The sequence below is a fragment of the Xiphophorus hellerii genome, chromosome 2 (assembly GCF_003331165.1).
Source record: "Xiphophorus hellerii strain 12219 chromosome 2, Xiphophorus_hellerii-4.1, whole genome shotgun sequence".
Classification (NCBI taxonomy): domain Eukaryota; kingdom Metazoa; phylum Chordata; class Actinopteri; order Cyprinodontiformes; family Poeciliidae; genus Xiphophorus; species Xiphophorus hellerii.
Window position 1 is genome coordinate 11,642,700 of NC_045673.1, and position 280,221 is coordinate 11,922,920.

General features: G+C 38.3%; 18 protein-coding genes and 1 long non-coding RNA gene across 50 annotated transcripts; 8 read left to right on the top strand and 11 right to left on the bottom strand.

The window, feature by feature from the left end:
- The first annotated feature begins 605 nt into the window (after positions 1 to 605).
- On the top strand, positions 606 to 28,115 carry b4galnt3b (beta-1,4-N-acetyl-galactosaminyl transferase 3b). Its single transcript, XM_032587884.1, has 20 exons — positions 606 to 1,132; positions 7,973 to 8,022; positions 8,151 to 8,234; positions 10,966 to 11,061; positions 11,781 to 11,871; positions 11,962 to 12,062; positions 12,152 to 12,219; positions 16,280 to 16,358; positions 16,479 to 16,545; positions 16,710 to 16,847; positions 16,968 to 17,077; positions 18,783 to 18,883; positions 19,745 to 19,812; positions 19,902 to 21,111; positions 21,803 to 22,062; positions 23,057 to 23,210; positions 23,308 to 23,380; positions 23,473 to 23,626; positions 25,488 to 25,614; positions 26,159 to 28,115. Exons 1-20 carry the CDS (start codon positions 997 to 999, stop codon positions 26,199 to 26,201), a joined length of 3,210 nt encoding a protein of 1,069 aa, XP_032443775.1. The 5' UTR covers positions 606 to 996; the 3' UTR covers positions 26,202 to 28,115.
- A 2,425-nt stretch (positions 28,116 to 30,540) lies between these two features.
- On the top strand, positions 30,541 to 62,277 carry c2cd5 (C2 calcium dependent domain containing 5). 18 transcript variants are annotated; one of them, XM_032583620.1, is made up of 31 exons: positions 30,541 to 30,847; positions 31,299 to 31,401; positions 32,963 to 33,049; positions 33,181 to 33,352; positions 33,439 to 33,534; positions 33,709 to 33,864; positions 33,954 to 34,185; positions 37,244 to 37,404; positions 40,757 to 40,981; positions 41,243 to 41,331; positions 41,637 to 41,672; positions 43,893 to 44,001; positions 46,899 to 46,994; positions 51,062 to 51,176; positions 51,269 to 51,367; positions 51,456 to 51,567; positions 51,671 to 51,750; positions 53,042 to 53,228; positions 53,317 to 53,481; positions 54,272 to 54,412; positions 54,494 to 54,557; positions 54,645 to 54,706; positions 54,802 to 54,900; positions 55,029 to 55,118; positions 55,219 to 55,285; positions 55,504 to 55,596; positions 56,048 to 56,080; positions 56,366 to 56,497; positions 59,111 to 59,304; positions 59,384 to 59,530; positions 60,578 to 62,277. In XM_032583620.1, exons 2-31 carry the CDS (start codon positions 31,312 to 31,314, stop codon positions 60,695 to 60,697), a joined length of 3,549 nt encoding a protein of 1,182 aa, XP_032439511.1. In that variant the 5' UTR covers positions 30,541 to 30,847; positions 31,299 to 31,311; the 3' UTR covers positions 60,698 to 62,277. The 18 variants fall into 18 exon arrangements, with proteins under 18 accessions (XP_032439511.1, XP_032439520.1, XP_032439528.1 ...); XM_032583629.1 differs by having other exon boundaries at positions 56,366 to 56,467; XM_032583637.1 differs by having other exon boundaries at positions 56,396 to 56,497.
- A 915-nt stretch (positions 62,278 to 63,192) lies between these two features.
- On the top strand, positions 63,193 to 70,205 carry lmf2a (lipase maturation factor 2a). Of its 2 annotated transcripts, XM_032545188.1 has the most exons (14): positions 63,193 to 63,402; positions 63,888 to 64,141; positions 64,229 to 64,257; positions 65,039 to 65,232; positions 65,329 to 65,507; positions 65,784 to 65,928; positions 67,223 to 67,351; positions 67,435 to 67,540; positions 67,619 to 67,715; positions 67,805 to 67,987; positions 68,061 to 68,229; positions 68,557 to 68,668; positions 69,476 to 69,584; positions 69,726 to 70,205. In XM_032545188.1, exons 1-14 carry the CDS (start codon positions 63,309 to 63,311, stop codon positions 70,119 to 70,121), a joined length of 2,196 nt encoding a protein of 731 aa, XP_032401079.1. In that variant the 5' UTR covers positions 63,193 to 63,308; the 3' UTR covers positions 70,122 to 70,205. The 2 variants fall into 2 exon arrangements, with proteins under 2 accessions (XP_032401079.1, XP_032401071.1); XM_032545180.1 differs by having other exon boundaries at positions 67,435 to 67,715.
- Positions 70,206 to 70,671: 466 nt separating this feature from the next.
- On the bottom strand, positions 70,672 to 75,082 carry miox (myo-inositol oxygenase). The gene is made up of 10 exons (XM_032545201.1): positions 74,931 to 75,082; positions 74,773 to 74,847; positions 73,547 to 73,627; positions 73,229 to 73,391; positions 73,073 to 73,140; positions 72,075 to 72,184; positions 71,566 to 71,633; positions 71,116 to 71,165; positions 70,921 to 71,033; positions 70,672 to 70,827 (listed from the first exon to the last, which is right to left on the bottom strand). Exons 1-10 carry the CDS (start codon positions 74,946 to 74,948, stop codon positions 70,719 to 70,721), a joined length of 855 nt encoding a protein of 284 aa, XP_032401092.1. The 5' UTR covers positions 74,949 to 75,082; the 3' UTR covers positions 70,672 to 70,718.
- Positions 75,083 to 76,676: 1,594 nt separating this feature from the next.
- adm2b (adrenomedullin 2b) lies at positions 76,677 to 84,620 on the bottom strand. 2 transcript variants are annotated; one of them, XM_032578253.1, is made up of 3 exons: positions 84,453 to 84,620; positions 84,130 to 84,245; positions 76,677 to 79,020 (listed from the first exon to the last, which is right to left on the bottom strand). In XM_032578253.1, exons 2-3 carry the CDS (start codon positions 84,219 to 84,221, stop codon positions 78,621 to 78,623), a joined length of 492 nt encoding a protein of 163 aa, XP_032434144.1. In that variant the 5' UTR covers positions 84,222 to 84,245; positions 84,453 to 84,620; the 3' UTR covers positions 76,677 to 78,620. The 2 variants fall into 2 exon arrangements, with proteins under 2 accessions (XP_032434144.1, XP_032434135.1); XM_032578244.1 differs by having other exon boundaries at positions 84,130 to 84,619.
- A 4,622-nt stretch (positions 84,621 to 89,242) lies between these two features.
- LOC116733106 (MOB kinase activator 2) lies at positions 89,243 to 94,639 on the bottom strand. Its single transcript, XM_032583831.1, has 5 exons — positions 94,192 to 94,639; positions 91,426 to 91,565; positions 91,247 to 91,343; positions 90,302 to 90,426; positions 89,243 to 90,213 (listed from the first exon to the last, which is right to left on the bottom strand). The coding sequence occupies exons 1-5, from the start codon at positions 94,272 to 94,274 to the stop codon at positions 89,975 to 89,977; spliced, it is 684 nt and encodes a 227-aa protein (XP_032439722.1). The 5' UTR covers positions 94,275 to 94,639; the 3' UTR covers positions 89,243 to 89,974.
- Positions 94,640 to 95,215: 576 nt separating this feature from the next.
- On the bottom strand, positions 95,216 to 115,904 carry ppp6r2b (protein phosphatase 6, regulatory subunit 2b). Of its 7 annotated transcripts, none has more exons than XM_032583817.1 (26): positions 115,587 to 115,904; positions 112,972 to 113,109; positions 112,702 to 112,857; positions 112,497 to 112,595; positions 112,046 to 112,232; positions 108,012 to 108,149; positions 107,860 to 107,925; positions 107,604 to 107,716; positions 107,419 to 107,532; positions 107,142 to 107,262; positions 106,877 to 107,038; positions 105,528 to 105,761; positions 105,370 to 105,434; positions 105,174 to 105,289; positions 105,012 to 105,097; positions 104,860 to 104,937; positions 104,680 to 104,777; positions 104,541 to 104,598; positions 104,289 to 104,425; positions 103,600 to 103,745; positions 103,351 to 103,507; positions 102,870 to 102,952; positions 102,389 to 102,599; positions 102,168 to 102,191; positions 100,853 to 100,988; positions 95,216 to 99,387 (listed from the first exon to the last, which is right to left on the bottom strand). In XM_032583817.1, exons 3-25 carry the CDS (start codon positions 112,827 to 112,829, stop codon positions 100,898 to 100,900), a joined length of 2,712 nt encoding a protein of 903 aa, XP_032439708.1. In that variant the 5' UTR covers positions 112,830 to 112,857; positions 112,972 to 113,109; positions 115,587 to 115,904; the 3' UTR covers positions 95,216 to 99,387; positions 100,853 to 100,897. The 7 variants fall into 7 exon arrangements, with proteins under 7 accessions (XP_032439708.1, XP_032439674.1, XP_032439657.1 ...); XM_032583783.1 differs by having other exon boundaries at positions 103,600 to 103,772; positions 112,972 to 113,042; positions 115,587 to 115,900; XM_032583766.1 differs by having other exon boundaries at positions 103,600 to 103,772; positions 115,587 to 115,900.
- Positions 115,905 to 118,195: 2,291 nt separating this feature from the next.
- On the top strand, positions 118,196 to 124,558 carry dnaja2b (DnaJ heat shock protein family (Hsp40) member A2b). The gene is made up of 9 exons (XM_032583867.1): positions 118,196 to 118,273; positions 119,946 to 120,005; positions 120,316 to 120,542; positions 120,633 to 120,713; positions 121,337 to 121,470; positions 121,581 to 121,777; positions 121,907 to 122,051; positions 122,790 to 122,917; positions 123,013 to 124,558. The coding sequence occupies exons 1-9, from the start codon at positions 118,196 to 118,198 to the stop codon at positions 123,199 to 123,201; spliced, it is 1,239 nt and encodes a 412-aa protein (XP_032439758.1). The 3' UTR covers positions 123,202 to 124,558.
- Positions 124,559 to 125,528: 970 nt separating this feature from the next.
- LOC116733120 (uncharacterized) lies at positions 125,529 to 129,628 on the bottom strand. The gene is made up of 11 exons (XM_032583855.1): positions 129,506 to 129,628; positions 129,331 to 129,430; positions 128,936 to 129,059; positions 128,029 to 128,276; positions 127,654 to 127,948; positions 127,204 to 127,574; positions 126,871 to 127,113; positions 126,090 to 126,272; positions 125,914 to 126,018; positions 125,746 to 125,837; positions 125,529 to 125,672 (listed from the first exon to the last, which is right to left on the bottom strand). The coding sequence occupies exons 4-11, from the start codon at positions 128,149 to 128,151 to the stop codon at positions 125,597 to 125,599; spliced, it is 1,488 nt and encodes a 495-aa protein (XP_032439746.1). The 5' UTR covers positions 128,152 to 128,276; positions 128,936 to 129,059; positions 129,331 to 129,430; positions 129,506 to 129,628; the 3' UTR covers positions 125,529 to 125,596.
- A 4,619-nt stretch (positions 129,629 to 134,247) lies between these two features.
- Positions 134,248 to 155,556, bottom strand: kcp (kielin cysteine rich BMP regulator). The gene is made up of 46 exons (XM_032583843.1): positions 155,055 to 155,556; positions 153,589 to 154,115; positions 153,046 to 153,118; positions 152,401 to 152,705; positions 152,147 to 152,321; positions 150,104 to 150,177; positions 149,865 to 149,958; positions 149,154 to 149,236; positions 148,976 to 149,069; positions 148,820 to 148,899; positions 148,620 to 148,705; positions 148,375 to 148,465; positions 147,748 to 147,847; positions 147,547 to 147,632; positions 146,996 to 147,089; positions 146,756 to 146,905; positions 146,558 to 146,664; positions 146,392 to 146,485; positions 146,126 to 146,299; positions 145,950 to 146,032; positions 145,784 to 145,877; positions 145,184 to 145,366; positions 144,924 to 145,094; positions 144,667 to 144,840; positions 144,491 to 144,573; positions 144,321 to 144,411; positions 144,155 to 144,237; positions 143,906 to 144,079; positions 143,191 to 143,370; positions 142,826 to 143,090; positions 141,540 to 141,622; positions 141,356 to 141,449; positions 140,569 to 140,742; positions 140,406 to 140,488; positions 140,202 to 140,322; positions 140,039 to 140,121; positions 138,019 to 138,118; positions 137,808 to 137,896; positions 137,329 to 137,431; positions 137,071 to 137,213; positions 136,194 to 136,366; positions 135,860 to 135,971; positions 135,683 to 135,784; positions 135,445 to 135,609; positions 135,049 to 135,349; positions 134,248 to 134,844 (listed from the first exon to the last, which is right to left on the bottom strand). The coding sequence occupies exons 1-46, from the start codon at positions 155,200 to 155,202 to the stop codon at positions 134,624 to 134,626; spliced, it is 6,363 nt and encodes a 2,120-aa protein (XP_032439734.1). The 5' UTR covers positions 155,203 to 155,556; the 3' UTR covers positions 134,248 to 134,623.
- Positions 155,557 to 157,780: 2,224 nt separating this feature from the next.
- Positions 157,781 to 167,712, top strand: LOC116710594 (uncharacterized). Its single transcript, XM_032549736.1, is given in 19 exon segments — positions 157,781 to 157,798; positions 158,408 to 158,513; positions 158,600 to 158,706; positions 158,708 to 158,815; positions 160,187 to 160,243; positions 160,335 to 160,427; positions 160,513 to 160,599; positions 160,684 to 160,794; positions 162,329 to 162,499; positions 162,633 to 162,723; positions 162,798 to 162,904; positions 162,995 to 163,195; positions 164,310 to 164,441; positions 164,619 to 164,697; positions 164,780 to 164,970; positions 165,564 to 165,584; positions 166,167 to 166,970; positions 166,972 to 167,068; positions 167,149 to 167,712. Coding segments are annotated over 19 exon segments (2,625 nt in total). The 3' UTR covers positions 167,193 to 167,712.
- Positions 167,713 to 168,520: 808 nt separating this feature from the next.
- Positions 168,521 to 173,740, bottom strand: calub (calumenin b). Its single transcript, XM_032583899.1, has 7 exons — positions 173,631 to 173,740; positions 171,367 to 171,609; positions 171,040 to 171,233; positions 170,773 to 170,939; positions 170,628 to 170,688; positions 170,024 to 170,223; positions 168,521 to 169,829 (listed from the first exon to the last, which is right to left on the bottom strand). The coding sequence occupies exons 2-7, from the start codon at positions 171,585 to 171,587 to the stop codon at positions 169,725 to 169,727; spliced, it is 948 nt and encodes a 315-aa protein (XP_032439790.1). The 5' UTR covers positions 171,588 to 171,609; positions 173,631 to 173,740; the 3' UTR covers positions 168,521 to 169,724.
- A 181-nt stretch (positions 173,741 to 173,921) lies between these two features.
- On the bottom strand, positions 173,922 to 184,962 carry gtf3c6 (general transcription factor IIIC, polypeptide 6, alpha). Of its 6 annotated transcripts, none has more exons than XM_032583927.1 (10): positions 184,809 to 184,957; positions 180,268 to 180,324; positions 178,548 to 179,301; positions 177,768 to 177,801; positions 176,964 to 177,044; positions 176,778 to 176,841; positions 175,234 to 175,278; positions 175,031 to 175,138; positions 174,689 to 174,854; positions 173,922 to 173,978 (listed from the first exon to the last, which is right to left on the bottom strand). In XM_032583927.1, the coding sequence occupies exons 3-9, from the start codon at positions 178,574 to 178,576 to the stop codon at positions 174,712 to 174,714; spliced, it is 504 nt and encodes a 167-aa protein (XP_032439818.1). In that variant the 5' UTR covers positions 178,577 to 179,301; positions 180,268 to 180,324; positions 184,809 to 184,957; the 3' UTR covers positions 173,922 to 173,978; positions 174,689 to 174,711. The 6 variants fall into 6 exon arrangements, with proteins under 6 accessions (XP_032439818.1, XP_032439829.1, XP_032439844.1 ...); XM_032583938.1 differs by lacking the exon at positions 173,922 to 173,978 and having other exon boundaries at positions 174,175 to 174,854; positions 178,548 to 178,592; positions 179,175 to 179,301; positions 184,809 to 184,956; XM_032583953.1 differs by lacking the exon at positions 173,922 to 173,978 and having other exon boundaries at positions 174,175 to 174,851; positions 184,809 to 184,962.
- On the top strand, positions 184,054 to 194,830 carry LOC116733132 (zinc finger homeobox protein 3-like). Its single transcript, XM_032583883.1, has 9 exons — positions 184,054 to 184,434; positions 186,718 to 188,413; positions 188,504 to 189,042; positions 189,194 to 189,407; positions 191,666 to 191,770; positions 191,886 to 192,019; positions 192,216 to 192,326; positions 193,788 to 193,941; positions 194,064 to 194,830. Exons 2-9 carry the CDS (start codon positions 186,754 to 186,756, stop codon positions 194,720 to 194,722), a joined length of 3,576 nt encoding a protein of 1,191 aa, XP_032439774.1. The 5' UTR covers positions 184,054 to 184,434; positions 186,718 to 186,753; the 3' UTR covers positions 194,723 to 194,830.
- Positions 194,831 to 206,492: 11,662 nt separating this feature from the next.
- Positions 206,493 to 212,163, bottom strand: LOC116733181 (uncharacterized). The gene is made up of 2 exons (XR_004341975.1): positions 209,087 to 212,163; positions 206,493 to 208,910 (listed from the first exon to the last, which is right to left on the bottom strand). It is a non-coding gene; the product is annotated as an uncharacterized LOC116733181 (long non-coding RNA).
- Positions 212,164 to 212,550: 387 nt separating this feature from the next.
- Positions 212,551 to 220,073, top strand: LOC116733167 (deoxyribodipyrimidine photo-lyase). Its single transcript, XM_032583961.1, is given in 11 exon segments — positions 212,551 to 213,149; positions 214,552 to 215,203; positions 215,359 to 215,670; positions 215,760 to 215,932; positions 216,505 to 216,589; positions 216,686 to 216,816; positions 216,818 to 216,913; positions 217,011 to 217,205; positions 218,374 to 218,599; positions 218,687 to 218,811; positions 218,813 to 220,073. Coding segments are annotated over 11 exon segments (2,637 nt in total). The 5' UTR covers positions 212,551 to 212,927; the 3' UTR covers positions 219,233 to 220,073.
- An 845-nt stretch (positions 220,074 to 220,918) lies between these two features.
- LOC116733136 (glycine cleavage system H protein, mitochondrial-like) lies at positions 220,919 to 223,942 on the bottom strand. The gene is given in 6 exon segments (XM_032583913.1): positions 220,919 to 221,460; positions 222,607 to 222,738; positions 223,374 to 223,437; positions 223,516 to 223,598; positions 223,757 to 223,772; positions 223,774 to 223,942. Coding segments are annotated over 6 exon segments (528 nt in total). The 5' UTR covers positions 223,909 to 223,942; the 3' UTR covers positions 220,919 to 221,362.
- A 1,289-nt stretch (positions 223,943 to 225,231) lies between these two features.
- fam107b (family with sequence similarity 107 member B) lies at positions 225,232 to 245,550 on the bottom strand. 2 transcript variants are annotated; one of them, XM_032585044.1, is made up of 4 exons: positions 245,369 to 245,550; positions 229,032 to 229,185; positions 226,238 to 226,394; positions 225,232 to 226,142 (listed from the first exon to the last, which is right to left on the bottom strand). In XM_032585044.1, the coding sequence occupies exons 2-4, from the start codon at positions 229,157 to 229,159 to the stop codon at positions 226,023 to 226,025; spliced, it is 405 nt and encodes a 134-aa protein (XP_032440935.1). In that variant the 5' UTR covers positions 229,160 to 229,185; positions 245,369 to 245,550; the 3' UTR covers positions 225,232 to 226,022. The 2 variants fall into 2 exon arrangements, with proteins under 2 accessions (XP_032440935.1, XP_032440926.1); XM_032585035.1 differs by lacking the exon at positions 245,369 to 245,550 and adding an exon at positions 230,380 to 230,561.
- A 14,981-nt stretch (positions 245,551 to 260,531) lies between these two features.
- elapor2a (endosome-lysosome associated apoptosis and autophagy regulator family member 2a) lies at positions 260,532 to 274,862 on the top strand. Its single transcript, XM_032550681.1, is given in 25 exon segments — positions 260,532 to 260,847; positions 262,784 to 262,846; positions 262,848 to 262,905; positions 264,562 to 264,751; positions 264,827 to 264,974; positions 265,093 to 265,182; positions 265,705 to 265,810; positions 265,942 to 266,094; positions 267,277 to 267,365; positions 267,457 to 267,637; positions 267,722 to 267,850; positions 269,096 to 269,186; positions 269,277 to 269,379; positions 269,467 to 269,559; positions 269,561 to 269,605; positions 269,898 to 270,161; positions 270,259 to 270,432; positions 270,532 to 270,718; positions 271,212 to 271,308; positions 271,418 to 271,466; positions 271,468 to 271,520; positions 271,650 to 271,776; positions 272,782 to 272,960; positions 273,546 to 273,714; positions 273,809 to 274,862. Coding segments are annotated over 25 exon segments (3,003 nt in total). The 5' UTR covers positions 260,532 to 260,751; the 3' UTR covers positions 273,878 to 274,862.
- The last annotated feature ends 5,359 nt before the right edge of the window (positions 274,863 to 280,221 follow it).

Here is a 280,221-nt window from a genome sequence, read left to right on the forward strand (position 1 = left end):
ATGACTGCCTATCTGATTGTGCTTAATCTCACTTTGCACAGATTTAAAGTTCCCTTCAGTGAATAAACAGAGCAGTTAATTAAATAAATAAATAAATAAATAAATAAGGAAATCAATATGAGGCAGAAGAATGGGCTTGAAGGGTTGGATTCTGACGGGAAAACACACAGCATTAAGGAAATACGTGTGGCTTTACCTGTAACAGGTAGATTTCTTGGTAAATGGTGGGGGTTTTCTACCTGGTTGGCTTCTACTCATGTTTACTCCTCCCTTAGGCACTCAAATCAAGCTAACGCTAAACAAGAATGTAACACTTCCGATGTGGCCTTTAAAAATAATAAAACGTTAAATACATGTGTAAAAAATAAAGAAAATGATCATTGAAATGTATTCATTTTGTTAATGAACTGGTTAATAAAGAGTTTTTATCCCAGCTCTAGCAGAATAAAGCGCGCAAGAACCTATATTATTTTTTATTTTATTGGTATTGTCACACGTTATGCTTTATGTAGAAGGAGCACCGGCCCAGCTTCCTGTCACGTTGTGTCTGACTTGATTAAATTGAGACGTGGATGAAGCTGGTGTGAGATTTCACTCCTCGTTTGTTTCATTGTGCGCTTCAATGCGTGGAGGGAGCAGAGGTCAGCGCGCCAGAGGGACGCCCTCCCCTGATTAAGACTTACAGGAAACCCTTTGAAATATTTAGATGATTAGGAGAGATCAGTCCAGATCACCGGGTGACACAGGTCAGGATGGGTTTTTTTCTTGGATGAGAGTCGCCAGTGGACTCTCGCACCGGGATCGCTCGGGCTTTCAGGAGCACTGAAGTCGCAGCGCTCCTCCCGGGAGCAGCTGCGGGCGGCTGGCCGGCCGTCTGGTTCGCTCTCAGGAGGGAGGGCTCGCGTTGAGTCCTGGGGTCTCCCCCTGATAACACAGCGGGGGGCGGGGGGTCCGACGGATGACCTGTTCGGGAGCTAATTTCGTCCCTCAGTCAACATGATCACGGAGTTTTTCCCCCTGAAGAAGCTGCGGCGGAATGGCAAATATTTTCTGTTTGCGGCGATTCTCCTGGTTGGACTTTTGGCAGTTTACCACGAGATGGTTGCTGCAAGAGCTTGGAGCAGTGATGTCGGTAAGTTGGGACTCAACAAGTATATGTATCTTCAACTCTTTTTTTCTCCACTTTGCTGCAAACTAAAAGTAACCTGCATGAATGTGCAGTAAGTATAAAATGTTAAGGAGTGCAAGAGAAAAATAACAATGTGCAGAAATCTCTTAAATTAGATTTGTGCATTTTTACTCATTGCCACTGCGCATCTCTGGACTTTGTAATGAGTTCTTCTTGAGTCATATTATTTCTGAAGGAGCTTAAATGATTGCAGAATACAATTGGAAGATTTACTGATTGCAAGAAGCTAAGTTATTTTGCCTTGGAAAATTACTCATTGAAAATTCTAACTTTTAACATGTCACGACCACAATCTTTTATAGATAGACCACCACAAAGTAGTGTACAGTTGTGAAATGGAAAAAAGAGAAAGAAAGATGTGTGTATGTGTAGGTGTGTATGTGTACATATATATATATATATATATATATACTGTATATATAGCTGATAAAGTACTTAAGGTTGGATTGGAGATGCACCTTCCAGTACAACGTCTCTAAACATAGAGCCATCCTACCAAAGCTAGTAGAGATGCACCCCACAATACTTACAGTTGAAATATACTTCTTCTATTGACTGAGAGGGGCTGAGTACAAATGTAAGCCACTCTTTTCAGATTTTCATTTGTAAAAAAATAGTGTTTAAAACCACATATCGTTTTCTTTACACTTTACTACTTGGCAGTAATTTGTGTTGGTCTTTTATGTAAAATATGTGGAAAATCTCAAATGGTTCAGATATTTCTCGGTACACAATGAATGACAGGATTGATTAAAAAAATAAAGTAAAAATAACAAAGCAAATGTTCACAGTTAAAGAAATCTTGAAGGGTTTTATTAAGATTAAAGTTTATAGATTTTGAGTTTGATGATCAATGTCAAAATCTGTTTCCACATAACATCAAATGCAGTAAGTTTCCTTTACCCAAATAGTGCCTGCAGCAACTCAAACCTGTCATTATGTTCATCAGAAACCAGAGCCTAAGGCAGATGAAACATCGGTATTGCAAAGATGTGTGTATTTTGATTCTTTTATAGACAGTAAGGAGGGGTTAGGCAAACGGTGGGGTCAGAAGGTCAGTCAAAGCTCAGAATGCCTCTCTCAAACCACACATCCTGTGCTCTCTGCTTTATTTTCACCTCATGTCAAAATGTTCTGTCTCGCTGTCGCACTCAGCAAACTAACTCGAGGATGTGGCTGTGGCTGCCGACTGGATGGAGATGAAATCAGCCAGAGTTTTCAATCTGACGTCTCCCCACAATAAAAGAAACAGAAACGCATGATGCTCATGCTTTCAACAATGCGTTTGAAATGGGGTTTGTCGGGCTGCACGTACATTATGCTCCTCAACAGAAACATAATTCTCTGATGGGGAAATGTGATGGAAATTCTTGTGATTTGGCTCGAGCTGAATCATCTGTTATGCTGACTGTGTTAGTGCTTATCTTTAATGCTTCAAAATGAAGGCCAGGCAGCTATCAGTTAAATTATCAAAATTAGACAAAACCTCTTTATAGTTTGAGGTCTGATTCATTTGGAATTTAACAATTTGATAGCAGTTTATACTCATTCATTTATCTACCCATCCATCTTCAAAACCATCTGATCGTTTGTTCCTTGAAGTGACATTTCTAATTACAAACTTTGCTTCTCTCTTATTGGGCAGTTAGAATGCAAACTCATATTTTGGTTAAGATTGGCCTTACGATGAAACAGAGCAGACACTTCATTGTTTCTAAAATACACAGTGAATAAATTATATGTCAAGTCGATTTCATAGGTATTTTTTTAATGGCATTAAAATAACAGCAACTAGTTTGGGATTGACAACGTCAACTAAGTGTCTGAGGTACTGATTAAATTCCTTTAGTTCTGACTATTATCTTTGGCCATGAGATATATACTGACTGTGACCTTCTTAATTAAGTCAAAGTGTTCCATTGTTGTTGGACAGTTGTTCTTAAGAATATGTGGTTTTAAACACTTTTTTACAAGCAAAAATCTGAAAAGTGTGGCGTGCATTTGTACTAAGCCCCTCCCAGTCAATATTAGAAACAATAGTAAAAGCTAATGGGATCATGTATGAAAGCATGGGTAAAGAGCTTCTTCCCACAGGGAGCTGGACCCAGACATGGGATAAGGGTGTATTCCACTGGAAGGAGAACTCAGGATGGACCTTGACCTCACTGGAGGAACCCTAACTGCCTTCTTGGCTGAGATTCAGGCCAAAAGGGTTATGTAGTATTAATAAGTCTATTGTTATTAGGGCACCCTGACACCTTGGAAGGAATATAAATAATTTTCAAGAAACTATGTTGCTTGAAATGGAGCATATTGTCTGTGGAGACGGACTTGGTTTTACTTATTCATTAAGTCATAGGATTTCCTTGTTGTTAGACAGTCTTTTGTTCTTAGGATAAAACTAAAATTAATGTCTGCTTTTAATTGTAAATTGATGCTGGTCCTAATGTTTACAGAAAGTTTATTTTTTTTCTAATGTTGAAGTAAATCAGATTAACAGTTGTTAGCTCTGTCGGTACATTTGGCTGCTGATAATCCATTCTCTTGGAATTAGAATGATTGAGATGGTAACATTAAATAGTGCCAATCAAATGATGACAAATGGTGCGCATTGTAATATGTAATAGTTCTTTTCTCTACAAATGTTTTATAGTCAGGATAAACTTCTTTCCAATGTCCCTGGGTTTTCAGTACTAATGATATTACTTCAGCTTGACTTTTGATAACAGGTTTCTTCATTCCAGGAACCCCAACATGACCTTCAAAATCAAATTAAGCATCAATCCTAATTTTTAAAGTCAAATTATCACTTAATTTACAGCCATTTCTTTAAAAAATCCAAAGGAACTTCTTCCAAGCTGAAAAATGACCTTGGAATGTAAACTTCTAATAGTGCTGGGAAATAAATCAATATATATCGTGATAGGCGCGTGATCAATATCGATAGAAAATGTGTCCAATAAATGTTCAATAATTTTACTGAACTCCGCTACAGAACCTTATAGCATAAGGCATATAGGCAGAAAAAAGCTGCAGAGCTTCTCATGGCTACCTAAGCAAGGTTGGTGTTATCAACTAGCTATGCGGTAGGTTAGCAATAACCTGCTGAGTAACTTGTGCAGTAACAGTTTCAGGTTTCACTTGAAAATAAACAACCTGGAGTGAAACGAGAAAAAGAGTACAACAGCTTGAGAGGAAATTGAGTATAAAACAGAAAAGGTCACATCACCATTTTTGTATTATTTCAGCTATTTAAAACAAAAAACTAATCAATAATTGTCAATATTGGCTGATATAAAAACACTTATATGTTTTTCAGCCATAGCTTCTGACTGACAGTCACTTACATACCATGCATACTATGCAAAAGAGTCTCTTCACTGCATGACAAAAGATAAAAGACTAAGCTTATTTTATTACAGAACTTGTTTGGAAACTAAATTAAGCAACATTCCAAACAGCTTTCAGTCCTGCTTTTTCAGAAGTAAAATGCTCGAGTGAACCTAAGGGCAATTACTTTACATAAATCTGTCATAAAATTCAAATAAAAGTGTCTTTAAAGCTCTCCTATTAGAAAATAGAGGCTGCATTGCTGTTTTTGTTTTCCCTGTGCAGCAGGGCAATCACATGTTCATCACCTCTACCCCAGAGAACAAACCAATGCAGATTCCCAGCGCAGGTTGCTACGGGATCGCACACATGCTCAGGGTTTAAGATATGACTCTTAAAGGAATAGTTTATTTTTCCCTCATGTGGGTCACACAGGCTCTTGTTACAGATAAGTTAATAGTGCTGAAGTTCAATAAAGTCCTGATAAGGAAACTAGTTGGAAGATTTCTGTGTGGTAAGCATTCCAGTTTATATTTTTTCATTTATGTTTTAATAAACTGGGAAGGTCATTGTGAAGGTTATGTAAAAAAAAAAAAACATTGCACCAGCCTGTCTCCTGTGTCATCTATCATTTTGGTATTTGCAGTTTCCTTGGAGAATATTTTGACATTGAGTGTCTGTATTTTGTAATATTCTGCAGGCTGAAGGAAAAGTGTAAACTGCATAGCTTACAGTTTAAGACTAAAAGCAGCATCTCTGGGGAAAAAATATAAATTGATGATGCAGATTTAGAGGTTTTAGTAAAGGTCAGTGGAAACTTTAGGGTTCAAAAGTAAATGAACAGGTGGCAATGAAATAAAAATTCAAAAATAGTTGAATATCAGTTGCGGTCATACTCTGTCATCTCATCTTCAAGTTATTCTTCAGTATCTTCTCACTTCTAACCTTTAGTGAATTGACTATATTTGGCTGCAGATTACATATTTTTTTTCTGATATGTGGTTATTTTTAAAGCCACTTTGTTTGTGCATGATGTTTTGATTGATGTCGCTTTTCTGCCTTAAAGGTATTCTGAAATACCAGTAAGCTAATTTCACTGGCAGTTAGTCAAACCTTTGAACAAGATTTAACATGTATGACAGAAAACTTGAAATTCTTTGAGGGATTTGTCTCTTAGTTATCTTAAACTTCCTTTAATTAACTGCTCTGTTTTACATATGCACTAATTTAGTCAAGTGGCTACTTTTACTTAGTAATTTCTTTACTTATGAAGCACAACACACATCTCTATATGAATGCCATGTTCTCTCATCTTTCTCATTTTGAAGAGTGGAATTTAGTAAGGATCTCTGTGTTGCATCATATTTATACCCCCAGGAAACAGGCATTTATGTAAAACCAGTGGCACATGTTAATGCTCCACTCTGTAGATTAAAAGAGGAGCAGATACAGGTTTGTTGAATTGCATTTGCTCTGAAATAGTTAATCAGCTCAATTATAAACCTAAACAAATAAAAATGTATTTAAAAAGCCTCCATTACATTGATTATATAGAAATTTGATGTACTGCTAATTGTGTCAGGCAGTTTCCAAAAGCAGTAATTTCTGTCTCACTGTAATTAAATGTTCTTATAGTTTTTTTTGTTGTTTTTTTTTCAAAAGTTTTGTGAGTTGAGATGATACTACCATCATTACAGTATAATAATAATAATAATAATAATAATGAATAAATTTATTTTAAGGCTTTTCATGCATCTTTACTGTGTGTTTCTGTAACCAGTTTGTTTTGTTCTGTTCTTGAGGCTTAGTGGGGATTTGCCTCTTCTGGTTAATTCTTTGAGGCTGTGGGTATGATCATTAACCAGCAAATGTGCACACCTTCATCACAGCTCACTAGACTCTAGTTTTTTTGGGAGTTTTTTGTTGTTGATTTTTTTTTTTTTTTTTACCTTGCAGAGAATTTTCTACTAGGCTTGTGGCTATACCTTAAACAAAGGTATAGTCTATTTCCCCTCAAAAATATTAGATTAAATAAACCTTCCCATAAATATTGCTTAGCCAGCAGCAGCTCAATTATCTGGCTTATGCACATAATCTTATTTTGGTTATGAATAATGTACAGCACCCACCTCATTTGTTGGCTTCCCCTGATAAAGGATGGAGGAAAAATAGAAAAACAGAAATCCCTCTCAATATGCAATTACTATGACTTATGCTATTTATATTTATAGGGTTAGTAATAACTTTGTTTCCCATTGAAACAAAATTCAATGGGAATTGAATTCCTATTGAATTCAATTGGGGACAGCTTTAAATTTATTCATACATGTAATCCTAATTACTAAGGATGTTACCCCTGAATTTGGACACAAGGTTAGCTCACTGGCTAAAGCTAGCATAATGAATAATGTCAACTTTTCATTATTACACAAATACATTAAACCTTGAGATCTTCCAGTTTTGTATAATACATCAGCTTTTGCTATCTGGCTATTGAAACAGACTTCTTAAAAATATTTTAATATTTCACCTAATTTGTAAACTTTTGTTGGATCCATTAATTGGTGACAAATGACTCATTGTTTAATAAATATGTATAGTGTAAATTTGATGTGACTCTGAACCACCCTTCACAATGAGAAAGAGAAGAGAAAATGGTATTTATTAAGGCAGAAATTACAACATGAAGACAGCCACTTGACTAAACCAACCAACATTATGTGTATCCAGCATAAATCTAAATCTAAAACCTTTCACAGAGATAAATACAACACTGCATCTCAAAAGCCTTTTGACTTTGACTAAATAGTTTAACAGGAACTTACAGTACATTTTACTATAACTATAAAAGTCATTATGGAAAAAACATCACCATATGTCTGATTTAGGTCAGACATATACTGTCCTACATCAGATTTAGGTCAGTATATGTCTACATGAAAATACTTCTCTTTTTCTTAACCAACACTCCAGGGTTATTCGTGATGTCATAATTGGCCTCCACATTTCAAGAACTTGGAGAGCTCCACCCTAGTGGTAATGACAGACCTTCATGGGGACTTCAATCTCAGCTCACTCTCTGTTACCACAGTCATATAAATCCACACAGTGAGGGCCTATTTTGAAAGACACTATAATTTCAGAAAACATGGAGGAGGTCAGTGGGGATAACTCTTTGCATCGAACTTGCCAAAAGCACCACATACGTTTGCTAAGTTTAGGAATGAAATGATTGACATGGAAATGTCCTCAGCTGTAAATATGAACACGGGGAGACTCGCTTAAGACTCCATTGTAGACTTAATACAAAAAAAGTGAATGTAAAAAGTGTAAAACAGACTGCAAATCAACAGCTATTTTAAGCATTAAGCTTGCTGTTTGTGATTGTCCCAGTGTTTTTTGTCTTTCTGAACATGCATTTCCTGATAATCAAGTTTTCCTACTTTTCTTCAGGTGTTGATCCCGACAGCAGCAACTGGAGGAGAGCCATGCTAAATCAAAAGGTAACTCGAGTGAATAGAAAAAAAGAAGAACTCGCATAAATAAAGGTGATGCAAGACTGTGTGTTTGTGCAAAGAGGGGAATGGGAGAAAGCAAACTAAAGCTAAATATGGCTCATTGTGTTTTCTAGGGGAGAGAAGATGGTCGACCAGACTGGGTGGAGGATCCAGACTCTTGGAGGTCCAGCTTCACTCCACAAGCATGGAAACCAGAGGTGTGTGTGGGCGTGTGTGGGTGTGTGTGTGTGTGTGTGAACGTCTGGGGGCTCCTTGCATGCTTCAAAGTTCCAGCTCACCTCTTTTGAACTCTAAATCACCTGCCTGGACTTGCCCACTTTGCTCCCAGCTCGGTGCATTTCCATGTTTACAGGGTCGTTCCTGCAACAGTCTGCAGGAGCTTCTACTGCTTTGTATTATCATGCTTATCAGATTTCCCCTATTTTAAGCAGGACGGAGCTTCAGCCAGCTGCTTCACGTCATGTTTCATGTCAGAAGAGAGTCTTCTGGCCTGACTTGCCAACATAACCACGGTTTATAGTAATAGTTCCTGTTTGCTATGTTTTTGCATGTGGTTGGTTGTCCTTTTATAACCTTCTTGTATTCTACTAATTTCTGTTATTCTCTGCAACCCATTTTCTTTCATTTTGATACACAAACTAAAAGGCCACTTTTAGCAAAAAGCCAGATTTGAAAGTTTGACTCAGTGATAATGAAAATGTCTTCATTTGCAAAAAAGTAAGAAAATGTTGTTTTTAAATTTATATGTGTTACAAGTTTTAAACATCAGTGAAGAATTTGGGATGGGTTTGTCCCTCACAAAAGAACTTTTGGCTTTAAAAATGCGTGAAAGTTAAAAAATGAAAATATATCCATCCAGCTGAGAATATCTTGTGTTCATACAATTAGGTATGAAAAGTCAGCAAAATATATTTTTTTTATCTGAATTTGAGCATCATTCCAATTTTAAGGCTTTAACTTCTATAAATATGGTGTTGAAAGGCAAAGTATATATAAATATATTAGACATTGTCAGATTTATATGGAAAGGTTTTTTTTTTTTTGCATTCAGTTGTATTTCCACTTTGGTGCCGTTTGTTCTGTTGATATCCTGACATCAAGTGATTAATCTAGAAGTGATGAAGTGACAAGTACTGTACGAGTCTGAAGTATTCACTGTTTCCAGTTCCTTTGGTGCTTAAATGCAATGACAACAAAGGAACCTTTCCCTAGGTTGGAAATCACTGGTGCTATAAAATGTATCAACAGGAGAACCTTTGTTTGTGCTTTAATAGGTCCTTAAGCAGGATATTTATTTAGAAAGATCAACAGTGTGAATGTATTCACACTAAATATGGACTTAAAGGGATGATAAGTTATGGATTAAAGCTGCTTGAATTAATGTTTTAGCAGAGGAAAACCCTCTTCAATAACATTGTATTTGTAATTGTTGTGGGTAAACTATTTAAATAGACTTCAGAACATTTGATAATTTCCTTTTCGGATCTGAGTTTTCAACAACATTTTGATTATTTCTGCTTCTTTTCTTAAAGTCATTTGTATTTCTGTAAATTAAAATATGTTATAATTAGAGCTACACAATGCACAAAATAATGATCATATCAATGTTTTCAATAAAACAATTCTATAGGACTTAAATATAGAGTTTTAACATATGTATGACCTGGGCTGTACCAGGTTCTAAACTGATTGCCGTTTAATTCAAGCTTGAACTCACACAGCACAGATTCAACCATTTTTGTTTTTATTAAAAAAAGATGAATATTAATTAAAAATAGGAATGTTTGTGGAAAATTAAATACACCCCAAAACTAATGCAGTATGCATTTTACAAGCTTTATCTTAATGAAGCTCACAGTGGAGCCTAACCCTGGACAAATCTCCACTTCACCACAGCTGTCTCAACAATAGTGCACATATTACCCAATATATACATTATCTGATTTTTGTCTGTATTTTACATAATCTCTAAACATGCCTTTCAATGAATCAGAGCAAATTAGTCTGTTTACGGTAGGCCATTATTGCAAACTCTGCATGTTAAAAAGTTCGATAAAACAGGAAGTTTGATAGCAGTCAATGTAGCAGAGCCTGTTGTGAGACCAGAACAGTAGAGTTTACAGGTTACTGATTAAAAGTATGGCTTTAACAGAGTTATAGCTGGCAAACTTTAATGCTGAACATCTGTCAATGAATAAACTCCTTAGACACTGAGTGAATAGTTCCTTTGACACTTAAAATATGTAACCAAAAACAATCTGCATCAATAATATTGCTGAGTTTGAATCCTGAACCTCATGCCAACCTTTATCTGAATGTAGTGGAGGCAGCAAACCGCTCATCTTGACCACTAATGAAACCGGATAAACCACACACTCTGATTTGGCCCTCAGTCCTGGTGTCCTGTTCCTGTTCTGTGATCGGCACGCACACAGATCAGATAACACGGACCCTTCGGCAGATGTCACAGAGGTGTATGCTTACAGGACATCTGGGCCTTGACTGGCAACCAGCAGCTCCATTGTGGGCATATAGTATTTTACTTTGTACTCACTTTGAATTAAAATTTTGAAAATAATTTTTCTAAATGCTTCCTTTTGCTTTCTATTATATTACCCGACTTTGCAAGACGAAGTCTTGTTCAATGTAATATTTATTTACTGACATAGATTTCCCACATATAATAATAGATTACTCACATCTTGTTACTAATAATTTGGTTTGGCTTACCCATTGAATAACACATGTTTATATACAGAAAAGGGTGTGTTGAGATCCACTGCCATTGTGCTGTCGAGCCCCATCTGAGGAAGTGCGTACTTGTTGGTTTTAGTTTAAACGCTGCGGCCAGATGGTGGTCTGTCCGGCTCCTGCAAACACAATGCTCTGTTTATATCACTGCCCCCGCTCTCTCCTTTCGCCCTGCAGTTTAAGGGACAGGCCAATCTGCATGTGTTTGAGGATTGGTGCGGCACCTCTACCGCAGACCTGCGCAAGAACCTGCACTACCCACTGTATCCACATGTGAGTCGAGCTGTTATCGCTTAATCTCAATCAGTAATTTGACACTTGACAATACCAGTAAAACTTCCCAAACATGTTTCTCCTTTTAGACGTGAATATGTGTTTCCAATAAACACATGAGCAACATTTCCTGTTACCTTTCTCTCTGTCCTCAAACATGCACAGCACTAAACAAAAATTCAGTTACTGCTCAGGTGCCTTCTAAAACTATTAATACCTCAGACAGTACTTTAAACAGTGTTTTTCCTTTTTTCAGACCAGAGTTAAACTACAGAACTTTTTTTTTGTTCCCTTATATTTTATTATGTAACTCATTGGGCTTTTTTAGCTTTATGTCCCATAAACATACAGCTAGATAAAATGTCTTTATTTTCTTCTTTTCTTTTAAAGTTATATGTATAAATGTATTTCTATACTCTAAAATTTGGAAGTACAAATAAAATCTTTTCTTTTTTTTTTTAACTATAGAGCAAATATTTTTTTCTGGATCATTTTAAAAGATGCCAAGACTTTTCTATGCACTTTTTCAGTAAGTTCTACAATTCCTTGATATTTATGTGGGACAGAGGAGAGTCCTGAGCAGAGCAAACATACTCATGTTTTCCATCAGGGGCGCATTCTACACCTACATGCAAAGTCCTCCTGATCCTGGTCTTCTCTTCCTACTTTGAGTCAACAACTAGTCTGATTTACTGTTCTCTTATCATTCCTTTTATTAGTCCAGGACCAGAGTCAAGAAACTTGCTGTTTCTCCTCAGTGGACCAACTATGGACTCAGGATATTTGGATATTTACATCCATATACAGATGGTACAGCCTTTACTTTAACATTTTGCTCGTTCCTTTTACAACCCATGCAGGCATACTAACAATGCCCTTCATTTTTTCTTCCTCTGTCAGGAGACTTTGTGTTTGCAGTGAGCTCTGATGACAACTCTGAGCTTTGGCTCAGTACAGATCAATCCCCGCTTAATGTCCAGTTGCTGGCTTGGGTCGGAAAGGTATGGATGTTTGAGGCCTCCTAGTTTTTAAATTTCTTTTCGTCACAGCAATCCCAGTCACATCTGTTTGCACACATCTTTTTATCCAGACCGGTACGGAATGGACGGCCCCGGGGGAGTTTGAGAAATATGCCAGTCAGACCTCCAGACCAGTTAGGTGCGTCAAAAATACAGTGCGTCTGTTTATGCTCTGAACGATGACTCATCCCAAAAAAAAAAAGACTTAATTTCTTTCACTTGCGTTTCAGACTCATTGGTTCCACTGATTTTATTTCCACACCTGACATAGCTCCATCCCATAAGTTTCTTTTGCAGCACTGTGATTTTATTTTTATTTTGCTTGTCTATTTGTTTTCTCATTTTCAAACAATTTACTCTATGAAATAATTTTGATACAATGTAAAGCTCTCCGCAAAGTTCATCATTCACACTCTTTGTATTGGTATAATTACTTAATAGGTTTTATCAAATTTATGTTTTTTGCAGTATTTCAGCTAGTAAACAGATGTCCGTCAGCACAACACTCAGTAATTGACTCTAATGTATCAGTAAGAAAAGAAATTAATCAATAGTTTATCAGATTAAACCAATATGATTGATCGAATACCTAACACTTCAAGCAAAATAAGAATAAGCATCTGATCCCTACTGATCAGTAAACTCAAATCAATAACACATAAACTCTTATTGTACGTTATGAAAAATATAAATACAAACAATTATTACATTTATTCCTAGCAATTTTTAGCGAATGTCATCACTGGGCACTTTGACATTATTCCAATTAAGATTCAAATATTTATATATTCTAATTAATTGAAAGGAATTACTGCCAGACACTCTCCAATTCAAGCAAAAGATTAAAAGCTCTCTGTTCTGGACAGTTGAATTGAGAATATTGCGAAATATTAAATGCTTTTTGTCGAAAGGTGTGCGACTATGGTGACCTTTGGCCTGGAGTTTATAAGCTCATGTCAAAATGACCTATTAGATCGACTTCAACACAAGGCAGAGTAATCCCTTTTAAAAGTTTTTCTCCTTTTGGACAAGCAATTCAGTTCGTTTTATTTGCTGTTATTGAGCCATTACAATGATTTTAAGACCTGGTAATATTAAAAGAGGAAGAACTGACCTGAAAAAGTCTCCACTCTTCCTGCACCCTTGAGTTTTATCTGATATGAGCTTGTCTGTGCAGGAAATGCACAATCTAAACCAGTTTGGTGAGTTGTCACAAAAACTTTGAGAACCTAAGTCACCAATAACCGCACAATCATGCACACTCACCAACCGACCAACCGACCAAACTCAAAATGAGTGGTGGTGCTCCAAACCTGTGGTAAACAAAACCTTTTTAGTTACACTAATAATATTATTTTCTTTTTGGAGCGAAAGTAGTAGTAGTAGTAATGTATGTTATTTGTAATGCACCATAAATTTTTACTAAGTGCATTTTCTCAAAGTGCTAAGTGCACAAAACTGTTAGACAGGAAGTATTTTTTATGTTGTTGTAGAACAATTTAGAACAACAAAAAATAAAGTCAGCTGTGTCGAGAATATTCCTACCAGGAATGTAATGGCTTCAGGTGGCTTTGAGAATAAGTTTAAGATTTTGTGGATTGCTTTTCAAGAAATGTACGGTTTGTCTCTCTTCTCAGTTACAGAGATATGATTCATATCCACTATTGTTCCCATAGAACAACTTAAATAGAATAATTATGATGATGTCATGATGTGAGCAGAGCCTTATTTTTTTAATCTGCAGCATTTTTCATTGTAACCATGTTTTATGTTTAAATATAATTAGACCTGAACTGCACAAAAAACTTGCAGTTGAGTCAGGTGCTGTTTTAAGCTTTAAGCAGTCCATCCATATTGTAGCTACTGTGTGTGTCTGACAGAAGGCATATAATTGACTTCCACAGTAAAGTTAGCAGACAGTGTTATCTTGAAAATGGCCACCCTCTTCTAAAGAAAGATCCAAGTATGTAATGGTCTCAAACTAGCAGTCAGAAAGAGATGAATAGATGTCAAAATAAAGACAAATAATACTCTTCAAATTAAAAGCCCTTGCAAATGTGGTTTTTACATGACCAGTGGATTTAATGCTGGTATTTAAAAAGTAATAATGTTGGCTTTCAAAATAAAACTTAAAGGAAGCTCTTCAGAAATCTCAGTAGTTCAACTGTGAAGATATTGCAAGGTTCCACTTTGCTACTTGAATTGTCAGACCTGAAAAAGAATATTATCTTAGGCATTCAAAACATACACCTACATATACTTTTCAAAATATAAGCCCCAGTACTTGATTGAGCAGATTGCCTCAAAAGCAGTTTCCACGCGACTAAAGCAACTAAACCTGAACTGAACAAGGGATTGTGTTGGCCTGTTCAAAGACAACTCATATATACTTTTCAAAAGCAAAGCCTCAATATTTCTTCATATTGCAAACATGAGTTCCACATTATTAGAGAAACTAAGGCCATCTTGAAAGGGTGAACTTTCAAAGTGAAACTTACGCACTTCATAGTTTAGGTTATTGTAAATTACTGTTCTTCAGTAATGAATGAACTAAACCAGTGAGGAAAAGGGGATTATTTGCCTTTTGAATGAAATTAATGTAATTTTCTTCAAAATAATCTACAGCTCAAATTTAATTTGATAGATTCCTGGAAATATATCCTAAATTAAAATGTTGCTAAGCTGGAAGCAGCACTTTTTGGCATTTCAAAATAAGAGTGATTGAAACTTTTAAATATTCCTTGGTTTTCTGAGGTGCATTTGCTAACGTACAGGTTTAAAGTCAAATTTGTATCAACCCATAAACCTTTTTATATTGATGCACTGGGCAGTATTACAAACAAAGTTGCAAACAGTCATGGGGATGGGAGTAAAATAAGCATACTTGATATGGCTAAGTATTGTCATACTACTGGAATAAGCTTCCTGCTCATTGTAAGACTGCCCCTACCTTGAGTTTATTTAAAACAAGGTTAAAAACCTTCTTATTTGACGTTGCCTATTCTTAAATTTTTTGGAATTCCACTCATTCACTATATTCAAAATTTTAATGTTTATTTTGTCTATTTTTTTATCGCTTTGATTTTTTTTAAATGTTGTTTTTAATTTTCTTGTACAAGCACTTTGAATTGTCTTTGGCTGAAAGGTGCTATATAAATAAAGTTGCCTTGCCTTGCCTTGCCTACTGCCATAGAACTTAAGAGAAACACATAAGGCTGCAATTCAGGTCCTACATGTTTTACTTTGCATGTTAAAATGAAGAATCAGTTAGAAACAGACTGAGCAGATGTGGCTTGTTGAGTAGGGTTGACAAGCCAGAGCTTTTCCATACTTCAGAAAAGTGTGGGCTCGTGACTTAAGGTTTGCAAAATCTGGAGACGTTTGGCAATAATGCAGTCTATTTGACAAAATGATACTGAACCTATTTGTACACCTTATAACAACTGTCAAGCATGGTAGAAGAGGGATAAGGATTCAGATTTCTTTCTCAAACCGCAGAACCTACACTGTTTGCAGTCAGACCTCTGAATGCCAAAGTATTAGTCAAGTGTGAGGCTTTCTGTTCGACAACTGAACTTTGGCCAAAGTGGGTCATGCAGCAGCACAATGATCCCAAAATAGGATGGCAAAAATAATCAAGTGGATACAGTGGCCCAGTCAAAGTCAAGACCTCAGCATGATTAAAAAACTGTGATGCCACATGAAGAGAACTGAGCAAGAAACAAAAGAACTGAAGCAGTGTGAGCCAGAACTTCTCTACAATAATGAGAGAGACTCATAGTCATACAGAAACTACTTCAAGCTAATTCTGCTAAAGATGGTTCTACGAGCTAATGAGTCATGAGGTACTTATCTTTCCTTGTGATTGTAAAATATGATGTACGCATGTTGCAGTTAGCTTCAAGAATAAAAAAAGCTTAAAATAAAAAAATATATATGGTGAATAAACTGGTCTTAAATTATCACTTTAGATGAGTCGTTTGATTCATGCAGAAAAAATGACACCTGTTAAGTCAGCTCCAAGAAGTCATCACAGAAATGGAGCGATAGATTTTAATCTGACCGTAAAACTGCGGTCGCATTTTAGTAGAAAATGGATCTTGCAGTACAGGTGTTAAGATAGATTATCTCTCCAGACAGTTTATGCTTTTATGATTTTTAATGCAAAAATCCAAAGAGGAATCCTGACTGTCTTACAGGCTTTCAGCTCAAAAGAGATACTTTTTTGAAGTTATTCACAAGCAAAATGACAGAGGGACTGACCATGTGGAGGTGGCTGTAAGTGTACCACACTCAGATCAAGTGATTCTGTATTTTCCAAGAATCAACAGCCTTTTTTACGTTTGTATCAAAGTAGAAAGTAATGGTTTTTTTGTTTTGTTTTTTGTTGTCTTTAAGTGGCAGCTATTGGACCACAACTTCAGATTTACGGTTATTGAGTCGAAACACATCTCCCTTTATGTTGGTGAGTGCCTCAAGATGGTAGATGCATGAAAAGTCCATTCTATGTGTGCATCATGAGCGTGGTTGAAAGATGACACCATATACTTCAGCTTTGCATAGTGGCTGAAAACTGCAAGTCATAGGAAATGTGACCCACTTCTCTCATTCGAACTTTTTGTCCTGCAGATGAGTCTGACTTGAGGATGAACTATGTCACCCACATACCACAGACAGTTGCGAGTCATGAGCACACCTCCTCAAAGCAGCGCAGTAGTGCTGCAGTAGACATGCTGAGGGAAGACCCGAGAGACACACTCTACCAAGGTGAGAGACATCTCTAAATGGCTCAGTTTCCTGTCAACCCCGGATGCAAGTGTTGAGCAAGTTATTCTCATACCATCAAAGATAATCCTGATTCAAATCTGCATGTTGTTTGTTTTGCAGTCCATCTGATAAACAGCAAGTATCTACAAGGCATTCTTCCTGACTGCACATATAACCCCACCTACACGATCAAAGACTTCCCTCTGCTTCGTTACCAAGGACTGCAGTTTGTATGTTTTCATGAAGTTTGTAGAAGTTGTGTTTACCTTACACTGCCTGTAGTACATTCCCAACGTATTGGTGCCCTTTAAATATGTTTGCTTTTTTTATGTTACAAGTACAAGTTTAATTTATTTTATTGGGCTTTTATGTGATTGAGTTGTGAAGCAGAAGGAAAGATATGCCTACTTTTATCTCTAAAGAGAATGTAATTTAATCTTGGTATAGATTCACTGCTCAAGACACTAACTGAAAAGGGAGATAATGGCACAAGTGCTGGCTTAACAGGACACTGGCCATCTACCCTGAACTGACAGGCTGAGAAAGAAATAGTTAGAGAAGTAGCCAAAGGACACACAGGAGCTCTAGATTGAGAACAACTAGACTGTTGAAATAAAGACCTGAGAAATCCAATTTGAAGTTTGCCACAAAGTCCTGCAGGAGACACCACATACATGAGCGGAAGAAAACACGCCATGGTCAGATGCCGTGTGTATGGGTGGGGGAAACTAACACTACACATCAACCTTATCACACAATCTGTGTGAAAAATGGAGGTGGTAGCATCATGCTGTAGGAAAGCGTTTCCTCAACATTGACAGAGTGGCTGGTCAGAGCTAAGAGGATAATAGGGTCAGGAAAATACAGCTTTTGAAGAAAATAATGAAGCAATGCACACAGAGTACAGTTAAAAAAAGGACTTGAACATGTCACACCTCTTGAGCTGGATCTGTCAGTAACTCCTGCCACACATGCACTACGGGAAGATGACTGACTGGTCAAATTGTTATTGCAGTAGAATTGCCACAACCGACAAGCAACTCAGTCCAATAATAAGTGGGCCGCAGGTAATGGACGTTGATGTACTTTTTAGTAGTCAGAGGCTGACAAAAGAAAGCAGAAAAGCAAAAGAAATCATAATGCTGAGGCAAAATAGTACAACCATCTGGTATCTGTTGAAGCAACAATCACCCACAAAACCTTCTGACACTGCATGATGTTTGTAGGTCACCACAGATTGAACTGGGGATTTTTTTTTCTTTCGCTGCAAAGTATTTTATTTAAACAGCCAATAATTGCAGCTGAATCCCACTGAGAAAAACTTGAAAGTTGCATGTTGGATCGTCACCTTTTAGCAGGCTTACTTTGCTGACACCCTGTGTTGGTCTTTCACATAAAATCTCAACACAATACATTAGAATTTGTGTATGGACATTGAAAAATTGTGAAAGGGTCCAAAGGGTATTAATAATTTCTCAAAAAAATTTAATAGTTAATATTTACATATTAAAATGAAGAATACAGAATAAAAATGTTGCATTTTGTGTGTAAAATTGGAATAATGTTTTTTCACCCTCCACACTGGTTCAAGTAAATGTTTTCTCCCATAGGTTTCAACAACTCGTTTGAAGTTAAGATCAGACTGGTTCAGCATTAAAAACGGTTAATTTGATGTTTGGTTCCACTCTATACTTTAAAATAGCCCAACATATCTGCCTCAGTTTGACTATATTTTGGGGGTTTTACTTTCTAATCTTAATCCAAGACTAGTTCACATTCCTTCTGAAGTCTAATTGGCATCTAAAAATCCACAGTTTTTCCTTCATGTTCTATCTTGGCTATCTAGCTGTGTTAGAACTCCATCGTTCCTGTCTTTGTGATTGTAAACGTGATATGCTTCAAGGGTTCATGCAGTAATTGTTTTTTATTCCATAGGTTCAGATGTCCTACATCTACCCGAACGACTACACCCGGCTCACACACATGGAGAGAGAAAACACCTGCTTCTACCCAGAGAGCTCTTATTACAAGAAGATGTGAGACCCTTGTATAAAAATATCATGGGACAGGTGCATCAGTTAATCAGAATCTCAGCAATTATCTTATTTATTTCAATAAGTGAATTCAAAAAGGTAAACTTATAAAGATTCATTATCTTCAGAGTTTTATATGTCGAATTTATTTTGATGATTGTGGTGTAGCTCAAATAAAAACCCAAAATTAATTGTATTACACAGTATGTGCTCTCAATACTGATTAGTTGTGTTGATGGCAGTACTGCATTGCATGGAGGTGATCAGTTTGTAATTGCAAAGTCCAGGTTGATTTTATAACAAGCTTCAGTTTACCTCCATTGTTAAGTATGTTGTCTCTTATCTTCCTCTTGACAATAATTCATAGACTCTTTTGTAAGTCAAAGTGACACCTTAGTCATTAAACCAGGTGTTACTACTTTTGACAGTGTGGATAGGTTCAGGACTAACTAAACACGAGGATTATAACAGTGGCTAACCTGTGTCCTCAGTATGTCCCTTTACTAGTTCATGATCCTGTCAACCCTGTAATTATCCTTGCCACTTATGCACCATTGTCTACTAAACTTTCCAATAATATTCCTGAGAAACTTTAGTTGGCTTCTCATCAGCTGTAATCAGCATTTACAGAAATAATCTCGAAATGTAGCACTTTGTGTGTGATGAATCTACATTTAATAATTTTCTGATGTATTGAGACACACCTGCTGCTGTGGATGTGCATGTTTCTACAGCTAAATTCTGTGGTTACAAAAAAAATTTTAAACTGAGGATTCAGTCTATCTATAGTGTATCATGATATGACATTCAGTCAACTCCAAAAGCAACCAATTCCTGTTTAGATGATTGCTTTGTTTCCACCAGGTATGGTTTCTCTAGGTACATGAGATTTGACCGCCCAGATACTCACAAAAAAGGAAACAGAGACAGAGGTATTTTTTTTAATTTTTTTATTTCAACTTGTTTGCATAATCAGACAATGTTATTATCAACTTCTGATCTTGCTTTTGGTGAATGCCAGATTTTGGTTTGCAGAGTATAAAGTCGGTCCATGAGCAGGAGAAGGACATCTTTGGCTACAACGCCAAACACAGAGAGAAGGAAACAAAAGCAGACCAGATGAAGAACAATGTCTACCCAGACTACGGAGATGATTATGACGATTATGTGCAGAACCGCCGGCGCAAACTTTTCTCCTTTGCCACAAGAGGCATTGATGATACACTGGACAAATCTCCTGATGAAAGAGAACGCATAAAACACTTTCAGAATAGAAAAGAAAAGGGTGCTGTTCCACAACCTCAAAAGGAGGCAGGCAAAACACCTAAAAAGGTATTCAAACAAGATCCGCATCAAAACAGGACGGAGTTTAAACATGAAGGCTCAATTAAAAAAGTAGAACCGAAAATGAAAACAAAGGTTAGATCAGCAAAGATACAGAAAGTCAAAGCCACCGTAAAACCAAAACAAACTAATTCTTCAGCCCTTATTGGTAACGGAGAAATTAAAGCAAAGCAACAACTAGCCATTCTGCAGAATCGAAACCCGAGATATTCAAAAACAAACCATACTCAAATCCAGAAACTCAAAAAGTCTCCAATTGAAAGAGAGGACAGGCCTGGAGCTATGCCTCAAAAACCCACTGCGGTCAACAGGCAGAAGCTTCCAGAGACAGAAAAGGTTCTCCATCCAGATATCAACAGTCATTTCACTACTACAAACAGAAATGGCAACCAGTTTATCGGAAAATCAAATGAAGCGGAAACTGATCCCAAAAAAGCTCTCCGGGAAAAGGAGATAGAGCTGAATAAGCCTTTACAACAAGACCTGGATAATCACAACAATAGCGATAAAATGAGTACTCGAGGAAAAACATTTAAAAAGAAATCTTACTTGAGGGGAGAGTGGGATCATGCAGGGGAAGAAGATGGTGATCACAACAGAACTGAGATCAGAAGAAATGCAACCCATAGAGATTCAGATTCCATGTGGGAGCAACAAGGAGACATGGCTATAGATCCTGATGAAGAGGACCTCACTCCAGCGCCAGTTTTCGATACTCAGGTCAACTGGAACCAGACCTTCCAGGTTAACCACCTGGACCTGCAGTCGCAGCGTTCCGACTGGATTGACCTTTCCTGCAACGTCTCCGGAAACCTGCTGCTGAACCCCAGCGATGCTCTGGCTGTTGTTTATGCCTTTATGGATCGTCTTAATGAAAAGCACAAGGGGTGAGCATTGGTTTGACTTTTTGTATGTATAATTCATACTTGCCAGCACTTCAAACAAAAAACTAAAGACTTTTTGTAGCCCAACTTCAATTGAGATGTATATTTAACTCCTAAATTGTGAAGATTTATTACCCACTAAGTGATGTACTGTATGTCAGTATTTCTTTCGACTATTTTGTTGATTATGGCTCACAGCTAATGAATGGCCCTAGTTACAATAACTAGGCCATAATTATTTATGGCCCTGACGGTAATTCAGTACAACTCCTGACTTACTGAAACACTCCACAAAAAGACTACACCATGAAAGGTTAGTGCTAGAGAAGTGTTTTGTCAGAGTGTTTTGTCTTTACACATTAGTGGAAAATTGAGTGGACATTAAAAAACGTTGGATTACAACAATGTACAAGCAAAAAACAAGTTTGACTTTTCCATAGTCAGTTAGGTGTACATGTTTGTAAGAGTTTCATTATATTTTTTTGGCATAATTCTTCAAGTAAGACATGTCATATATTGTTCATTGGAATATCCAAATATATATATTTATTTTTAAAAAGAGAAATTATCATTTAGCCTGCAATTGTCTTATATTTTCCTGCATTATTTAAGATTTTTACTTTGAATTATTCAAAGTTTATTTAATCTACATATTGTCATTGACATATTTATCACTTTTGACTGTGCACTGCAGGCGATTCACATTGGTTCGCGTGCTTAATGTTGTTAAGCGTGTGGACGGATACAGGGGCAGCCGCTACCTCCTGGAGTTGGAGCTGAAGGACGCCAATGGCCAGCTGCTGCGTCTGACGCACTACATCTACACTCTGATTCGCCACAACCCGCAGCGCAGCCAGGACTTTATCTTCCAGCGCTCGCAACCTCAGCTGGTTTTGTGCAACCCGGTGGGGTTCCGCTGGAATCCCGATGCCACTGTTCATTTCATAGTGCCTGGTAAGCACATCTTCCTCTTATTCCAAGACTAATAGTGAGCTGCTTTTTAGTGATGTGAGCTCATTTTGTGTTTACTTGTAAAAAAACACAATATTTTGGGATATTAATTGCCAATTGTAACACTTAGGCGAAGAACATCTTGTGAAGGAAAAATTTAGTAACACTGTTTATTCTCTCCTAAAACTGAAGTTTGGTCTCGAATTTTGTGCAACTTAACAATCTTTTATTAAAGGCCACATATAAATTTTATAGCCTAGCTTTATATGGTTGGCATTGGGGTTGTAGCTCATTGTAGCTATTTACTTCCGTGTCCAAATTTGACAAATATCCTTAAAAAAAGAACATTTAGTACAAGTTAGCTGAAAACATAAAAATAGATGAAAGTGACAACCTGGTAGCAATCAGGTTGACCATTTCTATGCCAGTGTGGACCAGTGTTATTCTAAAATAACATCTCATTGGTATCCTCATAGGTAAGTCAGGATTTAGCACTGGTAATAGTGTCAGCGTTGTTTCTCTCAACAACTGTCACAAAGACAGATTTTTTGGTATTAAAAAGATATTTAGAAAGAGTTAAAAAGATTAACGCATACATTAATTTTGTTTGTTTAAGTTACTTAGCTTTTCAAAGAGATCAAAATACATAGAACTTCTAAGGTACAATCAAATAGCACCTGCAGTCAAATACTCTCTTTTTCACCTCAAAATACAAATAAATATAATTCTGATTTATTGTGGATTACAGAGCCCGTTGTTTTTGTTGCCACCTATTGTCAGTGATTATATGAGCAGGGCATGCATTTTATTGTCAAGAATTTCCTTTTAACATACCTGAAGAAGTCTAAGTTGATTGATGCATTCAGAGTTTGAGTTCTTTTCCTTTTTAGTTTACCGAAATATTGTTATGTGAGGATAATTTTGTTTGGTTTTCGTGCACATGCTGTATTTTCTTTCTTGAGACAATCATATCATTTTTGTGAATGTGATTTTCCAGTAAAAAACCAAGCCCGGTGGGTGCAACAGCTGATTACAGATATGGAGGAAGTGTTCAGAAAAACCGGAGATTCAAATTTTAACCTGATCATCACTGACTACAGCAGCACAGACATGGACGTGGAACAGATTCTGCAGAAATCCTCACTCCCCAGGTTTGTGCTTGTCTGTGTTTTTTAGTTTTTCTTTCTCTCTTTCTTTGTGTGAAACCTGTTTTGTAACATGTGTACTATGTCATTACTGGTTTAACAGGTACCAGTATATGAAGCTGAGTGGGAACTTTGAGCGCTCGGCTGGTCTGCAAGCAGGAATTGATTTAATAGACGTGAGAACTGCAACAACACAGTAAATGAAGCACAACGTGAAATGTCTTTATAGAATTATGATTGTAAGTTTCCTCTCATATGTCTTTCTCAGGATGACCACAGCATCGTGTTTCTTTGTGATCTTCACATCCATTTCCCTTCTTCAATTGTTGACACAATCAGGAAGCATTGCGTGGAGGGACACATGGCTTTTGCTCCCATAGTCCTCAGACTGAACTGTGGCAGTACACCATCAGACGCCAGAGGTGAACACGCATACGTTAATTTTGTTTTTCAATGACTGTTTACCTGCTCCTGTAGCTTTGGTGCAGTGAGTTGGTTTACAGCTGTTTGAATGCTACATTGCTACAGATTGTAAGCCTAGTACTAAAATTAACCCTAAATAAAAAGCTGCATTTTCACACAACTGTCAAAGTGCAGTTGTGTCTTGGCTCTGTAATCCATCAAATATAAATATAAATCTCTGAGCAGCTGTTCAAGATCTCAGTCACCGGCTGTCTCGTTTCGTCTTTTCATTTTCACAAAATAATACTTGGTATACATCCATCCATCCATCCATCCATCCATCCATTTTCTGTTCACCCTTTGTCCCTAATGGGGTCGGGAGGGTTGCCAGTGCCTATCTCCAGCTACGTTCCGGGCGAGAGGCGGAGTTCACCCTAGACAGGTCGCCAGTCTGTCGCAGGGCAACACAGAGACATACAGGACAAACAACCATGCACACACACACCTAGGGAGAATTTAGAGAGACCAATTAACCTGACAGTTATGTTTTTGGACTGTGGGAGGAAGCCGGAGTACCCGGAGAGAACCCATGCATGCACAGGGAGAACATGCAAACTCCATGCAGAAAGACCCCGGCTGGGAATCGAACCCAGGACCTTCTTGCTGCAAGGCAACAGTGCCACTGTGCAGCCCCGCACTTGGTATACATCTGGAGTAAACACAAACAGTCAACATTCTGCAAATTCTGACATCCAGCAAAGAATCCGCTAACAGAAGAAAGAATCTTCAGCTCGCTTATTGTCATCTAACATTTCAATGTAATCAGGACTTAGTATTTGTTCATGAATTAAAATAGTCATAATCTGTAACTATAGTGAATGTTTATCCCTTCTGTGTAAAGTTTGAAAATAACTATTATCCTTAATGGATTGATGAAAAGAATAAGTTGCGTCACAAAGATCATTGAATCCGTTTTGAAACACGTGAACATGTCAGAAAGGCGAACTGCTGAAACTTCTGCTTGAGTGGAAACATTTAAAATATGATGAGAAGATTATTAATTCATGATCAATCACAACTAATCCTGTCAATTACATTTGAACCAATATAAATGGACTTTGGGGGTTTTTTCTACGCACATTTTATATTTTGCCATATATTGAGCTATATTTAAACAGTGTGACACTTTGTTTCTCTTCTGAACACAGATTTGATCTAACTAGAAGAACTAATAAGGAACAACAGCTATGTTTTAGGACCTAATACTAGCAACCTAAATTTTAAACAGAATGTACTTTTATGTGTTTCATATAACTATATGGCTTAATATAATGTTCATTGTATCCTGGTTAGTCCATTAAAACAAGACATGTTAATGTTTTTGATGAACAGAAACCAAACCTCTTTAGAGATGCTGCGGTTTTGGAGTTGGTTAGGTTAGAACTTCCACTTCTCTTTGACTCAAATAGTTTGAGTGGTATAAAATTACATCTATCAATGCAGCGCTTTTAGTTAAAGGATAAATCATTAGACAGTAGAAGTCAGAATTTATATCTTTACATATTGTCAGAGTAAATTAAAGGACTGATTTAGATTTTCAGCAAAGAAATGTGCACTTCAGAGATCAGCTACTTTTCAAAATCCTTTAGGTTTTTTGTTTTTGTTTTGCAATGGGCCACATGAATTACCTCTTTTCATTAAATCCTTAAGAAACTTTCTGTGTTTTCTTTCTTGTAAGACCCGCATGAAATGCATAGAGCATAAATAAACATAGAGTAAAATTATTAAATGAGCCATTGTAGATAATGATATAGGATACATAATGGTCTTCTGGAAAACCGACAACCTATCCACTAATGAATGTAATTTTTGTTCATGCAGGTTACTGGGAAGTGAATGGTTTTGGTTTACTGGGGATCTATAAATCTGACCTGGATGCCATTGGAGGAATGAACACTAGGGAGTTCAGAGAGCGATGGGGAGGAGAAGACTGGGAGCTCCTCGACAGGTCTGTTTGTTATTCTCTGAGGATTCCATTTAGCTGGAATTTATTACATTTTAAATACAGCATCAAGTATGCTTTGGTATGTTGTTTTATTCATTGTCCTTGCTTTTTTATTTCTTGTCTAGATAGTGTTTTTGCTGTCTGAACTAAGCAAAGAATGGTAAAATTTAATGGGAAGATAGATGAAGTTTTCTAGAATCAAAATCATCTGTACTGGCTAAGTTTGTGTTAGCCACAAACAAAGAACATGGCTTACATTATCACAGATGCCATGTAAATATATTATCTTTAGAGGAGATAAATTGAAGATAAAAAGGAATAATATTTACACATTATGTGTATGCACTTCTTTCTTTTGGTATATGACATAAAGTTCAGATAAAATACCTAGAAACTGTGGTTGTAACCTCTGAAAATGACCAAAGCTTTACGTATGAGTTCTTTTAAAAGGTGCTGTGTGTAATAAACAAAAATATTTATCTCGGTTTGTAATATTTCTATTTACATAATAATGTAAAACTTTCCACAATGCTGCTCTCTGGTTTAGGATCCTCCAAGGTGGGCTTGGAAGTGGAGAGGATCTACTTTGAGGAACTTTTTCCACCGCTATCACTCTAAACGAGGCATGTGGAACCGGAAGATATCAGCGAGCCAAACGTGACCCCACCTCAACATCGCCATTTGCACAACTGTGGCAACCGAAGCACTTTAAGGCTGAACCGCGCCTCCTGCCCCCAACTGTGTTAAACCTGCTGACTGTCAAAGAAAGGGACATTAGATCGGTTCCTGAATTCGTTCACTCAGGCTGTATGACGAATGTGGTGACAATGGAGCTTATTGTTACCCAGATGCTGCTGCTCAGAGTTTATTCACTGGATTTGCTCTTGACTACTACTACTGCTGTAGCAAATGATGAATGGTACCGACTACAAGTCCTCGCTGTTCACCGTGCTGCCTGCTGAAGTGCCGATCTGCATCACAGGCTGCAAGAAAATAAATCGTTCCAAAGATGAAACTGAACTTAAATAAATACACTCCAAGAATGTATGCAAGAACACACAAGTGTCCTTATTTTCAACCTTGCACGTAAGTGAACTGGTAAAAAGGACGGAAAGAAAATCATGTTTGGTTTGCGTATATCTTAAATACAACTGTTCTTTATTTTTATAAATGACAGATGTAATATTTATAAAATCAGTTTCTGGTTTAATTTTTGTTAAACATTTAGCTTTATTTTCAGCCTCGGTCATATACCTCAGTTTGCTTATCAAGTGCCCTATTTTTTGGTGTCTTCTTATTGTGTAGATTTCAATCACTGATAGATGTTTGCATAGACAAGTTCTTTATGCATTTAATTTCAGGATTATTTTTATTTCATTCCTTGAAATGTGGAAGTTTTGTTTTATGCAGTGCAGAAATAACTTGTATATAAATCACAGCCTATTGATCTGATCCTTGGTTGTAAAAGGATTTCTGATTACTATGTGGACATTGTTCAGATAACATCTGAGAGATTACATAGTTGAAGGACCAATGTGTTTTTCTGAGCCTTAATTGATGCTTATTAAGTATGGCTATGTTTAGCATGTGTGGACAGTCTCTTGAAAAACATGAAAAAAACCTGCAGAATTAAGGTTATTTATATTCTTGGTGATAGTTGATGTTCTTTTTATTAATTGTTCTGTTGTGTAATTCTTTCTTTTCTCTCTTTTTTTGCAAACACAGATGGTACTAGGGCAGAAAAAAATATCTATTATAATACAGGGTTTCTATTCAATCTGTAAAAGTTTGGAATTTGAGTATTTTCAAGATTGAGTATGAAAAACTTGCAAAATCTTTGTATTGTCCAGTGTTTTCTCCTACCAACTTCAATTGTCAGTCAATTCATCTATTCATTCATCCATAAGGTTCCACATTTAAAGTTTGATGAGTGCAGAAAAAGAAAAAAGATTTTTCATAAACTTTTGTATTTATTCAAAGAGAGAACTCCCCAATTTGTTTCAGAATATATATATTGGATTTTGGCACAGGGAAATAAATGGGAGCCCTGTATAATGTGTAAAATCAAGTTTACAACTACATTTTCATTTTTGGTAGACATTCCAGTTTAACTAGAGCTTTGTGCCACTCCGATCAGTGCCTTGAATCTGATGGACATCAGACTGTTAAACTTGTCATTTAGGCCAGTAAAGATGACTTTTCTAGGCTGATGCCAGAAATTGTCTGGTTTACTTTATTTATAACACTGAAGATACTGTCATCTTTTGTTTTTAATGTTATCTTAGCCTCAAAGGTGGATCTTTTCCTTTTTGTTGCTGCTCATGCCTAACTGTTGTAAAAATTCTAAGTTTAGATGAAGTTATTTTTGCTCTATGCCGGAAAGACGTCTTTGTTGTAATTTTGTTTTTCTTCTATTGTCTCTTCTCAGGGATGTGTTACACTGCCTTGACAAATCCCAGGGGAAAACTTTTAAAAAAATAAATAAAGAATAAAATTTCAGTTTCCTCAGTGTCATTGTCATAAACTTTGTAAAACTAAGGTAAACTTTGAACTTGAAAAAGAAGATACAGTATTGTGGCTGAGTAATATTACCGTGCACTTTCGTACAGGATTTAGAAGTTTGTATTGGGGCATGCACTCCATTTCCAAGTTTAACACAGTCACTTGTCTCCCATGGTTTGTACTTGATTTGGTATGCCATGTTTCAACACAGTAAAAAGCACAGGAAACATCCTTGATGGACCCCTGTGATCAAACTGATGGAGTGTGTAAAGTTGTCCTGCCAACATATACTGTGGCAGGAAATCTAAAATCCTGTTTCCGAACAGGATTTTCAGTTAGAATTGATGGAGCTTACCTACTAAAAGTTAGTGTGGCATGATTGTTGGCAAGACATTAAGCGAAAAGATGAAAAGATTTCAAAGACCTCAAGATTAGCTGTTACTTTTTCAAATTGGAGTAAAGTGGAATCTACGGTATTAAAGTAAACATTATGCAGTGACATTCTGTCATCTTTCCCTGAAATCAAGAAAAGTTTTTATTTTGTATCTCACTTTAAGTGAGAAATGTTTTATCCAGTTTCTAATCAGGGTTTCTTTCCTAAATAGGAATTTATTTATGGTTATGCCTAGTTTGTTAAAAAAAAAAAGAAGCCCCAAACCTACATGTATTCCACCATAAAATAGTTTTTTACATTATATATGTCTGAAACAGCAAACATGGCTGCTCTTCCTTCTTGTAGTGCTCAACTTCAAATGTGACATGCACTCATGTACTTAATGCTTTTTAGAACAATGCCAGCCTTTTATGCAGCATGCCACACCCTCTGAATAAATAACTGGGTAAACCTGCTGGAGCTGCAAGAAACAGAAGAGAGGACATGTCAGTATGAGTTAAAAACTACAGTATTTTAGAAGTAGGACTTACAAGTACATCTTAGTAAATTAAAATATTTGTCAGATTAAAAGTACCTTTTAAATATTAAAAACCTCTAAGTCAGTATAAAACTTTTTAAATCAAGCCCTGATGTAATATTCTAATCTTCTAAACATGCATGTTTGAGCTAGTTTCAACTCTAGCATGCTTTATTTGAATTAACAAGTCTTTGCAATGCCTCTGCTGAACTTGACAAGTTGTTGAGGTAATTCTTTCCTTTGAAAGAAGTGTGTTGGAGCAGGAACACAAAATATGCAAGGGAACATGTCCCCAGGGCTGAAACAGGAAACTATCAATACTGCAGCAACAGTGCTAATGAGCTAAGGGCCGTTTTTCCTTCATTTAAAATAATTCTAATTTCTAAAATGTGATTTTAAAACTTAAATTGACCCAAAATCTCTTCTGTCTTTTGTTCATTTTTCACTTTTTTTGTTACACCACTTGCTGAGCCTTTGAACCACCTCAGACATGATTTATTTTTGTGAGCTCTTTGGCAGATTTTGCAGGATTCTTATGACCTAGCTACATAGGGTATACAAGAAACTAAAAGTAAATTTGCAACAATTTCTTTCAAGAGAATTTGAATGAGTCATATTATTTTGATTTCCCAAATTCTTAAAAGCTTGTAATTTTATAGAGGCATAGATTATTAATCATGTGACATCTATTTTACCATACAGCTTTTTGGTACAATGTTCATTTTTATTTCTTTATTTAAAATAATAAAAAGAGACATGTATTAAGCATGTATTTATAACATAGTAGTGCTCTCTAGTGATATTTCCTGTCATGTACAACCACAGTCCTCACAGCATTCATCACAAAATAATATGGAAGATGGATTACAGATTTCCTCAGTTTTTGCTTTTACCTCACACATAAGTGTTTCAGATCAAACATGCTTATTAACTTGAGCAAATACAATAAGCAGTTTTAAATTGATTTCATTCATTAATAGAAAAAGCCATCAAAACCAAACTTGCCCTTTGTGTAAAAAACATTTGATTGGTTTTATTTATTGGTATTTGAGTAAAGTGTATAATGCGCTGACTTCTATTTAATATTACTTTTATTTGTCATTTTTACTACAACAGTGCAATAAACAACATAATGTAGTTTTTTATGATATGGAACAGGTATTGTCGACAACACATTAATCAACGAAAAACAAACCACACATTTTTAAGCTAAATAAAGACTATAGACGTCTTTCACGATTATTATACTAAAACGTTTTGCCTTGTCTGCTGATTGTTGCGCATGTCCTCTGCGAACGTTTACGCTGCATTTCATGGACACAGTTTTTAAAAAACTTTTTAACGATAAGAAAGATGTATGAGGATAAAAACATAACTCAGAACACCGGCTGTTAAGAAAGACTTCCGATCGAACATTTTCAGTATAATTAAAATAACTGCATGGTCATATTGTAATAATTCTCTGTTTGTACCATTGTGACATTTGTAAGAACGATTTTATTGGGGCGTACGTGAAAGCAGCACACGGTACCCTTTGAAAACTCATTCATCACGATAGCTGTCATGCTAGCCGTTGTCATCGCAACCTGAAGTAAAATCGTTACCGCTACTGAAATGTAACGTAATTCACACACCCATGTGAATGATTATATATGCTAGTGGATATCGCCAACACTTGCCTGCGTGGGGGACTGGGAACTAACGTGTCGTGTTATGGGAGAAACACGGAGGTCAGGCGAACGGTGGACTGTCAACAACAATAATGTCCGTGTGAAACGACTCTGCTACCGCTGTAATTGTTCTTTCTCTATATTATAGCACCGGTAAGGATATTATTGTTCGCAGTGGGAGTGTGAAGGGTGTTTTGTTAAATATGTTGTTGTTCTGCAGGGGATGGTCGTGAAAACATGGCCGATCAGGTAACCAGAGCTAACGAGATTTTGACTGCCATGAAGTTAACCTAAGTGGCTTTCAGGCTAGCCGTTTTTGCTAACATAATCTAGCTAAGTTGTTGGCGCTGTCATGATTATATAGGGACATTTGGTATTTACGTTCCGATTGTGTGTCATACTACATTCTTGGAATTGCTGAGAAAAGTAAGCTTATTTACTTATGAGGCTGTAAATTGAAAACACGTTTCTATGTACTACAGATGTTTTGTAATGACTAATCTTCAGTGTTACCGCCGTTAATTTGATGACAGCAGCCTTGGTTAATTCCCTTGTCAGTTGTAGGTTTATGCTTGCATTTATTGTTATTTACATACCTTTACAGATCAAATTAAACCATGCCTGGGAAACTAAAGGCCAAAATCGTGGCAGGGCGCCACTTGCCTGTAATGGACAGAGCAAGTGATCTAACGGATGCTTTTGTTGAGGTGAGAGATGATGCCTTCACTACAACAATGTTATGTTTTTCCATTCGAAAAAACACAATAATAATGTATGTGGAAACATATATGAGCATTAGAAAATATATACTAGTTTGATTCTGGGAAATCTAATCAGAAAAAGTACATTCACCCCTGCTTACCCTGGGGTAAAAAGCATAATCTGGAAAGCTGTAGGTAAATTACATACAGTACAGACCAAAAGTTTGGACACACCTTTTAATCCAATGAGTTTCCTTTATTTTCATGACTATTGACATTGTAGATTCACACTGAAGGCATCAAAACTATGAAGAACACATGTGGAAATATGCACTAAACAAAAAAGTGTAAAACAACTGAAAATAACCTTATATTCTAGTTTCTTCAAAGTAGCAACCTTTTGCTGTGATTACTACTTTGCACACACTCTGCATTTTCTTGATGAGCTTCAAGAGGTAGTCACCTGAAATGGTTTTCACTTCATAGGTGTGCCCTGTCAGGTTAATAGGTGGGATTTCTTGCCTTATAAATAGTCATGAAAATAAAGAAAACCCATTGAATTAGAAGGTGTGTCCAAACTTTTGGTCTGCACTGTATATAATTCTGAAAACATATTATCTTGAAAGGTAGTGACACATCACATACACTTTGACTTTTTAGGTATGCTTTTCTAAAGACGTGTGATTCAATACCAAACAGCAGCACTTTACAAAATGTTTGCTCAGTTTTGGATTTCCTGGACATCAATGATGGTTAAGATATAACATGTCAATGCTTTAAGATTAAGATGATTTGTTCATATGTTTTATGGATGTTGCGTGTTTTGTATGATGTGTTTTTCTAAATATTAAGTCATTTCTTTTGTCTTGTCTGTTGCATATGTACAATATGTTGCAGATCATGCATCTTGTTTTCCTAATCACTTTATTGCGTCATTTCCCATAGATGATGAAATTAAGTTTTGCCCCTAAATTTTTATAATCCCCGTTTCAAATATACAACTTTATTGGCATTCAAGCATGCTTGTAATAATTAATAACTTAATTAACTTCCTGGTTAGTTGTTACTAAGCTGTGTTTTGATTAATTACCATCAGGATAACTGCATACAACTTTATCATTGATGTCTGTTTCTATTAGGTAGCAAAGTAGCTGTAAGCAAATTAGCATTTGGGCCATTAACATATCAATGGAGCAATATAACAACTGTTCCCAAAATAGTTTGCTGGTGCTATTTATGCACTGTTTTTTTCCTCACATGAATAAAACCCCAGGGATTTATATATTTGTTTCTTTCTGTAACAGTAAGTCTAAAAATAATAGCTGCAGCAGTTATATTGTATGTAATGCTTTTTAGGTAAAATATTTAAAATAATATTTGGTTTTATTATATCCTTCTTATTTTAAATGAAAGAGAATTAGAATATTATAGCAAAACATATTGGGAATTATTTTAAATAATATGCAAGTTTTATTTTAATTTAAGCAAAACTTATTTTCTTTAATGTGTTGCAGAGAGTTACTTAACTGGACTTTTAAAAGATATCTTTCCCTTTTAATTTTTACAGGTCAAGTTTGGAAATACAACCTTCAAAACGGATGTTTTTCCCAAGTCCCTTAATCCACAGTGGAACTCTGAATGGTTCAAGTTTGAGGTAAAATAGATTTAAAATTAAAGCGGACTAAATGTATCACATCCTCGACACAACTTCTATAAATCTGAATTGTTTGTATTCATCTTGACCTTTGTTTCCTTCCTTCTCCTTTTCCTTCTGTCACTGTTCAGGTTGATGATGAGGACTTGCAGGATGAACCATTGCAGATCACAGTGTTGGACCATGATACATACAGCGCTAACGATGCCATAGGGAAAGTTTACATTGACATTGATCCTTTGCTATGTACTGAGGCTGCCTCTATCATCTCTGGCTGGTTCCCCATCTACGACACCATACATGGTATAACACTAAACTTGTGTGAGAAACTTATAAATCCAGAGCCTGAACTACTTCTTTGTTACAATGTTTGTGTTATTTTCCATTAGGAATCAGAGGAGAAATCAATGTCCTTGTAAAAGTGGAGCTTTTCAACGACTTGAATCGTTTCAGGCAGTCGTCTTGTGGGGTCAAGTTTTTCTGCAGTATGTTTTTTACTTCACAAGACATCTAAAGATGTAATTTATTTACGCAGTGAGACTGCGAGGTTTAAGCACTGTCAGTCTTAGAAATCTGCTAAAACTTGAATTGCAGCTGAAGAAAAGCTTTGAATTGAAACATATTTTCTCTCATTCTTTTTGTCCAAATTCCACCTCCAGCCACATCTATTCCACGGGGCTACCGAGCAGCCATGGTACACGGGTTTGTAGAAGAACTGGTGGTGAATGAGGACCCAGAGTACCAGTGGATAGACCGCATTAGAACCCCTCGGGCTTCAAATGAAGCGCGTCAGAGACTCATCTCTCTCATGTCTGGTATGAAAGCCTGAAACTAATCCTCTTTGATTGGGAATAGGAAGAATTTGGATCTGTTAACATCACTGTGTGTTTTCCCCCTTGTTCAGGAGAGCTGCAGAGGAAAATAGGGCTTAAAGTTCTGGAGATGGGTGGGAATGCAGTGGTGGGCTACCTGCAGTGTTTTGACTTGGAGGGGGAGTCTGGCCTGGTGGTCCGGGCCATAGGCACCGCCTGCACTCTGGAAAAACAGAGCTCAGGAAGCCTCGTGAACACACACACGCATCCTAACACAGCACCTGCTTCTAACGCCTGCAATTCCCCGTCTAAAGATGGAAAGGAGTGAGTATAAACCCAGAACACGGGCATGGACCTTACTTCTGTTTATGTGCAGATCGTTCTGCAGATCAAGTTTGTGAGAATGACGATGGGCTGTGTGTGCATGAGAGGGAGACCATGTGGACAGAATGTACTGAATGCTTTTTTTTTTTTTTTATTGTCCTTTTTACAGCCCTGTGTGTGTCTCAGTATTAAGGACTCCCCTTTATATTTTGTGTGTTGTGTCTTTTATATTGCATTCTGGAAATAATGGTGCAGAACATAACCTGAGACACACACATGCACATTACACATAAAGCCATCCCCTGCCCCTGTCCCTCTCACCTCGTCCTCTCCTTTAATCTGCTTTTGCTTGGCTTTCTGCTCTGCTTCTGCATGTTTCAGTGCTCTTTACAGTGATAAATATTTAGCGCATGTGTTTGGCTCTGCTTTTAACACTGTTCTGTCTTCGTCTGGTTCTAATTGTCTTACTCTCTTGGCTAGTGGTTTTTCATCTAGCTTCCACTGGCTCAGCTACACTTGAGTGCATGCGTGCTTCTGATTTGCATTGATACTGTAGACTTGTGAATGTAATGATGAGGTACAAGAATATCTTGTGGTAATGATTATACCGATAATATACAGATTTAACGGTTTTTGGTGAGGGTAGTAGTCTGAGCAATTGAAAAAAGTCAGAGAAAAATTAGGTTGTTGTAATAAATAAATATTCCTGTTTTGTGAATCAGCATTTTTGTTTATTGTGGTTTTTACTTTTATGGAATGGAAATTAAAAACAAGCAAACTTGCAAGAAAGTAAAACCTATTTTTTTCTTTAGCTGCATTGTCAGTGAATCACACTTAATAATAGTAATAAAGGGTATGTTGTTGAAACATTCTGTAAAAAGATTTTTGTAGAAAGACAAAATAATTTAAATCTAAAGTAAAAAAAGGAATATTTCTGCGACTTTGTTAGAACACTGGAAGTGTTCATAGAAGTGTTGATTACATCAGTATTTCACCATTTACTAAAATGGATGCATTAACAATGGATTAACTAGACCGTTTTATTAAAACCTTTATTAACAAATATTAAATATTTCATCTTTGTTTCAGTTCATCTAGTGAGAAATGTTGATATATTTGTTTTAATGTATGATTTTCTTATAATCTGCTTATCAGAATTTTATTATTTGGGAGAAAAATGTTGCAAAAGTTTTGGCCAACTTTTCATTATCTTAAATTAGAGGTGCCCCAATCAACCAGATTGAGATGGTAATGGACCATTTTCCTTTGATTAGCTCTGATTGGTGAACTAAAAATATCAACTTTAGAAAGCACCAAAATCAAAAACTTTCACAATTTTCTATCTAAAAAAGTGCATAATTTGTGAAAGGAAACTCCAGGTTGCTTGTACTTAAAATATTTTCAACATAATTGATCAACCTTGATTTAAAAAAAGCAATACATTACTACAAAAATGACAAATTTCTCAATTTTCTTCGCATAATCTCTGTGTTTTTCTCGTGATGATTAATCTGTATTACAGACGTTTAGCTGTCAGAATGGGAAAAAAAACAAAAGAGAAATGTTGGAAGGACATCTCATTTTGTGGTACGGAGTGGACCAAAATGTCACTTTAAGGTATTGCAGTAAACCTGGTAGTTGGAAGAACATAAATCAGAACATGAATCAGAAACATTTGATCAATAATTTATTCACTTGATTTTGATAGACAGGCAGAAGTGATGCATTTTTTTACAGGAAATATAAAATTAAATGCAACACATTTTCTTACCTTAGGAACAATTTTTTTGAAAACTGCCAACTTGTTGCCATAGAGTTTTTACTCCATCCATTTCTGTGTTGTCTCTAAGCAGTCACATACTCCATTGCACACATTCTATTTTCAGAAACAATAAAGAAACTAAATTTCAGGACAAAATTTGCTGTTTTCCCAACTTAATATTAGTATTGCAGGAATAGATATATTTAAAAATAATGCTTTTAATAAGAAGAGTTTGTTTTGGCCATTTTCTGTTGTATGCATCCCTGCTCTGTATGACTAAGTAGCAAAGATGAGTGCTGTGCATGAGTTACTTGTTGCTTTTACATGACTAAGTTAGAAAACAGTGTCTGTGTCAGTGGGGTAAGCTACTTTCTTCCTTGCTTTTCATTACTTTTTGACCTTTTTTTCCTCAACTGCAGTGTTGTGCTGGTTCTTGTGTGCGCTTCTTTTATCCCTCTCTCTGCCCACATTTGGATTGGGACATTTCTCACCTATGTCCAAATCGCTCTTGCGTCCTTCTTTCTCTTTTTCTCTTTCTCTCTGTCTGTGTGCTGATCGGCCCAGGTCTCCCCTTGCCCATGGATGTCGCTCCACCCACAACAGTCCAGTGCATTCAGCCTGCAGCTCCCAGAGACTGTCCCAGAACTTCTCTGTCTCTGTTCCCACACTCATCTTCACTGGTACGCAGAGGCAGCGAAGGAAAGCAGTTCACAGGAACAAGACAAAATTTAAAATAAAAGTGTTTTTAACTGATTGTTAAAAAAAAAAGAAGGGACTTTTCTATTTTGAATGAGATCACTTTACAGGACAGATCAGTCCCAACAAAAGGCAAAATAGGGCCTTCATTTGATAAATGACAATAGTATCTTTTTTTGTTTTTCAATTGTTCATCATGAACAGCAGCATCTTATTGGTTTTCAGAGGAAGCGCCTGCTGTGTCTCTACATTCCCCTGACCTTTGCTCCACTCTAATGGGACACATGCTTCGACTTGTCCATCCTGTTTTCCTTTTCTTTTTAAATCTTTTTTTGTGTTTTGCCACCTTGCTTTTATTGTTGTGTGTTTGCGCGCCTTTCTTTGTGCGTTCCCCTTTGCTTTCTCTGCTTGCTTTTTAGTTTCCCCGGCCATCCATAGCACATCGTGAACACACCTCACCCAAAGCAAACATGTCACATATTTAAAAGAGTTCCCCTTCCCTACTTAGGAGCAACATTGCGCATATGATCACACACAGAGGAACCCTCCGAGGGTGAGGCGGTGACTGACGAGTGTGCGTGTGTCATGTTCTCCTGGCAGGCCGGTATTTGGTGAGGATCTGCCCTCGTCCTCCGGCCCGCCTACCCCTTTCCGAAACCTCCCCACCTCCTCCTCCTCTCCTCCCCCCTTCTCTCCCTTCAAGCCATGCAGCCGTCAGTCCTCTTCATCAGACACAGACCTCAGTTTGACGCCCAAGACGGGTAAGAACACTCTGCCCATACCCCTCCTTCATTCTCATCATTCTGTACTCCTAACACCAACTTCTGGTGCTGCTATGGTGATGGTTTTTGTTTATTTTGTTTATTCATATTTAATTCCATGTTTGTTTACACTTGATTTTTTGTTCTTTGTTCACTTTTTTTTTATTGTGAATTTTGTTGTGAATGTTTGTTTAGCCATACCCTGCTTCCCATTTGTCCTCAGTGGCCTGGTGTATCTTTCAGTCTTGCTGTACGAAAAGTGTATCTGCAGTGTGAAGATGCACCAGATCTCTGTTTTAGCTTTTCCTACACTTATTTTGTGGTGTTAGAAGCACTGTGTCTCAAGAGAGGGCTGTTTATGATTTGAGGTAACTTTCTCATCGGCGGCTATTAAACTTGTGCCTGATTCCACTTCCAAAGTATAGCAAATTCAGAATGAACAAAAGCACTTGAATTTAGTGTTTTACCTTAAACTTCCTTTATGAAGCACCGGAGATGGTGCAATGTTTTCATATTTCCACATAGTGAACCCTGTTCAGGTTTAGTCCTTCCTGTCCATCCTTGCTAATCAAGATGCAAGTAGAAAAGCCTCACAACAACCATTTGCCCTGTTGGTAAAATCCGATCAGAAAATCTGACCAGAGTTTCCCATATTTCAAGACAATGAAAGTCCTGCAAAATAAATCACAATGTCATAGTATACAACATTGATATTGCAAAGATCTGCTGCAACAGCAGATACCATTAGTTAATTATTTAAGTAACTGGCATTCAGGCTCTCCATGCTAGTAACTGCTCAGTGCAGTTTAAATTTTTTTTTAAAAGGTCAAGTGTCGGTCAGGTTGTAAAGTCAACAAACCCAAGCAGTAAGACATTAGCACTGTTAAGTATTTGATTTATTGCAAGTCATATGACGTCTACAAACATTATCATGTGTCACATGTTTTCCTAACCTAGCATTCACTAAGGATTTTTACCCGTTAAACAGAATTGCAGTAACTTGCCGGCATACGTAGTCTTATCCACTGGGGTACATAAAAGTTTATAATGCAATGATTCAGTCAGGCTCCAAAAATAACTGTTATAAACTACATAGAAAGTAACTCACCTATAAAGCCTCCCATTATCCACTGCTCAATAAAATCCTGACTCGTGAGAGAATGTATTTTATCTGTTTAGGAACAATCCAACAAGGAATTTACAGGAAAAAAAATCTCTTTATCATTCAAGATAACTATTTAGTTGATGTAGACTAGAGTTGCTGTTTACAAATCTATTATTTTTCTTTTATTGGCAGTTGAAAGTTGTCCAAGTAACAATGCTGCTTGAGAAGCAGATCTTAGTGGTGAACAATCCCAGGATGCATTGCATTCAGACTATTAAATGAATGCAGATATTCTGGTTGGTCTCCATCTATCCTCATAGCATTTTGAGTACCTGGATTTAGTACGGTTCAGACACAATCAATTTGCTCAGGACAGGACAAAACAATATCTACAACTTTTTGACTATGGAAATATTTTTTAGTTGCAAAAACCATAGGCAGTCATGGCTTAGCTACCATTAGAAGGTCAACCATTATTATCTCAAAGATAATTAAGAGCTTGAATGTCTGATGGCAAAATAAACAGCCCAGCTCAAGCTCACCGAAGCCCAAAAACACTGAATACCAGACTGAGCAATAAACAGGTTTACCTTGGAATACCTGTGATTATTCTGTATTTCTACTGTGTGCACCAGTTTCACACAGTAGAAACTGAAAAAAAAAAATGTAAAAATCATATTTTTACATCCTCCTTTCTTTCTGATGTTTAGCAATATGTTTTATTTTCTCTTAATATTCGAGGCTGGGTTAACATTTAAACTTAAATTTTTTATATATATATTTGTTCTAAAAACATGAAAAAGTTAGTACATGTTCCTTTAATCTGTCAAAATATTATTGTTAATATTTATTTATATTTATTATTATTATTATTAAGTTGTAAGAGTTCTAATGTTGCAATATAAGATATAAATTTGCAGTATTATAAGTAATACTTTTGATTTATTTTTCAAATAAGAATAAAACAATATTTTCTAACTCCAGTGAGCCCATAAGACTGTGGTATTTTTGCTGAAGGTAATAATAATATCAGATGTTATACTAGCTCAGATGTTATTTCATTTCATTACATGATTAATTGATTCACACCATAACCCTCTCACCACAGCTGCTTCCAGACCCTTCAGGAGTGGACCAGTAGTCCTTCAGTGTTCATTCCTCCTCTTCTTTATTATTTTCCTAATTCTTTCCTCTTCTTTCTCCTCTGTTACTTCTTTGTCTTTCTTGCTCATTTTCCTCTTTGTCCTCAGTTAGTATTCACTTTGACCCAGATATATTTGGACATCTAATTATTAATGATATTGGTCTTGAATAATTCAGACATACAAAAGACAAAACAACCATAGGAAAAAACATGTTTTTAAGTATAACATAAATTGAGATTTATATATATATATATACGTATACATAATATGTGTGTGGGATTATTATTAGCACTGTTTTGCTAACAGGAATAACCTAAAGTTGCTTAAACTGTTAAGAAATAAAGAAACAATCTACACTATTCTCTGCATTTTTCTCAGATTTTAGAACTTAACCTAGAACTACATAATTTAAATAGTTCTGTATGTTCAACTGATTATTTATATTAGTTACTAATAGTACTAATCTAAAGTTCTCTACTTAAATTTAAATACTATAGTCATTGTCCCAAGAACATATTTATGTCAATGTCCAAATATTTCAAGGCCTAAATGTGTCATTGTTCCAGTTTCATAATTTTCTGTTCTCAGTTCCACTACCTGAACACAGAGAACCTGAACACAGAGAACCTAAGAATATTGGAATTATAAATCTTTATAGATGAATCAGTAAACTGTTTTTTATTTCAATTGGAATTTTTACTTGATTGCAGTAAATTATTTTTGTTAATGCACTTCTAATTTCAGATGTCACTAAAGTTTGAATTGAAATCTCTAGTTTATAATTGATTAAACAAAACCCTGTATTGACTTCTATGAAACTAGACAAGTCTAGTCATGATTTTTACTGATCCACCTAATCAGGTCAGTGGTCCCAGTCTAGTGCCCCAGTTTAGGACCTATGGCATCCTGACTTTTCATGTTTCATCTCTCTCTCTTTCTTTTTCTCTTTCTCTTTTTCTCTCTCTCTCTGTCCATATTTTCATTTTTTCTGCCACGGTCTGTTGTTATGCCTCCACCCTCTATCGTTCCTCTTTCTGTTCTTTCTCACTGGTTCTGTTTTTCTCTGTGCATCCCTCCATCTTTTTTTTTTTCTGCTGGATAGACGAGTCCCAGTCAGGGAGACGCAGGCCAGGGATCTTCCTCTGCCCCAGCTCCCCCGTCCTCTCTGCAGACTCATTGTCCCTTCCTGGTTCGGGTTCTGTGGGCCGTGGTCACAGCTCTAGCTGCAGAGCGACCACCCCGCCAATCCCCTCCTTCACCCACTCAGACTCTGCCTTGCTGAGAAAGAGCGTGTCCTTCACTGAGGACCTGCTGCTGGCAGCCTCCGGTATAGTAGGACTGCTGTGTATCCTTAAGTTACTAATAGAAAGGGGTCGGCAATGGCTACAGGTCACAAACAGATCCTGTCCGATCAGAAACGACACCCCTGCATGCCCAGAACTTTCTGTAAAGCAGTAAAAGAAAAACACTTTTGTTATCAAATCAGTATTGCACCGATGCAGTAATCACCTGGCAGCTTGGTTTACTTTCTGGTGGGTTCAGACGTGTGTTGTGTGAAAACTGAATCCAGTTTGCTTTCTATAACCAGGGATGGGCAGCGGCGGCAGCGCAGGGAAGGAGGCTGGACCGTTGAAGACGCTGCTGAGGCAGCAGACGCAGACTGCTCTCGAACAGAGGGTACAGTGATACCAAACACTCGCGCTTTTTCTCTCTCACATGTATTTACACTCCTGACTTTTTCCACATGTTAGACATCTGAGACTTCCCTGTATACTACAGCAAGCTAAGCATGACAGTTGATGCTTTAACATTCAATTTGTGTTGCAAATCTGCTTCAGATGTCTGAGTGCTGGGTCACACGATACATTTCATTCTCTGTGAGAGATTTCTCATTTGCACTGGTAATGTATATAAGTGGTGTGCCCTGTTTAAGACCAAATAATGTTCCCTTTTCTGTCCTCTTGATTACTCGTGCATCTCAGGGAGCATCCTCCTCTGGGTTATTGTTAAACGCCAGGGTATGTCCCATCAGTGTGACGCTCGCTCACTCCCTACCTACCTTTTTCTTTCCTTAAACACCCTGACTAAGCTGATGGCCACCACCAAGCAGTCTCAGTCAACTCCTAACCTGACCCTCCTCTGCTGTTTGTGGATCTTCCCAGGGTGGTGGTGGGTTGAGCAAGATCTAAGTTTGTCATATTTGCTCGTTTTGCTCCCACCACACCCAAATAGTCACAAGCATGTTGGGCAGAGGGCCAGAAGCCTAAGAGTTGCCTTCTTTTTAAGTCTGATGGGGTGTGTTGTGTGTGTGCGGGCGTGTGCGTGTGTGGGGGTGTGTGGAGCTATGTGTGCATCACTTTTACAATCTTTATTTTTAAACACATCCAATCTTTTTTAAATTTTTTAATTACCTGAGTGAATATTTTCACATTTTTTTTAGAGTGACATCACTAACCCTATAGAGATGCACCGATCAGAATCCTGTAGCCGGTTTAAACTGCCAACATGATTCCCAGTTCTTCCTGAAGATAAGAAAACAATACAAGAACAGCTTTCAAAATACATTTTTTGCCTTTCTGGTATGATTGGGTATTAATACTTACATTTGGTGCAGAGGCAATGTCATGCCGTGTGTGAGAGAGAACCTTGACTGTTAATCGTTTTATTAATATTTAAAAACAAAGAAAACTGAATAACAGCATTGGCATTTCAAACTGGATGTAGCATTTTTAATGACTGACATTTCTAGACAGGCTACAGTAATGAAAAAAATAAGTCTGAAGAGATTATGTTAATATGGATAATTAATTAAACTTTAACATCAAGAACATTTAAGTAAAACACATATATTAAGTGAATAACCATAAACCCGTTGTATAAAGATTAGTTACTAAGTGGGATACATGTAAGCCCCAAAGGGCTCTAGTCCGACTCTCAAAGGAACAATAAGAAATCTCTAAATACCCTTAAATGACATCAAGACGGCTTAAAGCAGCCTTTTCCTATCACTAATCCACAGGGAAAGTCTTTATAAATGACTCCACATGTTTATATTTAATGGGAGATGTGCATGAATGGAACCTTTGCTCTTTAAGAAAATCATGAAGGCCAGACCAAAGTTTCCAAAATGAATGTAGACAAAGACCAGGAATTATGACTGAGTTTTTTGGACAGATGTGTGTCAGTTTAAATTACTTGGACACAAAATAGAGAACATGTTTGGTCAAAGCAAAAAAAAAAAAAAAGCTAAACGAAAAAACTCATAGAAACTGTGAAACAGAATGCTGGAAGTGTCAAGGATAAGAGATGCTTGCTGCAGCATGATCTTGTCAGCTCCCCGATGTTAAAACTCTCCATGAAATTTATTGAGTATCAGAGAACATGTAAGATTATGGAGAAAAATAAATAAATGATCCAAAATGTGAAACAAAATCCACCAAGGACTGGATGAGACATAGGAAAATAAAAAATTTCTTAAACTGTCTTGGTGCATCTCTAATATTCACCTCATAATTAACTTGTTGCTCTGAATGGGAGAAAACATCAGACAGTTTTGTTGCTATTTTGAGATTTTTTTTGGCACAAAAGAAATGAATTGTATTCCTGCCTGATACCTTCCAAAACCTTTCATCTCATACCGATCCTGCATGATTAGAATCACAACGTTCCCCATTTTCAATATGAAGGAATGCCAATGGGAAGTAAGGTTTTCCAGCTTCCTTTGTGTATGAGTGCATGAATTTGCAGCATAATTGGAGGCAGATTACCGGTTGCCTTGGCAATGGTTAAAATCGAGCATGCCATCGGTCGTTCTGATCCTCAACAAAATATAACAGTGTGTCAAATCTGAATTTTTGAAATGCCTTGACTTTAACTGTTTTTCAGTCCTTTTCAAATTTGCTTATTTGTCTTTGTGGATGTAAGCTGGTATTGAGCAGGTGTTGAATTCTCTGGGTTAAACATTTGCATGTTGCTTTTGTTACACTCTGCATGTCCACACCTAAACCGACTATGTTTTTACCAAAGTCTACATACAACACTCAAAGATTGGTTTTAAAAATAATCATTTAGCTGCAAAGAACATGGGGTTTAAGTGTTTCTCAGGTTTATAAAATTACCTTACCATTTGAAACAATGAAGCTTTATAATAAACCTAAAATTAATAAGATGTTAGTAAAACAGTTTTTTTTTTCTCTTTCCAAAATTGACAGATCTGCTTCTATTTTCTTAATCAACAGGAGTTCCCCTTCTTCACCTTGACTTCTTTCCCGCCGGGTTTTCTGGTTCACGTCGGCGGCGTGGTCAGTGCCCGTTCTGTTAAATTGCTGGATCGCATACACAACCCCGGTGAGTTCACGGCAATGGACTAGAATCCGAATGTCGCTTGTCTGTTGTAACAGGATGTGAGTGCACTCCTCCATTGACCGAGTGTGTCATGTTGAGTGTCTGGTTTTGTTTTACCTGGCTGATACTCAATGCTGCCCATGATCCTGCTATGTTTTTCGGTTTTCCTGTGTATGGTCTTTGTGCCAGAAAAAAAAAATGTGTTGAAGAAAATGTTTGAGCTCTGAAACAGGTGAAAGTTGCTCCTCGGGGTATGAATGCTATGAGTATGAGTATTTTGATGAAAACACTTAGAAGGGTAAAACATTGTCACCTGTCACAAGGTTTATGTATGTGGACAACTTTCACCTCATTTTTTTTTGTGTTTGTGTGTGTCCATATGTTCTAGTGGCTACTTTAGCTGGGTTGACATACAATAGTGGTGCATGGCTCCAGATATTGTGTTGTGTAGTGGTGTTGGCTGCAAGTTGCAATAGAGTGAAGTGATGTTTCTCTAATATGCTGTCCCACCTTCAGTGTTTCAATAGGTTTATCATTTGTACTTAACTTGGTTTATTTGGCACTAAAGACAATTAGAGCATCCGGTTTATTGGTAGTGGTTTATGTTGCAAAACATAAAAAAACATTCTGGTCCTTAGCAGGTTTGAGGTGTGATTAATAACACTTTTGATAACCTTCAACATGTTCTATGTTACAGTGTTCTTTTTTGATTTTACAATATTAACCCATAAAGCACAGGACATTTATAGAGAATGCTAAATGTAACAGTATGTTGTGGAACCATAACTTTTGATATTTCTTTGCGGTATGAAATTTGTTTTTAAAATGCTGAAGTTTGGGTTTCAATTATGTCTCTGCCATTTGAAACTGAAACAAGTCAGTCTCTGTCAAATGAAACAAGAATTTATTACGTTATATACCCGCATTTTGTAATTCAATCTGTGCAGAAGGGTTTATGGTTAATTCAATGATTAAAATGGACTCTGGTCTTTCAGCTGCAGAACTAGTCCACCGCATTTAGCTAAGTGTGTTGCGGATCATTTATCTTTCTGAAGAGTAAGGAACTCTTTAAATATACTGAAAAGAGCTTATTTATGTGTAGGAAATGTTAAATCAAGCTGTTTTATTTTGTCTTTGGCGATGTGGTAACACACACTTGGATACCGTTAGAGCAACAAACAGCAGAATATTTTAACTTTTTTAAAGATGTCTGTTCGTAATGTTAAAAATCATTTTGGTGAACAGCTCCAGGCTACAACTTAAACTCGTGCTTCATAAAAACTAAGAATATGCTTCTGCTTTTTTGACTTTATTTTTGATTAAATAATGACACAGTGTACTTAATGTGGTCGTATTCAGCTGTGTTTGTATTTATATCATTAAAGATTTGATGTAAGGACCAGATGTTTTTTTCTCTATCCAACACATGTAATAGGAATAAAATCAAAAATAGCCTTGACTTTGATTACAACCACAAACCTAAATGAGCATTGGATTGATGGCTGATATTTTTGATGATTGCCCAGTTTATCTTTGATTCCTGAATGATTCTACAAAGTGATTCTACAAAGTGAACAGCTCATAAATGTGGATGGGGTTCAGATAGGTTGGACATTTTTAAAAAGTTTTTAAGAAGTCCACAGGAGACCTGAAAAAAATGCTACGTTTGAAATTTGCTATCTAATTTGTTATATTTTATAAACGACTTATATTTTAATAAACGACTCTTATATATGGGTATTTTCTCGTTTCTATGTCATTAAGGAGCGGGATCAACAATGGTGTAAAATCATTCATGTGTAAAACCAACTGAAGGTTTTAAGCTCCTAATGAAATTTTTCCTCAATAATTATTATTTCTCAATTTTATTTTATCCTATTAGGAACATATACATTTAAGAAATTTAAATCTGTCATGTAGCAAAAATGAATCCAGCCATTAAGAGATCAGGAGAACCACTGGAGAACCAAGAGTATAAGCTTTAAGACTTTTAGGGGTACTTGACTGCGATTCATTCATGTATTACCACTTATATACACTCATCAGCCACTTTATTAGATGCATCTTTCCAGCAGTGGCACACAAAGTGGGTTTGCACTATATGCAATGCACAGGTGGGCTGGCGGGAAAAGGATTTCTAGCTGACATTTTCTATATTTAACAGCTTTGTGCATGTGTAAATGATGTAATCAATATCAAAGGCGCATCTCTGATTAGACGCCCCTCGCTCCTTCACCCAACTCCTCCTGTTGCTCTAAAAGCTGAATTATAGTGGCGCTTTCAGAGGGTTGTGTTGAGCGTGCGCGAGGCGAGCAAGCAGTGTCGCTTTTATTGATGCACACGTTGGCGCTCCATTGTGCAATTTTTTTTTTTTTTCATTTGAATCGTATTGTCATCTGGTGACACGAAGCTTAAGATGGAGAGGCAGAAACGAAAGCTGGCACAAAACAACAAAACAGAAGAGGGGAAGGATAAAGATGTCATAGGGATGAAAAAAGCTTTTCAAAGTGGTTGAAAGACGGTAGGTAAATTATGTCGGTGTATGAAAAGACTGGTTTAAGTTACTAGTAACATGACAGGTCACTGTTGTCCTGGAGCTATGTGCAGCATTTATAATATAATAGATTTTAGCAAGAAAAATATAGAGATTTCTTTTTGTTTTTTTTGTTCTGACATTCAGACAGTAATCACTTTTTTAACTATGATGAATCATAAAACAGATAAATAATAAAAGTTGGCAGTGATACAGTTAAAGTTCACTCAGTTCTTTACTATAGTTCTGTTTGTAATATATCTGATTAGTCTGATCAGATGCAGTACCCAGTCAGTAACTGTTCTCCAAGGAGATTATTTAAAAATAAAGTATGTTTTTTTACATGTGATTTGTATTTTTTAAACAGACTTAATACAGAGTTCACGGCATTCAATTGTGTGGATGGAGAAAAAGAAGAAAGGAAGACAGAGAAAGAGTCAGGACAGACAGTGGAGTATAACAGGTTGGTCTAATACTAGGTGAAAGTGTAGGAATATCCTCTTACTCTTAAGTGATTGATTTTAAAATATCTTTTTAAAAATGCCTTAGCGATTTGCATTAGTTAATTGTTCAAAGCTATTAAATAAGGCTTGTTTGAGCATATGACTAAGCAGGGAAAAACACAGGCGTGAACCAGTTAGCAGTGATCTCTATTGAAAACAGTGTTGCACGGTCTATTTCATTTGAAGCCATTGTTGACAAATGGGTGAGTACAAAGGGACATGTAGCATTTTAGTTTTAAAATTTTTCCATAGTCCAGGCTGTTGTCATAATTTCACATTTCCACAACGTCCTATTATGCCTATTATATTTCTGCATACACCTAAGAATGTGCGTACTTGCGCCCCTGCTTACCAGTACCAGGTTGGACCCTCAGTCTTTGTACCAGCCTTAATGCTTTCAAAAAGCTGTCAAAAACATTCCTCATGTTCTTTGAGATTGAATAATGGTGACAGTGGAGACAATTGGAGCACATTGACATGTTTAAGAAAACACTTTTAGATTATGCCGGGAGTAGAAATTAAAGTATGGACATACTGCTGTTATAAAAGCAGTAATGTAGTCAGCAACAATACTCTGGCAGGTTGTGGCATGTAACGCTCAACTGGTACCAAGTAACCTGAAGTGTGCCAGGAAAGTACACTTTAACCACGACAGCACCAGCAGCCAGAATTGTTTATACAAACCCAGATGCATCCTTTCATTATGTTGTTGGATGTAAATGCTGAGTCTACATCCCCTAATAAAGACATTAGTCAATGACTGTTTTAAATTAACTCAATAGCTGGCAAAAACGGAGAAATGACTATTTACAATCTACATTTATTGATGCATTAAGGATTACTGAGGTTCTAAATTAAATGGAGAGTGGCAGGGATTGCCAAGTAAATGCACACTCAAATAGCCACAAAACTGTCATTTAAAAAGAGTGCATTCACTATAACATCCTGTCCTTTAAAGGGTGATTATTTGAGTTGTTTCCTTCTTATCACATTAAACTATGCTGACCATTCTCATCTGATCGCTAACATCAACAATGCATTTTAATTCGCGCAACTCATATATTTCCTCTTTTGTTAGATCATTTTCTGTAAACCCAAGAGATGGTAGTACAAGAAGATTAGCAGCTTCTTTAATACTCTGACTGGCATGTCTGGCTCTAGCAAACATCCTACATTAAAAGTAACTTGCTCATTTGTGTTAAACAATTTAACAGACCAGTATACCTTTTAGAAGTGGCAGATGAGTGTATAACCTACCCATAAAGTATTTAAATTATTCAATTTATTATGTGGACAGATTTTAGGTGAGCAATAAAGTAAGATTAGTTCAGCTGCTACATCTCCCCATCAAGGTGATACTTGGTTTCTCAACACACTTGATTTAAGCAAATTCTCATCATAAAACATCGTCATTTGTAAGAAAAACATCAGACGTCATCTGTGTGATGTGACCTCAACTAGAGTTGACTCGTGTTGCATGCTTTGTTTTGTATCGTATCGCTTCTGTTCTTTGTCTCTTTATAATTTTAGCCAGTCCTGAAGCTTTGTAACATCTCCGTTCCTCATGAGTCTCCCTTGAGGTAGTTTCAGTAGCTCTGACGTTAGTGTGTCTTTGCATTAGTGATTGTGGAGTGCTGCTGTTGTGCTGTGCTTGTTTGTTAGACTGTCTCTTCTGTTCTCTCTCTCTTCTGTACTAACGGTGTGTTCTGGCCCAGCCTTGGGTAACACGCGCTCATACAAACTGCTAGACTGGAATAGTGTCACTGCAGGTATTTCCCCCTTCCCCCCCTTTTACTGCTCTCACTCCACCAGAGTGATGGTAGCTCAGTGAAGTTAAGTTTGTTATGCCCGCTGAGTTGTCATTGAACTGCTGAAATTCTATCAGTATAGACTAGCTAGCTTAACTATCTAGAGATGAATTAATAAAAAATCCATAGCCTGATAGCTAAAAACTGAATTCACTGAGCTGCCCTCCTCCTCTCTTGATTCTGTGTGAGTGTGTGCTGAGCTGAGCATGCTCTATGTTGTCACCACACCCCATCCAGCCTTGCCTGGCTATCCCCACTCCACATGTGCGCGCAGACACCCAACTCATCGTGCTTGCACATTAGAACTCTCCCCTGACGTTGTTTTGCCTGGCGCTGTTTGTGATGCTTCTTGAACTGGCATTGTGGTCAAACCTGTCTAGACCGGAGGAGGTTTAGGAGGTTTACTCTGTGACAAAGAGCCATCTGCTGGGCATGTTCATCCCTGCCTCACTGGGCCGTATTCATACTGAGAATGAGCGCGGAAGGATGGATGGATGGATGGATGGATGAATGGAGGGCTGTAGGCAGATTGACTGTATTGATGAAATATATTCTGGATATGATATGTATGATGAGAAAAGCTATGAGCTTGAGAAAAGCTAGTTCGGATTTGACGGACTCTAGTGGATGAATATGGCCCTTCTTTGGCCATGAACGTGCACATGGCCATGAGTGTGCACGTTGGTGAGCCTGTGCCTGTGGCGACATGCTGCTGCTGCTGGTTTAAGGGAACCCACAATGGGGGTCTGATGCCTGACCATCAGTCATTATTCTTCATCCGTTTTAGTTTGAACACTCGTTCTTCTGCCCTCACTCATTCCTCGTCTTCATCTCACGGTTAAGTTTCATCCGCATGTTGCCCTCCCAGGGAGTGATGTTGGATGGCTCTTAGGTTTATTTATGTCTTCTTTGTTCATGCAAACATGTGTGTGAAAACAGTCTCTCTGCTTATAACTGTTAGACTCTAACACAAAATGTCAAAAACATACGTGTATAAGAAAACCTTGCACCACCACAACTTTTTTATATATTAATTGCTTGTTGCTTATTTGTACAAGTTAAAGGACTAAGTCATATTTTTTACTTCTTTCAGAACTCCCCTGGATTATCTACCAGTAGATTTTCTCTGCCACATAATATAATTAGGTTTAAGGGAGAAACATGACTTTCTCCCAAGAAACAAAGTTACCCTGAACCTTCAACCTCACCCAGGCTGTTTGTGCATTTCAGTCAGGTGTGTACAGTTACCCTGAGTAAATACCATTGCTTCATAGTACTTTGGTATTCACACAAGCATTTCAAGTAAAAATGTAAAACATCATCTTACACCTGATATTTTTGATGGTTTTCCAAAATAGTTACCATAATGGAACTATTATGGTAATTAGCGATATTCTATTGTATATATATATTAAATAATATAGATAAACATAAGCAAATTATAAAATAAACACCTGATAAAATTAGAAGAATGAATGTAAGCATTTTTATTTCATGGCATCTTCTCTTTTTGTCATTCTTATCTTTAATCAGTAAAGATCTTAATATAACAGGCTAATATAAACTACTTAATTAGTCCGACTTGCTGCTCAGATAGCTGTCCAGCAGTCGACTGCTTGAGTAATAGTGGAAACTTCTTAACACCATTGTTTACCTTAATGCATTAAACCACACCACACTTTCTTAACACTTTTTCTCGATGGTTCAGGGTAACACCAAAGTCCTACACCCCCTTAGTTTTTAGGTTCACTTTCTGTATAATCTGCATTTTTTATAATGGCATATTCTATGAAAAAGCAGAGGGGTAAAAGTGGCCTCAGAAAGCCATCCTGTTTCTCCTAATAGTGAAAGAGTGATGAGATTTTAGAGCATGTGTGTTTCCACACATGATATAAAACATCTTTGACTCCTGGTCAAGACCTTGACAATAACTTCATCATCCCCTAATTCTCACCAACCATTTTCACTTTAACTTTGCCTCACAAAATGACTATTGGTTTCTGCTTGCGTTGATACACCATTTAACTCATAAATCAACAGAAAAAACTAGTTTCTGTTGGCTGTATAGATATTTTGTGTAAATTAATGAGGTTAGATTGGATGCAAACTCAGTCTGCCATTACCTGAATCCCAGTGTTTAGTTCAGTTTTGAAAAACAAATCAGCTCATTTTTACATGTTCTATGAAAGCTCACTGAATCACAATTTTGTGTTTTGCAGATGAACCTGAGACACGTGATGCCTGGTGGGAAGAGATTCGTCAGGAAATTAAATCTCATGCCAAAGCTCTTGGTTGCCATGCTGTTGTAGGTTACAGTGAGAACACAAGCATCTGGTATGTTGTGTAAATGAAATAAGAAAAATGTTGTATTTTTATATTTTATATTCATCATGTCTCACTTTCAACTTTTACTTTTCTTATTACAGTGAAGAGGTGTGTATTCTGTCCGCATCAGGGACAGCCGCCATCTTGAATCCTCGGTATATGCGTGAAGGCTGTCTTGACATTGGCAGCACCGACCAAAGGTTGATCTAAGTTTCTTGGTGTAATTTTAGATAAAATCTTGTGGACTTTCATCTGCTTATACACACACGGTGTTTGGTTTTTTGACAGGTTCGATGATCCATCACCTCCAAGCTGTGGCTTCTGTCACATCCCGTATGACGAGCTCAACATGCCATTTCCTGCCCAGCTCACGTATTGTTACAACTGCAGGCGGCAAAAGGTAGCAAATTTCTTGTTTCCAAAAATATATCACCAGCGTTTGGGTTTTAACCTGGTCAAGGAATAAAAAGTGGATAAAACGCAAAATATTCCTTTATTTTAAGGTTCCAGATGTGTTATTCACAACAATCGACTTGCCAGCGGAGGCAGCTGTCACAGGGAAAGGCTGCCTCATTCAGGCCAGGTAAAACAGCACAGTTGTCATTCTTATCTGACATTTTTTAAAAGGGCCAAAATGCTTTTATTGAGACATTGATGAGAAAAAACGGAACTCAGTTCAATTCAATATATGTCTAGTTTATATATAAATATATGCTTAGCATAAAGTGCAGAAAGAAAGAAAATGAGAGAAAGAAAAGAAGTGTGGTGGAAAAGTTGAAGAATCACAATAATGAAGCAAAATCTATCTAATAGTTTAGGGATTTATGAGGCGTGGCTGTTGTTAAAGCAACCTGAGCCTCCTTAACACCTCAGCAGACTCATGTGAATTCATGCAAAAATCGGTTTTAAGTATTGACTGCATCTAACCCTTACTGTACAGTACATCAACATACTTTACAGTAGGGAAACACTTCTGTGTTGTTATTTTTTGGTTATATGAAATGTTCAACTTTTTAGGAAAACTAAATATAGGATTTTTCTAAGCTCCATAGAATGAATCTATCTGCAAATTTGACTTTTTAAATTTAATTCCTATAAGCCTTTAATCTGTTGATGATATTTGAATTTAATATAGTGCACCTGTGAGTGCAAACTTAGAAAATGCAAATAAATGTATGGTCATCTTTGAAGAATAAATAATTTTAAATGAATAAAAGCAGCAGTAAAGGCAGTTACATAAAATATATTGGCTAGGTTTTGAACAATATCCTGATTACCTGTTATGTGTAAGCTAAGCCACTGTGCATTTTTACTAATATCACGTAATATGTTTCTTGTTCAAAGACTCTGTCTAGACTGGAGACTTCATCAAATTTACTCACATCATTCCATATGTACTTTTGCACCAATTCATTCAGCAGTCTGTATTGATTCACTGCTGTGATTCAGTGAGTTATTGGAGCTTCAGTGAGAAGAAGGAGGATCAGAGAGACCAGACCTTTAAAAAATGATTTTCATTTCCGAATGCCAAGACTGCAGCAGCTTTTCATTATTTCTGATCTGTATTCATATTCCTGTCAAACATAAAAGCAAATTTATCTCATGTTTTTTTATCACCGTTAATTTGATCTAGATTTACTGCAAAATAATAACTTGAGCGGTAGTCCAAATAAAAAAAGAAAGAAAGGATATTTGGGCTGTATAACATGCAGGATAGATGTAGATATTTAGATTTGAAATGCACTATATATTTTTAGATTTCTTTGCTTCTCAGTTCTATACACAAAGGTGAAAAAGCAATAATTTTTATAATAAAATGAATGAATTATAAGTCTTTAAGGGCACCCTAAATGTCATTGATTCTCACCTTCCAGACTGTGTCGTCTGAAAAAGAAAGCTCAGGGAGAAGTGAATGCGACCGCCATCTCAAACTTGCTGCCTTTCATGGAATACGAGCTGCACACTCAGCTGATGAATAAGCTGAAGCTTCGGAGCATGAATGCTCTGTTTGGTCTGCACATACAGATCAGCGTCGGCGAGAACATGCTGCTGGGTCTTGCTGTAAGACAACATTTCAAATTGTCTTGAAAAGTCAATTACCTACATGGCTGACCTCAGTCCGTTTTAGAACATATGTTCTATTTTTCAGTCTGCTACAGGAGTGTACCTGACAGCTCTGCCTGCACCCGGGGGGATCCAGATAGCTGGGAAGACCTCCGGTGACCTGAACAATGAGCAGCACATCCAGTCTATCCAGAAAAGGATCAACGACACCATCGCCAAGAACAAGGAGCTCTACCAAATAAACCCTCCGGTAAGGTGGCGTCATGTTGGCTGTAGACTGTAGGAGTTTATAGGGGGTGACCTTTGTCTTTGCTGTGCCAAAGTAGATTTTCAGAAATATTTCAATACACATACAACCAAATTTAGCTTAAATGTGGAACATGAAAATCCTCAATATAATAACTCTTTCATCTAAAACATTTCAACCTACATTTCACACCAACATACATTTACATTAAAAATTGTATTTGATGTTTAAATGACAAATCACACCAGATGCAAAACATGAGGCAATTATCTTTTATTTTTTTCACTTTTGAGCCAATAAATGTTTGTCTCTGTGTGCCTGCTCTGTTTTTTTTGTTTGTTTGTTTTGTTTGAAATCATGATGGACTTCTTGTCTCTCTCTGACCATCAAAGAAATTATTTGCTCTGGACCCTGAGGTGTTCTGCAGCACAAATCTGGTACTGAGCATGCTGGATTTCAGCTCTGAGTTTCAGCAAGGCATGAGCAACACTTCACTCAGTTAACCACAACACTAGAGCACCGGTGCTGTAACTGTATAACAACTCTTAACTGGAGATTTGTGAACCAAATGATGAGTAACTCTCACCAGATCTACTCACCGTACCTTTGGATATTAATTTTTTTTTTTTTTTTTTTTTACACAAGGTCTGTGTGTGTGTTTGTATCAGCAAAGCTGCATATTATTAGCATGTAGTGTCACTAACTGTGATTTTAGTTTGTGCACAGTCAGAACCGATGCGACCTGCAGGTAGTAGTTCTGCGGTCAATAACTTCCTGTCTGTTTTGCTTACAGGAGCTGACGGAGGAAGGAGTGGGCTCTCCGATCCCTGAGCCCAGACATAGATCCCGACTTTTCCGCTCGCACTCGGAAAGCTCCGATGAAGTGTCAGAACTGGATCTGTCGCACGGCAAAAAGGATGCGTTTGTCCTGGAGGTGGAGAAATGTAGAAATGATGACCTGTGTGCTCATGTAAATCTGTAGGAAACTGAAACTGTTTTTTTTTTTCTCTCCTAGATTGACGACACAGATGCTGTGGAGGACATCCACTCTCTCCTCATTGATGCATCTCCCCCCACAGGTTTGGCCCATTACTTTCTGTTTCAGTTGCATCTTGTCTCCACCCTCTCAGATTTAAAGGCATGTTTGTGTCCGTTCTGTTTTCCAGGTTTCTACACCTGCAACACTGAGACCATGCCTGGGATTTATAACTGGACTACGGCAGTACAGGTAAAGAGCAGTTTAAACCTATTTAAAGTGACCTAGTGATGATGCTATATCTGTTTTTGTAAGGTTACAAAATTTATTTTAATGTTATATTACAGATGTTTACATCAGTTAGGGTCCTGAGGTTGAGCAATGCCAACCTTTCTAACCAAAGCCTGAACAAGATCTTCACTGACCTCTGTGAGAATCTGCTGAAGGTAAACAACCTTTATTGATCTAGAAAAGGGGTCAGCAACCGTTACAACCCTAGAGACCCATTTCTAACTCCGATCCAACTAACAAAGAATAGTTTACAGTTTTTTTTTTTATCTCTGATTTGTTTCAGAGTTTTTATTTCAAGTTACGCTCCAATATACCCTGCTGTCTTTGTCATCTCAACTTCACTGTAGCAGTGCCAGAAGAAGAGCTCATTCAGGTGAGATATTGAAGGCAATCTCTGGTTTATCAGAGGAAATAATCTCACTTACTTTAGTTTCCAAACAAAATTATTATGAATTTATTCTTCTTTTGATTAGGTTTCGGTGACAGCTGTCGCCATGACGTTTGACAAGGACCAGACTCAGGAGAGGTTTATTACCAAAGGTCTGTCTGATTAAGTGTAGCGTGCCTTGTGAAAGTACAAATGTCCCTTGAGTTTTTTTTCACATTTTATTGCTCTACAATCATTTTCATTTCATCCCACAAAGCTCTGAGGCTGAGAGGAGGTGAAGGGAGGGTATTTTAAATAAAATGCATGAAATAGCCCCCGGAACATGGATAAATCCAGGCGACATGTGGATAACGTTGTCCATTCTTGTCAGGTGGGATTGAGACCGAAGAGCAGCTGCAGTTTCCTCTGGAGTTGTGCGCTGACTCCTCATCCACCAACGCTCAACCTTCTTCCAAATTTTCAGGTATTATTTAGTTATGTTTTTTTTGGTAGGGCTTGGGTGGGGTTTTGCTCTCTGAGCTCGTCATCTGCCTTCCTTCATTAACGCTTTAGGGACAGTCTCTCTATTCACCCCAGCTGCAAAACTCTGCCAAAGTCAGCTGGTTGTGGTTCATTCAACAGGTAAACAAACAGTAGCACCCCTCTGTGATTTGTTTGCTCCGTATACTAGATGGCAGCATTGAGGTTTGGTAGAAAATGTGCCAAAACTGTGAAACTTTTACGTTTTTATTTACACCAAACGATCCGAGTGTCAAAATTGAGCTGCAGAGGTAGATTTTGTTGATCTTGAGTTGATGGTAAGAGGAAAAGAAAAAATACTGATCACTGATTGATGTCTACCAAGTACAGGTTTTTGTTTATGTGTGTGTGTGTGTGTGTGTGTGTGTGGGCGTGCGTGTGTGTGCGCATGATAGGCGTCCCAGAAAATACCATTGTCTCACCCAGAGGTAAGCCACCACCTCGTTTCCTTTCTTCCCTTCTCCCCACCTCCCTGCTACCGAAACTACTACACTTGTCATGTTTTGACTTTTTATCCTTTTGTCTCGGACAATTTTCTTAAACCGCTCTCAAAAGCCTCATTCAGTTTTGTTCTTTTCTGTTTGTTTTTTGTGTCTTGTATGTTTTTTGTTCTCTTTTCTTCTTATTGTTGTTGTTGTGTATCTTCGGTTGTGGGTTGCGTGCGTGTGTATTTTTTTGCGCGTGTGTGTTGTGTGTGCGTGTGTTTTCTCCAGCTGCCTCCGTTGATTACGGTTCCTTTGCAGACAGATGCAGCACCTGGCTAGAGCTGCTTAGGCTGAAAGCGCACACCATAAGACGAGGATCAGTTAAGACAAGTAGGAGGACACAGTCTCTAGCACACTCTGGTGATCATACCCACAAATACAGAACACAGTTTCACGAGCAGTCTCGCACATGCCGATTCACACTCACACACACACGCACCCCTCCATGCATGCCGGTGGGGAGAGACGTAGCATTTTTCAAATCAAAGCACTGGCTATTCAGATTAGTTTTACAAGCTCACGACCAGCCCCTTTCAGAGGGATCACAATCAGCAGCTTAGCTTGAAAATGCCTGTAGCCATGTGAACCTTTCATAATTCCAAGTGCAGTTATCTTTTTGCACACACTATGCAGCTTTTTCCCCCTTTTTGCACTCGTGTAAAATCTGCATGAAAACTTCCTTTGATTTCACTCCGCATTTGCATCAGCGAATCTTCTGAAGTTGAGGAAATGTGACACGCTTTATTGGAAAAACAGGTGCATCTCAATAAATTATTATGTCATCCAAAAGGTACTTTAATTCAGTTATTTTGTTCAAAAGCTGAAAGCAATATATAATAAAAATCCATTACATACAGTTTTATATATCGGGCATTTTTTGTTAATTTTGATGATTAGAAATTACTTCTAATGAAAACCTAAAATTCAGCTTCTGTGACATACTTATTACATAAGTCCAGTAAAAAGTTAATTGCTTGACAATTTTCCCTTGAGAGTCATGGACAGCTTCCGCACACTCGCCTTGCATTTCTTGTAGAAAATGTAATTGATAGTAAAGGTGGTTGTTCAGCATGCTACAGTGAAAGAAAACAAGGGATTAGGGTTAGGGTTAAGAAAAATATTCTAGATATGTCAGTCTGTGGTAGCTCTTTTAGAACAGACTCCAGCTATTGTCTATAGATTTTTTTTTTCCTTCCCCAAACTCTTGAATGGACTTCCCTTTTCAATCCTTGTTGCTTATACATCACACTTTTACCTTCCATGTAACTTTCCATTAATATACCTAAATACTTCAGTCTAAAAATCCAGCTTATGACCTTTTGTGTTTGCACTTATGAAAGAACCCTGTCTGCTGCTCAACTAATTCAACGGTCTTCTCCATGGTTACGTAGGCCATAACATAGTATTTTTATTGTTTGTCATATTCAAATTCACTGAGTAACATCTTGAGTTTTCATGTCCTGCAAGCTAAAATCATCAAAATGAACAAAAATGTATACATTGCTATGTGTAATTAACCTATAATATGAGTCTAACTGAAATAAAACAACATTTTTATGACGTGTGTAATCTACTGAGATGCACCTGGAGGTGAAAACGTTTGACTCAATATTCTGAACAAATCATCATGGTAGGATGGGGGGGGGCAGTGCTTCTCTACAAGAGCTAGTTTGATTTTCAGTCCTGTGCACAGTGTGTGTAATGTTTGGCTCTGAAGGTTCCTGGTTTGACGGATGGAATCTTCATCAGGTAACTCTGCACTCCACAGTGAAGCACCTTTCACTCTCTGGTTTGTGTACGTGTGCTCAGCTCAGCTTATAGCTGTCTCTGTCCGTTTCCATGTCTCAAGCCTCGTTCACAAATACCAAAGAATTAGAACAATTCTCTCATGATATTTCACTGTATTCACACCTGTAAACAGCTGTGCCCAGGTCTGTCTGTCTGTCTGCAGACATTTTCTGTCTGTCTTTACCTCAGTTGCATGACATGCACGGCAGCGCACACTTTCCGAGTGATTGTCTTGACGCTGTACAACGAACACGTACAAAGCTGCATTTAAAGTCATGACATAATAACAATGCAGGTGAGCTCAAAATTGTTCATACCCATGCAAAGTTGTGACTTGTTCTCTATTTATCACTTTGTTCTCCTGCACAGTCACAATTCCTTGAAAGATCTTTTGCACATACTCTACTTTTTGTCTTCTTCAGCATTTATTTCCAGCTTTTACAACCTTACTGCCAATCTTTTGTTCATTAGTTCTATTTATATTCTGGCCGGGTTAGAATTTGGACTAAAATTGTTGACCTCTTTAGCCACATGTGTTAGACGATTCTCCTGTTCAGTTTGACTACAGGTGAAGTTTCTCTTAAGAGAAATAAATACCTCCAAGGCAAGTTTGATGCATTTGTGGAGTTTTTGTCACCTGAATGGACTTGAAACACAGTGATCTTCACAAATCTTTGGTAAGGTAATATTTCCCAAACTAAACTGCACCAGCAAAAAAATAAAACTGTCACTCTAAACATATAGAAATACCTATTAAGATCCCAGGATACACCATGATATTTTTCTTTCAAAAAGAGCTTCAACCAATTGTTACTATGTAGGGTTTTGTTTTCAATTCAGAAATTGGATTTTGAGCCTGAAAGACTGAATGTTTGATGAAAAGTAATTTCATATAAATGAGGAATTTTCCATGGGTTTGAACATTTTCTGCTCTACCTTTGTATCAGTGTACATGCCCTGCTGTACAAACACTAACCCAGTTGCATTTTTGCATGACATCCCTCATTTGTGCATCAAAGTTCATATCTGCTTTTATATTTTCCATTGTCAAGTGGTTACTGGTGTCTCAGTTCCCTTCTTGTTCTCTTTTTTTTTTTTTGCCCTCCTGTCTTCTCCTCCTGTGGTCTTTTCACGTCCTTCTCCTGTACTTCTGCTTGGCCTTGTTCTCTCTCTCTGGACCTTCAGTCTCGTCTTTGGAGCACTGCAGTCCGCTGACGGAGGGACGCCCCCGCTCTCTGCGCTCCAGTCGCTCCTTTGGAGGCAGTTCTGTGACCATGGTGAAAATGACTCCACTCTCTTTCCTCCCTGGGACCCGAATCATTAAATACCTTGGAATCATCAACATGTTCTTCATCAGAGAGACCACATCCCTACGAGAGGTGTGGTTGACTCTACAGGACACCCTGTGCCCACTGGGTGTGCTTTTTGTTGCAATGAAACTTGCTTGTTTTTCTGCAGGAAGGTGGAGTTAGCGGTTTCCTCCATTCGTTCATCGCTGAGGTGTTTGCGATGGTTCGAGCCCACGTAGCAGCTCTGGGTGGCAACGCAGTGGTGTCCTACAGCATGAAAGATTGCGTTTTAATGGAAAATCCCAACAAGAATCAGGTACCCACACAAAGACACTAATGCACATTTTTTGCTTATATGTGGAAAACCGTAGTTCATACATGCCAGCTGTTCAGAGTGCTGTATGCAAGCATATTAGAACAGTTTTATTTAAGGAGCATGTATGCTAGAAATGGAAATAAATGCGACCTTGAGATGATTGCTGAAGAAAATTTTGGGGAAATTCAAAAGATGTGTACTACTGAGGTTACACAGCACAGTCCATTAAGTAGGGGACAGAAAAATGTCACTGCTTGCAACAAACTGAGACATACTAGTGTGTAGCATTTTTTGTCGCATTAGCATGACGCCATGTTATACATTTGGTTTTAACCCCGCTTGTCCAACGAGAGTCCAGCTGGCAGTGGAAAAGCTCTCCTGAATATGCCGGACTTAACCCCACAGTGGAAATGAGGCAATAGGGAGCCAAGCAATTTGCTGCTGTTGGTCACTCTGTTTTATCAACAATGAGCAACATTTTTGAGCACTGCATATGTCCCTCTACTAACAAGCTTTATGGAGATGTTGATTTCATTTTAGATTTAGGACTTGGGCCTTGTTCACACTGTAAAAGCATTCAGACTTGCATTTTATGACCATGATGTCACTGCGCTTGATTGACCTGAACTAAACCCCACGATCCATCTATGGGATAGTGTCAAGATGAAGATGAGACACAGCAGCTCCAACAATCCTGGAGGGTTGAAAGCTGCTGGGGCTAAAAGTGGGCTACCTTAATAGAGACTGGTCTCCTTCATGCCACACTGCATTGATCCAGTACATAGTGCATAGAGAACCCTCACCAAGTAATGCATGCATATCCTCAACAGTACAGGAGCATGTTTTCAGTAGGTCATCTTAGCAATCCTTTTTTTTTTTTTGTATGTTGGGAAAAAGATAAAAATTTCTTAACAGAAAATGATACATGAAATATTTCACTCTGTGTACAGACAATAGGTTTTACAATTTGAATTGTATTACAGAATAAAATACCTCTCTGAGTTGAATCCATATATTGCTGAGTCTACGTTTGATCCATTTTTTTAGGCTCAGTGCCTCATTAACGTGAGTGGGGACGCGGTCATCTGCGTCAGGGAGACGGACCAGGAGCCCATGACCTCGATGACTAATATCGGACAGACTTGTGCAGCTGATGGAGCGACATGACTCTGAGACAGCTGATCCGATTCCACCAGCAGGAAACACTGTCAGAGTGAACACACTCTCTTTAAGTCTAGCCATCCAAATCTGTGTGAATTTATATTTGCCTTAAAATTCTCAAAGATCCAAAGGTGTGTAGATATAGTATTAATAATATTCATAATAATACAATAATAATAAGGATAATGAGAATAAAAAACACTTACATGTGCTGAAAACAGTCTACTTATCTGTAAACCTATGCGTAATATCTTTTCATGTTTGAAAAGAAATTGATGTGGCTCTTATTGGTTGAAAATAACCGAAGGGGCGTCTAAATTAGAAGCTTTTCTTTTTACTAAAGCCGTCCGCACTGGGATTTGACCACAGCAACACTGTATCAGCCATCTCCTTGTGTTTTGCACACATGAGGCAGCTATAGTTAATTTGTCCGTCTGCAAACCACAGACTGAATTTCAGTGGCCAGGCTAAAAGGGATGCAAGCATTTACAAGCAAACCATTTATATGCAGTTAGATTCTTGCAGTGTTTTATGTAGCTTCTCATGCAAGTCAAGTGTTTCCATTTCAAAAGAGTTCTGCCTCTAAGGAAAATACAATCCAGCCTGCAATAGGCATTTGGAGCCAAGACTTCCAATATGCAGAGTAAACCCGCAGCATGTTTTGTTTTCATGGGAAAGTTCTCCCCTTTTAATGTTGTCTAAATTTCTACTGGTATTGATAATAATTGTCACAGTATTGTTTTAATTTTTATTTCTTCAGCAAGTGTCAAAGAATAGTGTCACAAACCAGTTTTTTTTAATGTGTTTGTTTGTTTGTTTAGAATGGGGCAAGTTACTTTGAATAACTAAAAGATATGTTTAGGTTAAAGGTGTAATATGCAAATATTTTAGTAGAATAAGAATTTCTTTGAGGGAAATCTGTTCCAGTGGCTAATTTGTGATTTTTAAGTTCTCATTTATTTTCAAATGTAAAAATCAGGTAGCAAAGAAAGCATGATTTTTATTTCTTTCTGGGTGGGCAATTTGGGATTTATATTAAAATAAATAAATAAAAAATGGGCAGTTGGGATCTACCAGATTACTTTCAAAGAAAAAATTCTGGGATCTAACTAAGGCATGAGGCTTGCAAATCTTAGATCATGTTCTCTAGTTGTAGCACCTGTGTCAAATTTCACATTGCCAAGCTTCATCACCGCTGCTTTGGCCCTCGTCATTTCAAGAGTCTCTCTGCTGATCTATCCGGCATCTGGATAAGCATCTTCTAGAGTTGGTGCCACCTAAAAATAAACTCTGTAAATATTGTGTACAATCAGATTTGTTTTTCTGTATTTTTATAGCATCAAAGAATGAATTGTGATGCCTGTGGAGGGCATTCCTGATTTTAATCACTCTGTCAGAGATTTAAAGGTACTCCAATCTGTGTGATCAGTAGTTTTGTGATCATATTTCTGTGTTGTGGCTAAAACTTGAATGTATATACATGGATGCTTTTGCTATTGGACTAGCAGCATGCAGAGCATCTCTTTATTGCCATGAATCTGTATGCTTGCCTGGTAAGTTGCACAATAAACTAATGTCAAACCAAATGTCAGTTTTCCTTAAGATGTATAGTTTTTATTACCATTTATCATCTCCACATTTTGTCACATAATTGCAAGCATTATTTGGATGTGACAAAAGGAATGGATGGATGTTACTGATGGTAATCTGAAAGGTGGGGCATGGATTTGTATTCTGCTTCCCAGTCTTAATGCTTTGTAGAACCACCTTTCACTGCAGTTAACTGAAAATGTTTTGAGTTAACTGTCTACTAGCTTTGCATTACACATCATCAGAATATACTTTATTGCTCCACAAGGGGAAAATGCTTATTTGTTGACAAGCTATTCCAAAATGTTGAATATTAACAAATACAACCATAATTCATTTATTAAAAACATATACACCTAAGTGTGAATGTTGTCTCGTTGCAAAATAGCTCAAGCTCAAATCTATCTGTGAACGTTTGCATTGGGTTATTTTACAGAGAAGTTGATGACTATTTACACAGGAAATAGAGGCTGGAAGAGGTTGGCCACTATTAACCTTTATGTGTGCAGCACGTACTTTCAGTGTGACCTGACAGAGAAGCCATCCATTTGGACTAAAAGGTATTGTAAAAATGTATAAAATAGTGTTCACTTTAACCACAAAAATATTTTGGTTTTTACACCTCATACATCTAGAATACATTACAGATTTTTTTTTTCTTGTTACATGTTCTGTTGTTTTTTCACGTTCTACATTTATACTAAATGAAGATTCCTAGATGTCTGCTGCAGTCCTCTGTTATTGTTTTTGAAAAGCTTATGAAAAGTAAGTAATAAACCACATTCTAACATCAAATAATATTTCCAAAGGGGCACGCGGTGGTTACCCATTTTACACATGGGTACTTAAACGCAACATGTTTGAAAGGAGCAGCAGCGACACCTTGTGGCCGCTCAGGTGACTTCAGAAACTTTTCCCGTTTAATACGTGTCCCCCGCTCGCCAAATCCCGCTTGCAGCTTCCTTCCTACTGCACAGAGTCAAGCGGCGTATGTGAAAGAAAGAACCTCGGTGGCCGGTGGTCAGACATGGGGGAAACTATCCTACCTCGGCGCCTGTTCCTCTGGTGCATGGCGCTCATCTACATGGTAGCTTTTGTTTCCCTCTACGTTCAGATACCAGGTGAGACTGAAAGAAGCCATCTTTCTCTCTCCCTCTCCCTCTTCTCCAGTGGACCGCGTTAGCATTGTTAGCTGAAAAAACTTCTAGCTGAGGCTTCCTGTGCTGCTGTGTTTACGTGGTGAAGGAGCGCCTGGAAACTTCTGCTGTTCTGCGTACTGAGCTAACTTTATGAGCTGCAGCGTCAAATCCAACCCGCTAGACAATATGGTCACATGCTGGATGTGTCTTTAAGCACGTCCGTAACAAAACTTTTACTAAAAAAAAAAAAAAATGATTGTAGCATGTAGCTGAAGTTCCAGAAAGTTCCTCCTGACTCTAGATTTATATTCCATGTTCCATAATACAGTTTCAGCTCAATTGCAGACCTGCATGCTTCAGTTGCATGTATTGAGTTGGAAATATCAAATTCAAATGCAAAATCTGCACACATTGACATGGACAATAGAAAAGTTAGTCGCAGACTAATTAACATTCCTTGTATCCAGGTCTGTATGGGAATGATGGGCTGCTCCCTGCCCGCTGGCAGCTGCGGTACACTGGGAAGTCTCTCCTGGAACAGCTGCTGACCTCTCCCACCCTGCTGTGGCTGGGACCCCGCCTTGGCCTGGACACCCAGACGGCCATGGAGCTGCTGTGCCTCACTGGGGCCGCTCTGAGCCTGGCAGCCACGCTGCTGGAGCCTCTGAGGGACAGCCTGGTCTTCTTCTGCCTCTGGGCCTTGTACTTGTCTATGTACCAAGTGAGTTTGCGATGGCCTTAGCCTCCTTTCCTCTTTTCTCTGACACAGTATTTTTTAAATTTTCCTAAAAGTGTTTTCCTATTACAGGTAGGCCAGGTGTTCCTTTACTTCCAGTGGTAAGCGTTTTTGATATCGTTTGTGCATTAATCACAATCTCAGCACAAATCAGAGATTGATGATGAAGGAAAAGGATTTATGTTTTTTCAAACTCAGTCAGATTTGATGTGGAATTATCTGATTATTCCTTTTCAAGTCTCCCCATAAATCCTTGAATACATATAGATCTGGACTTTGACTATGCCAATCTGACAAACACAGTGCTCTTATTAAATATGCTTTCCAGTTCTGGATCTATCTTGATGTTTGATGAGCCTCTGCTCCACGCTCAAGTGTCTTTCAGCCACTACTACAGGTTTTCTTCCTGTATTGACCTGCATTAAGTTCCACCATTCCTCCCTTACCTTGACCTGCTTTCCTGTCTTTGTTTTTGGTTAAAAAAGTCAAGATCTATGTTGGTACTTCTCCACACTGAACGTTTTGTATGTGTGCAAAAAAAGTATGCTGTTTACCGGTAGTTACTTGGCTGCAGTGGCTTTTAATTAAGGATCCCAAATAAAAATACCACATGCCACATTCTTTACATTTCTAATATGTTGAAGCTTGTGATTGTAATACACAAGCATTACCTCACATTAAGATGTGCAGGCCAGTTCAGTTTTCATTTTCACACAGTCTCTACAAACAACAGTCAGACACTGCTTTGTCATCATAGTGATGTTTGGCTTTGCTGCTGTGCAACAGAACTGCAGATAACTCACTCATGATGAGACCCTCTAGTCCCCTCTCTTTCTGCAACTTTTCCTGCTTCCTTTTGATGTTATCTTTTCCGCTCTGCAGGGACAACTTGCTGCTTGAGACCGGGTTCCTCTGTATCCTCGTGGCTCCCCTGACATTAATAAGGGGATCTCGAACGGTCAGAGATCACGATCCTGTGACCTTCTGGCTGATTCGCTGGCTGCTCTTCAGGCTGATGTTTGCCTCAGGAGTGGTGAAGCTCACCTCACGTTGTCCCACATGGTGGGGCCTCACAGGTACAAGTGTTGGTTGCACGAAACGCTGCAGGTGTTACCGGATTTTATTGGAAAATCTGTCTGATGGGTTATGTTTCTTGTGTCTGTGTTGAACAGCTCTGACATATCATTATGAAACTCAGTGCATCCCTACTCCACTGGCCTGGTTTGCCCACCAGTTGCCGGTCTGCTGGCAGAAGCTCAGCGTAGTGGGAACGTTCATTATAGAAATCCCTGTACCGTTTCTCTTCTTCAGTCCTTTGCGACGGCTGCGACTTGCCGCCTTTTATATGCAGGTGAGAAGAGAAGTTTGAAAGGGAATTCTTGAATGCTTTCTAAGAGTTCAGATATTCAATGATTGACTGTTCTCTAAGCTACTTTTGTTCCAGTCTTTGTTGCTAGTGCCTTATTAGTTGTTCATTTACTAATAAGGCAAAAATTAGATTTTTTCTTCTTCTTTTTTCTTTTTTGCTGAAAATTGGCCAGTTCCGATCACAAGCAGATTTCTCAATGCTTTTCTATTAAAAGCTAAGTTTTGTTTGTAAATTGGATTGTTTTTGTTCTCTGTGTAGTTGCTTCTTCAGGTGCTCATCATTTTGTCCGGTAATTACAACTTTTTCAATCTGCTGACGGTGACCCTCTGTCTGTCCCTTCTGGATGACCGCCACGTCAACTTTTGGCTCCGCAAAGCAGACAAGTCTGGAGACGAGAACAACGGTACATGCTGGCAATTCACTTGCATTTCCTCCCATGGCTAACCTGCAAAGCAGCTTGTACTTTTTTACACTTTGAGTAGATGTGGAATCATTTTGAAAGAAAGAAAGCATTTCTTGTTGGTGGATTATCTGTCAGACTTGAAAATCTATAATTAAGTTTTCAATTTTTAGACAGGGATAATATAAGGTGAGTCTGGAAAAGTATGAACTTTGCTTTCATTAGTTTACCTTTTATCACCACTATGCAAAAAAAATTAATAAATGTTGAAATTATTGGTGTTGCTCCATGTTCAGTACACATGCATAAATATGTCTGTACAAACATGTATTCATGTTTAGGAAGAGCAATGATCATGATTGAAAAGTAGGGAGGAAGTACTGTTTATAACAGGACATTGAATTTGAATTTACAACCTATCTAGCTTTAAAAATAGCTCAATTAATTGAGAACAAACTTATTCTAGGCTAAGACATTTCCTGTTCTGTATAAGGACAGAAAAATTAAGCATAGGCTTTCTACACTTTTAGATTTTTAGGACACAGAAAAAAAAAAATCTAATAATGGCTAATAAATGTAGGGGATTTAACATTAATGTATATATTTGATTTGGTTCAAAACAACTTAATTGTGACATTTTACCCATCATATTGTGGTTTTTGACATATTAACTCACTGAAAACTACACAGGGATGCTGTCAGTTCCTGATTTAAAAAAAATCAATATTTAGTTTACATGGTTTTCCCCCAGAATACTTGATGTGCCCGGTGCTTGGGGCAGTAGGGCAGTCATCCATCCGCCCGCCATGATTTTGAATTAAAAAATTATGAAAGTTGACAGAAAATTTGTAAATATCACTTGATAGTTATGCATTACTGGAAGACTGTATGATTAATACCTAAACACCAACTATAAAGTCTTAAAAAGGCAATAATTAGAAAAAAATCATAATAAACAATGCTAAACCTGGTTTGAAGTGGTGGGGGCATAAGTAGTATATATATAATAGACTGTTGGAAACCCTGGTGTAGGATACTCCCTGTCCAACAATTTTATTTATTTTGTTCCAGATGCCAATAGCAGGACATATTATTCTATACTAAACTCCAAAATTGGATGCTTATTTTGTTAAACTGTTTTACTTAAAGATTTGTCAAACCTACAGATAAGACTTAACTAGTGTTAAGTCAACCTCTGACATCCTTTTTTTTCTTTTTCAAGATAATCAGAAATTGTAAAAAGCCTCTTGTTTGCAGAAACGCATTCATTCTACTTTCTTTCTTTTTCTCTCCATAGACTCCAAGCTGTTGATGTGGCTTTCTCGCTTAGCGGAGCTGCTAGTTTGGGCTCTCATGATCTTTGGAACAATTATCTGCTTCGACCTGCAGGTGGATTCAGCTAAGAACAGTGTCTCATCGCGCACAGGTCGGTAGCTCTGCTTCAGTTTCCAAGAAACGTTTGGAAAAATTGGCACTTCATTGCTTTTTGTATTCATTTGACATTTGCAGCATTCACATACCACCAGTTTAACCAGTTTCTGAAGACTGTCACCATCCCCTGCATCTGGATCGGTGTCCTCTCGCTCACCTGGGAGTTGGTCACATCCATGTTCAGGTATGTAGCGTGTTCTCTGATTTTTGGATCCTTGTCATTCAAGTTGTTAATCCTACTTCAATGTGAATTCATGTGCAGGTGTGCGTGCATCTCTAGCTTCCTGAAGCGGTTTTGGGGGATGATCCAGTGGACGGTGTTTTCTGCTGCTGCTGTGTCGATGTTTGCAGTCAGTCTGGTGGGTGCTGGAAAATCAGAGTTGCAAGATTGATGGTTTACAAATGTCCAGCAGAATCTCACTGTAGTTTTCTCTCCTTTTGTTTTCAGGTGCCTTTTAGCTACATAGAGTATGACTCTCACTCCAGGTTGTGGCCGGGGGTGCGTCAGGCGTACGGACTGGTGGATCGCTACCAGCTAGTCAACTCCTACGGCTTGTTCAGAAGGATGACGGGAGTGGGTGGGAGGCCAGAGGTGGTCATTGAAGGGAGCAACGATGGGAACACATGGACGGTGAGGTGACGGTTTAAACGGGATCTGTTCACAGTATGCGAGTTGTTTACATGATTCTGATTTGTCCTTGCAGGAAATTGAGTTCATGTACAAGCCAGGGAACGTCAGTGCGTCTCCCCCTGTGGTGACGCCACATCAGCCTCGCTTGGACTGGCAGATGTGGTTTGCAGCTTTGGGGCCTCAAACCCAGAGTCCTTGGTTCACTAGTCTGATGTACCGACTCCTGCAAGGCAAAAAAGAAGGTGCAAAACCCTTTTGAGTTTTTGACAAATGAAAACTAAAATAAATGGAGCAGTTTTTTTTTTTTTTTTTTTTTTTTTTTTAGTTTGAAACTGGGTCAGATCTGTATCTTCTTTCCCATGCTGTAGTTTTCATTCTCTGAAAGAAATCAGGGAATGAAAGCATGAATCCTGCATGAATCCACAGAAAGATGAAGCTGTTTTTTTCCTGAAATTGTGTTGAATTCCCTCTAAAATCAAGATTAAATCAGACTTTTTTTTATTTTTTATTTAGGAAACACATTCAAAGGAACAAATGGTTCTCTTAAAGTTTTCCTTTTTCTCCTGCAGTGATTGAACTGATCCAGACGGATGTATCCAAGTATCCATTTCACGAGGAGCCGCCTACCTACCTGCGAGCTCACCGCTATAGATACTGGTTTACTGAACCAAAGGCCGATGGGTCAGTGCTCACCGTTTCTCCACCAACACTGAAACACTACAACCACATTTTGATGTGCAGCTTCTTGCAACACTAATTAAACTCCTTGAGCCTTTTCCCATTTCCTAAGTTATGGAAACTTTTTTTTTTTTTTTTTAAGTCTGTCACCCTTAACTTGGGCTTTTAAAATCTGGATTTTATGTGATAGACCAACACATAGTAGCACATCATTGGGAAGCGAAATAAAAATGAAAAATGTTTTCCAAGCATTTTCACAAGTTTGGGATTCCTAAGGAATTTTTTAGTAGTTTCTGGATCTGACTTCGTTCCAGACTTTATTCCTTATTGTTTGTTTGTCTCTTCCTTGTGCCACATCCCCATTTTATAGTATCTGGATCCTTATGTAAACCCTACCTGCAGCGGAAATAACTGTATGTTTTTTTTTTAATGCAATGGACTTAAATGACTGGGAAGTTGATGTTAGAAAGGTAGAACATTTTTGACTTGGACAGTTGTAAAACTTTGTCCCAATTTGAATTCATGCCCCTTTATTCATGAGTTGTGTTGGTTTTTCACATAAAATGCATTGACATTTGTGTTTGTAATTTTATAAGTCTTTTTTGATTGCACAATTGTAGAAATCTAAAAAAAAAAACAACGTATTTTCCTTAAATGTCGTGTCTGAAAGTGCAAAAGCTTAAATTGTAAATCAAGACTTGTTTTGAGAAGTCTTTTGTGTGAAAAACATTAGGAAATCAGAAACGTAATCTTTGCCTCACACGTGTAAATCAGAATAATGAAGAGTGATCCATGTTTGGATCAATGCAGATCTTTTCCAGAGCGCTGGTGGAGGAGAGTCTATGATGAGGAGTTCTATCCCAGAGTGCACTTGGGCAACACCTTCTTGGAGGGCATGCTCACCCAGTTTGGACTAAAGGTAAATCTGTCCATAAATGGTGACGATCACTGGATAATGACAAACTATGATGGCTTCCCTACTTTTCTTTCTGTGAGAGAGACAAAAGACTTTGAAGGTGAGGCTAATTTTTATGATTTGTCTTTTTTCTATGTTCTGCAGGACAAGTCGGCTTCACGTCGGGTTTCCAACACCACTGTTGCCCAAGCGGTGAGGTGGGTACGTGCTCAGGTCAGAGGCGTTCCTGCCCACACTCTCATCTGGACTCTCATTGCCTGTAGCGCCACCTTCTGTCTGCTCCAGGGTTTGCGTGGCAAGAACAGGCATACAGAGCAGACTGCAGTCACCAATAAGGCGGCTGAGAAGGTGGACGATCTCAACGAGGGTGGAGATGAAAGCTTGTCAGATCATTCAGAGGAAAAACAGGCAAAGGAGGGTGAGAGTGAAAAGAACACTGACGATGAAGAGGAGGAGGAAAATGAGCAAAAGTCAGTCAGTGAAAATGATGATGAGGAAGAGTTGGTGAAGAAAGATGAGAGTCATGACGAAAGTTTTTAGAGACGTTTCAGACTTTGTTCACCACCTGCCTTAAAAAAAAAAAAGCCAGAGAACATTTCTTCTTCTTCATCAGCCACAGTTTCTTCTGCCTCCACTTTACTTCAGTGATATTTCTAATGCTGAGGAAGAAAGAAAATATTCCTGGTTGCTGAAACCAGGAAATGGAAATCAAAGTATTGAGCTCAGGTTTGTTTTTTTTCAAGGGAGTAAATGTATATCACTGCTGTTTTCTGTGTTTTTGCACTTGCTACTCTGTCTTTCTCTGTGTACTGTAATCATGTCCAGCACTTTTTGCTTTTTGTAAATTATTAGAAATGAAACGCCACAGGAGAAATTGCAGTAGGTTTTATATAGATTTTTTTTAACTTGTCAAAATACAATAAAACAAACAAATGTTTGTACATGCATCTATTAATTTCAAGCATTATGTGAGACTTAAGGATTCCTGTGGTTCATGTCGCAGAGATGGAAGTTTCCAGAATCAAAAGGTGATAACCAAAAAAGCACCAAGTCCAGCTTAAGTGTTGATAAAACATTGAGTTATTCAGTATTTACATTTTAGTCATGTAGCTGATTTTTGATGTCGCTGCTGCTGGTTCACCACTGCAGCACTCTGGGACAGTATTTATCGATCAGAGACTGGTAGTAAGGCCTCAGCTCGTCTACGTTGGGTAAATCTGTGGTTTTTGTGTACAGATCGAATTTGCTGCAGAGACACAGAATTCAGAGTTAGGTCTCATTAGTCAAATCCTCTTATTAGTCAAATGAGAGGGCGTTTCTGACAGAGGAATATACCCACTTGAATTCTTTGACCCAGGGCAGCATCTGCAGGTCTTTGTCGTTGCACAGGTGGGTGTAATCTCCGTGAGAGTGCCAGGGGTAAAAGGAATGGAATCGAATCATGTACAGCCCCTGTGGACAAACACAAAAAAAGCATTACCTTGAATCAAGACCTTGGAACCTGCCTGCCAACTTCATTTAATGATTCACGCACCTCCTCTGGGATGGAGCAGTTGTTGAACTTTGTGACTCTGTAGAGATACTCTAAAGGAAGAAAGAACAATGTAAATGCAGAAACATGACGTATATTTCACTTCACACTTAGCATTTCTAAAGTTTGACCCCAGACAGTAAACTATGTCCAGATTCAGTGAGGGTGAGGACTTTTAATATTTCCTTCCCAGCAATGTAGTTTTATTTAAAAAAAAACTTGCTCCTGGCTACAGCTGCTGTTTTGGCAAACATCACCATATATTACTAGCATAAAAAACAGTTTTTTACTAGGATAAAAAACAGTCTGTCTAAGCAGACTGTTCTCTGTCTCCTTAGAGAACAATCTAAGCAGTTCTCTGCAATATTTTTACAGCATTTAATGATTTTGCAGTATATCATTTAGCTCTGATTCAGTAAAGTGTTCTATTAGGGTAACTATAGCTTTTCTTACCATCATGGCCCCAGGACATCAGCACTTTGTCAAGGCCACAGTTGGGTTCATAGATCCCGTATTCAGTCCTAAAGAAAAACGAAGAAACTGATGCTGAATCTTATTTCCTCCACTCTCCCTAGTTGACAGTCTTAGTGTTATTTCGTGTTTCTAAGAGGATGTCACAGTTGCTCCTGTGATGAGTGTTTGAAGTGTGTGAAATGCACATCCTGTATTGTCCACAGTATACACCAGTGTCCATTCCATTTTGTTTTGTTTCCCGATTCTGTTTTACTCACAACTTCTATAATGCAAGAACCACCTCTGGATATGACTGTTAATCATTGCTATTGTTCTAACAAAGACCCAGTTGACAATCACACAATTAAAAAAGTTGAACATAGTTGTACTGGAAAATACCATTGAGCATGTGATATGATTGTACTGTTTATATTTAATCTGTGAAAAATAATATTTTCACATATTTAATTCCTATTTAAGCAGTAAGAATTTAAACTGAGAAAACTTACTTGTATTTTGGGTTTTTCTCATCTGGGTTGTCCTGGAAGGTGTTGTCTCTGAACACTATGGAGTTTTGAAACTTGCAACCCACAGGGAATGTGTCTCCTACTACAGCCCACTAAAACACACACACACACACACAGTTACCTGGCACAAAATGATTTTTTCAATGTGTATGCTCAATAAGGAAGAATATTAACTTTGCTGTACAGTACTGACTTTTTTCTTTCTTTCTTTCTTTCTTTCTTTTATTTAGGGCCCAAACTTTTTGTGTGTTGTTTGACATTTTATATGAAAGTAGTGCATAATTGTGGAAAGAAAGATTTTCAATGATCGTTTTCAGAATTATAATTGGCCTCTTGGTAGCTTCTCCTTCCCTGGCCTGTCTTGGTAGGTGTTTTGTTGTCGTTGTCTTTTCATTTTATGATGTTGGACTGAAAAATGTTTTATGAAATGTCAAAGACTTGGTTACGCTAACTCTGCCTTGGTCTTCTTGGTCTTCTCCACAACATTATCCCAAACCTGCCTGCTGTGTTTCTTGGCCTTCATTTTGTTGTTTGTTCACTGGTGTGTTCTAATAAACCTCTGAGGTCTTCACTAACAGCTGTGTTTATACTATGATTAACATGGGGCCTCTTTTTTACTAACTAGTTGACTGTTGAAAGCAATTGAATTGGATTTTATTAAGGAATATTTAGTTAAAGGGAGCTCAAAATTGGCATGACACTTTTTTATTATTTGCAATAAAACTTTGAAAATAAGTTTTGGTACCCCCTCCAATGTTTCAGTTTCCTTACACTTTATAATCATCCATCACAAAAAACTTCTGTTGAAATACAGGGAGGTTTGGGGTTGTAATGTGACAAAATGTGGAGAGCTTTCTTTTAATTAACTTATATGAATTCAAATAAATTCCAATTTACGCAGACAGCAAGTTTGATCGAAGTAAATATACAAGTCACAATATAATGCAGAAATCTTAAAGTGATATAGTCAAAAGTCATACCTGTGGCTCATCCCACAGGGCCAAGATTTTCCCAACATCATGGATCAGCCCCACTAGCTGGAACCAGTCTGAGGTGATACAGGGCAATCTGTAAGCTTTGTACTAGTCTATAAAAGGTGTAATTGTTTTCCATCAGCATCTCACTTTAGAAGGTACCTTTGTCTGGGTGTTCTTTGCGGATGCCCTCAGCAGTCTGGAAGGCGTGGAAGGAGTTGGGAAAGTCGACGTCTGGATCAGACTCGTCCACCAGCTGGTCCAGAGACATGATGGCGTCCATCATTCCCATCTGAGAGTGGTTGCAGTGGGTCCATTCAGCGTGCTGTAGAGGGTGCAGTATGACTACCAGGTAAGGCTTTTCTTTTTACATCTATATCTAGGTGTGTAACTTGCAGGAAATGCTGCTGAAACAAAATAAGTTTGAAATAGGAAACGACTGAATAATTAATTGTTGCTGTTTGCCCCTGTTTGTTTCACCTTTTGCTGGACGAAGTCCACCGTCTGGTTGGTGTGCATCACACTGTATGTTTTAAAGACTCTGTTGAAGAGACTTCCATCCTGAAAAGAAAGGAAACAATTCCTCAGTATAAGTTCATAACACCGATGCGCCATCATCCATAGCAATATCAGGGATTGAAAAGCCTGGAGAAAAGAGAAGGTCCTCTTTGACACTAAAGCGCAATTTTGAAAAAAAAAAAAAACATTGGGCAATTTTATTAAGTAATGTAATATTATTGTTTTAACATTTACATCAACAGGTAAACTGAAACTCCTCATCAATAGAAAATCTCGTTTTGTCAGAAATCAGAAATGTATAAAAATACACATACACTAATGTTTTATGAGAAAGGTAAGTTTTTAGATTTTTTTTTAAATACTTGGGTACATTTCCTGAACGAATGGACATTTTTATGTTTGTACTTCACAACAATATAATATTCAACAGGAGGTTTAAGAAAATTAAACAATTCCAAAATGATGTATGAGCCTTACAGTCTATACCTGTAGCTGACAGTTTCAAATCATATTTATAAAATCTTTAATGTGTTTTTCCTATTTTTTTTTATCTAATTGCTAAACCATTTTTTAATTTAGATCCCATAATTTAAACGCATATGAAATTCACATTGGTTCTCTCTGGACATCTATAAAAGGCAAACTTTTAATCTGCACTGTTCGTGTCTGTTTCATTGAACGTCTGTTGCAGATTTTCAGTTTAAGTAAATTTGAATGCTTTGGCACCAACAAAAAGATTATTTGTAGTTCAACTGTAGTACTGCAAGCTTGTTTTTGAAATATAAAAAGCTGCATCAGCGCTTTCTGATTTTTGTAATATTTTCCATATGTTAGATTAAATTTAAAGATAATCTTTAAAAGGGTCTTTGATTCCACAACATCATATTTTCTCACTTCCTCATAAAAAATGCAAGTTGGATTTTTGGTTTTGAACAAAAATTTGTATTACAGCGTTCTTGACTAGATCTAGGTCAACATAATTCTGTGTTTTAAAGAACCTAACTTACTAATGTATTTACTTTCTATGCACAGTCAATATTACAAATATATTATTACTAAGCAAAAAATGTAAAAATGTAATATTTTTTAATGAATGTGGTTTTAAACAGCTGTCCCTGTGACCTTACAATTATAAACCAATGGATGGATAAATAGTTGTTATAAGCTAAAGAAAAGCTCAAACTCACCACAAAGTTTCTGTATTCTTCTTTCTCCTTGGAGTTTTCTAAGTTTGGCCGATATGCCAGGGATGGATCCGGTCCCTACATGTAAAATAACAAATAGATATTTTTTAGCCCATAACTATCCCAGAAGGTGTTTTTAGATACATAAAAATAATACTTACAATGTCGACCACCCTCATGACTAATGGATGAGCAGTAATCACAATGGATGTGTTCAGGTCTGCTGGTCCTCTGGAGACTTGCCTGCTTGCTCGTATATATCCTCCTGGTTCCGACTGCAAAGTGTCTGACCTATCAATTTCTTTATAAAACCTGCATGAAGTGTACACCCATGTCCAGTCACAATTTAACCAACCCTTACCTCACGGGGTACTTTGTGTGTTGAACGTTGGCCTTGTTTATGTGTTCAACACAGCGTCCATCACAGGAAGTGTTTTTTTTTTTTTTTTTAGAGGAATCAGCAGAGTATGTGTTTGAACTCATGTGGAATGAATCAGCAATTTTTGGACGTACATATTAGTTGTATTAATATAATTGTTTTGATTCTACATTTGAATCAGTTGAGTAGAGTCTGCTTATCAGAATCGGCTCAGTCTGCAGTCAAATAATAAAAAAATCGACTGAGATGCCACAGGGCCTCTTCTTTTCTCAAGAGTATAATTTCTGGGTATTGACCCAATTGCGCACAGAGAGAGCCCTGACGACTATTTCTCTGTATCAGAGGTCCTCGTTATCTTGGTCAGCTGTTTTAAATGCAATATGCACAGAGATAACGTGGACTAAATAGTTCAAACAGGAGGTAGTCAATGACCCCACTGTGTTTGTAGTTTGTTGTCTGCTCCTTATAGTCAAGGACCTGCAAACATCCTTTTTGCCTCCAGTCCATATTGGTCACCAGCAGCTTCCAGCAGCTCAGACACACACAAAAAAAATGCTTAGACAGGTGTGAGGAACGGTGTCATGGTTAATTGATGTAATCTACATGGACACACCTGCTGGTGCTCTGCTCCTTTGTTCGGGGTCAGATCAGATGTACATACAGCAAATATTTGACGTTTGCTTGAATTTTGTGTTTTACCTGCTCCAGATAAACACGTTCTGTTTGTGGGGTCATAGTGAGCTGGAGCCTGTCCCTGCAGACACAGACAGGGTGCATTGAGGACAGGTTATCACTTCAACACAGGGCCAACACACACACAAATTCACCCCGACACACTCACCCATTCATACTCTAGACCCAGAGAGAAGAACTTATGCATGCAAACAGATGGACCTGCAAAGTCTCTGTGAGATGACAGAATTCTTCACTTTATAGTCTTACAAATAATAAATAATTTATTCAAAATTTTCCATTTATGCTCTGATTGTGTGTTAAGATTTGTTGCTATCCAGAAGGGTCTTTTGTAACCTCTAACCGATTTTCTTCTAGGATTGCTCTGTTGGCCATCAACAGTGACCAACTTTGCAGTTGGTCAGAAAACTTAATTTCTCTGAAGAGCATCCCCGCAGCATCATGCTTCCATCTCTGTGTTTCCTGGGCAGTGTTGTCTCCAGGATGATATGCAGTGTTAGCTTTTAGTCTCACATACCATTTCATGTGTAGGTCAAAAAGTTCTGCTCTTGCTACATAGATTGAGGCAAACTGCATAGGGAAATTATTTATAAATTCTTTAAATAATAAAACACATAATCCTTTCATAAAGACCAGAAGCGCATGTGTAATAATTCCCCTGTGCAGCTCCTCCAAAGTTATAAGACCACTCTTGACTGCTTTGCTGATTGACCTCAAGTGCAATAGGTAGGTTTGAAGTTCTGCCATATTCTTTCTATTTTAGAATGACCTGATTGAACAGCGCTGCAAAATCTAAAATTGAGCAAAAGTGGCTCTCAAAAAAGGACACTTGAGGAATTAGTTCAGTAGTTTATTGACATAGAAATAAAGACATGCTTTTAAAATTCAAGCCATGCTTACAAAGTGCTTTCATGTTGTTCTATTACAGTTTAGAGCAAAACTGAGTCAAAACTAAAGTGACTGAACTCCTACACAGAAACAGAAGGGACAAAAAGAGACCTCAATAGCAGTAATCCCATTTAGGCTTATTTTAAAAGCCTGGAAATAACTACTACAAAAAAGCAAAATCCCACTCTGTTCCAGTTTCCAGTCAGTGCTTTGATACATCCACTATCCTCTGTTCGTTCTGAAAGTTAAGACAACCTTCAGTCTCTGCTAAGAAATCTGCAGCAAGATCCTGGATTAGCAGCATTCATTTTAGTTGATTGAGTTGTGAGCGTTTGGAGTGAGGGGTCAGTGTGGTCAGCGGTTGTCCTCGCTGCTAAAGCTGCTTGTTTGCACATGGAGATTAAAGTGCTTTTTGGAGATTAGTACTGAGCTCACTCAAGTTCGGACAGCAGGAACAATATTGATGCTGAAAGCTGATGTTAGACAGACAGCTAAGTTTGAGAAAATAGTCTGCTGGTAAAATGTTTGTTAAACTTGGTGAAAAACTGGCACGATTGTAGTATTTATATTTTCTTATTTGTAGTATTTACTTTAAAAGAACATTAAGATAAGGCAAGTTTTGTCATCTAATTGATTGTAATGTATGCTCCTACTGTTTTCTGTGCCAAATACAGTTAATAATTGTGAATAGTCTGATCAGTTCTGGGAAATCTGTATTTATCACAGTTCAACTAACAGATAAATGTAATTGGATTACCTCAAGCTTCAAAACAAACTAAGTCTATGAATTCATAAAATAATGAATGATTATTGCTGTTTTATATTTCATGGGTCACTAAAATTGGAACCATACTTTGTCAATTGAGCTGAATTAAAAGATAAAACTCTTAACTCATTGTACAAATGTGTTCAAAAGATTTTGTTTGGAAAAAAGTTTACCTCTGCAGATCGTTGAGTTTGGAGAATATCTTTTCCATCATTTAAATTTTTTTGAGGCGACAGTGGTAGGAGTTCTGCTCCGAAAGTAGAAGTGTTCAATTTGAATAAAATCTCTGTAATATTGGTTTTATTAAACTATTAAAACTGTTCTGGTTTGCTGTGTTTAGATCAAACACCCAAACTTAAGTTAGAGCTTTGTCATTAGACATCACTTGCAGGTCTAATGACCTGCAAGAGATGCAGGGGTTTGGGATTTGGTATCTGCAAATGCTTAATCCCAAATGACTGATTAGGTATCACAAAAAGTCCTGATTGGAACATCTGCATGGACGAGTCTTGACTGGCCATCGCATACCATGGCTGATTTAGAAACCATAAATTTGTCTCAACTTGTCATGAAAACACAATTTATTATAAAAGGAATAATAAACTGTGAGAGCCCCCGGGTCTTTGAATCAAGACTGGACACTTCTGGCTGGATCAGGCATTGCCTCGCCAATTTCTCCTTTCTTTAGCTACTAAATCCTAAAATTATAGGAAGCTGGGGTTTCCTACCTCATCAATGATTTCCTGCCACTTCCCCTCATCATTAAGAAAGAAAAATCACAAAGCATATGTGACACACCACCAGTTGGCTCTTTTTCTCTCAGGAACATTTTAGTAATATACAGATTTAGTTCTTCGGCCATATTTACCCTTTGTTTGTTTGACATCTAACTCTCTCACAGCATTTTTTTTTTCTTTATAAATGCTGTAACATTCACAGATCTGAAGAAATTCCTCAGTGAGAACAGTGCTATCAAAAAGTCATTGAAAATTACTAGCTACAACTATAAAAAAACTAAATGGATAGGGTAAACATCGGTGTCAAGTTTTCCATCTGTGGTCCAATGGAAATGAATGATTTGGAAAGGTTGAATGCTCCAATACGCCTCTGATTGGAGGTGTGATGCTAGCCGTAGCTGTGGGGGCTGCGGGGGTTGATGGGGGAGAAGTCCTCCCTGCCGTTCTGTCCAATTAGCTGGTAGAGTCGGTGACTGAGGTTCTGCACCTGACAGGTGCCAAGAACGCACCCCACCCTCATCAGATGACCATGGCCCCTTGAGCTTCCACTGTTGGCATGACGACGACCCCTTGAACCCCGCTGCCACACCGGTTCCACCGGCAGCGAGTTATTGTTTCCATGAAGAAGCATGTCAGACAACTTTGATGATGGGTCTCTGTGCGGTGGGGCCCTCCCAGTGTGTTGTGTATCTTCCTGTGGGATTGGATTACTGATGGCAGCAGAAAGATCAGACACACCTGGTGGGGAGTTGGGGTAAGACGCTTTACAGATTCTGGGTTCACCTAACCTGAAAAAACAGGAAATAATGCAGAAGAATAAATATATTGTTTTTTTTTGTTGTTTTTTTTATACAAATGGGAAATTAATTTATTGCTATCCTTTATAAAAAAGACATAAGTTACTATTTCACTGTATTCTAGTTCTACCAAAACTATAAATACAGACAGTACCAACAAAAATAATTCACAATTGAGAATAATTTTGTTTGACTAAGTTTGCCACAGAATGCTATTAAATCACATGTCCAGTATGCTGGTCAACTAGGTCTCTAAACTGTTGCTCTAAGACAACATTTATTTCAGACTTCCTCCTTTATTTAGTCAGATTTCCCAAAAACTTGCACCTCACATTCAAGCAGAAGTTTTTGTTATCACCACTCTCTCCTTGGTTGTACATTATGTTTTGCATTGATCCCTGATTTCAGTTCTCCATAAATGATGCCATTACTCTTCCTAACTTTCTGCTGTGGCCTCTTTTGACTTATCTATGCACATTACTATAAACGTGAAAGACAGCAATTGTTCCCGTCATGAGATTGTAAATTTGATCTTTTTCTCCAAGCAGTGAAAAAATAGATAAAAATAGTAGAGGAAATATCAAAAGGACTTTGACTTGTTTCAGACTTGCCTCACAGAATAATCGCTTTGCGATTGTTGTGTTCTTTAAAACCCTTTCAGCGCCTACACTTTTGACCCTGCAGAGCAGAGCTGCTAAATAATGATTTTTTTGTTTCCTTTGTAATTTCTTAGTTAATAGTTTAAATTTCCCTGAGTCTCAAATATGGGCCAGCAACCCCTGAAGTTTGCTCTCCTTGCTGCACCCAACCAGACTGGAGTGGTTCAAACCGACAGACCTGAGAAGCAGCTGACGCTACTGTTTGCTCGGTCATCAGCACAGCTTAAAGAAAATATTATTTCGAGTTAATCAACGACAGCATGCAGCTGGTGCATTCTCAGGGGAGCACAGAGGGAGAGAACAGGGAAGTTAGAGCCATGAAAAGCATTATAGACGTTGCAGAGAGGCTCCAACACCTTTCCCCAGGTGTGTCTTTAAAGCACTCATTTTCCCACCTCCATGCTGACTTGCAAAGTTTTTGTCTTCAGTCGTCACAATGCCCCTTTTTTCTTTATCTTTAGACGTTCAAGAGTTCAAATGCATAAAAGTCAGATGACTCTTTAGAGATTATGCAACATCCAGTGTACATGAGAAAAAATTGTAATGACATAGCAAAGTTAATTATTGTTACAAAAGTTATGTGTGTTTGAACCAAGATAGTGGAATTCATGTATATTGCTTTGCAAAAGGACACATACAATTAATTTCACTTTAAATATACAGCTCAATTTCACAAACATCTCAAGAGAGTTTACAAAAAAGGAATTTCAATCTGATCACATAAACATTATAATTGATCCCAGTTTTTAAAGTGCATTAAGCTCAGTTTATCATTAGATAGATAGATAGATAGATAGATAGATAGATAGATAGATAGATAGATAGATAGATAGATAGATAGATAGATAGATAGATAGATAGATAGATAGATAATAATAATACTGGATTTCGGTTTAACTTTCATGGTATGTGTGTTACAATCCTGATGTTATCACAAAAAAAGGCAAACCATTTTTTCTTGTTCTCAATGATCCTTATATGAAGAAGGAAACCATATAAAATACGCAGGTATCTCATAAAACCCATTACTTAATCTCCTTGCTTATTTTTTTATTTTGGGGGACGCTACAATTTTGTGTTATTACAAATGAGTAAATGCTTGTTTATCCGATTATTTTTTACCTTTAAACAAAATGTAAAAATAATTGCTAAAGATTTTTTTATTTGTTTGTTTGCTGTGAAAAGTGGGCTAGAAAACAGTTAGTAATCCAACAGCTAATACTAACTGGTTTTCTGATCACTCCTCTGGCTGGACACCGTTTCCCTCACTGCCAACACAAATGCAATCTCTCACTGTGTTTTACTGGTAAAAGCAGTTTTAAATGGTTTTAATGGGTGCTCAATGGATAATACACACCCAATTCCATTTCTTGATAATTGATTATATTGTGAAATTGCACATAAATGTAAAGATACCCTCACTTTACACAAACTATGGTATTATTTAAATGTATCATAAATATGTATATTTTCTTTCCACCCATCTAAAACACTCATCCACCCAGAACAATTATATGATTAAGCAATCACTTGTAGTTGAAAAAAATGTCTCTGTGTATCATGGGAGTTCCATTTGTTATTTGGAGTTATGCAAGTTAAAATTAAATAAAGCTGGTTCAAATTTATTATGTGTACAGAGTTATGTATCAGTTGTAAAAAAAACAAAAAACAAAAAGTTAACCAAAAGAAATGAAAGGTAATGATTTTACCACAAACAAATGAAAGAAAAATTTGTTTCTGAATGCTCACGACTTTTGAGTTGGTGGGAAACCTTGTGTTCTCCTGGATAAGTGAAGCACTATCAATGTCATGGGTTTGACCTCATTATTTTTTATGAACACATCCTCTTGATCCTTTGATCTGTCTACGCACATCATAAGTTCTGTTTATTACTTTTGTCTAGAAACATTATTTTGTTTGAGGCACAAAACAAACTGAGTTGTCCATGCGTAAGAAACTTTCTTTAAAGTGCAAAATGATACCGAACTGGGGTGTTTAGGAGAACTGAAGCTGTTGAAAAAGACAAAACAAGCCAGACACAAAATATTGAATGGGTGTAGTAATGCAAGTGTTCATGCCTTCCACTTTTATATATTTTCTAACCATAAAACCTATGAATACTCAAAATATGAAATGGAAATACTTTCTGTATTTCTTTTTTTAGAAGTGAAAAAGTAATTTCAAAAGCAATGTTTCACAGTGAAAAATCTTTGTGGACACTCCTCTCTTTAAAAAAGGACGTGAGCATCAGGTATCTCACCTAGATCTGCAGTGTAACATTACTGGTTAGAACCACAGCAGAAAGTCAATGTGAATGTTGCCAGAATTATACAGGTTTTGAATTACAGTTATTGTCATAATATCAACCATTCACTCCTGTGGGGATTGGATTTAGAACATAAGACTTTTATGTCCCTTGTTTGCGTCACCAAGCACTTTTCCTGACTTCCTCATCCTTAAAAGACTAATCACTGTACATATCTTCACTTTGTGAATTCAAAATGTTAGATGAAGACTTTGCCAACACCAGTTTTTCCACCTCAGGTGGATGTGGTGCTATACAAGTTTGGCTTTCCAAACATACAGTAATGTTATGTTAATGTTAGTAATGTCTTTTGTTTTCTAAATTTGGATAGATCCCACATATAAACAGCACCATGGCAAATTATTAAAATAGAATAAAATAAAAACTAAATATGTTTTAAATGCCTGCCTGAATATCAGAGCAGCATTTTATTTGAAAAGCATTTATTTGAGACATATCAATCTCAGGAAAGTCATAAAACTAAATGCTTCAGCATATTGCAGTGGAAAAAACTCAAGCCAGTTGCCAATCATTTCTGAAGTTTAGCACAATGACTTTCATGACACACCCCACATGTGGTAATAGAACCCAAGTGAAGCAGATGGGATATATTTGAGATTCCACAGGGCTTTGCTAGCAAGCTAAGAGTTGAAGTTCTTGACAACTAAAAAAACCCTGAATAAGTTTAGCTTGTTGTAAAGATATATTCTCTTCCCTGTTAAAAATACAAACATCCACCATTCCATCACTTTGAATTGTCAAAAATAATCTTACTTCCTCTCTTCCTGTGTGAATTTTGCGACAAATAATGTGAACCAATGAGGGGACAGAGATCAAAATGAGCTTCACCAAAATTTCTCCCATGGTTCAACACAGCAAGAGATTGTCTACAAAATGAGCACACATCAGCATGCTCACACACCCATGCTCACACACCTCCCTTCCTCAACTCCTCGAAACTCTTTTTGCACAGACAAAACTTTGAGTCTCCATCAGATTCCCGCTGTTTCACAATAAGGTCCTCCTTTTCTCTCTCTCTTTACCAGCTTCTTGTTCTCTTTTGGCATTTTGGATAAGTGGCAGTGTGATGCAATATCAGCCTGAGTTGAATAACTCAGATGTTTTTTTTCTCCTCTACATCCAGGGGTTTGCTATTAAGGTTAAACTAATTTACTTTGAATTGTCCTGCCTGACTTCCACATTATCTTGCTCTTTGTGTTTATATTGTTGTACATTCCCTCTTTGCTACTGCCAGGGTGAAGCTTGGCCCCTCGGTATGTGAATCTATTCCTGCCCCAAATCCCACTAAATCACCCTCACCTCCATCTCAACCTCCTGCTGCAGAGACGAATAACCTCGTTCTATTGGTGGACCCTTTTCCCACATAAATGAATGCCAAAAAGCACTAATGGACTTCATTTTTCACCAACTGCTGCTCAAAACTACAATCATGAGTGTTTTACCTTTATAAGGGGCCATTTTATGTATTTCCCAACATAGTGCTCTGGGAAGGGAAGCTCTGTGAGGTAACAGCATGTCTAGAGACTGCAGCTCCAAGGAGGAGCTTTGTACAAATAGGCAGCGTTTAGCAAGCATTTAGGCACCCCCTTAATGGCTGCCAAGGGAGATTGAAGCATTCCTCATGCATGAAAAAATCAAAGCAACACTCTGGGTATGTTTTTGATGAAGGAATAATATTAAAGCATGATGTAAAGCTCAAAAAATACTATTTGACATAATACCTCCCTTTTAACTCTAATTATAAAAGTTCAGACAGTGTTTCATGCTATAAGTCTAAACAATAACAACGAAATGAAAACAAGTGAATATTTAAATACTGTATATTATCATTATTATTACTGTTATTACTATCATTATTATTATTAAGCAACACCTATCATCCTATGTTGAATGTCCTGCTACTTCTGCTGATGTTAGAAGTACATATAATCTTGTTACATAAAATCTGTTCTTTTCCAAAGTCCAATTCCATTATAATTAGCTTTGTGTTGAAAACAAAACAAGACTTTAGCAAATAAAAAAGCATGATTTGTGTGTATTTGCCGTTTTTGTGTGAGTGCAAACAGTAATCTGAATTGTTTTAAGAGCTTGTGATTCAAGAAAGCAGAGGGTTACCTGTGTCTGTGAGCTCTCAGACTCCGGGACTGGATCTCCAGAGGCAGGAGGCTGAGCAGCAAGCACAGCCACACCAGGGGGAGGCCAGTCATGGCAGCAGAGAGGGGCAAACCTTCCTGTAGGAAGCAGATCTCAGTAGAGCCAGGTAGGATCAAAAATTGGATTTTTTTTTTTTAAATAACAGAGAAAACAGCTGTGAGCAACAGCTGAGTCAAAGCAAAATTGTAGATTATAAGTCCTATCTAACAGGTAAAGAGTTCCGGATTGGCTTTAATGAAAACCAGCATCATCAGGCGTGTCTCCTGCGTCCTCTGAGCACTGACCTGTTATCTGACGTGAGAAGTCAGTACTTGATTGGAGTGCTCTTTGGGAACAACTGGAGGGTTTCTCCTTTATAAATCCACTCTGGAGAAGCAGGAGGAGGCGGGAGGAGGGAGGCTTATTCTTTTTCCTCCTCAACAACCAAAACCTCCAATAACCTAATTAAACTCCCCTTAAAGCTCCAGTCTTCTCATGTGATAGTAGTTGGAGCAGAAAGCCGTGTGCTGTATTGTGTGTAAATGTGTAAGCCTGAGTAATAGGACCCCTGAAGATTGTTTAGGGGATCTAAAGTTAGATTTTATGTCACAACTCTTTTGGCTTCTTAATGCAATGGAAAGATAATAGTATAATGGAGAAACTCGTCTCCATTACACTTTACAAGATTGTAAAGGCTTAAAATCTCCTGAGGATTGTTGAAAACTGCCTTTACATAGATTTTTTTTTAATTGAGATATAACTCGATAAATTTTTATTTTTTAAATGGGGTCTTAACTGTTATGAATACACAATATCTGGAAGGAATTGTCTGATAAATAACATGTTGTACCAAAAGTGTAAAAAGAGTAAGATGTTCGTACACCCTCAGGCCTTTTTACAATGTTTTTTCCATAAAGGACAGACATTTAGACATTTATAAGGTCAGCAGCAAAACTTGACATTTAACTGCTGTCCTCTGTGTGTTTCAGAGCAAATAAAATTTTATGAAGTAATTTCAAGCAAATTCATTTCTGGAACCTCTTCCTTTTGTTTAATGCTTTGTGACGTTCTCCTGTTGAGCAACGTAAAGTCCAGCAGCATTGGGATTTAGTTTGGTAAGACCAGCTCTCAGCTGATGATGTTTTCAGATGATCTGTTTGTAACTCACATGCACCTAAGGAAAAAATGCTCTTACACATTAGAACAGCAAAGAAGGTTTTAGCTTTGCATGAACTGATTGTGATGAACAAAGAGTTCAGCTCTGAGGCAACCTGCGATTCTTGTTTTATGAGCTCCAGACATGAAAGGTCTGAAGAGATTGTGTTCAGAATTAGTAAAGAAGTAAAGAAAGTAAGGGATCTGTAGAGGTACTACAGTAGTCCAAGCATCCACTGCAGTGAAATTGTTCTCTGTACCATGAAAGAACTTTTCTTTTCTGCCAAGGAGGACACAGATGAGAACATCAGAGTCTGGGTCTAATTAAAGGACTCTTCTGTATTTTGAGGTGGCTTCAGTTCTTAATTAAAGGACTGTGCGGTGAGGGCGCTCCTGTCTGTGACTCAGCAGTTTGTGGTATTAAAGTCTGAGCTCAGTTTGCAGCCTCGACTCAGTCCAGCATGTGCATTAACACATCCTCAACCTGCCTAGAGAACAAGCCTCGGAGTGTGTGTGACTGCAGGGGTTTGCGGTCACACAAACTCCAGACAACCCACATTTATCCTCTCTCCCCCTCTGAGTCCTTTGCTAGATTAAGCACCTTGCAAAGATTCAGTTTTCATTACTTGTGTCTGCTCAACAAGTCAGACTGAAATCAAAGACTGTACTTTAGATATCTCTGTTCGCTCAATTTTTAATTGAACCCTTTTCACTATTTTTGCCCTGATTTCCTTCTCATGCCTATAAAACCAGCAACATTTTACCCCTAGTAAAGATAGGATGAAAAAGAAATTTAATAAATGAATCTTTTTTTTTTTTGCAATCTCACTCTGAAAGTAATATATATTTTTAAGGTTTTGTTGCCTCTGGTGGCCTTTATATGACAGTGAATTGACAGGAATGTGTAATGAGAGAAGGGGATTTTGGATTTTATAAATGTGGTGTTTTATTTAATGATGTAATGATTATTTTTTGTTTTTATTCTTAGACTTGACTATTACTATAATGATAGTTTTTCCATTTAAAACATCTCTACAATGTTGTTTTGATAGGCTTTTTGGATATTAAATTGTTCTTTTGAAATGCATTATTCATTGAGGAGGTAAAGAAATAAAATTGGACTGAAAAATGAGTTACTAGACTGATCGACTTGTGACCAATGGCTTAAAGAAATGCTCTCTATGTCACAGAAAGTCATGTCACTAAACGTTAACAGAAACTCTGGTTGCTCTGATTTTTGGGGCTACCAATTGTTGTGCATCTGGAAACTTTGTGGAGAAATAAATTAAAAATGTGATATTTATTTTCTAACTTAAATTGATGGCAGGCCAGCTGCTAAAAAATATTAATTCATTGTAAAACTATTACATATCTTTACCAGGGGTGTCAACAAATGTGAACACCATAAGATGAATCACCCCAGTGAACATCACATTGTGACATGGACTCCAGAGTAAAACAACTATTATGTTGCATATGTCAAACATATTGGATAGAAGTAGACATCGTCTATAATGAGTGCTCAGTGCAGCAGAACCAAACAGAACATGCAGAAATTAATTCATGATAAACAGAATGATAGGTGGCGTTTCTTAAAAATATGTTGTTAAAATGTAATTGATTGTCTCAATTTTTGCCATGGGTATGACTGCTTGGTTTAATTAATCGATTTCAGCAATGACTCGTTTTGGAGGTTGCAGCTGCATGGTTTTGGTCGCCCCTTAGTGGTGACATAAGAAATTACATGACCAGCTAAAAGATGTGCAAACTCTTGTATTTTATTGTTAAAAGAGCAATAATGTTCATGTTCACCTTTTTGCTATATATTTTTTTTATTTTTCATGTGTTTGAAAGTGTTGTGATTAAAAAACATATTGTTAGTTAGAAAAGAAAACTGATGCATTCCTATTGGTAGGATGAATCAACTGCAAGTTACATGTAAAAAAAAAAAAAACTATAGTTACAACTAAAATTGTTACACTGTTAGAAATTGCTACATTACATTTTTAAAAAGGCTGTGGTAAGTTAATTAAAAATACTAAAATTATAAGATCCTAGTAGTATTGCACAGCTTACAACATTGATGTATGTAATAATTACATTGCAAAGGGTCATTTGGAATGAAGTATTAGCTAATACACTTACTGGTCTCTTTAATAGGTATACTTTGCTGTTACTCCTTTTCCCTTTGTCACTGATTTATGTCTTCATGGTACAAATTCAACAAGGTGCAACAATTATTGAGATTTTTTTCCATATTGCACAACAGAATCAAGAAATTGCAGCAGACTTGTCAGCTGCACATTCATTATGTGAAATTTGCATTCCACCATTCTCCAAATCTACTGGGTTAAGACTGTGGTGACTGAGAAGGTTAACAGAGTACAGTGAACTTAAGCTTTTCTCTCTTTGGTATGATGACAATAACTTGTTTCCAGAAGTTGCATTTCTTTTATTTTGCATTCTTTTAAAGTATTTTTTTATAAACCCAACTCATGCAAGCAATCAAGATCTTACCTGTGGTAAACAGTTACAGTCTATGAACTGTAACTTATCTTTACCACAGATAAGATATACAGCATAAATGTCTTTAACTTACAGTTATGCTAACCAAGTTTATTTTACAAGATAGCTAAGCAAAGGTATAAGTCAAATTATATATATATATATATATATATATATATATATATATATACAGTGTTGTATAGTAACGAAGTAAAAATACTTCACTACTTTACTTAAGTATATTGTGGAGTACTTCATACTTTCCTGGAGTATGAAAATGTTTGATGACTTTCACTTTTACTTCACTATTTTTCCGAACTTAATTGCGTACTTTTACTCCGATACATTTTCAATGTGTGGTTTAGTTACTCGTTACAAAAAAGCGAGAGAGAGAAACAAAGTGTTTTGACCCCACCTACTGATTAGCAAGTAGCAAGTAGGCTACCGAACAAAGTCGTAGCCTGCTTGCCTGGGCTTGTTCATCACCTCCAATAGGATACACCTGTTTCGCTTCTCCCATTGTTGGGGAAATTAGAACTCAGAACACCTTACAGCGGGCGGAAGGGAGGGTCGGTCGTACAGAGAACAGTGCTGCCCGCACTGACGCGGCTCAGGGATTACGTGACACGCAGCGCCGTGCCCTATCATGCACTGTAAGCTATGTAATGTGTTTTGAGGCAATTGACCAAAATCCCGGACAATTCTTAAATTCCCCCCGGACATCTTTTTAGGTCTGAAAAGTAGGACATGTCCGGGAAAAAGAGGACGTCTGGTCACCCTAGTTCAATGGGGGACAGAAGCCATAGCGATAGCAATTTAGACTAAATGTAACGAATATAGGAAAGGCATGCAAGTTCAAAACCACAAACCATTAACATGTGCTACTCTTTAAAACTGGAACAATTTATTAGCAGGTTTCATTCTGCCTGCACTTGGTTGGGTACATTATTTTATGTTTATTTGACAAGTTTACCAAAATATCAGACATGTCATTCAAACTTGCCTTGTTTTACTTTTTACTTGTACTTTTCATTACATTACTTGAGTACATCCATTTTTACAGTAATTTCCATACTTAAGTACAAGACGTTTCAGATACTTTAAGACTTTTACTCAAGTAACATTTCAGTCAGTGACTTCGACTTTTACCAAAGTCGTATTTTGGAGAGGTACTTGTACTTTTACTTGACTCTGAGATTTCAGTACTTTATACAACACTGTATATATATACAGTTTATATAAAGATATTTCTATTTTTTTTCTAAATCCTTTTTTTGTTAGTGGCACAGACAGGGTAAAAGTATGCATGGTGGTCGCAAATAATTTGAAAAATATACATTTGTGTTCCCATTTCTTTAAGCTCCATCACAAAAGAAAGAAAAAAATTGTTGAAAAAGTTGATAAGGGCTTGAAAAATGTCCCCATTATGGGCCAATAAAGAAATTTCCATTTTATTTTATGGGATCTTGGCAATGAATCAGGGTTGGAAACTGAAATGGCTCAATAAACCTAGGATAAAGTGGTTTGTGCACAGTTACATAAAAGATGGATGAATTGTTTTTATGCTAAAATCCAAAATCTGAAATTAAAGAAACAAAAAGGGAGCAGAAAAAAATCTGGTATCCCAGTTTACAACACCAAACTGTTATAATTCCAGAATTTCGCATAAAAATTACTTTTAATAAAAAGCATTCAGTCGCTCATCATGTCACAATCTTTTCTCACAAATCTTTATACAAAGATTGAGCAAAATCTTAATCTGCAGAGATGAACATTTATAGCAACTACATCTACACTTCACTCTTGTGGGACCTCAAGAATCCTAGTACAACAACATCTCCATTTGGTTGGCCACGATTAATTCTTGAAGTAACATTTAAGTTGAATCTTACATGAAAGAAGGTATGGATGATGACAATAAAATAATGCACAGTTATGCTAAAAACCAACATGCAATATAGATTTTATGATAAAAAAGACAATAACTGAATAACTGAGCTCCCAACTGGAAGCATAACTCTTATATCATCTTGGCATTTTACATCTTCCAGACTTGTCTTTTTTAAAAAAAAACTAAGCTATGACATAAATCGGAGTTCTACAAAGAAGAGTCTGATATTACAGACTGAAACCAATAAATAAGCAAAAGTAAGGAAATTTGAGTGTTTCATCCGTGCCGCTCCAGAGCGTTAATAAGGTCCTGCAGAGGCTTCATGTCTTCAGGCTCCAGCAGCGAGTGCTGCTGGCAGAAAAGAGTCAGGTGAGAGAAAAGAGTGTTGAGGTGTGGGTGCATGTCCAGAGCAAGCACCTCACTGTAGTGAGACCAGTAAATGTGAGCCAGGGTCCTTAAAAGCAGTAGGAAGACCTTCTGAACCAGGAAGATGAATCCCGTCGGAAACGTTGCACCTGAAGTAAAGAAAAGAAACAAGGATTTTAAGTTCCACCTGGATGAAGATGTGTGGCAGAGCAACATAAAGATATCAGTGCAAGCTACCTGCTTTAGTGGGGAACACATCTTCATCAGTCAGAAGCTCTTGAATGTACGACATGGCGTAGTCAAAGTAAAGTGGAGCAGAGCATTTCAGTTTCCTGCCATGGTCATCAGTCCAAAAGTAGACCCTGGAGATGGGAACAAAGACCCTCATGAGGATGTGACCTATTGTGTCAGATGGTTCCTTCTTCCCATTGAAATGGTGCTAAGCTACACAGTATATTGAATCACAGTATCTAAATACTCCATTCAGTTCAGACGTCTGCTGTGGTGAAGACGTCTAAATCCAGTCCTTATTGGTTTGTTCCCTAGATCAGATTTCAAGTGTTGTTTTTGGACAATTAGACTATTTAATGTCTGATTAAAACACTTGGGGTTGCTTTGTTGTGATTAAAGTTTTTTGTTTTTTTTTCATCCTATAAGAGCTTACAGAACCTTTTGCTAGATAACTTTTACTAAACTATTTTGTTCTGTTCATTTTATATGCACATGGTTCATTGTTATGTCCCCAGAGAATATTCACAACCACTACAAACAACATAAATCACTGTGCAGATGTTGGAGCCACTAGACACCAACATTTTTAACTCTCTGGTATTTAAATAAATCCTGTTCAATCGTAATGCGAACAAGGTAGAATGCTTTACACTTTTTGATTCTTTTAAAGAATCAAACATTCACTTTAAGCAAAAATAGACATGTACTATAAAGGGACAGATATTCCCTTTATCTGTATAGCTATAGTTTAAGATAAATTTCAAAATGTTTTTTCTTCCTTAATTTGTTATTTTGTTACATAGTTATTTATTTCTATTCTTTTTTTTGTTGCTGTTATTTTGTCCTTAAAACCTCTGGAATTTAAACATAACTATCTTTTTGTATGCCTTATCATGTAATTTTCACCTTTAGCCACCCTCCATGGCTGCAGTGTAATGCTCAGTAACTTACATGTTGCCTGGTCCACAGGCAGTTGGGCAGGTGCTGGGAGTGCAGAACTCTGACAGAGCGCTGGAGAACAGGTTTATGTGGTTGAAAAAAGCCACAGCTGAAACATAACAGACATGAATACCAATAGCCATGTTTTTCCTGGCATCTACTGTGGAACACAAACATCAGCTGATACTCACTGTTGCTGGCCAGCCACTCTGCTTTGTCCATGCCAGGCGGCAATGATATGAGGGCAAACATGTTAGCGTCTGTGATCCTCTGGCAAGCATTTTGCCGCTGCAGATACGGACACTCCTCCTGGTTATTGTTGTTGATTCCGCTTGGGAAGACAGCATAAAGTTAATGACGCGAAGGAACAAAATTAGAAAGGCTGCAGGAATGGGGAAATACAGCCCCGTAAAACAACCAATGGGATGGTGGATTAATTATTCCTACTGCAGTTTGGAGATAATGCACTCGTCTGTCTTGAGCCTTTTGTTGCTGGCTCACACATCAGGAAAAAACATTAAAAAAATACTGCAAAAACAGCAATACTTCAGCAGTTAATGCAATAAAGCCAATCAAATCAGGGCTGCAGTAATTACTGATAATGAGGCCGACTGCTGCAGTGGTCAGGGCTGCAGAGAGAATAAGTGGATGGAGTAAAGCTGTGAGGCTTTGCACCATGCACCACTTCCCAGTTACATGTGTTGAGAATGATAGTGGGACATGTTTGGAGTGTCTGCAGGGAATGCTTTATGCAAATGCCAAAGTATTCTGGAAAGTCAAACATGGCAACGTAATTTGACTATTTAAAACAGGGTGATAGGTTTAACTACTCTGTTGAGTCAACACTTTTCCCTGAAACATTAGTGGGGAATTTTTTTAAAAGTATTTTAAATCCTTTTTATACATTTTTCACAGATTGTATGGATTTATGGCTGAACTTTGACTGGAGCATTCTAATATAATTTCATAAAGGACAGGTTTTTGGAATGCATGATTTATGGTTCCCCTGAAACTGATTTCCTCACCAGAGGTCTCTTTGCAGATGCATTACACTCATTTTCAGATGATAAATGAGCAGCGAATTCTCAAAAACTTTCAGATTTTTCAGATATTTTTTTTACCTAGCCCTACTTTGAACTGGCACATCACTTTATCCCTGACCCGTCTGATGTACTTTGTGGTCCTCAAAATGCTGTTATTCAAAAGGTTTTCTAAAAAAAAAAAACCCTCACACAACAATTTACAAAGTTTAAATAACCAGACAACCACACTTTTCTTACAAAAATATATTTCATACTCAGTTTTCCAGGTTGTAGGTATTTTACATTCATATTGATATAAAATATTAAAATTCACCACTAATTTGTCGGAGATATTTCTGCAGTGGGCAGGATTGAAATAAATGTATTTGTCAACTGAAAATAAGTAACAAAGAAAGGGTAGTAAAAAAGGAGATAGGGGATATGAAAAGGAAAGAAATCACATTAGGGAGAGAAAGAACACGAGGTTAGGGAGGAATGAAACAAATTACAAAAATAAGGATGTAAGGAGTGAAACAAAAGGAGGATGCACGCAAGGAAGGAAACACAGGAAGAACACACAAAAGGAAATTATGGGAAGTAGGATGAAAAAAATTGAGACAGAAAAAAATTAAGAATGAAAGGAGGCCCACCACAACGTATGTTGTAAAGACTTAGGCAACAAGATGGGTAGGAAGAACAATAGGCAGGAAGGTACGAGGACAGGAGGAGGAAAAAAGATAGAAAAGAAGGAAAACAGAAACAATCTACTGGTAACTTTTCTACACTATACAGGAGCCCTGAATTATATTTGATTAAGTGACTCCTGTTAGCAATTTATTCAATTTATTTAAAGGTATCAAAGTAATGGTGGCTAAACAAATACAAGCTACATTTTCTGATTTTAATTGTAAGACAAAAAAGTAAACAATACAATGTTTTAGTCTTTCCTCCACTTCACAATAATACATTGTGTTGGTCTCTTATATCAAATTCTTCGAAATATATTGAAGATTGTGGTTGTAAAATGTGGAAAAAGTTCCGCTTAAAATTTTAGTATTTCTAAGTACAGTGAAGAATGCAGTACTCAAATGGAGAAACACGCGGCAGCTGAAGGTTTACACAGAGTGACCTTGCCTATTCTGATAAGGAAAACACTGTTCTCTGTATGAGGTTTCACTCCTCCCTCCCTCCGGTCTGGTGTAAATATGTGTGAGAGAAAGGTGGCTGGGGAGAGACAATTTGCTTAATGGTTTAAACAGGAGGCTTTTGCCTAAAGGTACAGCACTGGGGTGAATAGTGACAGTGAAGAATGTAAACATTTGCTATGCGTGGCACAGTAGCACAAATCCAAGCCAAACTCCTCTAATGTCCACAGGAACCTCTTATACCAACATCCTGCTCTTCTGCAGCTTCACGGTGTTAACTCAATTACCAGCCTCCTGGCTGGCAGCGCACACGAGCACAATGAACCCGGAGGCCATTCATAATGTTATGTTTGTGTGTAAACAGAACACCCCCCCCCCCACCACCACCACCCTTGAAAATGCTGCACCCTTGCTTTTGGCAGTCTGGTCACCTTTCCGTCAGCCGTAAGGCTGAAGTTAATGTTCTTTAGCACAGCCAGTAGGCTGGAAAATTAGGAGCTATCATCTTCTCAACAACATGTGTTACTGGTGTAAGAGAAACCCACAATCACTGATGGCATCACACAAGTATGTAACACACACACACACACACAGAGACATTTAGTTTTTGTCTGGAGGGCATTCCTCTGAACCATGTGTAGTCAGGTTTCTGTAGTAGTAATAGTTTCAGTTTGTTCAACATTTGGATTCATTAGAGAAGATCAAGAGAACAGCAGAAAGAGAGAGCGTGTAAGAAAGGACATTTATTTATATGTAAACCAAGAAGTAGGTAAGAAGAAATGCAACTTACAGTTTCTCACTGTGGATGTCAGACGGCTGAGGAGTCTTGGTGTCTACCTTTGTAGCCGAGGGGTAACTGTGGCAGCCCCCCATGGCGTAAAGCTAAGAGCAGAGCTGTTTGCTGAGCCAGCCCCACTTTTCCATCCCAAACACACTAACCCACACACTTCTGCGCACTGTGGGCAGCACACGTAAAGTCCAGCTCCAACACAAACATACCTCAGCAGCTTGCAAACAGGCTCACACAGCTCTCACACACACACACACCAAATAAATCCCTTCTTCAAGACGTTTCCCAAATTATAGTTGGAGTTCAGGCAAAATGACGCTTTCCAGCTGTCTCTTTCTTTTTTTGCTTCACTTCTCCAGTGTCAGTGTGTTTATGTCTCCTTTGTCTGGAGTTCCACACCCAGCAGGCTCCTCCTTCTCTCTCCGTTCGAAGCAGACAGGCAGGTTTCTCTACAACCCATAAAAGTACAAAACAACTCCGCCTTCCTCCCCTTCCTTCCCACCCACTCGCTTCACGAGTGGACGCTTCACAGATGGAACAGCCAGGTACAGATGATAAACTAATGGTTCAAAAGTTTTGCCAAAAAACAAAACAAAAACAACTTTGGAGAAACTGCTGGAGAGGAGAGGGTAAAGAAGCAACTGGGGAAGCTGGATGTGTGTTTGGTATATGTGCGAGAGTTATGTAGGAATGCGATGACAAGCAGTGGAATGGAGACACACACCCGCGAATGATATCTAGATAAGATTACAAGATGAAAATAGCTAATACGAGGCGTGTAGGAGCACAGGAAAGGGGTCTGAAGCACAGCTTGAAATAAATGAGAGGCAGCTTTATGATGGAGATGATTATGAGGGTGTAGCACAAACGTGGATGAGATGCAACCTAATCCACCTGAGCCTGAAGTAAACAAGAATATGGGAGTCCTGTTCTCCATATCCTGGCTTTGTTTGCTTTGTGAATGAGTCTTACAACAGACCCCGAGTGGTGAGTGATGACAAACGGACTCTCAAGTTTCTTCCTTTTTTTTTTTTGGACATGTTTATTAGGTTCATATCTGAATGTACAGGCTAAATAGACAACAGGTAACAGACACGATACTCCCAAAAGAAAATAAAGAAGAAAAGAACAGAAACCCACCAGCATCAGTTCACTTTACAAAAAAAAGGCATTTAACAACTCGGCTGTCTTTGCCAACACTTTCCCCAACATATACACACACAGATTCAAAAATAAGCTAGAATGTAAGAAAAACTCTAAAATGGCCTCAAACTATAATGCCTTGCAAAAGTGTTCATATTTCTTGGAACTTTTATCATGCTGTACAAATCTGAAAATCACAGCAGGCATTTGTACTTATCCTCCTTTACTACCTTTTCCAATTTGTAAACTACGAGAAGTCAACTATTAATACAGCTATTAGTTACAAACTCAACAAATGCTGCCTTAAAGAAAGCCACTGTTAAAAGTCTTGCTTCTTGTTTGCTACATGCCATACAGGGCACACAACAAACATGTGGAGCAAAGTCCTATGGTCAGATGAGGAAAAAAGCTGAACTCGTAGGTCAATATGCAAAACCATGTGATAGAAAACTATCACTGACCACAACATCACCATCTTAAACTATGGCGGTGGCAGTGTCATGCTGTGTGGATGTTTGTCTTTGTTGGGAACAGAAAAGTTGGTCAAAGTAAATAAGAAGATGGATGAATCTAAATACACTTTTTGGGAGAGCTGAAGACTTGAAACGGAGGCGGATGTTTATCTTCTTTTATCTTCTAACAGGATAACTAACTCAAGACATAAAGCAAAAGGTCTTTAAGTTTAGACCTAAATAAAGTTGAGAAACAGCGGCTAGACTTGAAATTTGTTGAGAAAAAATGGACAAGAAATTCAGCCACTAGATGTGCAAAGCTATACGAGACATACCCCAAAAAATACGCAGCTGTAATGGAAGCAAAAAGTAGCTCTGCAAAGTAAATATTCAGATGCAGCTGAAATGTAAATGCACTCCACAATTTTCAGATTTTTTTTTTTGCTAAAAACAGAAAGCATAATTTTCTTTCTGCTTCAACAAATTCAACAAATGATGTTCATCTGTCATAAAATCCCAGGAAAATACACAGACGTTTGTAAAATGTGCTAATGAAAAAGATCAGTGACTATGAATACTTTGCAAGGCACTGTTATATACTAGATAATGGGTAGATAAAAAAAAAAACAACCAAAAACGTTTTTAAATTTTAGGACATATACCCAAGGAGGTAAATGAGGTTAATGTGCAAACCTAATGGCACTCAAAATTTAACCATATCCTACCACATTGCAACATACCCGTTATACTCCAAGACATACAAACACTTTGGGTCTGACGTGGTTTTTAACTTTGATTAAAGAAGGTTTGAAATATTCCGACCCTGTACACAGCCATTTGTTTTTAACCCTGACATAAGCAAACCTCAACTTCTGAGAACTTCAAACAGCTCAAATGTCCTGGACAGATAAAAGTGAAAAGTTGTAATCGATTCTTCAAATACTTTCTTTTTGACTCAGTTTATCCACTTCTTTTGCTCTTAACTATACCGTATGACTTTGGGGGGGAAGGGCAACACAGATGGGGGATCAAAAAGAGGCTGCGTTTGATAAATCTAGATGTGTAAGACCACTGCAAGAAACCAGATATGAGGCTCAGCTATGTCCACTGGAGAGAAGCCGCACTTTGGCAGAGACCATTGAAAGAAAAATACAACAAAAAACCTACAGTATCTACATGGTTTGCTTTTTCAAGTCCAACTCCCCCTGCCTCTTTGAGGAGGGAGTATCAAGGTGGGACCTCAAGTACAACTCAGACATGTTCCTTAAAAAAGTGATTATTTTTTTTCAAAAATAAATATAGCAATCACTCAGGAGACATTTATGCAATTAAAGTCAACTCCTACCCTGAGAAAGAGGAAAACCAAAAAACTGAATAAATGATTCCAGTTTATAACAACTTAGGTCAAGTTTTATCAAGCGTTGGACTGGAGCTCATCTTAAAAGAACTGTTTTACTGTTTTTGAGATAAAACATTTAGACTAAGCCACCCCCAGTTCTCTTGATCAAGGAATCATTTTATGTATGCGACTGATCAAAAACATGTTACACTCGTAAGGCTTTCAAGAAACTTATGACCTTTTCTCCCTGTCACTTTGCTTCATTATCAACTCAAATTACCATTTTGAACAGACGCATTGAAATTTCATTCTTTTATACTACAACTGTGAATCAGAAATTACTACTCATGTATTTAAGCCATGGCAAAAAAAGTTTACTTTTTGTTGTAAATTTTTGGAAGAAATATTTGGATAATTGTGAGAAAAATATGTTCAAATCTCATCAATTTATAAAAACTTACTCGACTCCATTGTATTCTTTTTGGTTACTCATTGGCTACCAATGATGACTGATTATGATGCATGATGAAAGAAAACCAAAAATATAATTTATTTTGAACTATAAAACTTTTCTCCTTGCTGTAGACTATGTACAATACAGAATACTATTTTAAGTTGCGAGTTGTTAAAAGGGATTTGAGACACCCAGCGATGGGAATGAAATGTCCTGCTAAAGAAGGCAATATTTCAATATTACAAAATAACTAAATGGCAAATGACAGAAAAGACCAAAACCTTATTTTTAGTAAAATAGCCAAAAAAGAAAAGCTTAAACTAGGGAAAAGTGGCTCAAATAATACTTTTTTTGTTGTTATTTTCGAGTTCCGAATAACTCATTTTCCACTCTATATAAATCTTTCAAGTTAAAAGTTAAAGCAAATGTTTCACTCTGAGAAATGATAATGAAAAAAATAAAACTTGAGTTGTAAATAACCAGAATCATCTTTTAAGTAAGATTTTTGCGGAAGACATCCTGCAGACTACCAACATGCATTCACATCATGCTCCGTCCTATGCTTCTATATAGGAAGCAAGTAGCAAAGAAACAGGAACTGATGCTGGCCCGTCAACAAAAAACAGATATCATTATTGCCTTTCAACAGAACACGCACACATAAATACACTCGCGCACACTGCAACCTGCAAAACAACCTCACTTCCACACACCGGATTTATTCCAAAAATAGATATAATAATGTTTATATATAATGTTTACATTTATGTTACGTTTACATAATACCAAGAATAGCCACAACCTAATACAGGTTCAAAATTCACAATATTACATTGAAACACCTCTGAAGGGTGGTATGAACGGGTATGTGCACATCATCACCATGTGTTCTTTTTTGTTTTGCTTTTTTTTTTTTTCTCTTTGCATGTTAGTGGATATGGTTGTTGATACATGTGTGTGTGGAACTGTGTGTGAGTGTGTGTTACACAGGTGTGCTTTCTTTGTATCTGCATACCTCTCCTTAAACCTGAGATTACGCTCTGTAACAGACAGAACTCGACACACACACAAACACACGGCTACAAACACATGTATGCCAAGCACACACAGCACACTTCTAAATTATGGGATTTTCAGAAGTGAATCGTGATTCTCTCAAAGTCCAATACTCTAAATGCAAAGACCATTTCTTTCTCAAGTGGATTACAGCTAATGAAAACAGACAGAGAACAATTGAAGCAGCAAAAAAACAAAAAAATTACATTTCTTGTAATAAAATGCCTGCGTTTTAATTTTCTAAAGTCAGAGGTGGTGAAACTGGCAACTAGCCAAGCATCTTGGCTGATTATTACAATGTAGCTCTCATTACTAAAGTGTAAACAGTCAAATCCTGTGCTAGAAAAAAAAAAAATCTTTGTGGCTTGATTTCAAGAGCAAAAAATAGACAGACCCCAACAATCTAAGATTCTGAGTTAAAAGAAGTTGAATTTGGCTGCGTGGCACAATGAAATGCTCTACAGTACCCAGGTCGCCTCCTCGAAGCTCTTTAGTTGTAATTATGTCATGAAGGCGCATATGAGACATCAATATTACCCATGAGTGGATGCCTACTTTCCAGCATAAATACTGTTTGACCCCAGAACAGACGATCTTTATTCACTTACATGTCTTCAGACAACAAAAGGGCATTGGGGTTCTGCTAACTGGAAGCAAAAAAGGGGGCATGGCTGCGCGTTGAACAAAAGGGTGGGAAAAGTGGGCCTGTGCTGCGTTGCTAGGCCGGTCCATTAGCAGGGGACTGCATCTCTCTGTAACGCAAAAAGCAGAGAGAACATGAATTTGAAAATATTTTTACTAATGTGTTGCTGGCTTACAACATGCAAGTTTCTAAAACAAAACATTTAAACTCCTGAAGCTTTGCACCAACAAGAAGAGGAAAAAAATGAATGAAATGATTTTTTTTATCTGTGGTGGGTTTCCTTTATGTTGTGGAATAAAACTGCTTTGCAAAGAGGCCAGTTCTTTTAATTGATCAATAAATTAGACAGGGTAGCCGAGCACGCTTAACTAATGTGTCATTACTTATCATTATTCCTACTAAAATTAGGAGGCACACACATTCCAATAATTTACTTTGGTTACTTTGGTCAGATCAGGTTCAGAAAATGGCAAAAAATGTGCATAAACCATAAATAGGCATGTTTCCGATAAAAAAAAAAATAAAAAAATCTGTTATTTTCAAATTTTCTTTAACACAGAGGGAACCACTGCAATTTTGTTATAGTAACATAATGACAATTAAAAATCGAATCTATTAAAGCAACATGGGAACAACGGGCAGATCAGGTTTTGCATCAACCTTTGTATGTAAACAAAGAATACCCAATGCTTGCCTTTTCACGACAATATGGGTCAGGAGGTCAAATTGAAATTAAAATTAAAATAAGATCAAGATCTCACACTGTTTGTATGGCAGAGTTGTTGTGGAAGTTAAGAAACTAAAACAAATTGAATCATGTGAATCCATCCAACCAATTACAATTAACTTACAAATCATTTTAGGAAATTTGATTTTTAAATATTCCACATATTAAGACAACATGCTAAGTTAAGCTTTTACTTTTGAAATGGCCATGTTATAAGTACAGTAATTTCTTCTTTATGGTAAGCAAAATGCAGCCAAGAAATGTGGCCAGACCGAAGTGATTCAATTACACACAATAATTCATCCATTAAGACAAACAATTACTGATTATGGAACTATGCACCAATCCTGTTTCTGAAGGACTGTGTTCCCACAGATCGGTGCATTGCTGAGTTTCACTGAGCAGCACAAATCGTTTTGCACAACATGATAGAAGCTGGTTTCAAACAGAGAAGACGGCTGCTACCGTGACCACAGACTTAGTGTAGATGCTGATAAAATGCTAAAAGCTTTCATTAGATATAAAGGATTCATAGAGCACATTGTTCAAATTTGTTCCAGATGATAAATACCTCAAAGCCGAATTTCCAACATCAGAACAAAGCACAGATCCGGACTCAAAACTATAAACTGATTAATATTACCACTGATTGTTTTTTAATTGTTAATACTGTGTTAATGTTTTTAATAACCTATCAAGAAGAGACAAGGATGAGTCAGGCTGACATACCTCCACATCGAGGCTCTACTCCTTCTGCATTTAACAGAATGTAACCTTGTGTTTGTTGAACTCACCTCTCCCTGAGAAATGTGTATACTAAACACCCAAGCAAAGAGCAAACACTCACTGTGTGACAGCGGCCGACTGGTTGGTTGGACTGGCGGTAACTGTGCTAGAACCAGTTTCCATGTTTCTTTTCTTTTTCATCTTCTTTGTCTTTTTCCTTGATTTGTAGTCCATCTATAGGCACCTTATCTCCTTCACTGAAAACAAACAACAAAACAGTGAGTAGGTAAAATAATAAAAGATCCAAACACTGTCAAGAAAGTCTCTCGTACATATTTTTTTGCTTGTTTCCCCTCAGCTTACAGTGACATAAGAAAGTATTAATATCTCCTGATCTTTTTCATATTTTCCCCATTTAAAAACCATAAAACTTGAAGGTGCTTTATTGGGATTTAATGTGGTAGAGTTTAACAAAAGCAGTGTGTAATTGTGACGTGGAAAGAAAATGATACACAGCTTTCTGAATTTTTATAACTAAACATAAAAAAAACCTAAAAGTATGCTGTGCTATTGATTCAATACATCTAAAACAATATTTTGCAAAAGCATCTTTTGGAGCAGTTATATCAGAAAGACTATGTGATTTTTTTTTCTTACAATATTTACACATCATGAAGGACAGCAATGCTGCCTGTTTACATGGATGCATGTGTCTTTGAAGGTTTGCTATACTGCTTGGATTGAGATTTTAAAAATGTAAAAAAAAAAAAAACGTAATTTCTTTTGATTCCCAATAATGCACTATTTTGTTAGTCTATCATATAAAATACATTAAGGTTTGCGATTGCGAAAAATGTGAAAAAGTTTAAGGGTTATGAATGCATTTATCATCTTCTCTGGGCATTTGTCTCTAATGCGCTCATAGCAACCTGCACATCCACCAAAGTAATTCTGCAACACACACAGGGCTCAAAATAATCAGTAAGTCAGCTAGGAGAGAGTGTGTGTTGATGTTCTTTAGTTTAAAGTAGCATCTAATGAATTGTAGCATGCTCTTTGGTGCACTGTTAGTCATTTCCTAATGAACCAATCTGTTAGAATGTCAATCAACTGAAATGGTGGCACTTTGCTGATAGCATGCTATCTAACAGACTGTTAGTTGTATGCAGCTCTACAGAAAAACACAAAGTTCATAAGTCAAATACAATCTCATAATCTCTTCCAGCAGTAAGCTTCATGTTCTGGAGAAATCCTCAAATAAGAAGTGTCCTGGATAAAAGGTCGTAGGTTAGTGCATGTTCTTTGTGAGTTAGAATTAACAAGAATGGCAAAATGAAAATATTACTCCACATCCTGGGAAAAGCAACGAGCAAATAAGAGCATTTTAAATCCATCAGGACGACATTCCATACGTCGCACAGGCACCTACAACATACCGTTTGAATGCAGGTCGGAAAACTCTGGAACGAAGGGGACACGAGAAAGGAGGGGACACAAGGTAGGAGAATGATAACAGGGAGGATTAAGAGGTAAACATTGTGAAGAAAAGAAATTTTAGAATAGAGGGCAAAAAAAAGACTCTGGGTGGAAAACAGCAAGACAAGGTGGACACACCAGACAGAGCAGCTGCTTCTTCTCTGTGCATGAGAATGAGTACCTTGTGAAGACTGCCCTCTCATTTTTGGCATCCACAGTCAGCTGGATAGTCTCCTTCCCTGCACCTGTGGTGATGGTCTCCGTGGTAACCGTCTCACTGGAAGTGGACCCTGTCTTTCCTTCCTCTTCATCACTTTCTGAGCTGCTGGAGGAGGAACTGTCCGATGCCACGAGAGGAGCTTTTCTTGCCACACAAGCACTCCACACACATGCTGCGAAGGAAAGACAAAAAAATGTCTGTCCTGAAGTTTTTCGGTACATGTAGCAATTAGTAAAGAGTTGATGAAGTTTCTTAGCATCATGCCTGTGTGTTTGCATGATGCTATGTGGTTGTGCAAATGGTTCTTAAGATGTTGTAATGCCGGAGCCAGTAAGTGCATAACCACATGCATAGTTGTAAAAAGTGCCTGCACATGCCAAGTACCGGTCAGGGATTATATAACTCAATTTATCATTTGAACAGCCATTCTGCATCAACTCACGGTTGGGGTTTGGTTTGGTGCCGTCTGAACCACTGAGGTCCGAGTCCACAGGAGAGCTGCATCTGGGGCCCGTTTCAGAGCTGCTGGACATTTAATCATACAAACATAAAAGCCTAACTTACATGCATGATAACTCAGACAAAATTTAAAATCAATTTGTGTCCTTCATAACCTTGTTGCAGTGCATATATTTGTAAAGGAAAGTAAATATTTTAACAGCAAAATTTTTGAATACCAATAGATGAAAAGACAAATCAGTTATCACTAAGGTCAGGGAACTAATATTACTGGTGTCAGTTTGTGATATCGCAAAAAGATTGGTGAAACTAGATTATTCTAACTTACCAAAATTAATGACATACAATATTTTTTCAGATTTAAAGCCTAATGTAAAATTAATAATTCAGTACAGGTGAGAAGAAAAATTAAGGCATTTTTAAAAAAAATTACTCCAACTATATTTTAAACTACAGACACTCACCAACAGAAAGGCTGAAAATCTGTGAATTTGGCCCACCCTTTATCTTCCGTCTCTGTTGCAGCTGGCTGGGAGACCGGAGCGTCCCAGGGGGAAAACGCTGCTCCAGCCGCAGGAGCTGTGGAGTTCACCTCTCCAAAGTCTGCAACCCAGTCAGAACCTGGAGAAAAAAAAAAAAAAAAAGAGTAGAAGACACTAACTCTGATACTATGGAATACTGTACAAATGTTGCAACATTTACATATATCTTACTTGGAGGTGCAACTGTCTGGTCCTGGCTTGAAAACGGATCAAAGTCGTCTTTATTGTCTTCCTCCTCAGAATCAGAGTCTGCAGGTTTGTCAGGGCCATCGGTGCTGGAAGCTGCTGTCCTCTCACACGTCTGACTGGCTGCTTGGCTTTGGGAGGAAGGGGAGCCACCGAACCTTATCAAAAACAAAACTATATACTTTAATATGTCTATGCAAGCTAATACAGAAATTTTGTATTTAGAATACAGTATTTGAAGGTTTTCCTATTTTGTAAGTTTACAACAACAAACTTCAATGTATTTCGAGTGAATTTTATGTGACTCATCACCACAAAATAGCAAATAACTGGAGTCAAAAAAATATGCAAGTTTTTATCTTGTTTGCACATATAAATTTGACAAAACACTATTTTTTTCCAGGCGCTTTACATGTAGCATCTCCATCTGTCTTCTCCTCAATGTGGACTAGCAGAAGAAAAGCATCTCTACAGAATGATGAACTAGAGGAGATGGTGTGTTCCAATTAAAGTGTAGAATCAGTTTTCTACCACACAGAGTTTTGCATCATTTTTTTCTTCCACTCCAAATGTATACATATCTTATTTAACCATTATAAAACACTATGATGTTTGTGGCTAAGGGAACGCAAATATCAAGCATTGTACTGAAATTAGTAGAGGATTCTGTCAACCTGTTTCTTGACTTTGTTTGTGTTGCATAGTTGATTTCTTTTTCCTCCCATATGTCTTCTTCATCATCATCAAAGGGCTGAATCCTTTCCTTAGAACAGGCCTCAAACACAGCTGTGTTGGCCTGCAAAAAGCAGGGCTACATTTTCAATACAGTATCAGGAGTAAGTATTCTCTTTGATCCCAAGAAGTTTGAAAAAAAAAAAAAACACGCAAGATAGATCAAAAGGTATGAACGATATAAATACACTCACGGTGTCATGGCCCGCATCAATGTTGATATTGATCTCAGCAATCCGGTCAAACGTTGCACTGAAACGATAAAGAATCACCCAGTCAGCACAGAAACTACTGAGCTGACTGTAGCAAAGAGAACCGGGTCAGTTCATTTACCCAATGTTGTCGTCATGATCCGTGAACTCATCGTCATTAAAGCCAAACTGATCTACGAAGTTAGCCGTCATTTGCTGGATCTGATAGTCTGAAAAGGCCTTAAAGACAAAACCGCAACAATCAGAGCACAATGGATTGTGAAACAAAACCAGAATATTTAGTCAGCTCATTCATATATACCTGCTGCATTGTCAGCTCTTTAGGGAAGGGGCTCTCCATGTCATCCTCTGAAGAAGATCGAGGGTTTCCAGTTCCAACCTAAACGCATCAACATGGATAATTTAACTTTCTGTATTTGAATAAAAACAGCTACTACATACTGTTGAACTTACCAGGTCTATGGTGTTTTTTCTATTGGTTTCTGACAGTGTGTGTTCCACAAAGGTTTCCCAGCGTGCTCTGTAGTCCTCTGGCAGCTCTGCATCCAAATAATTTTAACATTTCTGAGTGAATGTTTACAATTAAAGCTTTGTTTGCATTACTATCAATCGTACCTGCGATAAGGTTACTGATTTGAGTGTGTACTGGGCCTTTTTCCAGGTTGTGCACCACAGTGTTGGCAATCCTTGTCAAATGTCCCATGTATCCTCTTCTCATGCCACCTTCTGACCTGACCAAACAAGTTATACTTTTAAAATCTGGTTTTATGCTTATGATGCAAAATTTGATTACGATGCCAAAGGTCCTTACTGGATTTTATCATTCTCCTCCCAAGTCTCCAGAATCCTTTGGATAAGGTGGCAGTGTTGGAACAACTTTCAAGAGAAAGAAAAGTTTAGGTAATAAAACTCAAAAAAGGTCATGTCATTTAGGTTGACTAAAATATATCTGGAAACAAAGAGACCTACATGAGTCACCATTAAGTTGTGGGCAGAGTTTTCAGAGGTGACTGAAGGTTCAGAGGTTGGGGGCTCACTTGTATTCTGCTCTTGAGGTGCGTCAGGAGAAAGCTTGGATTTATCCTGGGAACTGAAGTCAGGCTGCAGTCTCATTTCATGGGCACATGGCCGAACGATGGCAGCAACACAAAGCTCCACTTGAAGGTGCAGGAAGTTGTTCCAGTTGTACTTAAAGAACAAGTCCTAAAAAGGGCAGACATTTTACACCTGCCTTTGCTTATTGTGTTGTTTTTAATCACTTTGAATGACCTTGTTGTTGAAATGTGCAACACAAATACACTTGGCTTATATTGCACAGCATATGAATAAAATGTGACCATTTGATTGGACTCGTTTGTTCTAAAAAATGTCCCTTCATTCGCCATTTGTTGTAATTTGGAACAATATAAATAAGAACTCGATATGAAATTGAATGCAGATCTTTCCCCATTAGGACTGGTTGTAGTCATAAGAAGGTATACATACATTTCTTTGATCAGTATTAATTTCATCAAATTATTTTATAGCACAGGGTTCCAACATGTCATTAGCCTGCTGCTTTACTCATTAAAGTAAAGTGGGTGGGGCTAATACTGCTATAAACAAGATGACTAGTCTGCAGTTGGGATGTTGTGGAGTTTGACCAATCAGATATATTATTATATCTGACAAGGCATAAAGGGAGTTTAAATAATTTCATGATGTGATGTAAAAGAAATATAAAAATAAATACTGATATATAATTTTACAAATTAATGAACTAACGTTTTAATTAATAATTGTAACATTTGTTTAATTATACTTTTTAATATATTAACACAACGGAATAATTCTAGATTTTTTTTATTTTTATTAACTAAATGAGCCTTTTTCATTTCTATTTAAATTGTCACAGACACAAATTAATTCATCGATACGAAGTATTTGTTTTAGGTGGCATGAACCATGATACTGACGTCATAACATTCTGCCCAATAAGCACCTAAAAACCATTACTAAATTCATGAATTGTTTATTACATCATTTTTGTTTGGGTCTATATATCTAGATCAAAACAACAACAAATAGGTGTTGTATATATAACATTAGGCTAAATGTGATAATAATGGAATTTAGAAGGAACAGGGATAATTGTAGGTTTTCTGTTTTAAACAGAAGCAACCAGATCAGGTACTTTTATTAAAAATGTTTGTGTATAAGTCATGAAGTCGTTAAAGCCTCGTGTTTTTACTGGAGGTCATCAAACTGCAAGACTCTCCTAGCAGCTCATGCTTAATCTCCACAATTTGAAAATACTGTGCAACTACTATGTGTCTCACCAGAAGGAGATCCATGGTATTGAGCCTGCAGAGCTCCTGAGCTACGACTGCGTGGCTGGCAGAGCTGGTGTAAAGCAGAGAGGCCACGAGTCTGGCCACATGCAGGCGTGTGTTCCCCAGCGGTTCCTCCAGCACACCCAGAGTAGTCAGCATGGGATCTCGCTATAAAATGCATAAACGGCAGAGACTTTCAGATTCTATACATAGCGTGAATGTTTTTGGTTACCTGAAAGACCTATGAATTATCTTTTCTGTGTTTCTGTACCTTAGGTGGTTCCAGAAGTAGCTGGTGAAAGTGTATTAGGTGTGGTTGAATAGCCAACAAAATGCTGCTGTTAACGGTGTAACTTCTCTCAAACCCCTGAGCATCCATGACACCATCCACCCTGTCATAAAAACAGAAGTTTAAACAAATTTTAAATGAAAACAAATTTTAAAAAAATACATAAAACACAGATGAAACAATTCGTACAGATAGATTAAACTGTAAGTAATCATTTGAAAATATCTAAAAATGCTTAAAATGAATCAGAGTGTCTTACACTGGCCTACGGATCTCCAACAGGGTCAGAAGAACTTGAATCCCACTGACAATGCAGCTTTCAGCCATCTCTCCTGAAAACATATTCTGAAGTAGCTGCTCGACACACTCCTGCCTGTAAAAACACACCAGAGCATGTCATCATCTCCACAATCAGGTCGGTGAGAGTAAAAGTCTGCGACTTACGATTCCAGCACAGTGAGCAGCGGGTCCGGCTGGGAAATCTCTTGCAGCTGACTGGCCTGATCTCTGCTGAGACGAATGATGTCACACAGTGTCTGAGAAGCATTTGTCTGCCTCTGTGTAGAAAAAGAACAATAAAAGAAAGAAAAAAAAACGAGACAAAGATGTAAACCTTTTAAGATTTTTCTCCCCTAAAAAAACTATTTTAACTTTTACTCAAAAGAAAAAATAAATAAATAAAACAACTTTTCTTATCTACCTCTTCATCTCTCTCAGGGTGAATGAGCTCTATGAGTCTCTGGGCCAGTTTCTGTTCATTCAACCACTAATAAGGGCAAATATTACAATAAATGACACAGCAGAAAATATTTGAATTAAAAACATTATTTGATAACAGGAAACTTTGCTTACAGTGAGGGTCTCGAGCCGAAGTGGAGGTGGCTCCACACAGCTGATAAGGCGTAGCAGCACATCCATCATGGCAGATGTATCTATATGCTTCAGGACCAATGAAAGGAATCCTTCCTTTTTTCGCAGGAAACTGATGACCTGCACAGCACAGGCATCAAACAAACTGATGTGACAACATTTTGATGATGTACAGATGTGCAGAGTTGCTCTAAGCACATAAAAAATGAACATGCTGCATTGGTCCTTAAAGCTGCATTACACCCAGCATTTTCAAGAAACACACAATGGTGCAGTTGTAAAAGCCTTTGAAAAAATTTTACTTGAGAACCTAATAGACTAGAACAAACTATTGCATGATTGCAAGATGACAGGAAAAATCTAAATAGTTTTTATTTTTTCCCCAACTGTACTAACCGTTTGTATTTAGCACCACCTACAAGAAAACTTGCCAGAGGTTGACAAAAAAGATGGGAGAGTGTGGAGGAGTTTCACCTTCCAGCTATTTTTCTTTTTTTTCTCCCCTCCAGGGGGTCTTTTGTGGGCTCTAGTGTCCCTTATATGAAAGTAGGCTGACAGGAAAGGGGGAAGACATGCGGACAAATGTCGCCGGGTCCGGGAATCGAACCCGTGACAGCCGCGTCGAGGACTCAAGGCCTCCAAACGTGGAGTCGTGCTATCCCCTATGCCACCACAGCACGCCTTTCCAGCTATTTTTCAAAGAAACTTAGTTTAGATGTGCAAAGTTGCAAGCGACATATCCAAAATGACTTCCAGCACTACTGCAGCAAAAAGCTGTTTCAGCCAGGTATTGCTCCAGGGCAGCTGAATACAAATGGAAAGCACTTTTATTTGTAAACCATGTATTCTTTACTCCAGCCTTGAAGTTATGTGTGACTTGGTCTATCTTATAAAATTTTAATAAAATACTAGAAAATTTCGGAAGAAATTTAGCAGGGGCCTGCCAAGGCGCGCCCGTGGGGTTCGGGCCCGGCGTCGTCACGCTACAAATTGGCATCGACGCTTAAGAACGCCGCAACGTAATCAGTGGCACGCGGAGAACCGCAAGAACGTTAAGTAAGGCGGACGTGCACCATTCAGTACGATTTAAAATGTTGTCAAGGCTTTTATTTTGGAAGTTTTGTTAAACTTCATTTTAAAGGGCCAAACTAATCCCATGCGTAATAGTCCTTGGGATAAAATAGTTATATAATGCTCAAAACACAAGTAGCTGATGTAAAAATATTTAAGGCTTTTATTTTGAAATTTTCAGTATGCTTCATTTTAAAGTTCTGAACTAATACCACATGTAAGAGTGCTTTGGATGAAAAAGTCAAATAAAGCCAAAAAGAGCAATTACGTCATGTAAAAATATTCAAGGCTTTTATTTTGAAATTTTCAGTATGCTTCATTTTAAAGTTCTGAACTAATTCCACGTGTAAGAGTGCTTTGGATGAAAAAGTCATATAAAGCCAAAAACAGCAATTACCTGATGTAAAAATATTCAAGGCTTTTATTTTGACATTTTCAGTATGCTTAATTTTAAAGGGCCAAACTAATACCATGTGTAACAGTGCTTTGGATGAAAAAGTCAAATAAAGCCAAAAACAGCAATTACCTGATGTAAAACTATTCAAGGCTTTTATTTTGAAATTTTCAAGTATGCTTCATTTCAAAGGGCCAAGCTAATACCATGTGTAACAGTGCTTTGGATGAAAAAGTCAAATAAAGCCAAAAAGAGCAATTACATGATGTAAAAATATTCAAGGCTTTTATTTTGAAATTTTCAGTATGCTTCATTTCAAAGGGCCAAACTAATACCATGTGTAACAGTGCTTTGGATGAAAAAGTCAAATAAAGCCAAAAAGAGCAATTACGTAATGTAAAAATATTCAAGGCTTTTATTTTGAAATTTTCAGTATGCTTCATTTCAAAGTTCCGAACTAATACCACGTGTAACAGTGCTTTGGATGAAAAAGTCAAATAAAGCCAAAAAGAGCAATTACATGATGTAAAAAATATTCAAGGCTTTTATTTTGAAATTTTCTGTATGCTTCATTTCAAAGGGCCAAACTAATACCATGTGTAACAGTGCTTTGGATGAAAAAGTCAAATAAAGCCAAAAAGAGCAATTACATGATGTAAAAATATTCAAGGCTTTTATTTTGAATCTATTATTATGCTCCATTTTAAAGTTCCGAACTAATCCCATGTGTAACAGTGCTTTGCATGAAAAAGTCATATACGGCCAAAAAAAGCAATTACATGATGTAAAAATATTCAAGGCTTTTATTTTGAAATTTTCAGTATGCTTCATTTCAGAGGGCCAAACTAATACCACGTGTAACAGTGCTTTGGATGAAAAAGTCACATAAAGCCAAAAACAGCAATTACCTGATGTAAAAATATTCAAGGCTTTTATTTTGAAATTATTATTATGCTCCATTTTAAAGTTCCGAACTAATCCCATGTGTAACATTGCTTTGGATGAAAAAGTCATATACGGCCAAAAAGAGCAATTACGTCATGTAAAATATTCAAGGCTTTTATTTTGAAATTTTCAGTATGCTTAATTTTAAAGTTCCAAACTAATCCCATGTGTAACAGTGCTTTGGATGGAAAAGTCAAATAAAGCCAAAAAGAGCAATTACGTCATGTAAAAATATTCAGGGCTTTTATTTTGAAATTTTCAATATGCTTAATTTTAAAGTTCCAAACTAATCCCATGTGTAACAGTTACTGAGTTAAATCAGTTATATACAGCCCATAGCAGCAAGTAGTTCTAAAGGCCAGTTCTCAGTCCTGATCTGTTTCAACTGAGGATAGATAGAACTACAATGATGCGTATTTGTAGTCCAAATCAGCAGCCAACAGCCTCTTGAGTTCCGTTGCTATGTTAAATAAGTTTCACACCAAGGTGTGAAGTGTTAGTGAAAGAGCCTGAGAGCCTCAGAAAATCCTGTCGCATGACTTTGCTCTGAAGCACCGTGACAGAAAACCGTACGGTCTAGATAAATTTCGAAAACATTTTACCGGAGCAGACAGGCGTATCAATGTCAGGACCGATTTTGATACTAATCGTGCGATATTTGTGGGCGTGATGGCGATTTCAAAAATGATTTGGGTTGAAAAAGTTGTCTTGATCTCTCACTCTAATCAGCGAGAGAAGCACTCTAACTTTAGGAAAAATGAGAAACTTTGGGTCGCTTAGAGACAAATTGTGGACAAACCGTAACTGGTATCGACGAGCCGTCTTCACTTTCGAAGAGATCACAGACGTATCTACAAAATGAAATTTGAATGGCATTTCTAGGTGAATTTGTGACGACACAGAAAATCCTCAAAAATAGGGTATTTCCAGGATTTTTCCCATTGACTTATAATGGGTTTTTTTTCGTAGTTTTTTGCGAATTATGTCGCCACGTTAACCCCAAATCCCACCAAAAATAATAGCTCCAATGGCGTGAATTTTCTGCACGTTTTGATACCTCATTTGTAGGTGTGCACCCAGCGGTATGAGCCGCATTAACGGTGACGGAAGAAAAATAAAGAAGAAGAATATTAAAGAGACGCTTCTCTCCGACAATAGTAATAGGTTCCTGCCATTGCTTTGCATGGCAGGCCCCAATAAGGAAGTGTGTGGTTGTAATGTGAAAAAATGTGAAAAAGTTTTACAGCCAATGCAGTAAACAGTGATTTCTAAAGTAAATGTATTCATGTAAACACAAATCTCCATGTGAAATACGACATTTTTTTCCAACAGTTTCTTTAGCAATGTTTTATTTTTTGGAACTGCTGGATAATTTACCAAGGAGACCTTGGCTTTTAAAATGAAAAATAATTTGGAAGGCTGGCCCATCTGGATGTTCACATTTCAACAGCGGCAAAACTTTAAAGCCATCCCAGATGACTGTTAATCTCCCTGTGAGCATTTTCATTTAAATCCAATCTGAATTCAATCACAGGGACACAGAATGTAGCCGTCTCTGTCTATGATTATCTGCATTATTGTTGCAGTAGGAGTGTGTGTGTATTACCTGCTCAGTCTTCCGTGCTATTAGATTCCCAATTGTCTTGCTGAAGAAGGAGGCCAGGAGGGGGTTAAGCGGGGATGGCTGCTCCAGGAAAGCATACAGATTTTCTAGCAGCGGCTCCTCATTGCCAAGTTTATCATTGATCACCCCTACATCACATGTCAGCAGCTCACATGCTATGTTTGGATACCTGAAAAAAATTTTTTTAAGTAAAATCAATCAAGACAAAATCAGTCCGCACATTGAGCACTTTAGTGCACAAGGTATGCTTAAATAAATATGACTGATTAATTTGAACTATTTTGCCTTTTTAAATGCGTGTGAAAAGTTTAGTGGTGTGATATTTTTTTATTCAGCCCTGATAAACTCCAGGATAAAGAGGCAGGTAAGCAATACATTACTGTGTACAGCCAGAAAAACTTTGCTTTTCCCTGCTTCACATAAAAACACTCACTTGAAGCGCTTGGTCTCTTCTGCGCCAGCAGGGGGTTCTGTTGTAATCAAACGAACTAGCTCTTGCATGCATTGGTCCTGGCAGAAGAACTGGAGGAGTCTGTGAATCCATCACAGAACAATATGCTCAAGACAGCAGAGGCAGAGAATGTCAGCTTAAAAGTCACTTTAGAGTGCTAATGCATATAGGGAATCAATAAATATACCTCCTGTTTTGGGCCTTGCACTCCTGCAGCACGTCTTCCTCGTCCATGAGCTCAGTGAGGGTGACATCCTCCTTGTCTAGCAAAGCCTCCAGATGAGAGGATGTGTGCAAGTCAAACTTCCAAAACATTGTTGGCGTCAGCAGATCTAAAACTTGGCTGCCGAACAGAGAGGGATGAGGTATGAAGCTTAGGAACATAGATTATTGGCAAGCACAAAGTCCCGCACTTGAATACATTTTATAAACAAACAAATAGTATAAATTGTCTTACAGATGAACAAGGAAGAACTCTCGTTAAACAGCCATCTGCCTTATGATCAGAGCCCGGACATCAATCGACATCTGCAGATTCACATATTCAAGTCACTCAACAACAGCAAACACACAAGCCCAGGAAACTGCCTTTGACCTGGTGAGGAAAGGGAATTTAGAAGACAGGAAATATAGTCAGAAAGATATTGTCTCTGTCTTTAGGCTGAAACCAGGCTGGGCATTCTTCTGAGAGAGAAGCAGGAAGCATTGATTCTGTAAATGACTTATTAGTGCCTATTTGTATATTGATATCACACAGCTTACTTTGAGGTTTCTCTGAGACCCATCAGCTATGCTAGCAGGCTTCAAGACTGATAGAGATGGTTAGTGAGAACTCTTGGAAGAAAACAAGAGGGGTCAGATAAAAATCAGAATTAGGGAGAAGACTCACTTATTTACCTTGTGGGATTGATCCTAATAAAACTGACAAGAACTTGGTGCATACAACAAGAATTTTACACAAATAGCTAACACCTTTAAATGCAATCATCTTCTAAAAGAGATGTCTACTACACACAAACTGAGGCTTAAAACAACTATCTAGAGCTGTATTTGCTTTTAAGCAACAATAAAAACAGAGCTACATAGATAATGACGTATAGAATTATACTACTGGATATCAGGAATACCAAACAAAAAGCTAATTCTGTTATGTAGCGAGCAGCATGGAAGAAGTGAGCCTTTTTATATATACAAAATCAAACATGTACTCTCAAATAGTTAAATTGCAAATACCTAACCCTTTCAAACACAATACATAATAGATAGATAGAAGACCTGAAATAAAAAGCTCACAATAATAACCATCGACTTTTGAACCCAGACAAAAACGCTCCTATTTTTATTTGAATTTCCCATCTAACTGGTTTCTGTGCATATTCCAGTTGTAAAAGTAGTAAAGGCCATATCCTGCTTTAAATAGTCATAATTTTAAAGCATAGTAATGAGAAGCTGATGGAGAAAGCAAAAGCTGTGCTCAAGTAGTAAGGTTACTTCAAAAATATTTTATTCAAGCATGAGAAAAAAAACCAAACAAGTAAAACAACTCCAAGTAATACTGTTGTAAATGTAACCCATTACTATCCACCTCTGACTGCAGCACCGAATCCAATCTGATGCCATACCAAAACAACTTCTCTCTTTCTGACTGAAGAGCGACTGAATTTATTTTTTCTCTCTGTATCCAGCTGATGTTGACTGCAACAGTGGTGATATAGGAAGCAGGTACACACACTTTGTTGTAAACTACTCAGATTTGGCTAATTCTACTTCTGTCTGCCTGTCTTTTTTGTTGAAGTAGCAGGTGATCCCCTAGTGCTGTGAGAAACTGTTGTGAAGAACATCATTCCTTATTGGCTTTATTAACCAATCTAAATCAATTTTTGTTGTTTTATAACAAAGGGGTTTAAAATGATTGAAGATCTATGATAATGATCATTCAACATGTTTTATGAGTCTGTAGTGTAAGCCTGTGCAGACTTAGAGTTTGATAACACTGTGGTTGGAGGAATGAAGGCCATGTCAGAGAGAAAGATGATGTCCAAGTTAAGGGCAATATGTGTTATCTGAATGATGTACTGATGTACAGCACAGGAGCTTGTTGAGCAAAAGACTGATTCTGTCATCAGAGCATATACCTCCTCAAAATTATCACAAACACAATAGACTGTCACATGATAATAATGCTTTTTGCAAAGTATTGCCAACTTAAATAGAATACACAGTTTAAAATAACATAGTTTTGCTTCTATTTGAATTTGACCCTATTTTTAAACTAGAACACTGTGTTTAAGGATTTGCGTTAAAATAAACAGTTAATCTGCCACAAACATATGCACTCTAAAGAACTCTTCATTAGTTGCTTAATGTGATGTCATTGTTGTTTTGCGAGTGTAATTTTTAGCCAACAAGTTCCAACTAAATACCAAAACAAATAGTAAAACTGACCATCCCATGTTGATGTGAAAAAAAAACGGTCTGGTTGATTTTACTTAAAGGTCAGATTGGTAGTTTTAACAAATGTTTCTGTGACCTGATATGAGAAATAGAGCTTTTCCCACAGGTGCAAAAGGCATTTTTATATGAAGCCAAGACGAGAAAAAGCCCGACCATGGTCAGCTTTCGGAGGCCTTTCATGCACACTGAGTGCAGCTGTAAACTGTTAATTATTCCCTAAAATATGGAACTAAATCTGAGTAACAACAACATCAGGGGAAAATGTTCCTCCGCTAATCACACAACTTATCTTTTTCAGTGTGACCCATCGTTTAGCCACGGTGTCTTTTCACACTTACCTTTCGTGCACGTAATAAAGTAGCCCGCTAGCACAGCCTCATTCGCTCTGCCGACGCTGCAAACTAATTTAATACGGAGGAGACATGGTGCATTTAGATCCTCGGCTAAGATAGCGCTGTTATTTATCACAGCTGCGGGCTACAGTGTGTTGTGAGACAACGTCCTCCTCGCTCAGACCTAGCTTCAGTGTCTTCCTCCGCCAAGTTAACGCAGCGAGGTAGCTCGTATAGCCTTTATGATAGTGGATGCCGTTTCTTCCGAAACGCAACCGGTTCTTACCTCTGTATCATCTTTTCACCGGTCGTTATATGCAGGCTGAACAACAGGAATTGGCGACTTCGGCTGTCAGGTCACTGTAAGGCCCATAGCAGCCTGTAAACTGCGTTGTTAGCCTAACATCCTACTACCCCTTTCCTGGCTGCAATGTCATTTACACTCCGTTACACGGCGGCTGAGCAGCCAAGAGGATGTGTTGACAGAAAAGCGAAGGAGAAAAGCGATTTGAAATTTAAAAATGGCGACTGACTTAAGATGTCATCAAATGGTTGGCTATAAATCAACCGTGTAAGCATAAGTGTATTTTATTATGAATATTATTTTTTATAAATATCTCCAGAGGCGTTGCTAGTAGCTAAGTTGCAACGGAGAACGCCCCCTTCCTTTTTTAAGCAGCAATGCAGAAAAAAAACACTAACAAAAAGAAAACAAACGAGTAAACATTGAAATAAGTAGTTATACTTGCTTGTTTTCTAATCAGAAACCAGTAATGGAAAAACAAAAGATAAATTGGTGCACTGGTGGCACAATGATAACGTAGACAATTATTTCAGAATGAAATAATGCTTAATACTTTTAGGAGTCCTAAAGCCCTCTTTACTGCAAATGAACCTTATGAAGATCAAGTTTTTGCACTCTTGGTCACACCTGAGTTTTTATGCTTTCTTTGAGTTAATATATAAAAACAACGAGCTTAAGAATATCTGCACTTTCTTTAGCAGTCAGTCTACTAGATCTCAGTTACCATTTCCCAGCATCTCCAGTGCTATTGACATTAACACTGAAAAGAAATAAGCTGATAATTTTGTATCAGGGCAACATGAATTGTATTTATTTTGCTTTTTAGCAATTTAAAAAATGTCTGGAATTCTGGTCTTCATGCACAATCATCTAAAATCTAGCCAAAGTTCTGTTTTTTTAGATTGTAACATTTTCTCACAATGAAAACCTACATGTACATTAAAGGCTTATATTTTTACTCCGGTTTACTATTCACCTGTCCTTGCTCAGTGTTCATTGCCTTCAGCCTCATCTGGTTAATATTAAGTTTTTGTCTATACATAACAATGAAAAAGAGTATTACTTCAACAGATTTCAATTAATAACTTGCCACAACTTTGTTTTGAGTCATGTAGGTACATTAAATGAGATAAATTAACATTTGTTTCTGTTCGCATCATTACTTTGTCAAAACATAAAGTTAGATAATTTGGGCAATATTCTATGACTGTAGATTAGCTATAAAGGATATTTTTAACCACACAACCTTTGATAGACTACCCATCAAGGTTGATAACCACCATCGCTGTTACCTTCTGCCATTTGTTTAATTCTTTAATACAATTACAGCTTTACAAAGAGGTTTTCTTTAAAGTGTGTGGATGCTGAAGGTAAATTTACACTACAGCTTCGCCGGTCTCTTGCTTGTTACTCCATACTCTGTCACCTACTGGCCAGTAAGCATAAAATACAGAGCAGCTCACACTGAAGTAAACTATTTTCTTCTACATTATGACAAAAATAGAGGTAACATCAATTAACAACTAAGTGTTAAAAATATAATTGTTAGAAAATGTATATATTGAGTTTATGATAGGAAAAAAAAGATTGAAATCTGTTAAGAACATCCTGCATCCCTGGCTATTTTTTTAACCTAAAATATTGACCATTACCCTGATTAGTCCTCCAAAATATCACATCCAATATTGCAGAATGGTGATTTTGCAAACACTGACATTGCAATGACAATTTGTTATATTGTGCAGCTCTAAATGTGACCTACTGTATATACAACTCAACTGTGAAACAAACTAAAATATTTTACTGAGAATAAAATAGTAAGGCCCCAAACTGTGCATACTCTTAAATTAATATTTGTGTGGAAAGAGTTCCTCTTCACCTTCAGCTTTTAATGAGAAGCTTAAATGTTTTATGCAAGCAATGACTAGTATTTGAAACTAATTATATATTCAAGCCACAATTGCTAAGGCTTTGCTTCTGCTGAAGAAATAAAGCACCAAACATGACTCTGCCATCATTGTGCTTCCATGGGTATGATGCTCTTTTACTCAGGGCCAGTGCTGTTGTTGCACTAAACCATTTAATTGTGGCCAAAGCTTTCAACGTTGGTTTCATCAAACCATACAAAAAAAAAATCCCCCCAAAAATACTACTTTTGGGAGGTCTCAAAAGTATGATTTTAGCTGAGAGTCTTTGTAAAATTTGTGTAGGTATAGGTCAAAATAAAAATGCAAATGGTTCTTAAATGGTTTGTCTTGTTCGTATTCTTCTTACATCACACAAACCTGGCATGTTGACATAAATGTATAACTACTGTACATTATCAGTTACATCTCTGTCTACGTAGAAATATTTTAAATGTATACGTTTTGGAGAAGAAAATGCAAAAGGCAATTCAAAAAACTTTAAAAGTTCTGAGTAAGTTTATCATAATTCATACATGAATGGGTTAAAATGGGTTCCAACCGTGGATAACACTGCGAAGAAGCATAGTGTGTGGATTAGAATGGACGTACAGCCCCAACCGGTGAACCTTGTGTAGCTCGTCTGATTCTCCGCAGAAGCTCTCACTCTGGTAGCCGGTTAGCACCATGGCGAACGTTGCGGACACTAGGCTATACGACATCCTCGGAGTTTCACCTTCTGCCTCTGAAAACGAACTAAAAAAGGTACTGTATCTTCTGAAACGGAAAAACAAATAACTCGGACTCAGGAGGAAAGGTGAATTTGACGAGTTAAAAGTGTTGTTTTGGCCTAAAAAGAACAAAAACCAGTGTGGGAGTAAGCTAGTTAGTTTACTGATTTGAAGCTAGTCTCGAAGCTTCCTAGCATGCTAGCCAGCTGAAAGTACTCATCTACATCACGTTTTTAAACATGAACCCCGACGATGCTAAAGAATTACCTATAAAATTGTTAATATTATCATTCGCACTTGCATTCTAAGATTGTAAATCCTTTATTTTAAACAAAAAGGAATACTCTACACTGATAGAGGTTGCCGGTTAAACCAGTTAACCTAGCTATGGTTGTATTGCTAATCCTGCCTATTGTGTATAAATTATATTTACTTCAATTCTTTCACCAATATTAAACATAAGTTAATGCTGTAGAAAAACTTGTGTTGGGACAAATGCAGGTTCTGTTAATGGATATGAGCATGTAACTGTGGTTACTCCACGGCCTTCTAGAAAACCTCGTGTAACTGTAGCAACCAAAACATACATTGTGTACTTTCCTTTTACACGTTATTGGTCTAATAGCTAGCTACTAATTGACGTAAATTTAGATGATTAAAACCAGAACTTTAGTCAGAGCTCTTCTGGTATTTTCCTCTTTCGATAATTGATAAAGATATTTTAACATGAGGCTTTGAAATTCCCCTTTTCCACAGTGACCAGTTTTCAAAGTCTGCCAGTTTTCAAACGATCAACTCTGGAAGGTTAATTACTAAGATATCAGCTTTTTTGGCCTGTTGAGTCCAAAATATCACATTGCTGAATTTTGTTTTGTCCCCTTGCCCCTCATTGTTAAGATAGGCAGTCCTAATTATGCAAAGTAGAGGCAGCACTTTCTAGTCTCTAAGAACAGAATTTTGGACCACAATATGTACACACAAATGTAGGTAAGCTCTTTTACACAATTTTAATGTCAAATTTACCTCTAGTTTTAAGTATTCTGATATATTACACTTGGTATGACTGTTAATTATTATTTTACACTAATAATAATAATAATTAATAATTCTTATCTAAAATAGTTTACAATTGCCATTGGAAGGAGTTGTTATAATTGCACCATTGCTTTTTTAATTTTAAATATCTACAGGTTTTCTCAAAAGATAATTAGAAAAAAGCTTTTTTTATCAGTAATAATTACCTAGAAAAACAAAGATGTTATGTCTCTTTGAGCTTGGTGGAGAAAGTAAATACATCCTTAGAGTTGTGAAAGTTAATAAGATAGCTGGACATAGCTATTTTAATCCACGTCATCAGCTGATTTATAAATGTCCAGATATTTCTTTTTCAACTACAGCACCTGAAAAGCACAAAAACATGCATCTTTGACACTGTTGCAAAACTGGGAGTCTGACACAAATCCTAATGTGTTACTCTATTATTGGTGAAGCTAGAGCAGATTGATGAGTCAGAGATGACCTAGCAAATTCAGCAGGGTCAGTCAACATAGCTCTATGTAGGAACACATAGAGCATATTTGACATTTGATAACAACATTAGTAATATGAGCAGTTGGTTCATTGAAATGAAATAAACTGTTAAGTCTCTTGGTCAACAAGGCCAAGTCACACATTTTTTAAATTTTTTAATTTTTTCTTTGTTCCAGGCTTATCGGAAATTGGCTAAAGAGTATCATCCTGACAAGAATCCTGATGCTGGTGACAAGGTATGAACCTGAAAAACATTTAACACTATGTTTAGGTGTTTCCACAAGACTGTCAGTTTTAAAGTAGTCATCTAAAAACTGTGACCAATATGTAAAACTTCACCTAAATAATCAAGATTACACAGAATTTCAAATTGTAATACTAGGTGCAGATGATCACTACAAAAATAAAAATTTTAAGTAAATCAGCACAATAATTTATATAAAAAAAACCCCAAGTGTATTTAGATTGTTTTTACTTTTATAAAGAGCATCTGAAGTTCTGATATGTTTAATTTGAAATATTGAATTTGCTTTATTCTTTTTGCAGTTTAAAGAAATAAGTTTTGCTTATGAAGTGTTGACAAACCCTGAGAAGAAGGAGCTTTATGATCGCTATGGAGAACAGGGTCTTCGGGAGGGAGGCGGCGGCGGACCCGGCATGGATGACATCTTCTCCCACATTTTTGGCGGAGGACTTTTCGGGTTCATGGGCGGCCGGGGAAGTCGAAGCAATGGAGGCAAGAGGAGAGGAGATGATATGGTGCATCCTCTGAAGTGCGTATTTTACATTTTCCAATTATTTTGACAGCTACAGTAAGTTGCTCCATAATAACATGATATTTTCTGAAAACCCTTTTCTCTCAGAGTCTCTCTCGAAGACCTGTACAATGGAAAAACTACAAAGCTGCAGCTCAGTAAGAATGTGTTATGTAGTGCCTGCAATGGGTAAGTTGATTTGTTTTATTTTACATTTGTAAACCTGACTGTTTAAAACCTTTCTCACATCTAACTAATAAATACCAGGCTCCATGGTTTTAATGAGAAGTTTTTCTGAGTTTAGGATGGTAATTTTTTTCTTCTTCCACATTTTTCACCCATCAATTTTTCAAACAATTTTATTATAAAGATAGCATTGGACAAATGCATATGAGAGAATCATTGCTGTCAGGAAGGTCCAGGGCTGTTATTCTCTTGATGTAATAACCTTGAGATAAACAAAAAAACAGTATTATTACACAAATTTTTATGTAGAATATTATTTTATCTCTTTTTGAAACAAGCAACAAGCGTTGGTTATAATGGTTATATTACATTATTACTGCTCTAATGATATGGTTGACATGTATTTTTGTATAAATTATTTAGATGCACAGATACTACAGCAAAAACAGAATAGTCACCTGCTCATTTCTAGATCAAGTGGTCTGTTTATACAGAATTATATACATACTTGCCATTCTCTTTATAGAGTAATGTACAATTTAATTTTTTTTAGTTTATTTTTAAAAGTGTGTAATGTGTGGAGTACTGAGAATAATGTTGCTTATTTGTACCTTTTTGACTTGTAGTCAAGGGGGTAAGGCAGGAGCAGTACAGAAGTGTGTGACATGCAGAGGAAGAGGAATGAAAATCATGATCAGACAGCTGGCCCCAGGGATGGTGCAGCAAATGCAGTCTGTCTGCACCGACTGCAACGGAGAGGGTAACACTTCAACACAAACACACATCCCAATCCCTACAGAGATAAATGATGTCAATAGAAAACCATAGCCATACTCTTTTTTTAAAGTATGCGTGTGTATTTTTGTCCAGGCGAGGTGATAAATGAGAAGGACCGCTGCAGAAAGTGCGAGGGTCAGAAGGTTTGCAAGGAGACAAAACTTCTGGAAGTTCATGTGGACAAAGGCATGAAGCACGGCCAGAAGATCACATTCTCTGGGGAAGCTGACCAAGCACCAGGTGTTGAACCAGGAGACATCGTTCTGGTACTTCAAGAGAAAGACCATGAGGTAAACTCAAAACATTTATAACTGACCTTTGTTACTGCTAAAGGTTTTGAAATTAAATTATCATTGTTCTCTTTGATAAATCTTTGCCAATAAATCAAATTGAAAAACGTTGGGTTTTAATCTAAACAGGAGTTCCGACGTGATGGCAGTGACCTTCACATGGTCCAACGCATTGGCCTTGTCGAAGCTCTGTGTGGCTTCCAGATCACCATCACACACTTGGATGGACGTCAGCTGCTGGTTAAATATCCACCTGGCAAGGTCATTGAGCCAGGTAAAAATATTTTTAATCTCTTGTCATCTGCAATGCTTCATATAACCCTGGACACACTGCAGCCAGGGTTATGGCAGTATAATGTTCTTGTGATGCTTCAGCAAGAAGAGGGGAAGCTGCCCAATTAATGAAAAGCTAATACATATCGCTATAAGGTTTACATATCAGCTGAAATTGACCATTATTATTTTTTATTTTATATATATGGATGCTCCCCAACGGTGGCGATACCTTTCCACAATTTTTACTCCACATTGTTGTTGTTCCTTTTTTAAGCAGTTATGAGAGACGGTGGCGAAACCTTAAACTGCTGCTGAGCAAGTTACTGAACAGATTGTTGCTAGGAAACCAAAGAGTGAGTGACTGAGTTGATGCCACCAACCTTGCTTAGCTGGCCTAGACAGGTTGAGAGATTTAAACTTTGCCTACAACCCCCAGAATTATGTGGAGTTCAGTGAAATTGTTGAATATTCTATCAGATATATTATCTCTTTATATTAATTATGTGTCTATTGCGATATATATTACTGATTTATTGTCCTGCCCTGCAATAAGGCTTTATTGAAAAGTTGTAAGTGGCATTTTTATGAGAACATCTTGTTTCTTATACATTCAACCCTTAACTTAAAGCTTTGTATGTGTTGTGTAGCTCTTAAATTACAAGTTTATACAATATCCAAGATACTAAATCTTTATATTTACCTTCTGATTGATTTTAAATCACTTTTTTTGTTGCAGGTTGTATTCGAGTGGTGAAAGGAGAGGGAATGCCTCAGTACAGAAATCCATTTGAAAAAGGAGATCTTTACATCAAGTTTGACGTTCAGTTCCCAGAAAGCAACTGGATCAGCCCTGAAAAACTCAATGTGAGCTTCCATCGAAGAACTTCTGCATTTATGCACTTTATAATGAAATGGTGTTTAGAGCTATCACTTATTTGTGTTTTTGATGTCTCTTTAAGGACTTGGAGAACCTTCTTCCAGCCCGAGCTGACAATCCTGACATCGCTGCAGATGCTGAAGAAGTTGATCTTGCAGAATTTGACAGAAGTCAAGGGTCTGGCAGTGGAGGCAGGAGAGAGGCGTATAATGATAGTTCTGATGATGAAGGTGGCCATCACGGCCCCGGGGTGCAGTGCGCGCACCAGTAGAAAGACTCATACATAGACTTTCACATAAACACCCTTCAAGTTCCATTGCTAGCACTACTTGAGACCTGATGCACATGCGCACACACGCACACAAACACACACTTTTTTCATGCCTCCAGTGACAAGGTGATGCACAAAATCCCTTCTAAAAAGTAAATAAGGCTCCCCTTTCAGTTCCGTGGTTCCAGCACCTCCCCAGAGAGATCGCAGTTGAGTGATGAACATTTTTTAAGTTTGTAAATGTTTCCAGAAAGGAAGTCTGTCTTCATCCTAAGCTTTATCTTTTTTCTGTGTACAACAGTCTAGTCTACAAGCTGCAAATATTGTTGACTATTTTGAGTTGAGGTGTGATTCAGTCATAAAGGAATAGATGCCAGTTCTTGCCAATGAGCGTGACTATGTACTTTCAGAGTGACGAAAGAAATCGCCTCACTTTTTAAAATTATATTCAAGAGCCCCGCTGCTACATAAGCTAATCTGATTAGATTTCTAAATATTTAACCCGCCTCTAATTAATATGATAGTTTAACTTTAGGTTGTACTATCGTGTGAAACTGTAATTTGCTTGTGCTTTATTTTTTTTTTTTTAGGTTTCTAGCTGTTGCAAACGATTTGAAAGCCCTGAGCTCCTGACACACCAATATTGTTCTTTTTCCCTTTGAGTGGAGTATAACTTCTTTATCTCATTGGTGTGAATGTTTGCGTGTTTGAAACGACAAACCTTGCAGTTATGCGTTTTATTAGACTTGACACTTTTGTTTTAAATGCGGTGGCTCAGTGTTGGAGCTTTTTCGGAATGTTCTAGCTTATTACTCTGGTTGGTGTTGCTGCTTTGTGGTGAACTGCAGTGAGATTGGATACCAAATAAAGTGAGAGGAGGATGAAAAATCTAAGTGTTTGTAGAGAATCTCAAATGTACTTATTTCCCTCCTCTTACTTGAACTGCATTGTAGGAAAACTGTTTGGCACACACTCAACCTTCTGTATAGACATCTTCCTATTGTATGGTTACTAGCCAAACCAACGTCCCCTCACATGATGCAACATTTTCATTCTCATATCTGTAAATAAAAACAGTACCAGTCAATGGGTGCATTTAACATTTACAAAGGTGTCATTCTGCAGTTACAACACTTTCTCACAGAATTGAGCAATGGTCAATTTATAAATGAAGAAAGTTAACTGGAGCCACTCTTGAATGTTTACATGCACCTCTGTGACTCATTGTGTATGTAACTTTGGCTTCTTGGGATATTGTGCACAGGTGAAGGGGGTTCTAGTGAAATTTCATTATTGTTAATGCTTATGGTTGTCAAAGTGATAATTAAAATGTATATTAAACAGCTGCATATGTGAATCTCAGTCTATTCAGTCATAGCCTACTGATTAATTAGTTTCACAAAGAAAAGAGAGACAAGTCTCGAATGATATCTATAATTACACCCAAATGTGGTGTGAACTTTGAATATGTTTATGAATTTAAATGAAAATGTTTTGCCCCATGCAGATTTTTTTTCTTGCTTTGGTAAAATTTAAAGGTGTCAGATCTTTAAACTGAATTTATCCTCAAAGATAAACTGAATACACAACATCAAATATTTTCTTCATTGGAGAGAAAGGTAGCCTCGGTTACCCTTTTCTCCGAAAAGAACACAAAGGCCTGTCTCACATTTAACAAAAAAAATAAATGTCTGGATGATCCCTGAGACTGGTGTGAAAATCTGGATTGACAAATCAAAAAGTGGAACCTTTTGGAATGTGGCTCACCTGAACACATCATTTTAGAAAAAGCACATCCCAACAGTTAAACATAGTGGTGTGTGGCTGCCTTAACGATTGGCTGGAACCTGTCAGGCAATGAATTCTGTTCCAAAAAATAACATCCTTTTGTGACCCAAAGTTCAACCTCATTCCACCCAGGGAAAGGTTTCCAAGCACACCAGCAAGTCCACCTATGAATTGTTAAAAAACAGCAATAATCGGAAATTGGAAGTGAACTATGCCTGGAAGTGTACTCAAAACCCCTCCAATGTGGCTTAAATAAAATGATTTTGGAAAGAACAGAGAGCAAACATTTCTTTAAAGAGATTTAACATGCATTTACTTGTCATTTTATGGAATTTTAAGCAAGCGGCCTTTACAACGAAGGGCTTTTTAGGGGCACATTTTCATGTGTTTTTACTGTTAGTAAAAAAATCTATTGAACACTGAATTTTGTATTTTACCCAGATTATCTTTGTCTGATATCAAAATATGGTAATCTGAACCATGCAACTGCTATATAAAAGCAAAAACAGTGACAATGTGAGGTTTTTTTACGGCACGGAAATATTTATTTAATACTTTGCATTAACAGTGATGACAATAGGACCAAACAACTTAAACCACCTGTATCTCAGATTGCTTCATCTTCCGTCTCATTGTTGTTCAGAGCAACAGGAGCTAGAAGTTCCTTAAATCCCGTCGTATTCCTAAAGGATGCAAGAGCATAGCAGTTTAAAACTACTCTTGTTTATTTTTTTACTTCAAAGCAGTGCTGTTTACCTGTCTCTTTTTGACTGCATGATATAGGAGCGCTCTCTTCTGAGTTGCTCCAGTCGCTCTTTAACAACAGTCTTCTGCTGAGTCTTGTCCTCCTTCAACATAACATGTTACACTGCAATTATACACAACATATCAGATGTTGTAGTAAGCTTTGAGTTATTTTGTTACCAGCGGTAGATCTTCCGTGAGATGCTTTAGCCTGTCTGTGTGTTTAAGACCAAGCAAGTCTTCTTCTGCTTTTCTGTTGAGGATGATGGAGAGACGCTCCTGAACCTGAAAAACAATATTGGTGCACATCTTTGTCTGACAGGCACTTTCAGTGTCTTTGTGTTCACAGTTCTCACCCTAAACATCTGTCTCTCTTTGTCTCTTTGGTGTTTCTGTTCAAACTTTCTTTGCATGTCCACCAAGCTGCGCATAGTTCTCTCTCTTTCCACTGCTGACACTTGATCTCTCATCAGCTCTTTCCGTTCCAATTGATCCGTTTCCAACATTGGGGTTCTTCCAGAGAGACTGGATGCTATCTGCTACATAAACAGATATTTATTTACTGTCAGCATGAAATCAACATTAGCCGAAATAAAGACTTGAAAACACATATTTTTGTGTAATTGCAATGTGCTTCACTTACTGACTAAAATAAATTAACTTTAAATAATTTCTTAATTTATTTAGTGAGTGTGTGTGTTTTACCTGTAATTTTAACCAAATTTGAATGAGTTTAAGTATATTTGGACCTGTATTTATAGCCTAAATCGTGTGCACCCAAATTTTGTTTTGAAAAACATTCTAATGGTGCGCTGTCTGGCCCAGAGTTTAGATCAACTGCAGCAGATTACTATATTCAGGCCACTTGCTGCACGTCATCCCCTTCTCTCTTCACCCCATTTTCTGTGAGGTTACCATGAAAGAAAGGCTACTAGTGCCAAAAAAATCTTTGAAACAATGACTGATTATATTAAATATTTAAACAGTCCATAAAAAAAATTAATTTCAGCTAAATCTTTAACAGCTTCAGTGAATATGCTATTCATGCCCATGATGAGAGTATGTAAACGTCTGACTGGAACTGTGGCGGTGACAAAGTTATGCACTGTTGACATAAACAAACAAAAAATGAATTACTGTTGATTCTTGAGAATGAATCATTTCCTCATTATCAGAGAGTTCTGACCCTCTGATGTCCCAGAGTTCAGACTCGGTCATCTCTCTGCTGGTGCTGACTGTGTGACCAGATGCTCCATCAGCAATACAGCCGAAGGAATCCCTAGAAACACGCGGCTGTACCTCCAGCAGGTTTTCTGCAAGTGAGCGTGGATCAATTTCAGTTTCAGCTTCTCCTTCACTTGGTTGGTCTGGGATTGGATTCTGGTTCAAGGCCAATTAATTAAAACAAAGGAGGAGAAAATCAAATACACAACAGTGACAATGTAATTTGTCATGCTGCTAATGCAGTACCTCTACTTTCTTCAACTGCTGATCTGCAAACTGTGCATCATACTGAGCCAGAGTGTCCACCTCTTTGCTGTCTCTCTTCTGAACCACCTCTTCACATTGTGTGGACTGGCCGTGGGTTCCTAGACTGCTCAGGGTGTCCTGATACTTTTCAGCTTCTCCATCTCCCTCCCCTGCCTTATGGTCTGCATCATCCTCAGGAGGTTTGCTCCAAGCAAGGGGGATCAGGGATCCCTGTTTATCAAAACACTCAAGGTTGGTGTTTATTTCTTCTTCCCTACCTGCTCCAGCCTCTGGAGTTGGAGCATTGGCCTGTGCATCAGGCACATACAGGATCTCCAAATAGGGTAGCTCCTCCATAATCGCCCCACAACCTGAATGTATCCAAACAGATCATAGCCTCAGCTTTAGGAGTGTGTTTTCTGGTTTTGATTGTGCTTCCAATGCAGATACCTGAGCAGACTTCCTGTTTAGCAGAACCTCCAGCAGTTGGGACGTCTACACTTTCCCTGCTGGGTTCATTAGTTAAGTCAGTAGTTGTAGTGGGAACTGATTCTGCATACATGTTTTCAACTTCTCCTGTGCAGGATGATTCAGGTGTGACCTGCTCATTGTTGATGTTTTTAGCCAACATAGAGCCAGGGATTAGAGGATCATCTGCCATCAGGAGATGGAGCAGGTTGGGGAAGCGTTGGGTTTGTAATTCAGCTTCATATTTTTCTCTCAGAGCTTGGGCTGCCTGTGAATCCTAACAAAACATACACTGTTATTATGTCAGTTATCATGCCTTAATATTTGTCCCTTGCACTGGACAGAAGCTACACTCACCCGATGTAGGAGCACTTGCAGCAATGCTAAAGCTTGGTCCTCCTGAAGCTCCATCAGATGCATCAGAAGGAGCAGGTTGCAGTCCTCCAGCAGAGATTGTGACCATTTTCCCTGCATGTCCATCTGAATGCTGGTTTGCTTTGAGTTGTTCTCGCTTCCATTCTGTGTCTGGAGCTGAGCATGGATTTGTTTTAGTCTTTTTATACATCCAGCCCTCAAGGAGATTTGGTCAGCATCAAAGCCACCATCTGCAAGCCATAAATAAGATATCAGAATGTTAGGAAGCCCATTGAAGAACTTCAACACTAGTTTCAGTGTTCATTTGGTATAATCTTTCTGTCAGAACATATATGTAACCATGTGACCCAAACTATCACCCAAAGATTAAGGAGAACTGGTTACAATGTTCAGTAGCAACCCAGGAACTATAGAGGCTGAATTGAGATGATTTAATCCAAGAAGGAAGCACTGCTTGTGAAAAAGTTCCTTCGAGCACGAGTGAAATGTGTAGCTAATTTAATCAAAACATCAGGTGCCTTCTGGAGAAAGGTTTTTGTTTTAGAGAGTGCCAGAAAACCAACATATTGAGATGAGTGCTTACATTTCAGATAAAAGAAAGGATAACATATCGGACTTGATGACTATAAAACTGTCTGGTTCCTCTGAAATGTGTCAAGGAAGTTGGGTATATGCATTTGAGCCTATATTTAAAGTTTTGATCCATGAAAAGATGGGCAAAATCCACAAAGTATTCCAAATTATTGTGGAAGATGGTTATCAATCATTATTAAAAGCCTAAAACTGATTCATATAAATGAGGAGTGAAGGTAAATGATGAGGATTCTAGCTAGTTGTAGCAATGAGCAGGCATCAGAGGGAAAAAAAGCTGGAAAAAAACAATACTTACTATCTTTTGGAGGTATTGCGCAGCCTGCCTCTTGTAAATCCTCTAGGGAGATCCTGTGCAGCAACGTGAGCAGATGCTTCCTCTCCTTTTCCTGAGTCAGCACAAGTAGCCGTAGCTCTGTTCTCTGATAAAGTTTTAGTTTTGTTACTGATAAGAAAACAATCTGCAGTACTTTCTTTTAGAAAGGTATTGCACCCCACACAAAGCATAAAATTCTGCCTGATGATGTCTAGAGATAAGTCTTACATTGTGTAAACCATTAACATTGAACTAATCCATACAAACATGGATCTTTAACTGATATCAAAGGTGCAAATAAAGTAACAATTGTCTTCCATATATTGCTTGAGGTAAACAATAGAGAAAAGACATCTGTTGTCTATAGTTTGAAATACCTGCTCTGTTGTCTCAAAGTCCTTTCCTTCCTCTCCTTTGTCTTCATTCTGTAGCAGCAGAGTGACATATTCTGCTCTACACGGACTGAGAACCTGTGACCTAAAAATAAGGACGAGCTTTAACAGTGCATGCACAAAAGGCTGGAGACAAATCCTGTAGGTTTTGTAAACTCACCATGACTCCCAGGATTGACGAGATGCCAGCAGAGCGCTGTGAGATTGTTTTTCTCTCTGAGCTCTGTAAATCGCCAGAAGGACATGGAGACACAAAAGCCTCAAACTTTTGTCACACAGTCTGGAAAAAAAAAAAAAAGCAAATTAATTCCTGTTCGGGCAAGATCAATATCCAAGATTATGCAAGCGATATAATTTGAGTTTTTATTACCTTTAATGTTTTTTCTATTTTTTTATTTTTTACATTTTGTTATGTTGTCATATGCTTCCTCTCCTTTCGTTATAAGCTCTATGAATACTTTTGTAATGTGCTGCATGTGAGTAAAATGTATTGTCAAACAACTCCTCAAAATAGAAGCACATGGATAAATAGTCTGTAATCACCTCTGACCCAGGACTGTCAGCTGATTTTGTTCTTGTTGACAAAAAGTGTGCAACTCATTCAGGAGAGCAACAGCTGAACATGATTCTTTCCTTAACTCTGAACATCTTGTTCTGCAGGGAAATATATACATTTAAAATAAATGTAAAATTTTGTTCCTTAAAAATGAACCTAACAGGGCTTTACTTAAATTTTTACCATCTTCTATTCCGTTTAAATGTTCTAAAAAATTACCCAAAACATATTTTCTGACATAAAATACCATAATTCAATTAATCACAAAATTTTAACATTTCTCCTTATCAAATAATAAATCATAAAAATAAGAATTTCCCTCAAAACACATAAAAGCTAGCATATAAACAACCATGGATAGATGTATGCATGATGTGCCATCAGCTTTAAATTTTAACATTATCCTCACATGTCAGATTTCTAATGATTTTGTTTGATTTCTGAGGGGAAACCTGCTTTCAATTCCTGAAACTGGAGGAGAGAACTCTACAGTGAACACTGGTGTATTTACAAACTTTGTGGTTGTGGGTTACTTGTATATCCTGAACGCTCCAGGCAGGAAAACCAAGCCCAGCATGTCAGCAGACTGCAAAACTTCCTCTGCCATAGTTTCCAGTGCCTCCACTTCCTTTCTCTGTTGCCAGGGAAGCAGCATCTCCCAAACACTCTGGGCTGAGGAATAACCAGAAACAGATGTGAAACAGGAACACATTTGGAGCAACATGCACAATGCTGACGAAGTCATTGTCAGGCCTGGGAAGTCGCAGACATTATTCGGGGTTATTGTGAGCACAGGTCAGAGTGACATGCCCTTACTGTAGTGCTCCTGAAGCATTTCTGTGTAAAGCAAGTGAGTCACCACATCATATTTCACTTCCACTAGAAGGATGACATCCGACATGGAGACAGAGCCCCATGTCTGACCCCCGAGGCCCAACCTTTGGTTACACAAGGGGGAGGGCAAAATGCTGCTAACGCCCTCTGATGCCAGTCTGAGGAGGAACAAAGACAATTAAACAACAAAAATACATAAAAGAAGCACATCATTACATCATGGACAAAAAGGGTTAAATATCTTCGATGTTACTTAAACCTTGTTGTTCACAGTAGAATACTCAGCAATGTCCATAAATGTAAAATTTGCAATGTCTATATTGCATCATGCCTATACTGTCATTGCAAAAGAGAATAATTTTTAAAGCATGCTCACCTGGCCCAGCACTGCTTGACGGCTTTTTGGAGCCTCTTCAAGCTTGTGGCTGTTTGGCAGAGCTGCTTTTTTTCCAGCACTTTCTCACTCTGCGTATCAAATGTAAAACTTGAGAAATAGTAGAGCAAATAAAGTGTTGGCTTTCTGTCCCTAGTTGCAGCCAGTCGCTTACCTGGAAAATGTCTATTTCAGCTGTTTGTGGCTGCGGGAGTCCTGACACAGAGTTAAAAGCATTTCTTAAAACCTCTGAGTCATTTCTTTGGGGTAACTTTTGCAACATCTGATGAAGATTTCCACTGTTAAGAAGCTGACAGTCCCAGTAAAGCTGCAGAAATGGCAACTCTTCTTAGCACTAAATGAAAATATCAAGAAACAGATCTATACAAAGAAAGCAGAATTATTGTACCGTTTCATTCTTTTCCTTTGCCCTTTCCATTTCAAGGAGCACATCCAAAACATTTGCACCAGTACAGGACCAGCTTTTGTGTCCTCCTGCAACCTAAAACACAGACAGTTCTGACAAAAAAGTATTGTTGCATGTTATTTCTGTTGTTTTGTCTTTTTTTTATGATATAAGGTAAAAATAATGGACCAGTAATTATAATAAATCAACTGCAACATAAGCTATTCGAGGCAACATTTAAGCTATGTGTATCACAAATAAACATCAATAAAAATGTTCTTGTTGACAACAGATAATCAGATCATGAAAAAAATAAATCTTTCACAGTTTTGCGGTTTTTCTTTGCTTGGTCGGTCTGGGTAAATTTTACAATGTTCAGTCATTGATGTATTATTTCCACTTTTTCACCCAGATTGTACAACATGTGTTACTTAAAGATTGCAATATTTAAAGAAACATTTGAATCCCTTTTGTTTTGTGTCAGCTTGTGTTGTAACTTAAAAAAAGACTTATTAGTACACTTCTCATTGTTAGAAACAAAAAAGTGTTTAAAATTTCTATCAAGAATTTTATAACTTCTGGAATCTCGTTTGGATTTTTACCTGACTGTGATCTCACTTCATCAATGTCTGTTTTTATGTGCCTGTGTTCATTAAGCAGCTGCACCAATCTGGGTTAATATTTCTTGGATACAGAAAGCACCAAATAGCAGTTCCAACACACGCCTTTTCCCCAAATGCAGATGTGTGATTTTATTTTTTTAATTTCTGCAGAACAAAATATATATTTGTTTTCAGGGTAGATTAACATTCTTACACAAAAGTTATGTTTATTTTTGCAATTAATTCAGTTATGTGTAATGTTAGGGTATTTATATTTAACAATGAAGTGCAGTAAATTACAAAAAAAACCAACAGGTGGTGTGGCTGAGCTACTGGAGAAGTCAAAAGAGAATGATGAAAGTGACTGCGCAAATGAATGTCTCAGAGAAGGAGATTAGCTGAGGACAAAAAAACTGCAAACGCCTGTCAGTCAGTCATCAATTGAAACCAGGTGGGCAAAACAAGAAAACACCTAGAAAAGGCAGGACAGTGGTCCCTGAGGACCAGGGACATACATTACAGAGACATAAAGGAAGAGCTTAATTAGAGACAAATGAGACAGGTACATGTGGACAGGACAGGGTAAAGAGTCATTTTTCTTGATTTTACAAATCTTGTAAAGTTTCCTTGATTGCTAATAAAATAGTTTGTTAGCAACATTTTCACAGCATAGTTTTCAATCTACATGCTTCATTGTAATTTTGTCTGTCACTTACATATTTCTACTCCTAAATTCATGTTGTCTGCCTGATGTGTGAAAACCCCTTTGAAAAGTAACTGAAAACTAAAAAAATGTTGTCAAAGCCTAAAGATGATCGAGAACATTTTAGGAGGAAACAAATCAAGTGAATTTGTCATAACTAATGCATGAAAGGGTTAACCCCTGAAGTTACTCTTTATGAATAAGTAATTCTGTATTGTTTTCTATATTCGTTCTTCTGCTATGTAATAAAATACCTGAATTATTTTCAGTGATGATTTTAGTTTTTCTGCCCCAAGTTTATAGTATTCTGTTGGGATAAATGAGTAAACTGCTGCTGCTCAAAGTTTGTACTAAATGTAAGAATTGTTACCTTTTTCATGGCTGCATCAGCTTCACTTCTGTTTGAGGGCACATGAAACACTTTGCAAAAGAGAAGACTAATGTCTTCAGAGGAAAACTCTGCTCCAGCAGACATGCCGAGACACTGGTGAAGAGCAGGAATAATATCCTGCAAGAGTACAAGCTTAGACATTTGCAGGAAAAACAAACGGAGCACCAACACAGTGATGAAACATCTTACCTCCTCCATGTTTTCCGCACGACGGGCTAATGAATTATACAGAATATTGCTAAGGTTACAGCAGCCGGATCAGTTCACCAAGAAACAAAAGTGCCCATGTTTATGGCAGAGGGAGACACAGGGGAGTGAAATGTGACACAAAAACACAGAAAACAAACCAAAGGCTGTTCAATTCTCTTGTGACTAAAAGAGTATTGTACTTCATCTGTAATGTCAATATTAAACACAAATTAATTTAAATAAAAATGCTAAAACATATTTTTATGATGTAACTTTGAAGAGAAAATAACTTTTTCTGGCAGAGTTTAAATAATTTTAAAAAATTAATCATCCAAAATGGATTCTATCTTAAGATATCTTTTTGTTAAGCAAAACTGTCCTGGGACACGTAGACAACCAGCTACTCTTTACATGCCTGTAAGGCATGCCTGAACACTTGTAAAAAGAATTATAACAAAATAAATAGTAATAATCATTTAAAAATATGTGTTACCGTTAATTTGTAGTTTCCAGTTTCTCTTTTTTATGTTAGGTATTTTTAGTTGTTAATGTTGAATGTGTGGACCCAGGCAGAGGAGATGCAGGGAACTGCCACTAATGGAGATCCCAATGAAAGAAAGAAAGAAGGAAATGAAAACAAATACTTTTGCAGTAAAACACGGATTCCTATTAGTCTCATTAATGTAACTTCCTCTAAAAGCCTTTGCAAGTCTTTACAGAAGAAACATTTCATGCAATAGATCCAATTCTATTATCTGAATTGGATCGTTCCTCAATGATGTGAGATTCAGAATATTAGGGACAAATTGATCAGCAAACAGCAAATGAATTTGAAAAGGAAACAAAAATAGTGGTCAGAATTTTGTTTATTTGAAAATTACAAAATGAAGTGAACCTGAGATTATACAGCCCATTGTACATACAGTCAGACATTGCACATTTTAATCTGTATAGAAAACAAGTGCTTTTATTAATGTTAACACTTTTGAATATTTATAGAAAATGCCTCGCAAAAGTGACACCATAAGTAGGAAAAATATCTGTAGTGTAAGTACTCAGTGCTAGTTATAAAAACACATTTTTCATCAGCCAATAGGTTTACATCTTTGGACAAAACACCCATATACTGTATATTTCAGATATATTTTGGGGTCAACAAAGAGGCAGCAGAGTGAGCCTTTGTGCATCCGAGTCGACATGAATCTGGTACCAATAGTTGCAGCATCACAAAGCGCTGCCATGAATGATCTTGGGGCATTTTTCTGGCTGGATGCAGTAGTTGTTATGGAGAACCAGACCAGCAGGACACTGGCAGCCTGGGACGCAGGGCTTGAAGCAGTGGCTCTCTATCACTCCCAGTGGTACATCAACATTAAAGCATGTTACGGGACAAGGTGGGCCGCACTCGTCAAACACAAAGCCCCGCTCCACAGGACAGCCCACAGCTGGTGAAGAAAGAGGGAAAGAAACAAAATAATGACAAACAGGGAATAATGTGATGTCTGTTGTTTTAAGGGATCGACGTGTCTACCGTATCTTATGGACACATAATTTATTGATTTGCAGTCAAATGTCTAAAGGCCCTGAAAGCTGTCCCAAATCATTTTTATGACTTGGTAAGAATGATTAAAAGATTACATTTTACTCACCACAGAGTGATGTGCTCCTCCACTGCAGGATGACTCCTGCTTCTCTGCACTGGCTGGCGTAGGCCTCCAGTGCGTCACACAGACACTCATCAGTATTGGCCCCACACGCACAGAGGTCATAGACGCAGGCAGCATACCACGGTTCAGGTGGAACGACACGGTGACAGGGCTTGAAGACTGTAGACCTGAGAACTTTACAGCGGGTGTTGGCCCCTTTCCTGGCCTGGTATCCAGCACTCTTACAGGGATCGACATCTTCTCCGGGTCGACAGGATGAAAGTGAATGCTTTCCATTTGTCATCTTAAATGAGAGGTTTTAGATGCAAGTTAGACAACCTGCTTTTATATGACAGTCTTTTGTTGGTTTTATATGTTGATTCAGTCTATTAAACATACTCTCCAACTGTTGCCAAAGTCAGACTCTGAGGTGGTGAGTTTGCCGGTGGACATTTGGAGGTCATCCTGGGGATACTTGTTGAAATTTCCACAAAGACCACAGGTGCTTTCCTTGTAGGAGCCTGGCACGCTCACTTCCAGATGTGAACGGGGACTCCACAGCACCTGGAAGAACCAACAGATGTGTAACTGTGTCCTTTTATTGAACATTTACAGAAGATTTGAGGTACAACTGTACCTTTAATCCAATGTTAGTGTTGAGGAGGACGGTGTTGGCTTGCCGCTCTATAAAGATATACGGCTCTCTTAAAAAAGGCAAAGTCACAACCTCTTCATTCACCTGAAGAACAGAAGCACAGTTGAGTGAACATGTTTCACAAAAGTTTTCAACTTTCAGCTGTTTGAAAACACAAACCTTCACAACAAATTCTTGGAGCAACTGCACAGCAACATCACTTATAAAGACGGTCACCTCCTTAGTCCAGGACACTCCTTTACGCCCACGATCGTCATTTGTAACATGAACACTGCACAAAAGAGAATGAGTCACTGATATTCTATTAATTTGCTTAATATATTTCTGATTCTGCTCATTTTGCCCAGCCTGTTAGTATGAGTGTAGAGCCGTGTCTCTGAAGGTTTGTCATATTTTCATTTAATTCTCAAAAAGTTAATTGCATGCTGCTCTTTGTGGGATATTCAAGGCTTGGGATGTAGGTCTATGAATAAAAAACTCATCATCCTCTCACCTGAAGTCTTCATCTTTACAATCCTTCGTCAGGATATACGTGCATGTGCCCTGGAAGTGAAACATACGTCCATCGAAGGTGCGGTAGTGAGGGTCACCAAAGGCGATGCATGTAGCTGGACGAGGAAGGCAGTGTGGACAACACAAACCTGGAATTACTGCAGGCATCTCATCCTGTCAGCAAACAGATAGATTAGGTTTCACCAGTGATCAAACTTTAACAGGAAAGGAAAGCATCAAAAGTGTGCAAAACACTCTCTTCTTGAAACACTCTTCTTGTAATTTTAAGGCGACTTTCAATGTGCTTCCATTTGATGTACACATCAAATGGAAGTGATGTGTATATTGTCTCAATTTATATTTGAGACAATATAAATTGTAACATATTGCATGCTATGTATAAAGTTTAAGTGAATATAAAGAAACAAGTTAGGAGCTACTTTACTTAAAACATAAAATTGAGTAAAATGGTCTTTGTTGACAGAAATCAATTCATTTTGATGAGAAACCATGTTTTACATTTTTTTAATTGATTGAAATGTGACTCATTTGTGTGTCTTTGAGCTGCTAACATTACATCATTTCTACTTAGAAACATTTAAAAAAATATATGCAGTTTGTTTTATCAGTACAACTGCACAAACTGACAGATTGGCAGGTCAGGGTGGCAACAAGATGGATAGCAGGTTCAGTTACATTTTTGTTTTTGATTCCTTGAAAAACACATCCAAGTTAAAGCATTCAAAAGGATTTCAGGAACACAGAACCATGCAAACTGTTAACAAAATTATCTGATTTTGCAAAAGAGGTCTAACGGCAACATTTGTGGCAGAATTGGATACTATATATATATTCTGGCTGGGTACAACTGTACTCACTGCTGCACAGGTGAGAGGAGGACAGCGTTCACTCCGACAGTGGACGTCTCCAGACACACACATGCAGTTGGTGCATTCATCCACCTGCCAATGTTCATCAGAGTAATACTGGGTTCCTTGATACAAACAAGACTCCCTTGAATCTGTAGCATAAGCACACATAAAAAAAGATTTCACAAACATTCACACAAAAGACTAAAATGAGACATTCAGCATGCAGTGCAGCAGCAGCCATTTTTTGTTTGCTCCCTCAGACACCTTGGCATTCGTCGCAGCATTTTCCTGGGAGCTTTACTTGTGTCTGTCCATTCACACAAACTACAGGAGGACACTCTTCAGTGCTGCACTCAACATGGCCCAACTGGCGATACATGTAAAAAGAACAAGGTATCTGGGTCATTACAATAATCATTACAATTATCAGATCAGCACATATGAGCTCTATGAAAACTTAGATACATTGTAAAAAAAAAAAAAGAGAAAATATGCCAATGTTGTTTTCCCGTGTTATAGATCTATACATGGTTGTACTACATTTTTTTCTGTTAAATTTATGCTCTGAAATTCAAGAAGGAACCAACATTAAAGTTGCTCAATGATTCAATGATTTCTTAGTAGAACCACCATTCTGAAAATTTTCTTGTATCAATTATTGTCTTGATGTGATCTGCCGCCAATTATATTTCTATGCAGATGTTAGCATACAGCGAGAAGTTTAAGTGTTGTGTCTGACTTACATTGCAAACACATGAGATACAATCGTTATCACAGTCTTTCCAGCTGGCGCCATTAGTGAAGCGCTTATCCTGACCCTCAATCAAGCATTCTGCAGAAAAAAAACAAGATACAGAATTATTTGATACCTGAAAGATATTACAAATACATACATTTTGTGTTCAGCTATAATGCTGTGCTTGATGTGAATCAGCTTATAACATGAGCTCTCACCATTGCACACAGGGCAGCAGGAATCTGGGGGAGTGAAATGTTCATCACTAGGGCAACTTAGTGTTGGACATGTTTGCTGCAGGCATGTCCACGTCAGGTCCTGCACAGAAAAAGTGTTAGTTCAATACCTTTGACTGTGACAAATACTTGTTTTAAAAAATCTTTTTTAATTATTCTGATATTACTCTGATATAGCCTACTCCCTCTTCAAGGTTACAAGAAAATGTCACATTATATTCTACTGTAAGTTCAAGCAGCGTGCAGTAACTTGCAAAAATATTCACTAATGTGGAATGTTTTCCCATGGTGTCACATTACAACATCAAACTTAATGTATTTTATTGGGATTTTATTTGTAAGATCAACATAATTATGAAACATACAAATTCCAAAGTTGTTTTTTAAAAAGTAAAGTTTGAAATAAAGCTTGGTGTACTGGGTGAATTGACACTAAATATGAAGCCTAGGCGCAAATTCAAACTGGAAGACTCTTTTATCCCCACCGGGACCCGTTAATTGAAGCGACCTGCCCACAACCGTCGACCTATCAACGCCGGACCAAGCCACGTCACGTCCAATCATCGACCAAGTCCCAGCTGATAAGGACCTTCATTCATGGTGTCCTTCGCTCTCCAGCCGAGCTCAACCCACCACCACCCCTTCTCCTCCATTCGCCCGGTCCTGAGGCCCGCACCCTTCCTCAACTTCCACCACCAGTGCCGGGCCCTGGGGGATGACGTTCCTAACAGCATCGGGGAATGCTCATCTGAAGCCTATCGCTAACGCTGCGATAACAGTTATCCCCAGCCGGGGCCCGAGCGCCAAAGACTTTAAATTCTGTTTGTCAATAAACTCTTCTAATTGTCTTCTTATCTCCGTCTGAGTCTCTCCAGATTGAAATGATGTCACACTGCAGTTTTGTAAATATTGTAAGTAACTATGTTAATGTTGGTAAAAGAAAAGTCTATGTGTGAATTGTTACTGGGAGATCTTGAAATAAGTTTTGACAGCTAACATTACTTGTGAAAGATAAAATCACACATCTCTGTGATATAAATCAGCTCAATATGCTTGTAAATAGCTATTTTTTAGCATGTAGTAACTGAGTAAGAAATAAAAGACATAAATCAGTAAAAAGTAAGATTAATATTCATATAACATTCTGCTCTTGCTTAGTATATCAGTCATAAAATAAAATCAAAATTACTTTTTTGGATGGAAATGAGATTGTCAGACTTGGTAAGATATTTGCAGTGCATAAGTCACCTAATCTGTAAACATAGTATACTTGTGTTTGCAATTTCACAATGAATAGGACCAAGGAAAACACAACAGGCAAGGGATGAAATTGTGAATAGGTTTACAAAGAGTTGGGTTTCAAAACAGCATCTCAAGTTTCGGACATCTGAAAGAGCACTGCAGTCGTTCTACTGAAAATAGGAAGAGAATGTCATAACTCCAACATTTTGCCATAGATGGCTACCATCCTAATCTGTATTAATCAGAGAAGCAGCAAAGAGGCTAATGGTAACTCTGGTTGAGGTGTGGAGATCTACAGAATTAGGGAGAATTTGTTCACAGGGAAAAGTGGTGCCTCATTGTAGTTGGAAAATGAAAAGAAATTCTGTTTGCTGCTATGGACACAGCCAACAGAAAAGTATGCTCTGGTCAGACGAGTCCAAAGCTGAACTAGCTGCTCAGCAAAGAAAACATGATCTGGGATGGAAAAACAATAAAGCACATCAGCCTGATCCTCCCTCCTCTAGTGAAACATAATTGTGGTGGCATTATGCTGTAGGGGATGCTTGTCTTCAGTAGGGACAGAGAAACTGGATTCAAATGCTTCCACACTTTGCAGATTTTTCACTTCACAATTTTATGTTACTTTGTGTTGATTTGTCATAAAGACATCAATTGAATAAACTTCATGGTTGTCACATAAAAAATGTGTAGCACTGTGCACTTTTATCTCCATGTTGTACCTGTAACACAGCAGACTAAAGTGCTGCAGCTATATTACCTTGCACTGGCAGGTAAAGCAGGGGTCATCTGTTGCTAGCACCTCATTGCCAATCAGTCTGCTTGTACAATTAGTGAGAGGCTCTAAGCACAAAAAAAAAACATGTCAGAAGCACTGATCAACAGTGAAATAACAGTTTCTTATACAAAATCTTAGTGCTTACGTGCGCAGACAGGACAGCAAGAATCTGGTCCTGGAAATAAAATGTTGCTCTTGGGACAGTCTACTAGGCTGGGACACTGCTTCCTGTAACACTTCAGGTGTTGCTGTCCATCAGGCATCACCTAAGGACAAAATAGATTGAATCACAACTAGATGGATGGATGGATATGATTATACCTTGAACATTCCCCAAATAATTTCCTACCTCACATGTGCAGATCTGACAGGGATCATTGGCAGGATGGAAACTGTCCCCTGGACCGTACACTCTGCCCTCAAATATGCAATCTTCTCCCAAATGAACAAGACAACATTACCCCAAAAGATAAAACATGTGACAAACAAAGAAATCAAGTGAATTTGCTCACCAGAACACACTGGGCAGCACTCCCCAGGCACCGTCATGAAGTTGACACATGGCGATACGCAATGTACTTCAGAGCAGGTGGTGACTCCATCCACACACATACAAGTCATGCAGGGGGTGGAATCTGCAAACCAGCTGCTGCCCTCCGCATGCTGCTCTCCTCCATACATGCAACCTGAAAAATAAAAATCTTAATAGCACAATTTTAAAATGTAATTTTAAAAATATACCACCTTCTGAGGCCTGCCAGGAAATGTTCTTAGACTTTTATGAAACTTGTGTTTTTGTTGTTGTTGTTGTTTTTTTTTTCTTCAGGAAATTAAGTCGCTGTTTACCAGACACTTTTATTTAGTTTCAGAAGGCAAACTCTGCGTTTTGGGAAAGTACCTGATAAACTCCTAGGAAGCATCTTCTAATTTCAATTAAAGTCCCAAGTTCGATCTGAGAAGGCACCTGATAAATTCTGAGTAATTTTAAGACACTGTAAAATACCTGGTAAGTTGTGGAAAGTACTTAAGAAGTTCCAGAAAGTAACGTCAAAGGTCCAGAAAATACCAGTTAGATTATGAAAAATGACTGGGTGATTTCTAGAAACAACCCCAGAACTTGCAGGGAAGTAAGTGCTTGGTTAGGAAGAGTATCTAATTAGAATCAGAAAATTACCTGGTACATTCTAGAAAAGTAACCTCTAAGCTTTGCAAAAGCCTGGACTTTATTCAGAAATTTCACAAAAACTCTTTCTGACTTACAACACCAATTATCTTTATGATTTACACTGGTTTGTTTACCTCTACAGTGGGGACAGCAGGAACCTGGATCTGTCACCAGGTGAGGACAAGACAGCTTGGGACACTCCAGAGGTGCACACTGAACCTCACCTTTCTGCAAGATTAAGACAGAATAGTATTTAAAGGAAATGACATTGACTTACAAGGAAGATAAAGAATTAGAAGCCAGACTCAAAGTAGAAACCTTGCAGGTGCAGGTGGAGCAATGATTTGTACTCAGGGCCCATATCTGTCCATCAGTATACTTGTGTCCATTCAGCTCACACACTGAGATCACAAACATAGAGGAGACAAAGACATAAGGACCAGAGAGGAGCCTGATCAAAGAAGCTTTAGGATTTAAAAATCACTTCCTAACGAGTATTAAAATTGACTTATTAAATACTTAGGGAATTAACATAAACGTCTGGCTTTGAAGTGAGCTTTTACAAATAATCTGTATCATCATTCTGGCAAACAGCATATAGAAAAATAGTCTTATGTTATATCAATATGGCCAATATGACCTTTCTACATTGTAGTCTTAATTTAGTAAAGCCAATCACACAATTAGGACACAACTGACTGATATCCTTTATGTAGCGTAAATCTGCCTTGACAAATCTAGGCATCCATCTCCTCCATATGGAATGCCTAAAATGCCAAAGACAAAACACATAAAAATGGCATAAAAATTGCGGGTGGTAAGTCATTACATTTGAATATCCTCCTCCCAGAATTTCACACTTCCAGGCGATCAGTATGTATATTGTATACTCATGAAGGCATGATTGAAAATTCACAGATAAACTCCTTGCACTTTGAGACTGAACACAGTTAGTACAATTTGGGATAGCTACCAAGTTTGCAACTGTTTTTATTCAAGCAAACCTTTTAAAGTTCAGGCCCTCAGTGTTGGTCTATCTAGTACATAAAAGCATATTGGTAACACTTCATTTGACGGGTTGTGAATAAGACTGACATGACACCGTCATAAACATGACATAACACCTGTCATGAACATGAGTAAGTCTTCATGAATATTTATGACTGTTGTCATAAAGTGTCATTTGGTAAATCATGACACTTTTAATACAAAGTTGACATTATTCAAAATGTCTTTGTTATGACAACTTGTCATTAACCAAGAAATCATGATCTGACATAAATTTGTCATAAATGTATTACTGATTAAACTTTAGCTTTAATAACATAAAGCTACATCATTTTTAAAGTTTAATCAGTAATACTTTTATAACAAATTTATGTCAGATTTATTAAATACATAAAAGTATTTGATTGAAATGTAGGAACATTAAAAAAATCCAGACTTATGAAACCATAAACAAGACATCCTAACTTCTCAAGTTTTCTCTAAGAAATTGCAAGTTTCTCACCTGATGCCATAGATTTGGTGATTTATTTCCAGGTCGAAAAGCTATACAGAAATAACTCAGTGTGTTTTGTTTCTAAAGACATGTCCAAAATCACCTGTGCACTCCGGGCAGCACTGTCCTGGCTCAGTAACTGGCTGATCGCATGCTGTCGGTGGACAGACGACCGGAACACAAGAAACTGTTCCTCTGACACAAGTGCAGCGCTCACAGGGACTGGACACGGATGCGAAGGTGTGACCTTGAGTGTGCACAACACCCTCATAGAAGCAGTCATCACAAATAGGACAACAAGTATCAGAGGGTATGGGATTTAAGCAGTGAACTGGACAGGGTCTTCTCTGACAGGTCACCACTTCATTCTGATCAGAAGAAAGGACAAAAGAGGAAGGTGACAAAAAGAGGAATTTGTTAAATAAAATAGATGGTTTGATTGTTTTATGCAGAAAATGTCAGACTGACCAGACAGGTGCATGTCGAGCAGGGATCAGATGGTGATGTAAAGGTGGAGCCGGACTCGTGCTCTGCACCCTGATGGAAACACCTCCCTGTGCAGACAGGACAGCACTCCCCTGGAGGCATCACTGGGTTTCTGCAAGCAGTGCTTGGACAAGATGTTTGAGCACACACCACACCACCATTCTGTACAAATAAATAAAGAATAGTAAATATTCTTAATTATAATACATTAAAATTTTGAAATGGTGCCTGAAGTGGTACCGTTTCTTTGTTGTAAGGTAACTGAGAATTTAGCTCTATAAATATCAACAAAACATTTAACATTTAACAAAACAAAATTTATGGTCATGTAGTTGAAGAGCGTCAAGAAAAAGCCTCCCCACTTGGAGCCTTTGTTTCAGGTTGGCTCAATCACAGCCGTTCTATTACATTTCCAATATAATCACAATTACTAGTTCAGCTCATTAGTTAGATACATTCACTAATACTTCTTCATCCTGTAAAAGATAAGAAGAAATGGATCATGAAGATGTATAGAGAATGACTAATAAAGTAGTGATGTGAATGATGCATCATGCAAGCAATTTTAGTAGTTTATTAAATAAAGTGAAAATGGTTGAAACATGGTCAAATGATGCAATTGCTCTTTATCTGAATTCCACCAAAAGCCCAATTTAAAATGTACAGACAGGTAAAGTATACGCCTGTATGACAGTACCAGACAGAAGCAGCTCTGACAGTGGTCTTCAGGATGTGGGAATCGCTCTCCATTGTAGCAGCCCCGCCCATTGAAGTTACATCCATCACACACTCTACATGCACAACCGTCCAGAGCTGGGTGTGCACATGGTGCAGAAGGGCATCTTTGGGCCTTGCACACCACCTCTCCTCTCTGCAAAAACAAAACACATAAAAAGAGCCCTGAAGAGTTTAGCATCAGTCGAACAGATAACATTCTCTCACTCACTGAGCATGTGCAGTCCTGGCACTTCTGTTCTCCCCCAGGGAAGACCTGGCCATCAGCATATGTAACACCCTGGAAATGACAACCTACACACACACGTAGTGATGCTTCAGTCAGTCACTGAGCCGTGCTACATAACATGAGCATAGAGTTTTTATAAGATGGTTACCATCACAGACGGGGCATCCGCATGGGCTGGTGACAGCATGAGGACAGGAAGCTGCTGGACATGGTTTCCTTGAACATCTCACTGAACCACTCTTTAGGTTGAAAAAAACAACAAAACCTTATTAATAAGAAATAAAAAACAACACAATTTTCTTTTAGCTAGGTTGGTACCTGGCATGCACATTCAGAGCAAGGGTTTCCTGGATCAGGAATGGACTGTCCATTGACAAGGACCACGCCGTTATAGAAGCATCCTGACAAATAAAAGCATGCAGACTTGGTCACATTTATTACCAAGAGAACAGATGTAGAATTAAAAATAGGTGAGTTTGGAGGAAAAAACACACTTTCACATTCTCCGCAGCATTGCCCAGGTGGTTTGTAAGGGTGGCTGCAATCTCCATAACAAGGTAACTTAGTGCAGGTGATGTCTCCTCCATAACAGTAACACACACCACAGGGGTCTTGGCCATCAGCAAACTCAGTGCCATCAGGATATTCTTTATCACGAAATGTGCATCCTGCAAGAAGAAAATTGAGATGTTGCTCCAAAAGCTGCTCCTTCTGCAGAGTGTCACTGCTGTTAGAGGTTTTATTATCTTACCATCACAGGACCTGCAGCAGTCTGTCTCTACTGGGTGGTTGCAGTTGGATGGTGGACAGCGCTTTCTTTCACATTGGACAGAACCTTCGTGACAAACGCAGACAGCACACGAATCTGAGGGATCCTCCCAAGTCTCTCCATTGGCTCGCTCTCGACCCTGGTGCAAGCAGCCTTACCAGAAGGATGCCACAGATAAACAAATCTGACATAAACAGTGGTTTGTTTCTATCTTGCATCTCCAGGAGATGGTGAATGTGTACCTTCGCACGTCCGGCAGCAGTCCCGTGTAATGGGTTGAGTGCATGGAGCGGAGGGGCAGGGCTTACGGTGACAGCGAACTGTCCCATTGTTGCAGGCACATGTTCGGCAGCTGTCAGCCGGGTGGTTGAAACGTTCTGTGTGTCTGAAGGACCTTTGCTCAAACAGGCAGTCTGATGGCGGATCTGAAGCAACATATAAACAAATAGCATAATCCTTCACACTTCATGTACTTAATGTGAATCACAGCATGCTAAGATGAGCCAAAAGAAAAGGAATTATGATCAAATTAAAATATATATTTGCTGTAAGGTAATAATGCATCTTGGTGTGAATGGCATTGTGCAAATGTTTTAAACCACTCAAAATGGGTTTTTTTATGCAATCGCTCAGGAGCAACAGACTTTCTTGTTGCTCAAATGCATGAGAGGATGAAAAGTAGAAACATAACCATTCTTTCCCAGAGTGTAGAGGCTGTTGTAGGTCCTGAAATGCTTCTCTGAATCTGCTAGTTTGTCCTTAAAATTAATGTTTGACGGTTAAAGTAGACAGGTGATGATAATAACAACACATTCGCAACTCTGGTTATGTCACATCCTTACCAGGACACTGTGGGCAGCAGTCTCCAGGGATCATATTAGGATTGGAGCATTGCAGTGGAGGACACCTCCTCATTAGGCATTGGACATTTCCATTCTGACGCACAAGACAGATAGTTCAGTTCTAAGATCGGCTCTAAGTGAGAATTGTGTGTGTGTTAATTTTTACTATGCAGCTGCATGTCCTGCATTTGTCCGTTGGATGGGGAAAGGTTTGTCCATTGGGATACTCCTTCCCAGCGTAGCTGCAACCTAGAAAGTAGAAAATAAGTGGATGAAATCTTATCTAGTCATTTTTTTTTTTTTTATTTACTTTGAGAAAAAGAATGTAACTTTTTTTCTTACCATTGCAGTTATTCTGGCAGCACGTTCCAGGCAGAGGGGCGTTACATCGAGGATGGGGGCAGTGTGTTTGATGGCAGTCAATCCTCCCGCTCACACAGGTACACTCCTCACACTCACTCACAGGGTTAGGAAAAGCCTCTCCGTTCACAAACACACGATTTTCAAAGGAGCAGTCTGGCAATTAACAACAAAGAAGGTAATTCCGATAACTCAGGCACAGCTGCAGATCAAGTTATTTAACATTCACCACCATCTAAAATAAATACCTGGACATTTAGGGCAACAGTCCCCAGGATGAGTGTAGGAATTGGTGCAGTTTAGTGGAGGACAGCCTTGTCGTTCACAGCGAACGCTCCCATGCTGAGGAGAAGATGGGAATTTGTCAGCAGGAGTAAAGGAAGAAATTGTTCTGTTCTGTGGTTAAACACTAACCAAACAGGTACATATGTGGCAGGGCTGGTCAGGGGTTGTAAATCTCTGTCCGTTGCTGTAAATTCGATGGTTGAAAGTGCAGCTGTCACAAATTTCACAACAGGAACCTGAGACAAGGAGATGTTTGAAGGTTTAAAATTCATTATGAAACATTTTCACACATCCAAAGAAAACTGTCTCCAACATGCCAAGTCTTACCTGGGATCTTGCTGGGATGTAAACACTCAGCGGACAGGCACTGTATGTTTGAACATAATGTCTCCCCATTCACACAAGTGCAACTGGAACACGGACCCTCTGGTTGCCAAGTAGAGCCATCTTCATATTCTACCCCCTCCAGCACGCATGCTACAACACAGAGCAAGGAGCTCACTGATGAGTTGTAGCTCTGTGTGTGTGTGTGTGTGTGTGAGAGACTGTGCGGTTGTGTGAAATTACCTTTGCAGACTGGACAGCAAAGATGAGGATCAATGGTGGGATTAGAGCACTGGACGGGAGGACATTTTTCTTCATAGCAAATTACGTTTCCGGTCTAGATCAAAAACACATAAATTCCACATATCCTTTGTTTTATACAGTTTTATAGAGCATATTTATTTGTGGCAGCTCTTCTATACATATACTTAAGACGTTGAATAAACCAGCTTGGTAATTGCTGCAACCCCGAACATGGTTGAGAATGTATGGGCTGTGTCTAAAAGCCAAGGCACTGCAAAGAAACCAACAGCTCTAAATGAACTATACAATAGCAATTTTTTTAAGAAGATTGGTCAGGTATCTAGCTGAAAACATGTTGATTGCTAAATGTAAACTTCTGTTGAGAATTATATAAAGTTTATATAATATATACACAGAATATACAAAATGTGTATTTTATATTTTTAAGGGAATACACATAAATACAGTTTTAAAAGTCTATCATAAATGACGAATTTTGGCAAAAATTCCAAATTGTGTAATTTCTTCTGGTGCATGCTACACAGACTTGCCTTACACCTGCACTGCAGGCAGGGTCCACTCCCAGGGGGGACAAACAATTTTCCATCAGCATACACTCTCCTGTCAAACTCACACTCTGCAGAAACAAAACACAAACCCCTGGTTGTTTTTTTTCTCAGGTTTAAACCAGATAAAGTGAGTGTTTCCATATCTACAGGAAAGGCATAATATGACAGATTTTTTATTCTGACCTTTGCATATGGGACAGCACTCTCCCTTTCTCCTGACTGGATGACTGCAGTGTACTGTGGGACAAGAGGCCTCCATTTGTTCACAAGACACCTCACCTTCCTAAGAAGCAGATGAGAGATGGGATTAAATGGTACACATGCTGCTGCATGCCGTCGCATATCTGTTATCTAAAAATGCATGACAGATTAAATTACAGCATTTATAAATAGGTTTTTGTTCACTTAAACTCATTAGAATATAAAATACTCTGCCAAATGTAATGATTTTAAAGCAAATTCTTTTGACTAAAGTGGAACAGCTCATATTTAATTTGTTTTTGTATGAACAGTAATCTTATCGAGAGTGTTTATATTAAAAGATATTGAAAATTTACTCACATATCTATACAAAGAATTTTACTCAAAAACAATTTGAAAATCTGTTAACTACCATAACACAAAACTGCAAGGATAAATTATTGGAAATAATTTCATGAGAAAAAAAAATTGGTCTTTGATCTCTACCTTTGATCTTCTTGTAGTTTGGAAACTATAATGCTGGAATATCATTGTTCTAGAGCATCAGTTCTTTTTCAAATCCAGTTTCATAAGTATCCCATAACAAAGAGAAAACATATTTCCACTTACAGAGCAGCGGCAAAGTAGGCAGGGATCGGTCAGGGATGAGAACTTCTGACCATTCACATAGACCTCTGATTCATATTCACACTGTTCACATCTACAGATCATACAACAGTCAGTTTTAGATATAAGAATTTTTAAAAATGTGAGACGAATTGTTACAAACTATTTACCTGAACATTTGAAATCAATAGATGAGCTGACATAAATCAAATTTAAGTAATGTGCTTAAGTTTATGAATGCTTGTTACCGAGGGCAACAGTCACCAGGAGGATGCACGGGGCTGTGACAAGTCAACGTAGGGCATTGGAGAGCTGAACACACTACATTTCCATTCTAGTAGAGAAAGGGAACATGTGTACCTTGTAGTCTTGCTCCTCATGAGGATATTAATTAAGTTTTTTTGTTCATTAATACAAAAAACTGTTCATTAATACAGATACCACATACCTCACATGTACACTCCTGACAGCGGTCTTCAGTAGGAATTACAGCTCTGTTAGGGAACTCAAGTCCATTCACACCACAACCTAAATGAAACACACACACAAATATAGCCCATCCTTTCTTAGATTACAGCTACAGGTTAAGAAAAAAAAAACTCACCTTGACAAACTGGACAGCAGCTATTAGGAGGAGGAGCAGAAGGGTGATCACAAGGGGTGCTGCACTCCTCCCTCTCACAGTGAACATGACCTTCCTAATCCCAGAAAGAAACAGAATTACATAAGATAAAGACTGGAAGTAAGCTAACACCAAGCAGATAGTTATTTTTCAACCTCACCAAACAGGAGCACAGATCACAGGGATTCTCTGCTGACCTCCATCTGGCTCCGTGGTCATGCCTGACACCAGAGTGGGTACAACCTGCAAAGACACACTTAAGGTTATGGTTCTTCTGGTTCCAAGCAATAAGTTTGTTAAAAATAACATGCAAATCCTGGGATTAGTGTTGTGTTTCATATAGAAAAATATTTTTAAATGTTTAATGTTGATTATTAGAAATTGTGTATTTAGTAAATGGCCTATATTGTGTAGTGTTTTATCAAGTTTGAGGACTCCAAAGTACTTTACACAACAATCTGTCACTGACCCACTTATACAAATATTCACACAATGAATTATGTACACAGCATAATTACACTATGTCAGTTTTATATTTAATTTTTTACATTTCCACACCTTCTTATGTTAAACTATAAATTTGAATATATATTCCTGGAGTTTTATGAGATAAACTATAATGCTACAGATGGTTTTGTGATATCTATGTCTTTAGAGAATCGGAGAATGGGATGAAACCTATTGACTCTTAAACCAGTAAAGTATAACATATAATTCATGAAGCTAAAAGCTAATTGCTTTTACAGTATTTATTTTGTACCAAAGGTTTGTTTCAAACAAAACGAACTGTGATCAAATAAAAATCACATCATAATATAAACTAAAGTGTAGAATTTGTGTTGCTTTCTGTGTCCATTTTATGCACAGTCACCTCTGCATTGTTGGCAACAGTCTCCAGGCACCGTCTCCTGCACTGTGCAGTCTACCGAGAGGCACGGCAGCGGAGAGCACTCCCTGTTACCTCCCTGGTACCAACAAGACATTTATAACAGACTGAAGTGGGCCAGTACATCATATTTGTATGATGCATTGACCCAAAAACAAAACAGACTCTATGAATCATTTTCTATGATGCATTTTTTTTGTCAGTGCCAAGTGTGAAAGTCTTACCTTACATGTGCATGTCTGGCAGCCATCAAGAACCTCATAGGATACATTGTGAACTTTACTGTCTGTCTCACATCCTAAAGATGACATACACATTTAATGTTTGAGTGTCCATCTGAATATTCCAGCTGTTCGATTATGCAAAGGCAAAGAGTATAACTGCACAACTAGGTAAAATAATATAGCCGCCTGGCGCTTTGTCCTCATCTGCCTCCACAGATTTTGTTCACCTTATGTTCAAGCATACCAGAGGACAGGTTGTTAAGCTCTATTAGGACCATAAAGTTGCTAGAGGTGAAATGGGCCCAAGAAGACATTTCTAGAGGTTTCCTTATAAAAAGAGAAGACCATCGCTCTACTAAGGGCGCTGAGAAAATCTTGTGAAAAAAAAAATATTGCAGCACATCAAAGCGCTCATCAAATGTCATTTTCACTCAGCTACGACATTTCAGCAGTTAATTACTTTAATGACAGCACTCCAGGGGACAGAAACAATGTGTTTATTTATGTGAGCTTGCAAGAACCACAGAGTAAGGCATGGGCTAGTGGGGCTACCTACTGTGCCAGTAGCCAAAAGACATTTCCTTGACAAACACATGCGTGAGATCAAAGTATATGTGCGTGTGTGTATGTGTGTGCTGTCTCTCAGTTTGGTGCCACTGACTCCTCTAACCTCCAAGAGAAGGCAATTTAGGAAAAAGATTAAGGGTGAGAGATAAAGACAGACAGCCTGTTTAACTCCATAGAGCAGTGATAATCTCCCATCCAGATCCACATAACCAGCAGAGCTAAAAAAGACTTTTATTCTGAACAACGAACATCATCAGGACTCCTACTGTATTCTAATTAATTGAGTCAAATTGTCTGGAAATTAGATTGTATATGCCCCATCGGTAAATGTGTAGGGATGCAATGCTGGATGATCTACAGTAAATAAACTGTCCTTTAACTTTTAAGGTTTAATTTTTCTAATCCATATCCTAAGAAGGAACATTGATTATGGAATATTCAAATAGTGTTTGAAGCATGTAAAGGATGCTTTAAGTTGGTTTTTAATGTAAATATATATTTTAAAAGTTCAATTTAAACAGCTAATACAGTTTACTCAATAATAATTTACACTGTGCTTGTACATTTTGATGACATTGCAACAAAGTTCTATCTTCACTGTGCAATCAGTCTCTCAAAATAATCTTTTATTATCATGAACCAGTTCAATTTGACCAGTGTTTCCGTCTCTCACATTTGTGTAGAATTTCACTGCGCTCACAAAAGCCCAGTTCAGGCACATTCTTCCGACAAAGCAGCAGTTTGTTATTCTGACAACCAGTCTGGGTCTAATAGTTAAACCATTTAATCGCTGAAGAACGTTGCTCTGTTGTTTTCAGATTTTCTCATTTTAAATTTAACTGTCATCTGAAGGTTTTTTTCAAACTCTTTATGTAAGATTCTGATTTAAGCATAACATATTTCCAGTATGGACCTACAGTTGTGAGTAGCTCTGAGCAGTTCTGCTTCACCCCAGTTGACTCTGAATTAAACCCAGAGGAACACTGTTCTAACACTGTAAAATTGTTAATAGTAACCTTTATAACAGACTGAAGTGGGCCAGTACATCACATATGTATGATGCATTGGCTCATAACAATTTGATTAGCAAGAGGATGACTTGATTCACGTGATTTTAAACCAAATCAACTATCCAGACTGAAATACTTGCTTAAATACTGTATTGACTGTAACCAGTACAGTCAAGGCCATATACTTATATATAGGTATATAATTCACCAAGCTGTAAGAAATTGGATAGATTTGGGGAGTGTTTGTGTTTAAGTGTCCTGGGTTTGGGGGGATAGATGCAATGAAACACGGTTTGGGGTTAAAAGAGCAACACAAAACATGAGTTTCCATTCTAACAGTGATATAACTATTTTAAAGAGTATTCCTCTACAACTCAACAACAGTTTTAATCTGGACCACTATAATAAAAACTTCAATGTGCATCCTTGGCTGGAAGTGATAACGCGATGAACAGATTTATATTACCTGCATCTCTTTTGCTTGTTTGGCATGTGACCTTTCCAGATGAACACAAACACACAGTGTTGGGGTCAACCTGCCAGCGCCGGCCCTCCTCCACTTCACGTCCCTCCCATACGCATTGTTGCCTCACGCACTCACATCCCTCCAGGTAGTTTACACGGGTTTGTAGATCTAGATTCTGGTACAGACCAAGAAAAGAAAATTGTATTAGCTTTAATACTTTTGAAAAAGTAAAATATTTTCGCTCCAATGATCACCTGAGCTTTGACCATATCCAGCATACGGGCCATCTCTTCCAGCTTGTTCTCCAGTAACCCTAGCCTGTCCACTCTCTGCTCCTGAGAGCCAGATTTTACCCCGCGAGGAAATCCTGGAGGCCCCAGAGCTGCAGCCCTCTGCTGCTGGTCTGCCTGGACGTCCCCAGGATAATGGTCGGTTTCCTCCCATGACCTGTTGTTCGTTTGATGTTTACTGGGTGAACCATCATGCTGGAGGATTTGTCTGGTGTCAGTTATGGAATTTGGACCATGTGTGTCTTTGTAATGAGACAGAGGCAGGTCATCTTGAAGAGGAAATAGGCCATGTGTGGGAGAAAAGGAAAGCAAAACATGACTTTTTTTTCTTTTTTTTGAACAGTAGAACAACTCTGAACCCTAAACAAAAATTCTGGAGATCACAAAATCAAGACCCACACAGGAATAACAAACAGACTGGCCATGGAATTTTTTAGTTAAAAAGCTGGTATAGCAATACAAGTACAGCAAATTAACAAGCTGAAATAGTGAGAGAGAAAAACATGCTATAAAAAACAATCAGGGGGATCCCACAGCAGCCAAAGGCAAACTACATACTAAATCCTGTCAGGAAACAGATTTACATTCAGGCTTTATTAAATTCTTCACCTGTAATGTTGTCACAGCTCCATGGACGTCTTACATAAGCTTCCAGTGATAATTCAGCTGTCTTCAGATGTCCCTGCATAGAAATAATGTTGTATTTTACAACTTTTCACATTGTGTCATGATCCCAAACAATGTGTTTTACTGATGAAGTGTGACGACAAGGAGCTATTGTTGGAAGAAAGCTATGAGAGTTTCACTACGTCAGGTAGGAAATACAACAGACACGGGGAGCTAGTCAGAGTTGGTCAGAAATGTAAGGAGAGTGACATGCAGGAAATTTCTAGAAGAAAACAGGCATGCAAAAACTCGAGATTTGTGAGGAGGTTCATCTAGCAGGACAGAGACACTAAAAATAAAGTCAAAGCTAGAACAGCATTGTTTATATCAAAGTGCATCCATGTGTGTAATGGCCCAGACAAAGTCCAGACCTAAATCCAAGTAATATTCTTTACTTTGTGTTGGTGTGTAAACAGATGAGATGGACAAAAATTTGAAGGGAATATATTATTGAAAAGGTCTCTGCTCTATGTGAATGAAACTCACAATAAATTTGCTCTCTGTTTTTCCCGGTGTGCTCCCAAGAGCAATGACAACATCATGCGGAATGTCCAAGCGGATCCTGTTTTCACTCTTTATTCCTATAACAATAGGTTTTTGGCAATCAGCATAAAATACCAATCTGTCCGGCTCCAGGCTCACAGCCAACTGCACCCATTCACCGCCACGGATGGGATTTTTTGGGGGAAAATAAAAGCGAGCAAGTGATACTCCAGCAGATTGGTAGTCCAAATGCAGAGAGTTATTGATAGTGGAGGAGATGATTTGGAGTATAGGTGAGGTTGCTGAGGAGAGAGAAAAGAGAGTAGCACTGGATCTTGGTGCCTGACGTCCAACCAAATGCACTCCAATACTGCCCCGAATGTTGGAGTGCAGGAAGCTGGAGTATTCCTGAGGGAGGATCAGGTAAGCTGCTCTGTGACGTATTTTATACGTCACGCCGTTTGGACTCTGCAGTCTGGAAACACCACTTCTCTGCTGAGATATGTTTAGTGCTGCTAGAAGGTCAATTGCTACAAAATGAGAAAAGAGAGAAGAAAAAAACATGAATCTATACAGCATCAGGGCAGAATGACGACCAGTGGATTCTGGATCAGGATGTCAGTGAGCACTATGACAGTCTCATGTTTGCTTCATAGACATCAGCAGACGATCATGATGCTATCAGTCTGATCTGTGAGCTTGGAGGACAATAAACACCATATAAGAAAACATTTCTGTCCAAAGCTGTTCCTATTTAATAAACAGGACCAGCTGTGTTGGATGCAGATGAACATGTCTTGCACTTTACAAAACTCTGTTGTCTTGTCAGCAGTCTATCCCTTGAGGGAAAAAAATCATAATTTGGTGTTGAAATATCTATTCAAAATGGTCTCATTTGCTATTTAAATTTATAATAGACTAAATTCTAATCAGTAACATTTATAGAATTACCTAAATACATACATCCATCTGTTTGCAATCAATCTATGAAGACACATTTCACCTTTTGAATTGAATTATTGAAATAAATTGAGCCACTAAGATAGAAATGTGAACCTGTGCACTGACAGCAGTCTGTCACATACAGCAGTGGACATAATGATATATCTCAATACTGCGTGTCTTATAAAATATTACTGGCTCAATAGGAGATGTTGACCTTTGCATCTATATTACAAGTAATGACTTGGATGCAACACGTGATGCATTTTACAAATTATCTCAATGATTTATTTCAGTATTACAGTGATCGGTTCTTTGGATGATTTTGCTTTGCATTGTCAATTAAATCAAGCATTATAAAGATAATATACTTCTTATGTGACTGCAAAGGTTTTACTTATTTTCTTAGCGCGTGCTTTAAATTGCGTTAAATGTTCATCTAATATTAAAGTTTCACACGTATACTGACTTGGATATAAAAACTCCGCTATTTGATTGCGACTCATGCAGCGCCTCCGTAATCTCACCATCTTCCCGGTTCGGGGCAGAGTGTCCACGCAAAAACATCACAAACATCCACAGCAAATGCAAGTTGAGCAGCGGCAGCACCGTCCTCAGTTTGCTGCGCTCCATTCTTCGGGCCCAAGAACATGGATCAAAACCCGACCAGTTCATATGAAGAGTCTGGCGCTCATTGTCCTTTTAGCCCGATCAGATGCCACAAAGTGCAAGCTGGCACTTCTCAGCGCTCCTCCGCGGCGGTCAGATCCTCTCCAGAGCGCGCGCGGAGGGAAACATGAAACATCTGGATACAGGCAGGGCGTCACTTCTCTGCTGTCTCACTCTGAATCCCCCTCGGGGCCTTTGTTTCACCATTTGCAGTAAATTGAAGCGCATTAACAACTTTTTGTACATGTGTTCTTATAAAACGAAGGAAGGGGGTGAACATGTAGGCGTTTAGGTTAAAATATTCAGGTGCTTAATCTGTGGGAGGTCACTAAGTCCTTTTCTCTATGCGTCTCTCAAACAGGGATGTCTCTGAGTATATTTTTTTCTTCCCTAGTTTTTTTTTTTCTTCTTCTTTGTTTTCCCTTATTTTTTTGCAGGAGGGGAAAACAACTTGAGTCTGTACCATTCAGTGGTGTTGATTTCCTATAAGACCCCAGTTCCGGAAATCAGCTAAAACCTGGTCTGGAGACTGGAGGGGAGCCATGCTGAAGAAGAATATGTTGAGTGAATGTGTGTACAGGCAGAGAAAAGACAGAGGGCGGAGATAAACACAGCCTGATCTCACTGCTTTAGAAAGCAGTCCCCGAGTGCATCCCACTGTGCACCAAACCTCATCAGTCTCCACAACAATTCTCCCAGGCCTTCTTGATCATTAGAAGCCCTCAAACAGCAACTCTTAGACTTTACTAGTAGAAATGTGCCCATATATCTTGATTAAGTATTGTGTAAGGATAGTACTTTAAACACCGCCAGGTGTTTCCTTTTGGATTCCCAAAAGCAGAGGTTCTGTCATCGCTCTGTTGTCAGATTGTTTTCTCACAACATCCACTGCAGGAGATCCATACAGTATGGTTGGACCTGATCTAAGATCTTCCCACTCTCGTTCCACATACCAAACAAAACCTCATCTGTGACTCATGCCTCTTTGTCTGTAATAACAAATTCATCCCCTTCCCCTCAAGGCCCCAGAGGGTGCAAGTTTTCCAACAAAGATCCTTTGAAGAGCTTAATGCTTTTAGCCAATGGGGGCTGATTGAGAATTTAGATAAAGAGATAGGTTAGAGATAATGCTGGAACTTATTGTAGAATCACTGAGAAACTCTGTTTAAGAAAAAAACTTTACAATACTTTTAAGTATTTTGCAAAAGCATTCATTCCCCTTGAACTTGTTCCTGTTTTATCACGATACAACTGCAGCCTTCAAATTCCTGAAATTGATCAACATAAAGAAGAGCAGAGTCGTGATTCTTGACATGGAAATCTGAAAAGTGTGTTGTGTGTTTGAGTCCTTACTGTATAGAGCCATCTTTCAGTACAACTACAGCTGCAAGTCCCTCTGGATATGTCACTGACGTTCTCCAGCAGCTTTCTGAAGCCTTCCCAGAATAGCTGAATTCATAAATAAATATGACAAGAATGTGTTTTTATAATTCCTAAATGTAACCGAATGCCCATGTCTCTATTAATCACCACTTTAATGTTGGTCTGTGAAATTAATTCATTTATCACAATAAATATATTAATGTTTGCAGCTTAATGTGACTAAATGTGAATAAGTTCAAGGGGTCAAGCATCTCTCTCATCCTTTAGCCACATCTCTGCTGACATCCAGTGGTCAAGTCTGGTCACAGTAGATCAATATGCATTTATTTTTACTCGCATGATGCAGTCACCAAAAGTGATGGATAATTAAAAAAAGACCAATCTGGGAAATCCATGTCTGGAAAAAAGACATACACAGTCAATTCAACCATTTTCCTCCCGCCTATGGCAAACTAGAAATCTTCAGACACTTCAGTTTTTCCCTCTCACAAGTCTCCACTAACCAAAATATTTCTATGGAGCCAGATGACAGCCATTTATCACAGGGTTCTTTAAAGATATGTGCAGACATGTGTCTTTGTGTCTTTGTGTTTGCATGCCTGTGCATGCTGTGACAAGAGTGTAAAGGGATGTAGGTTAATCTTCACAAGATAAACAGCCGCCATTTGATAGCTAATCCCTTGTCAGGCTCCATTAGTTTGTCACATGCTGCTAATTGAATAAATCCAGCAGGCAAAGGCTATGTGAAGTACATACATAGATGTTTGCAACAAGTTATCGTGAACGGTACCCTGAAATAGGCGTTAATTGTAAATAAAAAGAAACAATGCTTTGTCATGGAGCTAGATGTAAAGAGTTTCTTGGCTTTAAGAGGTCAAGTGATAGACAAATCCCCTACATTCACCGCTGACCTGATCTTTGAACCTACAGTCAGGTTCTTGCCACCTTTAATCTGATTGGAGTCTTCACCAGATAAAGCCCCACCTTCAGTTTTCAGCCTCTGAGCTGACGTTTATCCCAGGTCACACAGCATTAGCTGTCGTCTGCTCTTTAATGTGTAGGGAGCCTAGTGGGGGGGGGCTTAGCTTGTGTGTTTGTGACATGCAGTTTAATCTTCAACTGGCCATTGTTTATTCCTGAAAGCATCTTGCTACCTTTGCTTCCTGCTTTTACTGACTTTTTAGCATTTCAGGGATCAAAGATGTTGGGTCCTTCACAAGTCAGAAGAAGGTGGAGGCTGACAGGGAAGCCACAAGGGATTTGACAAGAACAGGTCAGTCAGCTCAAGTGTTGTAAACAGTGTAGACGGTAGCGCATCAGACGCAGATAAGTTGGGCCAGTAGCGGCAGGCCACTGGACGTTTATCTCACTCCTGCTGCGCAGGTGTTTTAAAGATGATCTGAATGTGATTAAAGTTTTACTCCAACAAGCTGGATAAAAAGAAAACAGATAAGTACGCAACAGAAATTCCTGTCAATGAAACTGGGCAGAGCATTAAGACATAAAGCGTGAGAAATAAATACCAAAAAATTATTATTATTTTTTTTAGAAATCATCAACAGATATTGTGCCCTAGTTAGTATATGCAAATTAAAAGTTCTGAGCAAAGGGAATCAGCAGGAGCTGTAAAGTCAGAGCAAAATAGAAACAGCTAGAAACCCACTTAGAGAGGATTTGAGAGAAATTACATAACAGAGAAGTTTGTGTTTTTGTTCTTTTGGATTCCTAATCTGAAGATGATTCTTAAAACACATGTATGAGTGTATTTAGTAAAGTTCGTTGACAAAAGATGGACATATACCATTGCCTTAGTTAATTGTATTTGCAGTCTCTGCTCTCATTTACACAACGAGAAGAATCTCCTGAGGAATGGCGCTGGCAGGAGGCAACTCTTTCAACTCTGCTGGTCCTGCTAAGTCTGCACACAGTTGCAGGTATAGCCACTTTGCATTCAAGATTTCTGAGAACATCTCATAACGGCGCATCTCCTAATTCTCTGCTTTTCTTTTTGTTTTGTTAGGTATGTCTGGCTGGTCTGAATGCTTAGATGGCCAGGATGTGTTAGCAAAAATCAAAGAAAACAGCCTCTCGGGAGACACTGTCGCTGAGTTTGTGGCAAACACCGACCCGAAAGGGGGTTCTGTGGAGTCTGTCTGGGCGGGATGCTGACTGGTTCTACTTAGACGGAAGAAACATCCGGCTGAACACGTCAGCTGAAAATATCCTTGACCGAGAGGTACGGTAATTAGATTGTTTCTATTAATGGTACTCAAGCAGTTTTGCGACTACCTTAACAGAAAATACAAATAAATTGTAATATTTATTATTGCAATCTTAATCATAATATTTATGATAGATTGGCATCATAATTAAGGAGTTGTATGGAATTTTGGAGTAAACTGACAAAGAAAAATTCCTCCAACCTTGTCATCAGGCCTCACATTTTATCTTGTCAAATTGCTCCCAGACAGCTGCCTTGAAGTGGTCCCAGTTGAAGGTCAATCAGATTAGCTGTTTCTCCCTCTGACTTTCACTCTTTTTACATCTGACAATTTATCTCAAAAATGCATGATAAAATAAAAGTTACACGTTCCCTGAACAGTTTCTGTCTTTTAATCTTATATCTAGAAAAGTTCTATTGTCATAAAGTCACTGTAATTTTCAACTTTTGACGCCTTTCTGTCTTCAAGATGCATCAGTGTAAATATGTTACTTTTGATGTCTGTTGTGACCTTCACCTAACAGTTACCTTTGTAAAACAATAATCTTTTCATCCCTTTTCATCAAATGAGCCAATCTCAGAAAATTTTTCTTTAACTGATATTTATTTTAGGTTATTATTCTCTGTAGCTAATAACATGTGTGAACTTAAGAAGAGTGAATGCTGAAATTGAATCAAAAGGTGTAAAGAATTATTATTTCAGGGTTCCACACTTTTTCTACTTTTACATGTTCTGTTTTTATTTTGTAGAAATTTAGCATGGTTTATTTTTGTTTGTCCTTTAATGTGTTTATGTCTGATTCGATCCTCTAATTGTTTTCAGTTGATAGAATAGAATAGAATAGAATAGAATTACTTTATTCATCCCAGCAGGGAAATTATTTCGCAGTTACAGCAGCATAGAGACAAGACACACAACAACCACCACTGAGTAGCAATGTAGACAAGATAAAATAAGAATAAAATATGACATGCTGTCGATATAAAAAGCAGCTTAGAGCAGACCTTGCAAGGATTCAAAATGCAGAACAGAATGTATATGTAAATATATGTACAGCAAGTGTGCCACAGTTCAGTTGTGCGAAATTGGACTGATTAGTGCAGAACAATGATTTAGCTTTTATTGTACAGTGAGATGGCATGTGGCAGGAAGGATTTCCTCTATCTGTCCCTACGACATCAGAGCTGGAGCAGCCTATGTGAGAAGGTGCTCCGCTGTCTGTCCACTATGTTGGACCACTATGTAGGGTTAAAGTTAATATTTACATTTCATTTTGCACAAGGATTTAAACTCCTTGTTAATGTTGAAAGTGTCACATATATTGACATTTAAATACATTTATATTAAATGTATTTCAACTTCCACATTTGTCCTCTCTCTTCCAGACTCTTGGTCCAGTCTTAATGGCGGAGCTATCATGTTATGAGGAAGACATGTTTCAGGTTCATTTTAAAGCACTTTCCTATTTTGTGATTCTCCTTATGATGATCCACATTAAAACCTGAATGTGCATGTGTTTTGGTTTCCTTGTAGACTGTTTACAGAGTCATGGTGGAAATTCTTAATGAGAATGATAATTTACCCATGTTTTCAGAAGAAAGCGTACAATCACTTACTTTGAACGAGGTATGAGCACAAATTTAAACTTGCATTTAAATCGATCTCTCAGGTCAAGGGTGTTTATCTGCTTATCTGTCTTTGTTTTATCCAGCTCACTTCAGTAAATACTGTGGCTTTTACTGTCCAAGCCTTGGACGCTGATGATGATAAGATACTTTACTCAATTGACCAAACAAGCGTAAGTTTGACATTCAAACCACTAAAATGAATAAATACAAGAGAAACCAGTCGTTGATTGTAGATTATGTTTCCTGTGTTACAGCCTGACGCTGAGTACTTCAAGATTGATCTGCCAAACAGTGGTGAGGTGATCCTTTCCAAACCGCTGGATTATGAGACTAAAACTCAGCTCACTGTCACCATCTACGCTTCTGTTCGTAACATTACTACTACTATTTTTTCTTTCTTAATGAATGTTTTTAGTTGATTCAAAGCAGTATAGGCTTCTTAGCTGAAGAATTTGTGATAAAGTTTTTCTTATGCAAGCTCTGACAGCCATGGTCAACACAAAGATTAAACTCATATGGGGCTTTTAATTGTACTTTTGAGATGTTCTGTTCTTCAGGTTGACCAATTATACAAAAAGTAACCTTTATGATTGTTTTAGGGAACTACACCATTACAGTACCACCACTAAACTTGACAGTTAACATTGGCCAAATATCTAAATCTTTCATGTGGTCTGCTGTACATTTCAATTAACTAAATCAGGTAACCTAACAGACTTATTTCTGAACAGTTGTCAAATTCCCCGCTAGATGCCGTAACACTATCAGGATCTACAAAATCGCGAGGATTCTCAAAAATGAGCTAAGAGACATTTATCCAAATATAAGTTGGGGTTTATTTATAAAAGCTATATATTTGGTCTATTTTGTTCTTCCCATTAAACTATGTCACATTTTAAAGAAAAGTAATTCATTGGTCAAACAAACAGAAGTTGAATAGTTTGGTGTTTCCCCACAAAAAATTGTCAAGCACTCTTTGCCAGTGCAAAATAGCTTATTCTGACATTGATCCCTCATTTGGTGTCTTTCATTGGATTGGGCGTTTAAAGTAAAAAGTCAAAAGACCTAATTCACCTGTTATAATCATTTAATAAACAATGGGGCCTGAAGTTGCCAGGGACAACTGCACACAAGCAGAACAGCCTGGCAACCCCTCCTCATGCTGGCCACCAGCTTGTTTACACATTGTACAGCCAGTGTGGTTCTATAGGTCTCTCTCGCATGAGCACCACGTCAAAATGAAACCCACAAGTATGTGGAGCTTGAGGTCAGGACTGCTGGCAGGCCATTCCATCCTCTCTATCTCCTAATTTCTGGAGGTAGTCCTCTGACAAATCCTACTCTGTGTTAGAGAGCCAATAACATCTTAGGAGTTCTGTGTCTAAGAGTGGGTTTGACATTAGTTGCAGAATTTTATCTAGATAGCTCTGCACTGAGATTACTCCTTGTGCTGAAATAGCCACCACACACCATCACACCTACATACTTAACTATACAACTAAACCCATAGAGGCATTTTCTTTACAGAAGGGATGCTGCTTAAGGGCAATTGAACAAGTTTTCTGAATAGTATAAGTTTTATTGCCAAGAAGAATTTCTACAGCAAAGAAAAGTTGAGCAAACACAGACATCTCTACTTTTTTTTTTTTTGCGTGTCATATTTGGGTCTGCATATTTTTCCTAATCCATATACTGGATAAATTATATAAAATTCAGAATAAATTCAAATTTGTGCAGCCAGATTTGTGCTTAACTAAGATATTAGTTCACCTTGAAACAGTTTCAAAATGCCATTAAAAGCCACAAAAGAATATGACATTCCTGCCAATAATATATAAACTAGGTTTGGCCATATGTCTTCTTTGAACAATGTATCTCACTGGCTTGTCATTGTGGCAGGAAATGAACACTGCTGAGCACTACAACATCAGCACCAACGTCACCATCATGGTTCAGGATGGAGATGACCAGTACCCACAGTTTGTGCCCTGTGTGTTGCTGTTCCAGGATGAGACCAGTCGAATCTGCACCAGCCCTGTTTACATGGTCAATGTCACAGAGGGAGAAGAGGTCAGCTTCTCTTTACACTTGTTGAAATATACTTTTACTTTTGTTATTGTTACACATTCAAACATCTGATAACCAAGTGATAGATTTCAGATACATCTGATTCACAGTGCCATAAATGTATACCACATTACAGGATATTGTGCTGGAATTTTCTCCGGGTCCCATTCATGCAGTGGATGGAGATACAGGTGTCAATTCCTCCATCAGCTATGCCATTCTCTCAGGTATAATACATGATAAAATAGGTTTAAATCTGAGGTGTGCAGATGTCACATTAGCGATTCTGTAACTCTGTCAGAAGATGAAGATGGGCAATTCAGTATCAACAGAGAGACCGGTGAGTTGAGACTGATGAAGGGTTTAAAGGACAGACTCATAACTCCTGTTGTGCATCTTCAAGTCATGGTAAGATTTGTTTCCCCTGGAAATTGACAATTTGTTAAAGATTCACCACGCCCCACATCACTCTTCCACGGTTTTCAATTTTGTGTGCAGGCGTACCAGGACGACGATCCCAGGAAGTACTCTGTTGCGACAGTAATGGTCAGGGTTCTGGCAGTGAACCAGTTTCATCCAGAGTTTGAGCTGCCTGAATACTGCGGCTTCGTCACAGCTGGAAAGAGTGCAGCCTCTCTGGTCAATACATACGGAAGCAGAGCTCTGATTTTAAATGTCCAGGACCAAGACTTTGATAATGTGAGCTCAAAAGCATGCCCTCAATGCTTTGTAAATGTACTCATATTTCTTAAACATTTTCACATTTTGTTATAATCAAAACATTTTGTATTTTTTGGAACATTTTCTGATAGACCTACATGGTTCTCAATTTATTTATTACCGACATGCAAACATACCCATTTTGCTCTTTTAAATAAAATCGAGAGCAACAAAAACTGTATTCAAAAGTTTCTAAATATAACACAACTGTGTGTAATTATATCTTAATATAAACAGAGGCCTCTGAGGTTTTTTAGAGAAGATTAGCAAACAAACAGTAGTCATAAAAACACCATTCAGGTCAAAGATAAAGCTCTGGAAAAGTTTCAGTTTTGGGGGTTCCTGCAGAAATCAACGCATGTGGGAGAATCTTCTGGCAAGATAGTTACTTACACTTTCCAAAACTCTGACCTCTGTGGAAGAGTGGCAGGACAAAAGTAATTGCTGTCAGAAAGTGTAAAGAAATATTGGTAAAAGTTCCCATAAACTACACAGAGCAGTGGTCCCCAACTCTGGTGCTCAGGGCTCACTGTCCTGCATGTTTTAGATCTTTCCCTACTCCAACAGCAGCTGATTCAAATGATTGCATTACCTGCCTTTGCATGCCTCCAATTTGTGTAGAAGATTGTTAATCATCCACTCATTTAAATCCAGGTGTGAATGAGCCTAAACACAAGGACACTGTGGTAGAAAACCTGTTGGAGGCTGCAAAAGACATGAAACTGCGACAAAGGTTCACCTTCCCAACAGAACAAAGAACCGAACCATACAGTCAGAGCTATATATTAGATCAGCCTTGATCTAAAACCATTTGATGATTTTTACATCATTACAAGAGGTTATCATAGAAATTGTGTGCTTGAACCTTCACAAATCCACATTACTTTATGTTGGTTTATCACAAAATATTCCAATTAAATTTATTACAGATTTGGTTGTTACAGGACAAAATGCGTCCTGGAGTTCTAATACTTTTGCAGAGCACCATACAAATTGCGCATACATGATCAAAAAAACTTGATGAAATTGTCTTTTTGTTTCTGTGACAACTGAGTTTTTTTGGGTTTTTTTTTTTAACAAAAAATCCTCACAGGGTTTCAATCCAATGATCTACTTTGGCCTTGGTTCTACATCCAACCACACTGATATTTACCAAGTCACACAGAACGGACTCCTGATCGCAAAGACCAGTCATCTCAAGCCGAAGCAGAAACACGTTCTGGAGGTGAGCCTTGATTAACTTTGACGCCGCAAACTCTTAAATAAGCTTATATTCTGTTTTTAGTTTACAACCAAATAACAGTTTCCTGTGTTTTGCACAGCTCAATATAAATCTCTCAATCAAGATCTCACAAATGTATCGACAACAATAATGTTTTACTAATTTTAAACGCATTTCCAGGTTATAGCTGTAGACCAGGAATCTGGTGACTCTGCTTATTCTACTGTAGTAGTGGAAGTGTTACCTGAAGGACAACTGAGTAAGTTCCCAGCAGTAGCAACATTTCTGATGAGTCTACAGGCCACAAACAAACTACAACTGTTTCTTTATGTGCCCTGCAGTCCCTCACAGTCCTCTGGTAAATGAACGCCTGACAGGCTGCACTGTGGGCAAAGCACTTTTCCTGAGCATGGTGTTCATGGGTGCAATCGGATGTATCCTGTCTGTGTTGATGTGGTTGAAGAGGAAACACAAAGGACTGAGAGACCCGCTGGAGAGAGGCTGTGTAGCCCAGGGAAAGCACCCCAATGTGGTGAGATGATTTTATTTTCTTGTTGGATGAGTGATGAGTAACAGAATGGCTGGGGAAGAAAAGGGATGCCAAAGCTTGCACATGTTATCATTCATTAAATACTATAGCCAAGGTAATAGACAGCATTCCTTGGCATCAGAATCAGAGCTAAATGCACTCACAGCTAAAGTCCACAAACTGAATCATCCATCTCTCAACTACTGAAGCAGCACCAGCATCTGGAAAGGTTGCTCCCAGTAGGATAGAAATGATCTGTTGGGTCAAAGTGATTAAAAGCTTACACGACTCAATTTGCATTGAGTCTTTTAAGCCTTCACTATAACGGACAAAATCTTGAAAAGACAAAATTAAAACTATGAAAGGCCTTCATGAGGCCTAGTGGAGGTGGTTCTAGTAATTCGACCATGATATTCAGAGTTAAGGACTTTAGTCACTGTATTGCTAATCCAAAACTGTCTTCAGAATAATACAGTAATCTGAATCTGAGCTCTCCAGTCCAGTTAAGTTGACAGCTATATCAATGCCATACTATTTTTCAAATTCAATTGAAGTATATGTACGTTCTGAAAATTTGTTGTATTATGCTCCCACAGAGTTTACGCTGGTTCCAACTGGTAAGTTTTTAATTAAAACTAGTCCTAACGCTTTTCCTTTCTTTTCCTTCCTTTTTCCCTTTCCTTTCATTCCATTCACAATCCTTAAATAATACCTATAATGTCATAACTCATTGCAACAGTTCAATCCATTCTTTAATTTACACAATTTTGAGCTTTTCTATTTCTATTTTTGCACATATACACTTACATCTTTGCAAATCCATTTTTTAGTCTTTTCAGTCAGGTATTTTCATAAATTATGGCAATAAATACAAATTAAGAATGTTGAAATATTTGATAACATAATTTTTCTGAAGCTTGAACAATTAAACCCCTTTTCATTTGTTTTTGTTCAGGATCCACATTATGTTACATTCTTATGAAACATAAGAGATTATGATCCCAAAATAACCATCTCTCACTGGTAGATGTTAGTTATTGAACTCAGAAAATTATATTTCATATCAGCAGATGATTTTAACAAAACATTATGTCATTGATTATCTTAGCATGCATGAATCGCCCCACTGGCAGGAATAAATTAAACTGCTTAATGTCAACACAAGCGGCTGACTCTCCCCCTGTCGGTTCCTCCTCTAGGTGAATCATCGTACTGGTATGCCACATATGGAGGAGGTATCCTTCCAAAATGAGGAATGTGGTACCTGCAATCTTTCCTTTAGCTTCCCAGACAAACCAGGCAGTGATACCACAAAGGACATTCCTGTCTGCACAGGATCCACTTCACCAACAGCAGCTGGTGTTACTGAGACCCCTGCCCCCCTTCCCACTGAAAACTTGCAAAGTCCTGTGACCCTAAATAACAATGCTTCTACGGCAACCAAAATTTCCTGTGGCTCACTCGACTGTCACCCTCCCAAGGAGGATATGAGCCCAACACATGTGATAGATGCTGACAGGCTGCCAAAGGGAAATGCTGGCCTACCGTGTGACGTGACCTCAGGGCCTTCAGAACAGTCTAACACTGATTTAGACCCAGTAACAAAGGAAGACACCAACCCTTCTCCTTTAAATGAACAAGATGTGGAAACAAGCGCCTCAAACAACCTTGATGAGTCAGCACCCTGCCCCTCCTCCCCATCTAGCAATGAAATGACTTCAGCAAAAATGGACAACACACTTCCAAAACCTAATGAGCAGACCCTCTCACATTCACCGTCACTGTCACCACCACCCACCAAGGAGACAGATACACCTCCTCCCACCCCGGAGCATGGCCCTTTAAAAGCCACTTTGGTGCACATAGACACATCCCCAACTGACACCCCTCCAGATTCACCAGAGGGAACAGGACAGACTCTGAATGCTGAGGCAGACCAACCCTCCACCTCCCTGGACCACATATATCCAACAGAAGACGTCGAAAGCCCGTCTCCAGACCGGAAGGCCCTCGACAAACTCAGGAAATACCTTCAACAGTCGTGGAGAGGAGGATGAGGACGGTTTTCTAGGTGATGATGATGTGGACAAAAACAGTGAAGGTAAGAAGCTGCTGGAAGTCTGGTCTTATTGCAGGCCCTTTATATTTAGAGTTAGAAGTCATTTGTTGATTTTATTACAGATGCTGAGAGTGACCGAACAGAGTTCAGAAGATGGAGCAGGTAAAATAAATATGGACGGCTAAGAAGCTGAGCTGAGCATCAAGGAAGCAAGAAACACTGGACAAGGTTCTGCTGAGAAATGGATTACAATGCAGTCAGTGCAAGAAGAAAAAACATCCAGCAACACACAATCAAGTGGAGAAAATGCACAATGCTTACTCTGCCTATTATAGTTTGTTTAGATAACATTAACTAATGAAAGCCTAATGCAGTTGACAGGAGGTATTTAAAGAATTTTTTTTTTGTCATTGTGACCGATTTCTTTTTTAAAAGCTTCACCAAATATCCACACTTGTCAGTTAATGACCTGATCTGTTCCATGTTGGTTGGTTTCTAAACTTTGCATTTATGAAGTCAGGAAAAGTTCTGCATTTAAAGCCACATGGGAAAGTAAAGCCAAATTTATTCTGCGTTGTTGTTCAAAGCTCTAAAATAAGCATACATATAAATGTAATATTTGTTTTTCAACCTTGTCATTTACCTCATGGTTTGTTTTATATTAATGTGATCACAAGATTTCTTTTATGAGCAAAAAATATGTTAAAATTAAATATATAAAATATGCATTTTATGCAAATATGCATTTTATATATTTAATTTTAATATTTGCATATATTAAAACTATTTGTCCTCTTTAATATAATCTGCAAACTATGGTTACCATTTCATCACGGCTGTAAAATGATTTGTATGAAACATTTAACTTCAGGGCATTAATAAATAAAGCCTTTCAGTCTAAGGAAGTGTTTACTTTACAGGGACAAAATGAAGTTTGTGCCATTTGTAGGTTTTAGTCAACACATCAATGGTTACACTTTAACCTGCTTAAAGAGATGCATAATTGTACACAAATAATAGTTAACAACCACAGATGTTTATCTTGAGTGTGCTTGGATGGACAGATCCAACACATTCCCTAAAGCAGAAATGTTCCCACTATAAGACAAAGCTGTACGAGCTTTAGAACTACAAGATATAGAAAATTGTCTGAACTTGTGTGACTCTAAACTTAGGAAAGTTCACTAATTGTTTTGTCATTCACACAAATTGAATGAAAAAATTTCTGCTCTTTGTAACTCCAAAAGCAATACAACAATCAATAGGAAATCTAACTCAAGATTGTTTGAGATAAATGCTGATGACCTGAAGCCAGCCATTGTTTCTATGTTGTTAAACATAAAAAGCATTTTCTTAACAGAAATTCTAAAGTTATCTTTAAGTTTTTAGATGACAGAAATATAGAAGTGTCCGAAAGTGGAAAACCCAAATGCAAATACTATACTTTAAGCAACTGAGTAATTAAGCAAGATAAAAGAAATAAACAGAAGTCAATCAATTTTATGTTTTTTATTGAGACTTTGTTCTCTGTCAAAAAACTTTAACCTGATTGTTAGAGTGCTCAGATTGCAGGCCATTGACTTATTTTCAGTAAATTCACAAGTCAATAGCCTGTCGCTGCAGGTGAGCAGTGTAAAAAATAGAACAAATTCTCAAACATCACAGAAAGGATGCAAACAAAGAAGTTATTACCAGTGGTTATAGAAGTGATGATATAAGCATAACAAACATGTGAGAATGGAAAACTTTGAGGGAAGAGTATTTTTCCCTTAACTGTTCAAAGATTTTTGCTTGGCACACAAGTGAGTTAGTAAATCAGCTAAATCAAATAAAACCAACATAAAAAAGTACAGCAAAATCAGTCATCAAAAATACAAGTAACATATGTACACACACTCACATGCGCACACAATTGAAATGGCTATGAACATCAACAAAAAGAAAAAAAACAAGAAGGGAAGCAGCTTTGATGATTTAACCAACAGTCTATATAAAGCCAGTTTCAGATTGGATCAGCCAGGAGTACATCCTGTTTTCTTTTAGGTTGTGAGGTAAAACAGCAAAGGTGATCCAATCCAGAATCAACTGTCCCTCAGATTCAGCTTGAATCCTTCATCTATTACAAAAGTATAGTTTGTCAATGTGAACCAGAAAGTAAAAAATTACAATCACTAAAATGTTGTATTGCACTAAAGCCAATGGGTCGGTGCAGCAACTGGAATTTAATGTGTAGTTCTGGTTCTAAGCAACCGCATTACAGATAACCACGTTTTCAAATAATGTGAAATTCTGAAGGACAACTGAACTAGAAATTAGTATCTCAGTTTAGGCCAAATAATAATTCGAAAAAATAAACTCTTCTGCAGACTTTAAACTTAAACTTTGGTGGTTTGTAAAAATGGATAAACGGGTTGTAGAAAATTGCAAGTCCAGCAAATAAAAGCGAAGATCTATTACTCGCCAAGTCTCTACAAAAAAACAGCATAATCAAGCAAATCAAGAAAGAGCAACGCACTGACCAATCTTATATGTGTAGAATGTTAGTGTGTGCATGATGAGACACATTCAGAAAATTAAATAAATTATTGTCCGTGGCGTAGGATTAGGTGAGCTCATCCCGCTTCAACGCTGGGTGGAAGGAGTCATCGGTGTGGTGAAAACACAAGATGAGCACACAGTCTGTGGAGGCAGCTGGGTGTTAGAACTCGTCGTGTCGAGTCAGAGCCTCCCCGAAGTCGGTCGCCTGGCTGCCGACGAATAGATCGTACTTATCGACAATCTCTTCCTTCGTCAGACGGCCGTCCTGTGGAAGAGCAACAGTCATACAGTTAGGATTTTCTTTTTTGTTTTATCACATAAGTACTTTTAGTTAGAACAGAATGCCTTTTTAAAGATTGTTAAAATCATAAATAAAATTTAATTTTTAATACAAAAGCTAGATCATTTCAACAGTTATACTCGTGTTTTGCTGAGCCATTCCGACACTGTTTTACATACTTTGTCTGCGTCTGACTCATATACGAGATGCTTGGCCTCGGCCTCAGCATGGTCGTAGTCACTGGGTAGGATCCAGTCTCTGGTCTCCTCCTTGTCCATCTTTCCGTCCTTGTTTTTGTCTCTGAATTCTGTGAACTGTTCCCTCTCAGTCTTCACCCACTCGGGTTCTGTGTTGTCTCCATCCTGGTTGTACATGTCACCTAGAATCCCACACAACAGAAAAAGAAGACAAATATAAGAAATTAGAGGTGATAGTGTGGAAAACACTGAATCTCTCCCTTCGCAGAGAGCGAAGCGCATCACAAGTGGCCGCAGCTCCATTCTGAGTTTGTCACTGTGCCAGAAAATGAAACAAAAGTCACAACATAAACTGTAGTCATTATCCTGTCTGATAAAAGCACTTGTGTCATGCATATCTTGGTTCATGTAGTACTTTTGAAAGATAATACACACTATGTCCTCATTGATCTTTATAATGATCAGCAACTTTGTGTTGGTTTTTTACATAAATAGATTCAAGTTCAAGGGTATAAATTCTATTTTAGGGATCTGTATAAATGCTTTTTGGGCAACTCGATGATATTAGCAGGCTGTAAGAACTCACCTATATATTCATCCAAGTCAATCAAACCATCGCCATTCTTATCAATGTCTTCCATAGTTTCCTACAGAAAAATGAAAGACATCTAAACATATAGATAATATATTATTAATCATCTGCTAAGACCTGTTAAAAGTAAATCACTCACCAGCACCACAATGTCCTTCATGTGATCATACTCCTCGGGGTGAAGGAAAGCTGTGAACTCCTCCTTGTTGGCTTTCGTGTCTTTGTTAAGGTCGGCCATCTTGAATCTCCTTTCATCTCGAGCCATCATCTGCCTGTAGCTGAAGCCATCTTCAGGATCGGAATCATCTAGCAGATCAAAAGCCATGTTTTTTTAAAACTGTTAATTAAATGAGTTTTTATATAAAATACATAAAACACGTAAAATGAATAATACATGGAGCCATACCAAGAACATATCCGTACGTAGCATTCTTGTACTCTTCCCAGGACACCATTCCATCCCCATTGAGGTCGTGGCTCTTCCACTGACGATCCACATCGTCATAGATCCACCTCTTCTGTGCATGTTTAATCCACCTCTTCATCTCCTCAACGGTCACAAGGCCATCTTTATCCTCATCGATGCGCTCTACCAACATGCTGCAAAAGAACAATTGTTTTAAAACATGATTATTACAATTTAATGAGCTTAAAAAGTCATTGCTAAGAGTAAGGAACAGCGTAAAAGGTTAATGATGACTGCTAAAAAAATGTACATTTGTGATGATCTTACCCAAGCCTCTCTTTGCTTTCTTCGGGCGTGAGTTGGTCAAAGGTCTTTGCCTCTTCTTGTCCCAGAAAGGCTTCGTGGTCATAGTCAAAGTTCTCGGCATCATCGTGCTCCTTGTTGCTCAGAGGGTCATCGTGGTGGACGCGGTCCTTCTTCTCCGTTGGTTTGCTGGTGGCATAAACCACGCAGAGAGCGAAGCACATCACAAGCGGCCGCAGCTCCATTCTGAGTTTGTTCGAACAGTCACTATGCCAGAAGATGAAACAGAAGTCACAACATAAGCTGTAGTCATTGTCCCGTCTGATAAAAGCATCTGCGTGTCATGCTTATTTTGGTTCACGTTGTACTTTTAAAGATGATACACACTCTGTCCTCACTGATCACAGCCTTTAGCCCAACACTGCATAAGGCAGATGTTTATGACTCAGGCTGCAGACAAATACCAAAGCTACTGCAAATATTTTTAAGCTGATGCAAGCCTCATTTGTTCTACTTTTAGTACTTTTAGTATATCGTATGTAATATTAGATGCATAACCCAAATAAATTCAGCACACACAACTGAGCTGATCAGTTGGCCTTATTTAACGTTTTAGCAAAACGTTTACTAATCTTATATAACCTTTGGGTATATAAGATGGAGATTCTGCAGCATTCAGAGTACATTAAAGTTGCCCTATATGATGTCATCAGAGACACAGTCATGTGGAAGCTGGTTTTCTGTATCATATAACCATTTAAAACCAAATACATTGAAAAACTTACAATGAAAAGTTCTAGAGGTCACAAACTATATCTAAAGTGAGTCTCAGTGATTTTATTTTAAAAGTCTTGAATGAGTGTGAAGCCTAATACAGGATTTGCATCAACATGAAAAAATTGTAAGGTATGGGAAAATAAATACAGAAAAAATATTGCTACTGAAAGTAAGACAAAATGGAAAATAAATAATAATACAAAAGCATAAACACTAATTGCGTCCTGTGGGTCTGACTACAACACACATCAACACTATAAGAAAACTAGCTCCGAAATCAAATAACTAAGTGCAAGAAAGGTAAAGCTAACAGGTGATGGCTCACATTCAAAAATACGAAAATAAATCTAATGTCTAGATACTGAAACTGAGCAATACAATTTAAAGTATCAGCTACACTGAAAGACTTGTACAGCATCTGAGCATTGTGTGGTGAAGTACATAACTTCAAACAAAGACATCAACCTTTTAATTACTTCAAACGCATAACAACAGTAAAAGCTTTAAGTTACTTTAAAATGCAACTGGAATGGAAATTAGATTAGGTAAATTGGAACTATTATAAAAAAAAAACTGCTTAAAAGAATTTCAAATGATACAAACTTCAAGTATGTAGATTAAAAACAATTATTTTTGGTGGTATGGACAAATGCTATTGATTTTAGAGACGTCTAATTCAGATCATGTTCAGTTCTGTCGCAACACAAAACGTGTTCAAGAACTCAGCAGTTCTGACCGCAAGAAACAAACTAGCCACTGTGACTACAGTTAAGTACGAGAAATTCAAAGTAGAACTAATCATATTCAAGTTCAGAAAAAGAACCCGTTACATTTATGTGAAATATCTTGATGGGGAATTGTCGGCAAGTAAATCTCCCTTTAGAATCAATTCAGAACAGTCTGCAGTTTTCTACCTTTTACTCTGGTGTTTCCAAGCCAGCTATGTAACCACCCTATTTCTACAGCATCGAGTATAGTGAATTACATATTTAGAGCAACACATATTTTTCGTCTATATTTCAAAGGGATTTAAATTTAAGTAACACAAATAGCATCTGCCATTTTCTCACACCAATATTAGCAAAAGTTTTAAGTTACTTGAGGTATGTAACTGTAAAAGCATTAATAAATGAAAGGAAGAAAAAAACGTATTTTTCCTCTAACTGCTCTTCATTGTGGCGATTATAGATTCGCCTTCAGTGCCACCATAATGCTTAAATCGTTCTCATTCGTGCACTTCCGGTCGCTTTTAGTCTCTACCATAATTTAGTAGTTAACTGCAGACCGTTATTTTCAATCAAAGCAACAGTTCCAACATTATGTATGTTGACCCACTCTGGCTAACGCAGAACACCGACAGTTTCATCCTCTGTCCTGCAGTTTTCCTCTTAAAACTCAAGACAATAAGCCTCCATAATATAACTCGTACAATCTTTCAAAAACCGTAACTACATAATTTAACGTCTCCAAACGTTTGTTATCTTATTCCATATGTGATCAGGAAAACTCACCGGTGTCTCCCAGGGAAGTTCGTCGTTGACGCTTTAGGCCCTCCCCTAGGAAACACACCCGTGCACTTCCTGTCAGCAAGCGAAAGCCTGACAAATCAGGCTTCGAGAAGGCGAATGTGATGTCGCCGGCTGATTGGTCCACTTCAGGAGAGCACCGTTGATTGGATTGGCCGAAAACCGCCACGTCCTCAAAGTCAATAACATTTAGTTCATTCATAAACTGACACTACTGAGGGGACGATTCTCTGAAAATAAGCTTATTACTTGATAATTAAAAAATAAAAAAAACACAAAATAATTAAAATACATTTTTAATAGTTCCAAAGTTTGCATACAAATTTGTTTAATCGATTCCATTTGTAAACTTTTCAAATAAGTACAAAACTCTATAAAAATAAAAACATCAATGCACCAAAGATATTCACATTCAAAAAATGTAATAATTAAAATGAACAATGGAATTTTGTCTTGCTTAAATAAAGTAAGTAAAGTAGCATTGATTTTAAATGTATATTTGTATTTTTTTATTTCTATTTTTTTTTTAACCAAGTTGGAACAATTTCAACACAAAGAACAAAACAAAACAATTTCAGTCTAGTAAATTTTAATTACCACAATTGGGAATAAAAAGTTGTAGAGGGACCTCCATCCACTACCCTATTTCTTACTATTTATTTGTTACTATTCTTCCAGAGACATTAACAATAGAAAATAGAAATATCAGCATCTGGTAATGAGCTTCCTTTACAAGGGTGCAAGGATAATATGTGAATCCCACTGTGAGGCCACTTACAGCCAAATCCTGACACCAGAAAAGAAAAATCATGAAAGAAAATCAAAAACATCCGATATCAACCAAAAAGTATTTAACCATTTACACTACATAACAACTATTAGTTTGGGGATATTTTTGAACCTCAGTGAGGAGGAGGCATATCTGTGTCTTCCAAAATTAAGTAATTGATTTTATCATACAGAACAAAAATCTGTCCTTGTTTTGCTGTGGAAATGCAAAAAAACAATAAATCAAAGACAAATTTCTTATCCTCACAATGAGAAGTCATAATATGAAATGTCTATCTCAGTCAACTGTAGAGTCCTCCAATGTAGAGTCCTCCAAATCTGTGTTGTTCAGAATTTCTTCTACCATGCCATGAGTCTTGTCAGTTTCGCTTTCATTAGACATGCAGGTTGTGTCCTGTTGTTTGTCATCATGTCCCCCTGCTGGAACACAAATAACACTTTTGTTATGCAAAGATGAGACTTTAAGTTGGGTCATTCAACTAATAAAAAACAGATAATATAAGCTCTGTTGTGCAAAAGATAAGCAGAAACACTTGTAGAAGAGAGAAATCAAAGCAAATATTTTTTTCAATCTTAAACAAGATATTCTATTTGACCTGCAATTGTTTCATCCTCCATCCTTTCAGTGAGAAAGATTCGTTGCATCGTCAACTTCTTAACAGTGTGGCACATGTATTTGAGGCCAGGGTCGCTCTGTGCTTGTCCTGCAGGTACAAAACAAAAAAAGCACCAACACATTGAGCATATCTGACTCACAGTAAAACTGTTAAACAATGAAATCATTGGAGCTGATTCTCACCTTTTCTTGGTGCCTCTTCAAAAAGTACGCAAGTTCCCAATGCATCTAAGGCAAAAATGATAAGATTTTGTGTGAAGTTTACTTAACCTTATATTTTTAGAAGATAAAATATTTGATAAGACTCAACATGTCTTCATTAGAAAAAAAAATAAAGCAACACTGTCTATATATACAGTATATATATGTACATATATATAAAACACCTTAAGGTAATGGGAGCAGCATGTTGGTTTAAACTAAACAGGAATTAAAGCAGGAGTTGTGATTTTTATAAAGAAATTGTGTTGTCAACTGAAATATTTTTTCACAGTTATGGATTGTCCAAATCAAAATTAAGGCCATTTAAGAAATTAAAAAATCTTTTTTTTCTCTCAAAATACTGACCTTTGCTTTATATTCTTTATTATTTTCTTATAAATCAAAATGTATTTTTTATTGACAATGTTAGCATCTAAGTTCCAAGCAAGAAAAATAAATACAGTCATGGGAACAAGATGGCACACCCTTGCTTAGTATAAAGTTTTAGATATCAGGACAAAAGAGATATCCACCATCCACCATGTTACAAAATGACCTAAATTTCATTCATATTCCACCATGCAGTTTGTTATATTGAAAAGGAACTAAGCCAAAAGGGAAGCCTGTTGTGTGAAACACTAAGTACATCTTTGCTTCTTTCACAATAGTTGAGAAGAATATGAACAAGTGCTGTTGATCAAATACACTTGATTAACAGATCACCAGCAAGTGCAATGCATTAATATGGGAAGGGTTATAACACTGTTTACAAAAATTGGATTCATAAGTGACAAATATATGAGAGAGCTATTGCTCTTTCTTGTAGTAGACAAACTAGCAAATTCATACGACGGTCAACGAGTTTGCAACAAATCCCAAAAGCTCCATCTCAGACTCTAAACCGCTTAGTGCAACTGGAACAACACAGTGTGCTTTGAAAAGTGGAAGGGGAAAGCTTCATATTCCTCTAAAGAATATGGTAGCCCAACTCTAACTTTCTAAGCAGCATCTGAATGAACCACAAAATATTTGGTACTAACTGCTTTTAATAGGTAGAGGTATCTGGCAATAATAATGCAGAACTTCATGTTGGATGAAAAACCAAATGTAGAATTTCTGCAAAAACATAAGACAAAGTGGGAGAGATTGCCTCCACAAGGACCTGATGAAGTCATACAGAAAACGACTACTTCAAGTTACTGCTTTAAAAGGCAGGACAAGCAGTTGAAACATGGTTGTTTTACACACACAGGTTTTACTAACTTGGCTCCATCTTGGTATAAAAAACTAAGGAGAGCAACTGTTGTGTGTTTTATATACTAGGTTAACTTTAAATAATGTTAGAACCTGGACCAGATTAATTCTATTATGTCCTGATATGTAAACCAAAAGAGGTGTACTTTCTTTTGTATTGACTAAACGTTAGATTTAGAATAATGGGTTAAAAACACTGAAAAGATGTCCTGTAAGTGGTGTTAAGTCTGAAAATATTTCCAGGTTAAGAACAAATAAAAATTTGCTCTTACCTTCATATTCGCCCGCAAACACATATTGTCCAACTTGCATCATGGGCCTTTCACTATCTATATCCTATGTCACATAGATATATATAAAAAGAGAAAGATCAAACAGCTGCAGTGCACAGTGATCCAAAGTTGGTGGAAATTAAAATTTACGTTCATGATCCACACAATTAATAACCAAAAACTCACCAGTATCTTACATGTCGTCCGACACTTGGACAGAAAGTCATTGTTGATTATTCCAGAGAGCTCCACCACAACAAGCTGCTCCTGAAGGCAACACAAAATCAGTGAATGATGCTGGATTGTACAAACATTTAGTCAACAATAACTGCACATTTTAAAAATCCCACGTGTATAATGAAACCAATGAGACATGCAGTCTGGGGATCAAGCACTAAAACAACACCTGAGTCTGATTTGCAGCTTCAGATTTGGCATCTATCAAATAGTCATTTCACATATTTTAACTGTCTGATTGTTTTTAGTTCAAAGTCTAAAATACTGATCTGAATAATTTAAACTCTTTGCATTTTCTGTAGAACACAGTGAATGACTTGGAAAAACATTTTTGAATTTGTGAAAACAAAAAATAGGGCACCTTCAGCCCCTTACATTAAATATTTGATAGAATATGAAATGCGTTTATAACAATTCAGTTCACGCTCAAGCATCTCAAGTATTTAACATTTTAGCGGATTAAGTTTTGTTAAATACAGTGAAATTGTAAATGAAGAATGGGATACCAACTCGTGTTGTAAAACACATGCTACGAAACATTATTTGTTTGGTTACAACAGACAGCAGAAGACTTCTTATGTTGAAACTACATCATTTTGAATATCATCATCTAAATACCATCAATAACATAATAAATAATTTTGAAAATCTCACATACTCAACAATTTCCTTTGGCTAACTGGTTAGCTATGTCAGGGTAATAGTTTGGCTATTATCTAAATTAAACGCGAGCACAATCATTGTTTTTACTACCTCTTCTTCCCATTCATCTTCCATCTCCAAACACCTAAAAATGAGCAATAGAGCCACAGATTACAGTTCAAACGCCTTCATTATTATTCACAACCACAATCTTCATTTTGTCATATGTACGGTGGCCGGAAGAAGACTTTAGACTGGCTCCTTTCAGTTCCGCTTTAACTCACGAGAGGACACTGTTGCTTAGTTTTCTAGAAATATCTGGTAACAGCCAAATATATTAACATCTACTGTATAGTGCCTAGCAGAAGTGTTCTTCTCACATTTTTGGAGATTATAGCAACAAACATTAATACAAATTATTGTATTAATAATGTATCTCATAAAATACTGCGTAATTGTGAATTGAGAGAAAAATGATATATTTTATGTAAAAAAAAGAAGTAAATTTGAAAAATGTGACAAGTCACCCTCAGTAAATACGTAGTATAACTATAGCAGGCTGTGAGTCTTTTTGATATCTATCTATCTATCTATCTATCTATCTATCTATCTATCTATCTATCTATCTATCTATCTATCTATCTATCTATCTATCTATCTATCTATCTATCTATCTATCTATCTATCTATCTATCTATCTATCTATCTATCTATCTATCTATCTATCTATCTTAAAAATTTTATTCCTCTTAATCTAAATATTGGCTAGCTGTAGGCACTCTCATGTATGTCCAACATTATTATTATTATAAATGCCCTACTTTATAATAATAAGCCACAGCCATGGTGATAAGATGATATGAGATGAGATGAAATAAAATAAGATGATACTCTTTATTGATCCCCAAGGGGAAATTCATCTGTCCAAGGCAGGGTCTACAAAAAAAAAGAATAACATATCAAACATATTTGAAAATAAACAAATGAATCATGATAACAATAAAAGGGAAGCCGTCACACAAACAGGAGGAGGTCTGATCAAATCAAATCAGAAACAAAGTTTAAAGAGGGATAATTGTTCTTGTGAGCAGATACAAGCCATTACCTGTAGAAATATATTAATGAAATATATGTTTTTCAAAAATGATTCTCTGAATACAAACAAAACTGCTACAAGTAATAATTTGAAAAGAAATACACACATTCCCAATTTCAACATCAAACAAATATTGGCTGGATAATATTATTCCATTCCAATCAGAATGTTTTCAAAAGTTTATTTTTGCTCCTTCATCTGATGGAAAACCAGTTGATAATAACAAGCCTGTCCAGAAACAACTTTATTAGGGGAAAGCTGAAAGAAATAACCAGTTAGCTGGACTATCGTGAGGCCTTCTGATGTTTCTTTAACATTTGAAGCATTCAATGCCTATTCAAACAAACAATATTTTCAAACATTAAAATGGATTTTCAAACAAGACTGACCGATTGATAGAACAAACTGCAGTAACATTGGACCTGTTTTTGACAGCCTATGTCAAAGTCAGCATATCACCAGGTGCTGACGCTGAGGTTTAACAGGAGAGCCTTCCTGCTGCTACCGCTGCTGCTGTAACACATCGGCACGTTCCTCTTCTGAAATTATCTGAAACAGTAAAAGAACTAACTCTGGATTTATTACCCAAACGGGAGAACTTCCACATATTGCTTATTTCCTGAATTTTCTAATATTTTGTCACATTACAACAACCTTCAGTGTATATTATTGTCATTATTTTACTGTGACAGACCGACAGTGCATAACAAGTCAAGCGAAAGAACAAAGGATATAGTTATTTTTGTATAAATAAAAATCTCTCCACATATCCAACTGTTTAGGTTCAGAATTCACTTAAATAAATTGACAGCAACAAGCAAACGTGTCTGCATTTTGATTCCAGATATTTAGAGGACATGAGGAATAAGGTCCTGTAACCAGGTGCGATAAATATTTAACCTTAAGACCAAAACAGAACGCTGGGAGTGCAAAACTAACTCTGTACATCATGCTGAACACAACATAAGTTGAAAACTTAGATAAGCATCCCTATGTCGTACTGTGGGGATGCTTATCCTTAGCATGGACAGGAAAGTTGAATAGAGTTAATGAAATATGGAAGCAGCCAAATACAGGACACCCAAAAGAGAACAAATTGTTGTTCACACACGTCTTAAACAAAGCTGACTGAGCTTGGAATATTTGGTAAAGAAGAATGCTGCAAAGCCGGTAGGGGCAAACCCCAAAAGACTTGCAGCTTTAATTGAAGTAATAATTAGTTCTCAAAAAGAATCTGTCAATCCTTGTGATATAAAATCTCAGTTAAATACACAGCAGTTTGCAGCTATAATCTGACAAAATATGAAAGATAAACAAATTTGCAAGAGACTATGTATACTTAAAAGCCACAGGAGTAAAAAGTAACACTCCTTCATGTATTTTTACGAAACAAAAAATATAAAGCACAATATGTTTGCACTTTCTATGATATTCCATGTAATTAAAACATAAACAATGAGTATTTATCTGCAATGGATATCCAGGTTAGCATATGCTTTTGCGGCCTATAAATACCTGTGTGAATGTAGCGCAGGTTGATTCAGTGCAGGTTGAATGCAGGCGGTACATCGCCTTCAAAAAGAAACAGGGAGAAAAAAAAAAATACCATTTAAAATCAGAATCAGGGAAACCAAATTAAATTGGGTGCAAATCCCCCATGTGCATGCTCCCTCCCCATTTCTGCCCTATCATCTATCTCTGGACCATGGTGGGGTTGTCATGTCGACCAGCCCACAAGTTACTATGACAACGGCTCGAGGGGGAAGCTCTTGCTAGTGAGGTTATTGCCTCCTTGGGGAAGCAAGAAGGACAGGTGGAATGTGAGCGCAGACAAAAGGACCTACAGACACCGAAGAGCCGTTAAATGAAGGGAGAGGTCAGGCCGGAGGATGTTAACTGTGAGTTTGGGTGTTAACAATTAGAACAAAGCAGAACAAGACTCGGCGTGTAAGTCTGCAGTAGTACAAAAGTTTCTCCCTGCTGGACACAGCTTGTGCCTCTTACTGTACATGATGTATTACACTTCCAGCTTGGTGCCATACCCCGGGGCAGTTAGGGGGGCTAGGAAGCAAGAGGAGGGAGTGACATTAAGGACCCTCCAAGGTGTCAGATGGGTCCCCAGTTTCCCCCACTTTTTGTCATATAAATGTCATAAAGATAAGTTTGGAGTTGGGAAGCTTTTCGGCTCTGCCTGGGGGGTATCACAGTGGTTAATTGCCCCATTAGCACTGACAGGGTAAATTGGTGGAAGGGCTAACTATATATTACAGTGAAAACAACAAACCTCTGGCACACACCTAAGGGCATGGCAACACCGTGCCTGTTACAAGCACAATCTGCTTGTGTGAACAACACGTATGCGAATACAGCATATTCACAAACCTTAAACTTCTTCAAATTCTGTCACATTACAACAGAAACCTCAATATATTTAATAGGGACTTTATGTGACAGACCAACCAAAAGTAGTGCATAATTGTGAAATAGGTAGAAAAATAAGAAATTATTCTAAATTTCCATTGCAATAAAAATGTGAAAAAAAGAGTAGTATGCCCTTGTGTTCAATCTCTCTGAGTCAATACTTTGTTGAATCAACTTTTTCTGCAATTTTGAAAGTTGGGAACATGCATCTACCAACTTTGCATGTCTAAAAATAAATACTGTATTTAGCATATTCTTTTGAAAATATCTCAATATCAGGAAGAGTTAGTGGGGAATGTCTGTGAACAGCAGCCATTTCTATAGATTCTCAACTCCAGTTAGGTTTGGACTTTGACTGAACCATTATTCTAAACTGTTCCTCTGTAGCTAAGGTTGTAGGTTCAGAGTAGTTGCTGGAGGGGGAGAATTTGCTCCAACTGGTTTTATTTCAGTATTGACCTGTATTTAACTTCATCTATACCTACCCACAAATTCTGACTAACTTCCTTCCCTTTTGGGTAAAAAAAAAGACTTCCCACAGCATCATGCTGCCACATTATGATTTACTTTAGGGCTTTCACTGAGGAGTATTGGAGTAAAATTTATATTTGTAAAAATATATGAAAACAATGTATCATTTTCTTTCAATCCACCTAATTGCACTTAGTTGTATTGATTATAACATAACATTGAAATGAAATATGACATTTGTTGCAATGAGACCAAACTGAGAAAAGCTCCATGGAATACTTTTGCAAGGTGCAATAATAGCTGAAATAGTTTTAATTTGAGTAAAATAGCACAACAACGTAAGTGTTTGAATTGAAATCGGATCTTTACTCGTGTGTCTTGAATTTACAAACTCAAACGTAAACCAATAAAAAAAGATCTGTGAAAAGTGTATCAAATGCATAAACTACTTTGTATATTTATGTGTAAGAACCATGTCTGCCACATATTCCACACCTAAATGTGTCCAGCTGCGTTTTGGCTTAAAAAGGGGCTAAGAAACATATATGATTATTTGCAAAATAAAGTGATATGTTTTGGTGAAATTCTAATAAACCAACTGCTTCATGCCAAATCTTTTACAAACAAAAATATCACAGCCTATAAAGTCATGCACATAGAATAAGCTTCTAAACATTGGGGTTTCTTTACTGACATTTTTTTGTTTTATTTATTTATTTTTCAATAAAATTTAGAAATGCCATATCCTCATTACATATGACCCCCCCCCCCCCCCCCCCTCGCTAGACTGAAGCGCATAGCCAGCATAAGGAGCAGAACGTTGAAACTCGTGCCACCATTCACTGTCGTGGTCTTCTGTCCCGAAAAATGACAAATTGTCTCCGATTTAACGGCAGCCATAACAAGAGCAAAATCCATGTATGCCTAAAGACAACAGTGCAGGCAGTGATTTATGGTTTTGATAACCTGCGGTCTTTGATAGAGGCCTCTGCCAGATCATCACTTCAAACATAGTCGAATCGTGAAATATTTATATGATGTTTCACAGACGCACAAGACAAATCATTTGGCGATAAATTAATTGGGGAGAAAGGGAGAAGCTGAGTTTTTACACAATTACAGTTGAACATTTAAGTTACGACTAAAATATGCAAACATATTTATATATTAGACTATTTAATTGTCTAATATATAACCTTGCATTGCTGTGGGTTTTTCTAAGTACTATTAACCTTATGTGAATACTATATGGTAATACTAAATATTACACATTATGTTTCCGCATAGGTCATTTTACCTAGTCTCTTTTACGTTTTTTTTTTAATAACAAGGACTTTAGGAATAAAGAAAGATAAAGTAAAAAAAAAGAAAGAAAGAAACAGAGCATACGGTCTGATCTTAAAACATGCAGTTTGTGGCATTTAAATATATGGACGAATCGACAGATTGCACATCCAGCGTGAAATTCACAATAGCATTATCATAACAATGAAGCTGAGCAGCGAGGACTGACGATCGGAGAAGAGGGGCGAAAAAACGCCTAAAGGTCTTGTTTGAGGACAAACATTGGAATGGACACCCACTTTTTACGTTTAATGATTTTATTTTCAGGCACATGGAACTTAAATGTAGCCTGCTGCAATCAGCTCAAGCAAAAAAAAAAAAAAAAAAAGACAAACAGCAACTTATATAAAGCACGTTTTAGACAATTGCTGTCTTCGTTTGATTCTCTTTTTTATATAAAACGTTAATTTTGGAAAAAAAAAAAGTAATCAAGTGATTTTAATCTGTTTAATTTTCCTTTTTTTTAGAAAACATTTTGAAAATGTAGATATGGCACTGTTAGAAAATAATTAGGTTCATTATATGTCTATAAACATGGGCCTTCGCTTGAATATTGCGTCGTGTCTGGAGTATAAGTGTCAATATGACATCCTAAAAAAAAAAACGTCCTACGGGGCTTGAGAGTGTTTTTGTAACATTTTGTTGCAGGTCGGATTTTTACTTTTGAAGAATGTGGTATTTTTTCTCGACTACATTGTGAATTCTATTGTCTTACCGTGTTCTATTTTCGTTTTTGTGAGAAATAAAGATTTTATTCCCCACAAAATATATAAAATATTTAACATTTCATGTTCATGTCATTTGAGGAATCTAAAGCTGAATTTTCATCCACAGATTAAAAAAATAAAATAAATAAAAGTCATAATTTAAGCTGTAAAATCTAATACTTTCCACATTTTTTCGTCTTTCCAGTCAGTCTCCGGTGTGGCTCTCTCTCTCTCTCTCTCTCTCTCTCTCTCTCTCTCTCTCTCTCTCTCTCTCTCTCTCTCTCTCTTTCTCTCTCTCTCTCTCGCGGAATCCTATTGATCCAAACGGGCTAATTAGCGGTGTCTGCGCAATTACGCACATGCGCACTGCGCATAATCTCAGCCATTTTTTGAAGGAAACTAATTAGCAGGAATAAAGAGCCAAGTGTTTTTTCCTCCCCTCAGTGATCAGAACTCATTCTACCTCTGGAGCTCGCACAAACCCCTCCGTCCCCATCTCTTCTGTTTACTACAACCTCTGTATGTAGCTTTAATTACACTGTTGTTTGGAAACAACTTGGACCCCGCTGCTCCCTCTCTCTCTCCCCCACCTTTCTTTTTCCCGATTTTTCTCTTCTTGGCTCCGTTAAAACACAGCAAAGGATCATTCATAAGGAATGAGCGGAGACTCCATGAGATTGCTTTCTGGACTACTACATATTCAGCGCGCGGAGCTTTGTGCCGGAGTAGCTGCAGAAATGTAAGTGTGTCGTTTGTTTACGATGTTCCGGGGAAGCTGAGGGAAGCGAGCCGGCCGAGTGGGGAAGAGAAGGAGGGGAGGCGTTCGGTCAATGCAGCCAGTAATTCTCACAGATCAAGGTTTAGTTGTTGTGTTTGCAAATCAAATCACCTGTTACCGGCCACTGAACGCGATCAGTCTCAATTCAGTTGAATCAGAAAGTGCTACTATGGCGTAGGACACAGCGTAAACAAAAGCAGAAGTAAAAGGACTCGGATAGTCGGTCCTTGAACTATTCATGCTGCCTGTCCGGCTTTTCTTGTACCAGACACCCTTTTTGCAACCAAGGTTCCGGGGAAAGAAAAGAAAAATCAGAATACATTTTAGTAGTTTACCTTGAGTCTGGTGTTTAAATGTGATCCACGGGGTCTTTACAAAAGTAATTTTCCAGCTTTTAGTCCATGTCCCATAATAAATAAAGAAAATAAAGTAAATCCACACAACTCTTCTGTCTGGTTCTCATCGCCCCTCACACCCCTGCCTCTCCTTTCTATGTTGCAGACCCGCACACGCACACACCCCCCCCCACACACACACACACACGCAGACTCTCTCTCCCACACACGCACACGCACAAACACCAACTAGGGAACCTAGGCATGTTATTTTTTGTTGCATGTTTTGGCATCATTGTTGGATTATTAAGCAATAACTAACCTGCAATATGCATTAATATTTGAACACTGATATAAAACAACCTTAATGGGGTTGTAATAAGCTCATGCATGTTTAATTTCAGGTGAGTGTACTTAATTGACATAATCAGAATCAGAAGCACAAAAGGATGAGCACTCATTAACACACACCATCATAGAGTCACACACACACATACACCCATCGCTAAATGATGGTTTCCCGCACTTGTGATCAATACAGAGCCAGGAATGCTTGTATAAATAGTTACATTGCCGATAGACCCCGGGTTATTGATTGCAGTGTAAATGAAAATCTTTATCAGATTAGAGGCTGTTCTCAGCTGCTGGCAGGCCCAGCTCGGCCCCCTCAGTGATCGCTGGGCAGGACAGTGGACAGCTGCAGTGGGCAAGGGTCTGTGGCCTGTGACATAAACACAGTGCATTAAAGCACTATCAGGATACCGATATCAGCCATATATCTTGGAGCTGCAGAAAGAAATGAGGGGGTGGGGGCTGGACACAGAAGAGAGGACTGGGGGTTCTTAAGAAGGAGGATGAGGGGGATGGTTGGTTGAAGGAGAAGGTGAAAGGGTAGATGAAGGTCTCACCTTGATTAAAAAAAGGTCAGTGATGAGATTGTAAGACCCACATAGACTAACAGAGATGGATCTGTGTCAATTGACATTTCAGTTGTGAGTCAGGAACCTAAGAAGAAAGAGGCCTCATCTATTTTTAGAACATCTATGAAGTAAAAAAAAAAGATTTAGTTCAATTGTTTTAAAACTTTAATGATGACCGAAAACTTATTTAGCATCATGTATTCAAAAAATGTCATTCATGTTGTAGTTATTAACTGGAAGGAAAGCTGTTTTACAGTATGCCGGGGTTTTTTGTCGATGTTGTTTTACCTTTCTTATGAGATGTTCGATTATGTATCACAAATATATAGATTGGGTGAAAATGAATGATAAATACTAAGTCCAGGACATAGTATTCATGTGCATGAGTGCATATTGTGAAAAATATATATATAATGTTACATAAAAAATGCAAAAAAAATGTAATTAAATTGCATGACCACATGCAATCTTCTATTTTATTTGGACACGTGGAAAACCTGGTCAACTTCAGCAAAAGCAAGCCTATTGGAAAAAAATGTATAAAGAGTTAACTAATTAATTCTAAAAGATTCTGTTGTCTTACAGTACGTGTTCATTGATGCACTCTAAAGATTCAAAGACTAATATAATGGCTTTAAAAACTGTTTGGCTATCTTCTGTGTGGCAATTCCATGGAAGCCTTCTAGCGCTGAAACATACTGTTCTTTATTTAATCCTATCCTCTGAGGAATATTATAGACCTCCTGTGTAGCCTTTACCCGCATTCCTCTACCCAGTTTAGCACTCATGCTATTGATTTTTCCATTAAGGGCTAACGCTAACCCCTGGGTAACCAGCCTTTGGATTGCGCACTGTGAATGTTGTATTGAACAGATGCTATCCAAGGAATCTAATCAATGACTTCACAGTTATGCAATTTTATTTAGATGACTCTTGTATTCTCTTTTTCCAATCTTTCTGTCTGTCTTCTATCTATCCAAAATACACAGGTGGTCTGGTAATGTGCGGCAGCTGTAGCCTTTGGTATGGACACCAGTGAGGGAGGAGGAGGGGATGGAGGGGGGGGAGAAGAGAGAGATGCTGACCTCAGTCCCCAGGCTATATCTCTTCCTCTCCTGACCCTGGAAGTCATTCCTGAGCAGGGGTCATCCTCTCATACCTCAGCTAGGACCCCTGCCAAAGAATCCCTGACCCCGCCTCAACAGGGGAAGAAGGGCGCAGAGGGGTCCAAGGCTGGAGAGGGAGGTGAGCAGAAAGAAGAATGCCGACATCCGCCGGAGACAGGAGTGCATCAAAAGCATGCGTTTAAAGAAGACTTTGGGGATGGATATTCATCAGGGCACAGGAAAGAAGAAGAGAAGGTGCATGAAGGTGTGGTAGAGGCATCACATACACGGGACCTCCCAACGGCACTCAGCAGCAGAGGCATGGAGGAGGGGAAGGAAAAGGAGGAGGCCATTTCAAACCAAAGTCAAACCAAATCCAAATGTTCTTTATTACCTCAACAGAGCCAGTACAGCTCTTCTTCCAGCACTGCAAAGGCCAGTGGCACACTCGACAGCAAAACAGCCGCCTCTCCAAAGTCCTCCCATACTCCCTCCTCTTGTCCAAAGCCCTTCCCTTTTTCTTCAGTCTCTCCAAAGCACTTCAGTTGTCCATCATCCTCTTCTGCCCTGCTGAGCGAGACAGAATTAAAAGACATTAAGGGAGATCAGGGCTGGATTTCTGGGTTTCCACAAAGCTTTAGATCCCAGCAGTCTTCTATGGCTTTTCCACTAGCAGGTACAGATCCTGTTGGTGCACCTGCAGAGGATGATGTGCTGGCAGGGGTTCCTCACTCTTCTATTTCTACTGGAAATGGTGCCAAAGCTCCAGAACCAAACGACAGTCAGTTAGACACAGGGGTTGATGATGAAAAAGACAAAGAAGAACAAAAAGAAGGTGTCCCTAAAAACCTCAACCAAGACATTTCTAATAACTCCCTGACCAGTCACATGACAATAATGCACTCACGCAATTCTTGCAAGACTCTCAAATGCCCAAAGTGTAACTGGCACTACAAGTCTCAGCATACACTACAAGTTCACATGAAGGAGAAACATCCGGAGACAGGAGGCCAGTGTGTGTGTGGCACCTCTGGGGGAAAGTGTGTCTGTGGTGGCGGAACACAAGGTCTGTGTGGGTACTGCACTTCGGGAAAACCCCATCCTCGTTTGGCCCGAGGTGAAACATATGCCTGCGGCTACAAGCCCTACCGCTGTGAGGTCTGTGACTATGCTACTTCATCGAAGGGCAACCTTAGCATTCACATGCAATCTGATAAACATCTAAATAATGTTCAAAATGGGGGACATGCAAATAGTCAAATGCAAAGCACTCTCAGTACCAACAACAGCAACTCATCCAGTGGTCACCCAGTAGATGAGCAACCTTACAGCAAGCTCACCCTCGCTATTCCAACAACCACAGCCCAGCCTGCTAAAATCCCATCACCTGCTCACTCCCACTCTCATGGTAAGCGGTGGCGATGTGATGTATGCGACTATGAAACCAGCATTGCTCGCAACCTCCGCATACACACCACTAGTGAGAAACACACGCACAACATGCTGCGGCTCCAGAGAGGGTACTACCTGTCACACTGCAGGGGTTTGGCCCCACATCTCAAACACCTACAAAACACAGGTGAGGAATGTGTTGCTTAATATATCCTAACATAACATACTTTAAACATGAGATTCTATAAAGTGGGGTAATTGTTTTACTTCCTTTTAGGTGCTGAGCTTACCTTGAACATGCGACTGACTGGTCAGCAGGTTCCAGAACAACCAGTCACACTTGGGTCTACTCTCACTCCATCACCCTCTCCCTCCCCATCTCCTCCCCCAGCCCCGTCTATGTCTCCTACTGCACCCCTCTCCCAGGGCGTGTTCCAATGCCTTGTCTGCTTGTGCTTTTCTTCCGACAGCTTAGAGTCTGTAGAGAAACACCTGAATGCTCCCCGCTCTTTGCCTCAGTCTGAGTGGTGCTCCCTTGTTGCAGGTGGTTGCCACTGCAGACTGTGTGGCTATACCACCCCTTTGAGGGCCAATTTCTCCTTACACTGCCAGACTGACAGACATCGCACCAGGTACCAGCTTGCTGCTCATCTACAGGAGGGCGGAGACAGAGGTCAGGAGGGAGCCTCCCTCATTGCTAAGGGTAACCCCATCCAGCTACGGTGCAACCTATGTGACTTGGTAACAAGCAGTCTGGAGAAGCTACAGGGACATTCTCTCACTTCACAACATGGAGCGAGCTTTCGAGTGTACAAAGTAAGACACAAAAACACATTTGATTGTATTCCTACCAAAATCCTTGTGCAGTAGAATTAGCTAATCTTTCATTTAAATAAATTAGCATGTTGCTTTCCAATAGTAATAATCATAATAAAAAATCCATGTTTTCTTTCAATCTCAATTTTAGTTCCTGCAGCAGTATGATGGCGAGGTTGATGGAGGTTCATGGCTGTTCCATTGTCTTCTATGCAACCACTCCTCCTCTTCTAAACTTCAAGTACTTAAACACAGTCAAACGTCAGCCCATCAACAAAGAGAAGGGCTACTTCAGCTGCAGCCAATGGGTGGGGAAGAGCTGGCAGCCATTTTTACCATCAGAAAATGCCAACGTGGCATCACAGGTGAGACTATGAGTTGTGTGGGTAGTCATGCTGAGATACTCACTTTAATTTTCAGTAAAAACATAATAATTTCATAGTAGAGTTGCAGAAGGCTGGTAAATTTAAGGCAAATTTCCACTTGGAAGTTAAAACTACAGTATGTAACTTTAAAAAATAAAAAGTTTTTTTTTATTTACGGCATGACAGTATGGCATGAGGCAGATGATCTCTGCCTTTTCTAGTGTTCCCAGTGGTAATTGCAGAAATGCACTTGGTCAAAAACAACAAATCAGAGATGGGACGATCTCAGCTCTGTCAATCATGCCTGTGTAGGTGCTACTCACATCTTACCAATTGCTCTCTGCTACACTTGCCAATAGCAGAGCCTGCCATGAATGCTCAAGCTAACTAGCATGGCCATCAATGACTGATGGATAAACAGTTTTCCGGTCATTAGCACATTGAACAGCAAGTACACCACCATGACTGACAGCTCTAAGATTGTTCCTCCTGGTTGTGATTGGTTGTTTTTCACCTAGAGATGTTACCGCAGGGAGAAGGCTTGATTTTTTTCACAGATCATTTGCCTCATGCTATGCTGTCATTACATGGTGATAATTTTAACAAATATATAGAAGACATATTTTTTTTAATGAAAGTTGTATACTGCAGCTTTAAGGTGGAAAATTTTGGAAATATAAATCCAAAAGTTCTTGGAGAATTATAGGCAAATTAAATAAGTTATAGGAAATAGGAATAAACCTTTAAACACACATATACGCTGGAAATTACAGCTTACAGTTACCACCATTCTTATCAAATAACTATCTACTTTATTAATACATTATCATGTGGTATTTGCAGGTTAATTGTGATACTTTTAAGGTACACATTTGTACTATATGTCAATATATGGATAATACATATACTATATGACACATTTACATGACAAATGTAATTAAATTACTTCACTCTATGATTGAGAATGACCACATTTGAGTCCAAATGTGTTGCCTCAGTTGCAACGAGCAAGGTGTGTGTATATAGCACAGATCTTCTCAAGTGTACTTGCATGAAATCCAGATTTTTTAGTACAGATTAGATAAATTTGGTAGTAGTTTTTAAAGTAAACAGGCAGATAGTGCAGAGTATTCTACTTACTTGCCATTTCTCTGTGGAGAAAGTGTGTGAGTCTAAAATGCTGAGCCCAGTAAAGTCCGAAGTTCTACATAGATGTTGCTTTGAGTTTGTCAACTGTGACCTTAAAACAGTGTTACTTTAACCCCTGAATCAGCATGATGAGCCATTAGATAACATGTAAGTCTTTTTGGGGTGATACTTATGGGTCAATAAGCTTGTTGGGTGGCATTTCTTTAGCTTCCTTGCCACTGTATTTTTAACTAAAAAATATTTTCAAAATAACAAATTAGTTTTTTTTGTAAGCAATGGAAAAGCGCAGTATCCCTCTTTCAGCAACCTGATCTACAGTCCTCCAGTCCCTCCAGCTTTTTTTGATGACTTCTAATCAAAAGCCCTTACATCCAGAGAAATTGTGTCACTGAAGAGGGTTTGAAATCCTACTTTTTTTATTTTTTATTTTATTTTGGTATACCTTGATACTAATAACCTGCCCATGCCTATTTGAGGGTGTCTTTGATTTAATGCTCTGAACCATTGCTGACTCCAGAGGGTAAACAGAGGATTGAGATGAAAACAGTGAGAAAATGAGCAATGGCTGTTGCTGGGATATTGATCAAACAAAGCGATTAGTCAATACACATCCTTGTTATATCCCCAATCACCCCTGACAACAGCTAACTAGCACCTGCTAATCAATGGACTAAAACAGATCAGCTGGAAAAAGACTGTGGTGGGCGGAGATTAGTCGTTACTCTACAGACTGCTTAAGATGAAATGCTGTATTTATATTGTCTGGAGTGTGTGGACTGCGTAACTCCTCAAATAAGTAGTTCAACGCTTCATTTGTAAAATGAATCTATCCTTTGATTTGATTCGCTGCAAATTAAGACTCATTGAGACGAGATTGTGTGTTGCCAGTCCATTTTAGGTCTGCTCCACCTCTGAGAGAATCTAATGCAGAATCAATGTGTGATCAATAGAGTTTGCAGACAAGCAAGAGGAATGAAGTGTGGTTCAAATACATTGGTCTTTTTGAAAGGTGCTGCTAGGAGAATAATATACATGCAATTAGCCTGTTTATTATAGCATATTACATAAGGCAATATGTTTGCATATCATAATTACTTGTCCTGTCCTAGGAGAGCTTATTGAGGACATGGAGAGTTTCAGCGAGAGCAGCACTGATCCCTTGGACACAACCAAAGACACAAGTAATTTAGGGGCAAAGATTTCTGAGGAAGCAGGTATTGCTGCTCTTACAAATTCTTCAAAGCTTTCACACATAGCTCAACTTATAGAACAGTTATATAGTTCATAGCAAATTTAAGCCATTTCAAATGTGTACACTTTTACTTGAAGCAAAAGCAAAAGAAGAACAAGAAAGAAGAGATCCAATGCCTCCAGCAAAGCGGTCGTCCCCTGTATATGAAGAAATGGAAACCTCCATCCCAACCAAACGCCCCAGAATACACCAGCAAAACGAGAACCAGCAGGTAAGCAGTTGAAATAGAGTTTAATAATTTGAAAGGGCTCATGCAAATAAATATAGCATGACATAAAGTACACAATAAATGCAGTGCTACATTATAACACTTCATGGACACTTAATATGACGCCTTTTTTGTTACTAATTCTGATAAAATAGATAAATTTTTGCGCCTGTTAAATTTTCCTATTTTTCTCTTTCAGACTGTCCAATGCCCATTGTGCCAGGTTAGACTCCCGTGCTCACACCTTCGACCTCATCTAACACACGTGCACAGTGTGGCGCAAGACTGCGTAGACAAGCTCATCAGTACGGTAGGGGTGTGCAACTGTGTATGTGTTTTGCTTTCATTCATCAGGAAGTAAAATAAAATGAGAAGCTGAAGCAATGGGGGATGGTGGGGGACGATTGAAATGTAGGGAGACAATTCCATTAAGAAGGCACCAGAGAGAAAGGCAGGCGCTTTTTTTAATGCATGTTTAAGTAGCTCCTCGCTATCATCTTTGATGCAGCCGCGTGTTCTCTGTGGATGTGTGTGTGTGCGTCTTGCAGAGTGGAAAGAGAGTAGGTTTGAGTGAGTGAGTGTAGGAAAAGCCAGTCTTTCTATAATGCATGTTTAAGTAGCCCTCTATTACCAGAAGTGCAGTCAAGCTAAAAAGGGGCCCCCGTGCTTTTTACTGTGTCTCTCCAACTAACAATGACCGGTCATCTATCCACATCACCATCCTCCATCTCCCTGGCCTGTATGCTAAGTGGCCTTTGTCTCTTGCTCTCTTCCCTCCTCTTCATGACTGCTTTTTTCACCCTTTCTCCCCTCTGCTGTCCCCCCCCACACCCGGCTTCACAAATCACTCTTTTTCTGCAATTTCTGTCCTGCCCCTTTCCTGCTGTCTCTCCCAAGCCCTCTCTCAATTTTTTATGCATTACCCCCTCCCTTGCTCACTGTCTTTCTCCAGAGCGTTTTTTTTGTGTTCTTTGCCCCCTAACTTTCTCCCTCTCCTTGCTCTATCGCTTTTTCATATTCTACACCCTTTGGCCCCCCCAATCCTCCGTCCCTCCACACCTTCCCCTCCCTCACTCTCTCTGATAGTAATTGAGGTTCATTAATTCAGACTGAGGTGATGATGGCCATTATGTACCTTGCTTTCCAATTACGCTCTCTAGATTAAGTCTGACCTTCAGTTTTCTCTGCAGTGTGTATGTGTGGTTGTTCTTCTCTTTTGCAGCTATGAAGCTGTTATGCAGTGAAGACTTGTCATGTAAATCTCATCTTTGGCTCTCTGTCCTTTCCTCAGGGTGGCTAGCTGTTTGCATAGATATACTATTTACCCTCAATGCTTGAAGCAGAGAAGATGGGGTTTCCTATATGACGAATTATTTTAAATAAATTAATTATTCAGCTCAGTAAAGTTTTATTAAACCCTTGGGGCATGTGGTGTTGGAACTGAAGGGCAGAGACACATATCTCAACCATGTATTTTTATTAACAAACTGATGCGTCTTGCTTCTTGCACTGCTATAGAGGGAGGTGCAAGATTTAACAATACGTTTGAATGTTTTATGATATCTTTACAGTAATCTCATGCATCTGTCTTTGTACAACTCTGTATTTGCTTGCTATTTTACTCTACAATGAGACATGTTTTATTCATATTGCTAGATTAAAAAAGCACAGCAATGCCAGACATTCATTTTATTTTCACTTGGTAAATGGCCTCTTAGAATGCCTGAAAATTAGAAACAATGACAACTGATAATGTGTTACTTTTTTCCAGGTAACACTATCCATGGAACAGCTTGAGCCTCTGCTGGAGTCAGAACCACAGGATTTGATTACTAACAACGATCAGAACACTAAAACTAAGAAGAGCAATGATGCAAAGTGCTCCCATACTGCAGAGTCTATTGTTTGTTCACAAAAAGATAGAGGTTGGTAAAACAATGTGTAAAACTGTTTAGAACTCTTATAGAAAAAAAATGCTGTTTGCTTATTCTCATAACTTTCTTCTGGACTAAATTTTTACAGTCATCTTTTTTGATGTATTTCACAGGTATCTTAGTAGAGAACACCGAGGGAGATGTTGCCGCACCCAAAGATGTCACAGCACTGCTCACCCCACCCCTAGAAGACAATGCCAGTCACCCCTCAAATGGCACTCTGGCTCCTCAGTCCCCAACTCAGACACCTCCTTCTTCTCCACCCATCTCCCCTCCCAGCGACCCCTCTCCCCTATCGGATCGTCATGGTTACCGGTTTCGTTGCAGCAGGTGCAGCTTGGCGTTTCCCACTCAGGAGAAGCTCCAGCTGCACTGGCAGTACCATGCCATGAGGGCGGCGACAGAGTGCCCCCTTTGTTCTAGACAATGCCGCAGTCAGGAGGCCCTGCAGAGACACATTCAAAACACGCACACGCAACAGGACAGCACACAGGGACAGAATGCTCTCTTAGCACCACACACTGTGCCATATACGGAACATAACATGAATTCAGTACAGCAAGATTGCAGTTTATCACCTCAAGTTGGGGAAGAAGCAGGAGAGGGTGATGATGACAAGATAGATGAAGAAACCCTTGGCATTGAGGTGAGGGAAGAACAAAAAGAAGATAAAGTTAAAGAGAAGGAGGTTGTCCATGAAGCTAATGAAGCTGAGGAGAATTCAACTGAGCTTGAGAAAGGATCACCAGAGGAGGCTTGTTTCAGAACCTAGTTCTAGCCTTCTTGTCAAGAAGAGCTCAAACCCAACAATGGATCGTTATCTAGATCCATCCAGGCCTTATAAATGTACCATATGCTCTGAATCTTTTACTCAGAAAACAATTCTTCTGGTGCATTATAATTCTGTATCTCATCTCCATCGTGCCAGAAGAGCCCTGCAAGACTCTGGTACAAATTCTACAGCTCCTGAGGCCCCTCGTGGCCCAGATCCTAGACCTTATCGCTGCCGATTATGTGGAGTAGGTTATAGCCAGAGTTCTACACTGGACATACATCTTCGCTCTGTTCTTCATCAGACTCGAGCTCGTGCTGCTCAGAACTCAACAACACAGACTTCAGAGTCAAGCTTAGCTCTTCCAGGGTCAGTCTCTTCTTCCACTGCCCAGGTTGCTGCTACCAGAGAGGAAACATCCAAAAGTTTGCCTATTGCCAAAAACCCAGATGGGATAAGTGTTTCAACGTCATCTTTAGTAGGCTCTAGCTTATTCACTGAGACTCAACCCACCCTCTCTGACCCAGCAGAGTCTCAGCAAGCAAAAAAGAGAGTGGCAGAGCTTCTTGCATCAAGAAATCAATTGATGTTACTACAGCAGCAACAGCTAGCTCAGGCACAGGTCCAGGCTCAACTACAACAGCAAACAGCACTCCTTCAGTCCCAGGCAATCCATCACCTTCCCTTAGGACCAGAAAATCTCTTTAAACAGCACTTTTCACTGGCACCAGATAACCTGCTTTCCCTTCAACAACAACTACTCCTACCATTTTACTTGTCAGACGTGAAGCTTAATCCAGAGTTAAGTGTGAAGTACCAAGATCTTGGTCTCGAAATATCTTCTAAAGTCATTCCAGAAGAACAGACTAAGACAAATTCTAAAAGGGAGTCCGAGTCAGAGCAGAAACCCAACCCCAAACAAAGTTCAAATACTACTGTTAACCAGTCAACTGACCATTCACTAATTAAAGCAAAAGTTGATGTGATCTGCAGTGGGTCCTCCAACAAGCAGAATAAAACAGAAATGGAACAAGATAGTTCCATTGTTAAGGAAGAAACAGATGAGCTACATGTGGAAAAGGAGAATCAGAAGCAGGAAGTAGCTTGTTCCTCATTTACTCATCTTGGATCAGAATGTCCCCCTCCAAGAGTGCCCTATGCTGCAGCGAATGGGGAGCCTCTACGAGCTTTGCTCCAGAGTTATGGCTATGAGCTGGCCCTTCAGTATCTACAAAGCAGACACAGACACCAGCTGCAGATTATACAACATGCTGACATAAGCAAGGTGGGAGAGTATTCAGACCAGGAAAAACGTGAATTTAGTCTTGCACAGACTGAAAAAATGGAAGGATGGAATAACAATTGTGAAGGGACAGAAAGCAACAAAGACATAGATTTGAAAATACAAAATAAAGATTATTTATTTCCAAACACAAAGCAAAAATGTTGTGAAACTGGAGAAAAGTGCAGAAACTGTGGCAAACTGTTTTCTAATGCCTTGATTTTAAAAAGCCACCAGGAGTATCTTCACAGAATGTTTTTTCCCACAGATGCTCTGGAGAAATTTTCCAAAGAATATAGACTACAGTATGACCAGATGTATCCCCTTACCGAGCATAAATTGGCAGAGATTTCAGCTGTTTCCACCCAAGCTGCATCTTCTACCATAGGTAAAGAACCAGAAATCCCAACAGACTCTAAGACTCATGTGAAAAAACTGGAATCTTCACCAATTCCACCATTTTCAGATCCAATAAATAAAGCAAGTGCCACAACAAAAGATCAGAAAACAACTGTCTCTGCTGTTACAACTCAGTCTTCCCCTTCTCAGTCACAAGAGCCTAAACAGCAAGAGGTTCCAATCCCTGATATATCTGGTACAGCTACATCTCATTCTACAACTCCAATAACTCTACCATTGCCTAAAATACCCATGCTTCCTCTTTCCTTGTCTCAGCTTTCCATACCCCCATTGTCCATACCGAAGCTTCCTCTTCCACCAATTCCTTTTCCCATGGAGCTACCACTCCTACCACCTGTTGTGATGCAGTCTATGGCTCTCCAAACTCAACCATGGTTAGACTCAACCATTAACCCAGAGCTGGCTAAACTTTACCAATCTCAGCTTAACCCAGCACTCATTGGGCAACAGCCACAGCTTAGCCCAGCTTTGCTTACCCAGCCACCTCAACCCAGCTCAGCTTTGTTAAGCCATTCTCCACAGCTTAACACAAGTTTGCTTGGTCAACCACAGCATAGTCAAACAGGACAGCAAAGCCAAGTTAGCCCATGCACACCAGAGCAACACCAGGCTAAAAGAACCAGGACAAGAATATCTGAAGATCAATTGTCTGTTTTAAAGAAACACTTTGATATTAATAGTCTTCCCAGTGATGAAGAGATCAACCAGATGTCTACTCTATCAGGTCTGCCTCACAAAGTAATTAAACACTGGTTTCGCAACACACTATTTAAAGAGCGCCAGCGAGACAAGGATTCTCCTTACAATTTTAACAATCCCCCAACCACAGCACTGGATGATTCCAGAGAAGATATAACCAAAAAGCAGTGTTTGACCCTTTCTCCATGTTCACTTTCTCCAGCCCTTTCTACAAACCCTTCCCCACAACACCAAATGATAGAAGAGCCACAGAGAGGCAGACGCTCTTCCAGAACTCGTTTTACAGAACAACAGCTGGAGACTCTACAGGGGGTGTTTGAGGCCACCCCTTACCCCAGAGAGGAAGAATATGACAGGTTGTCTGCTCTCTTGTCCCTTCCTAACAGAGTTATTGTTGTATGGTTCCAAAATGCAAGACAGAGAGCTCGCAAGAATCAAGACCGTGGATCAGATGATGGAGCAGAGGGAAAGAGCAATCTTGACAACATCAACAGACAAAGAGATGGTTGTTACATGACTAATGCTGATCATCAGGATAACAGCTATGAAGATGGAGAACAAGTAAACCCTCATAATGAAAATTCAATGGATTTGACATATGAGTATTACTCCCACCCTGATTCACCTTCCCTTGATTCTTCCATTCACTGCTCAGACAATGAGCCTCACACAACCAAAAGTGAGCAAACATCTGCTACAAAAAACCATGAAGATAAAATAACCTCTACTCAGGCTAACATGAGCCCAGCTTCGGTGAACAGTCAAAGTACACCTTTAGATGCAGATGCACAACACAAAGAAGTCCTTCAGACTTTAAAAACAGTATCTGATTCACCACCCGGAAATTTGGCAGAAATACCCCAGAATTGTGTTGCATCCGCTTTACAAAATAGTACAACACAAATCTTGACTAATGCTAAATCAGACCAGGAGACTCCATGCAGTCCTTCAAGAACCCAACCTTGTGAAAAGGTTGCTGACCCATCACCAAGCCCCTCCACTGCTACAGAATCAGAAACAATTCAGCCTTGGACACCTGATACAACAGCTTGCCTATCAACTGAAACCCAGCCTCAACCCCCAGCAAAATTCCAGTGTAGTCTCTGCCCAATGGCTTTGCCATCCTTTCAGCTGTGGCAAGAACACCAGACTAGGCATCTCCTGGCAGCTCAGTCCCAGGTACAACTTTTACATTCTGGATTCACAGACCGACCCATGCCTTACATGATGCTTCATCCAAACCCAACTTTAATGGCAAGTCAAATGCTTTCAGGGGCCATGTCCCAGATACATCCCAATCCCACACATCCCATGATTTCACACTTGAACAATATCCAAATTAAGAACACATTCTCTGATCACTCTAGCAACACCCTTAACAATTCTTTGAGCCCCACAAAGCAGAGTTCAAAACATATATCAGAGACTAGTTTTGAAGGCCAAAGAAGCAATAGGGAGGTCGAAGATGAGCACAGGAGGGATAAACGTCAGAGAACTACCATCACTCCAGAACAGCTTGAAGTGTTATACCAGAGGTACAGTTTGGACTCTAACCCCACCAGAGGAGTCCTTGAGAGTATTGCACGAGATGTGGGTCTCACAAGACGTGTAGTTCAGGTATGATTTTAAGTGATGAGTAGTAAATTGTTTTGCTTTGTTGACTATGCCGAACATTAAGAAATCCAATATTTTTTCACAGGTATGGTTTCAGAACACACGGGCAAGAGAAAGAAAAGGACAGTTTCGGTCAGTGGGGCCAGGATCAAGTTTCACCTTGGGTTTGAACCACCTGCGTTGCCCATTCTGCAGAGCTCTTTTCAAAGTTAAGAGTGCTCTTGATGCTCATATGAGATCACGCCACTGGGCAGAGGCTGAAAGAGCAGGCTACAACCTGTCAATAGCCAATGGATCCAGTGGACAGACTGTGATGGCGATGACATCTGCCACAGAAAGACCAGGTCCGTCTATCTCCTCCACCCCTATCCACAACCCTGGCTATGACATGATTAACAAAGAGTTTAGCTTGAAGCCACCAATGGCTTCTTTTTCTTCTTCCGCCAACCTGAAAAATGCAGAAGAAGAGGATGAATATGAGGATGATGATGACGACTACCCATGTGAAGAGAGCTCCAGTATGGTTGACCAAGGTTCTTCAAGCCCTGAAATATCTGGAGATCAAGGCTCAGATTGGAGTGAGACACAAAGTCAGCAGCAGCACCACCACCATCAGCAGCAGCGCCAAAGGACACAGATGAGTCACTTCCAGGTACTTCAGCTAAAAAACTTCTACAGTAACCACCGCACACCAAACCGTATTGAGTGTGAGACGTTGGGCCAAGAGTTGGGATTACCCCCACGTGTGGTCCAGGTAAGTAAAAAGCAACCAAATCATATTAAAGATTAACAATCAAGCTTGTGAAGTTCAGTATGTGATACATAGTAATGAAAATAATTCTACAGGTGTGGTTCCAGAATGCCAGAGCGAAGGAGAAGAGAGCCAGGAGTTTGACCTCTGACACTGCTGAGAGGGAACAAGCTGAGCTTTCAGCTAGAGCAGGGGAGAGAGACCGGGCTTAGAAAGGCAGACTGCTTCTTTCAAATATGTTCCCAGCAAAAGCCCTCCTCCAACTTCTGACTCCACAGATACCGCATTGAGTCTACTGTCTACTTGCTGCCAAACCAATAACCTGAACACCCCAAAGATGCAGAGCCACAGTGGCCCAAAGAGAAACTCTCTCAACTAGTACAGGAGAGCCCAAACCAAGTCCTCTTTACCAGAGCTTTTCTCTTTTCATATTACTCCTTAACTATTCCCCAGTCTGTCCTTTCTTGTTGAAACAAGCTCTTCTCCAGTATCCTTATTACACCAAACTCCATCTTTATATGAAAAAAAGAAAAAAACACCATGCCACAGAGGCCAAAGAGCATTCTTCAAGTATGTGACCTCACTGCCCAGCTAGACCTGCAGTCTACCTCTCAGTCTGCATGACAGACTCACAGTGGGCCCTCCACCGGACATTGCTAGATAACTAGCTGTGTAGCATGTAGTTCCAGTCTGGTCAAGGTTGGAAAATAAATTCTTAAAGAGATTTTAGTGTAAATAGAGACCTCCAAAAAAAAAAAAAAAAAACTTGAAGAAAATAAAGCAGTGGAAATGGAAGAAGGAAAATTAACTGAATAATATCCTTGAAATACCTGTGGGTATTTGCATAGAGCTTTTGTAAAGACTGTCTCAGATTCCAAAGCTCATAACCAAAATTTTATATGTCTGTTTATTTAGTTTAAACATGTTTGTTTTCAGTAACAAACTGCAGAGCGGACGTCTGTATGGTGAGAGGGTGAGATCTGCAGCTGTCAGAGGTAATGTGAGTACCAACAGACTGATGTGGTGCTATAATACCACTTCACCCTCCCAAAAGCCAATGATAAGTCTTCTGTTGTACATGTGACTCCTTGTATGTTCCTTTAGTGGATAACAGCCCAAATAGCACAGTATGTAAAGGCCAGTTTGTCCCAAAAGGGGTAAACTATTTTTTATAGCACTCAACCATTATACTGTATATGAAAACTCTAACCAAACTCGAATTTACATTGTGTGTGTTTAGTAATAGTTTCTTAATATAAAATCTTATGGATTGACACAAACTGTCTTGCTTCAATATAACTGTGTCATGATGATGAAAAGATTAAGACAAGCTTTCATATGTTCAGGTAAGGTAAATTACTGCCTTTCCATTTTATTTGAATATACCAATGGCTTAACAATGTTATGTGATTAATGTAAAGCTTTCTATGCTCAGATCAACATGGCTCCTCCTTAGATGTGATCTTCAAACTGTAATAATCTGTTTCTAAAACAAAAGAAGCCTATAGTTATAACTTGGACAAACCATTCCAGGAAATCTTCACAAACACCTGTGCATTTCAAAGATCTGAGCTTTTCACCTATGGGTGATAGATTGTTACAAAAAACTATTAAAACTAAAGTGTTTAATAATGTGAGGGGTAAATGTACAGTATTTAGCTTTTGTATGGTTGACTCGAGACTTCATTGGATGTTTGACATGTAGCTCTCTTTTCCACATGTACTGAGCTTTTCTGCAAAGTTGAGGGGGGAAAAAACCCACTTTGGATGTTATTAATGTTATTTTTGTACTTTTAATTTATTCGTCTCCTCCCTACATGCCTGATTTTTGTTTTTTCTCTCTGTTTATTTTCTACCAGTCCTTATTCTACCTGTAATAATGATAATATAACAATAATAGCTAAACAATAATTAATGCTTTAAGACAAAAATCCAAAGACGTGATAATACTTTAACCATATGAACTACAAAAATAAGCGCTACTGTTTACTTGATGATGTACTGCTGTTTTTAAAGAAGGAAGGAGTCCCTGTATCTAAGCTACTGTTTTCTGCCTCTCATAAGCACACTGGAGACTGTAACCAAAACCCCAAACTAGAGCCATGGCAGTCTGTAATATAGCGGTTGAAGAGTTTTACTTCTCTTAAGAAATGTTGCATTTATTTTTCTTTTATACCATAGTGTTGAACTTCAGCCCTTAAGGATGTCCAGTTTGCTGCTAATGTACTGTAGTTTCTAATGATATTGTAGAAAGATGCATGCTCTGATCGCTTTACCACTAGGCTTTAATGACTACAAACTGTAATACCTGTGATGCTGTTGATAAAATGCTCCTCTGTCATTCTGTTCAAATGCAATGCAGTCGAAACCAGATGTTTAAAAACACTATAAAAAACTTAGTTTTAAAGTTTCTGAGATTCCACCAGACTAAACTTTTTTTTCTTCAAAATCAGAAGGTTTCATACATTTCCATAGTATCTGCCTTTAAACTGAGTTATCTGGACCATATGTTTTCAGCTTCTTTCCATAAGCTTTTCACAATAGTTTGCTGACATTTGGATCCATTCCTCCTTATGAACTTCTGTAACTCTGTCAGGTTTTTAGGTCACTCTGCTTACTTCCACCTTTTCAGCTCTGCCCAGAATCTTTCTGTCCCTGAAATCAGGGCTTTGTGGTGGCCAGTTTAAAAACACTAATTTGTCCTTAAGCTACTTAGTAATTAATTTGTCTGTATGGTTGTGGTCATTTTCTGCTTGGGAGACCTATTTATGTTCAAGCTTTAACTTTGTCTTGACACGTTGTTAAAAAAGGTTCACATAATTTTATTTCCTCATAATGCCTTCTTTTTTAAGTACACCAGTCTCTCCTGCAACAAAACAACCACATAAAATGACGATGCCATCTCAGACTTCACAGTTTTAAAGGTATTCTTAGTCTTACAAGCCTCCCCCGTTTTCCTCACAGTGTATTTATGGCCATTATAGCTAAACACTTTTAAGTGTTTAGCTAAGTGTGTTAGTGTTAGTCTTATCAGACCACAGAAAGTATATTACATAGATCTTGTACCCTTGAATGAACCAGACTTCTGGAGCTCCACAATTATTTTCTTTATATCTTGATTGGTTCCTTTAGTTTTTTCCATGAAGCAAACAAATTCTCTCTCATTACTCTGGCATTTGACAAATCCAAGCAATTTTTGTAATCCCGCTGAACTTGAAGTAGCACAGATTTAGTTTGATTAAATGTCAAACACTGAGAAAAAAAAGGTCAGGCATCTTTTTCTACAACATATGCAAACATCTGGTTTCAACTGTAGATTTGTGGGGCTCAATTCCATCAGGTTTCTTGATCAGTATCGTATAACTCAAAAGACAAAAATAGATTTCATGTTTTTAGGATTATTTTTTTCAGGCCTCCAGTTTAAGATAAACTTTATTTGGGCATTAACTTCTCAGTGAATATGAAGATACTGCATAGATGTTTGAAGGAGTTAAGCCCCAAAACTTCCATTTGTATGGTGTCTTTCTGTGTTGCAAAGTCTTTGGTCAGTAAGTCCAACTCAAACTGTTTTGCTGACTCCGACTGACTTCACAGCCAAGTTTCCAAAGGATATGGACTGAAAAACTCTGTCATGTTTTTGTTCTTAAACTAACCAATGTTTACGACAATACCAATGAGCTTTCTTCTGTGCAGAAATGTGCATTCCAAATACCACCAAGGCAGTTTTTTGTTCTATACTGATGATTTCAAATTTAATTTTTCTCGTATTCTCTTGATCGTAGTGACTGTAAGATGTACATATTGGAGTCCTTTAATGATAAAGAGACTCTGTTAACCTTGCTGTAGGTAAAACAGTTCTTTAAATTTTGTTTCTGGATATGTTGTTGCCATAGTGATGACCAAAAAGATACCTGTGATGTGCACCTGTCCTTATGTCCTGCTCCAGTGGTTTAGTGTGTCTCTATTCTATCCCCATCCCAGTTTTCCTATGTTGTTGTGTGTTTCCCTCTCCCCCATCCATACTCCACTGAGCTAAATAAAGTCTGCTTTGGTGCACGCTCTGGTGTCATCCCTTTGGTCTCACTTAGAAAAGTCATTTATGAATGAATGTTGTTCTATGTAATGGTATCAGCTCTCTTATGGATCTTTGGTGCTGTGTTTGGTTTTGGGGAACATCTGGCTGAAAACCATTTGGTGTGCAGTCCTATGTGCGTGCGTGTGTGTGTGCTCAGTGTGGAAGGCGTTTCGTGAATGGAGCCTTGACCTCTAGGGTCACTTCATTAATTACATCTCTGACATTCAGCCAGATGAGTTTCCTTTGTGACTAAATGATATGATGAATATTAACGACCTCGGATGAATTACATTGCTGCTCCTGCTGCTGCTGATGATGATAATGTGTTTTACGACTCTGGGAGAAAGGGGAGGAAAAATTGCATACTGCAGCACCTTTAGGACAAACTGATATTCATATGAAACATTTCAAAGAGAATAGTGTAAGTCAGTGGATTTATTATTCTGTTTTTTCTTGTGAAAAAAACCAACAACTTTCCAAATGGTTGAAGCAGCAGCACTGAAATACTGCTTTTCTCTCAGTCACAAGTCAAATCGTAACTGGTATCTGCCTCATATTCTCTTGAAAGAGGGCTGTTCATTTAGCTGCTATACAGAAATGCAACAGTGGAAAATGTAACCGTGAAGCTGTATGATCTGATTGTGGCTGCAAGGAGGGAAGACAAAACAGATACATGTGGAGAACAAAAGCAAAGTAAACACACAGGAGGGCTTTGAGATAGCTTCGTATTGGATGATAGCCATCTTAGAAAGTCATCGTGATAAAGTGATCCCCCACCATTTCTCCTTCTCCCTGTCCTCCCCTCTTAATCAAATGAGCACTGTGCAGCTGGTGGGGTTGCGGCAAAAAGGGGGTACAAGTGCATGTGTGTGTATGGAGCGTAGGTGGAAGGTGGTGGTGGGGGGCTTTGAGGGACGGCGTGAAATTATTGCCTGCTGGTGTATATGTGTCGCTGGGGGTAGTGGAATAGAGTAGGGGGTTGGGGATGGGGCTGAGGAAGGGGGGGGGGGGGGGGGGGGTAATGTCATTGCCTGCTGGTGTATCTGTAGTGGGGGCTCATTTAGATTTAGATTGGTTATGTGAGGAGAGAGCTTGAAAGGCCAGCTCATGTTTATGCATGAATCCCAAAGCATGCTGCGGTGGTGGAGCCCCGACTTAAAGAGACAGAGCTCAAATGCAGACACACCTTCTGCTTCTGAGGATAAGCTTTCATTTGAAGCCATTGCACTATCAGATAGAATTTAATAAGCACATAGCTGTAAGGTTGTTTGTGCCATTTTTTTCGATCAATGTTTTTTTTTTTGTACATATCTGTCCTTCTTTTGATTGAAACAAAATTCAAATTTAGCTTTAATAAAAGTCAGTGTCACTATTCACCACCTAACTGCGCTGCAGACTGTCGCCCTGGTGTCTCCCACAGCTGATACATAGCTTCCCACATTACACTCACTCATACCTCAATAGTAATCAGTAAATGTCTCTGCAGAAGAGTTTGTTCAGCACTTCATCAGGTATAAAGTGGTTTTTATTTAGAAATGTGGTCCCTATCCATCTTTTAAATGACTTTTTAATGGTCGTCACACCATCCCAATCAATCATGTTGTAGAGCTAGCCTGCAAGCGCAAATACACTATTTATAATTCCTCCATTCTGCTTAAAAACTGACACTGCACCTTTGTAGAAATAAAAAAAAGGAATAGCAGTTTTTTTTAATTATTATTTCTGCTTCTCTTTTATTTATCTGCTAGGTCTCTTAAAACTATACTGGTTCTTTTCAAAAGTAGGAGAGGACAACTTACATATTTTTGTTGTGACCCACACTTTGCGACCCTTTTCCATGCCTCCCACTACGGTAAACCAGCACCCCCATTACCCCACTGGCAGGCGGCCACAGAACTTTACATGTATAATGAGATACAAATACACATCAGCAGGAGAGTGTCTATGCCACGTGTCTCTGTGTGAATATTACTCACACTTATTAGCTGGATTATGTTAATCTTTACACTCTTTGCTCACAGACAACAGACCCTCCGTGATATTGGGAATGGGGTGCGGGGTGGTCTTGCCAGTGAGCGTGTGTAGGGGTGTGTTTACGTGTGTGCATGACTGTATGTATGTGAGAGTGATTGCCATGTTGCCAAACTGATCTCCTTTCAAAAAGGGCGGTCTAATTATATCACTTATGCAAATGAGGAATGCACACTGACATCCGCATACAAGCCAAACATGGACATCTTGGACAAAAAGAAACTGCGAGCTTAGGATGAATTTCCTCCTTTGCGAATGCGTATTCCCCATTTTGAACATACTTAACATTTCTTGTCCTTTTCTACTTCTATTTCACACCTGTAAACAACCATTTTATACTCATGTACTCAAACCATGCAGCGTGAGTTTATTTCTCTTTGTAGTTAGACATTTTAATTATGAAATGTATAAGAATTCTCAAATTTACTGTATTACTTACATGTTTATTTTTTGAAAAAAAGTCTATTACACAATATTATGGCTTATTTTGATTGTGATTCCCATTTGGGCCACATCATTCTTCTAAAATATTTCATACTCTTGTAGTTTTGACCATTTCAAACCCGACTTATTAGTTATAAAATAGAGTCATCTTCTGGGGAAAGTTTTACATCAACAACACATCAGTGTGTACCTATATAGGAGGTGATTTGAACTCCCTTTGACAACCAATAAATATAATTTCTTTTCAACTTAAACTGTAGTAAAATAATAATATTTCCTTATTTTAAGAATATTTACCAGCAGGAGCTTGAGTAAACCTCAGTTGGTTTGATTAGTGGTCACAGTCTGTCATATTTTAGCAAATTCAACAGGGAACACTGGGGTGAGAACCACAGTAAACAGAAAGAGTGGTGTCACTGTTATACCATTTTAAAAATAACAAAACTGTATGAGATAATGTGAAATATGCATATTTTTATGACCATTTCTCATCATAATTTCACAAAATACTTTACAGCTTTAAAATGTATTACACAATGTAATTTCCATACATGAATTTGTTACAGAAATAAGACCTGGAGCCACTGACAAAACCAACAACCTAAGCAATAATGCTTGTATATTTTAATTACTGCAGTCACAATGACCATATTTCCCAGTAGTAGACTATTACTACTATTAAACATAGTTTAAATCATCTGTTGTCAAACTAGTTGCACGAAATGTCCACCTGGTGGTTCCAAATAGATGCATGGTTTATATGAAATGTCCAGGTGAAGACGGCTCCTATTTCATACCTGAAAAATTCTTCTACCAAAAATACAACAATAGGAAAACATGTAGGGCAATATGACAACACTGAACAAAGTGGCACACCCTCTCACTAAGCACTACATGTCACAATCTTTCACAGCTTTTACATAATACACAATATTTGCACTTTTGCATAGTCGACTGAAGAAGGAGGTTGGTCAAGCTTCCAGAGGATTATAGCCCACTCTCATTGACTGTTATTGGAAAGTGTCCAAGTGCATATCCTCTGATTAGTCCTTTTTCAGACTGATACATTGATAGTATCCCTGTTGGCATGATTGATTGAGCCTGACACATTTTAATTACATTCAAATTAAATGAATCGGCTGGCAGACTATAAAACATTGCAGTTTAATAACGAGCCCAACTATTTTCCTTTTTTTCACCCCCTTCCTTCTTCCAATCCTATTTTGTTGGCCCGCACCAAATAACCTCTCTCCATTTAATGATATGCAAATGAATTTTCATGAACCCCATGATCCTATGCGATGATTAAACTGAGATGACATTAGCTGCCATGCTGCTGCCACTGTCAGTGTTTCTGTCTGCCTCCTTTTCTTTCCCCCTATCTCTACCATCTCTCTCCGTATCCAGCCAACTGGTGATATTAAGAGGTTCATTGTCATGATTCCCTTGAGAATTTTCTTTGTGAGAGATGACATTCTGAATATCCAGTGTTGTTTCAGGGAAGTTTTCCCCTAGGCAGCAGCTATGCAGCTTCATTGCATGAGGTGTTTGCTCTCAGACAACATGTGGTAGTAGCGCAAGCACTGAAGAAATCCATGTTAGAACGACACACAATTACTGCAACATAGTAACATGAGAAGATCATTTTTGTAGGTTTTCACATGTTTTCCATTTCCAGCTTTCCACTACCATCACTCCTTTTCAGTCTGTATCCAACTCCACCTCTGCTGTCGCTTATTGTACTCCATTTGCATAATGAAGCCCAGGCTTAATTAAGATCCCACTGGAGTCTGGAGCCAAGGATGAAGAAAAGACGCATCGAGGAAGAGTGGAGGGAGGTGGGGGCTGGGATCAAGCGTTCTTTGGCTTATCCGCACGTGTCCAAATAGGAGGCGCAATTTAAGGGGGCGGGGGAGAGGGCTGACGAGCGATTAAATCACTAATTATGATCGGCTGTTAGAATTAGTGTGTGGCTGTTAATTAGCTGCAGATGAGATGCCCAGACTGTTGCTCGCCCTTGATGACTCCAGCAGCACCCTCCCTGGATGGCAGTGGAGAAACACAGCTTGACACCCTGGAGATGATGCCAACACATACCTTCTTTTTACACATATAGCAGTCTGAGGGGATTTCCCTTTAAGAACATGTGCAAGAGCAGGAAAGAGGCTCTTCATCATCTCTGTCCACCCACTCCCACTGTTCTTCGTTAAGCACAAATTCCTTCCACATCCTTTACTTCTTTTGCTCATTATTTCTCTTCCTCTCTAAGGAAAAATGGTAGATTCACTTCTCTTCATTCCATGTAATGTCCAGCAACCTTCCCTTCAGTGCAGCCAGCTGGCACACGGTCGAGTTGGCATCAAGGCAATGGGCTTCTTGAGCCATGCACTCACAAAAGCTCCATTTGTGAGTGTAGTTGTACCACGTTGTTACTATTTTTGGGCTGCAATTCTCCACCTGCTAGTATAGCTTTTGACAGCGCCTGTAAATGCCTCGTGATTTTTGTTTGGCGTGATGCCATTTATCTTTTTAGCCTTTCCCTTGAAGTAATGTTTTTGCCAAAAATATCCAAGGCATTTGAAATGTTCCGCTCAACATATCGATGTTTCTGTTTACAAATGCGTTGCCTTGGCAGCATGCCACCTTTCTTCCATTGCCCTGAAACCAGTCAAAAGATGCCATCACAACCGCTGGCAACCGTTGCCCGGGCACTTCCTCTTGGCTTTGTCCGAGCAAACAGTGATTAGAGGCAAATCCTCTGAGGTGAGTCCCTTTGTTTTTGACTGCAACAATTCTCCGCCATCTGCTTTAAGTGCTTCGGGTAAGCCATGAGGACAAACTGGCACACTGCCCGCTGGCTGGCACGCTGTGGCTGGTAGAGAGACGGGACGAAAAGTCGAAATGATCATTGCATTTTCAGAATCCATCGTACATTCAAAGCAGATGGTCACTTTTAAAGAGTCAATCATTTACATCTTCAGCATCCTTTTATGTCTTTGTCATTCATTCACATCTGAGTCATTCTGTGTAAGATGGTATCTCACTTACTTCAAAGCTCCGCTTTACCCGGGTCTTTTCCATATTGTCCTTTTCCCTGCCCGGTTTCCCGTTCATGATGCCCCACTCTGCCTGTGCCAAGGTGGCATCATAGAAGCACTGTGGAGGTCTGTTTCTCCTCGTCTTTCACTCTTATTCTCCTCGCCCCTTCGCCCATGCCCATGCCCGCCCCTGCTTCAGTCCTGACTGGATGGCACCGTGCCAACCTGCCACCGCCATCGCTCTCATTTGTAGTTCATTCTTCCATTGCCCTTCCCCCTGTCTCTATATTTCCGTCCCACTTTCTTCAGCTAATTTCATTTATTCACTTTTTAAATCGTTAACTCTCTCAGTTTATTACATATCATCGCCCACACAGCCAACATCAATTCACTGAAACATTTGGAACTTTTTTTCCCCCCATAGGACCGACACAAATTGTCTGCCTTGATTGTCATCTGGAGGACTATTTTAGCACCTGAAGGAATGATCTCGGTGGCTGCCCTGCAGGTAATTACAGCTGCGGTTACTTATTCCACGGAGACAAGAGAAGGACGACCAAAGCCCTGAGTTTGGAGAAAGCTGTGTTGTTTTAATTAACTTTTACCAACCCCCCTCTCTCTCCTTGCTTCATTTCACTTCTCTAAGAGCCCTGAGCAGGTTGTGCTTGTTCTCACCATACAGCATTATGATTGATGCGATTATCAGTAAAATTGATTGTGTACCATTGACCTCACCCACTTTACGGAGATGACCTACGATCCTTTGTTTTTTCTCTTTTTTTCCCCCACTCTTTAAATTCTGTTGTGTCAAACAAAAGCTGCCAGTGGTGGTGAAGCTATTAAGCAAATACTCTCATTATAACACAAAACATAATGAATATGTAAATGATGTGTGTAATTTATGCATGAAGGGAGACACTTCTGCTTTTTTCTAGCCGCCATTGTGTTCCCCCATTTATATCCACTTTTCCTTAAAAATTCACACTCACGCCAATATTCTTTTTTTCTTTAGACCACATCCTGAGCGTGAATCCATGGGGGACCTCTGGCGGTTTTATTCTGTTTTTAACACATTTTTCATTGCTTTTAACTATGGTGTGCAGTTTCTAATAGCTTCTCTGACTCGACCCATTTTTCTCTGTTTCCCTCTTTTAGCTCACAGTCTATTCTCTCCAAAAACAAACATTTGGATCAACGCATTAAACCAACAACTTTGTGTTTATACAAGGTTACTTTTTCCTTGGAATATCAATGCATTTGAATATGTCTTTCATTTGCCCTCATGTGACTGCATGTGTTGATCTTATTGTGTGGTCCAAACTGTGTGGCATGTCCTGATAGATAGAGAGTAGCCTGCTCCTGTCTAGGATAAACACCTATAATACTCCAGCTCCCCTGGCAATCACCATAGCAACAAACCACGGTACTCACGTGAGTTGCATAATAAGATGTTCCCCAAGACCACGGACCATAAAGCAGAGGCAAACTAGACACCTGCGGCGATGGATGTGCAATAGAAAATACCCAATTCGAAACTATAAGCCAAATTCAACGTAGATCCGACTACTTATCGATAATCTCGAGACGCCTTGTGCGCCTTTTTCCGTCTCTCCAGTTCTAACAGGTGCTGATGAGCTGCAGTCAATGATTGTAATGAGCTATCGATCACCGTGGGAAAACAGAGGGACAGAGAGGGGTGAGGGAGGCAGGGGAAACAAGAGGACATACAGAGAGACTGCAAGAATAAAAAACGAAAAACTGTTAAAAGCTCCCCCAGATAGAATACCAATACTTTCTTCAATCAAGCCCACGTATCTTTTTGCTGTACTTAAAAATGGAAGTTATGGGACAGTGCTTTCTTTAGAGAACAGATGAGGGAGACTCAGAGCAGCTTCTGCACTTGCTGATTTAAAGATGACCATGCAGACATGCTTGTCATGACCGACTCCAGATGTCAGTGAATGGCACTGACGCAGTATCTCTATTTTCCTCTTCTTTTTTTATGTGTGTATGCGGTGTGCATAGAGTGGAAGGCAGACAGCTTTAGGGGAGGGGGAGGTGCGTTTGCGTGTGTCTGTGTGAGCGTGAGTCGTGTGTGTGTCGGCTGGCGTTTCAGATAATGAAATGCAGCAGGGAACAAAGAGCTGGGGGCCCCTATTCTCTGTGCTGCAGCTTCATTTTCACTCCTGTCAGTCTATGATTCTTCCATAGCTTCTTTCTTGTGTACATGCAAGTGTGTGTGTGTTTATTTTTATATGAGCTGCTTGTGTTGTGTACCTGTGTGTCCCGCCACCCTCCTCTTCCTGTTAGCATTCTGCATGGCAGATTCCCCTAATGTAATAACTGTGTCTGCATGTCTAATTTACAGCAGGAGAGAGTAAATAGCCTGTGGTTAATTACAGTACGTGTGTGAGTGTGTGTGTGTATACACATGTGTGTGTGTGTCGACATGCGCGTGGGTGTGTCAGGATGATTTATGAGTTGCAAATAGCTACACCACTGCCCCGTTTCTCCTCACTTAGTTTTTAATCTGTCTTTCCATTAATTTTCCTGGAGATGTTATTATGGTTTTATAACGCTGTGCACGAGGATGCACGTGTGAATGCGCGTTTGTTAATGAGACAGAGGTGAGGACATTTTGTGTGTATCCAGCCTTACCTGAGGTTGCACTTCTTACATTTTGTTTCCTGCTGTCCATTCGCCTTTTCCTCTCCTCTGCTGCTTCATTCACTCTCTTCATTGAGAGTCTCAACGAACACAGATCTTTATTGACAGTACACGGTGGTACATGGAAACAGCAGGTCAATCCGTTTAGCCCAAGGGCCGATACACCAATTCACCAATTTGTCAGTGTTAGTTTGAGGGAGAAAAGCAGCTAATCTCTCCTCTCTGCTCTCTATTGATCACACACTTAGACTCCACTTCTCTGTCTAAACACTATTGATTCTCCCTCTCTCTCAATCTTTTTCCCTTCTTCCTCTCTTTCTTCCAGGTTGCCTTCCTCACATACCAGAGCTCTTGTCACTGCTCTTCACATGGAAGTTAGAAAAAAGGCCCTTGGTGCTTAAGTCTAAAGTCACATTTTTGATACTGCTTCTAATCTTCTTCTATTTTTTTTTTTTTGCAAGTTGGTCCACAAGTCTGGCAAAGCACCACCCCCTGCTGCTTGTGTTCAAATTTTGCACGTTGTCTCATTAGAAAAATCAATTACTTAGCGACCCTTAAACAGCAGGGAATGCAGACCATGATTAAAAATTCACTGCTGGGTACACTGTCTACTGGCTTTGTTTTTTTTTTTCTCTCTTTTTTGTTTCTTGCTTTCTCATCACAGTGTGCATAGCGAAAAAGGAACAAACGCTTGTCGAGATTAAAGCTTCGCAAAAATAATAATAAAATAAAACACAAAGGACATGATTTCACAGCAACATTACATCTATCAACACTGTGTTTGATTTCTGCCTAATTTGTTAAAATCAAGAATACATTATAAACTGAAGCAGAGGAAGCCTCGAGTATGCTGCAGACAAGGATTTTTCTAAACCATAAATTCATCTATGCGGCTCTACCTTCTGTCTAATTAATGAAATGTAAACAAGGAGTTCCTTCTGTTACTCACATGGCGAAGCAGTTTCACTCGTCTTTTTTGTCTGCTTTTCGTTACGTTTTTGCTCCCTCTACTGGTGGGGTCAACTTATTACATAGGTTATAAAACACACACACATGGCTTTTGTAACTACCAGTCAGCTGGTGTTTGGTAACGAGTACTGGTGGCAGAGAACGTAATGTTCGCCAGTTACATTTTACTTTAGCACACTTTTACTTGTACTATACCGTCACTTTTCACATCTAAGATGCCTCACTCAGCCGCCGGTGACCAAGCTGCGGTGAGACAGATGTTGAGGGAGGTGCTGGTGGGTCGAGAAGATCCGGAGGGCTTCTTCGCGATGTGTGTGTCCATCCTGGGGCACCAAGAGACGCGTTCGCAGTTTCTGTCCATCATCAAGCCACTGTCCACGGCCAACATCCGGCTGCACTCTGTCCTCAGTTTCATCTACCAGGGATATTTCTCGAAGGTCAGTGAGGAAAAAAAAAGACTACATTAAAAAAAGTGTGTGTCCACTTTTTAGATGGAAGTAGCTAATGGGTTATAATGTGGGTTTAAAAAGCAGCAACATTAAAGCAAACAGTTACTCAAAAGGCTCATAGTTAATAAATGGTTTGCAGTAATAATTTAATATCCATTAACTCTCAGAGCAAAATAGCAACAGGCAAGTTTAAAACTTTCCAACTATAGTTTACAAATTTACAACTAAGTAGCATCAAACTGTTTGTTAGTTTTGAACTTTTTCATCGATTGTGTTTCATAGTTATTGCTATTCTTGCTAGCTAGAAAAAAGTTACCACTAATTGAGGCTCGTCAATAACAGCTGTGCAATAATTTTTTTTCAAGTATTAATTCAACACAAAGGAGTGAATAATTGTAAAGTGTAAAGTAAGTTATACATTATTTTAAACTTTTAATGCATTTGCTTTTCTTGTTTGCATGTTTAATTAAAAAAAATAAATAAATAAATCTAAAAGGTGTGGCGTGTCTTTGTATTCAGTCCTAATCAGTCAGTATGTGGTAGAACCTGTTTCATGGTATGTACCTATCAAAAGGTTAATTCAGATTCTCCCATGAGCTGCATCTCATCATAAACAGCATCACACAGCTTACTTATTTTTTGTTTAACTAAATGTGTGTATTGTGAAACTGTCAGCAGCGATAGTCAGTTTTTCTTAAAGTTTCTTTTGGCACACTGTTTTTCTGACGTCTGTGATCACTCTAAGCATCTGTTGGAGTTGACAGCACAATGGTCTGGGTTAGAGGTCTCCAACTACAGTCCTAAAGAGCTACTGCTATGCAGCTTTTAGATGCGTCCCTGCTCCAGCACATCTAAAACAAATGATTGTGTCGTCACTGGGCCTCTGCTGAACTTGATGGCATGCTGAAGAGATAATTCAACCATTTGATTGAGCAGAGATGTATGTAAAAGTTGCAAGCAGTATCTCTTGAGGATTGGAGATGGAGACCCCTGTCTGGGTTGAATTTGGAACATGCCTAAATTAAAACCTGTTTGTGCTAAAATTGGTACTTTTACTTTGCTCAATTAAGGTACAGTGTATTTAGGACACTGTACCTGAGACTTTGAAGCTCAAAGTCTCCAAATTTGGGCCTTAATGGCAGATCAACACACCTGACTAATGATTGGCTCATTACCAGGCCTCTGGATAACTTGAGGAGGTATTTCAGTCACTTGAATTAACTGTGTCGGAACCATAAAACATCTACAACATATATAGTCAGTGACCCTTAATGATTGGAGTCAAACACTTCTGATATAGTCCTTCAAAAAGAAAATTTGCTGTTTATGCAAATATATTTGAAATCTTTTTGTTTCCATTAAAAACCCACACTTTTTGTATTTTTTCTAGATGGAGGATGATGAGCTGGAGCTTGCTTTGGCTCTCTCTCTTCTGGATATGAAGGATCAGCAGATATCAACCCCTAACCAAATGACCCTGCATCCTGCAGTCGGAGGCAATGCAAGCAGCAGTCTACGCAATTCAAACGCAAAAACTCAAGGAAATAGTTGCACCCAACAAGAAGACGTACCTGGCAGAGAAAAGAGTGCCTTTGTGGCACAATCAATGTCCGGTAATAAGGAAAACTTCAGAGAGAACCAAACTTATAAAAGTACACATGTTGAAGGTGTTGATAACAAATCACTTGGAACAAGCCAGGCTCTTTATGTTCCAGATTCCTCTACCTCATTTTCTATTCCAAACACACCATCCGTAAGTGGCCAAGTTATGAAGGAGGGAGATTTGAATCTATCAAAGAAACCAAGATGTTCTAAAAATAGGCGGCAACGGCGAAAAGTAGCTATGCAGCAGATTGTAGGTTTAAAACGTTCTCCATCAGCGCCACCACCTGTTTTACTTTGGTTCAGGAGAGACCTTAGACTCTGTGATAACCCTGCACTCATCAGATGTCTTGAACTGGGTGCACCTGTCATTCCTGTCTTTATTTGGAGTCCTGAGGAGGAGGAGGGTTCAGGGGTCACCCTTGCTATGGGGGGAGCTTGTAAGTTGCCCTAAGACTCAGATATTTTGTTTGTGAAAATAACTGTTTAATTTAATTTTGTGAAAATTAAATATAATTTTCTTTTCACACAGCTGAAAGTTGATACAATCTTAACCTCTAATGTATTCACTAACTAAATGTCCTTTATGTAACAGGTAAATACTGGCTTCATCAGGCTTTGTCTTGCTTTTGTGCATCCCTGGAGCGGATTGGCAGTCATCTCATCTTTCTCAAAGCCAGTGGAGATGGGAACAAAGACGGATCTTCTCTGTATACGCTGAAAACATTAGTAAAGGAGACCGGGGCACAAACTGTGATGGCTAATGCTTTGTACGAACCATGGCTGAAGGAGAGGGATGATGTGGTTTTCTCAGCCCTGCACAAAGAAGGTGTTGAATGTAAAATGTTCCACTCGTACTGTCTCAGAGATCCGTTTTCTGTCAGCACAGAGGGTGTGGGGCTCAGAGGTTTGTCCTGACAAAATTCACTTTATATTAAAGCTAAAATGAAACGTGAACATTTTGATCAGGTTGTACTTTTTTTCTCTGTGATGTAGGCATAGGTTCAGTGTCTCATTTCATGAACTGCTGCAGACAAAACCCAGGAGCTTCTATAGGTGTTCCTCTGGACCCACCAGTGTCTCTTCCTTCACCTACCCGCTGGCCACAAGGTGTCCCATTGGATATGCTTGGCCTCGCATGCATGCCACGCAGGAAGGACGGCACAATTGTGAGCAGAGAAACTAAATAACTCGTTAACAATTCAAAAATTAAAAAAGCCTCTTTGCTGCTTCCTTGCCCTATCTCTCCTTTTAGCTGGAACTTATGTCTTGGTAGCTTTACAAACGAGCCACAGTGCTTACATTTTCAGGTGATAAATTGAACTGGTGAGATTTTCAAAGGTTGGCACTTTTTTAAATACTTAGCTGTCCTTCAAATCTGTATTGGTTTTTATAATGCTGTTTGTACACTAATGTATTCCAACAAACCTCTGAAACCTTATCAAACAGCTATGATGATATTAAAATACACAGAGGACAACTCTAATGATTTAGGGACTTCAGAATTCAATTGGTTATACTGGATTTTACCTGGAGGTATTATAGCAAAGCGGGACTAAACACAGATACACATCACAATTTAGATTTTATTTAGTTATTTCTGAAAAAAATGGAGAAGCCTTCTCCATTTTCCTACTGATTGAAAAAGCATACCACTTAGTGTTTGTTTATCACCTAATATCCTAATGAAATTGAGGTTTGCAGTTTTAATGTGATGGTGTTGTCTTATTTTTGTCTATAGATTGACTGGGCTGAAAACATTCGCAAGTCCTGGGACTTTAGTGAAGACGGAGCACATGCCCGACTGGAAGCTTTTCTTCATGATGGTGAAGCGTCTCTGTGTCTAGTAAACATAAATTGCATTGCAGTTTTACTTGGAAAGCTATTAAATAGTTGCATATGTTTATTCCTTCAATTTCTAGGTGTGTATAGATATGAAAAAGAGTCAGGCAGGGCAGATGCTCCGAACACCAGCTGTCTGTCTCCCTACCTGCACTTCGGTCAGCTCAGTCCACGCTGGCTTCTATGGGATGCCAAAGGAGCCAGGTGTCGACCCCTCAAAGTTCCAACGGAAGCTGGCCTGGAGGGATTTGGCATACTGGCAGCTAACACTGTTTCCTGATCTGCCCTGGGAATCACTCAGACCTCCAGTACAAGGTTAAGATACACTGTTATATTAGCACATTATCAATGTATATAATTCTTTGTATTAATTACAAAGAATTATTAATTTTCTGTTACTTGCAGGCTTTACGTTGGAGCACTGATTGCCGCCACCTAAAGGCTTGGCAGAAAGGTAAAACCGGCTACCCTCTGGTTGACGCAGCCATGAGGCAGCTATGGCTGACAGGCTGGATGAACAACTACATGCGACATGTAGTGGCATCTTTTCTCATTGCTTATCTCCATCTGCCTTGGCAAGAGGGCTATCGCTGGTTCCAGGTAAGAATCTTGCAGATACAAAAATGTTTTCTTATGTTGGGAACTTGGCCCACCAACCTGGGGTTTAAGGCCTGGCAGAAGACACTACAAAAACTGAGGAATAAAATAACTCAGCAATTGCATATTTTAGCTCTGAGGAATGAGGTATTCATTCCGGTGAGATGAACAAAGCAACAAAATATTGCTGTTCATACACCAGAGGTGGCTGATGATGATGCTAATGCTGTAATGCTAATGTGTATCTGATTTGTAGCTTACAACTTTGTAAGGGCTATTTCATTGGTTTGTCATAAACTTGAGCTGCATTTGATCAGCTCTGGTTTTATCCTTATGTTACGTCCACAAAGGGCACAACATATTTGAGGACACGAAGACAAAAATGAGGATTCAAAAGTAATTTTTATTTCAACTCTCTCGACCTTTTTCTTTAAGATGAGCTTCTTTTGATTTTTCTGTGAAGAAAAAGAGAGAATTAAATCCTCGGTTCCCCGTGTCCCCCCCAAAAAAAAGAACACAAAAATCCCAAAGTATAAACAAAAAGTTGGACCTGATGAGCCGATCAAAAAGAACAAAACGGTACAGCAGGGGGCCAACCCTATACAGGGCCGTCGAAGCCCCTGCTAGTACCGGACTACAAGAAAAAAGAAACTACTGCTAAAGAAAAATCGAAAACAGGACAACTGGTCCCACCAGGTCAAAAATCACAACAAAAAGAAACATCAACCAAACAAACGGCTAACAAAAACTACCGTGTGGCAGGCTGGAGACGTGCGCACCGCGTCAGAACGCATCCTGGGTGTTGGTTGGGAGGGCGTCGCCTTTACCTGGCGCAACCCAGCCTATTTATAGGCGGTCCAACAGCGTCACAAATTAACGGACCAAATTACAAGAAAGAATTATCAAAACTCCAAAGTATATTAAACAACAACAACAAAAACCATACAACTAACTTCTATACAAAATGATCCAAGTGAAAAAAAATAGACAGAAATAAATACAATGTGCCGAAGCACATAACACCTTATAATTAGAAATCTTCAAACCTACAGAACTTAGCTTTAAGAAACTTTTACTCTCCCTACCTTTGACTGGGAGAAACATGTAAAACATTAAAAAGTCTAACTTACCTAAACTTACTGAACTGCATCAAGTATTTATTCATGTTTAGGACACCCTCGTGGATGCAGATGTTGCTATCGATGCTATGATGTGGCAGAACGGTGGTATGTGTGGCCTGGATCACTGGAACTTCGTGATGCATCCAGTTGATGCAGCAATGACCTGTGACCCGTACGGCAGCTATGTCAGGAAATGGTGTCCTGAGCTTGCAGATTTGCCAGACGAGCTCATACACAAACCCTGGAAATGTCCTGCATCCATCCTGCGGCGAACAGGTGAGAAATTTATCAAATGTTTTCAAGTTCAACGACTTCTGATTCAGGGGCCCTAACTCACTTTCAGTATTTTCTGTTGCCTCTTAGGTGTGGTGTTTGGCCAGACGTATCCTGAACGAATAGTTACCAATCTAGAGGAGCAGAGGAGCAAATCTCTACAAGATGTAGCTCTGGTGCGCAAGCAGTTTGAACAGTATGTTGACAAGCGCTCAGGGCTGTGATTTGGTGCCTTTGCCCAAACGCCTTGTGTCTGAGGCTCTAGGTGTGTCTCACTGGGACGGGGCTGTGGTGACAGAGGGGAAACAGTTCCTGCTGCCTGTCATCACCCGCATGGAATTCAAACACCAGCTGGAAGACCCGGACGCAGATGCTGCTTCAAACCCTTACAACGCTGTCCTGAAAGGATACGTGAGCCGCAAGAGGGACGAGACCATAGCGTTCCTAAATGAGACAGACTTTACAGCTAGTGTGATGTACGAGGGAGCACACAGACAGGAGAGACTAGAGAGGGATTACCGCAGAATAGAGGGGCTCCCTCCGGCTCCATCAAACCGTGGAAGGGCCAGAAGGACTCCAACAGCCAAGGACAAGTTCTCTGTTGTACCCGGTGGTGCCATCGCTTCAAGGAACTGAACCAGAGAAGAAACATGAAATACTTCAAGGATCAAAGTTACAAAATTGTAATGTACATAAAATACACACATTGCTGGTGTATTTTTTAAAGTGAACAGCTGTCTCCACAAGCGGCTTCCATCCCTCTGCATGCACACTACAATGTTGGTTGAGACAGCAGAAAACTTTTTCAAATTTTTCTACATTATAACCACAATGTACTGCATTGGAATTTTATGTAACACATCAGTACAATGTAGTGCACAACTATGAAGTCGAAGGAAACTGATGCATAGTCCTTTGATTTGGAAATTTAATCTCATTCTTCTTTGCAAAGTAGTTACAATGAAGAGAATCTGTGACGAATTTTCTGAAGACCAATTTTCAAGGTTGCCACAGATTCTTAGTTGGATTTAGGTTTGAACTTTGGGTCATTCAGACGTGTATATACTTTGATTTAATCCATTCCACTGCATCTCTTGCTGTTTTTGGGGTTATTCTTGTAAATCTCAAGATATTTTTAGCTTCCCATAGCTTTTCTTCCTGGAAAACTGTGATTGCTTTTGGCTCCATTCACTTTCCCATCAACTTTAACCAGTTTCCCTATTCCTGCATCAGCAAAATGAAGCTGCCACCACCATCCACCCTGAGGATAGGGATGTTCAGGGTGATGTCCAATATTAAGTTTCAACCATGCATAATGTACGTATTGGCCAGAAAGTCCAATTTTGGTGTCATCATCTTCAACCTGGTGTCTGTAGTCTCACCACTTATCTACAAAAGTTGTATCTTTGGAATGTACAACCATTTTCCCACCTGACTTACAGATCTCTGCTGCTCCATTAAAGTTAATAAGAGCCTCTTTGTTGCTTCCCTGTTTAATGCTGCTCCTATCTGGCCAGTCAGTTCAGGGGGGTGGAGATGTCTTGATAGGTTTGATGGTGCCAGAGTGTGAACAATATTCTGTAAAATATTCAAATCCTTTAAAATCTTCCACATTGTCCTTGAGGCATTCCAATTTGATCTTTGTCTTCATGATGCTGTTATTTCTCTAACAAACCTCTGAGATCTTCTCAGAACAACTATATTCATCCCAAGATAGAACACAGGATGGACTCTATTTAGCATTTAAAGATTATTGCAGGCACCCTGAATTTCGTCTGGAAGCATCCAAAAAAATTAAACGTGCATAATTTCTCTTTCATTCTACAAATGAAATTTGTGTGGATTCTTCACATAAAAATATGATAGAATATTGAGAACTTGTTTCCTACCTCCATTGGTGGTAAAGCTGCATTTTTTTAAAATCAAAGATTCACTAAGCTATTATATAAAATCACATAATATAAACTGCTACTATAGTCCCTGTTAACCAACAGATGCATCTCTTCCTAATGTGGCATTAAAGCCTGAACAGTTTATTCTGTTTCAAATCAATTATTAAAGCCAAAGCTGCCATGTGTTTCTCCACCCATCATCTGCTGTCAGGTCCTGCTGGTTGCCTTTGGTCTAGTTTGAGGTGGTTATTTTCCTGTCTTGTTGCATTTTGGATTAAGTATTTTTTATGCGTCTTATATGATGCTGGAAGCTGGATGTTTCTTTGTATGACTTGGTGCAGCCACAACAACAACCAAAGATGTACAAACTGTAAACCGATTTTGTTTTAAATATACCGTCTGAAAGTTCGGAAATAAAATTCACACAAACTGAACATGTAAGGAAATGTTTATTTTTCTATTACACAGGTCCCATATCCACAGTGTTCACAAACCAAATTAATACCATAAAGACCAAAGTGCTTTTTAAGTCTACGTATACAAAGGCTGAATTTCAGGTTTGACTGAAACGCTTGGAAGCTTTTTTAAATGACTTGATTTCTTTTCGTCGGCTTAAAGATTGTGCAGCTGTAAGAAGTCAGGATGTTTAGTCAGTGCAGACTGAGGGGTCCCCTAAAGTCAGTCGTTTTCAGTAGGTAAAGACTTTCTAAAGTTCACATTTCTACAGCCCAGGCAGATCACCAGTACAGAGCTGTACACCTTTGCTGCTGGATGCTAAGCATTGTGATGGAACCGAGAGGCACATCAAATGCTCCTCCCTGCCAGTAATGATGGAAATAACGCAGGAGCATAATAACCGTTAAACAACCTAAGGTTAGTCCTCGATGGAGTGGATGTATCTCTCATATGCTGCCTCGTCCATTAGAGAGTCGAGCTCAGCGGGTTTTGCAATCGTCATCTTCATCAGCCAACCTAAAGGAAATCAGTGTAAGATGTGATTTACCATCAACAAGCTGCACGGATTTGCTTTTTGAAGACATGAGTTAAAAATATTTCTTCCATATGCAAAACAGTAAAGTTCTTAAAATATATTTCAAGAAATTAAGAAATCCAAGAGATTTGTTTTAGTTGGCATCACATTTTTAAAACTATAATTCAGAGCAAACTACACTGCATTGTTTTTTTTTGTCACACTGGCTTCATGTAGGCTTTTTTAGGAGTAAAAAAGGAAAGTTTTTATTACTGTTAGTAAAATGATATACTTGTACAATGCTGCCATCTATTGTCCAACAAAAGAATCATGTGGCCTAGAGAAAAACAATATTTAGTAAAAGCAACATTTGCTTTCTTGATATATACAGTACAGACCAAAAGTTTGGACACACCTTTTAATTCAATGAGTTTCCTTTATTTTCATGACTATTGACATTGTAGATTCACACTGAAGGCATCAAAACTATGAAGAACACATGTGGAAATATGCACTAAACAAGAAAGTGTAAAACAACTGAAAATACCCCTTATATTCTAGTTTCTTCAAAGTAGCAACCTTTTGCTGTGATTACTGCTTTGCACACACTCTGCATTTTCTTGATGAGCTTCAAGAGGTAGTCACCTGAAATGGTTTTCACTTCATAGGTGTGCCCTGTCAGGTTAATAAGTGGGATTTCTTGCCTTATAAATAGTCATGAAAATAAAGAAAACCCATTGAATTAGAAAGGTGTGTCCAAACCTTTGGTCTGTACTGTATATCTACACATATCTATATAGATATCTACATATATATTTTTTTCTTGAGGCCACATGATATACATATATCTATATATTTTTTTTTTCTTACCTGAACACACAGCAGTATTACCTAAAGCTAAACTGTCAGGCTTGTGTTTCAGAAAGCCCATTCATTTGTTCAGTTGAGCTATACTTTAACTAAATGCTCCAGTGTTATGGATTGGTATGTTTTACATCAAGAGCTGAGAAACAATTTAGAAATTGCACATATTAAAAAGAAACGGTGCAACTCAACATACTTTTTCATTGAACACAATAATCTCCCTTTTACAGAGCTTAAGGCGTCAGCTAGACAGACGTGCAGTGTCAGGTTGTGAGCATACTCACCATCTTTATAGCAGGATTTGTTGACCAAACCGGGGTTGTCTGCCAGTAGTGTGTTTACCTCTACAACTTCTCCAGTCAAGGGTGAATAAAGTTCACTTGCTGCCTTGACACTTTCCAGAGCTCCAAACTCATCTGAGAATATATATACATAAATGGTTAATCTTTTTAGAGTTATTATTTTCATATCTTAGCTGTAGGGAAATCCCTGCCCAGTAGCCCATTTTGTGTACCATATGCTAATGCATAGCACAAACAAAATGGTCTTACTCTAATAAATTTAAACAAAGCTGTTTAAATAAACAAAACATGAATATAAATACAAATCAATAATTTAAATACAGTTTTAACTTTGTTTTCTATTCTGAATTATTTGAACTGTAAATGATTTAAAAAGATAAATGGTTCTATTTAAAAGATGTTTCTGAGTTTATTTAAGTTATACATATATTCATGATTTATCCATTAAACTGTGCAACATAAGCTCATTAATATAGTTCAAAAGCAATATGTCAAGTTTAGATAATCAACATATCTAAACTAAAATGACTCTTTCAAGAACCAGTATTATAAACATGGCTGGTAGCAACAAGTCATTTTAACCATTTACCAGAAAAGTCTTCCTGTAAGAGAAAATTAAATTTTTCTGGCATTTAGTTGGTGTTTCCCATGAAGCAGAAACATGTGATGTTTTAAAAAATAAAAAAATACAGCTAAAACTATCCAGTGTTTGCAACTGGGTTCACAAAACCATGTAGAAAACTTCATACCCTGCTGGGCAAGCTGTGTTCCCACCTCTGGTAGTCCACAGTAGACTACATCTCCCAACGCCTCCTGCAAGTGACCGACAACACGGTCAAAGATCACTCTGAAATCATTTACTTCAGGGCATGTGGGACATTGGAAACTTACTTGTGCAAAGTTGCTGATGCCGACTGTACCTGTTCCGTTATCTTCTACTCGAATCCATTCGTGTTTGTCTGTGAACTTAAGTGCTGTAAGACAAAACAACAGACTCTGTAGTCTTTGGTGCATGTGATAACCATACATGTAGCAGAGCTGACATTCTACCATGTCCTTTCCCCCTCCTGTTGGTGCTGCTATGTAGACTGTGGGCTAACGTGCTAGTCTAAACAAATCCAGGGACAAATACCTGCTGATAATCGGCTTCGAAGAAGCTAGTGTTCTCCCATTATAAGCTGTAGGTGCCAGTCTCAGAGGAGAGAGCAGCGGTGAGCGGGTAAGTAAAGGCCAAACTGTGGAAAAGTTGGAAGAAAATGAGCGGAACAAACCACAGGCGGCCATCTCTGCCGCTATCTGATGAGCGAGGGACTCTACTTACTCTGCGGTGTCTTAAGAGATGTCAAAGGCGCTTTGCTGCCATCAACTGGCCATGGTTGAGGTACAAGTAAACATTGTTTTTAAGCAGTGCTAAGATTTTTTTTATGGAATCTAAAAATACCTAAAGTAGATAATTGTGTTTTTGTTGATACAGTATTAAATGCTGACATATTTTACATGAGTAAATTTTACTTTTGACTTTTGCAACCACCTATGATGAAAATATATTCACGATTTCAGAACTTATTTTACACTTCTCATTACTGCAAATTGGATTTGAAATGCTTTTTTTTAATTTATTAAAATCTAGGTTAATTACTAATATTTAGTTGGTTACTCTTGTTTTATTTGATACTTTGTATCAAAATCTTAGATTTAATTCCAATTTCATAGAAAACTCAATTTATGAAACATATTTTTTTTCCATCCCAACTCCCAAATCCAAGCTTAATGCAATTCTTCAGATTTTAAGTTCCATGTTAGTGAACAGAAATTCTATTCTTTAAATATATATATAAAAAAAAAATTCCCTTCTCACCCACCGCGTGGTTTCTTATCCTCTGATCTCGTGTCCTCTACCAGAGGCCTGGGAGCTTGAGGGTTCTGCGCAGTATCTTGGCTGTGGCCAAGGACTGCACATTTCTGGCTAGATGTGCTTATGTTGTCCTGGATCTGTTGTAGCCATTGTCCAGTTTTGGGGGGTGACGCCCCGCGGGCCCCGATGACCCAGGCCACCACTGTGGTCTTCATTCACCCTTCCAGGCCTCTTCCAGTTCCTCCTGAAGGCCCTGTAATTTCTCTAGTGTTCTCGTGCTCCGTTTTTCCTTATGTTGCAGTCGCTTGGTATTGCTACATCCTAGCACACGGCTTTTAAATATAGATATAATATATATTATATATATACATATACTGTATATATATATATATATATGCTATTTTACTGTGAACATAATTGGATTCAAATCCTACAGTTGTGATGCGTTTAAAAAAAAATTCTCCATTTCCACTATAATTAACAGTTGTGTGTGAAATCAAATGGAAAACCAGCAGTGTTCATCAGGCTATTGACTTGTTAGGGATACTTATTTTAGAATTAACCGTTTTCTATACCTACTTATTCCTTGCAGGATTACAAGGGATTGGTGTCCTATTTCAAAGTGAATAGACGAGACTGTCAACTCAGAGTCTTTGTCTTTGCGGCCGTCCTGTGTTGGATTAGCAGGTTCTCCCAATACCTACCTCACATGGTTTTACCCACACAGAACACAAACATGCATGTTAGCCAAATAAAATGTAAATTATTTATTAAGGAACACATTTTTTCATACAAAACAATAGAATATATAAAGAAAAAAATCCCTCATGTCTAGGAGTTCTACTATTGCTTAAAATTGCATTAGCTGAGGAAATATCATGTACATTAAAAAACAAACAAACAATAAAGCATATTTTCACACAACCTCACACTCCCTTTGTCCTGTTCTGGCTTTATATGCCATGCTGTAAAACAAAATAAAACACAGAATGACTAAAAGTGTCCTCCCCTACACCTGGGCTAAAAGCTACCAACATAAATAACAAAAAGCACATTTGTTTGGCTTTTATTTTACACAGCTTTAAGAGTCCATCCAGTGTCCACTTTTTGATTTTTCTATGATTGTGAATATGAGCAACAAAAACAATAATGACAACACTGATAACAGGAAATAGAAACGACAGCTCGCAGAGGAGAAAAAGAGCAAAGACAGATTGGGTTTGGTTCATTTCCTCCACTAGAGCTCATTGGAAGCTTGCTGGCCCGTGTTGAAAAGCGTGTAACATGTCTGTTAGGTGCCTCCTGTGAGTGGGGATGCTGCGTACTGCTGGACAGGAGCGAGTGCTGGCGGTCCATTGCAGGGAGAAAGAAGGGGTTGGGGGTCTTTAGTCTCTAAAGTATCTCTCCTTGCTGCAGGAAGGAACAGCTGGGTAAGGGAACGCCAAGAGGCTCATCTTGGTCAGGTCACCAATCGTGTTGCCACAGACACAACACACACTCCTTGGCTTCTCAGTCAGCCAGACCCAGACACCCCGGCTGGATTTTAGGTGGCTTGCTCTTCACCGCCGGCTTCCTGCTTGGTGCGGCGCAGGTTGCCCTTCATCTTCACAAACTCAGGGGTGTTTTCCTGCTCCTCCTGACTTTTCTGCTGCTCCAGTTCAAGCTGGACAACGGAAATAAAGAAACCAAATAAATCAGTGTACCATTAATAATGAACTTAGAGAGGTAAAAAAATGAGTTATATGTTAGAAGATTTACCTGCTCTAGTTTCTGTTGTCTTTTCATGAGCTCTATTTCCAGGTCGCTTCTCTTCTTGTGAGCCTCCTGCTCCTCCTTTTGGGCCTTGATAACTTGTTCTCTCTTCCTCTTCTCTAGAACTTTCTGGAGCTCTGGCTTGTTCTGAGGAGCAAGGCCCCTTTACAACAGATAGAGAGAGCAACAAATCAGTATGAGACAACATGTTTCACGAAACAAGCTTAAACAAATCTGTGGTACTACAAGCTCATGGAATTTCGGGACCGCATTTAGGGGGCGATTTTCCAGGAGATTTATTCAGAACAGATGAACATCATGACCTCGTTCTAGTTAGTAAACTATATCTGCGTTACATCATCTGGATTACATGACGATTATGTTTCAAAAAATTCTGATTTTTGGAGATTGTGCCTGAGAAACAAAAGTATTCACACCCATTCAATTCTTTCACATTTTATCCCATTAACACTAACTTCAATGTGTCTAAGTGGGATTATATGCATTAAAAAATTAGCACATAATTGATTGACATAAATGAATAAAAACAATATATTGTTTCCCAGAATCTCTGACAAATGAAAATCAGAAAAATTCGAGGTTCATATTTACTCCCTTGAATCAAGAATTTGTAGTATTTTGGGGTACGTTTTCACTAGCTCTACAAATGCAGAAAGTGGTGGATATGGACATTTACACACACTATAATTTAACATTTTATTTCTATGAAGAATTATTTTTTAATGTGCATTCTTTTTCTTCATCTTTACAACTAAGCATTACTTTGTGTTGGTCACAATAAATCCTGACAATACATGAAAGTCTTCAGGTTGAAAAGTAACAAAATACTCAAAGGTTTAAGGGGTATGAATAGTTCTGCAAAGCACTGTAGTTGCTTGCATATTGTAAACTATCCTACTATTCTCTCAAATAAGCTAAAGGGAAACTAGAGGGATTGGTACATGACTAAGAAAGTCATCTTAAAAAAATGTGAGATCATTTTGCCAAGAGGAACAAAGTTATGTAATCTACCAAACTTCTCCAAGTTAAAGAAAACGTGGGGGAGGAGAGCTGAGATTGTTAAACAGAAGAATAAGGAGAGAGACTGACTGGAAAAGAGAAAAAACAACACACAAAGCTCCCACAACAGGGTCACTTATTACTGTGACAGGCTGTGCTTCATAATAGTCCAGCTGTCATTTTAATTTAAAAACCTTCTGATTCAGATGATCAGATTTCTCTCATGACCGTTTGCCTTCTGAACCGAGTCCTGACTGAATGTCTTTCTACCTGCCCACAGTACAGCACCAGCAGCATCCTAATTAAATGCATGATTAGATCCTACGGATTACATAACTGGGCTCAAAATGTTCCAAGATGCAGCGGGAGTTAATTTACAAAAAGACGTCACTTTCTGTAGAGTCATTGCTGCAGTTAATCTTTTCATGTCTTATGAAAGCACTTAGCAATTCTGAGGCGAAGCAGACGATAAGAGACGTGACTGGGCAGCTTTACGGTTTCCAGTACAGACAGACAGACAGACTGTAACGATGCTTACATCACTCTGCTTTTACATAATCAGTAGCCGTTCAACCCCCCTTTCCCACCCACACCCTCATCCAAGTGCACATCTTCTAACAAAAAGGGACTCCATTTCTGACATTCTCACACATTACTCTTTAAGGGTTTCTGTGGGGTAGGGTCACTGTCACCAAGGTAGCAGAGGCAGAAAAAGGCACTCAGCTGGAGACTGTTTTGTAATCTTGATTACATAACATGTTTTTTCTTTTCTTTTTTATCCATCCATGCATCCATCCATCCACGCACCCCTCCCTGCCTCTCCTCCACACCATTATCACTATGACTAATCCACTGTGAAGGCAACATTTCTTTATATCAGAATGTGCTAAAAGCCCAATCAAACCATTTCGTCTCCCCCAAAAATCCCACTTCAGCCTGTCTAGACCCATAGAAACAATACTCTGCACCATTTAGAAGGTCAACATAGTATTACAATTTTTTTCCCACTAAATCTTATTGTAATTTCATTGTTACAAATTGGATCCCAGTATTTGACCTGTTCAAAGACAGAGCAGGGGATGCTGTGATGGAGCAGCTGTCAGCATCATGAGTATTTACACTGCTATTTATAGCTCAGGCACAAAGTGGCCACTGCTGCACAGTGAGAAAAAAAAAAAAACATTCAGTGCTGAAAGGATGATCACAGGTGCTGGAACATGTGCATTTACATTCACACATATGGGCGCTCATATCGCCTTAAAATAACAAGCAATCAGGTGCTTTTAGATTTGCGTGGGACTTTTACATAACTATTTTTGACAATACGTTTTTTTAATGCAATACTTCTGGTGAAAGTTTTGCATATTAAGCCAATTAACGATGCTGCTGGAGGTTGAATCAGTGAGCTCAGCCAAAGTGTCACAGCAAAAGCATCAGCTCTGTGTGCAGATGATTAGAACACCAGCAGGGATGTTAACTGGATTCAGTCATCCTCCATTAGTAAAGATGAAACTAAATTATCGAGGATCTGGATGCAGTCTAATGTTTTTTTCCCCGTTTTGTGATTGTTATGGCATTACCAAGGTAATGACCAACTAGAAAGTTTTACTGAGCCATAAATGAATAAATCACTATCTTTAAAATACGTGGGATTCACATTTGATATATTTTATTGCAGTCACAAACTGATAAAAACTGTTCCTACCCACAAGCAAACAGACAGGAATGAGGGCATTAGAGAAAAAGAAGGGACTGGAAGCTTTTTTATTTATCGCCCTACCTCTTCTGGTTCATAATAAGCTCTCTGTGTAGGTCCTGGTGGTTTCGGGAGCTCTTGACTGGATTAATCAGCTTTTTGGGTTGGATGAGCTCATCACAGTCTCCCTCCAGGTAGTCCGGTTCTGCCATGACACTCCTTCCAGGATCACACGGATCTGCAGAGACAGAGGACAATGAGAAAATGACAAGTTGTGACAAGTCTAGCTGGAAAACGGATTTAGATACAAAAAAAAACCAAAAACTCATATTAGCAATTTTTGGACATTTAAGTTTTAGTGTGATTATAATATAAACTGATAATAAGATGTAATGATAATAATAATAATATAGGTTATATTTTTATTTTAAAATATGGAGATTTTGTTTTAGTTTACTTAAAAATCTATAGAGATTATAGACATTTTAAAGTTGAGCTTTCATTTTTGGCTTATTTAATACAATAAACACAGATAAATGAAATACTCATTTCATTTATATAGATAAATGAAATGAGTATTCAATAATCATGCTCTCTAGCAAACCAGAGTCCTGCAATCACATCATAATATTGTGTATAAATATCAGAGAGAAACCCCTAAAAAAAAATCAATAAAAAAACCAATCAATCTTTTCAAATCCTAATGGAAACCTGTTCCGAAAACTCTGACATAAGTTTCTGAATTGACTTCAGGGGACTCGGTGCTGACATTACATAATTGTTCCAGACTGGGTGAGGTTGAACATTTCATTCTCCTGTCATGTGGTAAAAGAAACATCTGCAACACAACAGATTTACCCAGACAGCACATAATTAGATACAAATAAATTTTGATGCAGGTTTTAAACTCCAGATGTTGATTATGGACCTTTGGCCAAAATAAACTACACAAAATAATTGCTATTTAATTCCCACATATACATAAATATTAAAATATAAAGATTTGGCCAAGATCCATAATTAACAGTTTTATTCTATAAAAAACATTTAAAATAAAAGTTTTTTGTACACTTTCAGGTGGAAGTTATGCAATTTAGCAATTACCGACACAGTTGGTGTGTGGGAAAATGTTTCTCATTCATTTATTCATCAAACGTAATATAATCAAGAATGGTTAAGTTTTACTGCAAGTTGGATTGCTATCCTTATCAGAGTATGCTTAACCTCACAATATATAACTTTTTATTGAAGCTACTGTTTGCACATCTTAAATCTGGACAGACAGTTCAAAGAGGCTTATGGAACAGCATAAAAGTCAGTTTCCTCCTTTAAAATGTATTAAAGCATTACAAAAGATTTAAGAAATCCACTAATAAATACTATAAAAACAAAGTGTACAAACTGTACAGAACTGATTTCTGAAGTAACTCACCCTGCAGATGAGGAAAGACAGGATATCTGAACATGGTCGCCATCCTGGCTTATTCTGATTAAAAATCTGTTTTCCAGGAGAAGGAATTAAACGCGTTGTGTTTGTCAGAATGTTATGAGCCTCGCGTAGAAGCAGAGCTTCGTTCTGCACAGCTGTCTCTGACTGAGCTGGTTGGAGTCCAAAGTCTGTTTTATAGCTAGCTCTCTCTCTCTCTGCCTCTCTTTCGCATACACACACCAACACACACTCTGTCTCTGCTCCCGCCCTAATTTGTTCTGTCCCCTTCACTTTCAATAGACATCTCTACCAATCAATTGGGAGCAATCCTTCATCAATAAGGAAACTATTTCTGTACTCAGTCATTGATTTATACAACAAAGAACTGTTGGTGAGCACAATACTGGACATGGTGTGATTAAAAAGCCTCCTTTTAAAAGAACATTTAGTCTAACAGTGACTGTATAGATCAGATGTAACCATCTTTCATTAGCAGACAAAGTCAGCCAGTCTGTTCCCAGGCTGGCTGAAGAATCATTGAAAACCAACAGCATTTTTGTTGCCAGTGCTTGTGATTTCAAGATGTTGCCTCGTCATGCAGCTTCTGTTAGGTCACAGTCTGTGACCGATGAGGACAGACTGAAAACAAACAGTGAGCGGGCCAATCACAGCCAGTTTCAACCAAAAACGCGTTTCACTACACGTGCTGATAACAAGCATGAGGGGGGAGTGTATCCACAAATTCAAAACATGGCCTAGATTTAGAAGATCAGTGTATTGATACAAAGAAACCACTAGAGGTCAGTGTCACTGCATAACAGCAACTAAACCATGTTGGTTACATAACAAAAAAGTCCAACATGAACAAAGCAAGGTAAATTATAATATCATTGTTCTAAACAGAATTTATGCTGAGTAAAACAACATGTTGTTTCAGTTGGTAATGATGATTTTGTAGTTTCTATGAAATGTTTTAAATGCCTCAGTCAGAAATCTTCTGATGCATTTTCAGCAAATTCATTCCATAAAGTTTTTATAAACTATGATGAAAGTAGCAGTGGTGGAACCTGAGCTCCATCACTCCTCAGATGGACCTCAGGCTTTAGCTAATGGCTTTGTTTAATGTAAAACAAAAAGCCAAAAGAAACCAGATGTTCAAGCAGACCAATGTTAGCTTCAATAAATAAATAAAATAAAGTGTAGAAAATTTTGATGATTCCCAGCATGTATGGAGACAGACAGATAGTGGAAAAGCAAGAACAAATGAGAGCAACTACTTATGCTGTGTTAAGTTTACATCTGAAGACAGGACTAGAGAATGCATCTAAAATAAAAAATGAGAAGGTTTTAAAAATGTTTGACAGGATGGCACACCTTGGAAAAATAACATGCTCTTTACCAATGCAACACTTGTAATAAAACTTTGGGAACCACAGCTTTAAATCATAAAAGCATGACTCTAAACTATTATTACTATGTTTAGAACATGTTACATGCAGTTGCCAAAAACCAGACATCTCAACTCTTGTAATTAATTAAAAAAAAACACGACTGCCTCTTTGTATTATGAGACATTGTGGTCACAGGATAAACTAAGATGGTGAGGATGTGTAGCAGTTCATTAAGCTGTGAAGTACATCCTGGGTGGATTGTGTTAATGCAGAGGGAACTTAAAAGACCAGTAGTGTTGTCACGGTGTCTGTTATAGCATAACACATCTGCTGCTACTTCCTCTGTGCCCCAGGGAGAGAGAGGAAGTAACATAGGGAGTTCAAAAGGAACCTGCACCCTCAAATTGGAGCGATTCTTAAAGCCAGACTTATAATTAGATGTTTAAGATGTTTTATTTTATGTCCCTTTTGGTGCCCCTTAGCCACTAGAAACAGCAAAGTCCATGCAGACAATTTTTGATGGCTTCTTAAGGCATACAGCTTTTATGCTTTGTGACGTTTTGAACAGCAAAATGTCCAAGAAAAGTTTGTATTTGGAAAATATAATTTCATTCCACTTCTCTGAAACTCAATCCATGCATTAAATAAAGCAATTTATGATGTACATAAAACTGCAGACCGTTGTGGGTGAAGGATTACTTCAGTTTCCAGGATTCCATTAAAATAGATTGTTTATTAGTTTTGGAGACACACCCTAACGACAGAGACAGGCAAAAACATAATGAGCCTTTCAAAGGGACAATCTCCAAGATATCCACGAAGAAGATAATTCAGATAACTTACTATGCTCGAGCATTCAGAGATAAGACGAGATGATTTGTAGGTTAAACCAATAGAAACTAAGAAGAAAAAGTGGGTCAGCACCGAGTACAGAATAGGACGTTTAATTTCAAACCCTCCCTTCAGTCCTCTAAATAACTCGACTGGGATCTTGTTTAAAACTTTAGAGTTTAATGATAGAAAATATCCTATTTTGAATACCGCAAACAGAAGTAGAAGGGGGAAAAAACAGTTACAAAACGTTCATCCAGGGTGTTAGTTAAATAACACAATTCTTCTGTTCTTTCTGAATAAAATTGAAATACAAAGCAAGGTTGTTTGATAGAAAAGGAAGTAAATCAACAGTCGGTTTTGCATTTGTGGTTGTGTGAAAATATGCCCAATGGTTGCAGTCTGCATTAGAGCTAATAGAAGGGAGCGATCTTAGAGGGGCAGAGTGCCTGTGCTGTGCCAACTGATTGCATCATTTGTGGTTAGCTCAATTGCAAGAGCCAACAGCAGCCTACATTTATCATACATGCTAATTTCTGTGCTTCTAAAGGTAGCGGTAGAAATACAGTACTATTAATATTTTCATTCGATTTCACAGCTCTAAAGCAAGAATGAGTGATAAATGAATCAGCTGCAATGTATGACTTTATAAATGTTAAGCTGAAATAAATGTCCTTAAAAAACAGTTTTTAAAATGGCTATCTTATTAGCTTAAAGTGTTTTAATTGTAGTGGTTAATCAACAAAAAAGATTAACCACTAGAAACTATATCAAGTTTCCCAGTAATAAAAACAAATAAATGAATATATAGGAAAAGCACCACCAGAAATGACCCTAGAACAGCTACAGATTACACAAACGTTTTAAGTGATTGTTACAGCTCTGATCATTTCAGTTTATTTTTATTCTGAGTAGCAGCTCATAAAATGTGTTTACCCACTTTAAAGTGGGTAAAGTGAAACGTTGCCATTTGCACACCGCATCCTAACTCAGTGACTGACGTTTGATTCAATCAGATGGGAGGACCTAGTCCACCATTTTAAACCAATGTGAGAAAATAAAATAGTTATGTGCAATACATTACTTTTGAGATTATTTTAAAGTACTTATAAAACATGTAATACAAACTGTCTTTTTACTTCCATGCAGTTTAAGCACACTTCTTTAATTGACTCCTTTGTAGACTGCTGTCTGATCAGTGCAGCTCCAACACTTCAGTAAGGGCCATAGCAGACACTGTGGAAGACTTAATTTGCCTAATCTACCCCACAGATTAAACTTCAGTGCATAATGCAAAAGGCTCTGAGCTGATCTAATCTTTTAGCTAATAAAATATCTTGGGAGTCTTCAGCTTCTTGGAGAAGGCCAAAAAAGTCCTTATAACGTTTCATGCCGCTACCAAAACTTTTTTTTTTTTAACAAGACTTATTAACATTTCCTCTGGGAGGTGAGAACATTATATAGTTGAGTAAATTGGGTGAAAAAAGTGATTTTTAGACTACTGAAAGGATACTAACATTATGCTGAGGGAAGCAAAGCAACTAAGCATCTACCGTACTCATTTAAAATCTACCAATTTGGCACCTTCCCACACTTTTGTGCATTGGTATTGAGACTTCTGATTGTGTTTCAGCAATACAAAAATGTTAAATATACAGTACAGACCAAAGGTTTGGACACACCTTTTAATTCAGTGAGTTTCCTTTATTTTCATGACTATTGACATTGTAGATTCACACTGAAGGCATCAAAACTATGAATAATACATGTGGAAATATGTACTAAACAAAAAAGTGTAAAACAACTGAAAATACCCCTTATATTCTAGTTTCTTCAAAGTAGCAACCTTTTGCTGTGATTACTGCTTTGCACACACTCTGCATTTTCTTGATGAGCTTCAAGAGGTAGTCACCTGAAATGGTTTTCACTTCATAGGTGTGCCCTGTCAGGTTAATAAGTGGGATTTCTTGCCTTATAAATAGTCATGAAAATAAAGAAAACCCATTGAATTAGAAGGTGTGTCCAAACTTTTGGTCTGTACTGTATATAAGTATATGTATATTTTTTGGATATTCTGCTTTTTTAATCACAACTGATTCTCTCTGTATCTCTCTGTAAAATCATGTATGACTTAAAAGAATGAAAACAAAACTAATTCAGCAAAGTATCTCACCATTTTCTGTCTAGATTTTTAACTGAACAGGAATCTCACCTGTTCATCATCCAGATGAATAGGTGAGATTCCTGTACATAGAGAATATTCCTCTATGTACAATGTCCCTTTTACTTAAACTAAAAATAGCAAAAAGTGGGAACTCACACCATTTTCAGCTTGTTGATATCAACCAACAACTAGCAATTTCTTAATTTTTTAATTGAATTCAAAACTATATCAAAGTACCTACAGCACATCTTTGTCTTTTAAGTGCTGTAGACCTCAGGGGGGAAATGAATCAGTCAAAACAGGGATCAGTAAGTCAGATCTAAAAAAAAAAAAAAACAGACATTATCCGCCTGTTTGGAGCATCTTCACCAAAAGCAGAAGCTATAGGATCCATCTTGAGCTCTAAGAGTGCTGCATGACATTAAGCAAACATAGCGTTATCATTGTGTTATTACATTGTGCAACTGATGACATCAATTGATGCAAAAGATCACGCAAATTGCAAAATCTAACAGGAAAGCACAATTTTAATGCATAGCATTTGAAATATAACTTTTCAAACATCACATTCCTGCAAGTTTCATTTGCAGTTTATTATATTGTGCAACAATCATTGATGCCATGTTTAGTTGTAAAACTTTAAATCACTTTGGAAAGTAAACTGTTACATTGGCATAATGCACATAGTGAGCAAATCATGGCTGCTGAAGTCTGTATCCATAATGCATTTAGAGTTGCACTGAGCATCCAATTCAACCTGCTAAACAGAAAGTTTTATAGGGTGTCAGGAATGAGTGACATCATTTTCATTTAAGTCTTTTGCATTTATATGTCCATTCTGAAACTGGTGAATGATGAATACAAAAAGGCACTCTTTGCTCTCACAGATTATCCGTGATCGGAAGGAAGGCTAAAAAAAAAAAAGGATGGAGATGAGAATCTAGACTGGCCATATAAAAACTATGGAGACACAAGGAAAGAAAGTCGATCAATAGGAAGAAGAAGCAAGAGAAAATAAATTATATGAGGGAATTATGTTGAGATCTCTGCCAGGGTAGGCAGACTGGGAAAAAGGACTGTCTTTAAGACTGTCCTTTCTCAGTCTTAAATGGCCTCTCTTTTCTTCCTTCTACAGATTTCCAGAACAGAGAGGATCAGGGTTATGAGAGTAGTTTGTGCCCCTCTTCACCATCTGAGCCCACAGTTGTCTTCAAGGAAACGGGGACAAACAGAACAGCAAAGGGTGGGGTTGGGTAGTCAGCTGTCATTGGTCATGAACACATGGGAGACCACACCCACGTAGTCAACCGTGAAGATTTTAACAACCAATGCATTTGTTTATAGAGGTTTTATGAGAAAGAAACACTTTCAGTACACTGAGTGGTAAACGAATCAGTTTAGAACATGTTTCAGCATGTCTTCTATTACCTATACTTTCTCAGTCCCTTGCTTCTTATCCCTTCTCCTGTCTTCCCCTAATCTATCCGCCTACCCACTCACAGATGGGAAGTCCACCCCCTCTGGGAAAATGCGTCATCAAACCCCCCCTAAAGCAACCCCCACCCCTTATTCTTTCTCTCCCTGAGGTGTCACATACAAACTGTCCTCCCTCTTGCTGTGTGCTACAAACTGGACGGATCCGGCTACGAATCTCCCAGCCTGTCCGTTAATGAAGCGGCCAATGAGCCATAAATAAGAGGAGGCACAGATAGATGACTTTTTAATTGACAGTTCAGGAGGGACACAAGGAAGGAGAGCAAAAGTGTATGCAAGTTAGAGTCCTGTAAAAACTCAACGAGTGACTGAGATTTGAAGGCTGAGCCATAACAATGAGATCATTTCCAAGAATCCTGTGCTCATACATGCTCATTCACAAGACTACCCTGTGAAAACATGTCCCAGAAGAAATGTGGCTGGCTGTTTATAATATGTGAGCACTACTCTAGTAGAGATTACTTTAAGTTTAGGATTGGTTCTTCAAAATTTTGCGTTATCTTTGTCTAATGTATTAAAAGTCATAGATTTGGATTTGGCTATAGAGTATTAAAAATTAAGGGGTGGGGGGATAGTGAGAGAAATATGTCTCTTCAAAAGCATGCTTGGGAGTTTGGGGGTTGAGATCTGTTTTGCATTTCCTTCCTTAGAGTTAGGGGTATGTAGCAATAGAGAAGAAGAGCAGGGGAATTCTGTGGGCTTCGTCATGTACTGACCTCTACAGAACAGCCATCTCTTCTCCCACAATGCAACAATGTCACCGGGGAGATGAATGGGGTGTGGGAAATTTACAGTCCGATATTTTAGGGTTCACTGAGCACTGACAAGCAAATGCGCTGCAACACCCACAATAATTCATTGAGTCATGTGACAGTTCAGTTTCCAGCTGTGGAGTATGTTTATGTCTGGAGATACATAAAGTATTAAAGGGGCAATGGGGCAGCTTTATAGTGAGCTATGGAACCCAGCCACGTTATGGCCTGCTGGTGAAGAGCATTCAGTCAAAGCATGCAAAGTTCTGTGACTCGTAGACTAACTTTAGACAGCAAACTGTTTTGTCAGACTTCACATGCAATTTTAGTTTCTCTACTGGATCTGGACTTAAATCTTCGTGCCAGTGCATCATTCCTTACAAGATGTGCTGTTTGGAATTGACAACAAAGCTTTTAAATGCTGACTTAGTAGATGGTTTGCCTTAATAATGCGCTATTTAGTGGGATTGTTTATGACTTGAGAACCAGCATCAACAGATGTTCTTTAAATCAGTTTTCCCAACCCTGGTCCCAGCATGTTTCAGATGTTTCCCTGCACATTGGATTTAGTTGATTGCAGTTCAGCAAACACCTGTCAATTGAAATCACCTGGGTTGAAGCAAGGAAGCACCTTTCTGCATCCCTGCTCATTACAATAAGATTGTATAATGCTTCAGCTCTTAACTGTATAGCTGAAGAAATTACCTACTTCAAATATCAGAAAGCCCATTTAGGGGAAAAAAAAACATTACCAATTTCTATTGTGAGAATAACAATTTTCATTATCTCATCAGTGCAATGTCTAGACTTGATTCAGATAATTTTGTTGCTGGTCATAGAACAAAATCATAGAACTAGAATTTGAGACGTGTCATACTTCCAAACTCAAAGGTAAACTTTACATGAGTTTCATAAACATAAAAGGCCATTGAAAATTAGGAAGAATTAAACAATACGTGCAGAGACTTCAATGTGACTCTTTTGTTCCCGCTTTTGTTCAACCTAACGACTTCTTTTTTTTTTTAAAGGTCAACCGCAGCACTGTTTTACTGCCCTATTATATTCAAAAAAGCAAATTTTGCCCGCCTGCATTTTTTAAACCCATGTTAGTCAACAAAACAGAGTGCTTTGACTTTTTTTTATTGTGAACTTATCTGCAAAAGACACTTTTCTTTTGTTGCTTTTCTTGACCAAAACTTCTTTTGTGCAGATGATACACTGCCTGGCCAGAAAAAAAGTCGCCACCTGGATTTAACTAAGCAAATAGGTACAAGCCTCCTATTGGATAAGTACTACATAGGCGATTATCTTTCAGCTGGCAACAAGTTATTTAACCCCAGCTGATGCAATGAGTAACTCCTCATTTCTTAAACAACCATGGCAAAAGACACATCCTGTGGTCGTGGAAAAGACGTTAGTCTGTTTAAGAAGGGTCAAATCATTGGCATGGATCAAGCAGAGAAAACATCTAAGGAGATTGCAGAAACTACTAGAATTGGGTTAAGAACTGTCCATCGCATCATTAAAAACTGGAAGGATGGTGGGGAACCATCGTCTTCCAGGAAGAAATGTGGTTGGAAAAAAATCCTGAATGATCGTGATCGGCGATTACTTAAACGTTTGGTCAAATCAAATCGAAGAAAAACAACAGCAGAACTCAGGAGTATGTTTAATTGTGAACGCAAAAGCATTTCCACACGCACAATGCGAAGGAGAACTCAAGGGGTTGGGATTGAACAGCTGTGTAGCCGTAAGAAAACCTCTAATCAGTAAGGCTAACCAGAAAAAAAGGCTTCAGTTTGCTAGGGAGCATAAAGATTGGACTCTGGAGGAATGGAAGAGGGTCATGTGGTCTGATGAGTCCAGATTTACCCTGTTCCAGAGTGATGGGCGCATCAGGGTAAGAAGAGAGGCAGGTGAAGTGATGCACCCTCATGCCTAGTGCCTACTGTACAAACCTGTGGGGGCAGTGCTATGATCTGGGGTTGCTGCAGTTGGTCAGGTCTAGGTTCAGCAACATTGTGTGCCCAAAGAATGAGGTCAGCTGACTACCTGAATATACTGAATGACCAGGTTATTCCATCAATGGATTTTGTCTTCCCAAATGGAACGGGCATATTCCAAGATGACAATGCCAGGATTCATCGGGCTCACATTGTGAAAGAGTGGTTCAGGGAGCATGAGACATCTTTTCCACACATGGATTGGCCACCACAGAGTCCAGACCTTAACTCCATTGAGAATCTTTGGGATGTGCTGGAGAAGGCTTTGTGCAGTGGTCAGACTCTTCCATCATCAATACAAGATCTTGGTGAAAGATTAATGCAACACTGGATGGAAATAAATTTTGTGACACTGCAGAAGCTTATTGAAGCAATGCCACAGCGAATGCAGGCTGTAATCAAAGCTAAAGGCGGTCCAACAAAATATTAGAGAGTGTGACCATTTTTTGGTGGCGACTTTTTTTTTGGCCAAGCAGTGTATATGTTCAAATATGCCAAAAACGCATCATTGAGTGTTTTGACCTTTATAAACAGACACTAAGTATAAGATTTCTTGAAACAGCATAGAGTGGATCTAAGTAGAGAGGAAGAAGTTGTCTTTATTCAGAGGTCAAGAGCATTTTGAAATCAGGTCACAAAGCTTTGAAAGTGAAATAGTAAGTGATTAAAAACTCTACTGTTCTACAGCACAATCTGTAAACTTCTGATAACAGACCCAAGAAAAAGGAACATTTATTTATAACATTACTTTTTCTCTTTTTAAAACATTGCATGCAAATAAAATTTTGTTCCCCAATTAAACAACCTTTCACATTTGGAAATATGACTAATTCTTATGTTTAACTGAGCTTTTCCTGGTTTCAACTGTAAGTTAGTTACTAGTTCTTAACTGTATTAACTTTTGTTTTAACCCCAACCTATTCACCCTTTTTGATTGAAAGCATACCCCTAAACCTCCTTTACTAAACTTTTTCATAGCCGTGAAGCATGTTGAGTATTTAGGTACAAGGGTAGGACCTTAAAAACGTGATTTTTCAGGGGAATACTTGAAAGTCAGTGGTTATAATTTCTACTGATAATGCAAGCATTTCATACCCGTTAATGGAAATGCAGATGTTTAGGCAGTTGGCAACACCTGGTGTTGGGGTAACTGGTCTTACTCTATATAACGTGTTGTGTTATTTTAGCTCTGGTTCTACCACTCCAGAAGAATTTCATTCATCTGTTTAGCCTGACTGCAACCACATGTAGTTTTTAGATGAGCAATCATGCAGGTCTATCAGATATGATCACATGCCACAGCTTTACCTTCTATTGTTCAGATGTTTCACAGGCAAACATAATTTAATCACAGTTTTTTTTTAAAGTTAAAAATAAAACTATTTGGCATTTCAGTTCAGTTCATTGCTGACTTAAGTCATTTCAAGCAATAGCTTGTGTGAAGACTGTACAAGCCCCACAGTCAGGCAGATTATGGACAGAATGGGATGGATTCAAAAGGCACAGACATGACTTTGAGTCACACAGAAGGAATGTGATGATCCGGCACACTGATTATTGCTGTGGGCACACAACAGCAAGCATGAACAGAAACAGGAGCACCCGCATGGACCTGGTTGTGGGAGTCAAACTACTAGCTTAAACACTTGTCCTGAATAACTGGTGAAGGGTCACAGTTTGGAAGAGGGGAGGATGGCTGAGGTCACAACTGTGAGTTAAATACAAAAAGCTGTTCTGTACCGTTTCACAGCTGGCCCTGACACATGCTCCTGTATGTATATATATTTAGATTTATGGAGAACAGGTGGATTCATCAGAAGACAGATGAGCATGACAACTGCATTGAATCCAGACAAACAGGGACAACACTACAAAAACAGGTGGACTTTGATGTAAACATTTGCTTAAATATTTCAGTATTAGGCTTCTAACTGCAATATTAATGCACTGTAATGAAAAAGTAGTTATGCCACTTGAACTTTTTCACATTTTGTCATGTTACAACCACAAACTTCCATGTATGTCATTTAAATGGCAAGTAAAGGACCAATACAAAGTAGCACATACAGTAACTATGTATCAGAAGGAAAATATTAGGCCTTTACATATCTTTTTTTACATTTGTCTTACGTCCTCCAAAGGAAGGGCTGGGTGACAAAACAATAATGATAGCTATTGTGATAGACGTGATCAAGGTACTCTGATGGAGAGTTTCATAGAATTCTGGGAAATATAGTTGGAGGTGTGCAGTGTCTACCCCAGTGGAGAAGAAACAGGGCTAGGCGTCCAAACTTCAAACTTGCCATCCATTCATGTTGCGGGAAATGAAGGAATTTGCCATGAAAAATCTGTGTAATAAGGACGCTCGACTATGAAATCTCAACCATCCGCCGACATTGCACGCAGAGTCCTGTGCGATTCACAGAATACATACAGTATTCCTCAGTCGTCAGAGCAATTTTATGTTTTGCTACCATGCCCCACAACTGCTTAAAAATAAAAAGGAACAGGGTGGAGAGAAAGGAGAAAATGAGTACAACAGCTCAAGAGGAAATTGTGTATGAAAGACAAAAGGTCACGTAACTAGTTTGGCAGTATTTTGGATGTTCAAAACTAATCAATTATCAACTGATAAGAAATGTTTATATTGTGATACGGTTTTTTAGCCAATATTGCCTAATATTTTTTTGAACCTCCTCATGCAGCTATTTCAGCTGCCTGTCCTAAAGATTGATATATTATAGATAAATACAAATAATTCTGGTTGAAAAGCTCAAGGGGTGTGAATACTTCTGATGGGTAGTATATTTCTCTTGCCATGTTGTGTGTTGCTTAGGAGTGTGAAGGGTTGTTTAGTTGTAAGGAAAGAGTCTTTGTTATGGCTGTGTCTTCTAGTTCCAGATTCAAAGCTTTGTGCTTAACTGCTGTTTTTCTCCTCATGGAGCAGAGTCCCGCCCATCCTGGCTGCCTACTGGCTGAACCCAGCTGGGACCTCAAATCTCATTGGCTGTAGGGTACACCGGGGAGTGGTAGGAAGGTTCTCCTTTGTTTACATGCCAGCAGAGAAAACCCCAATAACAAGTGTTACCTTGAGCAACCAGACAAACCTGGAAGACACACACAAACAAACATATAGGGGTGCAAGAAGTGTGCACGGTGCACACAGACTGTGAAGTAACAAAGAAACCAAACATCAAGATTCTTTGTTCACTCAGATTTTGTGCCTTACAAAGTACAACATAAAAGGACATGAACAATTATAATAGTATTTAAAAGAGAAAGTAATGATGTAGTTTTTTTTAAATCCGCATTCAGATTTCGCTTGCTGTGAATATAACATAAAAACTGAAAACGTCAGACTCCTGCCTTCTGAATAAAGAGAGCACTTTCTTATCTAGTTGCATGTTCCGGCTTGTACATGAAGTCATAAATTTTGATTCTTTCTCATAGTACTTACTCCAATACAAGCTGCATTCACCCCCAACCTCCCTTCAGCCTAACAAGCCTCAAAGAGGGAAGCATTTAGAGTCCACGCGTGGGCATGATGCAAAACCAGCAAATGCAGTAATGGAGATTTATTGTGATTGAAGCTCTGACATAAGAGCAGGAAAATCAATGCAGTTCTCTTGGAAAGATCACTGTCTTTAGGTGCGCACATCCATGCCTTGGCTTCAGTACTTTGTATGCATGCTGAGTATCTATTCAATAAGTTAATCAACTGAACAAGTCACTGCATGCCTGGCTTTTACATGAATTGTTTGACCCCACTCCCTGCTTAGGCATTCAAACAAACACACAGAGAAGCCTGTGATCAGCTGGCCATCAATCAATTCCTGGATTGTGATCATCTTGCACCATAGCAACAAAACTGCACTAAAGTAAACAGATTCTTTGGCCTGCTGGAGGTTTCATTGCATCACTTGTATTTGTGTTGCCTCGTGTCTCAGTCAACTGACATACAATGTAGAGATGCACCAGTAAATCAGCCAGAGATTGGAATGGGTCAGGTTTCTCAAATACCAAATGATGCACAGGTGTTGATGATCCTGTAATTCTTTCATTTGTTTGATTCAAAACAACTACCTCAATCAAAGAAAGTGGAAGCAATTATTTTTCCTAATTTCTGTGTTATGGTCATGAGAAGAAAAAAATGGAATTGGTAGGCCAGCTGTCAATCAAAACTGGAAATCAGTAACGGGGAGAACAAACTTGATTTGTGCATCTCTACCACAAATGTGAGGCCTGGTCACAGATCTAGTACAGCTGAAGGAAACTAGAAAGACATACTAAAATTATGTCATAACAAATCAAAAGGTGCCTTAATGTTCTACGCAAAATCCGTAACTTGACATTATTGAAGGAAAAGACTTCTATTTTCGAACAAAACTAAACCTGCTTTACTGGTTTGGGGAAAAATGAGCAATGACGAGCAATCTGTTGTAGAAAAATTCAACAGTTTGATAATTAATGACATGGTGTTGTCACACCGTCTCTGCAAAATCTAGCAGCTGATCAGCAGACAAGTTTAAATTTGTATTTTTATGCAAAAACTATGTAAAGGTTTGGCATCAACCATACACGTTTGGTATTAATAAAAAGCAGACTTTTGGTTCTCAGTTTTAACAGATGAAAGAGGAACAAATGTCTGCACACAAAGTATTTCTGTATCAAATCAAACCAACAGGCAGAAGAAGTGGGGTAACGTCAAAACCACATTTACACGCTCACTAATCAGAGAAAATAAACAAAAATAAGGTAGTTTTCACTGCCAGCACGTAAAATGTCACCAAAAATCTAAGTTCATAGCTTCACCCTAAACATTCACACATTACAGTTGAGGTTTGCATTGCAGGTTGTAAGGATCAGGGCCTTCTGCTGAGCAATGGAAATGTTATGCCCTCACACAGATCAGCTGGGCTATGGTGGCACAGCATCAACACGTGTGGCTGCTGGTAATATGCCTCTTATGCGCGCGCACACACACACACACACACACCACACACACCCCCACACACACCTATTCCCCACCTTAGAACTTCTACTTTCTTCTCGAGGTCACATTCCCTAACCTAAACCCTAATTCTGTGCAAACACATTCACCAGAGCCACAAATTAATGCTTTCCATTTTCAGCTAGGAAACTATTCAGTTTCATTCACATATTTAAATTCCTTGGAGTGCAATAATAATAACGGAGCAGACAAGCAGTTTGGCTGAAAAACGCCCACCTATCACACGGTGACAGCATCTGCCTTTACTGGAAGCGCAGGACAAGCAAGATACGCTCGCCGAGAGAAACAAGAGAAAGGAGAAGGAAGGAGGGGGTTCAAAGATCAGAAAACAGATGTAAATCGTTCAGCAAACTCCTCTCCAAATGACTAACACATGTGCGAGAATTTCCCCCCTCTTTTTAAACACACAGACAAAGTGCAACCACGCTGCTCAAGACTTACTCATACCCTCTTCTTTTGCCACTTCTCCCCTTATAATCCAGATTTAAAACTACTTCACCTGAAAGTAAGTTTACCAGTGTTTGCAAGACTGTAATGCCCTAAAGTCTCCACCCAGAAAATACACAGACTCTGGCACCAGTTGGGTTCCCCCCTCCAGCCCTTGTTTGCTCAGTGTTAAAGTTTGACAGAAGGCATACAGAAATTTCACAACTTCAAGACAATGCAGAAACAGCACCTGACAGTTAGTCAGGCTGCCTGATGACAGCACATGCTTGTCAACTCTGTGACAGAGAGCAGTACTCATTGCTTTGTGAAACACACACTCCACTTGACTAAGATGAATAAAAAATAAACCTTTTGTGAAAAATATGCGTGCATTTTTTTCTGGATATAGCTTTATGACTTACCTCCAACTAAACGATTCCTTAATATATGGAACTGAGTTAAACTATGATTCTACATGTTATGTTTATTAATGTAATCTCTATGTATCTGCCTAACAGAGATAGTAAACAAGTCAATTTTCCTCCATTCATTTCCCCCCTAAAGATTAAACTGCCATCCGGTTTGGAGAAATATCTTACTGTCTGTATGAGCTGAACAATAACAGCCCAAAGTGTTTGTGCTCTACTGTCCCGTGTCTACAGTCCTGTGCCGCAACAATAGCAGACAATGAAGCAAGAGTTTGTGTTTTGCCATCTCATTCTCCCTCTACTCCATCCAAACTCGTCACTTTTTGGTTTTTAATCCCCCCCCCCCCCCAAAACCTCCGGTGTCTTACTCTGTATAGCGACGGGGTGGGACAGGCAGCTGAAACGTGCTGCTTTTGTTAGTGCGCTTGTAAAACAACCCCTCACGATAGAGGAAAAAAATCACCACAGACACACACACACATATACACCTACCTCAAAGTAGAACCCGACGCGACTTTCCCAACTCTGCTCGTTTATTATTTAAAATGACAAAGTGGTTCGAGCACCATTAGTGCGTCTCCGGAACACTTCTTCGGCTCGAGGTGTGTCTCCTTTAGCGAAAACTGTTCATTAGCTCGAGCGCGCACCGCACACACGGACTCTCAGGCAGAACCCATAGAAATTGTAAATTTAAAGTGAGAGGGAGGGGTTCTGTGACGCAATCAGCTGACCCCGCCTCCTTTAACCGCTTCTTTTCTTTCATCTGCTCGCGGGCTTAGATCAGAGGGGGACCCCACGAGCTCAGGGCGGGGCGGAGATGTAGCGCGTGCAGCTCCAGCGTGCAGCTGTAACTGTTTGCAGTGAGCCATAGCAAATTTTCTGTGAAGCTAAATTTCCACCTAAAAGTTAATGTATAAAGTGTGATATTATGAAGCTCATTAGTGACGGACGTTTTGTTTTGATTTGTGAATTCATTACCTCATTTCATAACTATGGGCTGCTATTTTGTCCCAGTCTGTACGTCTGTGTGAATGATTGAAATATAGTTCCAAAAATGTTCAAATCTAATAAATGTTTTAAATCAGCTGCATATTATTTTTCTGAGGGGAAAAAAAGTGCATCACACCCTATTACCATCACATATGGTTCTAATTCTCATTTAGACCAGATGATTTGTAAAATATATTAGAGACCTCTTATCAAACCAAAGCATATCTAAGCAATCTCCTTGCATTTAATAATAATATATGCATATATTTATATATATATATTTATTTTTTTTACAGAAGACTTGGATTAAGAAATGAAAAATGACTTCATATAATTGGTTGTCATAACAAGTATGATGTCCCTCTTCCAGGTGGGTAGAGTAGCCAAAAAATGACCCAGTTAGAATAAAAAGTATTTGTTAAAAGGCAACTCAAGTACTCAGTAATGGTTTGAGCATAACTGTAGGATTTAATTTGTGGATATTTAACCAGATTTAACCAAAATGTATGTGGTTTAAAAATCAAAATAGAATATCAGTAAAATTAAATGCCTACTTAATAAAATAATGAATTAAGGCAGAAAAATTTCCAAATCACATTTGACACCAGTAATTGCAGTGAGTATTGTATATAATATGTTAGAACAACGTAAATTAGTACCTCTGAAAATAGTTTATAATATATTCAGTTGATCTTGAAATGGTACAAGTTCAACCGATTGTGTCAAGTAAGGTAGCCATGAAGTGTCTTTATCTACTGCATTTTTAGTTCAAACATGCTTGTTCTTACTTCAGTGTTGCAACCAGAGATAGATTGCATAGCCAAAAATTGTTCACAAGTAAGAGTTGTGTTACTTCACAAAAGTATTTCTCAAGTAAAAGTAAAGTGCAGTAAAACTACTTCTAAAAGTAAATATTTTTCAAAAAGTGACTCAAGTAAATGCAACATAGTAAATGATACTACCTAACTCTATGAAATGTCTGTGTAGCTTGTTCCTTGTGCCACAGGAACAAGCTGCGCAATGTTCGTTTGGCATTGCGTAGCTTTCCAGTGCTGACCGTTACAGTGGAGATGAGATGTCTGAAGCACTATTTAACTTCATAGCAAGAAATCATGCTTGGTAAACTTTCAAAATCTACAACAAATCAGTAAAGGGACATTCTAGATTTTGAGAGTCCAAATCCAAAAGTACTTTTAAAACAGCAAAAAAAAAAAAGCAAGATCGCAAAGGAAGTCGATTTGCAGTGATTTAAGATTAATCAGATCATATTTGAAAAAATAAGGCATTTTTAATGTTTTGTTTAGGTTATGCATCATTCTATAATGTCCTCTTAAAGTTCTCTTGATTGCTTTGATATCTTCTGAAACTAAAAGAAAACGTACAATTTATTTCAATACTTGACTGCAACCCAGTATTGTTTTCTGTAATCTGGTTTGAGATTTTTTCTGCATTTGAGTTATTTGTTTGCACTTCTCTTTGATTACAGCAGATCAGTCTACTGCTTGTTGTTGCCATTAAGTGAATATCCTGAGCATTCTGTGTGATAAAGAATAATCTTCTTACCACTCAGGGGTCTGTGGATCTGCTTATCCGCCACCCTTCTGTTAAATCTGCTCACTGAAACCCCTAGTTTTTATCATGAGCTGTCACCTCAGATTGCTTTGCTTATTTTAGGGGCAAATGGACAAGAAAATGCCCCTAGACGGCATTTGTTTTTGTTTCAATCTCTGAGGGAGGAACTGAGGAACATTCTGCTCAACTATAATGGCAAGTTTACTGGAATGAAAAGAAGTATGAAACAACCCAAGGGAACTTTACACTGAGCAAGAAAAGTGAGCAAGACAGACGTAAAACATTCCTATGTAACTTCTCATAACTCAGGAGAGGGCTGACTAAGAGAGTTGTGCTAAAACAATAGCATGAGTCATGGAAAGGGTCATCATCGTCAAAGAGGATACTCCCTACAGTGACCACCGTGTTAAGAACTACTCTCAAGCAGGAAACAGATGTGCAAAAATTTAGGGATGTGTGTGCATGCAGATAGTTGAGCTCTAGAATCAAAACGATTACTAGAAAATTACAAACTTACAACAAACAACTGTCAACATCTTACACTATTTTCTTAATGCTGTTCCCCTGTATTTCTAATAAAGCTGTGTTATGTGTGAGGGAGTTTGCTTATTGCAATTTGTGTGAGAAAGTACAGGCATCGTAAACATACTGGTGTTTTGGGGAATGTACTTGGAGAAGATCACAGGTTTTATTGTTTTGGAAAGTTTGATTGCTGCTTTCAGTTTTGGACAATAAACAAGCAGCTTCACAGCAGATGAGAAACTATGGAAACTTATTTTTGTAATTAAAAAGCTTGAACTCAGACTTACTTGTTGAACCAATGTATGCAGTGATATTTGAAATAAATGGTGCCTTCCTTCCACTATGTGCTATTCTTTCACAACATACTGTATATTAAGGTCTGTTGTACTGTGACAGAATGTGGGGAAGGTTGTCGGTTGCTGAAACATTTATAGAGTACTTCATGTTATATTATTCTCATCAGTTCTTTATAGGTTAAAAAAAAGTTTTTTTAAGCTATATCAGAATGTGATACAGATTAAACTATTGTTACAGGTGTCACAAACCACTTCCACACTGCAATGCCAACAAGCTCCTTTGAAGTGGAGTGAAGTGGAACAAGTTTGAAATGAAATGAAGTGGAACAAGTTGATCAGCAGAGACGTTGCGTTTGTCAGTTTCTTCTTGTTTCCAGAAGAGGTTTCATAAAGGTTTCATTGAAGATTCAGGGAAGTTTCACTGTGTTTCCTCTGAACCACAGCAGCTTGGCTGTGACACACCAAAAGACTGATATGAGTAAGTGAAAAAAAAAAAAATGCTTGTTTGAGGGGCAGTATTTGAGCACATTATCCCCTATTTACTGTAAACAATATTCTGGCTGGGACTTCTGCTCCTAGTGCTTGATTGGTTCCCCAAATTGGCAAAAGTATTTCTAAAGAGTGATGTAACAAGCATGAGTTCCGATTGCTTTCTTCTTCTTGCAGTCTAGCAATACAAATATCTTTGTACAACTGTCTAACACAAATATTTTTGTCATTGTTCCATGTTTTCCCAGCAAATGTGAGCAACTGTTTGCGTTAATGGTACAGTGTATGTGCAAGTGCCCTTATTTTTCTTTTCACTGGACACTCCCGTTTTACGACTTCAAATAGGATATTGTTGTTATCTTATTACTATGGTGACAGAGAGATCATTCTGTAAACACAAGCAAGCCCAAAGGTGAACCAATTTCTGTGTTAATTTTTTTCCAGTAAAACTAATTAAAATCAATATAAAATACCCAGGAAATGTGTGAAAACCATCTCAGAGCAATCTTGTAGGTCATCAATGCTGATAAGCACACAGTTAAGCAAAGGAGCTGTTGTAAATATTTGCGTGTAATTGTGGTGAGCGTAAACACCACCCCAGCTTGTTTGACCTACTTCTGAATGGTGTTTATAGCAGTGGTGTAGTCACCACATATAGACCCAGGCAAAAAAAAGTTCTTTGCTAAATCTGAGACTATCTGTAATTGAAAAAGTGAAAATAAAAAGTGAAAAACACTTTCACTTGTTCTTGTTGGTAGAAAAACAACACTTTTTGTTTTTCTACAATTTCCTCCCTTATGTATGACAGAAAAACAGCTGAGGGAACATGGACACAAAAGAGTGGACATGGACACGCAAGATACTCTGGACTTAAGTAATGCTCCATATGATTTAATAGAAATTTCCAATTAGTTCCCTACAAGTTAGGTCATGTCTTGAGCTCATCTGTGAATCTGCATTGGTGTGTGTTGTGAAGAGGGTGTGTTTAAGCTTTGCATGTTGCTTTAATAAAGTTGTTTTTAATATTAAAACTGAATGACCCTCCCATTCTTAATCTGTCTGTTTTAGAGCTTTCCAATGCTTGAGGTAATGTATTCAGCCTTTGCTGCCTTTCCCTTACTTCCCCATGAGTGTTCAGCCAAAGTTCAGATAATTCAATCACTGCTGGATGACTCACACCAATGTCCCTTTCCCCATAGATACACATAAGAATAGGGATAGACTAACACACACACACACACACACACGCCCACACACACCCACGCCCACACACACACCCCTACACACCCAACATTGCTTGCTCCAAGTGGTTTGTGAGGTCAATGCTGCGTCAGCCCCTCTGTTTACTTGTGAAACAATTTCTTCTCCAGATTCATTAGCCACTTTCCCTCTGGTTCTCTTTTATAAACTGATGTGCATAGGTGCTTTTTTATTCTGCATGCACAGTTGTCTGCATTCCCTTTTTACTCTGTGCTACTTGAGATACACATTGCTACTTTGTTCACTTTATATGGATGGTTAGTGGAATAACTTTACTCAGTGACCACATTTTTAGGTAGCGCTTGCCAGTAATTGGTTAAACATACTTCCCTCTCAGACAAGTTTCAATTCAAGATGTCAGAAAAATTTATTAGATGTTTAGGACCAAATGGACAAGATCACACCTCACAGCTGCTTCAGATTTGTTGACTACAACAGCTTCAAAACTGGTGTTGCGTTGTTTTCAAGACACTTTTTTTTTAAAGTTCTTTGTGTAATTGTATGGTATTATTGAAGTTCACCTCATAAGCATGTGTTTCTCTTTTTCACACAATTATATGTTAAAAAAATATGTTAATTCTTGTCACACAAGAATTAACATATTTTCATCGCATCAAAACAAAAATAGTTTCAGTCATGGATGAGCAAATACCACTTCCTGCATTTGCATACTTGCTCATCCGCCTGAGTTTGCATGTAGTCCGGTGTCAAGCCAGTGATCATATGCAAACATTAGGATACAGTAAAGTTAACAGTTACAGATCTTTGCATAATTCTAATTGTTACATGTCAAATAATTCAGATTTATTTTTAAATGAAGAGCCCTTCCAACCACAAAATTATAACAAATATTACTTTTTCGTAAAAAAAAGCCATGTGAAAAAAATTACAAACCAAATATTAAGTTACATAAAACTTATATAGTATTAAGACAATACTTGTCTTCATAATGTAGTATTGGGATTTTAGCCCTGTTGTAAAAATGTATGCCAGGCTCTTTTTTTGCCTGAAGTGAGCTAACAGGTTTCTTGGATTGGCACTATCACCTCATAAAAAAGTAGAAACACAAAATACTCCTGGTGAAAATAAACTGGAGGAAAGCCCAAGACATTTTTTACCTCCCTGTGATTGTCCACTGAGAACTGTGTGTTTGTGTGAGTAAGCTGCAAAAGCAGGATTTCCAACACAGAGAGCAGGAAGACCCTTCCAACAACACAGACAGACCATGACTGCAGGAAATTGAGGTCAGTGTGACAATTGTGTGCTTGTGTGTGTTTCTGTGTATGTGAGAGAGGGACATAGAGGAGGTTTTGTGCTTCTGCTCCCCCCGGTGCATCATAATCTCCCCTGCTTTATTCTCAAAAGGTTGTGGGGGGGACAAAAATCCTGCTTGTATTGTTTGAAATTTTCTCACTGGAATAAAGGGAGTGTGTTAGTCAGTTTTCCTGAGTTCATTTTATCACTGTAGCATCTCTCAGAAAGCCAGATGGAACAGATGTTCTACTGTTTTATCTTTGTCTATATCTGTGCCTGTGTATGTGTGCCCCCATCACAGAGGGACAGTTAAAGATGCTAATCCTTTAAAAGCATCTAATACACTGTTCTAGGTTAGTAAAGCACTAATCTCGGTTGTGTGGTTTGATTATCATGCTTTATTTTGGATGTTTTTCCCTCCTTGTTTCATGCTGATAAATTGTTACTCCACTGACTGTTCACATAAAGCTCCATATGTACACATTAATCTCGAATATTCCCTCTATCCTATTTATGCCTGGAAGAAATTTGGTGGGGCAAGAGTTAGGAGTTCACCCTGGGCAGACCATATAACCACAAAGATCAAAAAAGAGACAACATGACAACCATGTACTTTTACTCACACATTCAGTCCTAAATCTAGTTTGAGGTCAAAGTAGCTTACCTATGACGCATATTTCTGGACAAGGAACTCACATGGACTCAATAACAACAAGGATAACGCTATAAAAAAATTTGAGATTTCTGAAACTGCAAAAGATCTATAACACCCATATTTTCACACTAATTCACAGTTATTCAACACATACAAGTTTGTCTGAAGCAGCAACTTCAATATTTTCTGGCGTTCTTCAACGAGATGTTCTTTTCTCCCTCATAAATGTCAAACCTTAAAAGGGATCTCAAGCGTTTGCAATTATTTGGTAAATTATTATGTAAAAGTTGGATCCATGTGAATTAACATTAGTGTGCATAAGTAAGATAAATATAAATATTGCACACAAAATACTATCCATGTATTTTGGATAATTTTGTAAAATGGCAACAAATTAGAGAATGTATGCCTTATTCTGACCAGATCCAACCAACTCATTCTTAAAGGAAGAAGTTCATATGACACCTTCACTACTGTACATGAGAAGGACATGACCTATTACATGTAATTTAGAGGAGAAGAAAATACTACTCCAGCTGTTATTTCAAGAATAATTTATTATTTATGTGTTCTTGAACACTTTTTTTGTTTCTGTCTCTCCAACTTTTCAGCTGTGTGGTTGGTTTGGCTTTGTTTATCTCTGTCTCTGAGCAGCTGTCTCTTTACCTCTACAGAGTAAAGAGATCCAGATAACTTTAAGTTTGATCTTTACTTAAAATTTCTTCAGATCTGTTGTCTATTGAAAAGAAAAACAATGAACTGGCTCAGATGTTTTGGTATTGCATCAGTCTTGAGGAAATTTTCCAATTTACCAATTTACCCAAATCTGGGTAATTGAGAATTGTATATCAGTGATTCACATTTTTGTACAGAAGTTACTAATTGGGGCAATATCCATTATGCCAGTAAATATTAAAATTTAAGACTGGAAGGAAAATACTAAACATGATCCAATTGAAATATTTCAAATGTGAAATCTAATGAACCAGATGCACTTTTTTGCATCTGAAATTTTGAGAAACATTTATCCTGTACTGCTTTACAATATGTTTACAATAAGTTTTAAGTGGATTACTTTGATTTCAGAGATAGATAAACCTTCCTAACACCACCTCCATATCCCTTGATTGGGATGTTTGTCAAATGGATGTAAATGTAAGGCCTACAAAGCTTTCATTACTCACTGGAAGTCTTCAGCCACAGCCTCAACTTCACACTAACAAAATGAAGACCTGCACAGACACACAATATACACACTCAATCAAATTATTAATCGGCCACTCAGCTCCATCTTTTTACCCATTTATAGTTCTCCATTCCGCCCACTGCTCTGCCCCGAGACTCATTCCCAAGGTAACCGCCAGCACTCAACTCCTCCCAGACATCCAGGCAAGGTGGGAGAATGCACACACAAACACACAGAGAAGCACTCGCAAAGCTGTACCCACACAGAGTATCTGCTCTTTTCTCTGGACCAGGATTTACACACAAACAGAAAAAGATTTCCCCAGTCCTTCATAAACAGTCAGGTCGTGGAGTGAAAAAAATCTTTCATAATAATATGTTGGCTCACAGGGAGCATAACCGTGTGGACTCCAACATTTTCACTCCACATGAAAATCTAAGTTGCCCTTCCATTATCAGGAACTTTTTCCATTTTCAAATCTGCACCCCATAGCTCCTGTGTGAAAGGTACAGAGTTGGATAAGAGAGTGGAAAGTAAAAAGGAAGAAGCTTGTATTGTTTTCCATACCTGATAACCTCCCATCCTCTGTCTCCCTGTTATCCGACCTGTCAGACTCGGCTTCCTGGAATTCTGGTTCCTGAGAAGAGTATGTGGGAAGAGAATGAAAAGGGATGCTGTCAGGCACTGCAAGGTCATCACTGAATAACAAAGACATTTATCTAATGGACATGACACCTCAAAAAGTCCTTGACTTGAACTATTCAAATAAAATGAAATGTATACTGGGTTCCTACACATATTTCGTTTTAAAATTCCAAACGTTTCCACTCAATTTCTAAAGTTTGTTTTGCAGGTTTTATAACATTCTGGATACTTGAATAAATTTGTTTTACACGCAAAACAGTTGAACAGGAGTCAGGTCTCATGAGTCTTATAATCTGTATATTTCACAGATCATGAAGTGGCATAACTCTGAAATTGGCATTCAATTTATGGAACACAGTGTAGAGCCACTTCATGGCTTTGCAGACTATCTATCTAAAGCAGGAGTCCTCCAATACAGGTCTTGAGGTCTGGTGTCCTGCAACTGTCAGACATGTCCCTGGTCCAACACACCTGAATCAAATGGCTGAATTAGCTTCTTAGTTGAGGTCAAGTTCTCTAGAGTCCTAAAAATGACCTCATTAATCGACTCAGGTGTGTTAAAGCAGAGACATATCTAAAAGTTGCAGGACACCAGCTCCAGAAGCTTGTTTTGAAAAATTAGTGAACTTTTCTACCTTTAATAAATGTATAATGTGAAGATTCACAGATTTTGTAGGACTTGAATTTAAAGTTATTTAGACTCCAACAGAGAAAATGCATTTCTTAATCTTTTATAACACAATATTACATAATAATGTAACATTTTTACATTCTCACATTTCTTGTTCCCATGCTTATCCAGATCTGGAAAATGCTAAAAGAAAATTGTATAAGACTTTTCAGGGCTGTGTAGGAATGGTGGGTGAAAATGTGTTAATAAAGAGGTGAAACCATTGTAGAAAAAATATGTCTGGCTTTCTGTACAGAATAATCTATAAAATTACGAGAAGTGGTATGAGAAATTATAACATTAAGATGGAAGAGGGAAATACCCAGCAAATTATCTTATCAAGCAACTTTATACCTGTTATGGCAATAAAAAGTCCCACTAACCTTTTTATCAATGACTAATAACCAGAGGATGCAGTGAGTGGTATTACGAAAGTCATTAATAGATTTTATGAACCACCAACTGAAAATCCATATTAAAATCCTTGAATCCTTGGTGTGAGTATTTTTGTAATGGTGAAGAGCTACATTAGAATTACAGTTACAAATTCATTTCTGTGTTGATTGTGAAATTTTATTTAATGTATTTCCTTTAGAAATTCAATTTAATTTACCCCTACACTCCTCTGTAATCCTTTTCCTTAGTAACAGTGCAACACATTTTTTTTCTGATTGTTGCTTGAGATTTTAATATGTATCATTCTGTAAAATTAGTTTATTCTGTTATTTTTTATGCTAAAACTTTGTGATTGTCACTGTTTTCAAAAGCAGACGTTAAAAGTCATTAGAACAACACCTTTATTCCCCCACGATAAAGTAGCCACAGTAGTTCAGCTTTGTGTGAACAGCATCAAATACTGTATATAATTGTTACGAGAGGGAAGTTTTATTTTGAGGAACAATAAAACCGTTGTTACTGTGCATCTGCAATAATCTGACTGATCATGTGGGTGCAGGATTTGGATTGAGGAAGTGTTGTATACAATTTGTCTGGCTGCAAATGCAGGGTGAAGAGATAGGCATGCTGTGAATATAGACTTTTCTGTTAAGGACACACAAGCAGAGATACAGGCTCCAAGCCCCAAAGATCAAAGCTATAATAAACTGGAAGTCTAAACAAGAAATTCCAATGAGTGAATCAGAAGCTGTAGAAACTTTTACTACTCAAAAAAACCCTACTGTGTCATGGTTTTCTACTCATTTCTTTACATGACATTATTGTCACATTCACCCCCCTCGAGCACTGAGACAGATTGGACATTAATTTTCACCCTCGGGTTAGAGTTAGTAAAGCTTTAGGCTGTGTGTTGTCAGCTCATATAGGCTGCTGCTTGTGTTTTGATAAAATCAGCTTATCCGCTTTCTTTAAACCTGTCGTTAAGATCAGGAGGAAGCCAGTGTGGATGTTGAACATCATTAATATTTGCATACTTCAGTAACAACTGTTACTGCCATTGTTTTTCTGACCACAGAAGGTGACAAAAATGCTCAAATGACATTTCTGTAACTCACTGTAATTCAGCACAATTGTTGCTAAATGGAACCAGCTCTTAGCAGTTTCGTTCAAAGTTTGAACTGAAGTTCCTTTTTATAAAAACCGATTAGCTATGGTAAAATGTAGTTCAGGGTCTTGAAATGAAAAAAACAAAAAATTAGAAAACAGTTAAGCTTCTGTTTGATAGCCTCTATTAATGCACATTGTGTTTACAGCACATTTCTTAATGCTGATTGCATAATAACCTAATGAGATGATTAGCCCAACAGATGTTCAAACATCAGCTGATAAGAAATGCCCCTCTGAAAGAAGAAGGACTAAGCAGATTGCACTGATTAAATAGCCTGATTCAATCTGAAACCCACCCCTCCTCCTACATCTCATTCTCCTGGAGTTTCCAAAGCTGATCAACTTTATTGATTATAGCGTGAGGACACAGTTTGCATTATGTGTCTTGGATTAATAAAGAAACTGCAGTGGAACTGGACTAATTGGTCCAGAGATGAAACTCACTGCAAAAATTGTTTTATTATCCATTGTTAATCCTTACAAAACAACAAAAATATCTCAACCACCTGTTACACAACCGAGCAAGAAAAAAGAACACCTAACATTTTGAAACTGTAGTGACTTTTCTGTTACACACCCACTTGCACAAACTAAAACTATGCAACAAACTTAAAAATAAAAGCAAAATAATAATATGCTTATGGTTGGTAATGATGTTGATGTTTTTTTGCTTTTACATCAATAGTTTGCAGAAGTCTGCGTTTTTCTAATCTGTTTTATTTTCTAAATGTCAGTACTTTTTTTTTGTTTGTCAGGTTCTTCCTGAAATATACAGTAGCTTGCAAAAATATCAACATCCCTTTTTCACATTTTGTCATGTTACAACAACAAATTTCTGTGTATTTTATTGGGATTTTTATCTGACAGAACTACACATAACAACTGATAATAGAAGCAAAGAGGAAAGAAAAGTGTCCATAAATTTTAAAGAAAGAGCTTAAAACTATGATGTCTTTGTACTCATCCATTTTACTCTGACACCTCTCAGTAAAATCAAGTGCAAAACATACCTTCAGAAGTCACCTAATTAGTGAAGTAAACCTGTGTGCAATTTAATAGTATAAAACAGTATGTTAAGAAAACCAGTTAGGGATTGCACAGGAAACCACGACAGAGGTTAATCTCCCTAAAAATAAAAATACATCATCTGGACCTAAACATGATGTTTTTTGTGCTTTAAAGTTCTTATAAATTCATGTTATATAAATGTTTGTTTAGAAGTTTTGGCATTTTTTTATTCTAAATTTGCTTTTCATACTTATTTTCCATGGAATGTGAGATAATGACAACATAGTAATAGCAGCGCTCAAATAAACACACACATACAAAAAACAGATGTTAGGAGAGATCATGGACTCAGAACATATTTCAGTGAGGTCCTATCTATAGCCACTAAACTCTATAACCACAGAATGGAAACTCTTAAGTTTTACAGTTTCACTTTGATTCTATCAGGTAGACTTCCTCAAAAAGTATAAAGTCTCCAACTTTATATAGAGTTTAAATGCCATCTTGTGGTTACATGTGGTATTGCAGTAAGCAAAAGCTACACACAAAACATGAAACACGAATATAATCATAAGAATATGATTTATTTCACCGGGGCTCAATTTTTACATAATGTTTAGGAACTTAACTTGTTATATTTGCTAAAGCAACTTAAAGTTTATGACTTTCTTACCTTTGGCCATCTGATAATTATGGAGGGTCTTGGGATATGAGAATATCTCTGTTCCAGTTCTGGACTTCGCTCCAACATCAGCTCATCTTCTGAGCTCTCAGAGAGGTTAGTGCCCGTTGGAGGAGACTCAAAATATGAATCTTCACCTTTATCCTGCAAGTAGTAGCCAGAGTTTGACTTGGTTGCATTGAGGTTCCTGCTTCTTCTAGAGTTAGAGGACATACAAGTGAACGTCCTCTGAAGCTGTTTATGCTGCTCTTCCTGTGAGCTGCTGAGTGTGGTTTCTGCTGGTTGAGATGTGACCGGGTTGGCTGCTGAAAGTCCATTATTGTTTCTGTTGTTCACAGAGCCATTTGACTCTGCAGAAGGTGCTGAATCAGTGTTAACATCAGAAGAGTTACCAAAACAGTGGCCTAAAGATGAGCAGGGAAGTCCATGCATGCTTGCAGAATGAGAAATGACCACGAGAGACAAAAAGGTAAGTCTTACTTTCACTGACATGAGGTGGATACAAGAGACATTGGATGCTGAGGCACAATTAGTTATCCGGGAATAGCTTCTGTCAAATAAAGAAAACCTGAAACCTTCATATGAGAATTAAAAAATACATAGTATAGTCCATCAAATATCTATTTCAATAAAGACTCACTTGTAGCCTTAATATCCTCAGAAACACATGGTTACCCTGGTGTCCAGACACAGCCATAGTCCAGTCTTATCCTTGAGTTAAGAAATCGTCTCACCGCTTGTACACCCCTTTTCTGTCCTGCCTCGACTACCTGCATAAATTTGAATTTCTTTAGGCTTTCATGTGTTAGCTGCTGGGTGTCTCATTACCCTGATGGGTAGTTCCTGGGCTACTGTGAGCTTGAAAGCTGGGGTGGGCCCACATGGTTCAGGCTTAGACTCTGGTTACCATCTGATTCAGGGTCAGTTACTAATACAGTTGCTCTACACTTCACCAGCATTAATTAATGAGCTCATCTGATCACAGAGCTGTGGCCTGGGCTGTAGAGGTTATGGGAGAGTTACAGATGGTTGAATATGAGAGCTCAGGTTACAGTCAAATGCTGTAAGTGATAGCCCTGAGATGATGAAGAGAAAGGAGGAATGAGGGAGAACGACAGGGGCAGATAGGCAGACTGGCATCACTCCTCACAGAAAGTGTGAGAGAGGGGGAATTCGTCTGCCATTGGGTGACTGCTGCTTAAATATTCATACAAATGCTCTGCATCAATTGTTTATCAAGCCTGGTTTACTGGTATAGATCTATTTTTTATAAGATATGTGACTAAATATAACAATGGCTTCAAATTTTTTCATATTTATAACATTACAATGATTAAAAAAAAAAATCAAAACGTGTGGCATGCATTTTATATTATGCTCCTCTTTAGTGTAATACCTCTAAATAAAATTAAGTGTAACCAGCTACCTTCTGAGGTCAATTAATTAGTAAATAGAGTTCATGGGTACTGCTGTTGCTCAGACATTTACTAGAGAACAATGGTAAACAAACAGCATAATAAAGAAGAAACACTTACAGCAGGGCTAGTTTACAAACCAATATTCAAAGCTTCGAACATCTCATGAAGGACTGTTAAAGCCTTCATTTGAACATGAGAAGGGTATGACTCAACAACAAATCCTACCAAAATATGGTTGTTCACATGACCTGGCAGGTTGGGCAAAGAGAACACTAATCAGAAAAGCAGCCAAAAGACAGATGGAGAGACACAACTCGTGTGGCAGAGTTTGTCAACAAGGCAACACGCACATCACTCCTTCATGGAAGACTGGCAAAAACAAAGTTAACACCAAAAAAAGACTATTTGCCACAATTCCTCCAGGGAACACGTTGTAGAATACACCCCGGAATGGGCAAAATGAGCATCTATTGCAGAGTTGCAAGATTGAGAAAATGAACACCAAACTGATAGTTATACATGATGGTCGTTATGTGATGGCCTGGGATGTTTTGATACTTCAGGATTTTGTTGGCATTGTGTAATTGATGGAACTATGGATGAACACACTTAGGTTTTGCAGCAAGGCAATGATCCAAAGCCCATAATCAAGTCTGCATCTGAACTGATAAAAATAAACAACAACAAAAAAAACCTCAACAGATACACAATCACTCTTTCAAGAAGTTAGAATATCATTGAAAGGTTAATTAATTTCAGAAACACATTACATGGATTAAATGCCCACAGAAAGATGTTTTCAAGAAATTATTTCTGTTATTATCATGGTGGTTGCTTGCATCAAGCCGATATAAAAATATAAATTTTTTAAAAACAGAAAGGTGAGCTTCATGGAAAGAATGTTTAGTGCTTTCTGAAAAGTTGGCATTTTCAAGAAGTATTTTAATCTGACAAACGAGCCTCATCTGAACACATTCTAATTTCTTGAGCTGTGCTGTGAGCTGTGTGAGCTCTACTCCTTACTGAACGGCTGGCGTGAAGTTTGATCGCCCTCTGGTGCCCATTTTTACGAACTACATCACTTAAGAATTTGATACTAGACGTCCGACGCTCCTATGAGCGTCCTAAGTACAGTCCAAAATCGGACTGTTTTTTCAGTATTATAAATGGCCGAGTTAAATGTGTTACGTTTTTGAGCGTTTATATTTCCACTTTTGAGTCACAGACCAAAAATCCAAAACAACCTAAAGCGCTCACAATGTGAAAATGCAAGTTCATCAAGTTGGAGTCAACATCAACATCAATGTTCGTTAGTGATACTTCAAATAGGCAGGTTAGTATGGTGTTGGTTTGCAAAATAAAAATAATCCTTGCTGTGCGCACTTATCCGGTTTTTATTTTGACATACGAGCGGAAGTGGCGTTCTGCAGAGCCCTGCTCAGATCAGATGAGAGTCAACCCCTGGAGCGCACACAATCTGAGGATAATCGCAGGTGGAGAGGCCGGGCTGACAATCTGCCATCTAGACAGGCGATAGAAGCAGGTGTCGAGGAGTGGCTGAGCAAGCGTTTTACTCGCTGCTTTCGTTTATAAACAATCCTACTGGATCGAGATCGTTGTTTTGATTTCAAAAATTAAATTTGATGCTTCTCTCCATGATCCACAATGCGGTCCTCGGCTCGGTTCGTCGCCCGATGCGCTCTCATCCTCTGCACACTCTTCTTCATTGACGGATCCAAAGGACAGCGGCAGTGTACGGAGGTAAGGAAAACAGCGGTTGTCTTGTGGGCATTTAGAGTGATGCCAAACCTGACATTTAAGAATGAGGACGCATTGACTAGAGGCTACAAATAAACAAATCAAGTGATGAGCGAATACGATTAATACAATGATGACATATTTCCGGGTTAGTTTATGTGATGTGTTTAAGGTAAGACCCTTGATATTGATTTACACCAGATGGCCGGGGAACCGTGCATCTTTACCGCTTTAATTCCAGTGGTTTTGTTCGACGTAGCATGCATCTATGTTGAGTTCTGGGGTGTATTGAACTTCACCACTAAGAGCTGTTCAGGCTGTTATCAGTTTCCTGCATGGACTGGCCTTTCCTTCCCTGTGCCTCTGGCTTCCCTCAACACCTCCTCAGAGGAGGCTGGCAGCACAGCCACACATCCAAACACCAGTTAGGGGCAACGTTCTTCTAAATTATTGGCTCAAATGTTGCTCCTATGCTAAACATAGGAGACGGACCTTTACCCTATGGCCTTTAATTCTCTAAAATAGCCTTGATTTTTGAAGGATGATATAGTGTTATATCACTATACAAATGTCTGTTTGAAAGAAAACAAAACTCTGAGCTTCCATGAATTTCCTGTAAATTTGTTTAAACAAAATACAAGGCTAAAATCAGAAGAACAAAAACTAGCATGGAAGCTTGTTTCCTGGGAGGATAGATTTTGTCTTAATTAAATCATAGTTTATGATAAAATAGAATAAAAAGAAACACTGACTATGATGCATTGTTTCATATGGGACAAACTTAATCTGAAGTAAGCCTGATTAATTTATAGAAAATTCTAGCTAGTTGTTGTTGTTGTTGTTGTTAGGGGTGCACTGATTTATCAGCCAGCTGATTTATTTGTGCCTATTTCCTTAATTTTGGGAGATCAGCAATTGGGCAATTTTTACATGTGTAGCCGATCTTATCCACCAACCTTATCTACATTGGCAAAGATCTAAAATAAACCACTGTCCTCTGCTCTCCTGTGAGAAAGGTTTGACTGATAGATCGGCCCACCAGGTCATGTCTGTACGTTTACAGTTAGCAGTATTTACCCCTCTGTTGCCAGTTCAGCGACTTTCTGCTTCTATTGATCAACATTTCAGACAAAAAAAAATTGGTATCGACCAGAAAACTGCAATCGGTGCACCCCTAGTTGGTGTTGTTTCTGTTATTTTAAAAAGAAAAACTACTTTATCTGTGATCATTCACAACTACTGACAGAGTAAAAAGAGAAGATTAGGGTTCACAGTAGCACAAGTCATTAGAATGCAACTATGATCCTAATTTATTTTTGGTTTTTTAATCTTTCTTGGTATCTTGCCTCAGATATCTGCTGCATTTGCTTTACTGTCAACGTATTTTCACTTTAGTGCTATTCACAAATGATGGGCTTTATCTGCTGTGGTAATTTATAATAGTAGGCCTCCCTTCTTTGTTCTTGCAAAGACTGAAACAAAGCCCATGTCCATGAACATTTACTAAATGGGTTTCACTTTCGTGTTGAATACTAAAACTGTTGGATTCAGTGGGGAAATGTCTAGATGTTTCTGTAAACAGTTCCTGGTAAAATGCCGTTGTCCCCACTGCCATCTCCATGGAGATAGTATGTTAAGTGTCCTAGCCTGAGGAGGGGTCAGAGCTGGACAGATAACAGCTAGAGCAGGCACTCATGTCTTGTTCGAGTTCTTCTAAGCAAGTGGACATGGAAAGTGATATCAGTGTTTGTTGCGACTGCAGCAGCACTCTCTTGCCGGATATTCACAGTGAGGTGACTCAGCGCTCTCCTTTGGGTGGAGCCCCCACCTCACAGTGATGACCTGCCTTGACCCCCGATTGGTTCTTTGTTTGGTGCTATGCCTGTTGTGGTGTGTGATTTCTTATGCAGATGCTTTCTGTTTTTTTTTTTTTTCACAGATTGACTATTATTATGAGTACACAGAGTGTGACAGCACAGGATCTCGGTGGAGAGTGGCCATTCCCGCAGAATCCCGGGTTCTGCACCGGACTACCACAACCCGTGAGGGGCACAGAGTGCAGTAAGTTGGGATCATGTGGAGTGTATGCTAACACTTGTTTTGACTATATTTTAGTATATATTTATGAGGTTGATTAGAGAATCCACAGTTTTATCAGTCCATCATCCCTCATTATTACTGCATAAAGAGTAACACAGTAACTCTGTTGCATTTGCAAGAAAAATAACTATATATTTGTGCTTTGTTTGTTACTGTGTGGCCAGATCATGTCTTCCTAGAAGAACCCCTGGCCTCCAGCAAGTTAATAGGACAGGCAGTCTTTTTGTTACTATTTAGTTACTATTTATTTATGATGCCATCTCATGCTTTGATGGTAAGCTAATCAAACTAAGATCATGTTACCTTTGTATGAGAGTAATTATATGTAATGCAAGTTGTCAGTGCTAATGTTTTAGCAGCATCTGTTCATCCGTCCATTGTCTATATTAACTTATTGTTGTAGGTTGATGTGGGGCTGGTGCCTTTCTCCAGTGGTTATGGGCAGGTTAAGGTCAAGGTTATGTCATAATGTTGCAATTTAACTTAAGGCATGTTACAAGTATCCCAGGCAACTGGCTACTGAGTAACATATTACTCTGTGTTTGAGGCTACAACATACGTTTCAATTTGTGTACCAGAGATAAAAGCTGGGTTGTTTAATCACAGATTTAATGTTTTCAACAAAATGGGTAAAAATAGCTCCATGTTACAGACAGAAGTGCAAGAAATGTTGCAACGTTTCTCAATCTGCCCTGACATTTAAAAAAGTATAATTTAAAATACATTTAAAATCCTTTTTGTTGGGAGGTTGCCCTCATGAAAAGCTTTTGACAATGGAACCAGGAACGTTGAATTTAGCTATGCAATGAATTCGGATCTTGAGCAAGGTAGTAATGCAGGTTTTGTTTTAGATCAATCTAGAGCCTGTTTATCCTGTGTTGTTACAAAACTTAATTACTGTCTTAATAATTATCTCAAACATAATCTTTTACAATGTTGCATTGACAAATGTTAGACAAAGAGAGTTAAACCTTGTTAGTTTCCTTCCTTATGCTGCACAAAATGGTAGCTATCAATTTTTTCTAAGAGGTGCCTTTATGGTGTCAGATGTTTCTGCAGTGTAAGAAGGCTCTTACTTTTTGTTTTGTTTTGTTTTTGTTTCCTTCTTAATTTCCAGCTTTCTATTAATTTTACTGGGAGAACAACCATCTCTTGTGTTCACAGCAGTTCATAGGATCCACATTACCTGGCATAATTTTCACCCGGTATGTCATCAGATTGATTAAGTGGAAACATGCCACCTATAAGCCTTTTCACTCACTCTTGCTAGTTAGAGGCATATTTCTCTCACACTTCCTAAAAAACGTTGTTGGCTTCCATTGTTTTGTCAGTAAGCCAGATCAGGTATGAGGAAAAGCTGACACTGTCAAACAAACCCAGGCACCACGACTTGATGGCTCAGGGGAAAATAGCACAGAGATAGACACAGTGTGTAACAGGATGTAAGGATTAAGTTCAGTGCAGCAGTGATTTGCACCGCTGTTTGTCTGTCAGCTTTAGTCTGTCTCAGGGTATCTGAATGTAACATAGTTTAGGGGAAAAAGGCTGAGAAATGATTTATTTATTGGACATTTCTTCCTCTTCATCTCATTCTGTGTCCCTTTTTGTGTTCCCTAGCCTTCTCATGCAGAGCTGGGGAGTTCCTGGAGATGTCTGCTCAGGAGTGCACCCAGTGCGCAGCAGGAAGCTACTCCCTTGGCAGCGGTATTCGCTTTGACCAATGGGATACCATGCCTGCTGGATTCAGAAGCGTGGCAACTTCTCTGGGGAACGATCCCAAAAGAGATGCCCAACCTACCTGCAACAGGTTACTAAGTTAAAAAAAAAAAAATGTATTGCAACCTGTACCACACTTTTACTCACATTGTTCTTTTACTTACAGTTCTTCCTGGGTGCCTCAAGGAAACTATCTTGAGTCCAACAGGGACGAGTGTACAGTTTCTCTTATTTATGCTGTTCACTTGAAAAAGCAGGGCTCTGTCAGCTTTGAGTATCAATATCCTGATAAAAGTCTGCTGTTTGAATTCTTTGTGAGTAACCCACAAGCTCTTTCTTTTAGTAAAAGAGTGTCTCAGTCTTATTGGTATTAATTATGCAAGACGTTTTGCTAATAAACAGAGTATTATCTACTGATGTTTTTTTGTGCAGATTCAGAATGACCAGTGTCAGGAGATGGATCAGTCAACTGATACAAAGTGGCTCCAGCTCACCAATCATGGAGAATGGGGAACCCACACGGTAGGTGTTTTTGGCCGCTTGCCCCGCTCTTCTAAAATGAATGCTTTGAGTAGCAAACAGTAGGTGGATACAAGCAGGAAGCCTCCTGGTACACAGGAGGACACTAAAGTTACAAAAGGCTGTTTGCAGTATTTTTCCACACAGATTATAAAACCAGATAATTCATTTGGGTTGATCATAGTGCTTAGTTTCAAATTGTTGAGTGTGAGCAGAAACATTTTAAACCTGTTTCAAACGTATCTGTTGAACTGGTGTTTTTTTCTTTCTTTTTTTTAGAATATGGTGTTAGGCATTCTTAAGAGAAGATTGTGTGGCAGCATAGCATGCCATTTTACATTCTAATCCATTAATTCTACTAATTTGCCGACACTTTCAAACCATTTGCATTGATACCACAAGTATTGCATGAAAAGGTCAATCTATATCAGTAATTTAGCCATCCTTGTTAAGAAAATCTACAGTGTTTGCTGTAAACACAGACGTTGTTTATGGCAAGCTGATGATGCATAACATGTATTCTAGGTGAACTTGAAATCTGGCACCAACATCTTGTACTGGAGGACAGGAGGTGTTGTCATGAGGTCCAGTGTTGTGAAGCCTGTCCTGCTGAAAAACATTCAAATTGAAGGTCAGAGAAGAGTGAATTTATCCGTGTTGGTTGCATTTTGGTTGTGTAGAAAAAGTAAATTAAATTAAATTATAGAAACATATCCAATATTACCTTTTTTTTCCCCCCAACCTGTCTTTTCTATCCAAAAGGTGTTGCATACACATCAGAGTGTTTTCCTTGTAAGCCAGGGAGCTTTAGTCGCATTCCGGGCTCCTCAACATGTGAATCCTGTCCTCGGGACACCTACTCTGGCCACGGAGCCAGTTCCTGCACCCCATGCAACGCTACCACTGAGTATGCAGGTATGGCATGTTAGGCACATGCAAATCTTTTTAAATTAATTCAGTATTTGAAGAACACTACATTGTTATGAAGCATAGAAAACAACTGAAAATACATTTTGACTATGGGACATTTTTTTAAAAATTCTTATTTTCCCTGAACTTTTATCTTCACTGGCCCATTTTTTCCACTGTAGACCAGGGTCGGTAGTTCATGAAATGCAGCTGTGTTGAGTTTACCAAGAACATTTGCCAGTGGACGTTACTGAAATCTCTATTGAAAGCCATGATTTTAAACGATAAATCTACAACCAGTGATTCTGTCACAGCAATTACACTTTATAGCCACATTATAAGGATCCTGGAAAGCTGCAAACATTGTGCCTCAGAATGTAAAGTGTTTCAAAACCTAAGATAATTTTTTACTGAAGGATTTGCTCTGTCTTTTTCACAAAACAACTCTCCAAATAATTTAGTTTTTGTATTGTACAGTGCATCTGAAAAGTATTCACAGTGCTTCACTTTTTTCATATTATGCCATAGCCCTAATCCAAATCCAAGTTTTTTTTGTGTGTTTTTTTTTTTAAAGAAATCACATTAATGTAAGTATTTACAGCCTTTGCCATGAAGTTCAACATTTTTCAGCAGGGCGATGAGCCGAAGTATGTCGCCAAGATTTCAAAGGAGTGACTTGGTCCTGGAACGGCCAAGTCAGAGTTTTGACTTGAGTCCAATTGAACATTTCTGGTGCGATTTGAAAATTTCTGCACAGATGTCTCTCGTCCAACTTCATGGAGCTTGAGAAGTATTTCACAGAAAAATGGGTGAAACTTCTTAAACATAGTTGTGCTACGTTTGTGCCATCATATGCCAAAAGTGTATCAACAGAGTATTAAGCAAAGGCGGTGAATACTTATGTAAATGTAATTTCCTAGTTTTCTATTCTTAATAAATGTATAAAACATAGAAACATTATTCCACATTGTCATAACGGGCTACAGTATTTAGAATTTTGAGGATAGAGATTAATTTAGTCCATTATCAATCTAATTTGAAAAAATCCAATTTTATTTAGCAGGAATTTATGGCAAACAGTTCTGTACATGTAAAATATCCCTTTAGAAGATGTGCTCTGTTTCTTTCTCTCTCAATTTTTCCCCATACTAATTCTTCTGCTTTGGATAATCATATTTTACCTGACAGAGGAAGGATCATCTGAGTGCAAGAGCAGACCTCCATGTTCCAAAAAGGACTATTTCCAGATTCACACACCATGTGACCACGAAGGCAAGGTTAGGGAGAAGTTGACACCTGTCAAACATTGCTGAGTGGGCATGTTGCGTTATCTCACTTTGAGATCTTTGTCATTTTACGTAATGTTAGACACAGGTCATATATAAGTGGATTGAGCCCAAGATCTGTCTAGAGGGCATCTCTGGAGCAGAAGCGCTGCCTGAGAGTGGCGAACAGGAGGAATGCCCCCCCTGTAACCCTGGTTTCTATAACAACGACACGGCCACCTGCTCCCCTTGTCCAACCGGGATGTACTCTGACGGACTGAAACGTAAAAACTTGTGTATTTTTTTTTTTCACCGTCATCCTGTGTGTGTTATCTTAGCTGTACTTTTTAACGTTTTTCATTTTCCAGCGTGCCATCGGTGTCCAGCTGGTACCGAGCCCATCCTGGGTTATGAGTATAAATGGTGGAATGTTCTTCCGTCTAACATGAAGACCTCCTGTTTCAATGTTGGCAACACTAAATGTGACCGTATGAATGGTGGGTGTCTTACATGCTGTCTTTAATCTAGCGTTTTGTGTCTAAAAAGACTCCGCCCCTTCTACGGTTTGAGCCTCTGAATTTATTTAGGTTAATAGAATTTACTAGTTTATTGTTTTATACAAGCTTATAAGTTTAATTGCTCTACAAATGGCTAAATATTCCTTTATTTCTTCATATTTGCCTTTTATTGATCCAGATTTTCTAGAATTTCTCTTAAAATAGTCCTTTTTTCAAGATCTACTTGATCTTGAAATGGCAGTTTTTTGTGATTTGGCTTGTATGTTTTTTTTTTTTTTGGCACCTCAGACATCTCTGGTATGAAGCAGAACAGTATCAGCTGATTCAGCTACTGGACAACGTGAAAAAAAGCACATTACCCATCCCATGGTGTCCTGGTTTTGGATTTTCTTACAAACTAATTAAATCTATCATCTCTGGGTTTTTACATGGCCGATCGATGTGAATAAAACGTGTAAGTTTTAGGAGTAATTAAAGAAAAAATCATAATATTTGTATGTCCAATATTAATATCAAACTCGCTGTGGTCTTTTAAAGTTTCCATTGTAGTCAACTTAGTTTTTTTCATTTATCTTATTTACCATTGTAACATTTTGTGTTTTTTATTGGGATGCTGGTCATTTCAACGTTTGGATATTTCATACTTTTCAGTTTTGGTGATTTCCTGTTGTGCTTTTCAAGTTATAGAAAAGGACCATCTAGCACACTCATGCTTCATAACAACTAACAATGATTCTTTACAGATCATTGTGTTGAGTTCTTTTGATAGATCTTGGGTCCTATATGTTTTATAAAAGCCAGCTGGACAAAGTAAGGAAGTCCAGCTTAAAGGAAATGTACTTTTGAAATCTTCAGAAAATAATGCACAATTTAACTACAGATGAGATTTTAAAAACCTTTTGATAATTGATCTCAATAGTTAATCAACAATGCTTTACTAACAAGAGAAATAAACTATGTAACCTGATATAGATTTTAATATTTCCTTTTTGCCCACGTTTTTGTCACACAAACACTAATAATATGATTAGGCTATGTTCAGGTATAACGACAGGAAAGAAACAAAGTCACAACCTTTAAAAGAATCTCAAGACAGCCAAGTAACCTATTAAGCCAAACCCTTTTGAAAAATGACAAAAAACGTCTACCTTCTTGCAGCTATGGTCATATCTGTTTATTAAAAAGAGATAAGATAAACTAATGTCTTGTTGATGTGTTTTTCAGGTTGGGAAGCAGCAAGAGATCATATTCACAGTGGAGCAGGCAGCTCTGATAATGATTATCTCATCCTTAACATCCATGTTCCCGGCTTCAAGTAAGTGCATTCATATTGTGTTGTCCCTCAGCTCTCCGATTCCCCCTGTTGTGACTGATTCCACCTATTTCTGTTTGCATTGACCATCAGGCTGCCTACATCAGTGTCGAGCCAGTCAGTGACAGAATTTGGTCGCATCACATTTGAATTTGAAACTTCGTGCATGGCTGACTGTGAGTTCTACTTCATGATGGTGAGAGCGCCTCCTAACACAGCTCCGCTGCTCTGTAAATGCATAAATTAATGCTTGCAGAGTAATTTTTTTAATGTTCACTTTTAGGATATCAATAGGAAGAGCACTACAGTTGTGCAGTCATGGGAGAAAACACAAAAAAGACAAACCTACACACACACCATGTCAAAAAATGCAGCAGGTTTCCTACACATGGGCTTTCCAGAGGACAAACCAACCTTCAGATGTAAGTACGAATACACAGCTTTACTCAGGTTTTAGAACATAGTCACCAATATGGATAATATTACTGGTTACAATAAAAGTCCTCTTTTTCTCATGATATATTCAAGACGCCACATATGGAGGGAGATTAAAGAGGGAGATTGTCATCACATACTTTTATTTCTAAAGATATATCTTGGTTTTCACAAAAATCTATTAAGAAAAATATTACATTTATGGGTCTCAACAACAACAATAATAATAGTAATACAGGTTTGTCTCACAAGTAAGGTGATACTGTTTTGCTCCCTCAGGTACGTCGGTATGTCAATGACGTGGCACGCATCTTCTCCATCACTGTGACTAACGCGGTTGATGGTGTGTCCTCCAGCTGCAGGGCTTGTGCCCTCAGCACCCAGCCCTCCAGCTCAGCATGTGTGCCCTGCCCACCTGGACATTACATAGACACACTCACCAGCAAGTGCTTAGAGTGTCCACGCAACAGTTACCTCGAGCCGCACGCAACGCCGGGTTCTGATGCCTGTAAAGCCTGTGGGCCAGCTAGCCGGAGCGATAAGGTCTGTAAGCGGTGCAGATTTATGGATCATGCTGTTTTTCTATTTTAGGACGCTAGAGGGGAAAACTAACCCTAAAAACCGTGTCTGTGCTTTCCAGGACCACAGACTGTGTTACAGTGACTGCCACTTTATCCACACAGAGGGCAATGTCACGCTAACTTTTGACTTCAGTCCCCTTGGCTCAGCAGGATCGCTCATGAATGGTCCAAAGTTTACCTCCAAGGGAACCAAGTATTTCCACATGTTCAACATTAGTCTGTGTGGAGGACAGGTGTGCACAGAAAAGCCCCCACAAAGTGTAAATAACGCAATCAGTTAAAGGTTTTTGTTCACAGATGGATTCCTTTTGCCGTTTTCTCTCGTTTTGAAGGATCGCATGGCAGTGTGCACAGACAACACTACGGACATGTCAGTTTCCAGCTCCCAGAAGGAGAAAGCCGAGGGATCCAGCGCCGTGAAGACCTTCATCTGTCAGTCAACAATAATCCCAGCAAGCAGGCAAGGATTCCTCGCTGCGCTCTCTTCGCAGTCCATTAACCTGGCTGACACCTTTCTTGGTAAGCGAACATTGGATAACTTAGTGTGAAAACCAGCAGCAGTCAAAATAAATAGAATTGCTGTTTTTTTTCTTCTGCCCTTTTTTCCCCTTTAAAAGCCAACAGAAATGCATTTGCATATACTGTAGGTCCCTATACAAATGAAAGTGTAATGAAAACTCAATCTGCACATAATATCAATCCACCTGTTGTATATACTTGTTTATCCATTTCATGGAGGCACTGGTGTGTATCTACACCAGTCATTTGGTGAGAGGCGGAGTTCACCTTGGACAGGTCACCAGTCAGTCAGAGGGGAACATAGAAACGCAGGACAATCAATCATTCTCACACATCCACTAATAACTAAGTCAAATGTAGTGTAACTAATTAACCTGGAATACCAGGAAAGAACCCACACATTCACAGGAACAACATAGAAATTCCACGCAGAAAGACCCCAGGACTTTCGGGCTGCAGGGCTTATTGTATGTTTTTTTTTTTTTTTGCCCAGGTGCAACTGTAGATGATAATCTTGAAGGAATAAAAGCAAGACCAGACTTGTTTCCTCAGAAGTCTAAGAAAGTGCCTGATATTAACTTCTTCTTCAGGTCAGGTCATCTGTCATATCAGATGTTTTTTTTTTTTACAAAAAACTCAAACTCGAATATATATAATTATATATATAATGTATACTTCTGTAATATTTTTTCTCCTAAGATCTTTTGAGGGAACTTCATCTTGTGAATTGGGTCGGAGTACAGTTGTGGACTCTTCGCTGTAATCCCGATATGAGCACTAAAGGAGAGCTGTCTGTTCCGAGGTATTACTTTTCTCTGTTGCTGCATTTTATTTTCAGCAATACCTTTGACCTTTATCATTGCTGTTAAGGTTACAGACTGAAGAGTAATGCTGTTGAAGAAGTAATATGGTCTTCTTTTGGCCATTTCAGTCAGTGCCCTGAAGGAACATGTGATGGCTGCACCTTTCATTTCTTTTGGGAAAGCTCAGGGGCTTGTCCTACATGCACAGTGAGAGACTATCATCTGATAGAGGGAGTCTGCAAAGGAGGACAACAGGTGTGTGTGCGTGTGTGTCTGCTGTCATAACATGAAACAGTGGAGCGTTTTTCGTTTGGCTCTTTAGTCAGACATATTCAACTTAAGATATTAAAGAATTGGGATGCTGTGGTGGGGCAGGGACAAAGCACGACCCACGTATTGAGGTCTTAGTCCTCGTGGCGGTGGTTGCAGGTTCGATTCCCATTTCAGTCCGACATGGAGGTGACATTTGCAGCATGTCTTTCCCCTCTCTCATTACCCTCTTTCCCGTTGAACTACCATATTTTCCGCACTATAAGGCGCACCTAAAAACCTTAAATTTTCTCAAAAGCCGACAGTGCGCCTTATAATCCAGTGCGCCTTATGTATGGACCAATATTGAGCCACAACTCGCAACTACGGTAAGCAGCCGCTGACTTCATTTTCCCCCTGTAGAAGAAGAAGCGCGCGGTGCATGCTGGGATATATGACTGCACGAAGCAGTGCCGTTTCATTTCCATTTGTGTGTTTGTGTAAAGACCCCAAAATGGCTCCTATTAAGAGACACACTTACAACGCAAAGTTTAAACTCAAGGCGATCAGTCACGCAGTAGAACACGGGAATAGAGCAGCAGCGAGAGAATTTAACATTAACTGAATCAATGGTGCGGAAGTGGAGGAAGCAACAGCTGTTTATTCATTTTGGGAGTGAACGGAGTTGTCAGAACGCTGGTTTGTAATCTATTAATAAGGTTTGACTGACCTATCTGACTATTTTGTTGACATTCCCTTTAAGTGCAGCTCCATCTAATGGATGCATAACGTAACCCCAGCCTCTACTGTAGCGTCTATTCTATGTGCCTTATACGGCGGTGCGCCTTATATATGAAAAAAGTTTTAAAATAGGCCATTCATTGAAGGTGCGCCTTATAGTGCGGAAAATACGGTACTTTCAAATAAAGTACAGTTTTAATCCAACTCTGTGCCTTTTAGGGTCCTGTCATGGCTTTATGTAATTCTGTAAATATATTTGTTCTTCCTCAGGACATGCTGTATGTGTGGACTGAGCCAAAGCTGTGTATAGGTGGCGTAACCTTGCCTGATAAGAAAACTGTGCCATGTCAGAGTATGGAGTTCTGGGTTCATCTTGGTGCGGGGACGGGGATTTTCACTGCTGTGTTGCTCGTCTGCCTCACTTGCTACTTTTGGAAGAAGAATAAACGGTACCTGTCAATGTTCCCTCGAGATTTCTTCAATTTTTATTTTCTTGTATTTTTACCTATGCTTCCCTTTTGTTCATTATTCATCATTATTGTTCGTTGTGGTTCCCTCATGTTCTGTTTTTCTAACTTGATTTCACTCAACTGTTTTCTTTCCCTTAGATTGTCTCTTTCCCTTTTCAGCTTTTCTTTTATCAATTTATGTTGTAATGTTTCTTTTTTCTTATTACCTTATATGTTTTCCTTTTGTCTTGCTATTTTTCCATTTTCCTCGCTTTGTTCTTTCTGCTTACCATTCCTTCATAATCCATTTGTCCTTTGACCTTTTCCCATTTTTTTCATTTTCATTTCCTTTCTCTTTTAAAAATCTTCATTTCTGCTTACTCTTGTTTCCTCTTTTCTTTTCGTCTCTTTTCCTTCGACCCGTCTTCCTTCCCATTGTTTCCTTTTCATTTAGTTTTTATGTTTATTTTTCATTGTGCTTTCATTAATCATTTTTGTCCTTTTGGCTCTTTCTTGTTTTTGTTCTTCATTTCCCCCCTTCTCACATGCTTATCTGATATTTATTCTCTTGCTTGTCTCTGGAAGGTTGGAGTACAAGTACTCCCGGCTGGTTATGTCTGCCAACAAGGAGTGTGAAATGCCGGTTGCTGACAGCTGTGCTGTGATGGAGGGAGAGAATGAAGGAGACATGGAGGATGAAGTTGTGTATACCAAACCTTCACTGCTTGGCAAACTCAAAGCTATAGCGTCCAAGGTGAGAGTCACAGCACCGTCACACAAAGAGTTGTCTCACTGTGATAAAAGCGTTCAGACAGCTGCAGAATAAACATTTTTGCTTCTGCTTTCAGGGAAATGGAGAGCGTTATGAAAATGTGCAGCTGAACTCATCCCACTCAAAAGCATTGGTCTGGAGTTAGAGCTGTGTGAACAGAAGCTAAAATGAGAGAGAACACTTTACACTGGGTGGTCCACTTTAAAACTGTCCCTGTTATAAGCTTTGGTACCTGGAATACAACCTGTGTGTACAAATGCACAGATGAAAAAATTACATTCTTCATGTAAAGCCAGGTTCAAAAAAGTCACACCATCGTGGTGGCCTTATTGCTTGGTACAACAGAGCCAAAGTACTGTGACACAAGTGTGTAAGACACTTCTAGCATTTTCTGGCTCAAATCTTTAGTTGGAAAATGTGTTTTGGAGAGCTCAGGGTAATACAAGGACTTATGTGAGTTCTTGTTCAGTTTTGTGTACATGTATTTAATTATTTGTAATGTTTTTTTTTTTATTATTATTGTGGAGATCCTGATGTCAAGACACACAATGACTGTTGGTGTGTTTCCATATCCCATAGATGCACTCTCACATCAATTTGCTTTGGTCTAGAATAATGGCTTTCTCATTTTGTTTGTTTGGTTTATTGATTATTTTTGCTTTGTTGAAGACATTGTAGTGGAGAGATAAGATAAAGGACTGAAAATGAACATAGTATATAAAGCTGTTGAGATTGTGCTTCAAATAAAATACATATTTATGTAGAAATTGACTCCATTTGTTATTTAATTATTGAGTTTAAAAGTTGTTTTATGACCTCAGCTACAGACAAGTCTGTCAGACAATGGTGTGTGTGTTTTAACCTAATAGCGAATCAGCTGTGAAGTTACAATGTAAACAATTTATTCCAAATTAGGTGATTTATTGATATAAAATGTGGTAGGCCTTTCCTTTGAGTGAAAGGAACCGTGACAATGTAATCCACATTGTGCTAGACTCTTCTGTGCCCAGCTTTGACTTACTGATGGCTTGAGAAACTTATATTTCCACATAATATTCTTTCCTAATGATACAATTTATTTTGTGAAATGCACTTTTCCCTCTTGCATTAAAATGCCTCCGCAAGCATGACGAAGTCATCCTTGTACTTCATATTTGGGATTCTGTTGCAGTCTTGCAATCTTTTCCTTATTTAATTAAGAGGTAACAAAGGTCAGTATGCCCAAGCACTTATATTTTTGCTTCATAAAACCATAGATTTCACAAAAATATATGATTTGTGTCTTTCTGCATTTGTAAACTGTAATATAGCTTTTGTGAGTATCTTCATTGCCTGTTTTTATTTTCTCTCTCAATAGCTAATTCACATCAAAACGCATTCATCTGGTAAACAGAACCTGTCACCTTCCTGAATTAAGACTGCACATTTCCATTGTGTTTATCAGGGTTATGATTGTTCAAGCAGATGAACACCTTTGGGCATTTGAAAATTGTTCTCAAGGATGAACATGACTTGTGAAGGTCCACAGTTCCTTTCCTCATATCATATTTCTTTAAATTTTCTATATCACTCAACACAACATGTAGTTTGAGGTGTTTGCTTAAAACAAGTCCACATAGGTCATATTCCCATGGGATTAATAAAATATATTTAAATTCAATAATTTTAAAATAAGCTTACAAAGTCATTGCATTGTCATTTGAGCTCTTTTGAGGTTTAAATGCAAAGTATGGAGCACTGAGTGGCATGAACATGGACATGATTGATAGCACTAAGACACTCCTCCTAGTCGTGATTGGTTGTTTTTAGTAAGACTTGCAGCACTGGGAAAAGCCAGAGGAGCTCAATTTTTTTTATTCACAGATTATCTGTCTCATACTGTCATGGCATAGTGACAATTTTAACAACTATGTAAAAATATATTTTATTATAAAAGTTACATACTGCAGCTTCAGGAGTGACAAGATCATTAAACTGTTGAAAGAAAGTCAGAAGCGATTCCCTTAGCAGTTTGTCACAAGCTAGTGGGAACACAAACACGTGGAAGCAGGTGCTCTGGTCAGGTGAACATTTTAAAGGTGACATAAAAGTTTCACCTTTATACAAAATTCTGTGTGATTAAAAAAAAGAAAAACTAATTGACATTCTGAGCACCGTGAACCAAACATGGTAGTTGAAACACTATGTTTTGGTCATATCTTTCTTCAGCAGGGGCAGGCAAACTGGTTGGTACAGATGAGGAATCATTAGAGGTTAGAGGTTGCAATAGTTTAGGATGTGGGGAAGGGGTTCAATTACTGCAGAATCAATGGACAATTAAAGGATCTGTTGCTCGCGACCTATTGCGAGCATCAGAGAACAAGTAAAAATATTCCGGTACAAGTAAAAATGTCTTTAAATGTGCAAAGTTTCTAGAGACGCCAAATAAAAAGAGCCTTGCAGTTGGAATTGTGGTGAAAAGTGGTTCTACAAAGTAAAGATTCTGGATGGCTGCATACTAATCTGAATTAGTAATTTTGTTTTAAAAATCTTGCACCACTTTTTGTTGTCCTATCACATAAGATCCCAGTAAAAGTACATAAAATGTAGAAAGGATGTTTTCCAGTGCCTTGAGAAACATCTTTGTTTCGCACTGCCTCTCTCTCTCTCTCTCTTTATTATGCAGCTTGGACCAGTGAAGGCACAAGAATGGTGCAGTGATCCAAGCCAACCAGCAGAGGGAGATCACTACAAAGGTTAAATGGACAGACTCCTCACCCTCGTCTGTTTTTATGAACTTTAAGAATTATGATGCAACCCTAAACGATTATTGAGGAAAGGACTATAATTAAACCAATATAAAAAATACACACACAAAAAATCAACACTCTGTACTTTTATTCTAAAATTACTCTTTCAATATAAAAAGTCAAAGATTTTGCAAAAACTGGACAAAACAAAATCTTCAGCTTTATCTTGTATTCCACTTCTTCTTCTTCTTCTTCTTCTTCTTTTTTAAACTACTGTCACCCTTTCTAACAAACTAGTATTCAATACTAGCATGTATTTTCCAAAACTGGGGAGCTCTCCAGTAGATGGTTTAATTGGAGTGCCATTACTTGTGGGAACAGATGAAGTGGAGTGTTAGAGACATCTTTAAACGTTTGCCAGCAAACTCTGTGAATAGAGCCTATGTGTGCTTGTGTGTGTAGGTGATGGTGTTGTTGATGAGACAAATCTACCTACACATTTCTCAGCATTAAGAAAGGTGGCTGACCACAACACTGCAGAGAGAGGGATGAAGAGACAACAGCAGATGTTTGCTTCATGGTATTTATTATGATGTCATCACAGCCTCTTTATTGCACATTTCATAAACGCAGTATCTATTGCTTTGTGACCAGCCAGTTTCAGAGTTCAGATCGGCATCCGCTTCATTTTGTCTCCTGAGATCCCTTCTTGTTTCAAAACCCAGAGGCCAGGGACACATTCTGTTATATAGAAGGGGACTACAGCATGGAGACCTTTGTAAAAGCACATGACAGTTGGCAAGATCTGAATAGAGGAACAGTGTCCTTAATAGATGGCTGCTTGAAAAGGATATTCATGAGGAAAACCAATTAAAGAAGTCTCCAGATTAATTTATTGGGGAGATGAAATGATCATTTCCGCAAGGTAATGAGTATTGAAGCAATGCTATTTCTTTACATCTGAGTTTTCAATTTAACTTCCCAACATTCATTTCTCAGATCCTTTTGTCTGACATTCCTGTATCGCTTTTCTAACCTCGTCGAAGCAGCCTCCATGATATGTGCTTCAGGAGAGCGCTCCAGTTCAAGTGTGAGCCACCAGTCTGTCGCTCTGGCTCTGGTGGTCTTGGCTGAGACCGAATCAGTCACAAGTTTCACACACGGAGCGGCGACCTGGCTGCACAAAAAGTGGTGAGGGAAAGGTTAAAGGGTGAGTTGGACTGTGAGTGAAAGGGTCAGAGAAGAGTGTGAGACTGTTGTCTTGGACTGGTCTCTGGACTAAATGAGTGGAGAATCAGGGTTAAGTGCTCTGTTTGTGTGCCCATTAAAAAGCCGTGAGTACAGGGCCTTACTTAGCCAGATCTTATTGGACTCTGCCAACTTGGATCAGAACCATCGACCCATTTTGTTTTTAGATATCTCTCTTCCTTTTGTTCCTCTTTACTCAGCCACTCATCACCCTTTCTCCCAGCCCTGCTGACAACTAAGACATTCCAGCATTGAATGTGTTGGTTGTGGTTGTCCATAACAACCTGTCAAGTGGTGTGTATCTTGTGAGAGCAGGACCACAGAGTGAATGGCTAAACCTTCTTCTAACAAACGCTGTGAATCTCTGAGATGCTTTGAGCTTCCATAGAGGCGCTGCTGACTTCTGGGCTGTGGGAGGGCTTTACATAATCCAGCAGCGGCAGCAGCAGCATCCCTCTCCTCTGCCACATCGCTCTCTCCCGCTGCACTCTGCACCTAACAAACACACCCCAATGTAGGTCGCCTCCTCCTGACACATCCTTTGAAATTTCTTTCCATTTATCATTCAGTGTAGTAGTCATGGGAGGCAGTGCAAACATGCTGACCAGTCAAAAGATGGAATCTGTAAAAGTTCTCCCCACATCTACGTTGTATGTTTTTTTGTTGTTGTTGTTGTTGACAAAACAGCTTTAAAAAGTGATTCTGATCACATTCTGTTGAAAACATCAAATGTAACAGTCACACTTTATTTTAGACAGCATATTATATGTAAACATTTAAGATCAGTTAATAAATTACTACTATCTCTAAATTCAACAAATATTTTCAGGAAAATCAAACGACTGAAATAAAATTTTAATAAATTACTCCACTATCTTCAGCTATTTAAGTTTCCTCCTAAGAACCTAATACATATTTTTGATTGAATTTATTCAACAATCTTATTAATAGCCAACAGAGAGGCTGCAGTCTTTCTTGCCACATTTGCATCTGCACGAATGACCTCATCTTCTTTATGTTATGTTATGGATATCTGTTCTACTCTTAACATCTTTTGTTAGCAGCGATCAGTCAGCAGCTGACAGAATGTGCTCTGTTTCCTCTCCTGAGCCTCTGTGGGACTGCCAAAGCCAGCTGCTCCACTGTGCTTCCCAACGTAAACACATTTTAACACAAGCTTGTAAACTGCACACTTCAACAAGTCAAATACTCACTGAATTCCTCCTAATGATGTAGCCTATCTGTCTACCCCTCACCTCGCTTTCCTTACCTGAAACTACTGTGTTAAAAGCAGGGGGAATTGGAAGTGAATATAAATTGCTAGAATATTCCTGTTTTTCTTTTCGTCAGACTGGAGAAAGCCAGTTTAAGTTTGTGATTTGTCGAAGTTACTGGTCCATTACATTAGGTAAACAATCAATGGCACTGGGCTTCACATAAAACAAAGTTGTTGCCTGAGTGGCATGGTCTTCATACTGAGGCCACTTTTTTTTTAGTTTATTTTATTTTTTTACATTTACCAAACAAAGACTTGGAGCTGGTAGTGTAAAACTGATCTCTAACAACATCAATCTATCAAACACACATTAAGGCACATAGCCATATTAAAAATATCACCACAGACGGTATCTATGGGGTATGAATCTTAAGCTACTATTCCCCTATAGGTGGAAAAATTCAATGTGTGTTCAGCAAAATACACCCTTTTCCCATATTTATATTTTTTGCAAATTAAGAACGTGATGTTCATACAGTGGTTTGCAAAAGTATTCTTGTGACTTTACAAACATAATATATCTTATTGGGATTTTATGTAATAGAGCAACATAAAAATGTATGTTATTATAAAATAGAAGTATAAAGATATGAAGTTTTCAAAAGGTTTTAAGGTGGACATACTTTGCTTTATTGAACAAGTTAGGATAGACCAATGGGCTTTACAAAACATGTTCATTACACAAAATCATTCTCAGATAATGAGAGTTTCTCTGTCTATTTTGAACTGCTTTCACAGCTGTTTTAGGGTTTCCTCTCACTTTAAATACAAATAAGGTGCTGCTGGCTGCACTCCTCAGTACAATGTTTACACTCACACTTTATACACATGAAAATGGCTGAAAGCAGATGCGCAATCGTACATCTTTGACCCCCAATCAGACTAAAAGCACAAGAAGTGGAGCCTCCAGTGCAACCATCAAGGATGAACCATTTCTGGGGGTATGTCAACAACAAAACACCTGTCTTGTCCAGCAGCCATTGTGCAACACACACAGCGGTAAAACCAGCTGACCAAACATGCTAGATCTCCATCTGGTTTGCTTTGTAACGGGGCAGTGCTCACTTATTGTTACTTAATAATCAGGATGTTTTTGAAACAGCTAATTTTCCAGACACCAAGAAACATTAACTTATTGCCCCAGAAAACAGCTGGGTGTTTTTTTAAGCATTTTAGACTCAAATATAAGCACCAAAACATGTGAATTTTGCATAATAGGTCCCCTTTGAAAATAAA

Bases quoted from the DNA above. Each gene is read 5' to 3' on its own strand.
- c2cd5 (XM_032583620.1), top strand. From the start codon at position 31,312: ATGCCTGGGAAACTAAAGGCCAAAATCGTGGCAGGGCGCCACTTGCCT. The intron at 53,229-53,316 runs GTAAGACAACAT...TCTATTTTTCAG, and splicing joins ACATGCTGCTGGGTCTTGCT to TCTGCTACAGGAGTGTACCT. The intron at 59,305-59,383 runs GTGTGGTTGACT...GTTTTTCTGCAG, and splicing joins AGACCACATCCCTACGAGAG to GAAGGTGGAGTTAGCGGTTT.
- kcp (XM_032583843.1), bottom strand. From the start codon at position 155,202: ATGAACTGGTCGGGTTTTGATCCATGTTCTTGGGCCCGAAGAATGGAG. The intron at 152,322-152,400 runs GTGATCATTGGA...GGTCTGTACCAG, and splicing joins TGGATATGGTCAAAGCTCAG to AATCTAGATCTACAAACCCG. The intron at 149,959-150,103 runs GTAAGACTTTCA...TGTTGGTACCAG, and splicing joins GCCAGACATGCACATGTAAG to GGAGGTAACAGGGAGTGCTC.
- ppp6r2b (XM_032583783.1), bottom strand. From the start codon at position 112,829: ATGTTTTGGAAGTTTGACTTGCACACATCCTCTCATCTGGAGGCTTTG. The intron at 112,596-112,701 runs GTATATTTATTG...ATGGATTCACAG, and splicing joins TGCAAGGCCCAAAACAGGAG to ACTCCTCCAGTTCTTCTGCC. The intron at 105,762-106,876 runs GTGAGACACATA...TGCCCTTTTTAG, and splicing joins ATACCATGGATCTCCTTCTG to GACTTGTTCTTTAAGTACAA.
- fam107b (XM_032585035.1), bottom strand. From the start codon at position 230,422: ATGGCGACCATGTTCAGATATCCTGTCTTTCCTCATCTGCAGG. The intron at 229,186-230,379 runs GTGAGTTACTTC...CTGTCTCTGCAG, and splicing joins TGTCTTTCCTCATCTGCAGG to ATCCGTGTGATCCTGGAAGG. The intron at 226,143-226,237 runs GTAAATCTTCTA...TCCGTTGTCCAG, and splicing joins GACAACAGAAACTAGAGCAG to CTTGAACTGGAGCAGCAGAA.
- LOC116733120 (XM_032583855.1), bottom strand. From the start codon at position 128,151: ATGGACATGCAGGGAAAATGGTCACAATCTCTGCTGGAGGACTGCAAC. The intron at 127,949-128,028 runs GTGAGTGTAGCT...ATGTTTTGTTAG, and splicing joins TGCAAGTGCTCCTACATCGG to GATTCACAGGCAGCCCAAGC. The intron at 126,273-126,870 runs GTAATTCATTTT...CTGTTTATGTAG, and splicing joins TTCATTCTCAAGAATCAACA to CAGATAGCATCCAGTCTCTC.
- LOC116733106 (XM_032583831.1), bottom strand. From the start codon at position 94,274: ATGGGGGGCTGCCACAGTTACCCCTCGGCTACAAAGGTAGACACCAAG. The intron at 91,566-94,191 runs GTAAGTTGCATT...TGTCTTCCCAAG, and splicing joins GACATCCACAGTGAGAAACT to CGGAATCAACAACAATAACC. The intron at 90,427-91,246 runs GTAAGTTACTGA...TCCCATCTCCAG, and splicing joins GCCTGTGGACCAGGCAACAT to GGTCTACTTTTGGACTGATG.
- dnaja2b (XM_032583867.1), top strand. From the start codon at position 118,196: ATGGCGAACGTTGCGGACACTAGGCTATACGACATCCTCGGAGTTTCA. The intron at 120,714-121,336 runs GTAAGTTGATTT...TTTGACTTGTAG, and splicing joins TTATGTAGTGCCTGCAATGG to TCAAGGGGGTAAGGCAGGAG. The intron at 121,778-121,906 runs GTAAACTCAAAA...TAATCTAAACAG, and splicing joins TTCAAGAGAAAGACCATGAG to GAGTTCCGACGTGATGGCAG.
- LOC116733132 (XM_032583883.1), top strand. From the start codon at position 186,754: ATGGACACCAGTGAGGGAGGAGGAGGGGATGGAGGGGGGGGAGAAGAG. The intron at 188,414-188,503 runs GTGAGGAATGTG...ACTTCCTTTTAG, and splicing joins CAAACACCTACAAAACACAG to GTGCTGAGCTTACCTTGAAC. The intron at 193,942-194,063 runs GTTGGTAAAACA...TGTATTTCACAG, and splicing joins TTGTTCACAAAAAGATAGAG to GTATCTTAGTAGAGAACACC.
- miox (XM_032545201.1), bottom strand. The intron at 72,185-73,072 runs GTATGACTTTTG...TGTGTGTTTTAG, and splicing joins CCCTGTGGGATGAGCCACAG to TGGGCTGTAGTAGGAGACAC. The intron at 70,828-70,920 runs GTGGGTATATTC...GTGTCTCTGCAG, and splicing joins CCCTGGGTCAAAGAATTCAA to CAAATTCGATCTGTACACAA.
- calub (XM_032583899.1), bottom strand. From the start codon at position 171,587: ATGGAGCTGCGGCCGCTTGTGATGTGCTTCGCTCTCTGCGTGGTTTAT. The intron at 171,234-171,366 runs GTAAGATCATCA...GTTCTTTTGCAG, and splicing joins GAAAGCAAAGAGAGGCTTGG to CATGTTGGTAGAGCGCATCG. The intron at 170,940-171,039 runs GTATGGCTCCAT...TTGATCTGCTAG, and splicing joins TACGTACGGATATGTTCTTG to ATGATTCCGATCCTGAAGAT.
- adm2b (XM_032578253.1), bottom strand. From the start codon at position 84,221: ATGACTGGCCTCCCCCTGGTGTGGCTGTGCTTGCTGCTCAGCCTCCTG. The intron at 79,021-84,129 runs GTAACCCTCTGC...CTGTTTTTTCAG, and splicing joins CTGAGAGCTCACAGACACAG to GTTAGGTGAACCCAGAATCT.
- b4galnt3b (XM_032587884.1), top strand. From the start codon at position 997: ATGATCACGGAGTTTTTCCCCCTGAAGAAGCTGCGGCGGAATGGCAAA. The intron at 22,063-23,056 runs GTAAGCACATCT...GTGATTTTCCAG, and splicing joins TGTTCATTTCATAGTGCCTG to TAAAAAACCAAGCCCGGTGG. The intron at 23,627-25,487 runs GTGAACACGCAT...TTGTTCATGCAG, and splicing joins TACACCATCAGACGCCAGAG to GTTACTGGGAAGTGAATGGT.
- gtf3c6 (XM_032583927.1), bottom strand. From the start codon at position 178,576: ATGAATTTCCCCTTGGGGATCAATAAAGA. The intron at 177,045-177,767 runs GTAGTAAAAACA...TGTTGCCTTCAG, and splicing joins AAGATGAATGGGAAGAAGAG to GAGCAGCTTGTTGTGGTGGA. The intron at 176,842-176,963 runs GTGAGTTTTTGG...TATGTGACATAG, and splicing joins GGACGACATGTAAGATACTG to GATATAGATAGTGAAAGGCC.
- lmf2a (XM_032545180.1), top strand. From the start codon at position 63,309: ATGGGGGAAACTATCCTACCTCGGCGCCTGTTCCTCTGGTGCATGGCG. The intron at 63,403-63,887 runs GTGAGACTGAAA...CCTTGTATCCAG, and splicing joins CCTCTACGTTCAGATACCAG to GTCTGTATGGGAATGATGGG. The intron at 68,230-68,556 runs GTGCAAAACCCT...TTTCTCCTGCAG, and splicing joins CCTGCAAGGCAAAAAAGAAG to TGATTGAACTGATCCAGACG.